The following is a 256,401-nucleotide window of genomic DNA, read 5'->3' on the forward strand; positions in this document are numbered from 1 at the left end:
TACTGTAATGTATGATGCTTCTGAAAGATGTGATAAATTGTTTTTGTAAAGATTGGCTGATCTTACACATCATGTACAATCTGTATAAGTGTATTATTCAACTTTTCCGCATGGTCTAGTGTTAAAAAAAAAAACTTTAAAAAAACCCAAAACAATAAAACAATTCTTACAAATCGCAAAACATATTGTATCGGCACCCAAGTATTGTGATAGTATTGACTCGGGAGATAGGTGTATTGTCCCAGCCCTATTAGTCACTTTAGATTAGGTCACGGAAAATAGAAAAATGTCATTAACTGCTTTAATACAGCCTTTATTCGACATTAATTACATTAGTATTAAGAGTTCCTTAAAATGTTTACAAATACATTAAGCACATGCATACACACACAAACACAATCACACGCACACATTCTCTCTCTCTCTCTCTCTCTCTCTCTCTCTCTCTCTCTCGTGCGCATGCGTGGGCGTTTGCTGAGTGAGTGCAAGGAGTGTGTGGTGAGTTCGGGTGAGTTTCTGCCCGCTGTGGCTCTTTTTTTCTTTACTTTTTTCTTGTATGAATATTGCTTTTTCTGACGTTTAATCTGCATTGGTAGATAAAACATCATATTGTTTTTTGGGCGTTTTTTCGCCAGTGTTTCACTGGGGGCATGGCGGCCCAAAGTGTTGACTCGTTCGGTTCGTTAACGCGGTGCCATGGAGTTAAAGTGGTGGCTGCTGCAAGCGTGGAAGACTGCATCTTGGCTATCAGAGAGGTTGTTGGACATAAGAGCATTTTAGCACCGTCAAGGATGAGTAATGCAGTTGTTTGTATTTTGAACACTGTAGAAAATGCCAATGATGTGGTAGAAAGAGGAGTTGTAATTCGTGGCCTTTTTACACCTGTGCTTCCTCTTTCAACCCCTGCGAAAAAAGTTATTCTGTCAAATATCCCACCTTTCATCAAAGATGAGGCTTTGGTTAAAGAATTGTCACGTTTTGGAAAATTGGTTGCTCCGGTGAAAAAGATTGTGATTGGGAGCAAATCTGAGTTGATCAAACATGTGGTGTCTTTTAGGAGATTCACATATATGATTTTGAGTGAGAACAGAACAGAACTGAATTTAAATCTGAAATTCAGATTTGATGATTTTGACTATACTGTATATGTATCTACTGATACAATGAAGTGTTTTGGATGTTTTGGATGTGGCAAAACCGGACATTTGGCCGAGAATGGGGGTACACACACGAAGCAAGATGTGATAGATGAGAAGGTGGTGCAAGACGAAGAAAGCGCTGCTGGTACGTCTGTGTCAGTACCTATGAGTCCAATACAGAGTGTAAAGTGCATAACAAACAAGGTGCCTTGTGAGCAAACTGTTCAAACCATGATTGAAATCATGGAAGATGATGATTCGGCTGGTGAAGATCAAGGTCGAATGTGAGCTTACTTAAAGAAGCTGTTGTTACAGAATTGATGGAGACTCAAAACAGTTTAATGAATCGCTTATCAGATATGGAGTCTATACCAGATAATGTAAATTTGTGTGAAGTGGACATGGATCAAGCTGTCTTCAAAACTCCTCTTAAAAGGAAAAAGAAAGACAGAGAAGAAGGATCAAAACAAGCAAAAATGAACAAAAGAATGATACAGATAATATTGAAAGTGAAAGTGAACTTTCTGACTCTAGTACTTCAAGTTGTTCACAAAGTGAATGGAAATGTGATGATTACAGTGCTGATGAAATTAAGAAGTTTTTGAAGGTGACAAAAAATCAGAGGGGAGTACAGATTGCTGATTTCTTCCCAGACCTGAAACGGTTTGTGGAAAGCACTAAGAGTCTAATGAGTGAAGGTTGCTTTCTGGATAAAGAAGTATATCGACTGAAAAAATTTGTTTCAAAAATCCAAAACCAGCTGAATAATAATGATGACAAAGTGGCATAATTATTTTATCCTGAATGGTTGTGTGTCTCTGTATGGCTTAATTTTTGTTTCTTTTTTTTCTTTACTAATGGCAAATATCTGTATTGCATCTTTAAATGTAAACGGAGCCAGGGATGATGTAAAGAGGATGCAAGTGTATGAAACAGAAACAACTTGATGTTCTTTTATTACAAGAAACACATAGTGATGATAAAAATGTTACAGATTGGATAAAAGAATGGAATGGTCATATTTTTCTAAGTCATAAAACTTCACGTAGTGGAGGAGTTGCTATCTTGTTTGTGAAAAATTTTACTCCATGCTCTTTTAAAATAGAGGAAATTGTGAAGGGGAGACTTTTGAAAATTCAAGCCCTTTTTGAAAAATGTTCTGGTTTTGGATATTTTATGCTCAACGCTAGGCAAATGCAATAACAAAGAGTATCTATTTCTAGGTGGGGATTTTAATTGTGTTGAACAAAATATTGATCGCAATCATATAGAACCACATATGCCTTCTCGCAAGCGACTTTGTGAAATAATTGAAAGAAATGACCTATGTGATGTCTGGAGAAATTTGAATGGAAATTCAAGACAATATACATGGGCCCATGCCCATGTAAATCTATTGTCCTTAGCAAGACTATACAGATTTTATAGTTTCAGACACCATCATAATGTTTTTAAGAGTTGTATAATAAACCCAGTTGGTTTTTCTGACCATAGTTTAATTATATGCAGTGTTTTTTTCAATTCTGTGTCACCAAGGAGTGTGTATTGGCACTTTAACACTGCTCTGTTAAATGATGCTTTTTTTAAAGAGATTTTTTAAATTTATTTGGGAAAGTTTTAGAAATGAAAAAAAATTATTTTTCTTCTCTGCAGAGTTGGTGGGATTTTGGCAAGACTCAAATCAAGCTTTTTGTCAACAGTATACTCAAAATATCACAAGAGAGACAGTTAAGTCTATAACAGTTTTAGAAACTGAAATTTTGAAACTTCAAGATATGGCACAATTAAGTGGAAATCTAGCTTATATTGATTCTCTTTTTTTTTAAAGAAAACTGCTTTGTCTGACTTGTCTGACTTGCAAGAGATGAAGGCACAGGGTGCACTGGTCAGATCGCGTTTTAAGACTGTAGAACAGATGGATGTACTTTCTAAACTTTTTTTCAGTTTGGAAAAAAAGAATGGCCAAAAACGTTTTATCCATTCATTATTTTCTGAGTCTGGATCTTTGTTGTCAGATTCTAAGGAAATAAGAGAAAGGGCAGTTAGTTTTTATGAAAAACTTTATAAGTCTGAGTATAAAGAAGATAAAGATGTAGAGCAGTTTTTTTTTTTTTTTTTAAAGTTACCTAAAGTATCGAAAAAAGCAAATGTGATGCTCTCAAAACCTATTGGACTGGGAGAATTGTTTAAAGCTCTTCAAGGCATGGAAAATGGCAAAGTCCCTGGAATAGATAGAATCCCGGTTGAGTGTTACAGAACTTTTTGGTCTGTTATAGGAGAAGATTTGTTAGTTGTTCTTAATGATAGCTTAACCAAAGGACTATAACCAAAGAGCTGTTTTGACCCTTTTGCCTAAGAAAGGTAATTTGAGTGATATAAAAAATTGGAGACCCGTGTCTTTATTGTGTTGTGACTATAAACTACTATCTAAAGTACTAGCTACCCGCTTGGGTGAAGTTTTAGATGAAGTCATCCACCCTGACCAGTCGTATTGTGTGCCGGGTAGGTCAATTTTTGATAACATTCATTTAATTAGAGATTTGTTTGATGTATCTAACATGTTTGGTCTTGACATATGCTTGATTTCCTTAGATCAAGAAAAAGCCTTTGATTGTGTAGAACACAATTATTTGTGGAAAACTCTTCAGGCTTTTGGTTTGAACTCTAAAATTTTAGCTTATATTAAAGTCTTATATTGTGATATTGAGAGTATTCTGAAGATTAATGGTGGCTTATGTGCACCTTTTAAAGTGTATAATGGAGTAAGACAGGGTTGTTCTCTGTCAGGGTTACTATATACAGTGGTGGTCAGAATTATTAGCACCCTTGGTAAATATGATCAAAGATGACTATAAAAATAAATCTGCATTGTTTATCCTTTTGATCTTTAATTAATAAAATTAGCAAAAATCTAACCTTTCATTGAAGGAAAAGAATTGAAAGTGGGGGGAAAATCACATTATGAAATAAATGTTTTTCTCCAAAACATGTTGGCCACAATTATTGGCACCCCTAGAATTTTTTATGAGTAAATACATTTTTTTTTTAGCACACCAGGGTGATCATGAACATGAAATTGTCTAGCCATGACTTCCTGTTCCACAGGAGTATAAACATGAGGAAACACAAAGGCCAAATTCTCTTAATCATTCATCACAATGAGTAAAACCAAAGAATGTAGTTCTGATGTGCAGCAAAAGATTGTTGAGCTTCACAAAATAGAAAGTGGCTGTAGGAAAATAGCTAAAGCATTGAAAATCCCCATTTCCACTATCAGGGCAATAATTAAGAAGTAACAATCAACTAAAGATGTTACAAATCTGTGTGGAAGAGGACCTATGTCTAAATCGTCCTAATGGCGGTGAGGAGGAAAGTTTGAGTGGCCAAAGACTCTCCAAGGATCACAGCTGGAGAACTGCAGAGATTAGTTGAGTCTTGAGTCTCAGAAAGCCTAAGAAAAATGATCAAACAGCACCTACATCCCCACAAGTTGTTCGGGAGGGTTTCAAGAAAAATCCTCTGCTCTCATCCAGAAACAATCTCCAGCATATTCAGTTGTCAGACGTGACTGGAACTTCAAATGGGACCGGCTTCTATGGTCAGATGAAACTAAAAAAAGAGCTTTTTGGCAGCAAACTCACCAGATGGATTTGGTGCACACATGGATAAAAAGTACCCCATGCCCACGGTTAAATATACTGCTGGATCTTTAATGGTGTGGGCCTATTTTTCGGCTGGAGGTCCTGGACTTCTTGTTCAGATACATGGTATCATGGATTCTATCAAATACCAACAGATAAAAAAACAAAACCTGACGGCTTCTGCTAGAAATCTTATAATGGGCCGTGGTTGGATCTTCCATCAGGACAATAATCCAAAACAAACATCAAAACCAACACAAAAATGTGTCACTGAGCACAAAATGAAGCTTCTGCCATGGCCGTCCCAGTCCCCTGACCTGAACCCTAAAGAAAATTAGTGGAGTGAACTGAAGAGAAGAAGCACCGACATGAGGCTGGGAATCAGAAGGATCTGTAGAGATTCTGCATGAAGGAATGGTCTCTGATCTCTTGTCAGGCGTTCTCCAAACTCATCAGGCATTATAGGTGAAGACTCAGAGCTGTTATCTTGGCAAAAGGAGGTTGCAAAAAGTATTGAATAAAAGGGTGCCAATAATTGTGGCCAATGTGTTTTGGAGAAAAACATTTATTTCATAATGTGATTTTCCGCCCACTTTCAATTGTTTTCCTTCATCGATAGGTTAGTTTTTTGCTAATTTTATGAATTAAAGATCAAAAGGATAAACAATGCAAATTTATTTTTATAGTCATCTTTGATCATATTTACCAAGGGTGCCAATAATTCTGACCACCACTGTACTCTCGCGATAGAACCACTTTTAAGTGTTTTAAGGAGAGTTTTAGAAGGATTGTCTTTACCAAATTGTAATACTACTTTATGTCTGTCTGCATATGCAGATGATGTTATTATAATGATTAATAAGCAGAATGATGTAGACTTATTACTACATCATTAACAGATTTTGGTTTAATTTCCTCTGCAAAAATTAACTGGAATAAAAGTGAAGCAGTCTTGACAAGAGAATGGAAAAGTAGAGTACCAAATCTTCCAGATGGTTTATGTTGGACAAGAGATGGTTTGAAATGTTTGGGAGTATATTCAGGTAATGAGACAACAGCTCAAAAAAATTGGATGGGAACAGTTGAAAAGCTTAAGAGCTGACTCGAAAAATGGAAATGGGTTGTACCAAATTTATCATACAGAGGACATACTTTGGTTATTAACAATTTGGTGGCTTCCTCTTTGTGGCACTGGATGGCTTGCATTGATCCACCGGCTTATTTACTTGGAAAAATCCAGTCTGTTTTATTGGACCTTTTTTGGGACAAGTTACACTGGATACCACACAACATTTTGTATTTAAAAAAAGAAGAAGGAGGCCAAGGACTTATTCATGTACAAAGTAGGACTGTGGCCTTTCGGCTACAATTCATACAACGGTTTCTCACCAGTTCAGAGAACTTTGCTTGGAAATCAGTGGCCTGTGCAATTCTTAAATCTGTTGACGAACTCTGTTTAGATAAGCAGTTATTTTTGATGGATCCAAAAAGAATTAATACATCGAGGCTTCCTGTTTTTTATAAAAATCTGTTTAAAATATGGGACCTTTTTAAAGTGAAGAGATTTGAGAGTATGGATTCTCTTTTTTGGTTATTGGAAGAACCTATGATTAACGGTGCCCATCTGGACTTTTTAGATACATGTGGACTATCAAATGATGTCTTTATTAAATCCAAGATTGCAACATTGGGGCGTTTAATTAATGTGTCTGGTTCAAATTTTAAAAATGTGGAAAATGTGGCTACTTCATTAGGTATTAAATCAGTTCAAATTGTTGAAAAATTTCTTCAGAATTTGCAAGCTGTGTTTACAGTAAAATAAATGAACATGCTTGATTATTTTTTTGTCGAAAAACTTCTGCCTGATGATAAAGATACTTTTCCAAAGTGTTTTTTGTCCCCAAATATAGGGGAATACTCTGGGGTGTTTTTAGAAAATGTACCGGATATGGATTTATATGAAGTTGGAGGGAAAAATATGTACAATGCTTGTGTAAAAGCTTTCAACAAAAAAGGTCTACATAAAAGAGTTGATTCGCCCTGGCGTACCATCTTTGAATTTGAATTTGAAGATGTAAAACCAGAGTGGAGGGCACTCTATAAGCCACCATTAACAAAAAGAATCTGAGACTTACAATGGAGAATTATACATGGCGTAGTTGCTGTTAATTCTTTTATTTCTATTTTAAATCCAAATATTAGACAAGAATATCCTTTTTGTTCTCAAAGAGAGACTATTTTTCATGTGTTTATGTATTGCTCAAGACTTAAGCCTTTATTTGACTTGTTGAAAGATATATTTATTTGTTTTGATGAAAAATTTACTGTTCCGGTTTTTATTTTTGGTTTTAAATTTATCCGAAGAAGACAATATGAATGTCAATTGATCAATTTTATTATAGGCACGGCAAAAATGGCAATATATGTTAGCAGAAAGGAAAAAATTGAACAAAAAGGTGATTATAATGTTGTAATGATGTTTACAGCTATGATTAAATCGAGACTTGTAATTGATTTTTATTTCTATAAAGCTACAAACTGTCTAGAAGTGTGATTTATATTTTAATGTTTTAATTTTTTAAATATTTCTGTAATGTTTTTTTGAAAAATCAAAAAAAAATTCTCTCTCTCTCTCTCTCACACGCACGCACGCACGCACACGTTTTATGTGGACTTTCCAAAGAAATAGTGATTTTTATACTGTACAAACTGTATATTCCATCCCTAATCCTAACTGGTGTATTTTAACAATGTGAACTAATGAGTATTTGTATATATTTCATATTGACAGCATTATGTTATTTATTTATTTTTTTAAGTCGTTATGTTTAGAGATGCAACAATCGACCAACCAGGGATCGGTGACTGGACGGTCAGTCTCACGTCTTACTGATTCCGAGGCGGTCCGTTTTGTTGTCGGTGTTACAGGCCAAAATGTCAGCTGTGGGTTCTCGCTCTCTTTTCTCTGACGGTGAAGTGTAGCACACACAAGCTGCTTCTCAGTCTTAACTCTTGGAGCTCTATGATTTCCACGATGCAGAAAACACGGACGGAATCCAGTCATAAAAGTGAAATTTACTGTAGAACATGGAATGTCACAGAATTTGTAAAATTTTGGATGAATAAATCAAAAGTAGTTCAATCACATTGCGATATAGACTAGAGCCGGTGCCAGGACATACAAACTTATCTATATTCTAGGTGCTCTATATTGTAGCTGAGCCCTCAGCATGAGTTTTTTTTAAAGGTGCCCTAGAACACTATTTCACAAGATGTAATATGAGTCTAAGGTGTCCCCAGAATGTGTCTGTGAAGTTTCAGCTCAAAATACCCCATAGATTTTTTATTATACCATGTTTTAACTGCCTATTTTAGGGTGTAATTAAATATGCGCCAATTCAGTGCGTGTACACCTTTAAATGCTTGTGCTCCCCGCCCCCAAACTAGCAAGAGTCGCAACTCTATAATACATTGCATAAATAATAGAATAAGTTCACACAGCTAATACAACTCTCAAAATGGCTCTTTACAAAGTGTTCGTGATGCAGCATATCAGATCACATAAGTATGGTAATTATTTTATGGATGTTTACATTTGATTCTGAATGATCGTTTGATAATGCTCTGTGGCTAACAGGGCTAATGCTACATTGTTGGAGAGATTTATAAAGAATGAAGATGCGTTTATGAATTATACAGACTGAAAGCATTTAAATATAAAAATAATTAAAAATGAAAACGACATGGCTCTGGTCTCCGTGAATACAGTAAAAAACAATGGTAATTTTAATCACATTTAACAGTACATTAAAAACATGTTAACGAAACATTTAAAAAGACAATTTACAAATATCACTAAATATATCATGATTTCATGCATCATGAACAGTTATAATCGATCCATCTGCCATTTTCGCTACTGTCACTGCTTGCATGCGTCACAATACCTGCAGAACGTCTGATGATTCGGCTGTGCAGCTCCAGACGTTAATACTGCCTTGCCTTGAACATGGGCTGGTATATGCAAAAGTTGGGGGCACACATATTAATGATCTCGACTGTTGCGTCACAGTTGGTGTAATGTTGAGATTCGCCTGTTTTTCCGTGGTGTTTTTCATGCACGAGATTTACATATGAAGGAGGAAACAATGGTGTTTGAGACTCACTGTATGTCATTTCCATGTACAGAACTCTTATTATTCAGCTATGCCAAGGTAAATTCAATTTTAAATTCTAGGGCACCTTTAAGGCGACCATTATTTAAAACATTATTTTAGAACGGCTTTTAATTCCTTGGCGATGCATCATGCAGCCACACTATGACAGGTGTGTATCGCGTGTATTTAGTTTTTCCTTTTTTATTCAAAATATTCACAAACTGGTTAACCACCTTTATAATGATCATGTTAGTTGATATAACGCAATTCAGAGGATCTGTCGGATTTACATCACCTAAATTCATCAATTTTTCCCCGAAATACATAAAAGTAAGTGGCTGGTGAACTGGGAGAAGAATAAACTTTATTGTTTCATACACAATGTATCTGATATGAATAAAACACTTTGTCAAATTATAAATGAAAGGATTATTGCAGCTTCCATATCAGTGTATGGAATTGAAATTTGAATTTAACAAACTATAAATAGTTTTTATATAGCCTAGTACTTCATTTAAATGTCTATTTGAATGTCTGAAACCTCAAATAAACATTATGTGCTTGAAAACACTAACTAGTTAAGAAAAGCGCTGAGCGTGTCCATCTCTGGCTCAGCACCAGCCAAAGCGTGAAAGCACATTCGAATTTTGCAGTGATGCACTGAACGTTCTAATTACACTGGTGTGATCATACGTGTCAAAGGGGTAAAATCAATCATGTTTTGGGGGTGGAGGGGGGACATATCAGATCTAAGGGGTCAATGCCCCCTTTTGCCCCCTCGTGGCGCCGGGCCTGGTGTCTGTGAATATTAAACCACAAGAAGACTATTTAAATATGAATCCTGCATGTTCTGTGTGTCTCTGTGTGAATGAAGGGCGCAGACATGTGAATATGTTTATTACTTAAAAAATATTGTCATATCATATGCACACAGAAACTTCAAGATCTTCACGGCAACCTGTCAAAATAAAAGTTCGGTATAACCTGTGACAGAAATATATTAGGCTACTATTGTATAGTACTATGTACTATTGTATCACTATGTATAGTATAATGTATGGCTTAACGTAATACTAATAATAATATAATAATAATAATTCAATAATTATTAAAACTTTATTTCGAAAGGAATCACAGTTTTTCTTCTAAATGTTAATTTTAATCCTCTGTTGTGGAGCATCTTGTTTGCCAAAAAAAAAAAAAAAAATGAAAGGGTTTATTTCAATTTCATTTGATTAAAAATAAGTTAACGTTTTTTGCTTTCATTTCATTTGAAACTAAAAGTTATTTTTTATTAATTCAATTAATTAGACATGTTTTTGATTAAATCATTATCCTGAAAGATTAAAAGGGAAAACAGAATTTTGTAAAAATTAAAACGGAATTTATTTGTGCTGTTATTTTAAATTTGGTTAACACTTTAGTATGGGGAACACATAATCATTTTTAACTATGACTTTTGCCTCAATAAACTCCTAATTTACTGCTTAGTAATAGTTAGTAAGGTAGATGTTGTAGCATTTAAGGTTAGGTACTGGGTAGGATTAAGGGATGTAGAGTAAGGTCATGCAGTAAAAGGCATTAATATGTACTAATAAACAGCCAATATATACTAATAAATACTAATAAACAGCCAGTATACTAGTAATATGCAAGCTAATAAGCAACTTGTTAAAAGTGAGAATTTTTCCCCATACTAAAGTATTAGCAAAATTTGTTTATTTTTTTTAATTTTATTACTAAATCAGAATCAGCAAAATCAGAATCAGCAAAAATTGGTATCGGCAGGTCAGGTATCGTGCATCTCTAGTTATGTTTAGCTTTGAAGATGGGCTTAATGCATATCATTGTTCTCTACAGGTTGTGTAAGTGTGGTGTCACAGATGAAGGTTGTGCTGCTCTGGCTTCAGCTCTGAGATCAAACCCCTCCTCACACCTGACAGAACTGAATCTGTCTGGGAATAATCTAGGAGACTCAGGAGTGAAGCTGCTCTCTGATCTGAAGGATGATCCACATTCTAAACTGCAGACACTGATGTAAGAATAGTTTTAACAATTTTCATCATATTTTCATTTAATGTTCAAATGACTGTTTTACTCACTAGAAATAAAGGAAATTGTACCAGGTTCAGTAACTCCACGTGTGTGTGAACATTTTGTCTGAAATCATCAGATAATGAGTCTTTAAATTCAGCTTCAGTTTCTGTAGGTCTCTGACCTTTAAACTCTGTTTAATGTGAGTTTAATTCTGCTCATAGTGTTGTAAAAATAATAATGTAATTTTCAGCTTTTACCCTTTAACTGTCTCTATGTGTGTGATATTGTGAGATTTGGGTTGTTTTTTAATAACTGATATTAAATTTTTAGTGGAGTGTAATAATCATTTCTGCTGGTTCTGTATCAGCTGTCCATTGTGTGAAAGTTACCTTTCGTGTCCTTTTTATTTTGTAAACTGACCTTGAGCATCAGATAGAAGCTATATTATCATGTTTGAGAATAGATTAATATAGCTGATCTAGTTAGTGCCAAGTTTTCTTTAAAAAAAAAATATGTGACAGATGTAATGTCTCATATTGGATATGTGACTGTTTGTGTGTTTTATTTTAGGACTTATAAATGACAATCTGATCTTCTGATGATCATCTGATGGTGAATAGGGATCTACCACAGAGACTCACAGTCAACAGAATCAACAGAGACTGAAGATTTCACTGTTATAAATTAAGACTTCATTTAGATTTCAGTGATCCTCTGACAGACATGATGAGGTGGCAGTGAAACACCTTTTATGTCACAGCAGCAAATTACAGTTTCTCATTCATAGATTAACCATTTTATTTGTTTAAACACACAGTATAAACTCAAAAAGGTTGGAGTTTTGTTATAGAAAATATAGAGCGTGAATATGTTACATCCCAGGACGTATGCGTTTGTGTTTTATAATCATGGTGTATGTCATTAATTGATGTACTGTGTGTGCTGCCAATTGGCCCAACGGCCTTCTAGGAGTTGTAGTTTTTGTTGCATGTTCTGTCCTATTTTCTGTGCTCCTCCCTGTCCTAATCGAGATGATTGGACCTACCAGCTGTGCCTTGTCAATATCAAGAGGAGCCAGTATTTAAGCAGAGCAAGAGAGTGGCCCAGAGAGATTCCTTCTCCCAAGAGCATGAGAGTATTGAGCTGTTGCCAGTCCGAGAGTGTTAAGCTGTTGCCAGTCCAAGAGTGTTGCTCTTGATGGTGTATCTTAAGCTTAAATGTGGTGTTATGGCTGTAGTGTACAGCTTTATGTGTTAAGCTTAAACTTAAAATTAACTTAACTGTGTTGTGGCTGTAGTGCGCATCTTTGAGCCATTTGCCCACTATTGAGTGTTGGAGCAGTAGGGAGATGGGTGCCTTTTTATTTTTTCATTTTCTCCTGTTTTTGCTAGTTAGGAAGTAAGGTAAGAGTTCTGTTGTTTGTTTGTATTTATTTTTGCAGGTTAATTAGATTTCCTTCTAATAGGTAGTGATTTTTGTTTGTTGTTTTGGTCTTACTTGCTCCTGAAGAACACACTTTCTTTTGGTGTTGGAATTGTTTGTTTAGAGTTACCTTTTTGCACTGTATAGATGTCATATTTTGTTTATTGTAAATAAATTTATTTAAATCTTACTTTGTTTTCTGAGTGCTGGGACTGAGAACTGTTCAAACATTTTTTTTTTTTTTTTGTTGCCACTATTAACCTTTACTTTAAAATGTTACTTCCCTTTTGCCCCTAGAAATCTAATTGGGAATGTAACAAATATGTTTGTGTTTGTGTTGTACCAGCAGAGGGAGACAAAAACTAATGATTTCAGATTCATTTTTGAAAAAGTTCAAGCTCACTTTTGGAAGACACACAATAAGTGGCGGCTGGTTTTCTAGGTAGGGCTGTTTAAGAAAAATAAAAAAAGTTTAAGAAAAAAGTTAACAGAAGGAAAACATTAAGATTTGCATATTTTGAAGGCTTGAAACCTATTTTAAATAAAGAATTGTTTTACCAAGTTCATGATTAAAGGGTTAGTTCACCCAAAAATGAAAATTGTCATTAATTACTCACCCTCATATCATTCCATACCTGTAAGACATTTGTTCATCTTCGGAACACAAAAGATATTTCGATGAAAGCAATGATAGCTAGAGAATACTTTTTGTGCGAAAAAACAAAAAAATAACGACTTTATTCAACAAATTCGTCTCTCCTCTTATTCTGCTACGTTATTTGCATTGCAGCGCTTCCAGGTTCTACGTCAGAACACTGGCTCAGTATTGGCCACCTATGAAACCCATTTATTTCATTGGTTTGCGCCGCACTAGGATGGTTTGTTGCTGCGTCGACCGGAGCGCAGCTTGCGAGCACGCCGCAGTCAAAGTTCCATATTTTAGCACAAAATAGTTCAACTTTTGCCGCTGCGCTCTGTGACGATTACCCGCGCGGCCAATAGAAATGGAGCTCCTTCACAAGCCTGAATTCTCCAAACTGTTCTCTGGACCTGAGGGTTTCACGCACCCACAGCCGCCTCTTCCTTGCTGCTCTATTTCTTTTTCTTACTAGCAGGGCTAGTGCTATAGCTCACTTCTTAGCACGGGACAGATACATATTTTGCTGCTGACCGAAAGGTGGAACAACAAATCAAATGACTACACGTATAGAACTCCCGCTAAAAGTTTTGAAAACTCCGCCTACTTTGCTCTGGCCAGAGTAGCGCAAATCGCTTTGTATCTGAAGGGCTGCGGCGAGCACAGCGCATTCTGGGTCCTGTGTGAAAGCCACATTAGGGGCGATAGAGAAATCGCCCATTTCGGACAAGATTTGAGGATGCTGATTGGATAAATTTTATGTCATATCTTGAATATGTTCACAGCAATTGTCTAAACTGCTACATAAACCTGTGGGCGATTTCTCTATCATTCCAGAGCTGAACTTGAGACATGCTGACATGCAGAGGGGACATTTAGGAAAAAAATATATTTTACACAGATGATTTTCCATCATATTATATCATACACATATCAATTGATATAATTTATAATAATAATTATTATTATTATTTTGTGTGTGTGGCTCAGGGAGGACAGCACCCTAGCGCCCTCTATTGGCTTAGCCGCCACTGCACACAAAGTTACAAATCATGTTTGTATTTCTTTTTAAAATCATAAATGGTGGTAGCATTTATAAAAGTGTTGATTTAAGGCTCAGTTACAGTATTGTGAGAATATTAACATTTCCTCACAAGTCTAGGGTTTGAGGGGAGTAATAAAAGAGACTGTGGAGCTCCTTCACTCAAACTTCCCAATACAATCCAGAGTTTTAAACAAAAGGAAGAGTATTTATTTCTGCTATTATAGGCTCATTTTGTAAATGTAATTAATTTAGACAAGTGCAAACTTTTTTTTTTTACTGTACTTTCAAAATGACAAATTTCAGCAAGATCTTGAGACATTTCTCAAATTTTGCACATTTTGCAAGTACAAATTGAAACAGCAATAATTAAATAAAATGAAATAAAAAGGTTGAACTTAAAATTAAAGGGCATAACAAAAGTTAAATTAATTTAACAGAGACAGTTCTTTGGGCTTTTTTTTTTTTTTTTTTTTAAAACTTTATAGATTCTAAATAAACTTTAAAGGCTGTTTAAAAATGAGAAAAATTGGGTTTTGAGTTTCTCCACTTAGTCTGATGAATATAACATTTTCTAATAACAAAAACAAATTTATAATATATATTTTTCTTTTGGAAAAGTCATATTAATCATGAAGTAAATCAGATGACATGTTTAAGACAAGGTTTCAATTCATTTTAACACTTAGAAATTGTGACATCTCATATCAAAAGAAAGATGAACATGGACATTCAAAAAGAACATTTGTAATCTATTTCTAGATAAAAACGCTCTAATGTGTCTTTAACAGGATATATTCTGTCAACAATTTGAAATGATACTTCTTTAGTTTTATTTGTTATACAATGTCGACTAAGAACTCCCTAAAAATGTTCCCACTAAATGATGGAAACATATTAACCTAAATAAATTTTGATGGAGGAGAGAAGATATTAAGAGAGATTTAATCTACTGGTTACTGCACTTATCATTAATTAAATCAAATTGATCTAAAAACAAATGTTTGGAGACCTTCCTTCCTACAGTGTTACACCAAGTGCCCTGATTTCTGAAAAGAGAGAGTATTTTGACAGAGACAGAATTCATGACGATATTCTTTAACTGAAATATGGCACTTAAATTTAAGACATAGTTCATTAATACTTAGAAGTTGACCATTAGAATTCAACAGCTGACCAACTAATATCAGACTCAAACCAATGTTTAAAAAAATAGAGATTTTTTTTTTTTTTTTTTGTGGTGTGTGATATACTTATTATTCCAAATAAAAAAGGAGTGAGGAGAAAAGTTGTTTAAAAATCAGACTTAAGAAAATTAAAATTAATAAAAAAATACATTTTTAAATAAAAAATAAAAGTTATGTTTAAAAAGGACTTGCCTGTGAAAATTAGATAATCTAAGAGGTATTTTGTTAACATAAAAAAAAAAAAATTAGTTTAGTCACCAAGTTAATATAGTCCACATAGAACAACCATTTTTAATAAAACATTTTAAACAATTTATTTTAAAAGTGCTGTTCAAAGTCGTTAAATCCACAACATTCAAACCACCCTGATCACATGGATTGCATAATATATTTTTCTTTAAATTATGAGGTTTGTTTTTACAAACTAAATTAAATAATAACTTGTCAAACTCCTTGGTAAATGACTTTGGTACAAATATGACAAAGCTTCAGATTTAGACAATAACACACAAGCATCAGTGGACAAATCTCTCTGCAACCAAGAGTTCAGCTTTCTTTTTGTATTGATGAAAATGGAGTGAAAGTGAAGAGAAGCACGATAAGATTAATCTTTACATAGTTTTACACCAAGGTATGTGATGACCTCCTTAACAGGGAATTCCTCAAACACTCTTAAGTGGAAATATCTCACATTTGATAATATTAAGGTTGAGAGCAGAAATTATTTATGGTATCAGTTGCTTTGCTAACCTCTGCAGCATTTATTAAAAATAGTGATGTGTGATCAGCCAACTGACAAATGTTTAATTCATTCCCAAAAATGTTAATACCTTGAAAGAAGTTCACATTTCCATAAGGAGAAAGAAGCTGTGTGACGAGCAGAAACAGAAATGGTGAGATTGGACAGCTTGTCTGACGCCCCTGGAAAGAGAAAATCCACTGGGGTCCCATGAATCATTTTAACAGAGCTGTTACACTCTGTGTTCAGGGTTGGAATTGCCTTTCTAAAAACAATTACAAATTTAAAGTATTCTAATGTTGCGAACATGAATTTGTGTTCCACTGTATCGAAGGCCTTATTAAATTCATTAAATAGTATTAAGGTGACTGTAATCAATAATATTAAGAATGATACGTATATTGTTGCATATATGCCTCCCTATCATGAAACCTGACTGAGACTGATCAATTAGGGAATCCAATCCTAGTTTTAGGTTTGAAGAAATTAATTTGTATAAGCCCATCATTACCAGATTTGTTCCTTAATATTGTCAATCATTTCTGTAATGCTGAGCTCTTTCTCACATATGCTGTCAAATTCATCATTAACAAAGGCGTTATATCCAATTTGTCTGCTTATTTATAGTTAGTAAGGTAGTTGTTGAGTTAATGTATTAGGATTAATGATGTAGAATAAGGCCATACAGAATAAGGAATTAATCTGTGTTTAATGATTACTAACAAACAGCCAATATTCTAGTAATATGCATGCTAATAAGCAACTAGTTAAAAGACCCTAAAATAAAATGTTATCAAATCCTCTTGTAATTTGTTGAGATTTTGAGCTTCTTCCTCTTAAATCTGTTTTATCACATCGGACACCAAACTCTTGAATGATGGCTTGCATTTTGGGCTGTTTATTTTTGGCAATTATTATGCTCATTTTAATCGCTAAACTCCTTACTTTACATTTCATAAGATCCCAATGCAGTAAGTAAACCCTGTTTAAAGCATTTTTCAATTATTCTTACTTGAAATGATCGTTTAATAACAGTTTAAAATCCAGTATGTTCTTTCTATTGACATTAGTGCTGATAAAAATGTGAATAGATTTATTTTTTTTTATTACTTTATTATGTCTTTCAAATCAAGCATATTTAATACAATTATACAAATAATCAATTCCTTTTAAGACAATATTTTTTTTACCAATATTATTCCTCATTTTTCATTCTACTTTCTCTTCTTTTCAGTTTTTTTTCTTTTGTGGTAATACCCATCACCAACACATAAAACTAAATAAAATAAATTACATAAATAATAATTAGAACAATAACCAATACATACATAATGAAACATTTTACATATGAAAAACAAAAACATGAAACACACACACACACACACACACACACACACACACACACACACACACACACACACACACACACACACACACACACACACACACACACACACACACACACACACACACACACACACACACACACAAAATTAAACAGCAAACTTATAACACCTAAATCTTAAAAAGTAATTCAAATAATAATATTTTAACATCAATTAATAATAATATTAAATAAATAAATAAATAAATAAATAAATAAATAAATAAATTAAAAGGGAGGCAGGATTATATAAAAGAGTAATTAATATATGCATTCCATTATTTTATAGTATGTACTTAGAGGTGCCCATATCTTTTCAAAATGTACACTTTTGCTCTTAATTTCATGTTATCCTCTCCATAGTGTAAATCTAACCAATCCTTTAAAACTGGGGATTCTTGCCTTCTTTAAAACTTTATTGCTTTAAAAGCTGTAATTCTCAGTATACTAAATAAATATAACACATCTTTACAAAGTAGCATAGGTCCTATACCCAAAACTATATTTTGTATCTTTATTATATTTTAATTCTTAAAATTTTCTTCTATTACCTGAGTTACTTCTGTCCAAAATGTTTTATTGTTTTACAAGTGTATAATATATGTGTAATGAGCTTTAAGTTCACCACAACTTCTCCAACATCCTGAAGATAGATGATTATATTTGGAAGATATTTCTGGTATAAAATATTGCATATTTATTTTCCAAGCATATTCTTGCCAATATGGAGATTGCGTAGTTCTTAAATTTTCTTTTACACTTTGTTTCCAATCTCCTTCTGTTATTTTATTATCTAATTCAATTTCCCATTTTGTTTTGATATTACATAAACCCGTTTCCTTAATTGTTTTGAATATATTATTTATTCATCCTATCAAGTTATCTACTTTATTAACTTTACTAACTTTAATCAACAGAGGGTGAATATCATCTAAAGTTTTTATTTTAATCTCATCCTATAAATAACTTCTTATTTGAAATTATTTGTAAAATAATGGCCTAGACAATACATATTTTTCCCTATGCTCTTAAATGTCTCTGAATAGATTAATGATCTGTAAAAATGGCAGGATCAATAGTAACATTGTTGATCAAGGATGTTATGCAATACATAACAAAACTAACGCATGTGGATAAAAGTGCCTGCCAAATGCTCAAATGTTAACTAAACTAACTGCAACCTGCTTAAAAAAATATAATGCTTTAAAAAATACATATTGCTCATTATTAGCTGATACATTTACTAGTTAAGAAATGAGACCGTATTGTAAAGTTACACCAAATAACTTCCCAGCAGCCCGGGGCGCTTCAGTAAAGTATCCAGGTGTAATTTTCATTTCATTTTCTGCTCCACAAACACGCTCAGGTACTGATTATTGCACAGAATGACACAAAACACCATTTTCAGATGAACTGTATATGTTTGTTTACATGCTTTTAATATTTTAATAGTTCCATTCACAATCAAATAGTTCTTTGACTCGTAATTCAGTATTAATGTTGGCATGTTTTTTTTTTTTGTAGCTTTAAATTGCATTTTCGGCAAGCAAGATACAGCTGTTGGGTTAAAATATCAGATGCGTTTATTTCAAGTGCTGCATCTAAAAATCTCATAAAAAACCCGCGTCATTAATTACTTATAATTGCAACCTCTAAACACACATGGATTTTCAAAGCCCACATTTTAACTGTTGCATTAATGTCTTAACATCTTCCTAACACCATGACATTATATATATATATATATATATATATATATATATATATATATATATATATTTTTTTTTTTTTTTTTTTGTGAATATTCATCAAAGAAGCTCATCAAATTATAACTAGATAAAAAGTTCATGAAGACAAACTTTGACATTGGCTTGAGAAAGCCTGACCAGAAAGTTTGAAGTTTTAAAAGCTTGAAGTTTGAAGGTTTTGCAATAAAATAATTTTAAAGCTTAAAGTTTTAAGGGTTTGAAGGCAATAGTCTATCAGGAAACAAATTTTTGTTGGTCACAGAGCTTATTTTCTGCTATAATCCAAAAGCAAATGAAAAATTCCTATTGGGAATTGTCAAAGGAACCAGAGTGATGCTAGCATATGGGTTGGCCTTCAAAAATACATCATTGGAATAAGTCCAATAAAACATGGTACTGTCATGGTACTTTTCTGTAAGTGTTTCTAGGGCCCTTATGGTGTGCTGTATCTGCTGGTCTCCAGTGTGTTTCTCTGAGGATGTCCCATCAGGCTCTCCATGGCGGTCAGAGGCCTGCGGGTGGCGCTGCTGCTCTTCTGTGAGGCTTCGCTCAGGTGTTCAGAAGGCAAGCTGGAGGCAGCCGGAGATGAAGAAATCTGAGAACCACGACTGTAATCTGTCGTGCTGAGAGACTCCAAACCCCCGGATTCTCCTTCGGTCTTCGGCGAGGTGTTCTCTCCATCCTTATCATCCGATTTTGCTTTCTTCTACAGAGGAATAATGAGAGAGGTTCAATTTAAATATACAACCATCTCACATTAATGAACAAACTCATGCATTAGTGTGAGAAGCCATGGTAGACGTCAGGAAGGATAGCTGAACTTCCTCAATATTTCAAGAAAATTCTAACAACATTATTGGAAACAATAAGGCCCTATTAGTGAATGTTCGTTAATGCACTAACTAATGCGACCTCATTGTGAAGTGTTAACAGAGTTTGTAAGTAGTTGGAGATTTCATTGTTAGTAAAATCATTATAAATGATTTCTGAATTACTTATGAAAACATTAAGAGCAGCTCCTGAGGTCATTCAGACACTTTTGGGTTCATATATTTCTCATGTACTCTGTGTGAATATTTCATAAAGTGAGATTTTACGTCACATACCTTATTCTTCCTTTTCTTATGCTTCTTCTTCTTCTTCTTCTCATCATCACTGTCAGAAGATGAGGATCTGCTTGATGATGAAGATGATTCCTTTATGAAACAAGACGAGATATTCAGTGAGTGTTTTTCATATGCATCTGCAGTAAATATATAGAAATAAATCTGACCTTCACTTTCTTCTTCTTCTTCTTTTTCTTCTTCTTCTTTTTCTTCTTTTTGTCATCCTCACTGTCAGATGACGATGAAGAGCTACTCGAAGATGAAGATGAATCCTTAAACATACGGGAAAAAATAGTATGTATATCATGGCCACAATATAATAATTCATTCCCTAGTTTACTAAATCATGCACACGATATAATTTGTTCCCTCGACTAAATAAATGGTACTTTTACTTTCTTTTCACGTGCATCTGTGTAGTAACACTATATCAATAAATCTGACCTTCACTTTCTTCTTCTTTTTCTTCTTCTTCTTCTTCTTCTTCTTTTTCTTCTTTTTGTCATCCTCACTGTCAGATGATGAAGATGAATCCTTAAACAATAAAATAAAAGGCTTGTATTTTACTTCAGAGTACTTCTATGAAGAAGTAGTAGAAAAGATTCAAGGAAAACCAAAAAAATGTAATAAATAAACTGATATTGATTTAATAATTGGTACTTTTATTTTCTATGGAACACCATACATGACATGCAGAAAAAATATATATATCATGGCCAAGATATAATAATTTGTTCCTTCATTTACTAAATCTTGTGCACAATATAATATTTTTTCCCCTAGTTTTACTAAATTGTGCACAATATAATAATTAGTTCCCTCTTTTTACTAAATCCTACTCACGATATAATTTGTTCACTCGACAAAATAATTGGTACCCTTATTTTATTTTCACTTGCATCTGTGCAACAAAACTACATTAATGAATCTGACCTTTACTTTCTTTTTCTTCTTCTTTTCTTCTTCTTCTTCTTCTTTTTCTTCTTTTTGTCATCCTCACTGTCAGATGATGATGAAGAGCTACTCGATGATGAAGATGAATCCTTATAGAATTAAAGAAAAGGCTTGTATTTTACTTCAGAGTACTGCTATGACACGGTAGAAAACATTTAAGAAAAAACAAAAAACAAAATAAATAAACTGATATTGATTTAATAATTAGTACGAGCCCCACACATGACATGTGTAAAAAAATATGTATATCATGGCCAAGATATAATAATATGTTTCCTCATTTATTAAATCGTAGCCATGATATAATAATTCATTTCCTTTTTTATTTAAAATCAAAAAGAGGGAACAAATTATTATATCGTATGCATGATTTAGTTAAAACAGGGGAACAAATTAGTAAATCAGGACCATATACATATACGTGTGTCATGTGCGGGGCTCCATAACTCTTTTCACATGCATGAGTGAAATTGCAGTAAACTACATATCGTAAATGAATCCAACCTTCACTTTCTTTTTCTTCTTCTTTTTCTTCTTCTTCTTCTTCTTCTTCTTTTTGTCATCTTCACTGTCAGAGGACGATGAAGAGCTGTCTGATGATGACGATGATGAAACCTGAGGATTGAGAGGTTAATCTGCATTTACATTCATTTTATAAGCAAATTACATCTTCGTTGTGGCAGATTGATCTAGACCTCAGAAACAAGAATGAATCCAATAAACACATTCATTTAAGTTCAAGGTCACATAGTTCATTTCTGTCCTTACTTTCTTCTTCTTCTTCTTCTTCTTCTTCTTCTTCTTCTTCATGTCATCGTCACTGTCGGATGATGAAGAGGAGCTGGAATCCTGTTGGGAATAACAGCATGCCAACATGGTTTATTAAAGCAATAATACCCTCAGAGTCACTAAATACCATGAAAGTAATAACTCTGACTTTATTCTTGTCTTTCACACCGAATAAAGTCCCATCATTTTTTAACATTGAATGTCCTTTTCCACTCAAATACATCAGATTATCAGATTAAACAATGAGTTACAACTTCATATAATAAACCAATAATCAATCACAAAATCATAAACATCATACAGTTATTTAGTAATTTTGAATTAGCAAGAGATAGAGATCCGTCACCTGCACACTAGTGCACTTTACACTGGCAGTGACTGAGAAAATGTGTTTTTTACACATTAATGAAGTAAACCTTTCATTCATTCACATTTCATATTGAGGAGTCAGACATGTATCTGGGTTCATTACACACAAACCTTCTTCTTTTTCTTTACTTTCTTCTTTTTGTCTTTCTGTTTGTCGTCTTCTCCCTCATCATCAGACATATGGCCATCATCCCTGGCAGAGGTCAAGTCCGCAGACTCAGCAGGAAGTGCTGCAGAGGACAGGAAGTTGCTTTTGCATGAGTCATGTGACCACTGTGGGAGTTTGGAAACAATCCTCACATGCAGCATTATTTTAGTATCATTGAAATACTAAATTCTTGTATTTTCCATTTTCATTTTAGTTATTTTTTTAGTAATTTTGATGTGTTTTTGTCATTTTTTATACTAAAATCAATAAAAAACATTTTTGTTACTTAAAATTATATATATATATATATATATATATATATATATATATATATATAGTACATCAAGTTAAACTAAATGAAAATAAGAAAAGCTTTTTGGTAACTACCTGAAATAAAAATAATAATAAAAAAAAGTTAGATCAACACATTTCCATTTTCACATTTCCATGTTTTTGTCATTTTTATTGGTTAGCGTTTTTTTTTAAATGTTTTTTTATGATTTTTTTGTTTATTAATTTTTTATTCTATATGTGTGTTTTTTTGTTTTTTTTTGGCAACTAGCAGAAATAAAAGTAAATATTATTATTTCATAATATTTTATTTCAAGTAAAAAAAAAAAATGTTTTTTTTTATGAGTTTGTTTTTAGTTTTAGTCAACTAAACCATGACTCACATGTTTAGATCAACATAGATATATATTCTATTATTAATAATTTTTAATTATATAATAATACTATTATATTATGCATTTTTATGACTTTTCCCACCCATAAAAAACACAATTTTTATAAATCCATGACTGTGAGAAAAAAGTTTTGAATCCCGCTTTCTCCTCCAATATTCATTGGGACACAGTGGACACCTCGAGAGTTAAAACGTCTGAACAGGATTGAAGTACACTAAAATCTAAATAAATAAATAAAAGCAGCTCACCACATGAAGATGAAGAGACAGTCACACAGTCGTCTGTCAGCTTTCCATCTTCCTGTTTCAGCTCAAGCACCTGTGACAGACAGAGAATTAAACCGACATCAACTCGATGTCATCCTAGATGGCAATGAGATTAAACGGAAAGCAAATGGAGACTGAATTTCTCAGGTGTTTGTGTGACTAATGTTCTCACCTTCTTGTCCTTCTCTCCATCTGAGTCGCCCTCCGAGTCCTGCGTAACATGTTATAATGAGCTTGATCATGAGCTTGATTCTGTTCAATTTGATTTTAACACTTTGAACTTACTTTGAAACTACTTTTTAAAGCAGAGTCATAGAGAGAAGTGAGTCAGACGTATTGTGTCGGTTACTGACAGATCCCCCGTACGGCAATTAAAGCAGCAGTCGTTAGTGTCGGACAATATTCATGTATAATGACCACTGTGACTCATGACTCATTTTTTTGAACCTTTATCTTTTCTTAGTCATTCTTATGTTTTGTAAGAATATTTTCGACACACTGACAGATGAACATGAAATTCAAATCGGTCCCATTTAATTTCCTAAATGAATGTTTTGGATCATGTTGACTTTTCTGTCTGCATTTAAATACAATTTGATGATTTTTTTTAGAACTTTTTGAGTCTTCTTGCTGCATTGTACCTTCTTCTTTTCCTTTTTCTTTTTCTTCTTTTTGTCTTTCTTCTTCTTCTTCTTTTTCGTCTTCTCCTCATCTTCACTGGAGCTGTCAGAGGAAGAACCACTTGATTCCTAACAGACAGCGGCACAGAAAGAAAAGGACGTTTAACTTGCATTAAACAATTAAAGTGGGTCGCACATCGGACGAGAAGCGCAGTGCCGTGTCTAGGACAACTCACAGGTAGAGTGAAGTTTACTCTTACTAGCTGGCCTCTGTTACATATATATTACCTATGAAGGCAATCAACGAATCAATGACTGTTATAACGCAGGCAAAAGTTACATATGCTTTTAGAGCAACATACACTCATAGAAAACAAACTGCTCGAATTTAAAGACGTGGCGCTGTGCTTCTCGTCCAGTGTATGACCCCCTTAACAAAACACAAAAATGCTTCTTGCTGTACCTTCATCTTCTTTTTGGTCTTCTTTTTCTTCTTCTTCTTCTTCTTCTTCTTGTGATCATCCTCACTGTCTGATGAGGAAGATGAGCTTTCAGAGGAGGAAGATGAGCTGGAATGCTGAGAAACAGAGACAGAGATTTCAGATTCCAGACAGATGCTGTTGAAATAAAAATCCCCCTGCACTTTATACCTTTTTCTTCATCTTCTTCTTCCTCTTCTTCATTTTCTTCTTCTTCTTGTTATTCTTCTTCTTTTTCTTTTTCTTCTTCTTCTTTTTCTTTTTTTCATTCTCACTGTCAGCTGAATCCTGGGGAAATTAAGTGAAATTAATCATGCACTAAAAAGAGAGGCAATCAACAAAATGAGAGATATTATCTTTCAAATTAAAAAGTAAAGCCATTAAAAATAAAAAGTTGCTAAACAATAGAGCAGGGTTATTAATGTTAACTAAACTATTAAAAACATTTCTGTTAATTGAAATTAAGCTGAAATAAAATCAAATATAAATATTAGTTGAACAACTTAAACTAAATGAAAATTATAAATGCTGTAAATTATAAATTATATATTTATATAAATTATAAATATAAATGCTGCCTTGGCAATAAACTGAAATAAGTTTAAGTTGAAGCAATTAAATTATTAACTGTAAATAAATAAAAACTAAAACTGAAATAAAAATAAATTAAACCTAAATAGCAATATTAAAAATAATAATAATAAAAAAAGCACAATGAAATTACTAAAAAATTAAACTAACCTTAACATAAAAACTAAAAATATAAAATAAAAGCTAATTCAAAATATTAATAAAACTAAAATAACACTGCAATATTGACAGACTTCGTAAACAGGAGTAATTACTTTGTCTTTCTTCTTTATCTTCTCCTCGTCTCCAGCAAGAGTTAATTCAGCGTGTCCCTCCAGACCTGATAGAGAGCAAACATCACAGACTAACTTGAGTTTGCATGTTTTATGGGGACTTTCCATAGACATAATGATTTTTATACTGTACAAACTGTATATTCTCTCCCCTAACCCAGTAGTTCCCAAATGTTTTACAGTAGAGTATCTCCTGAGGCATTTGACATAATTAATTCCATTCATTTACTTTACTTAATATAATAAATAAAGCAATAAATGAAACAAAATCAAATGAAATCAGTATCAACATAGCCATCTTTGCACTGCATCTAGATGATTAACACACTGTTTAATGCTGCTCAGAGGTGGCATGAATGCAGTTACAATGGCAAAAATAATGTTATGAGATAATGTTTTAAATAAAAAAATGTTCATTTGAGAAATATGAAATGATGGTAGAAATGAAGTGGTACCTTTAAATATTAAACTCAACCACTAGTAGGTGGCAGCAAGTCACTATCTTAATAAACGAGTCACTCGTTTATTCAGTAAGGAAGCAAGTGGCTGTATTTATGAATGAGTCATTGAATCATTGACTCTCCCGATTCGTTCAAAGCTGTAGATTAACTTCACTAGTGAAACAATGCCAAGTGTTGCTTGGAGACGCACAACAGGAAACAATATTGACAATACTGTGTTTGTTCAACTGTTGTAAATCAATGTCACATTTGCAATCATGTGGATATTCTGGAAAAATTGCATTCTTGCTCATATAATATATGACTAACATTAAAAACAAGAACTCACACAGGGTATTCTGTATCGAAGAGAGTTTGAGTCTTAAAACGATCTCTATGCACAGTCTATGTCTATATTTGTTCTTCATGCTAGTAAGTGATAAATCCCCACTTGTAAAAAGGGATATTGTTGAGAACGGCAGTAATGTAGCGCGATTTGCTAAGGCAGCAGAGCTTGACATTACCACCCGACAACCCGCCAAATGCGGATGGATTTCATCAGTGGCCACTAGCCACTTTGGTAGATTGAGTTTTAAATATAATAAATACATTTTCAAATGTTGTCAAAATAGATTTTTCGATACATATCAATACTGAAATATCTGAAATGCTTCCAATACTAATTTTCTGCAGAATAGATACACGATACCAGCTGCTCTTTTCTCTCTCTTCACCTCCTCTCAGTACTAAATTGAGTTGTTTTTCGCTGCTTATTGCACTTAAACAGTCAAATACACATAAAATTATGTCAAAATGCCGGTCTTGGCGAGTATTCACATAAACACAGTCAATTATGTTTGAAGTGAACGTAAACAGTTGAGAAAGAAAACGCATGTGTACCAGTGTAATGGATCAGTGCGTCAGGTCTTAAAGTGACAGCAGCCTAATAAACCTGCTGCCAAATTATGAAATAATATTAAAAATATCTATATGGCAGTTTTTCCCCATGGTGTCGATTGTTGTCGAAAATTGTGGCCAGTGAAAATGCTGAGTGGCTAGTATGTTTGGAAAACCAGTGACTGCTGAGCAGAAAAATTAATGTCAAGCCCTGTAAGGCAGCATACTCTGCACACAACCTGTCATATGCAAGTTTCGACCACAAAAGTTGAGGTAATTTGACTGGATGTAATGTAGCTATTTGACTTTATACGGCACTATAATTTTCCAGATTTTACACTAGATGTGACATTTTGCTTGTTAGGATATTTGCCATCTTTGTGGGGACATTTTGTCCACATAACACAGGGTTTACGAGGACTACACACACACACACACACACACACACCTGCCCTGTGATCCGTCTTACCTTCTTCTTTCAGAATAACCGGCTCTGCCGTCTCACTGATTTTCATTTTCTTCTTTTTCTTCTTTTCATCCTGTTGAGGAGAGCGTGTGAGTGAGTCAATTTGGGAGCGTGACCCAGATAAGTCATGAAGAAGATGTAAATGTTGTTGTTTTGTGGTAAACACATATATTTCATAATTAGGACAGCAGCCATGAGACACACTCAACAAATCCTGTTTTGCACAACCGAGCCGTGACTGTAGTTTATCACACCGTGACTCAGTCTACTTCCCTTCCTCTGCAGAACAGTGGTAAATAAACACGGCCTTTATTTAAAGTTCACCCGAAAAGTACAAAAAAAGTGTGTATGCAAAAGTATACAATGACTATTGGCTGTCCAACTCCAAAAAAAAAATAAAACAAAATAAAACAATTAAATAAAAATATAATAAATATACTGCAAAACTATAAATATAAAATAAAATTAATTGCTATCCACAAAAATAAAAATCAATTTGTCTTACACGGAGGAACAAAATGGGTTTGGAACAGCAAAGAAAAAACCCCATCATAAAGAGAAAAGACAATATTTTCCCCCTTTTATTGGTTGAACTACTTTAAAAAAAAAAAATCATAAAAAGAATGCAAATCACTGTAGAAACTGGTTAATCACTCTGTCCCTGTTTTTGCTTTAATGCTTCATGTTAAAAACAGCTGAACTTCCTCATATAATCACAGGTGATGGAGTGTTTATGAATGCTAAAAGCTGATTTGGTGAACTCTGTCGGCCTGATTGGCAGCATTATAGAGCACAGGTGCATTCTGGGTTCTGTTTAACATCAGAGAGTACAAATCTCTACACTAAAACACACTTTCATCTCCTCATACGTGTGAGAAATACAGATTGCCCAAGCACTTTAAGCTCTAGATTTGCACTTACTATAGTAAATCACAGGACAGTGATGACATGTTGCAACATTCTTTTGTTTGTTGAGTGCACTAGTTGCCACACTGCAACGGTTGGGTGGGTGATCATTAAATATGCAACCATTTAAGAATATTAATCTGCTCACCTCGCTACTGTCACTATCTGAGGATGAGGACGATGATGATGATGATGACGAAGATGATGATGATGAGGAAGATGAGCTGCACTTCTGTGTGAGGCAGTTGACAGAGTTATTGCACAACACGGAAACAAACATGTAAGAACCTGCTCAAGAACGTGTCATTAATGCTTGTTATATTTTCTGTGGGGGTGTGTGTTGCAATTTTCCCCTAATTACACACAAAGTGAAGTATTCTCTTCAAATGTCGAAAAACACGGGTCAAATGTCATTTATATGTTCGCATTTAACAGATGCTTTTATCCAAAGCGACTTACAAAAGAGGAACAAAAGCTATTTGTCAACATCTCTGCTTCTCGTCCTCTGATAATAAAATAAAACCAGTAGAAAGATAATTAATGTGCTCATTAAGCTCTAATTAGGCATGTGAGTGGGATGATACTATGTTTTTCTTGTTTTGCAACCAAAGTACCTTGCATCTTTTCTTCTTCAGCTTTTTCTTCTTCTTTTTCTTGTCTTTATCATCATCCTCACTGTCGGAGGAAGATGTGGAGCTGTCACGTGACCGGTGGTCCTTCTGGAGAGGTAAAGATACAAGGAAGAAGTGTGAATCAAATAATATCCTTCCACAGGAAGTGGAAAGGGAAATGTATCTATTGTGCACCATTTAAATAAGCTTGACTAAACTTTCCCACCTTTCCATCCTTCACACCTGGAACTTTCCAATCCCCGGCTCCTTCCTCCAGTTCATTCCTGCACTCAGACTCTCCAGCTGCACACATGCAGTTTAAAGGAAATGGCAATTTATTTATATAGCACAATTATATTCAACATACATCGTCTAATGTGCTTTACAATAACTACAAACACAGAAAACACAAAAAGTAAAAAAACAAAACACACAAAAATAAAATTGTAGAAAAATACCATAAAATAAGTGCTTCAACATTATAAAATAACAATGAAGCACAATGGAAGGGTGCTTCAACAAGTATTAAATGCTTTATCAAACAGATAAAGGAGAGTAATATTAACATCTGCATATATTATTCATGATATATATAGCCCATAGCTGCCTTTACTGTTGTGCAATGGCTGGATCAAGTTTTAAACAGTAATTCAATTGTAATTGTCACAATTAAGATAAGCAAAAAGAAATGTTTACATCACTCTGTGTTTGAAGAATATTCAGTCAGCACATTATAAATCCTTATTATTTAAAGGGGCTATATGTAGAATTCAGAAACCCTTGTTATTTGCGACACCGGTGGCCTTTAAGTGTATTGCAACCAGAAACTCACTGCTCGTGCTCGTGTACGCGTAACACACAAGAAACTGAACGTGATTAAACGCCCCGAAGTTCTTTGTCCTTCTTTTTTTTTGGAAGTAAAAATAAGTTACCTTTGCGGTGATATACTGCTAAGGAACATTCCGACGCCGTCCACACAAAAATGACAGCGGTGAGAAAACAGCAATTCAGAAAGCATTTGATCGTAGTGATGTGGATATGTTTACAGCAGCTCTGCGATTCCCCGGCATCATGTCGACAGATGAGGTCATTAAAATTACACTGTTATTATTTGAGACTGTAGACTATAGGGGCCTCATTTATAAAGCGTGCGTATGCACAGATTTGATCTTAGAGTGATATTTATAAAAACGGTCTTTGACGTGGAAATGTGCTTAGCGCCACGTCAGGGTCTGAGCAGACGTGCACACTTTTCCTTGTCAGATTACTGCAGGTTTTTGGAAATCTAAGCTATTCTTGCAGCTCGCCATTCTAAATTAAAGGATTTGGACGATGACTGCTGATCTTTTATATGTAAATGACATTAATTAGGTGTCGCGGAGAACTGAAACCATTCAGCTGCGAGTTCAAGATCATTTGTGATCTATAGATTTCACATCTAAAAGAGAAGCGTACGCTCGTTTTCTGTGTGTACGTTCATGCTATGAATCACACGTACACACATCTGAGAAATGATTGTAAGATCAAATTTAGGATGGTTTCTGTGCAACATTTTATAAATGAGGCCCTAGATCTGGCTATAGTTTGATTTAATCCCTTTCCCTTGGATGACACGTTGACATTATACAGAATAGCTCTTTCGGTATTATCCTGAACATAGTCTAAGCATTAGTTTCATGTGTCATAGAAGAACAGAGGCTCGCGGGAGCGCACGTAAACATCACAGCCTTTTGAATTTCCCGGCAAAAACGTCCCGAGTCCTTCACATAAAAATCAGTCTACAGGCATTCATAGACAACCTAGGAAGTCTGGGAAGGTCTCATTTTTAAAGTTTCGTTACAAGCTCTTCACAAATTGGCAATAAAAACGCGATTATACATTACAGTTATTACATATAGCCCCTTTAACATTTACAATATTTGCAAATATATGCAAAAAAAAAATATATATATAAATACCATATAATTCCTATATAATAACTGTATTACAGCATATATTGTGCTCAGTTCTGCTACTCTGTTCTTTTATGAAAACTCAAGCTTATTTAAGCTAAACTCTCCCAATATACATTATTGGTAACACTAGTATTATACACTCAAAGACATTTTTCTAAAAATATGGCACAATGTACTGTGTTAATATCAAGAATTTTTATGTAGTCTTATTGATTTTTACAGGTGTTTATTTGAATTAGGTATTGCATTGCTTTGTTTGTTTTAGGGTTAAAGGTTCACAAACCTTTTCTTGGCAGAAAATGACCACTACCTTTTGCACTTTTCTACTTATTTTTTCTTAAGTTAATTTTCTTGTATATCACCTTTTAATTAGCCTAATAGTGGCTAAAAAGATAATGTAGATCAATTGTTAAGTTGAATAAACAATTCATTCAGAATCATTTTATCAATCTACTATATATATATATAAAAAACTTACGTTTGTCTACAAACATATACCGAGAAGCATTACACTCTATTCAATCTCTTTGTCGTTCATTTGACTTGACACTGATTTTTCCACGGTTGTATTACCTGAAAGCTGCCCGGAGTCCATTTGCTCGTCGGGTGAATCTGAATCTGTCCTCACATGACTGCTGACAGGTGTTTTTGTACCTGAAGGAGGGGCATAACCTTGTCTTCCGCTATTCCTACTCATGAATATTAATTAAAACGTTGACTTTCGCAAAGTAGGTCCAGAAGTTTTTCTGATCGGATGATGTCGACGCAATTCAACAGTTGAATAAACAAACAGAGTTTTATGAATATTAATAAAGCTACGAGCCTGGACACTGCAAGGAAGCGATAGCAACAACTTTACTGAGATCTATTAAATATTCATGAACTAAGCCTTTACATAAATTCATAAACTCGCACAGGCACGTCGTTTTCTTTGAGTCGTTTGTCATTTAGTTTTAATACAATAACTAAATCCTCTCAGTAGCACTTAATCTTAACTGTAACAGCAGATCAGGAGGTTTCTCACGCCCTTTGTAAACACTGAGAGGGTGTGTACTTGTTTTCTCCGTGCCTGTGTCTCTCCGACGTAAAAAGACAGTGACAGTGTAACACGTTGCTCGTGCAGAGAAGAATCCTGTGCTATGGCGAAGGATTAATGCAGCTTCTTCTTTTCTTTTCAAACAGAATATCAAACAGTATGTATATTATGCAACAGAATAAAACTAAAACATTACAGATCATATTATGCAGCATCATATAGTTTTTGCTTACAAATAATAAAACCTGTGCTGATGATTTGTGATGTAAAACGGCTGACTCAAGCTACTTTTGGAGACTCAGGGTGACAGAGCAGAAATCAACAGACTCTGTCACGATGTCATGTTTTTCCATGATGTTGCAAAGCAGCTTGTGCAGTTGAACCCGTTGAGCTGGGTTACCAGTTTGAGTGCCTTTTCATGTAGATTCATTTATGTAGAAATGTGTGGGGCCGACAGATTTACCTGAAGTCTCGCATGACAAGAAAAATAAATTATATTCACATTATTAATAACAGGCCTACAAATTCTGTGCAGGATATTGTTGTTCAGAGGTTTGAGATGCTGCAGGTGCTTAAGAACACACAATGGAACACTAATTAGTGAATACTGCGCTGTTTACACTCTAGTGCATACTATTTTTCTTTAATTAGCAAGTGAAACAATGTGCATTATGCAACAATAAGCTAAACCTATATCTGGAAATACTCTTACTGCAATATATAGAATATATATTGCCAAAACTTATTGCATGGAATCAGAGCACATTAGTCAAAAATACTGTATCCCACAATGAACTAAAAGAAATATGCAGGGTGCATTGTGATCATCCATGACAATTTTGTGCAAAATGATGGCATCAGATAATGAAGTTGAAAGTGGAAGCTCAAAATGAGCATGTTGCATTGTGGGTTACAGTATTTTATATATGCAATAGGTCACCTGGTATTCCGTGTGTGCAGTATACATACTACATACTGCATTATGTTAGTATGCTGTTCTTACAGCCAGAGAAGATGTTTTACTAAAGCCAGAGGTGTGGATCCTCCTCTCTTTAGCTGACACTGATCAGTATCTTGTTGTGAGGCTCCTCCTGCGGCATTCTGGGAATGAATTATCATGCTGAAATATCGTGTATCAGGTATTGTTCTTAAACGCAGCCCCAGGTTCTGTTTCCAGGAGCTTGTGAGTGGATTACGTGTTCATTTCTTTCTCTGTGGAAACCTGATGAGTTTCCAGAAGCCAGCGCAGGTTCTGAGTAGGTTATAATGATAGTGCAGCTTAATCAGACTGAAGTGTGTGTTGTGCTTTATTGTTGCTGTGTGTGTGTGAGAGAGAGATTAGTGCTTGATTATAAAAATGGGTTATTGTGATACTGGATGCTGTACACAAATACACAAATACAATATACTAGATCTGGGCAATTTATAGCTCAAAAATATATTATTAATTATTAAATAAATATTATTACAAAAATTATTAAACCATTATGCAATAATAATAATAATAATAATTATTATTATTATTATAAATAATTATAAAAAGTAATACAAATAAAAGTAACATTTTACACAAATACAATAAAGTACAGCCGGGCAAATTATAGCTCAAAAATATATTATTATTAAAATTTTAAGTTAGAAAAAAATAAAATGTATAATCCATTATGCAATAATAATAATAATAATTATTATTATTTATATTATTAGTATTATTATTATTATAAGTAATTATAAAAAGTAATAGAAATAAAAGTAATATTTTACACAAATACAATATAGCAGAGCTGGGAAATTTATATCTCAAAAATTTATAATTATTATTATTTTTTATTTTAAGTTATAAAACATAAAGTGTATAAATCAGTAACAATAAACAATAATAATTGATTATTATTATAAATAAATATAAATATTAATAAAAATAAAATAAATATTTCAGAAAATAAATGTAGGTTACAAAAATAAAATATATAAACCATTGTTTAATAATAATACTGTATTATTATTATAAATAGTAAATATATATATTAGTATATATTTACTAATAGTAAATAGTAAATACACTAATACAAATACAATATATTAGAGCTGGGCAATTTAAAGTAATTTATAAGTAACAAAAACTAAAATATATAAACCATTAGGCAATTATAATAATAGTTATTGTTATTTATTTACTATTATAAATAATTATAAATAATAATAAAAATTATATTTGAAGCTATGAGAAATATGCTATAACAACAACAACAACAATAATAATAATAATGATGATAATAATTAATATTATTAATTTTATTTTATAAAAAAGAAAAAAAGCTATGCTAAAATAACATTATTGTTGTCTGATTTAATTTTATAGCATACTTTTTAGTTTAATAATAATAAGAATTGTTATTATAATGTATTTTCATTGTTTACAGCTTATAATAATAATAATAATAATAATAATCATAATATTTCATTGTATTATAATCTTTATCTGAAATGCCTTGAAAAGGGTTGCCACATCTGAGCTCATCACATTGCATTCTGGGATTGCTAACAGGGAGTTTGTCTACAGTACGATACCATCAAATGCTGGCCAGGTATGCAGCTCAGCAGATTTTGGAAGCGCGCTGTTCTCAGCTCAGAGACGAGCAGTGAGGTTGACGTGTGAGAGCTTTCTTTGTGTCTGATGAGATGCCCTGTTTTCCCAGACTGCCTCGCCGCATGTTCACTGGCAGCAGGTATGGGCGACCTCACAGCTGAAGGATGCTGGGGTGGTTGCCAAGGGAACAGATGTTGAGAACAACTGCACACACAGCTGGACGAAACATGGCGCATGCTGCGAGGAAAAGAGGGAGGGGTTTAGGGGCGTGTGTGTGTGTGTGTGTGAGCGGCAGAGACAGAGTGTGTGAGAAACTGTGTGAGATGAATCTTTCAAGAGAACAAAACGACTGTGGAATTCTAAATGAGGCTCAATGAAATTATGCTGTCAGATGATCAGGACTGGAGAACTCGTGTAATAGAGTGTGTGAGAGAGAGGGAGGACAATAGCTGTTTCCATCCAAGTTGCAATTTAAATTTATGCAAAATTACTTGCAAGTTTGTCAATAAAGCAGCATTTCCGTCCCATGTGTTCAAGAGAATAAAATCCTCATTTCTCAGAGGCTTTCACGATTTTTTAATGCACATCTATAAATTTGTTTGCTAAATCTGCTTTTATTTTATGTGCTTATCTTCTTCCAAAATAAATTTATCCACCTCAAGTGAACAGATGCATATTTTACACTCATCTTTTCAACAATATATCCTGTTCATTTTCATTTCATTACATTTTCATTACTGGATGAATAAGCGGTTTTGAACGAATCTCTTGAATGAATGATTCAATGACTCACTCATAAAGACTTCCCTTGTTTCATTACTGGATGAATCAGCGTGTTTGAACGAATCTCTTGAATGAATGATTCAATGACTCACTCATAAAGACTTCACTTTTTTCATTACTGGATGAATCAGCGTGTTTGAACGAATCTCTTGAATGAATGATTCAATGACTCACTCATAAAGACTTCACTTGTTTCATTACTGGATGAATCAGCGTGTTTGAACGAATCTCTTGAATGAATGATTCAATGACTCACTCATAAAGACTTCACTTGTTTCATTACTGGATGAATCAGCGTGTTTGAACGAATCTCTTGAATGAATGATTCAATGACTCACTCATAAAGACTTCACTTGTTTCATTACTGGATGAATCAGCGTGTTTGAACGAATCTCTTGAATGAATGATTCAATGACTCACTCATAAAGACTTCACTTGTTTCATTACTGGATGAATCAGCGTGTTTGAACGAATCTCTTGAATGAATGATTCAATGACTCACTCATAAAGACTTCACTTGTTTCATTACTGGATGAATCAGCGTGTTTGAACGAATCTCTTGAATGAATGATTCAATGACTCACTCATAAAGACTTCACTTGTTTCATTACTGGATGAATCAGCGTGTTTGAACGAATCTCTTGAATGAATGATTCAATGACTCACTCATAAAGACTTCACTTGTTTCATTACTGGATGAATCAGCGTGTTTGAACGAATCTCTTGAATGAATGATTCAGTGACTCACTCATAAAGACTTCACTTGTTTCATTACTGTTCGAACGAATCTCTTGAATGAATGATTCAATGACTCACTCATAAAGACTTCACTTGTTTCATTACTGGATGAATCAGCGTGTTCGAACGAATCTCTTGAATGAATGATTCAATGACTCACTCATAAACACTTCACTTGTTTCATTACTGGATGAATCAGCGTGTTCGAACGAATCTCTTGAATGAATGATTCAATGACTCACTCATAAAGACTTCACTTGTTTCATTACTGGATGAATCAGCGTGTTTGAAGGAATCTCTTGAATTAATGATTTAATGACAAATGCAGTCACTTGTCTCCATCTACTGGTGTAATGATGTAATTAATACAATTTTTATTTGAAGCTCAAGTTAGAGACCTGAGGGGGACGGATTTTTTAGTCCCGCGCCCTGCCCGCTCCCGCAGGATTCTGTCCCGCTCCGGCAAAAAAAAAAATGTTATATTGTCCGCTCCCGCCCGCAACATTCATGTTTTGTCCTGCTCCCGCCCGCAAAATCCTGCATAAAAGTAGCTTATATAGATTTTTGTCTGTACATCCATGAAATATTAAGTTATGTGTCACCACAACATCCCAGCATAAATGCTTCCGATAAAATATTTGTTAAAGCATCAACATTTACAAACCACAGAAAAGCAAGCTGCTGCATGTATGGTTTGGTACGGCAGAATGCGCGCGCAGAGCGCTCCGTTTATAATGACTAAAAAACTGACATCTCCATATGAACAAATCTTTCATAATGTTTACACTTCATGTGTTATAATAGTAGGATTCGTGAGCGCACAAATTTCTGGATTCTAACATAAACACCTGATTGTTGCGTCTCAGAAATCAACAGATATGTCTGTGATTGGCTACATTGCTCAACACTGCAAACACGTTATAAATATAATCTCGCATATGCTTGCGACTGAAAATCATTTTTATTTTCTATTAGTTGTTCTTGTTGTTTTTTTGCAATATATGAAAAACAATTTATTAGCGCCCATCAAATCTTGTCCCGCGCCGCAATCCGTTGCGTTGGGTCTCGCGGATCCCGCGGGTCTCTAGCTCAAGTTACTAAAGTTAATCATTGCTATTTAGGAATAAGATCACACTGGTGTCTGAATCGAGATTGCGATCTTTAAACGATTAATCGTGGAGCTTTAATAACAACACTGCTGGATGGAAACCTGGCTGATGTCAAAAGGTCAGCCTCTACAGTGTTTTCTGGTGTTTCGTAAGTCTAGATTCAATATTACTGCTCATTCTTAACTGTGGTTAGGGATTTGAAAGCAGAATAAAATAATAAAATCTAGCTTTGCACAGGAAAGCACCACTCACACTCTCTACAGACAGTGAAGACATGGTTTGTCTGTTTCTCAGCGGCCGGTCAGCATTCAGTGTCCCTCCTAATGGCCGTCTGACATCCCTGTCTTCCTCTCCGGCGCTGATAGACAGATGGAGAAGGGAAAGTAGTCCTGTAGCTCTGGGTGTCTGTCAGCAGAGGCTGGAGTGTCACGTAACCACACATTTACCCTAAAAGAGAGCGTATTGCTCTTCAAGAACAGCTGGTTGGGCGACATGGCTGTGCTAAACCGCTGATTAAATGAATTTCCGCAGCTCTTTCCATCTGCTCAGAGTTTCATCTTGATGAAACAATCTCGTTTTCTCAACATGATTTATGACATATCTGTCTTTTTATCATTTCATTTTTTCCCCTGAGATCCAATAATGTCTTTATAACAAAAAAACATACTTTAGTTTTTCATTACCATTTTCCTCTTTGCAAACACATGTGATTGTTTGTCTAATGCATTACACATATGTTATCCTATTGTACTTAAACGTTCCTTATTTTTGTTTTAGTTTCTCTTACAACAGGTTTACATGAATCAAAGTTAAAAAAAACGCTTTAATTTCCTCATAATATCCACTGCAGCATCAGCTCTTTTTTTCAAAACAACTCGGCTAAAATAACTGGTCTGAAAGATTCAGTCTCTCTAAATCCCCTCTTTCAGACGGTCTGCTCTGCTCTGATTGGTCAGACAGCCCAATCTGTTGTGACTGGTTGTGATACCTACAGTTTGTTATTCAGAGGAGCAAGCAAGCCCAAATACTACCCCATCTTTAATGGATAAGCGTTTTGCAAATCCTGCATTGACCTTGCCAAGATTTGAGAAGCAATCATCAGTAAAATGACAGGAACAGAAAGTTAAACTGCTGTTGTATTGCTGTGGTAATTTTAACCACTGACTCTTCACATCCTCATCCTTTGGAAGTCTTTACAAAGAGAATTTGCTTTTCACACACAGCGCAGAAAACAGCAACATAAACAACATGAACCAAACTCTTCCAGCTACAACTACAGTGTTTGAGGGCGGGGCAAAGGAGACGCTATTCAGCCAATGAAGACCATAGGGCGGCATTATGCAAATTTGTTGCACTGATGACTGGAATTATACCGATAAATCGTTTTGTCAGTTTGGAGTCGATTCTTTCCTTTTAGTTTATTTGTAGTTCTGCAGACCTTTTACATTCATAAACAGTTATATTACACACAAAGTTATTGTGTTTTTGTCATTTTTATTTGTTTTCTTAAAAAATTATGTACAATACTTTCTTTAAGTTTTAGTTACAGTCGTTTTACAGCTAAACAAAAATAAAAAATATTGCCTTGGCACCTAGCTGAAATAAAATAAGTTTTTATATTTTATCTTATTTCAATTAATGATTTTTTTTAATGATTTTAGTTTAGTTTTAGTTAACCGATAATAACCCTGTTGCTCATTCTTAGTGTGCATACTTGTGTATCAAACCTCTGTTCTCCAGGGGGCACTATAGAGTTTAGTGGCCAAAAGTGATTTAGTTTTAAAACTCTTACCATGTATTGTTTTGGTCTGTGTTCACATATTAATAGACTGTTTTATTTCCATGCTCTATAATTTGTGCCATTCATTTGTGTATATTCATTCATGCCTTTATGGAGAGTTTACGAACCATTACACATTTTCAGAAAGTGGAGTTTGATAGATTCGTTGTAAATCCCTGTTATCAGTGTTTTCTGCCTGTGTGTAGCTGATAATCGGATGCTTTGCTGAACCTGTTATCATTCTGACAAGCTATGAAAGAAATGTTGCCTACAGCTCATCCCTCTGCGGCTTCAAATTACTCAATCTGTCTGTTGAATCCTCTGAAGTGTGATTGTGATTTGTTGAAGTGTCATGCTGTTGCTCCTGGAATCCTTCTGGCCACAGTGGAATAATGTTTTACTAACAAAAGTATGCTGTTTTCTGTATTTGTACAATGGCACTACCATGTTTTTTTTGTACATGTACCAAGGTAGTATCACAGTATTATCTTAAGCATTAAGCATCATGATGGCGCAACAATTTGAAGTTCAATTTGAATTTGAATTTGAAGGAAATTCTATGTTTACACTGAAAAAAAAAAAATGGCATAGGATTTTTGAAAGAATTTTCACTCAGAAATTGCTAGTAAATTTCACAAATAATTACAATGAAATGGCAAGTAACACATTAAATTAAACATGAAATTTTGAAGTAGAATGTCTCAAATGGTCTGCTCTCCAATGTCTTGTAAAATGTATTATATAATCAATAAACTTCAAGAAAAAACAAGAAAAATACATATTGTATGACTATATTTCTGGCATTAGTCACATATATTCAGTGATGATTATATGTAAAGCAAAATTTAAGTACTTGTAATTAGTTTTAAAATACTCATAATCAGATTACAGTTGATTACATGATTGCAGACATGTTATTCACACAATGGCACAATGTCTTTTGTGTGTTTTCATAGTGATTTCATTTTAAAATTATTTATTTTAATTTACATGTTTCTTAAATATTAGCTTTATCAAATTATAAACCCCCTGCAGTTCCTTCACAAATCCCAACTTGAGAAATCCTGACATAATATGTAATGTTTAATGCAATTCATGTTGCTGATAATGAGAAACTGAATATATATATATATATATATATATATATATATATATTGTCTGTCTTTGTATGTTTATATTAATCAGTGACAAAATTATCCTATTCAAATCAATGTGAGAAATAAGTAATCTAAAAGTAATCAAAAAGTAATCTGATTATATTGCCTAAAATGTATAATGTAATAGATTACAATACTAATAAAAATTTTCATCATGTGACTACAATTTGTGAATAATCTACCCAGCGCTGCTTTTATTCATGTATTACACAATAAATCAAAGATACACAAATAAATTAAGAAAAAGGAAACGTGAATTATTTCATTTGGGTACAGAAATGCACATAAAATCATTAAATAATTTGAGAAAAACTATAACAAAACAATTCACTGTGAAACATCTACAAAAAAAATCACAGGTGATCAAGCTTATAAAAAAAAAGTACTTGTGTTTGTCCAGATGGAGCCGCTGTTGCTACACAGCAGATATGGGCAGCATGTGGCAGCAGGGAGGGGCCATTCGTCTGGGCGAGATGACCTTGATAAAGCCAAGTGTGAACGAGGAGGAGGCTGAAAGGAGGGGGAGCCTGCGGTGCGAGAGACATAATCCAGCTCAGAATTGAACATATCGATTCAGAGAGAGAGAGAGAGAGAGAGAGAGGGATAGTAGAGCTTGTGTTTTAGTCAATGGAAACATGATTCTCTTCCGTATAACACCACGCCCAAGTCAGGATGCTCATTCAGCCTCCTGCATCATTATTCTCTAGATTTGACTATGAACATCGTAACATCAAAATAAAGCCTCTAGATATTCATATTGCGCACATGTATGCTGTTACTGCCCTGACTATGATAATCAATGTGCACATCCTTTCAAAACAATATTGTTAATAAACACAGAGGGGAATTCAGTAAGAATGAATCGTGCAAATCAGGTAACCGTGGAAAAACTGCCCCAAAATTAGTGTAGAACACAAGATGCAATTAACTAATAGTTAGATGGATACACCTATCAGCAACCAACAGCGCTGCAACTTCATGAACTTCAGCGATTTAATAGTGTGACACACCTTCAATGATCATATAAGATATGCAGTAGAGGTTAAAGTACATTTAATATATTTAATAATTCCAAATACACTTAATAATACTTAAATATAATTAACATATTTATTTAATAATACTTAAAGGGGCTACATGTAAGAATTTTCATGACAGCGATGACAAAACAGCAGTTCAGAAATCATCTGATCGTAGTGATGTGGATATGTTTGCACCAGCTCTGCGATTTACCGGCATCATGTCGACAGATGAGGTCATTAAAATTACACTGTTATGATAGTTTGATTATTAAGTATATTTGAGACTATAGACTATATAGATCTGGCTATGTGAGACTATAGTTTGAATTTTCTTTGCATGACACACTGATGTTACAGTACAGAATGGCCCTTATGGCATTATCCTGAACATTGTATAAGCATTTGTTCGTTTCATATGTCATTGAACGAAAGAGAGGTTCTCAGGAGCTCGTGTAAATGTCACATCCTTTGGATTTTCCCTGCAAAAATGTCCCCTTCAGATAAAAATCAGTCTACAGACTTTCATAGATAACCTAGGAAGGTCTTGTTTTTTAAGTTTCGTTACAAGCTGTTCACACATTGGCAATAAAAAAGTGATTAATATATGAAAATGCTTACATATATATCCCCTTTAAATGAAGACAGTAAATGTCTGACAAAGGTTGCAGAACATCTCAGTAAATATTGGTTGTTTTTCTGTATATACTGAACTTATTAATTAATAATTAATAAGCTGCATTTTTTAGTTGAAGATGCAATAAAAGATGCAATTAAAGAGCCAGATTCCTCTTGCAAATGTAACTGGACTGCAGTGCACCAAAAAGACACGCCATCACCCATTACAGCACCTATGCTGGAGGATCATTGGGGGTGTCGAGGGTAATTAGGTACGTCGGACACAGTCCATTGATTAGACTTAATGACTGACACCGAATGACATTCCAGTAATCAGCCCAGGAACCTTCCGGTAACCTCTGAGGTCGGCGCTCTAAGTGCTGAGTCTGTGTTCTCTCTCCTGCAGGCCTCTATTCTCCAGATCTCTATTTGATTTGCTCCCGCTGAACTTTAACACAGTTCGCCTTTCTAGGGAGACGCAGGGAGCTGAACTCTCAGGAATTATGTGTGTGAAGACATTGATTTTTCTAACTCTCATTCTAGTGAGAAACCAAAGAATTTTTCAGTTCTTCTATTCACATGGGTGAATGTAACAGAACAATGGAGGACAGAAACTAAACATCTCAGACTTAACAAGTAGTCTTAACAAGACATTAGCATAAAGCAGTTATCAGGAAAAGACATTTGCTGCATCTCTAAATGTACAGAGCTAATGTCTACATTAACAAACCAAAATAAATTAGAGTATCTGAAGCCCTTCTTACACTGTTTCTACACTGATACCAATCCAGATTGCATTATAATCAATCAAGCTGTCTACACCAGAAGTGCCTGATGTTTGTCTATTCCAGCCACTGTGCAATATTTATATAACAGAGAAATAACTATTTATTAAGATGGTATGCAACCTTTGTCAGATATTAAAATTCAAGCATCTGATGACGGTTACATGACCAAAACATTTCAATAAATAACAGTGTCAGTCATTATAATGACTTCAGAAACTGAACGCACATCTGTATACTGTATCGCTGTAGACAGCGTCAGTCATTATAATGACTTCAGAAACTGAACGCACATCTGTATACTGTATCAGTGTAGACAGCGTCAGTCATTATAATGACTTCAGAAACTGAACGCACATCTGTACACTGTATCAGCGTAGACAGCGTCAGTCATTATAATGCCTTCAGAAACTAAACGCACATCTGTATACTGTATCAGCGTAGACAGCGTCAGTGATTATAATGAATTCAGAAACTGAACGCACATCTGTATACTGTATCAGCGTAGACAGCGTCAGTGATTATGACTTCAGAAACCGAACGCACATCTGTATACTGTATCAGCGTAGACAGCGTCAGTGATTATAATGACTTCAGAAACCGAACGCACATCTGTATACTGTATCAGCGTAGACAGCATCAGTCATTATAATGCCTTCAGAAACTGAACACACATCTGTATACTGTATCAGCGTAGACAGCGTCAGTGATTATAATGAATTCAGAAACTGAACACACATCTGTATACTGTATCAGCGTAGACAGCATCAGTCATTATAATGCCTTCAGAAACTGAACACACATCTGTATACTGTATCAGCGTAGACCGCGTCAGTGATTATAATGAATTCAGAAACTGAACGCACATCTGTATACTGTATCAGCGTAGACAGCATCAGTCATTATAATGCCTTCAGAAACTAAACGCACATCTGTATACTGTATCAGCGTAGACAGCGTCTGTGATTATAATGCCTTCAGAAACTGAACGCACATCTGTATACTGTATCAGCGTAGACAGCGTCAGTGATTATAATGAATTCAGAAACTGAACGCACATCTGTATACTGTATCAGCGTAGACAGCGTCAGTCATTATAATGCCTTCAGAAACTGAACGCACATCTGTATACTGTATCAGCGTAGACAGCATCAGTCATTATAATGCCTTCAGAAACTGAACACACATCTGTATACTGTATCAGTGTAGACAGCGTCAGTGATTATACTGAATTCAGAAACTGAACACACATCTGTATACTGTATCAGCGTAGACGGCGTCAGTCATTATAATGCCTTCAGAAACTGAACGTACATCTGTATACTGTATCAGCGTAGACGGCGTCAGTGATTATAATGCCTTCAGAAACTGAACGCACATCTGTATACTGTATCAGCGTAGACGGCGTCAGTGATTATAATGCCTTCAGAAACTGAACGCACATCTGTATAATGTATCAGCGTAGACGGCGTCAGTGATTATAATGACTTCAGAAACTGAACGCACATCTGTATACTGTATCAGCGTAGACGGCGTCAGTGATTATAATGACTTCAGAAACTGAACGCACATCTGTATACTGTATCAGCGTAGACGGCGTCAGTGATTATAATGAATTCAGAAACTGAACGCACATCTGTATACTGTATCAGCGTAGACGGCGTCAGTCATTATAATGCCTTCAGAAACTGAACACACATCTGTATACTGTATCAGCGTAGACAGCGTCAGCGATTATAATGCCTTCAGAAACTGAACGCACATCTGTATACTGTATCAGCGTAGACGGCGTCAGTGATTATAATGAATTCAGAAACTGAACGCACATCTGTATACTGTATCAGCGTAGACGGTGTCAGTGATTATAATGACTTCAGAAACTGAACGCACATCTGTATACTGTATCAGTGTAGACGGTGTCAGTGATTATAATGACTTCTATTTGCTTTTGATGTGACGCTCACATCCAGTGCAGGCAAATGTCAGCGGTTAAGAGACTGAGCGCAAGTGGGTGGGGCCTATGGTGTGATGATGTATCTATCCATCAATGTTATATATAAATGTATTTGGCCATGTGACGTCACAGATCCCGCATTTTCAAAACGAGCCATTTTTGGAGCTTGATTAAATAAATGCTCTGAAACTTGCAGGATGTTTTAATGGTACAAAGATCTCTTATATGTCAAAAGATCAAGGCAAGTGTGATTTCTCAAGTCATGACCACTTTGATTATATTTAAGTACATTTACATTTATTCATTTAGCTGACACTTTTATCCAAATTGACTTACAAATGAAGAATCGTACAAGCAATCTTTAAGATGAATTCTATTTGCAAATAATATTTTTAGTATTATTAAGTATATTGTATTTATTATATTTTCATTTCACTTATGTGATGATCATTGAAAGGTGTGTTTAGACTGACTGAATCGTGAAGTTGCAGTGCTGCTGGTTGCAAATGCAATGCCTGATTTGCACAATTCATTTCTATCACGCACCATCAGTAAAAACAATTCTGGCTGAAATCTGTAGGAAGCTCATCCAGCTTTGAGACATTGTTTGTGATCATTGTGGAGCCTCAAGACCACTGTCAGAGGAGAAAAAAGAAGAAGAAAAAAAAAACAGGCAAGAAGAGAGAGCAGTACATACTAACTGCCAGCAAGCGTTTGTTTACCTGCCGCCAGGCTGCTCTGATCCGTCCGCTGTGGTTCTTCTGTGCCAGACCCAGACAGCAGCGGGCAAACAGATGCCAAACTGCTTCTACAACAAACAGATCAAACACACATGAGCACCTCACTGGCTGAAGCATTCACAGTATTCAGACTGATCAGGATAAACCTGAGTGAGAGTGTTTATATACACCAAGGCTGTAACCATGTCTAGAACATTGTATTTTGAATAGAATTAAATGATCATTAAGATTTAAAGAAAGGATTTAAAGGTGCAGTAAGTGATTTCTGAGAAATGCTGTTGAAACTGAATCGGACCGAGCACCAAAACACACTTGTAGCCAATCAGCAGTAAGGGGTGTGTCCACTCATTAAGGGGGGAGGTGCCTGTGTTGTATAGCGTGTTAGTGAATTTGGGGCGGAGCTATCATCAATATAAGGGTGTAATCCATTCAGGTAGGGGCGTGTTTGTTTTAGTGATTTCATAAATCAATGGGGTTTTGTACAATAAAGAAAGAGAAAGAAAAATAGTGAAATTACTAGAATTTATTGTAATGCATTTTAACTATTTGTTAGTTTACAATTCATTCACTCTTAAGGCCCATTCACACTAAGGTCAACAACTATAATGATAATTATATAATGATTTATAGTTAAAAAACGTTCTAAATGTAAAAAAATATCAGAGACCACACCACAACTATAACCATAATGACACAGAGGAACGACATAGTTGGAAACAAAACTTGGTGACAAAACTGGGTCTGCGTACAGTGCCCATGGCGTAAATTTCTTCACTAAAACACAATGTGCACTGCCCGATTTTTGGATCACTGGATATTACTGTTGGACATTTCTGTCATGAAACGGTAGTTGTCAAATATTAAACGTTGAGCTACTTTAATTATATCTTACCTCGCACTCTTTCCCTGATAAAACTGAAGCGTCGTGCTGGAACTAGCGTTCGGCCTCTGTGTACGGTAAAGCCCCGTCTACTTTAATTTGATTGGCCTTCACAATCATTTTGACATTGACAAGCACCATTTTTGTCATTGAAACAACACAAGTTACTGTCTGACTTTGATTGTCACAAAAAGATTTCCAAGGAGCTGTGTGACCTCATTTCTCTGATAAAATTGGGAACAGCCCCATTTTTACACATAATGTCCTGCATTATACTGGGATGCTGTTTTTAGTCTTATCTTGCGATATTATGAACAAAACTACAAGCTGTCAACACTGACATCAGGGTCAGCAAAACACTAGATTTGACCTGATTTTAAACTGGTCTAGTTTCTGTTTTTCTCATTCACACTAGGAAAAACAGACTAAAGAGAGACATTTTAACAGGCAAAACATTAGCATAACCTTGACCAAAGTTTTTTTGGATGAAACTTGTGTTTCTGAGTGTTTGTTGTAGCTAAAATAGGATAAAACAACTTTCTCGTGTGCCCTGAATTTTTGAACGTGGTCATTGGTCACCCTAGACAGAAAACTTAATGGCTGTGTCTCCAACTGCAGTGATCTGACTCTCGGTCTAATGTCTACATTGGCAACGGTCCACAAACAGCATCCTAATGGAAATGGAGCCTGATTGTGTCTGATTTGAGACGCTCTTTATAGGCAGCAGCTTCAGTAACGCTCACTCATGCAACAAACCAACAGAGAGACTTGAGTGGATTCATACATTAGTATGTGACTAAAGCTAAAGGGTCTCTTAGAATAAAAGGTTCTATTTAGAACCCTAGGGTTCTTGACTCAATGTTAAAGAGCCCTATATGGTTCTACATTATGGGAAATGTCTTGCTTTCATGTTTAAGGGGTTATTTTAATCTTTTTCTAGTAAAGTATGTTCCGTAATATTCAGAACACATTGTGTCATGCTCTGTATTATCCGTGCTCTCCTTCCTGTCGAGTCATTCCTGCTGTGACGAACATTTTCAACTTTGTAACTTTACAAACTGAACATGTTTGTGTTGTAATTGAAAGAAGTATTTCAGGCGCAGCACCATGTGCTCACACAAAAGAGAAATGAGTTCAAATGCACCCTGTTTATTGTAATAGAAAAATCTAAATGATATGATTTAAAGTGTTAAATGTTTTAGGACATAGACATGAACATTTTGGAATAGCATATTAATATACTCCTCATACTATTTCTGCAGTATGTAATATGCATGCAAAGCATGTGAATTTTCGTCGTGCATGCAAAAGCCAAATTACTTTCTACATCTGCTATAGTTTATTTTTAATAATCATTTTAATTTTCCGATATGATAACTGGACGGCATTTGCATGCAATGAGGTCATGTGAAAATGACCTTTTTCACCTTCTCTCTCTCTCTTTTTCAATGAACATATCAATTAATTAATCTTTAATTCTCCAATCGTTTCATTCCAGAGCATTCATGCTGAAACCTGAACTGAATGAGGAATGACACACAGTTCTGTGGTGTTGAGTTCAGAAGGGCAGAGCTAAATTGGGCTTCTGTTTGGGGAAGGAGGCGGGTTGGTTCACCACTGTCATTTTCTCAAAGTGAATCACACAAGGAAACAGAAGTGACCCAGAATTGGAGGACAGGAGGAATTTGTCTGGTCGTACCGCCTGAGATAAAAGGTCCAGAGCAAAGATGGACCTGTATTCTGCAAACATAATCACTGCTGACTGCAAAATAACAACATCAGATGCATCAGCTCGTTTTTTCCTTTAATTATTCTGATAGAAAAAATTAATTCCACTGTTAAAAACACTTCAAAGCCAAAAAGGGTAGATAATAATTAATGCAAAATTAAATTACTTGAATATAAAACCAAAAATTAGCATACCTGATGGAAACATCAATTCTGCCATTAAAAACATGTCACCCTTCAGCAGCTCTCTGTAAAATAATAATGGTGTTTGAGTGAATTTTGCATAATGGGCATGCCAAAATGGGAACATTGAATTATTGTAAAACACAAAACATTGTTCGAAAAGTTACTTTTACAGTTCCAAATTTTCCAGTAACTGAGATAAATCATTCCAAACTAGGGCTAGAAACAGCATCAATGGCCACTCGCTATTGAAAACATTATCCATATAAAACAGTCATTTAGACAAAACATTATGAAATCATTTACTTACATTTTGTGATGCAGCTGCTGTCAGATCCAGTACAGCCGGCTGCTTCAACTTTTAACAAGTTTCTGTGTGAACTTTCCATAACACTGTGGCTCGTTTACAAAACAAAATGCTCCGAAAAAACATGTAATCCTCGGACATGATCCGAGACGCCATTAAAATAAACCATCTGCTTGTTTCCGACGCTGCGATCCTTCTAAAGTCAGAGACTCAAATCGGCTGTGAACATTCTTTCACTCTTTCATTTGTCGAAAGACTCAAGTGTGTGGAGTATGTCAGAAAATTAATGCACATCTGTGTCAGCGTAGACGGCGTCAGTGATTATAATGACTTCAGAAACTGAACGCACATCTGTATACCGTATCAACGTAGACAGCGTCGGTCATTATAATGACTTCAGAAACTGAACGCACATCTGTATCAGTGTAGACAGCGTCAGTGATTATAATGACTTCAGAAACTGAACGCACATCTGTATACTGTATCAGCGTAGACAGCGTCAGTCATAATGACTTCAGAAACTGAACGCACATCTGTATACTGTATCAGCGTAGACAGCGTCAGTGATTATAATGACTTCAGAAACTGAACGCACATCTGTATCAGTGTAGACAGCGTCAGTGATTATAATGACTTCAGAAACTGAACGCACATCTGTATACTGTATCAGCGTAGACAGCGTCAGTCATAATGACTTCAGAAACTGAACGCACATCTGTATACTGTATCAGTGTAGACAGCGTCAGTGATTATAATGACGTCAGAAACTGAACGCACATCTGTATACCGTATCAGCGTAGACGGCGTCAGTGATTATAATGACTTCAGAAACTGAACGCACATCTGTATACTGTATCAGCGTAGACGGCGTCAGTGATTATAATGACTTCAGAAACTGAACACACATCTGTATACCGTATCAATGTAGACAGCGTCGGTCATTATAATGACTTCAGAAACTGAACGCACATCTGTATACCGTATCAGTGTAGACAGCGTCAGTGATTATAATGACTTCAGAAACTGAACGCACATCTGTATACTGTATCAGTGTAGACAGCGTCAGTCATTATAATGACGTCAGAAACTGAACGCACATCTGTATACTGTATCAGCGTAGACAGCGTCAGTGATTATAATGACTTCAGAAACTGAACGCACATCTGTATACTGTATCAGCGTAGACAGCGTCAGTGATTATAATGACATCAGAAACTGAACACACATCTGTATACTGTATCAGCGTAGACAGCGTCAGTGATTATAATGACATCAGAAACTGAACACACATCTGTATACTGTATCAGCGTAGACAGCATCAGTGATTATAATGACTTCAGAAACTGAACACACATCTGTATACTGTATCAGCGTAGACAGCGTCAGTCATTATAATGACTTCAGAAACTGAACACACATCTGTATACTGTATCAGCGTAGACAGCATCAGTGATTATAATGACTTCAGAAACTGAACGCACATCTGTATACTGTATCAGTGTAGACAGCGTCAGTCATTATAATGACTTCAGAAACTGAACACACATCTGTATACTGTATCAGCGTAGAGAGCATCAGTGATTATAATGACTTCAGAAACTGAACGCACATCTGTATACTGTATCAGTGTAGACAGCGTCGGTCATTATAATGACTTCAGAAACTGAACACACATCTGTATACTGTATCAGCGTAGACAGCGTCAGTCATTATAATGACATCAGAAACTGAACACACATCTGTATACTGTATCAGTGTAGACAGCGTCAGTCATTATAATGACTTCAGAAACTGAACGCACATCTGTATACTGTATCAGTGTAGACAGCGTCAGTCATTATAATGACTTCTATTTGCTTTTGACATGATGCTCACATCCAGTGTAGCCAAATGTCATCCGTTAAGGACTGAACACCAGTGGGCGGGGCCTATGGTGCGATAATACAAACTATTTGTCGATGTCATATGCAAATGTATTTGGCCGTGTGACGTCACAGATCTCGCAATATCAAAATGAGCCATTTTTGGAGCTTGATTAAATAAATGCTTTGTTTATAACGAGGAAGAAGTTTTAAGATTATATGTCAAAAGACAAATTTGCTTTTTCATGTCATGACCACTTTATTAAAAACTATAATAGTAGACTATATCAATAATAGTAAAACAACACTGCTTGTCAGCTGGTCAGATGCCCCTATTCATGTAAATTAGATGGTGTTTGTAATATGACTTCAGTTTGTCCATTATGAAAAGAAATGAGTTCTCATGCAAGAACTCATAAATCAATGTATTTCCTGTTACACAGCAGAAAAGCTGTCGGTGTGAAAGCTCAATGCACAACTGCTGTTTCTGTTACTCATTCCCTGTGTCTGTGTGTGTCTCTGTGTATGTGTGTGTGTGTGTGTGTGTGTGTGTGAGAGATGAGTTTATGTCTCTTGGCTTAGAATCTCATCCATGCTGTGAGTTTCTGAGTGTGTATTTGTGTGAGTTTTGTAAGTGTGAGTGTGTGTATGTATATGTGTGTGTGTGTGTCACGCTGATAAAAAGGCACGTGCACGATCCTCGGGGGTTTGAGGACCCATCACCAACGATACCACACGGAGTCGTTGCCATGGAGACCCTTCCACCTGTGCGTGTGTGAGCATAATCTCTGTCAGCACTTCAGCAGCACCCACACAGGTAAGAGTGTGAGCGCACGTGTGCATATTCAAAAAGTTGAAATCTGTAATCTATATCTTATTTTGCAACACGCAATACTTTACCGTTACTCTGCAAAATTTCTCAGGCGAAATCCAGTCATTGCATAGGAATCTGCACGTGAGTTCGAGAAAGTTTCCCATGCAGATTTCGCTCGTGTTCAAGTTGGTTACACACTGAATGTCTTTCCTGAAGTAAATGTAATGTTACGTGACATTAAGCTTGACATCTTTTCGCAATTGAAACACTGATTGAGAGATTACATGAGTCATGATTTACTTCAGTAAGTTTTACTGTTTCTTTTTACATACCTTCTGATGTTTTTTCGTGCTATAACTAGTAATACAGCGTCTTCACGTTCAAATTGATTTCCTTAGTGCTCTCTATCACTGACACTAGCTATGTTTCCATCCACCTATTTTTGTGTGCATGTTCAGTAGAATTACCTTTGAATGTCTTACACAACTGCATTCCCAAACAGCAGGCATCCACCTCCAAAAGCAAGATAACTTTATTGCCTTCCGTCTGTAGGCGCAAGTAATTTATTATATATGAAATTATTCGCTTCTCAGCAACTTCCATTTCTCTTAGTGATATTTAGCGTCAGTTTTTCAGAAAGTCAAGATTTGTTCTCTTCGGCTCACTGGTTGGAAACTGCGCTTTGTTCGCAAATGTTTTATGTGATATTCCAATTTTGCGCACAAGTTAAATTCGCAACTTTGGATGAAAACATAGATACTGACACTGGAATCCGGATACTGCCTTCACTAACTGCTAGTTAATCAATAGGGAATTGTGATTGGATGGTTGTTTTGTTCTACAAAATAAACTATGACGCTATTGGCTACCTTTGATTAGGCTATTCTTCTCATGTGACCGAAGATTACTAATCGCTCTATTACTCTGCAATGAAGAAATTTTAGGAAAGAAGAAACATGGGACAAAACATGATTTGTTTTCATAATTAGTCAGTACACGAAAAATAGAGCTGAAATACGGGACTGTCCAAGGAAAAACGAGACGTCTGGTCACCCTAGGCAAAGAGGTTAGGAGAACGTACTGGGAACGTTCTGGGAACATACTGGGAAGGTTAGGGGAACGTTCTCCAAACCAACAGGGAATGTTCTATTTGCATAAAGAAAACTTTCCTGGCTAACCAAAAGAGAATGTTAGGATGTCGGTTCTGGGACCCAAAAAATGTTAGCTGGGAGGCTGCATGGACTTGAGGTTTGTTCACTTATTTCTGTTTTTCTTTTGAGAGGTGATCTAAATATTTTTAACTTGAAACAGATGGAAAATTGACAGGCCTGTGCTGCATTTCTATGGATGTTTTACCCTCCAGGTCACGTGACTGAAAACTAGCGTAGAGACGTATGAAGCACACTGTACACAGCATATGATGACAAACACCAGTTTGCAATATAAAGCAGCATAACTTGCTGTTGTTGTAAAGCTAAAATAACTGGAAGCGGATGGCATCGGAAGCCTCGTACATTTAAGTTACAAATGAAGGTTAAAAATAAGATAGATAGATAAGTTCATATGTTTTTGATTGTGCAAGAAACCTCACAAAACTCACAACTCAAACCCACAACATTCCTGTGCGACTCACATGGGGCCAGACGTCTCATCGCTCATGTGAAATTAACTTGCACGAGTCGTTTCTCCAAAACATCTGTGACGAGCGGTTAACCAATCACTCGCTTTGACAGAGCAATTTGATCAAGCAAATTTTGTGTGCGCTAAATGATGAAGTAAATAAGATGTTAGAAACGGAGAGCTGCACTTCCACAACTCTGTAAACAACTCTGACAGATCGTTCATTCTGGGACGGGATCTTTTTGCAATTTGTGCTAAACTGTCTCTTATTTACCGCCGTATGCTCCGGTAATAAGTAGGATTTGAGTCTGGAAAAACTTGAAAGATTAAAGATGCCATATAATGAGAAATCAATTTCAAATAAGAGAGATATCAAAACTCTTTTACTCTTGGACTCCAGACGATTTGTTGAAACTAAACTTTCACAAGGCTCTGATGCCGGATGAATGCATTAGCATATATTATATTTTGTGTTCGGATGTGTAAAAATGTGGTCTAGGTAGGCAGCTCAGTATGTTTAGGAAAATAGCTCATGTCTTTCTGTCTCTGCTGTTGCACGAACTTCACTCCTACAACAACACATGAATAATGAAGGCATGTGATTCTGCATTTGTGCTGATATTTGTCACCGTCCAGAATGGCACATTAATCACTACATGAAATATGAAGCCCAAAGTCTTAATAAACTCTTGTAAATAACTTTTGCACACTGTGTCTGCAGTCTGTAAGGTCTAAAAATATCAGTGAATGATGCTCTAAAGATATCTTAATAAGACGGATTTGAGACAGGTGAAAGTCAACGTAAATCGCAAATCTTTTTATTACTCTAAGTTGATGTATTTCTGAGTGAATTTACATTACAGGCAGAAAATGACAGTAGACTGATTACCCACAATTCCACGCTGCACGGTCATGTGTTGACAGCTGTCCGGATGTCGTTTCAGTGACGTTCATTAACTCGCAGGTCACTGTTAGACAGACTTGTACTTTTCTTCCTGCTTGTAGAAGCGACAGGCGATAATGTCATGAGACCTGGAGAACATGAACTGACAGGAGACCAGTGAACTCCTGAACGGATCCTTCACACAGGAACAAATTAGATTTGAAGGAAGAAGAACACAGAGAATGATATTTGAGTCGCAAGATAAAATTATGTTCTATAGTAGCACCGAAATGTATTATGACACACACACAAACACACATATATTTATTATTATTATTATTATTATTATTATTATACTATAATAGTAGTGGCCAAAAGTGATGTCCGGATGGAATATTTGTTTTTAATGACCCTACAAGTTTGATTAAACAAACAAAATATGAGGAAAATGTTTTATATTTTTAAATATTCTAAATATGAGGGAAGAACAAAACACTAAACTTGGTTAAGGTATTTATCTGACAAAATTATTTGACAAAAAAGGCAAACTATAGTTACAGGTTTTATTTTACTATGAAAAAAAAAAAAATGCATCCACTGACTACAACATAATCAGTTTAAAATATTTTGTTGTTTTGTTTTTTTGCGTGTGTTCGTAATTTCTTTGCATGACAGTGTGGCCAAAAATGATGTCGCACAATTTGGCATGTTTCATTGCGTTATCATCACAAATAAAACAATCGACTCCAAGCGCAACTATGCAATATGCTTACAACACAAATTTTTTTATTATATTATTATTGTTATATTTTATTGAAAATAGTAATAAAAACATTACAATATTACCATCTAAAATGTATTAAGACAATTAAGTCACAAAAATATTAAGAAAATAATTTTAAATCATTTTAAATAAATAAAAATATATTAAAATAAATTATATCATCCATTCACCAAACCACTTATCCTCTGTAGGCTCTGTATATTAATTAAATTATTTAATATAATGTCCTCTGTATCTAATAAAATAATAAACAATAAATATATATATATATATATATATATATAAAAATTTAATTAATATACAAAGGACACCTATGTCACTAAAAATATTAATTAAAAAATGAAAAATAATTTAAATTTAATGAAATGTTTTAATAAAAAATTGCCCCCTAAAAATATTAATATAAATGCATAATAATTAATTTATAAAACATATTTCATAATATTATATATAATAATAAAACTTAAAATATTAACATAAATATAAAATATTAATAATGTAATATGTACTACATACAATATGCTGGCTTGATGCACAAAACCTCCTATGAACCTCATCTGTATCTAATTTATATTTAACGTGGCATTCTTTATCATTATTTTCCTACTCTCTTTCTGACCTGGATCTCACCTCAAGTGTTTAATTAACGTTCATTAACACAGTCCTGCGTCTCTGCCTCCATACTATATACTGCAGAAAACAACACTTGTATTCTGATGCTATTCTACATATTTTCCTTCTTTTTTGCTCTTTTGTTCTGGATCATTTTTTGAACTTTAAGGAGGGAGCAGCAGACAGAACCAGATAAAACATCTTCGTCTTGGAGCAGATAATGATATCCGATTGTCTGTGCTTTCCTGAGGATTCTAGTCCAGGGTTTCTGTCAACCTCAAAGTAACAGAAAAACTGATGAAATATCGATTCACTTGGTTTCAGGATAATAGAGGATACTCGAGCAACGCATAGAGAGATTGAGGAGAATGAGAAACTTCTATCCAGGAGCTTACGCCACTGGCTGCCTCATGTAACCAGACGTTTGAGTGTCGCCAAGTCTGGACCACTAGTTTATTCTGACCATGAACTTACACCAAGAATATCTATTTGTTTAAAAGTAATAAGCAACAATTATTTTACAGGCAATTCAGCCAACAAAACACAATACACAATTCTGCTTGTGCTTTAAAGCAAGACATGACAGACAAAACCTTTTTATTTCATATGAGGAAAAATCAAATTTTCCTTGTTTTTTTGACATATAAGAGGTTTCTGTACCGTTAACACATCCTGTAAGTTACAGAGCTTAAAACTGGACAAATGGAAGAGTGAAAGAACGTTCGCTTTGATCTTCCAGTTTAAACAGCTGGTTTGAGTCTCTGTACAGACTTCAGAAGGATCCCAGAGTCAGAAACAAGAGGATCGGTTTATTTTAATGGCGTCCTGGATCGCGTAGGAGGATTATATGTTTGTTCGGAGCATTTTGTTTTGTAAACGAGGCACAGTGTAATGGAGAGTTTGCAAAGAAATGTTTGTTGAAAGATGAAGCAGCTGACAGCATCTGCATCACAAACCATAAGTAAACGACTTCATAATGCTTTGTCTGTAAATGACGGTTTAATATGGATGGTGTTTTCAATAGTGAGTGGATGTTGATACTGTTTCCTATGCAATGACGTTAGCCAATCATAACAGCAGACGTTTACTGACAAGCCTTAAAGGAGTCGCACCTTAAAAATGGATAATTTCAGACAGTCAGAATGAGGGTTGAAAATAATCCTTTCTCATGTCATAACCCCTTTAAGTCTTTATCTATATGCATTTTCTCATGCAACTGAGTCAGAAATCTTCACTTCAGCAGCACCATATATATTAAAACATAGTGATAAATGTATTTTTTTCCTGTCTGTTGACAGTCCAAACAATCCAACATTTATTTGGACACCTAAATCACTGTTACATTCTAGTGCTGTGTGTGTGTTTTCTTTTCTCCTTTATCTTTCTTAGATAATGGTTCTATATATTGATGTTCTATATATGAAGCGCCTGACGGAACCCTTTAAGGTTCTATATATGAAACACCTGACAGCACTATTGAGGTTCTATATATGAAGCGCCTGACGGAACCTTTTAAGGTTCTATATAAGAACTGCCCGACGGAACCTTTTAATGTTCTGTATAAGAAGTGCCCGACGGAACCTTTTAATGTTCTGTATAAGAAGTGCCCGACGGAACCTTTTAAGGTTCTATATATGAAGCTCCTGACAGAACATTTAAGGTTCTATATAAGAAGCGCCCGACGGAACTTTTAAGGTTGTATATAAGAAGCGCCCGACGGAACCTTTTAAGGTTCTATATAAGAACTACCTGATGGAACCTTTTAATGTTCTATATAAGAACTGCCCGACGGAACCTTTTAAGGTTCTATATATGAAGCTCCCGACGGAACTTTTTAAGGTTCTATATAAGAACTGCCCGACGGAACCTTTTAATGTTCTGTATAAGAAGTGCCCGACGGAACCTTTTAAGGTTCTATATATGAAGCTCCTGACAGAACTTTTAAGGTTGTATATAAGAAGCGCCCGACGGAACCTTTTAAGGTTCTATATAAGAACTGCCTGATGGAACCTTTTAATGTTCTATATAAGAACTGCCCGACGGAACCTTTTAAGGTTCTATATATGAAGCTCCCGACGGAACTTTTAAGGTTCTATATAAGAAGCGCCCGATGGAACTTTTTAAGATTCTATATAAGAAGTGCCCGACGGAACCCTTTAAGGTTCCATATAGAACCTTTGCTTCTAGAGTGGATGCATTAGTAAAATCTGTAACCTGTAGATTAGAATAGAGCAGCTTCGTTCTCAATCAAACCCAGATCCAACAGCCACAATGAAGCGGCTCATAAAGCATTTAACTAATGCAGTGGGGGGACAGGTGTGTATAAACCGTGAAGTTCATCTTTCACAGACATGCTCAGAACATCTTCGCTCAAGTTGACAAATGCAGAACTTCTCACATTTGTTTTCCTGTGGGTGGAGCGGCTCGCTTCAGACGTGATAAATGAGCAAGTCACATAACAGATGACAGAGTTCGTTTTGCCAAAACCCTGCTGATGTTTCTAATCGAGTGGAAATGCAGATTATTAAGGTGGTCTGTAACAGTCTGACTCCTCCAGCACAGCAAATGGAGTTAAACACAAAGGTCAAGGTCTGAGAACTTGAGCGACGAGTTTCTTGAGGTTTTGGAGAGCTGTCATACACATCAATCTGAACCACAGAAATGCTGAAAAAGCATTTGCTGCAAAGCAAAATATCAGTCTTTCTTTTGTCTTTACCCAATAAAAGCCTGCTGTATCATATTTGATACGCACATCTCTAAGGACTTTCCTTACAAAAAGTTTATAACAAATAACAATTAAAACCGAAATAGGAACACAGTAGTATACTTAAAGTGCAGAAATAATATATAAATAGTAAACTACAAGTATGAAGTTAAGTTCACTTAAAGAAAACTTACAAGCATACTTACAGTATAAAACTAGTTTACGGAGAGTATACTTCAAAGTGTACTTTCATAAACTAAAAAAATGTGCTACAAGTATTTAACTAGTAAACTATCAGTATACCTATAAGTTCACTTGTAGATTAGTTGCAGAAAACGTAGTTGTAAACTAGTTGCGTACTGAAAGTTTACTATTGTTACACTTAAAAGTATACTTTTATACACTAAAAAGTGGGCCAATTTAGTAATTTAGTAGTATTGAAATAGTACACTTACAAGTATACTACTAGTACATTGATATTACTACATACTTACTTGAACATTACTAAGTATACTTATGCTTAAGTATACTTAAAAATGAACTTTTTTTGAAAGGTTCTAAATGATCAACATTATCAAAATGTTGCTGAAAAATCCTGTTGCACACAAACTACTACATGCCTTCTGTCATCTGATTGATGTATTTAGACTTTTTTAGCAAGTAAAAAGCTTTTTAGTAAAAAAGATAAGTCAAGCTCTACAGGGTGAAAGTTCACCCAAAAATGGAGATTCTCTCATCATTTACTCATGCCGTTCCAACTTTCTTTCCTCTTTGGAACACAAAAGCAGATGTTTAGTACTTTAATTTTTGGCAGAACATATCTTGATTTGTTTGTCTGAACATTTTAATATGATGTTTAGTCAACAGTGTCATTGTTCATGTTGTTTTAACAAATCGAGGCCTGTGTTTCACATTTGTTAGTTTACATCTTTATCAAAATGTGAATGAATGTTTTTCATCTTCACAAGTCTAATGACCCCAGCTAATGATATTAGAAACCAATAACATGTCTTAACCTAAAGACTAATAATCAGCCCTCCTCATCAATTCATAAAAATGCATAACCTCCACTCTCATGCACCACTGTAAACCTCATGATTATGCATAAATGATAATGCATATGCGTTCATGTAATTCGATGCATCACGTAGCTCTATTCTGTTGTTGTTTTCACTTTTGTTCTGTTATTCTCTTAAAATCGAATAATTTTTCAACCTGCGGCTCCGTGCGTGCTGTGTAATACATTCATAGTGCTGTTGACACCGTTATAGATCATAAAGCATTTTTTTAATGCTAAGAGAAACACATTCAATAGAGTGTGAACTCGTATTTTAAGGGAATGTGCTATAGGCTTATTGACCTGTCAGGCACAGAGAAATCTCTAATTTTTTCTAGCCAGACTTAAAGAGAATGAATGTTTGATTTATGTGCTGTAATTCTGACCATTCGCTGCATTTTGAAGTAAATATTTCCTGCACAGTCATTTATTTACTGAATATAGTCTGTTCGCTGCTAGAAGATACAATACAATAAGGTCCCATTAGTCCATGTTAGCATTTTGAGATCATATTGCTACTGATTTACTTACTGGTCATCTTGTATTAGTCAGGTCAGATTTGCTTTACAGACTAAAATGATGAACTAAACAACAATTTCTAATGTAGAACTCAATTCCAAGAGGGTGGCTCTCAGTAATTGAAATCTCCATGAGCCAAGAAACTCTCCTGTGAAATGCCATGGGAAAATTACCAATCTTTCATTTTTACAGCTTATATTTTAATGGCTTTTCAATTAGTTGCATAAAGTGAATATAAAATTATGTATTAATGATGATTCTAATCTAATTTGAGAGTTTGACTCCATATGCAAGTGTGCCATTTTTCATTCTAAATGTGTTGAATTGAATGTTTAGTTAATTTCTTGGCCTCTGGAGTCGCTCTCACTGGTAAAATGATGTTTATTAAGTGTGAAGATGTTATGAATAGACATTGCATTGAATTATTTGGTAAAATAATAATAAAATTTAGGCCTAAATTTAAGATTTATATATTTGAATTGCATTTAAATTTCCATGCATTTGGACAACACAGTTTTAAAGGGGAGAAATCAAATTTGTCTTGATCTTTTGACATATAAGAGGTCTTTGTACCATTAAAACATTCAGTTTGCATGACTGACAGATATGCATCACAATAAGATTTTTTTAGTTTATGTTAAAACTAATAATTAATAAAACTAATCCAAATGCATGGAAATTTTATATGCAATTCAAATACATAAATCTTAAATTTAGGCCTAAATATATATATTTTTTGAGTGTGAAATACACAACCCAATTTTTGACAAAGTAAAATCTTCTCTCTTTCTTGAGAGTCACATGAGACTGAAATTAAAGATCTGGGCCCTTTTTCCTCCTTTCAATTTTTCAGTTCATTGCCAGATCGTCCCCTCTGAACGCCAAATGTCACTTCAGTACGGCAGCGTGACTCCAGCCGTCTCCTCTGGGAGCGGGACTGTGGGTAGAAGGTGACCTTTCAGGGCTCATCAAGGAACAGATGTCTCCACCTTACCATGAACCGGCACCATTTTCAGAAACATGCTGCAAAAAAGGAGCTCAATTAAGGGAGACTACACCAGCGGCAGGGCCAAACCTCCCGTCTGCAGCGGGCATAAAATCAGCTCGTCACACTCAAGACGCCATTGATTAGGCAGATGAAGTTTCCTCATTGATTCGGTTCAGTCTTCCTCTTTTCATAAAGGAAATAAACTGTTATTCATTATTGACGGAAAACCCCTTTGGAGTCGCTCCTCAAAGAAGCCCTCGTATGAAAAGCTGCTTTGAAGCAGCATGTGAAGGAACATCTTAGATAAACAATCATTTTTAATCGGCTCAGGAAAACCGCTGTGTTATTCTTTCATTTGTGAACAATCAATACAAAGACGAAGCGGTATGCCAAGAATGGCATAGAAAAACCCAAAGCACGTCACATGAAACGATTTGCAATGCAACAGCTGTTATGCTGTGACTACAGCTACTTGGAGTACTTATTCAAATGAATCATTAGTGTAGAAGCATTTACAATAATATTTTAATTTAATAATTTTCTTTTTATATAAAGATAACATATTAGATAAAGAATGCACCATTTGGGACTAACTGAAAAATGAAACAATACAGTTGAAGTTAGTGCTGCAGATGTCGTTTCGTTCTGATTCCCCGCGCAGAATCCTGAGGTCGCATGTGGTAATGAACGAACTTGGAATGAAGTAAAATGTGGTCGTCATGGTGACGGGCTTTGTAATTAGTCATGGTAATTAATGGCATGTCATTTTCTGTCTGGCTTCAGTGCCATTGGCTGGATCCAGTGTCATTTTTTACATTCAATGCGATTAATCTGCGGATAAGATGGAATATTATGGCACAACTCTGGTCATCATCGTTATTGGCAGATACATTTGTTTAAGCTGGCAACTGTAATGCCATTCTGCATTTAGTAACGGCTCCGTGTTTATCATCTAAATACTGGAGGAAATCTCTTTAGAAGAGGCTGGATTATGCCCTTTTACAAAGTTTTGATTTAAAGGGTTAGCTCACCCAAAAATGAAAATTATGTCATTAATTACTCACCCTCATGTCTTTCCAAACATGTAAGACTTTCATTCATCTTCGAAACAAATGAAGATATTTTATTGAAATATGAGAGATTTCTGTCCCCATTGACTGCCTTTGAACTACCACTTTGACGCTTCAAAAAGTTCATAAAGAGATTGGAAAACTAATCTATATGATCTATATGATTATATGCGTTTTAGTCCAAATTTTCCGATGAGACACGATCGCTTTTTATGATGAATAGATTTAACTTAGGCTTTTACTCGCATGTAAACATTGATCAGCGAACATAAGCAGAAGCTCAACCGAACGTGAATGACACACAAGAACAACTTCTGAAAGCTCAAACGTGCTGCTTAACCAATGAGGTTCATTCTCGTGTGTTACACAGCACGATTGAGCTTCTGGAAGAGGTTTGTTCCCGCGCATCATTCAGGTTCGGTTGAGCTTCTGCTTATGTTCGCTGATCAGTTTCTTCAGAAAATTTGGACTAAACCACTCGATTCATATGGATTAGTTTTGTAATCTTTTTATGAACTTTTTGAAGCGTCAAAGGTCGTGAAGTTGCAAAGGCAGTCAATGGAGGGACAGAAAGCTCTCAGATTTCATAAAAAATGGGGTGAACTAACCATTTAAGAATAGGTTTTTATGCTTAAATGTTCAAAAAACACATTATTTTCCCCATATTTGACATTGACATATAGGTGCGTTTACATGGAGCATTGTAATCGGTTTAAAAAAGTCCAATCCGAATGAAGATGCTCCATATAAACACCTCAATCGGAATAAAAATGCCCAAACCAAATGAAATTGTAATCGATTTGAGAGGGGTGGGATAACCCTTTCTATAAACTGAACAAAATACACCGATTACTTTGCATACGTCATCACGTCAAGAGGCCAGAGGTCATCAGAATGCACAATGGCGGCGGCAAAATTAAACTGGAGTAAAACTGAAACAAGTTGTTTCATTCAGTGTATCATTACTATGGATCTTCATCCACATGCTTCTGCTTTTTGGAGGAGGGAGGGATAGTATTGGGATGCTCCTTATAGATGCACAGCCATCAAAAAGGTCAGCTTCCTGTGCCCGTCTTTTCCTCAGACCTTCCAGCAGGAATATGCTACAAATTCACGCTGTTGCTTGATTAAGAGCAACGCTTTACATAAAAATAGCACGCATAATAAATAATGTGTGTGTCACAAAGTCATTCCGATAGAAAGCACCATATCGGATTAGATAACGTCTCATGTAAACAGTCCACCGAATCTTTCAATTGGAATGATTTTAATCGGAATGACAAAAAAGTGTACATGTAAACGTGGCTTATGTTTCCATCCAAAATTGGAATATGGCACAAAACATTTGCGAATAAAGCACGTTTCCATCCCATGTGTTCAAGAGAACAAAATCGTCACTTCCTGGGAAATTGGTGCTAAATATCAGCAATAAAAATGGAAGTTGCTGCAATCAGACTCTTTTTTCCTCCATCATACATGAGTTTTGAAACACAATAAACGCTGTCATGTTCTCTTGCGTTCGGATGCTGGATGTCGTAGTTTATGCGCATGGCTTCTTATCGGATAAAACAACGATCCGCCTCAATTGAGCGTAGACAAGTTTTTAGAATTTATGTGCGCCTTGGTGTTTCCATCCAGTGTTTTTTTATGCGATATCCCAAAATGCAGATAAAAATAGGTGGATCGAAACATAGCTATTGCTGCAGCTCCTCTCTTCCCAGTCTGTCAGTAACGCGTTTCCCAAAAGCATCGTTAGCCAACTAACATCGCAAGTTCCGTCGTTACTTACATAGTTCGACGATTTGGTGTTTCCCGAAACCATAGTTCAAACGAACATTCGCAAACTGCATCGCAAACTTGTGTGGTTGGAACGACAGCTCTTGAGCTGTGGTTAGAAGCATAGTTTCTTGTTTTTATGACATGTGGACTTAATAAATCGTTATCTTGAGCAAAATAAGCAAGCTGACATTAAGTACAATGTATATCTTTTATTTCGAATATATACAAATGTCATTTATATATTTTAGTTTGTCAAGAGATTTAAAGCACTGTTTTTGGAGAGTGCGCATGTGCATACGTGCTCTAGTACGTCAGAACAAGCGTTTGATCTAATCTGGAAATAAAGCAAAATAACTGAGGAAAATCCTCTAATGCCATGTCCGTAATTTATAGCAAAAAATCTAGCATTAATTCGATCTCAAACGGATTCATTTAAAGAAGTTATTACTCACCACCTGTGTGACGTCATTCACCAACATGGCTGAACAACAGGTTTGCGACAATACGGTTTCGTGAAACAGTCGTGACCAGCTAGTTGATTTGTTCAACGATGCATCGTATTATGGTAGTTCAGCAGCGAGTTACATCGTTGTTTGGGAAACGCACCCCTGTTTAGTTTCTGTCTCTATGAAGCCCCTCCTTCTGAAAAGCACAATGTGCTCTGATTGGTCAGCTGGAGCAGTGTGTTGTGATTGGTCAAGCACTTTGAGCGTGTTTGGGGAAAAGTCCAGCCCCTTACCATAACCGCCAGTTTCAACACACTACTAACTAACTCAACCACCCCTTTATTCTACATATGGATTATTTAAATGAGGAATATTGTGACGTGTTCATTCCCGGAAGAAAACTCAAGACTACAATGGAGGCGTTTCAGGGAGTTCAGAAACAGTGACACTGATATAGAGAAGAACTCCTGCTGGGGGGACTTTAAAAGTTTGCAGAGATTTTTCATGCTCAAACAGCAACATTACACACTTAGGAAAGATGGAAAAAAGCAGAATAGGTGCTCTTTATAAGAAGAATGCAAAGTTGAATTTTGCTCTCCAATTAACCACATTTTTGTCCAGCGAAACAACTGAGATATTTACAAGAAAGTGTTTTCTTTTCACAGGTTTCAATAATGTCAAGAAAGCCATGCATCTAGAGTCTAAAGGCTTTGAAGAGCATGCAAGCCACTAAGGTGTTATTATTCAGTGTATGAAAGCTTTCCATTAGAACTCGCACACCAAACCTGTGTTTAAAAGCACTGCACTTTTTATTTCTTTCTCAAACAGCCACACGGAAAAGCCATTAACTAGTAAAACAAGGCCGCTGAACAGCTGAAATCACACCCCCGTGATATAATGAAATTTACGCTGCGGTAATAACGAATTTCGATGGTTTTTCAGTAGAGGCGGAAAACAGAGGAACAGAGCGGTGGAACGGAGAGGCCTGTCTGTGAGAAATAAATACAAGAAATGAAATATTAACTGTGTTTTAGGATCAGCGTAACTGTATGTCAGAACAAATAACCGCTGCAGACTATCATTGACATGCATGATTAATATGTGCTGGAAAAACATGACTGTAAAAGCCCATTATAAACACGCATCCTCACGAACAGTCATGTCTGCAGGATTGCTTTCTTCAAAACCTCTTGAAGATCTCACAGCTGACAGGGTTTTTCTTTTCTTCCTCTAAAAAGGACATTGTGATTCTGGGTGAAATGCACGAAAACACGTCTGAAACATAGCAAAAAAGAAATTACATTAGGAAAAGAAAATAAAGCCATTGTGAGATTATTTTAATGGCAATTAAACAAATTTTCCAGCCAAAGTCTCATTATTGTAATGCGTCAGATGTGTTCTGTCATTTTCATTATTCTCATTACTGTATAACCATATTAGTGTGTGTCAATAATGAGAATCATAATTGGATGATTAACATAAAATATTATGTTATGAAGTCAAATACTGATTTTAAAAGGAAATCTTCAAAGATTTAAGGCAAAAGAAAACCTAATTATTTACAATTTAAATGACATTTAATTTTTTAAATGTTGCAAATTGTGAGATTTTTTTTTTTTTTTTTTTTTGAGTTTGGATACTAAATTAAATAAAAAAAATATTAAATGTCTTCTAACTGTAAAACCATATTAGTGTGTGATAATAATAAGAATCATAATTACATGATTAACATAAAAATATCTTATAAAGTGAAATACTTTTGCCAACATTTAAGGCAAAAAACCCAAAATAATTTATAATTTAAATAACATTTAATTTTTTAAACATTGCAAATGTTTTTTTTTTTTTTTTAACCATACTGAGAATAAAACTATATTAGTGTGTGAAAATAATGAGAATAATAATTGGATGATTAACATAAAAAAAAATAAAAAAAAATGTTATAAAGTGGAATATAATAATACATTGATTCGCCAACATTTAAGGCAAAACCCCCAAAATAATTTACAATTTAAATAACATTTAAATTAAAAAATGTCAAATGTTTACTGTAAACCATATTATTGTGTCAAGAATTGAATGAGAATCATAATTAAACGATTAACATAAAATATTATGTTATGAAGTAAAATACTGATTTTATAAACAAATCTTCAAAAATTTAAGGAAAACCCCCCAAATAATTAACAATTTAAATAACACTTAATTTTTTAAACATTGCAAATTATGAGATTTTTTTTGTTGCTTTTCCATAATAAGAATTTGGATAGTAATGTAAATTAAAAATAGTGTCACAAAACTCCTAAAAACAGGTTTTATTTTCTTTAATCAAAATATAATGTAAAATTATGAGGTGAAATATGACACGGATCTGAATCAGAGAGATTCAAACAAAAGCCTTCATGAAGCTGCCAGAGTTGCTGGAAAGTCAGGCAATTCATTTGGTCTCAAATGCATGATGTTCATGTCAGTTGAATCATGTGATCACTGAATCTCACCCAGCCTGACCTCTATAACCCTCATCGATCTGTTGCCCGAGGAATGACTGATCTTTTGTCAGGTGGTGCGGTGGTCGGGGCCACTGCGTGTGGGATGAAGCCTCGCGCCCGCCGGGACTCGACCCACAGCAGGAGCCCGGATGGGTCCGTCGATGGATCATTTGACTGCAGGTGAAACGGGACGAGGATGGAACATAGAGGAAGACAGATAGAGCAATCACTCTCTGGGGAAGTTACACACTCAAGTAGCGGCAAAACACCGTCACGGATGACAAACCTCAGCGGCTGATGGGAGATAAAGACACTGCTGTGTGTGACTCCATCAACTTAAACATCTGAGAGCACCGAAACTCACGGCTGATTCTGTTCAAATAAGAAAGTCTTCAATGTGGAAGACTCTAGCTGTTGAAAAACATGCAATCTGCAAAATCTCATTTCAGCACATTTAGAGCAGCTTTTAAAACAATAAAATGGTGCGTTCAAGTTCTCCTGGAAAGGTCACGTATACAACGTCAGGTCACTTTGCTTTATGCCGTTTATTCATTTATGGAGACACTGTAAACTTTATTGTTACGTATTATATTGCTGTTTGTTATTTTAAATTTAGATGCGCAATAGAGAGGATCTGGCTTATTTTTCCCAGGCGTGTTTACGCCACAGCAAGATAAAAAAATCCCAACTTTTCAGAATGCCGCAAGCGCACTGCAGGTCATGTGAGAAGAACCAACCAATCAGCTTCACCCTTTCCATAACAACAAGCCAATATGGAGGAACAGCTGATCATAGCTGTAGAAGGATACCAAGAGCTGTACGATTTATCAAATAAATCTAGTAGGAAGGGATTTTCAGTGCTGGAAATCCATGCTGAAACTTCCTCGTCATCACGTAGAGTGCAGCTTATCCTGAGCAAAGACTTGAGATATACAAAGACGGTGCACTCGAATAAGGCCTTGTCCACCAAAGGCTAGCGTATTTTTCCAATTGTTTTCATTGGAAGCGCCACATTTTTTAAAACGGCAGCAGCGTGATGACTCGCTAAGCATTTATTTCACAGTGAACGCTCAGCATTTTTACCAGTCGCCGAGAGTTTAAGAATATTCAGTTGGGTAAAACGCAGCGCTTATCACTGTCACTTTTTACCCAGCCGTCCAATCACAGTGGAGGAGAGGCGGGACAAACAATCACATCCTGCTTGTATAAACGATGAGAAGAAGCACATCTTTTCATCCAAAACTAGTGCCAAAGCAAGAACGTTACAATGTGTCGACATTTTTATATTCAGAAACAAACTATTTGTGAAATCAGATACTAGCAACAGTTCTGCGGATATTCTGTATCATAGCACATATAGTGTCTCCACATGTTTTTGGGCGCGACCTGTGAACGGACCCTTATTTTAGCTTATTTTGTTTTAAGTAAAAAAGCCTGACAATGTCACTGTTAAATACCTATAATATATTGTGGATATTCCACCATGTTTCTCACTGATATGCACCCAATTCGTAAACTCAGAGCTTAAAGAAAATCCAGAGTTTCCCAATTCGCATTTATGATCTGTGGTGGTGTAACAGACGACTGACGCTAGAGACTGGGGTCTTTAGCCTCCTTGTTAGAGTGTCCGACTCCCATGCCGGCGGACCCGGGTTCGAGTGGGCGGCTCAAACAGGAGGGGTTACATTGGTGCCGTGACCCGTGGGAGTGAGGTTTGGGGGGGTGAGTGTAACAGACGTAGGCAAGAGGCGTCTTTAGCCTCCTTGTTAGAGCACCCGACTCCCATGCCAGCGGACCCGGGTTCGAGTCCCGCTTAGAGTGGGTGGTTTGAACAGGAGGGGTCACAGTGGCATTCAACTAGTTCTTTCCGACATGACTTGAACGCACCAATAGTACTTTAAATGTAGTGTAAACTTGAGTTATCAGCTTGAGATTTATATAAATAAGAAATAGAAGAAATACAGGTTTATTTTAGATAAACTACACTTACTCTGAAACTATTTTCACTCAGAAATTGCTAAATTTCACAATCACAAGGAAATGGGAAGTAGCACATTGAATTAAATGTGCAACATCGGTTACACTATTACAGCAAACGTCTCTTGCTTCTCAGATGTTTCACCTGATAAAAAGACCCCGATAATCTCAACTGTGTCTCAAACTGTGCTCAGGTTTGCCAAGAGACTAAACCATTGACAACCATTGACTCATTTGTTTCTACTGAGGACTTTTAGCATGCAAAACAATGCTTATACTTGAATGAAATGAACTTTGGAGCTGTAAAAGAGCAACTTCTAAGCAATAACAGCTCCAGTATTGCAGGCAGATGTTTATTCTGACTCTAAACGCCAAACACTTTCTCACACGATTCTGTGACCCAGCGGTTTCTGCATCAACACGCTCATGTTCTGGTCCGCTGGTCAAAAGCAATTAAAACACATGGCTTTAATTATCATACCTGCCTGGATGAGACATGCATGAACGGATCTAAATGCAGCAGAACCAAGTTTGCAGTTCAGCTGCAATATGGGATTTACTGAAGTCTGGATTTAAGGAAGCTAGTTTAAGAACTTCAATCATGAATGTGTTTGTCCGGCTTTAGTTTATCTATGAATGTTTGTATGTTTTTCATTTCGAATGCTTTTATGAAATTGTGTTGATAAATAGGGGCGTGCGAGGCTTTACAAGTCAAACTAGATTTAGATTTAAAAATATGAGTGGTGCTCATGCAAAACTCACCGCTGTGAAGCATGAACAATGAGCCAAATCAAACCAAACTCACACGCCGACTGAGAAATATCAGACCGCACACAAACTTCTTAGGAGGTCGTTTGCATTATAATAGCCAATCACCTCAGTTCTGCTCATAACGTAAATTTCTCTTAAATGGATTTTTACTAATTGTTCTCCATCTAATGGCAGCAATATATAGAAAATAATATATTGCCTTTCATTATTGTGTGCGTCTGAATGTGAAACGGCCTCAATGAAACTGAAACTGCGGGTTACTGTCAAGCTGATGTGAATATTAACGTGATGTTTCTATTAGTCAGAGCTACAAGACTCGTGCAAACAGAACAATTTGCTCATTTGGTCTGAAGGGACTGAAAAACATCTGCTGACCACGCAGAACCTGAGCCGCAGGGGTCAGCTCATTATCATTAGCGCATCTAATTATCATCTTAATTAGAGATGAATTCAATTAGCAGAGGTGCTGTTTCGGCTGGTGTCCGAATGTCAGTTCGTATGTGTGACACGGCGGATGTTCACAGAGGATCAGGACGTAGTTTATACCGCAAACGCATGTTGCTAGAGTATGTAATACAGAATGTAAAAATGCTCATGAAATCTAAATTTACACTATTTACTTCATTAAATGTTTTGGATGTATTGTGCATGTTATTCCCAAATAATACATGAAATAATTAAATTATATAAATAAATATAAAGTTACACACAATGCTTGTTATTCCTAAAAAATCAACAAAACAATAATATAAATAAATATAATGTAAAGTTACACCCAATGTATGTTATTCCTAAAAAATGCTAAAAATAAATATAATCTAAAATTACACCTAATGCATTTTATTCCTAAAAAATAAAAAATATATAAATAAATATAATCTAAACTTACAACCAGTGCATAATATTCCTAATACATAAATCAATTAATTAATAAATAAATACATGCATACATGTAGAAATCATTCTGGTATAACAAGCCCAAATTTTCACGATCCCATCCAATTCATTTTTTTTCTCTTTGCATTTCCTGTTTATCTCAGAAACACATTAGCGTAGCGTACCTCATTTCATGTTGACTGTCTGTGTCTGCTCCTCTTTTGTGGTGTGTAGCTTCATTGATTCTTCTCCAGATCCGCAGGGATTGTGTTTGGACCCCTGGCAGAAACATCACGTGTGTGTTTGAATCCCTCCTGAAGGAAGAACCCGCGCCAAATGTCTTTAAATTCAGCACGAGGATCTGCCATGCTCTAACGTACAGCCAAAACTCATTATAACAGGATAATTGCTTTATGCAAGACCTACAGAGTAAGGCAACGACAGAGCCTGAAGGAAATTTTCATCTTAAACTTGATTTAATTTTTAAGGCTGTCTGGGAAGGCTTTTAATGCTTAATGCACCATATTCACAGAAGACACAAATGAAAACTCTCTTTCTACACACTTTTCACATTCTCACTAGAGTAATTTAACTACTAACAATATTCAGTAATGAACAAATGCCATTTCCACCACATCTCAAATTATGTCATTAACATTTAACATGTTTTGAAAAAAAAATTGATAGCTAGCATTTCATGATAAATGAATAAATACACACAATTCAATTACATTCTGACAACCTGACTGGAAATTATTACGCATGCTTAAAAAAGTAAAGTAAAAAGGAGTGACATTTACCTTGATCTTTCTTTGTTTTCTTCACACAATATGCCTCATATATCATCTCCAGCTCTTTACTCACACCTTTGTAAACAAAAACGCAAACTTTCTAGGGGCAAAATTGCTGGTTTTGGTGAAAATGATGCATCAACTGAGGAATGCAGTCGGTGTCAAATTGATATTCATCACATTTCACACAATAAGTATTGATGTGGTCAACTTTCCAGACATTTAAATGTGACCTCCGTAAAGAAAAAGTGGAAATCTGTAGCTGTTTGAAGTAAAATCAATCCCTGGGATTGAAATGATGTTTGCCAGAGGTTTTTGGTCAGGTTGTCAGATAAGCGATCAACACTAATGTACACAGCAGTACATGTGTGTCCCTCACAGCACTGCATTGCATTGAGCAAGGCATCTTGGGTCAAAACTTGTTTGAAGGCATGTGCGTTTGGCCGCGGGCAGATCTCCTGTCAGAATGAGGAGCACAGTCAATCTGCCCTCCCGCCACCCCACCATCATTAATACCCTCTGTGACGCTGATGAATTATTCAACAGACCTGTTTATTATGCATCAAATGGCAGAGCCAACTAATCAGGCCATGCAAGTTATCCTAATCAAAGGGTAATTGACAGGACACGAACGGCGTAACAAACGCGGAAGGTGAGAGAGAGAGGGATGGAGAGGCAGAGTTTCACTCCAGGTTAAATGCAAAATTCAGCAGCGGTCAATAGCAATCTGAGAGAAAGCTCACGGGAGCGTGAGCGGCTGTGAAGAGCTCGACAATGTTGTTGGGAAACTTGTTTGTGTGAGTGAAGGGTTTCATACTAATGTTCCAATTGACTTCAGCTTCCTAAATACAGGAGATTGTCACTGTTGACTTCGAATGGAGCGCAGGAGCAGAAATGAACATGTTTTAGGAGACGAAATGGCAACATACTAAACACACCACAATATTTCCTCAATTCAAAACCGAACACACGAACAATTAAATACACTAGCTATAGTGGAAATACACCTTACAATAAATTAATACAGTTATTTAAATAAAAATTAAAATGAAATAATTCATTAAATACAAATTTTTACATAATATTACAGTCAATAAATAGAGTGTTTCTAAATAAATAAATAAAAATTACAGTTGAAAACCCCCTTGCAATAAATAAATAAATAAATAAATAATGGTGAAAATACCCCATAATTAAATAACATTATTTACATAAATGCAGTTAAATTAAAAGTAATACAATTATTTAATTAATATTTTATAAATAAATAATCAAAAATTACTGTGGAAATACCCTTCACAATAAATAAATAAAATTATGTTAAAATTATACATAAATAAAAACATTTACTTATAAATAAATAAATAAATAAATAAATGACTGTGGAAAACCCCTTTTCAATTAAAAAATACAATTATTTAAATAAAAAACAAAATTCAATAAATAATAAATAAAGTATGTATAAATAAAAATTAGAGTGGAAATACCCCTTACAATAAACAAATAAACAAACAAACAAACAATTATGGAAAATTGTTATGAAAATATCCATAATTAAATACAAATATTTACTTAAATGTATTTAAATAAAAAATAATACAAATATTTAAATAAATGAATACATAAAAATGAGAGCGGAAAACCCCCTTACAGATAAACAATACAATTATTTAAATAAATATTAATTTAAATAAATACAATTACTTACATAAAATTATTAAAATAAAAAATACAATTATTTGCATAAAATATTAAAATAAATAATCTTTGAATTAGGTTTGTAGGATTTGTAGGAATAGCCGTGGGTTAGGTCTGACTTCATTACACTGTGACAGCTAAGTCAGCTAATGCAAAATGAAAATATGATTCCTACTTTGTAGTTTTCAAATCTTGTACGGTCTCTATCAGTAACACCACTGCAGTGAACTCCAATTTCTTCAGTCATTTCAGGAGGCAAATTATCCTAAAGTGATTAGAAGCCACTAGTCACGCGAACGAGATTTATGTAAATGTGAACCCCAACCGTCTATTACTGGAGACAAAACTGAACAGAACTGAATAAAATATTCTGCAGTCAGAATCTAAAGGTTTATGTCTTTCTTATTAACTTTTAGCCTTTACCAAATTGGGCTTCAAAATGCATCAAGGACCAAATCTGACAAATGAAGACATCAGTTGGGGATAAACACACGAGTTTGTATGCTTGTTTTGACCTTTATAGACTAATGAAACATTCAAGTACAATTTGAGGGAATGAGTACAGGATCTCTGAACTAGTCATGATCTTTCCCTCATAGAATCAACAATGCATCTGAATCCAGATTTACTTCCGTCTACAAGAGCCATTTCTGTATTCCGATAAGTTCCTCAACCCAATCTGCTGAGAGTAAATTGCTTTTCCCCCTCTCATACGCTGTAGTCGCAAGCATTTAGAGAAGTGAACAAAATGTTTTTATTGGATATGGCAGCAAACAGTCAGACGTGAAAAGCTAGTGCGCATACCTAATACGTCCTTACCAGAAGGAAATGGACAGTGATAATGATCTCCTCTGTTCTTACAGGTGGAAGGAATTGATCTCATGTCCATCAGAGCTGATGCAAATCACTCTCTCTCATGAGTGCGCTGGGGAAATCAGTCTGCCACGTGTGAGTGTAACGGAGGCTAGCTAGAAAGAGCTGTGCGTGTAAATCTCACTCCCCTGGCCTCAAGAGAGGTGCACTAGCGACTGACGTTAGAGGCTGTGGTCTTTAGCATCCTTGTTAGAACACCCGCCTCCCATCCCGGAAACGTCAGTTTGAATCCCACTCAGAGCGGTGCAAGTAGAACCGGAGGGGTACATTGGTGCCGTGACCCGGATGGGGGTGAGTGCAATGAAGGCCAGCTGTGCGTGTAAATCTCACTCCCCTGGCCTCAAGAGAGGCGCGCTAGCAAATAACGCTAAAGGCTACGGTCTTTAGTGTCCTTGTTAGTCCCCGCCAAGTAGAACCGGAGGGGTTACATTGGTGCCGTGACCCGGATGGGAGTGAGGTTTAGATGGTGAGTGTAACTGAGGCCAGCTAGTAAGATCTGTGCAGGTAAACCTCACTCCCCTGGCCTCAAGAGGCGCACTAGTGACTGACACTAGAGGCTGCATTCTTTAGCATCCTTGTTAGCACCCTACCTCCCAGGTAGGGATTTGAATGCTAGTTCGAATCCCGCTCGGAGCAGTGCAAGTAGAACCGAAGGGGGCTACATTGATGCTGTGACCCGGATGGTAATACGGTTTAGGGAGTGAGTGTAACGGTGATCAGCCAGTAAAGAGCTTTGCAGGTAAACCTCACTTTTCTGGACTCAAGAGGCACACTAGCAACTGATGCTAGAGGCTGTGGTCTTTAGCCTCCTTGTTAGAGCGCTCACCTCCCATGCAGGAAATGTTAGTTTGAATCCTGCTCAGAGCGGTGTACGTAGAACCAGAGAGGTTAAAATGGTGCCGTGACCCGGATAGCAGTGAGGTTTAGGGGTTGAGTGTAATGGAGGCCAGCTAGTAAAGAGCTGTGCAGGTAAACCTCACTCCCCTGGCGTCAAGAGGCACACTAGCGACTGACACTAGAGGCTGCAGTCTTTAGCTCACTTGTTAGAGCACCCGTCTCCCATGCCTGAAATGCTGGTTCGAATCCCACTTGGCGTGGTGCAAGTAGACCCAGAGGGGTTACATTGGCGCCATGACCCGGAGTGTAATGGAGGCCAGCTTTGCGAGTGAACCTCACTTCCCTGGCCTCAAGAGGAGCACTAGCAACTGACACTAGAGGCTCTCATTATGGAGACGCCAGTTCGAGTCACGGTCGGAGCGGTGCGAGTAGAACCCAATGAGTGCTGAATTAACATGCTGATCCAGGCTGGTTTTGCTGGTGGAATAAAGCTAGTAAACGAGCACAGTCTTTCTGGTAATTGAAGAAAGGGAGTCTTGGTGCTGTTGGGTAATGAACTCATGTGACAAGAATGTGGAACACTGTTATTTTACATAATATTAAAAAGTAATCCAGTCCGAATTCATGGAAAATTCTTAAGAATAAAATTCTTCATGACTGCTATTTTCTTCTTACTTTCTAACTTAAGAAGTTAAGAATATTTTGTATTCCCAAAAATATTTAAGAGTATTCCTATCTTTTAACTTAAGATTATTCTAAAGTCAAAGCATAAGAATTAAAATAAAAAAAATTGAATCTTCTTTAAAATAACAACTTTGTTACGTTGTTAACTTAAACAACGTGTCTTAAATGCCCAAAAGGCGTTTAATGAATTTATTGGGTTGTTTCAAATATTAGGCCTTACAACATAACACTAGATACTTATAATATTACTACTTCTGGGATGTGCACTAGTACTATTGGGTGGCATCAATGATAATAATAATAACAACCAATGATCTGTTATTTTTATGAGCGAAGTGACTTTTTGCTATTGTTACGTCCCTGTGTGATGTTTAGTTGTGGTGTAGGGTGTTTTTTGTCCTTTTCCTTCTGTATTTTTTCTCTTTTACTTGTGAAGATGCAATCTGATTGGTTGTCTTGGCTGCCAAACATCCAGGAAAAAACGGATCGAATGTGATGACGTCAGGATGTGCTCCAATCGGTTCACTGTGCGACAGGGGGGAGGGAGGTTATATAAGGGAAACGCCAGCGCGCAGACGGCAGCCGGCTCATTTGTGTGAACTTGAACTCTTCGTTCTTTGCATTTAGTTTTTTTATTTTACCTTTTGGCTGTTTTTTCCTTCTAGAGTTAAGTTTGTTAGTGTGCTTTGTTTACTACGTGAACATTGATTTTCTGAATTCCCCTATGTTTCCCTATTTGTGAATGTTTGAAAACTTTACAAGGTTTTTTTTACAAAAACGTGTTGAACTGAATGGAGGAGAAGGGTTAGGTAAACATGTCACGTGACAACATGGTGCACACACTTTTGATTTTTGTTTAGACACATTAGGTTAGGGACCTGTGCCACCTGTTGTATTTTTGGTTTGGTTGCTTCTCTATTTCTTTTGTATTAGTTAGGTTTAGTTTATAAATGGATTAGAAAGATAACTTTTTTTTATTGCTTTCTTTCATTTGGCACGGTCTAGTTTTCCTTTGTTTCTCCTCAGTTCTTAAATACTGTAAGTTTGCCGGTGTTTTGTTTTGGTCTGTAGAAATTGTTTACCTCTTCTTTTTTTCCCCTTTCTTTGTAAATAATCTCAACTTTAATACTTTATGTATAATGTACAATTTATGTTCCCCTTCTTCCCTATAGATAAATTACAGCCAAGGAAGGGTCGTAACAGCTATATTCAAAATTCAGTAAAAACTTGACTCAAACAGGGACCTCATTTTTAATTTTATAATTACTAAAATTTTTGGCAGCATTTTGCACAAAATAACTATTTAAAATAGCTCATAAATATATGTGATTGCTGAGTGAATAGGATGTTTATTATGATTTTTAGGATAATCTATAGGCAGCACAAAAAAAAAGCACAACACACTTTTTTCTTAGTGTGAAGGATGTTTTATTATCTAAGGAACCATTTTACACTATAAAGAACCTTTTGTGCAATGGAAAGTTTCCATGGATGTTAAAGGTTCCTCAAGGAACCACAGATGCCAGTATGTAGTATAAGTAGTATATTAATTTTCCTTTCCGAACATCCGAAACACATCCTCAGTGCTTTTAATTGGGACATAATTGCTTTATCAAGCGGTTCTATTCTCTTCTGTCTACTTAAAAGACAATTTTGCAGATTTTCACATTGTAACAACACAAAAATCAGATGTTCTCAGCACTGCATAAAGCAAACTAAGAAAGCTAATTTTATGTCATTTACTAAATCTAAACTGTCAGGCACATTGGATCCAACAAAAAAAGTAATTTATATTCATATGCAGAAATAATAAATCAATTCACCTGTTTGATTTGCACATTTGACTGTTAATAATGTTCTTTCTTTCAGTTCTGTATAAATCAATGTGAGTCATTTTTCACAGGAGAGCTTGTCATGCTGCTGTACCGCTAATGTTTTTACTCCCAAACAGTGAACATCATCTCTGCAGGTGTTCTGCTGTGGATGGATTACGTAACACACATGGAAGATCTTCAGATCTCTCCCATATGAGAGTCTTTACAGGATTCACATTTTCAGCAGAATTTTACTGCTCTTTTTACCGACTGAACTAATGTCTACGGAGAGGTGCCTGACTTTCTGAGCGATTCCTCTGGCACACGCTGACCTCCATTAAATAGTGTCATTACATATCAAATTATTCAATTAGCATGATTAACTTAATAGCCAGCAAACCTTACAGGAGCATCCCAGAGGGAAATGATCAAATGCTAACAGATGTAGATGAAATCAGATCTTGACTGGCCAAATATGGCACAGAAAACCACATAAAGTGAGGCTACGTTTAAAATACAATATTATCATTCCTCTTGCTTTGCAGTATATCTACACTTTTTTAAAAAAGCGCAAATAGTATGTAGTATGCAATGCTAAATTAATCAAATGGTTTAATCAAATGATGAGTGAAGAAAATAAAAATCTTTTGTTTGTCAAACTGGAAACACAAACATTAGAGTATTTCTGCAGTAACCAAAATTATGGTTGAATGTAACCGAAAGTATGTTGAATGACAACATAAAACTGGCATAATTCAGAATGAAACATACATTCGGATTTTATAATTCATAACAGATAAATCACACAAATTTCACTGTAAAAAAAGTCTCTTCTGCTCACCACGGCTGCATTTATTTGATCAAAAATACAGTAAAAATTGTGAAATATTATTACAATTTAAAAAAGCTGTTTTCTATGTGAATATATAGTAAAAATATAATTTATTCCTGTGATCAAAGTTGAATTTTCAGCATCATTACTCCAGTCTTCAGTGTCACATGATCCTTCAGAAATCATTCTAATATGATGATTTGCTGCCCAAGAAACATTAATGATTATTATCAATGATGAAAACAGCTGTGCTGCTTCATATTTCTGTGGAAACATTTTATTTTCAAGATTCTTTGATGAATAGAAAGTTCAAAAGCACATTTTTTTTTTTTTTTTTTTTGGAATAGAAAACTTTTGTAACATTATAAATGTCTTTACTGTCACTTTCGATCAATGCGTCCTTGCTGAATAAAAATATAAATTTTTTCACTTATCCCAAACTTTTAAATGGTAGTGTATCAAAAATGTTAAACAGCAAAAACTGTTTTTAACATTAATACCAAATCAGCATATTAGGGATCATGTGACACTGAAGACTGGAGTAATGATGCTGAAAATTCAGCTTTGATCACAGGAATAAATTACACTTTACTATATATTCACATAGAAAACCGCTATTTATTTAATATTTCACAATTTTTACTGTATTTTTGATCAAATAAATGCAGTCTTGGTGAGCAGAAGAGACTGTTTTAAAAACATTAAAACACCTTTGACCAGTACTGTAGCTCAAAGACAAAACAAATTCCATTTTTACAATATTTAATTCAGCGGATTAATAGACATGACCACATGATTATTTAATATATAAACCATTTTACATAGCGTTTGCAGAAAAAAATAAAATAAATTTAGTAAAATATGAATATTGTTCATCCCTATTGCCCAGTTTCCTATTCCCACCTGTCAACCTTGATTGCTGCTGGTAGACTGCCATTTCTTTTCATGTCATTTTCATGTACCTTTATTAAGAGCCGCAGGAATGTCAGCGGTAATTAAACAGCATGAGATGTCTGACCAGCTGTTGTCCTCGCATGTTGCCAAGTGGGCGGTTTCACACGGCGGGAAATTTGTGCATTACATTTTAGTTGTTTGGAGTTGGTTGCCCCAAACTCCAGTGCATTCTGGAATCAAAAAGAATATTATAATGCTGTTTATGCAGTTATGGAGCTGTAATGAAGAGGGAAAAGTGTTTACCAGCTGGCGTAACAAGATGCGTTACGCGAGTGTGACATTCGGGGACCTGCTGGATGGAGAGAAATGAAGAAGTGATTACGCCATTGTGTTTTCGAGCAATTAGTCATTAAAATGCCACAGATTGAATTTGTAGAGCAAACACAAGAAATGGTGCAATCAGATGCACAGTGAATTTGCATGTTCTAGCTGTAAACCCTGATGACTTCATAAGGTAAATCAGGATTTTAATTAGTTTTTAAGTGGCTGGTGTCAGATCAGGTCCAGGATTTGTGGCCTCCGTCTTCCCATTGATCGTGTCAACGCGCAGCATACGGTGTGAGGAAGCTGCTCTCAGCGTGAGAGCGTGTCAGGTGACTGTTGCTGCATCTATAATACATGACTGTGGCACTTCTGCTGCTGCCATGACGACAGGGAGGGGAGGAGCTCTGCTGCCTCAGTGGGATGAGGGCTTTAATCAGAATCTCATGAATTATGCATGAGTTCCTCCTCTTCTCATGTGGCTAATGACTGGGGCTCTTAATGCAGCCGTATATGCGCATAAAACCCTCCAAACAAGTGATTTTACTCAACATAAGAGCTACTTACTTGTGTAATCGGCACAATAAAAGTACGTAGAATAAACAACAAGTAATAAGTTCCTGGTTGATGAGTGCTGATCTTCCAGCTCTGCGCTCTTATTCTATGGCGGACGGTAAATCAATGTCCGATTGGTCTCTACACATTGTCTCCACCCACTATACCCGAGATCCAGTTTCCACTGGTTGAACTTTCAAATGACGTTGGAAAACTCTGCGTCATGATTGTGACATGATCGGATCCAGGAAGTCATATTGCTTTAGCAAAGCAGCATGTCAATGTCAGCCGTAGTCTTATGTTGTGTTAGAGACCACCTGCTCTAAATAAAGATGTGATCTACTATGGTTTACTAATGTTTCACAAAGTTACAAACCATGGCGCAAAAACATCATATGTATGTGTCGGGGGCACTTTCTCATACAAACACTTGGTATAGTTTGGTCTCTAACTGAAAAACAAATGCGCTTGTTGTATTCTGCTAGTTGAGACCTCTTCAACGACATGACTATCTGTTAATGTACTGTGATTTTACAGATCACGTTTTCATGTACAGCAGTTATTTTTTCACACTATGAAAATAGAGGGGGCCTGAAAATGTAAACTTTTCAAAACGGGTTTCAATATTTTTGAAAATGATACTGTTATCATCTTCACCTAAACTACAAAAATGTGAATTTGTGAAAAAGGTGACGTCATGCGCATGTGTATTATGTGTTTAGTCTATGGACTCGTAGTGTTGTGACATCGCCATCTACTGGCCTGGCATGAATACAGCATTTTCAGTCATTTTTGCAAATCCTTCTGAACAGGGATCATTTTGACAATGTTGTCGTCTGTACGTTTCCATTTTTAGTATATCGTTGTGGAAATGTACCTTAAAACTTAGACTACCTGAGTCATCTCTAACTAGCATCACTCATCTAGTCATTTACATAAATTCATAAAAAAAAAAAAAAAAAAAATCGAAATCTTATTGTGGTTATTAAAATAATGTCAACCAAATAACCAAATCCCGGAAAGCAGCCCGTGAACACAATCAGAGGTCCTGAAATTAATAGACATGTTAATTTTCTGACACCTGTTCATCAAAAACACCTGTTAGATCATTCAGCTCAGAGGAAGACATGGCCTCAATCCCATAATCCTCTGCTCTATTCTCTCTGACAGCTATCAGACCTTCGCAGCCACACTTAGACAAGCTGTATCAGTGGCATTAGACAGATTACTTTCTTATCTAAATTGAAATGACACTGAACAATAATGAAGCTCTCTGAACGTCTCAAAGGGGTGTTTGCATTTCAAATATATGACTAAAGAGATCCTCTCATTGTGTGAGTGAAACGACTCAACTAAACTAACACTAAATGATCAACTTGAAATTTGAACTTTGAAGCATTAACAAGATATATATATATATATATATATATATATACACACACAGAGAGAGAGACAGAGAGAGAGAGAGAGAGAGACCGTGTGAAAGAAATTGATTTCTAAGAAAAAAATCCTACATTAATCCTGTGGAAGCCTTGACCGTGAAATAGTTTTCACAGAATCTTTGACTGACAGAATATGTTCAGAATGACATACTTTTTCTGAAAGAAGGTGGATTTAATTTTAAGCATGCATGGAATAGCCAGATGACCAACTACAAGTGGAAAAAATACAAAATATACATAACCAGAGCAAACAGGGATGAGAACCATTCAGAACTGAACTGATAATACCCATTATTCCAATTCAGTTCTGAATTCCTGAGTTCTCAAACAGGATGTAGAATCCTAATTTAAATTTAAATTAAATGTAGCAGAATTAAGATGGAGAGAATTTCATAGAACTGCTGTATTTTTAGTTTTTAATAATACATTTTGCAACATGTTATTAGATTATTAATAATCAAATTGTTTGATTACAATGTTTAAAATTCCACCTAAATTAGTATTTAATGTATATATACACATCCATTAATACTTTTATTCATCAAGGACGCATTAAATTGACCAAAAGTGACATTAAAGACATTTATAATGTCATACATGTACATGTATAATGTTTATAATGTTTATAAGAATCCTGAAAAATAAAATGTATCATGGTTTCCATAAAAATAGGAAGCAGCACAACTGTTTTCAACACTGATTATAATCATAAATGTTTCTTGAGCAGCAAATCATCATATCAGAATGATTTCTGAAGGATCATGTGACACTGAAGACTGGAGTAATGATGCTGAAAATTCAACTTCGATCACAGGAATAAATTACATTTTACATTATATATATATATTTCATTATATTCACACAGAAAACAGCGATTTTAAAATATATATTTTTTTAAATAACAATATTTCAGAATTTTTACTGTATTTTTCATCAGAAGAGACTTCTGAAAACATTTTAAAATATCTTACTGACCTGAATGGTAGTGTAAATATAAACAGTATAATTAATTACAACTATAATTATAACAACTATAATTAATTAATGTGGTTTTTATGGCGAAAGATATGTATAATAACGTGTGTGTGTGTGTGTGTGTGTGTGTGTGTGTGTATGACATTATACTCATAAATATTTTTTCCTGTTGAAATTCCTGTGTGATTGTTTTAAAGTGCAATTCAGTAAATTCCTCTTCCTGTCATTCCAATTCATTTTCTAACTCAACATCCTGTGGAGTTAATTCAATTTATATTCTATCTTCCCGACTGAAAGGGAGTCAATCCTGGTGGAAAACTGTATCACACAGTGCAGTTCGCTCAACTTGACCTTCCATGGTGACACTCAAACATATGTAATATCAACACCATTATTGACGCATTATTTGACCAGACCTTTAATGCACAATCTACATTAAAAAGCATAATAACCGTATTTGTTTGTAAGATGATACCTGGATGCCATTTTCTGAAGCAGTTTGAAACATCCGTGCTGCATATTGCATGCTGTTTCACCTACTGTAAAGCTGTGTCCATTCAGGACAGTGAAGCAACACTTCAGCACTCCTGGTTCTCCGGCTCGTCCCTGAACAGATGCATAACATCAAAACATCTGACTGCAAGATTTTATAAAATCCTGAATAATGCACATCATATTGGCATTGAACCAAGAGAGTTAAAACTGATGTCCTATCCCAGTTATTAAAACCAGTCTTCTGTAGTTTTCCACCCAAAAAACATTAACTGTTTTGACAGATGAAAATATGATGGCTAAAATCATTAGCTGGAGAAATGATGGATGTATCGGGAGAAGAGAATGTGAAATCAGAGGAAAGATTGGACACCCCAGCGATGAGATTAGATAGATTAGAGGAGCGAGAGGAGTCACATCCTATTCCTCTGTCAGGAATCAAGCGATGGATTCTCGCTCTCTCTCACTCTGACAAATTGAATTTAACAGTTTTGACATTCTGTCCCAGAAACTGAATTTTAAAGCTCTGAAATGCTGTCCCGTCTTGCCTTTGGCTCAGCATACATGATGACGTTGACTGAGCGATTCATGACAGATGGAAACAGTCAGGGATTGGGTCATGATGATGATAATAATACAGGACAGAAGAAAAACTTATTTTTTGCATAAATCTGGTCATCAATATCATCATCTGCTATTTTGCTTCAGGCAAAAGAAACGAGAATGGTATTATAGTTACCTAAAACTAAAACCATGAAAATATTTTGTTACTTGAAATAAAATAAACATTAGCTGGAAAAAATTAAATATTAAAAAACCTTAAACTTATTTTCCAGTAGTTGCCAAATAAACATTTTTCATTTTCATTTAGTTTATCTTGATGTACAATAACAACTAAAATAAAAATTAATTAAAACTAAACTAAATTCAGCTGCAAGCAACAATAAAGGGGCCAAATAATCCATGATGAGTTTTGCAAACATTTTGCAAAAAAAAAAAACAACAACACATTTTTTAGATGATTTATCAAAATAGTTGAAAAATCATTGATAAAATTGTTTGTAATGTGATTTAATTGCTTAACTTTTGATCAATAGGTGGCGCTGTCATCAAATTGACGTTGTGTGGTCAGTAAGGGGGTGTCAATCAAATACACAAAGTTTGGTATTAATATGCCAAAGCATTGTAGGGTTACAGCCTCAGAATGAGTTTGGCATCATGCCAACAAATCTGTTGATATGTTATTCGAGATCAGTTTGGTCAAAAAAGATAAAAAAAAAAAAAAAAAAGTAGGTTTTCCACAAAATCCAAAATGGTGAACAGCAAGTGTGACCAAATATGGCATAATTGGTATCATTGTTCTAGCTATGACTCAAGGAATCTGGCAAAATCAGTTTCATTACAATAGGTAAAGTTATTCAAAACAGATTAGCATTTTTAAAAATTTTATTATAAATTTTGACCAGAAGGTGGCTCTGTCTCAAAATCTTTTAAGTACCATTGATGCCAATGACACATACTGAGTTTCGTAACAAAATTCAAAACGGCAGATATGAGAAAAAAAAAAAAAATAAAAAAAAAAAAATTGTATCTTCTGACCAGTAGGTGGCGCTGTGCTGAAATGCTGCATGTACCCTCAGGTCATGCTTGTGATGACGTGTACCAATATTCGCCCCAATACGCCAAAGCGTTGTGGAGATATAGGCTGCATCCGAAATCGCATACTTCCCTACTCTATAGTAGGTGTAAAACAGTGTGACAAAAGAAATATTTCCGAATTCACATGCAACCATATCCTCACATCCAGTTTGGCTCTTCATCAAATTCAGTTGCGTGTTATTCAAGAACGGTTCAGTTTATCAAAAAGCCTTTTGCCAACATGATCGAATCATCTTGAGTCAATAAATCAGAGGAAAAAATATTTTGTTACTAGCTCTTATGGTTAAAAAAGTTATTAACATAAACGTAAATGCAACTTTGGGCAGTTGGTGGCGCTAGAGGGTTTGAAATGGAGACTCCAAATTTGCTGTGGTTAATGTTCAGACTGTCCTCTATTTGTGTGCCAAATTTAATCATGTTCCCGCAAGCGGTTCTATGGGCTGCCATAGACTCAAGAGCGTAAGAAGAAGAAAAAGAAGTACATTTGTTGCTTGGACTCTAAAAAATGACAAAAACACAACAAAATTACTAAATCTTTAACTGAAATTAAAATGAAAAAATTGAAAATAAAAATTCAAACTATATATATTAGTATCTCAATGATACTACAATAATATAGTTTCTTGACTTTTTAATCTGAATAAAAGCCTAAATTCAGTCTGTTCTTCAAATAAAGTGATTGTGTCTCTTCAGAAAATTTGGACTAAAACACTCGATTCATATAGATTAGTTTTATGATCTCTTTATGAACTTTTTGAAGCGTAAAAGTGGAAGTTGCGTAGACTGTCAATGGAGGGACAGAAAACTCTCATATTTCACTAAAAACATCTTCATTTGTGTTTCGAAGATGAACAAAATTCTTACAGGTTTGGAATGACATGAGGGAGAGTATATGATGACACAATTCTCATTTTTTGGGTGAACTAACCCTTTAATGCATTAACTAACATTATCAATGAATAAGACAGTTTTTACAGTAAAATACAACTGTTCATTGTTCATGTTAGCTCAGATCCTTCAAAAAACAACTTTCGATTTTAATAAATGTACTAGTAAATGCTGAAATTAACTTTAAGATTAATCAAGGATTCAGAATAATTTTTCATTGTTTCACTAATGGAAACAAATCTAAGTTCTGCTACGCAAGACTGACCCGACCTAAACCTGCAGTTATTGTGTAACCGTTCCGATTGCTGAACTATCAAGAAGCTACGATTCCACATGGCATGAATATTTGATTATTGTTCAGTTTTTCAGAGATTTTGGTGTGCAGATGTGAAGAATTAAAAGCACAGTATTGATGCAATCCGTCTGCACAGACGTCTGGACGATTTTGTACGTGTTTTTCCAGGAATAAGTCTTTATTTTGAGAGAACAATTATTTGGGTCTAGCAGAGAAGAACACGGAACAAGTCGGAGACAAATATCTACCACGGCAAATTATCAGCCATCTCTGAGCCAATTACACGCAGAGATGAGCTTTAATAAAAGTGAGCCGACCTCCGTCTACCCATCATCCTCTGTGAATGTGGTTTTCATGATCACCGCGCTGACTGTGAGCCGTTTGATTTTGTTTAGCTCACCAGTGCTGCCGAGGGCCTCTCACGGAGCTGCCAAACAAACTCAAGTGTGTCCACTGTGTGAAAATGACAGATGAACCATCAATCCTCTGGCCGAGGGTCCTCTCACATTCATAATCAGAGTCTGATTGGGGAAAAATGCCCCACTTGATTCCCAGGGTGCACTGCTTCAGTCTGGACTCGAGGACACACTGCAGCTCAACTTCAGTGCACTGATGCTCCTCGCAGCTTCGGCCTGTAGACAGAATTGCACAATTCAGAAAGTCAACATGAACTCAAAACTGAAACTTACTTTTCATAAAACACATTCATGCTAGTGAATGATTCATCAGTGCGTGTTCCTGTCCGGACCACAATCCAAGGCTGTCTTAACCAGTTTTGTCATGGTCTTTTTTTATTTAAAATATTTAAAGGATTTAAATTGATTTAAGGGAATCAAGAAAAAGAAAGATTGCGATTTTTTTCGTAAATTAATCGATTTGAACGATTTGTAAATAATGTTTTTATTTTTAAAAAAAATGCACATATTCACTATATATGCTGAAAATGCAAAACGGCAAAATGTTTGTCAAAAACAATTGAGTAGTTTGCATCACTGGATATTACTTTTGGTTGTTATGTTGACTTGACAAATTCATGCTAGCAGTGTGCAGTATTATATCATGTTACCAAAATTTTAAATCATGATATCAACATGCTAAATCATGCTAGCAATATGGTAATTCATGTTAACATTGTGTTAAATCATGTTAGCAACACTCTAAATCATGCAACAACATGATAACTCATTATACCATTGTGTTAAATCATGCTAGAAAAATGCAAACAACATGGTAATCATCCAGGCAACATGTTAAAATATGCTATCAATGTGTTAAATCATGCTAGCAACAATTTAGCCATGCTATCAACATGTTAGCAACATATTAATCATGTTAACATCATGCTAATCATGCTAGCCACATGTTAAAACATGTAAGCAATGTGTTAAATCATGCTAGCAAAAACTTATAAACATGATAGCAAAAAACTAATCATGCTAACAACATGTAAACAATGTGTTAAATCATGCTAACATGCTAATCATGTGAACAACATGGTAGCGGCATGCTAACAACATGCTAAAATATGCTATTAATGTGTAAAATCATGCTAGCAACAATTTAGCCATGCTATCAACATGTTAGCAACATATTAATCATGTTAGCATCATGCTAATCATGCTAGCAACATGTTAAAACATAAACAATGTGTTAAATGATGCTAACAACATGTTAGAAACATGATAGCAACAAACTAATCATGCTAACAACATGTAAGCAATGTGTTAAATCATGCTAACATGATAATCATGTGAACAACATGGTAGCAGCATGCTAATCATGCTAGCAACATGCTAAAACATGCTAGTAACATGTTAAGTAATGATAGCAACATGGTAACACGTTAGTAACTTTTTTGACTTTTTCTGAGTAAAACCTTCAAACTTCAAGCTTTTCAAAGTTATTGTAAACTTTCAGACCTGACTTTGTCAAGCCAACATCAAAGTTTTTCATCAAACTTTACTCGTCTAGTTTAACATTTCTCTTGTAAAACAGTTGTTGAATATTTAAATATTTAGCTACTTATATCTTACCTCACGCTATTTGAAGATAAACCTGAAGTGTTGCGCTGGAATTCTCGTTCGGCTTCTGTGAACATTAATACCCCACCTTCTTCGATTTGATTGGCCGTCTCAATCATTTTCATTTTTACATTGATGAGTACCATCAGCAAGGTTGCCAAGTCCGTGGTTTTTCTGTTGCTGTTGGTTGTTTTCCTCCCCACAAGTTAAAGGTTTCAAATATTGCTTAAATTATATTTGACTGAAATTATTGTACTTTTACACATTTTATGTTCTACCAATAATAAAATTGTGCAAGAATATGAACAGTAGGGGCCTTTGCTATGTTTAACCCGTTTCACTTGAAACGGGCCTCGCAATAGAAGCTGCCTCCGCTCGCTCTTGAAAAAGAGCCCGGCCCCCGGCCATCACGCAACACGCTCACACCAGGGTCGAAAATTATCGGGGGCTTGGTGCAAGAATGCCACCAAAATTAATCAAAATGCTTCCAAAAACCAAGTGCAAAAAAATCTCTGTACAAGTTCTTGTTTTTAAAATTTAAAATCAATATCACATGAGCAAAAGTGCTGTTTTCCCGAATATCAGCATGTTTGCAAATTTTTATACAATTCAGTAAACAATAAGGCTAATAACTGGCTATTAAGTGACTTACGTTTTAGACACAATAATGTCAATATTGCCTGTTTTTCCTCTATTTTGACAATTAAAATAGTTCTAAATAGTAGAGCCATTGCGTGTCTTTGAGCAACACAGTTTCAGTTTCACTAAAAGAACCTGCATTTTTGAAGACTTCGTTCTAATGATTCGACTCAGTAACTTCTGCTTTGTCTCTGAATGCATCAGCCATTTTGAATGAATAATTCAATGACTAGCTCGTTAAGACAATGATTTACTGCCACCTACTGGCAGTTTTAGTATCATTTCATTTTAGCTGAGGGACTAAGGCAGGAAGACTGAATGCCGTTTTTGTTTTAGAATGCTTTTATAAATAGACTATTAAGAGCGAAACATGAGATACATTATAAATATAACAGAGATAAAGTAGTTGCAGTTGCATTGCATACAATGTTTTTGTCTGTCTGAACTTTACACCACCACATAAATTCATGATGGTAAATGCATTGTTTTTTTCCCACTGAATATCCTATTTGACTTCTGCATCATGTTAAGGCAGTAAAAATGGCTGTGAGTCAATAGTGTTAGTACAACTAACCATGTGGGTTTTAAACACTATAGATTTGCATAATGCTTTAAGTGTCTTGATGAAGAGCAACCTTCTGGGGACTGAACTTGCAACCTTTCAGTTATCAGCCCAGATCTTTATCAGCCACACCACACAATTTCCTTTAGCTATTCTGTATATATTAACATAAACACATCTGCTTTGTAAAACCAACACGCTTCTACTGTATATTCTGTAAAAAACGCCACTGATGCGGAATTGAAAGTTTAAACAACTCGTTACAGCCTTTGTTTTTCCTGTTGGCACATCACTGCTGTCATTATAGCTACAGTTTCCTGAAGCCAGACTTTCACAACCATAAATTTCATGATTTGCGTGTGCAAACAGCGTCAGAACAGAGGTAGATGATTACACTCAGGTGACATTTACTGAATGTTTTCCATCAGTGAGTGTGTTTAGTGAAATTGTCGGGTCCTAATGCACAGCAAAACCTACACGGCCTCTTTCTCGCTCTCGTCTCCTCCTGTCGATATCCAGTTCAGAGAAGAGGTAATTTTGTCCCTGCTGTTGCCATAGTGATTTGTGTTGCACGAAGGAGGCCGTACGTCTCTCACGAGGAGGCAGGTATATGATTACAAGAGAAAAAGGAAAAGCCTCTTTGATATGATGACGATTTATGGTTTTAATCAGAGGGATTGAATATCACACAATACTTCCTCTAAGAAGTGCACACAGATGCATAAAAATACCTGACGCCCCATGAAATCTGACCTCCGGCGTGACTGGCAAACATTATTATTAATGTTTTGGTTTTGGGGGTTAAATGTCTGTCTGGGGTTTATCGATTGACGTGCATTTGGACTGGAACCAGTAACATTTCGGCAATCAGGGATTGAGAGAGAACGATGATGAAAGTAGATGGCACATTTTACCTTGTACACAATGACACTCTTTTTTTTTCTTGGCTGCTTGGGAAATGGAAATACATGGTTAGAAACATTTCCAGAGTAGATGTAAATATTCTACATATATTTATGAGCCAGACGAGCTGTTCTAATGAACGCCGTAGGCTTCTGATTTTGTCTGCGCTGCAGTTGAACAGAGTAAATATTTGCTTTAGTAATAAACTAGCAAAGCCCATGCAGCGCATCCTACAGATCCTGTTCCAACGACAACATTAAAACAAGACAGAGGACACATGCACCGGCTCCAGAGTTTGAGGATTTGTTTGGCCCCATAAGGGAAATAAAATCGAAATGAAATCCCTATTGTTTCTAACAGACAGTTTAAAGATTTTCTGCAGAAGGTTTTCTCTTGGAAAAAGACCCTAGTAATATGAAATTTCTCTATGCTCTTAAAAATAAACTTGGAAAACTTAAAGGGATAGCTCACCCAAAAACTAAAATATTGTGTCATCATTTACTCGCTCTCATGTCATTCCAAACCTGCAAGACTTTCGTTTATTTTCAGAACACAAATGAAGATATATTTAATGAAATCTGAGCGATTTCTGTCCCTCCATTGAAAATTGGTTTAATCAAAACTCTGATGCTTCAAAACATTGATAAAGAGGTTGTAAAATAAATTCATATGAATCAAACGGTTTAATCCAAGTCTTTTGATAAGACATGCTCACTTTATATGATGAACAGATTTAAATTACGCTTTTATTCACATAAAAAGACCAGCGAATATAAACGGAAACTCAACCGTACTTGTTTGATGAACAAACCTTTGATGGTCCAAAGTGATCATGTCTCTTCAGATCACTACAATCTCTTTATTGACATTTTGGATGAATAGACTTTCAATGGAGGGATGGAGGTCTCTTAGTGTTCACATTGATGCATAGAAGAACCTTTCAGCAAACATTTCTTAAAAGAACCATTTCTTAGTGTGAAGATCATTTTAGAAATCTAAAGAATCACTTTACACTATAAAGAAATTTTTGTGCAATGAAAAGAATCAACACTCTTAAAAATAAAGGTTCCAAATGGGGGTTTTCACAGCAATGCAAATGAAGAACCATTTTTGGTTCCCCAAAGAACCTTATTGGACAGTTCTTAAAAAAAAACATTTGTTCTTAGTGTGTAGAACATTTAAAAAAAAAAAAAATCATAGAAAATCAAGAACCTTTAGTGCGATAGAAAGATTCCATGCATGTTAAAGATTCTTCATGGAACCATCGATGCCAATAAAGAACTTTTAAACATCAAAGGTCAAGGATCTCAATATGAACTCAAATATTTCTCATCCAACGCTTCAAGCCAAAATGATCTGTCATTGACATTCACTGTATAACTCTATACTCTCTCATTACTCTTCAACTTTGTTTTTACACTCAAAAAAAAATGTAGGTTCTTTACTGGCATTGATGGTTCCATGAAGAACCTTTAACATCCATAGAATCTCAACGGTTCGTTAAAGTGGAAAAAGACTCTTCAGATTATTAAAATATTCTTCACACTTTTTAAATTTAAAGCATGGTTCTGGGCCATTGCTTTCAAAACCCTTTTGGAACTTTTATTTTTAAGAGCGTTTTAACAATTGACTCATTTTAGTTTTATTCCTGTTACAGTATTTTAAGAGAAACATCAGAGACAAAATTGGTACTTAAATGAAAAATAACTGAGTCTCTCAAGGGCCCTCGAAGCTTGTAGATTGATAGATTGCACTTCAAATCCCTTCTCAAGAACTCCTTAAGTAAAACTAGTGCAATAAAAAATGAATATATGGAAATTGTGGGAGGGGGAAAAAACTCTGCCATTAGTCTGATTTTCACAGCAACAGGCTCCTGTATGTAATTATGTAGACAGAATTTTGCACTTGTTAGCTGATTTTTCAAAGTAGAACAGTCAAACAAACAACCTCCAAAACCAAACAATATTATTCAGAGAGACTGAGATAATTCTCCCTTTATTCTGACAGTATGGCTTGTACGCCGAGAGCCAGTGTTGCTGTACATGACCCAGCTGCCTGGCACATTAGCAAAATGACCATAAACGTGCTGTTTATGCTGCGAGCGCTTCGTTCAGGCGCTGAACAAACTCTCTGCCGCTATAACATCTTTCTCTGGCTCTCACATCTCACGGCTGAAGAATGAAAAGAATTACATGTCATGCATGTTTAATGCGCCTTTTTTATTGCAGCCAGAAACTTGCGTATTGCAACAAAAGTTAATGGCTCTTGCAAACGAGCGAGGCAGATGACGGACGTTTCTATTGGCTGATGGCGGAGAGGACTGACTTAAATTAATGACTCCCAGCAGGCAGAGAGAGAACGCCTTCAGGAAAACTCTGAGAGCGTTTCTCATCACTGCGCTGCCCACAGATTGAAGGAGAATCATCCATGAGCCTGCAGTGAGCTTGAAATGAGGCATTTTAGATGCCGACCTAAGAAGAGACTCAGATCTTGTTCAGGCGGGCAGCAAAGTCTGATTTTATTCTGGTTTATGTATTTGGTGTATATTGTGAACCAAGTAGCTCGGAGAAAGCATTCCAGGCTAATCCTATAAGAATTCATAACTATTCATATGTGAGGTTTATACTTTTTGTATTTTTGGATATATATTGAAAGGCCCTGTTTAGACCTGGTATTAAGATGCGTTTTGGTCAATCGGATCACAAGTGGACGACGCTAAATACAGGTGTAAATGGGGTCTAAAATTGCACTTGTCCACTTCTAGAGGTAGTTGAAAATGCATTCGACCGGATTGCTTCGTAGTGGAAACGCTCATGTGGTCGAATGTGTTCAAACAGCCACAAAAGACGCCTGCTCGCTGCCTACTGGCTTAAAGTGTTAGTTCACCCAAAGATGAAAATTCTGTCATTAATAACTCTCATGCCGTTCCACACCCGTAAGACCTTCATTCATCTTCAGAACACAAATGAAGATATTTTTAATAAAATCCGATGGCTCAGTGAGGCCTGCATTGACGGAAGTTAATTAACACTTTCAAATGCCCAGAAAGGTAGTAAAGACATATTTAAAACAGTTCATGTGACTACAGTGGTTCAACCTTAATATTATAAAGCGATGAGAATACATTTTGTGCACCAAAAAGTTTATTCAACAATATTTAGAGATGGGCGATTTCAAAACACTGCTTCATGGAGCTTCGAGCTTTACGAATCTTTTGTTTCGAATCAGCGTGAATCGGAGCATGAATCAAACTGCTCCGCTCGCGTTCATACAGTATGTAAATTGTGTGAGCTTATTTCGTCCATTAGATTGAAAGACCTGAAAAAACCCATACATTTACCGGCCCATAGACCCTCCCCTCGAAGAAATCAGGACAGAAGTGGTTGAAAGTGGACAAAAGAGACGGATTGAAACACCATGTGTAAATGGGAATGTGTCTCCCTCATCCACTTGTGATCCGATCGACCAAAACGCATCTTAATACCAGGTGTAAACAAGGTCTAAGTATTGACTGCATCTGAAACATAAAAGCACAGCTTCAGAAATGTAAAAATCGTAAAAATCCTGAATATTACACTCTTAAAAATAAAGTTTCCAAAAGGTTGTTTTTGCAGTGATGCAATAGAAGAACCATTTTTAGTTTCTCCAAAGAACAGTTCTTAACAGAAACAATTTTTCTCAGTCTGAAGACTATTTAAAAAAATCTTGTCACTATAAAGAACCTTGAATGGTTCCATGGATGTTAAAGGATCTTCATCAATGTCTGAAACTATCTTTTGTTTGAAACTATCTGAATACAGAACCAAATGAAACTGATATAATGTCAACTTAGGTAAATGTGTTAAATAAATGTGATGGCACATTTTATGGCATTGATTAAATACAATAAAGTCAACCTATTCAATATTCTATAAAGCTAAAATGACTCAAAAACATTTGTCTAAACATCTCTAAAGTTGTTTATTTGTAAAATGCATACATTTTAGACACTGCCAATATGTGTACGCGATATGTGTATGAGATTTAAGGCACAGCGTATGAATGTGTAAAACATAGTAGGCTAATGCCAGCAATGCTTATGTTAACTTACTAGATGCGAGATGGACACAACACTACTGAAAAATCAGCTTAAACCAGTCTAAGCTGGTCTAGTTGGTCTCCAAGCCTGATCGGTTTAGGTTCAGCAGGGAATGACAGCATTTTAAATTTTCCACGCTTTCTTTCTATGATGACAGCTTTTCACAGTAGCTGTGGAAGAAAACTGACAGTAAATCCTAAAGATCGGATTTAAAAAACAAATCTAACAAAGCCTTGAGGAGAGTCAGGGTCATGCGTTATGTGCAAGAAATTCAATCCACCCGCTTGTGCAAATTCAATCATATTTCACACATGAGAGAAGCGTTACTAGTCCAGGATGTGGGACTGTCCATTGAATTTAATATTACACTGAATTACTGACACAAATAGTGCTCTGTATGTGAAGTGCCCATGCAACTTGACTCTATAGAGTTTTCAATAGAGATTCCAAACATATTGTACCACTTGATCTAGTATTTTAAATCCAGACCAACTGCCACAAGATTTATATGAGGGAGGGAACCACCGGCAAAGATCCATGCAAGTCAAAATACTCAGTAAGGCAAACAGTAGATGCAAAAGTATGTATAATTCGAAAAAGAGAAAAATAAAGAACACATTCAATCATCAAGACAGGTTATGAAATCACACATAAGCACGTAACAACTGGAGTCCGACCATTTCCCCAATGGGAAGGAAAGATCACATATAAATAAACACTATACACAGGTGAAATGATATCTTATCTGGATAGTCCGCAATGATGAAGTCCTTGCTGCTGTAGTCCAGTGAATTAAAGTCTTGGAGTGATGTGAACTGAACCAGTCAGAGATAATCCATCAAGTGTCATAGCATACAATCATACATTTCCCCTAGTGCCTCAACCCACAAGATCACAAGGAGGTTGGAAACCGCTACTTCCTGAGGTTAAATGTCCTTTTTGGCGAATAATCCACCTTGGTATTTGTCATAAGGACTAAAGAGTCCTTATTGACTGAACAGAAAATCCCAAAGATTCCCAGTCAGGACTCTTAAGAGTGGCTTGCAGACGCCATCCGCCATGCTGTAGCACCAAACCAATCTAACTTCTTCTATCACTACCTTGCTGATATACTACAGCAATCAGCGCCAGGTAGTGGATTTACATTTACAAGGACAACTAATGTGACAGGTCAAGACTTTTACAATATTATGCAAAACATTAAACATTTCTCATTTTATCCATCAACTTTAATGGATATTGTTTCACTGAGCTTGTTGCAATGGATTCTGGAATACATCGCAAAATGCGATTAACTGCAAAAATGTTCACATAAACAACATAAAACAGAGCCAGAGTGTCTCAGAAAGTTTAAAGGCTGCGCTTCAGGATTCAGATCCACAGACGCAGCCCTTGTTCTTTCTCTCTGTCTGTACAGAATCAGATATGAGGGTCCGTGTTACAGACGGGCCCTGCGGGTTCATCTTTAGAAAGCATTCATGTGTAGCGCTTTGATCTGCACTTCAGCCCTGGAGTTTGTGTTCATCATTCGGCGAGTTGATTAAAAGTCTTTCAGATCAAGAGTTTCTCTAATCGCACAAACACAAATTAGAGAAACTTTCTAAAGTGCATCACTTTCCTTAATCTGCACTTATACCAGTCAAAAGTAATAAATAATTAAGATTTTTTAATGTTTTTTAAGAAGCTCACCAAAGGCTAAATACTGTACAGTAAGGCAAAAGAAAAAGAAAAATTCTGAAATATTATTACAAATCATTCTAATATGCTGATTTGCTTCCACAAAAGTATGAACTGTTTTCAACATTGATAATAATCAGAAATGTTTCTTGCACCAAAAAGTCATAATTTAGTTTTTCTGCATCATTTTCCAGAACAAAAACACACGAATGTTCAATGCACGTGTTCAAACACGCATGAAAACACTTCAAGCCACTCATGTTTGTTCTCTTGAATCTCCTGCATCTGTTTCATTTTGTTCTAGCTGGTTTAACGTTGCCAAATGAACACTCCTAGTCGTTGTGAAAACATGCATATTAATACTTGTCCATAGATTTTGCACATCCCAGATATTCTGCCTGGAGTTAACTGGGATTCATGGTTACTATTTTGCCCTTGAGCACGACGCTGAACCCTGTGGCGTGTGTCCTGTCATAATGGATAAAAACCCATGTCTGCTAAATGACATATAACCAATAAAAATAACCCTGTTGTGAAATGGAGACAAAGTTATTAATCTGCATAGTGATGAAACAGATTAAGTGTGATTCATGCTGGTTAATGTCTAGAGAGGAGATGAAGGTTATTGAGATGCTTATTGCTAAAGAAAACACAGAGACGTTAATGCGTCCACACTGACCAGTGCTACTCCTGCAACGACTCATCTGTGAGTTTGCATTAATGAGCGCGTTCTCATTCTCAAGGTGAAATTAAATCACAAACGCAGTAATAAACAGATATGCTCCCTGACGGCACTAAACTTGCTCTCCACAAACACTAAGTGTTCATTAAGATTACTAGTCAGTTGTGTTTTATGTAAAGTAGCCTCCTTTTTAACTCAGAAAAACACATAATTGTGTCATTTCACTCACATGCTGAGGTTAGCTTTGCTTTTAAAGCCCCACATAAAGCTGCCAAAAAACAAGAGGTTAGGAAAGTAAACATGTTTTGCTGGGAGTAAAATGATAAGAGAGTAAATCAACATCTCACTTTGACCTTTCGTCTCAGCTGAGGTCGGCAAACAAACCCATAATTACTGCCTGAAGCTGCAGAATAACTGCATTTATCTTTACACCTGCATATCCAAACATCATCTGACTCTCTGTATAAAGTCTACAGCTCATTCTGACCAAGAACTGCCCACATGACCCGAAGAAACCGCCTGACTGACACGTACAGTGACCAACCACAGTTAATTTTATTTTTATCATCTTTCTCCATTGTGCTTGTGTAAAAAAAAAAAAAAAAAAAACATATTTAACAAGTTATGAAGTAAAATACATAGCTTCTGCCAGGACGGCTTCTGTATTCAACTTACGGAAAAAAACGGAACTGGCGTCGCATCAGTTAAGCTTTTTCCGTAAGTTGAATAGGGAAGACGTAGGACGTAGCGTAAGCGTTTTGAACTGTGAGAGTTTTACACTTTCTTCCGTAAGTTGAATATGGAAGCCGTTCTGATATTTGACATCATAACTTGTTAAATATGGATATTTTTTTACACAAACACATCACTTCACTGCAAAAGGCTTTTATTAACACCCCGGAGCTGTGTGGAGTGTGTTTATGATGGATGGATGTGGATAGAGACACTTTCTTCAGCTCATACTTTTGACCCCTGTTCACTGCCATTATAAAGCTCGGATGCGTCAGGATATTTATTAATATTTCTCCGATTGTGTTCATCAGAAAGAAGAAAGTCATATACACCTAGGATGGCTTGAGGGTGAGTAAAGCTTGGGCCAATTTTCATTTGAAAGTGAACTAATCCTTTAACTGGATAGCCTTCCAGTGGTTTGCCTCCTATTGGATAGGACATTTGCTGTGAATATAGGAAATTTTTCCTCCAAATTGGCCCCCCAAATAGATACAAGAATTCCTTTATACCTGTTACGATCACGTTTTTAAATTAATTATTATAAAATGTGTGTAAACTGCTTTCTACATAACATTTTTGTCTACATAACAATTGCCTTTTGAGAACAATAAAGTAAAATGTAGTATGCGGTGTCCCCCAGGGGTCGATTCTGGGACCAATGTTGTTTTCCCTAAATATGCTTCCTTTGAGTTCATTTTCCTTTGAGTTCATTTATCTCTTACCACTGTTACGCTGACAATTTTCATTTTTATTTTCCAATGAGTTTACATAACAAATATTGGTAACACTTTAGTATAGGGAACACATATAAACTATTAACTACCTCTTTTCCCTCAATAAACTCCTAATTTACTGCTTATTAATAGTTAGTAAGGTAGCTGTTAAGTTTAGGTATTGGGTAGGATTAAGAATGTAGATTAAGGTCATGCAGAACAAGGCATTAATATGTGATTAATAAGTACTAATAAATAGACAATATTCTAGTAATATGCATGCTAATAAGCAACTAGTTAAAAGACCCTAAAATAAAGTGTTACCCAAATATTCTTTAGATAATGTTTGTGAATGCTATAATGACATTAAGCTTTGGCTATCTAATAATGTCCTTTAATTAAATGAGAGCAAAACAGAGGTTCTGATTATAGGCCCTTCCTCATCATCTCTATCTACCCAGTTAGAGCCTTTGTCCTTAAATTCAGAAGATCATGCAAAGAGCCTTGGGGTAATTATGGACTCATCTTTAAACTTTAATAAGCAGATTAGTGCTATTGTTGAGAGTTGCTCCTTTCACCTGTGATCAATTTCTAAAGTCAAGCACTATGTACTTTTTTGCAATGACTAGTTCTTCATTGAAAGCGACCTATAGTTGACGTCTAGAAGTTGCATAAAACCTGTTAATCAGATTACAGCTCATGATTTTTGAGACCTCTTGCCCTTTTCGTGTTCATTACGCATCAGACAGTGACTGCGGGTCTGACACAAACATGACCCGTGTTCCTCAAGGCTTTAGTTGACATGTTCACCTATAGCGGGACGCCAAGATAAAACAAGGCAGGATGTTGCTCGGGGCACCTGACACTCTTCCTGCATGTCATGTGGGCGTTTATTCTGAAGCTGATTGGCCATCTGCCCCACAGGGTGGAATGCAGAAGAAATCGTTATCCTGTTATAATGAGGGTTCAAGAGCAGTGCATGCTGGGAAAGGGAACAGTCTGAGCCGCAGGTGACTACTGATGATTTCAGGAAATTAAAAGGTTTAGAATAACTTGTCAACTAACAAGTCTGAAACAGCAGGATGTGGAACAACAGTACCGCCTCAAAGGCTCATATGAGAAGAAAGAGTGTTTCTTGCTTTTCTAGGACTGAACAGTTTGATGGGATTCACACAGAATGTTTGATGAAACTAAACTGCTAAATCAACTCTTTTAGAAATCCTGATGATTATGACATCATGACCTTGAGCTCATTAACATATATCTACACACAGTCATTTACATACAATATTCAGAAACATAACCCGCTTTAAAGAATGACAGTAGCTATGTTTCCATCCAAAGCTGTGCATTTAACTTATTTGAAAATTGGAATATTGATGAAAACATCTGTGAATAAAGCCACTGTTTCCAACCCATGTGTTCATAAGGTCTGTCACATGATCTTTTGAGGCTACGTTTTTTTTGTTGCTGTTGCGCATCAAGGGAATTATTCAGTAAATGTGACAATCAGAAGTAAATTTTAAAAAGTTAATTTTACATATTGTGATACTACTACTATATATATGATACTACTACTAAATTAATTATTATCTATTTTTATATTATATATACATAATTGAATCTAAAATAAAAAAGCCTATTTTACATATTATTACTTTTATATTATTTAAATGTATAAATTATATATATTAATACTACTAATAGTACAAATAATAATTATACATTGTTATATTGTATTGTGTAAATGTATATATTTTATTTATACTATTTATACACACAAATATATATAATTAAATGTAAACTAAATCAATAAGTAAGTATATATTATTTGAATGTATATATATTTATATAATAAAATACATAATTAATCTAAAATACATAAATACACATCAAATAAATAAAGAATATAATAAAATAAGATATAGACAGGCCTGTACTTATGTTTATAAATATACAAATTTAGTAAATGTATTATTTTAAATGTATAGCTATTTATAGCTATAAATTTAAAGTTTCACCAGTGTCTTTTAGGGGCCTCTTAATGTTAATGCGTGCCAATATAAATAAATAAATACATAAATAAAGTTTCTTTAAATGAGTGTCCACAAGTAAAGTCGGCAGTATTTATGTCACATACTTCCTGTCTGCCATGAATTACAGTAATAGAATTGTATTGATATAAAATCATATAAGACATTTGCGAAAATCAATCACAGTTTTTTGTTGCGCATCGAGAAATCTGTTCCATAAATGTCTTTCCGTTATAGTTGCGCTCAACTTACATTATAGTAAGTCTCAATTGGGCACATACATTATGCACATTTAAGATTTTATGTGCATCGCGGCTTTTCCATCCAGTGTTTTTTTAATGCGTTATCCCAAAGTGTGCATAAAAATATGCTACAGTCAACTCAGTATGTAGAGTAGAAACCTTCTTGATGAAAACAACAGAATAATCAGAGTCGGGCCTGCAGTGCCTCTTCAACACACAGAGAGCTTTTGTTCCACAACTTGACTATTAAATGTTATTTTAGCAAACAGAACAGCAACATTCTCCCGTCTGAAATGAGTTAGTTAGTGGTTTGTAAGGAAATAAACGCACGTCTGTTGACACTGTGCTGTCAGATTAAGACGAACGGAATTAAAACAACGAAGTACGAAGACTTGAAAAGAAAGAGCTACAAGCATGTAGGGAAAATTTACATTCACTCCAGCTCTCTGATGATTACAGCCCTTGTGTGAGAGTGTGTGTAGTGAGTACACACACACACACACACACACACACACACAGTTGTCTGAAATTATCAAGCAGCATTCACAATGTTGTAAACCTTTGTTTATATTCCAGATTCAAACAGAATATTTAATATTCTTACTTTTTCTTTCTGTAAAATGACCTGGACAAGTTACGCTTATTTTTCAGTCCCCAGTCCGGTGTCTATAGACATTTTTTTCCCACATATGATGCTTCAGATCTCCAGTTCCAGACTTCTGTGTGCTGTTATTATTAGATAATTATATTTTGCGGGAGCCCACGACTCGTTTCTTTCTCCCGCTTCCCGCGCGCATATAAACATCTTCCCTCCCCCATCAGGATTCAAAACTTGCACTGTTGCGTCAGGATGCATCTCTGTCTGGGGGGAATGAGACGCAAAAATACGGTAAAACACCTCCCACTTGACCTTTACCGCTGCGAGGTGTCAGGAAGTGTTAGTCATATTGTGGCACCGGACAACAGATTTAACACACAGCAGACAATCACACCCTTCACTTCATCTCACTGGGCTTCAATGAAACCCAAAGAATGATGTATTTATAGAGCGCATTCACACATACACTCATAAAAACACACAGCAACACATTCCCACACACACTGAAGTCGAAATGAATCAAAATCGACTCCTGCTCCAATATTAAAACTAAGAATGTAAAAACAAAAGCTAATTCAAAATATATATAAAACCACTAAAATATGACCAAAATAACACTGGTCATAGGGCATGTTTAATTGCTTCGATTTACACTGCATCTATAACTGTTTGCACATAATGTAAACAAGATGCTATCTGTATCTATTTACACTTATAGCATCTACTCTTTCTTTCTTTCTTTTTTTTTCTTTTTTTTTTTTTTTTACAGTTAATGCAAATAGCTGCTATCATATTTCTTACTCTAATAGTGGCAATCATTTTGCATTGTTCATAACTTATCATAATTATTCATAATTTGTAAAAACACTTTAAAAATGAAGCGTTTCTGTCAACTAATGGAATTGTTCTCGCTGCATCTGAACTATTAAAAGCCGATGCAGATTTGAACACATTTGAAGAGCTCATTGAATACTCTCAGCATGATAAATGAATCTCTTCAATAAACAAATGGTTCAATTTCAAGTTGCCTTTTTAGTGCAATAAAAGGATAATTAGGGACGTAACTGTCAAAAGAATCATTAACATGTTAATGGATTTGCAAATTGCGTTCATGTCTCACACTGCATGTTGGGGTCTTTTTCTCGTAGATCTGCGCTCGCTGATCCATCACTGTCTGCTGGAGGAAACTCTAATAGAGGAAACTCTAATTCGGTCTGTTGCTGCAGGGAATGAAACTACAATTAGCAACTGGATTCCTAGAAAACATCTCAGTTCAGTTCTGGACGCAAATTGGGGAAATACAAAACAGAATGTAACAGAAATGATGCTCTGGTAACATTCTAACCTTGTTTCAGAAGATTCCATGAAGATTCCGTGATCTTCAAATGTTCAGGATGTAGAACATAGAAGGAAGTCAAAACATATCTGAGCTGTGGAAAAAAGATACACACACACATACATACATACATACATACATGTAAATACACACACTTGAGCAAACTTGTTTATTTGCACTAGGTTTAAATGCATTGTTTGTCATTTTCTTTGCTATAAGCACTTATTTTCTCAGCAGATAATGTTCTAAATATCATGTTAGCCATCTTTTGATCACAACGGTCTCAAATGCACTGCAAAAAAAGTTCTTACTCAGTATTATTGTCTTGTTTTCCAGTACAAATACCTAAAGATACATTTACTGGAGAAGCAAAATGACTTTAGATATTAAGATTTCTGAATTTTCCAGAAAACAAGACTAGCTGTGTTCTCCATGATGACGAGGAATTTTTTTAAGAAAGGATAAATAGATTTCCAGCACCGAAAATCGTTTGCAGTAGCTCTACTACTGGATTTATTTGACAAATTGTACAGCTTTCAGTATCCCTGTACAGACAAGATCAGCTCCATCTTGGCTTGCTGTTATGGAAAGGGTGAAACTGATTGGTTGGTTCTTGTCACATGACCTGCGGTGCACTTGCGGCATTCTGAAAAGTTGGGATTTTTTCGGCGTAGAAGGGTCTGAAAAAAACCCTGACGCTCTATTGTTTACATTCAAAATAACAAACTTCAGCGTGCAAAAGATGCGACGTGAATGGTCCCTTATACTGAATAATAATAATAAATATAGCGTCAAGCGGCCATTAAGGGGCCAGACACAAAGAAGCAAGCAAGAAGTAAAATAATCAGCATAATATAGCATTTTATTTCACATGCTTTATTGTAGTTATTGGTAATTTAATATTTTGTTAAGTTATAGTGCCACCAACAGGCGCAATCCCACCACTTTTTTTATGTGTCTTCAGTGTGCCCATAAATAAGCGTCTAATTTGGTGAAAATATCTCGTTTAGGAGTTATAGACATGTATAAGGATGAGTACATGAAAAATGACCCATTCACGACTTTGATTGCTTTTTTTTTTTTTTTTTTTTTTGCCACTTACTATCAAAATTTTGGCATTTGGGCTTTACTGTGTAGCCAATGACCTATGTTTTCAAATTTCCTACGGTGGTTTCGTCTCAATCGAGCTATTGGTTTTGAAGATATTCGCAACGTTGTTTTAACGCTAAATCACAACCCATAAGGCAGATTTGCACAAACCATAAGGCGAAACCTAGCATGTTTGGTATCGTTGGACTTGGCAAGGATTCAGGAATCCAAGGAGATGACCCCAATGAAAATAATAGTCAACCACATCAGAAGTTATGAGCGTATGAATTTTTGATTTCACCACTAGGCAGTGCTGTCTCCAATTTTCTAACGCTCCTTTAGGGCATTGTGCTAATGACCCATACCAAGTTTCATAGTGATACACTAATGTGTTAAAAAAAAAAATACAGCATTTTACTACAAAATGCAAAATGGCCGACCCCCAAAATGGCCGATATGGTAAAATTGGATATCATTCAACTCGGCATGCTGCCCTGTATCTAACCAGACCAATTTTGGCCAAACCGTTCAGAAGTTATAAGCAAAAATAGCCATTTTTGCTATCTCCGGACCAGTAGGTGGTGCTATGCCAAAACACAGCATGTAGGCTCAGGTCATGCTTGTGATGACAAGTCTGTTCAAGTTTGTTGTTTAATACGATAAAGTGTTGCGGAGATAATTTGGCATGCTCTTCTTCAAATTTGTTTGTGCGTTATTCGAGAATGGTTGGGTTTATCAAAAAGCTTTTGATAACTTTTTGCCTTTACAGTCTGAAGATGATCTGATTTGATTTTCATGAAAATTGGAGCAACCATCTAGAAGTTTGAACAAGTAGTTTTTGAAAAGCTGAAAAGAATTTTGTTTCTAACGCTTATGGTTCAAAAGTTATTAGCGTAAACATGACTGAAAATTTGGACAAGTGGTGGCGCTAGAGAGTTTGATCTAGAGACACCAAATTTGCTGTAGTTAATGTTGGGACTGTCCTCTATCAGTGTACCAAATTTCATAACTTTTGCACCTTCAGTGCTTGGCAGCTAATAAAATAACCCTGGCAGAAATGATAGTGTGAAATCAAGGCTGGATTGGTTTACCAAAGCACAAACAGTGTCTACGCCAGACGCGAGCAGCACAATGTGACAGAAGAAAACAGAACTCATTATAATCAGTGATGCTGTCTACACTGGACATGACACAACAAATTCTTGACGGTAAACTGATGCCCCGTTCTATTTTCAAATACCTCTCAGAAAATTCCCAGCTTACAAGTCCCAGTTGTAACTACATGCTTTAAAAGGACGTGAACGCTTTTTACAAGTTAAAATCTCTTAATTACAGTACTGTAATGCTGTTTCAATGGGACATTTCGAAGCTCACACCTGTAAGGCTGTCAAATTAACAAATTAGACAAATTAATGTTTCATAAAATTATATTGATGCATTTTGATCACTGCAAAGCTACACTTTATCTAACAAAAAATGTGTTTATATAAAAAAACACCTTTTCCATCCGAAATGATCACAATACCATAATTAGACGTGGTATTTTTGGTTGCTTCGTTGCTTGCTGCATCCCATCATTACAAACACATTCAGTATGCGAGAAACGTGTGAAGAAAATGTGCAATGACTGAAAACGGCAAGAAAAAAAGACACAAACACCTCGTACAGTCAACCCACACAAAAAATTTAATCCCCTTTCATGAGGCATAAATGCTCCAAACTTTAATATGCTAAACGTGGGGATCCGTGATGACAGTGGTTTTTAATGTAAAAACCGTACGCCAACACGCCAAATGTTTCGTAAAAAGCCATGTCACTTATGACTTACATATTTAGAACACATACACCGAGAGATTTTAATATACTTATATATGTATTTGTCGTTATTGGTCATGTCTTTTTCTTAGTTTCCTTTTTTTTTGTAATTGTTATTATTTTTTATCTAGACCAGCCAGATACAAAACCGATTTTTAGGATACAGTCACATCAGCACAAGACCGGTTTAGAAACAGTCCATCCTGCTGCGAATCGTCCTTATAGAAAATCCGGTCCGTTCTTCCTGAAAGAGCAAACGTTATTTGTATAGATCTATTTTTTTTATTTGTTATTGTTGTATAGACTGGTGCGATACGTATCCGTATATATCTCGTGTCTTCTGTGCAAAAGTCTTTGAAAAGTATTGGACATACACATTCACACACAGCGCTCACCTGGATGTTCACGAGTGTATCATCACCGCTTTTTTTTGGGACAAATTCAGTCACTTCCTCCTTCTCCACCCTTGGCATCACATAGTAAACAAAAAGACTAACAAAAGAGACAGATTGCAACATTTCCCTAGCAGGACGGGACGTGTGTTTGTGACCACAGCTAGCAGCATCCTCCGATGGTCGGTCTGTTAGATAAGGCACCGCTGCGTTACGGAAAAGGGCATGGTAACCGACTCTCTTTAGGACCGCAGGAGGAGGCAGGACAAGGTCAGACTGTGCTCTCAAATATGACACTGGACACGAGCTCTGTTCCAAACCCTAGTGAGCTGTCTACATAGGGAGTTGTATAACACTGCTCACAGACTCATCAAACAGATTGCAAACTAATTTCAACATTAGTATGTTGCAAGTTAACAACACAGTGGTTCTCAAACATTTTTGTTAATTAATATAAAGCTGAAATAAAATAAAATATTGGATGGAAAGCTTAAAACAAAACAAAACAAAAAAAAGGCTCCTAAAATAAGTTCAACTACAGTTGAAATAAAAAGCTATTGAAAAATGTTCAGAGATATTTTTTAAAAACTCATAAAAATGACAAAAGCAAAACAGATAAATTTAATGAGAATTTAATTTTTTTAATAAAAAAAATGAAAATATAAAAATAATAGCTAATTTAAAATATTAATGAAATCTATAATAACAACTAGACATGTACATTTTCTGAAGAAAATGTGGGTGGTGCTTGCCGTGCACAACTACACTGACCCCCACACTGCCTCGAGTCAAAAAAGCTCACCCCCATGTCTCTATGATATTCTGAGAGGGATATGGGTGTTGTTTTATCATGATGCTAACATGATTAGCATGATTCATTTGTTTTTAGCAAAATGCTAACATATTTAGCATGTTGCTTGCATCAAGTTAACACAATTAGCATGTTGTAAGCATGATGCTAACACGATTTACATGTTTCTAACCTTTTCAGCAAGAGGCTAATAAGTTTAACATTATGTTAACACAGTTAACATGTCATTAGCATGATGCTAGCATGTTTTAACGCTTCATTTGATGTTGATAACATGCATTAACATGTTTTAGCATGTAGTTAGTCAATGCTAACACAATTAACATGATGTTTACATGTTTGTTAATCTTTTTTAACAGTATGCTAATAAGTTTAACAGTTAACATGTCATTAGCATTTTTAATGCTTCACTAAGTGTTGCTAGCATGTGTTAGCATGTTTTACCATGTTCTTAGCAGGTAGCTAGGCAAAGCTAACATGACTTAACATGTTGCAAACATGATGCTAATGTCATACCTTTTTTAATAAGATACTAATAAGTTTAACATTATGTTATCATGTCATTAGCATGATGCTAGCTTCACTGGATGTTGCTAGCATGTGTTAGCATGTTTTTAGCATGTTCTTAGCATGTTTTAACATGTAGCTAGGCAATGCTAACATGATTACACTGTACATGTGAGCACCACGACGCATGTGTGTGATGCTGACACAGGAGCCGGCCAATACTGAGCCGGCATTCGGACGTAAACACGGAAGCGCTGAACTGCTTTCACTGCGTCAACTGCGGATGAGTCTTACAGGGTAGAGAATAAATTGTTGAATAAAATCATTCTTTTTGTTTTGTTTTTGCGTACAAAAAGTATTCTCGTCACTTCATAATATTAAGGTTGAACCACTGCAGTCATGTTGACTATTTTAACAATGTCCTTAGTACCTTTCTGCACCTTGAATGTGGTAATTTCGTTGCTTTCCATTGGGGATAAAAAAATCCTCTTGGATTTCATCAAAAATATCTTAATTTGTGTTCTGAAGATGGTTTGGAACAACATGAGGGTGAGTACTTAATGACAGACATTTCATTTTTGGGTGAACTAACCCTTTAAGACAGACTACTTTAAAGACTACTTGCCTATCTGAGTCAAAAGAGGCCACCCACTTGTCTCTTGTTCTGATCCAGAGATATCCCTCACACCTTTTTTCAGTGGAAGTCTATGAGGTGGTTGTTAGGGTGCTGCAACTGGTGGCTATGGCTATGAAGTTTAAATGTCACTATTTGTTGGCTGCTTTCCCGACTGAGTCAAATGAGCCCACCCTTAAGTCTCTACAGCATTCTTACGTGGAGATATGACGTCACAAAATTCTGTCCAATGTAAAAGTCTATGGGATTTTTTGCCTGTTTTTTCGCTCCCGCTGTGCAAACATCGTACGCCCGATCACTTATAAAAGTCATAGCACACCTCTCCTCAATCATAATAATAAGAATGCAAGATAGTAATAGTGTGCTTTGCTTTGCAAGCACCACTAATAACTGCATTTTGACATATCTGAACAACACTGCATAACGGAAATAGAAATAGAAAATACATAAGAAAATATGCATAAGAAAATACAACCCAGACATTAAATATATTAGTAGTGAATTATTGGTGCCAAGACCATGAAAGAATTAAAAATCACAATTTTGTATGAGTGGTACATAAACATAAAAAAATAAAATAAAATCCTGTGTCACCACTTTTAATGTAAAACCACTTGAGAACCACTGGAATAATAAATATAAATAAACTAGCTTTCAAAAGTTTGGGGTCTGTACGATTTTTTATGCTTATAAAAGAGTCTCTTCTGCTCACCACGGCTGCATTTATTTGATCAAAAATACAGTAAAAATTGTGACATATTATTACAATTTAAAACAGCTGTTTTCTATGTGAATATATAGTAAAATGATCATTCCTGTGATCAAAGCTGAATTTTCAGTCTTCAGTGTCACATGATCCTTCAGAAATCATTCTAATATGCTGATTTGCTGCTCAAGAAACATTTATGATTATTATCAATGTATCAGATTTTTTTGGAAACTGTGATATATTTTATTTTTCAGGATTCTTTGATGAACAGAATGTTCAAAAGAAGAGGAATCTTTTGTAACATTATAAATGTTTTACTGTCACTTTTGATCAATTTAATGCTTCCTCTAAATTTCTTTCAGGCTCACTAGGTTTCGGAGCAGAGCTCCCGTGTCGAGTTTCAGACTGTGTGTTACTGCAACAATGTTAATAGGTAGACATGTCCAAACGTGTGTGTAGACATGCTGTTAATGTCTGCACATGCGTGTAGTTTAGTCCGTCACACCGTACTCTCCAACATCCACTCTGTGCTGCTGAACGTCACCCTCCGACTGCAGGGTGGCGACACGTCCGTGTTCAGCTGGGTGGTGGATTTGTGTCGGCGGGTTCGAGCCCGTCGTGGGTAACTGTGGCTCTGGAATAGAGCATAGTCTCCGTCGAAGGAGAAGCGGTGCCGAGTCCGGGCCAGTTCGCTGGGCAGGAGTCCCATGTTTGCCAGCGCCCCCTTCCGCGGGGGTTCAGTCGGGCCGGCGCCGGGCCCGATCAGGCACAGGGACATGGTGGAGCCCGTGAGGCTGCTGTCAGTCTGCGTGTCGTCAGGAGGGCGGCCCGCACAGACTGGCCCGCCGGGACAGGTGGCGCTTTCTCAGAGCAGAGCGGCGGCAGCTCGACCTTCAGCTCCTCCTGAGTCTCGTCCATCTTCAGGAGCACCAGCGCCTTGCAGTCCTTCCCGGCGGGCGACTCGGGACGCTCTTCGTTGTGCTGTGCCAGCTGCTTCGAGCCAGAACGTCCCGGTCTGCTTCCGTTCGTCTGTGAATGCACGTGCACAGAAGCGTCTCCTTGTGCTTTTGTCTTTGCCGCATCGGCCCCGCTGTAAGCCTTGTATCGGATCATGAGGATGATGATGAAGACGAGGACGGACGCCACGATGATCCCGCCGATGATGATGATCATGGTCCCGCCTAGAAACTGACTGGGGATGAAGCGGCACTGACCCGCCTCCACCACCGTGTGGAACTGAACGCAGCCCACCACACGTGTGGCCGTCAGAGACGTGATGCCGTCGTCGTACACGGCCAACACGCACAGCTCGTACTCTCGACCCGCCGCCAGATCGTTTATCTTAAACGTCTTACTCGCCGAGGGAATCATCCTGCACAGAGAAACACCAGAAAACACCACAGGAAGACATTTTACAAAAGAGTCATTCAGACAAATGAACTGAAATTTTGAGTTTCAAATAGGAACTACAATAATAATTATATATGGCAATAAAAATATATAAAAATGTAACATAAACATAAAATTATAAACAGGGATTCAAATGAATCAGTGAATCGTTGTTTTAAACCTCTGTTCATTTGAATGAAACTGTTCATTTGAATAAAACAGCCGAATGAACTGATTCACTATAATGAATCAGACTTCCTAATGCTTCATTTGAGTGAGAGAGAATAATAAAAATGTAATAAGATAATGCTAATAAACATATATAACATATTCTGAATATATAAACATGTAACAAAAACAAATGACTAAAAATGAAACTGAAAATATAAGCTAATTCAAAATATGAATTAACAAAATATAAGTATTAGATGAAAAACTAGATCAAAACTATAAAATGTTGCCTTTGCAACCAACTGAAATAATAATTAAACTGAAATAAAAATCAATTTAAACTATTTTAAAATATAAAAGTAAAAATGACAAACAAAAATTAAATTATTAAAAATGAAAATAAAATTAAAATGAAAGCTGAAAATGTAAAATATAATTAAAAAAAAAAAAAAAAATATATATATATATATATATATATATATATATATTAGTATAACAAATAAAACTAGAAAACTCTAAAAATGAATCAAAAACATATTGATGAACTGCAACATTTAAAATAAATGCTTAAATAAATTAAAATAAATGCTAACTTATATAATTTTCTACATTTCTACAAAAAGGAACTCCTAAAATGCAGCACAGGGATTCAGCTGAATCAGTGAATCATTGTTTTGAACCTGTTCATTTGAATAAACCACCTAAATGAACTGATTCAGACTTCCTAATGCTTCATTTGAGAGAAAGAGAAAGAGAGATTTTTATGTGTGGAAAACAAAGGTCTCATTCATCAAACATGAGCAGAATGAATCATTCATAAAAACGATTATTTTGTAAATTGTTGCGTTCATTTCACTGTAATGATTTACATAATGGATTTACAAATGATTTACACAGAAATGTGTTCATGAATGACACCCAATCTTACAAAATCAGCCATGTAGTGTTTTGTGATGCTACACCTCTAATCGCTGGAACAAGTGGCCCGTAGTTATGAAACGAGCTGCTGACAAACATAGTTAGTTACAACCCAATGCTGTCTATCAGTTAGATTCAACTGAACGTGTGTATGCATGCGTTAGGCTTTTATATTTGTTTATATTTCAAAATGTTTTCCAGATCAATATTTGACGTGTCACATTTGATTGTGAAAATGAACCGGCTCACATTAACCTGCATTATGAGCTCTTCGTCTTTCATCATTTCGAGTGGTTCTGTTGTTCTCCCGTTTGTGAGATGTGTGGTAGTATTTTCTCAGTCCTCAGTTCGGGATCAGAGCCAGGGCGAGACTTAAACAACAAGCTCTAAATGAAACGTCTTGTTGGATTTACGCCTCTCTTCACCTCAGATTCCAGCACTGTTCTGCTATCTGACTGGCTGCTCTGAAACGGGACATTTTCAGTGGCTGATGATGCATGAGACTGTCTCGGGGGTCATGGGTCACCGTGAGAAACCGCTCTGTCATCACTAGTGATGTGCTTTCAGTCACAGGTCAGAGGCTAAGAGATGGGGAAGATGAGATGGACATTCATCGATAGAGACCTCACTGCGCGACAGAGCGAGAAGGACAGGAGAATTATGGGTATGAGAAGGGAACAGTGACCTGACTATCGCTCACCTCATGATTAGATTCAGACAAAATTACTTTTATATTTCTGTTTAGAAGGTTCTATGGATGCTGGTATGAATTTAATAACAGTTAAATTAGCATTTAGTTCAGTTTAGTTCTTCAAAAGGTCTAAACAACTACATTTTCGCTTAAAAAAAAAAAAAAAAAAAACTCTCAAAACTACAATCCGTGACCCAATAACAGTATTTGTAAAATTATAGTGGGTTTGTTCCTCCACCATTGACACTCGATGTGAGAAATGCTGCCAGTATAGATCCAGGAGAAACAAGCGGAGTGATACAAATTGTGCAACAGTTTCCGTGTGATATTCGTGGAATATCACAGGGCTGGAAAAGGCTATATATATATATATATAAAATTACTGTTAAATTATTTACTTCAAAATTTAGTGTTGCTTCAGGATCAAACGCAGTACCAAAATAATTAACTCTGTGCAAAACCCCTGACTCTAACCTAAAACACTGCTATTTATTAATATTAATATTAATGATAACATAATTAATTTTTATTGAAATAATAACAGTAATCCATGTTATTCATGTTTACATTTGTGCCATAATACTTTAGAGTTTGATTGGACACAACCTTTCCTATTTTTATTATTTGCATTTTCACAGCTTTTTCCCTGCTGATTGACTCAGAACAGAGCAGAAACTCCTTTTGTTGGGATCTGTTTTCACCAGCCGCCCGTTGATAACCACTGATTTATCAGACACTTTTACCTGTTCTCTCTCGTTCTGTTCAAACATCCGCTTGCGTTTTGCTCAAGGTTTACCGACTGTATTAATGTCCTCCTACATAGAGCCTCAGTAAACAAATGTCTCGGCTGCCTGATACCCTGCTAATATTGAGATTCTCCTGATAAATATGTGCTCTAACAGGTGTCTCCTCGTTCTGCTGACATTTACTTAGCATGTCCACTCCGGCTAACCGCTGAAATTAGCCAACCATTCTCAGATCATTCTGCTGGCAAAAACATCTTTCTCCATAAAAAGAAAGTAAAAAATTCAAGATATTACAGTGGCTTTTTTTTTTTCCCTTCATTTTTATGGACTACAGCTCCCATGATCCTGTAGCAACAGCTAACCACTGCATTTAGGGATACATTCAGTAAAATTGATATATATGTGGAAAGAGTTTATGTATACAAGGCTTGACATTAAAGGATTAGTTCACTTTCAAATGAAAATTAGCACAAGCTTTACTCACCCTCAAGCCATCCTAGGTGTATATGACTTTCTTCTTTCTTTTAAACACAATCGGAGAAATATTAATAAATATCCTGACACATCCGAGCTTTATAATGGCAGTGAACAGGGTATGAAGCTGAAGAAAGTGCCTCCATCCACATCCATCCATCATAAACACACTCCACACAGCTCCAGAGGGGTATTAAAGGCCTTCTGAAGTGAAGCGATGTGTTTGTGTAAAAAAAAATATCCATATTTAACAAGTTATGAAGTCAAATATCTAGCTTCCACCAGACTGCCTTCCGTATTTAACTTACGAAGAAAGTGTAAAACTCTAGCAGTTCACAAAGCTTACGCTGCGTCCTACGTTTGTTACGTTTGAATCGAATAAAAGAGTCATACTATATATTTCATCAGTTAAGACTTCTGAAAAAGTTCTAAAATATCGTTTCATCTCATTCTTGTGAACCCAATATCGTGTATCGTCTCGTCTCATCTTGTGAGCGAAGTATATCATCACACCCCTAATAAAACGTAATTTCCCAACAACAAAATTGTGGCCAGTGAAAATGCTGAGTGGCTGGTAACTTTGGAAAACCGCAGTGGCTGGTGAGCAAAAAGTTAATGTCAATCATCATTAATGTTCAATTTGAAAACAACCCAGGCAGTGACACGGTTAAAATCTTCGGTTTGATCTCTCCAAAATGTGGAGATAAAGATATCATCAGAGGAATTGGACTGTGACATCTGCGAGTGCCATTTAGAGTCGGTCTGAGGCACTTCAAGAGATGGAAATCAATTCTCAGTTCAAATATCCACTCACTGCACTGTTTGCTTGCATGTTTTTTTTTTCAGCTAAGAAATTGACGTCTGCTTTAGAAGTGTGTAGGTCTTCTGAATCAGAATGAACTGCAGTCGGCCCATGTTTGCTCTCGTTGGCCGTCTGAACAGTCTCGACCATGTCTGGACGATATCCTAATGTCCTTCTGACACAGATGCTGATGAAATTACGTCAGTCCTCAGGCCTGCTTCTCATCAGACACTGACGAGCAATTAGAGACTCAATTAGCACATATTTTACAGTAGCGACGCAGGGTGCTGTCTTCACATTGTCTGATTGTTTAAATATAACTGTGAATCTCATGAAAAATGGTCAAAAAATTAGTCCTCTTTATATATATATATATATACTGTTGTAAGACTGAAAATATCTAAAGATATTTTAAAACGAACAAAGATATTTGCTTTACTGTTTCAACCCCCTCTCTCTTGCTACAAGGGCCATTTGGAAGGCACAAAGGTGTTGAAGGTGATCAAGGCCTGTAGGCCAAAATGTATATACATCGGGGGTCTACAAATGGTCACACCTTTAGTACAGTGGGGGAAGTTTTAATGTCCTGATTGGTCAGTTTGAATGTCTCATATTTTGGTTTCAGTCACATGGTCAAGGAAGGGATAAAAGAAGATTGTAACTGTTGCTCTGTCTTTGATTCTTGGCTTTTCTTGGGCACTCTCTCTGGCCCCCTCTCTCTCTCTCTCTCTCTTTCTCTTTCACTCTCTCTCTCTATCTCTCAGGTAACTTTTGACATACATGCTGGGTACGATTAATGGTATATGATTTTATCATCTCATAAATCTATTTTGTAATTATTTTAAGTGTAACCATAATCAGATATTGTCATTAAACCCTTTCTATTACAAATGATGCGCTAACTAGTTTTGATTTAGTATTAACATTAATGTGCTCCATATTGCAATACAATATTGTCACACTGTAGCAATGCTCTCCCACATATTTTGCTATTATAACTGCGCTTATTTCCGTCGTTGGTATAAGTTGCAGTGGGTGGTTATAGACAAGAAATGTACAGTTTTCTGCCATCTTGTTGATAACGTTTCTTTAGTCGCTCAGCAACCCTACAGCCTGAACCCCTGTAGGAGGTCCACCCTTACACTGTATATGGATATATATTGTATAGATATATTTTTATAATAATATTTATATTTGAATATATATTTTATGTGATATATTCAAATATTATATAATATCAAACAATTCTTTTGCATTGTGGCATAATTTTCAAGATAATTAAGCTCATTTTACCCTCTAAATTATCATTACTGTAATGTGAAAAAATAAATAAAATTATTTAAATAAATAGCACAATTGTAAGTATGCATCACAGCAGTAATTGATTAAAATATTTGTTTATTTTAATAGTTATGTCAAGACAACTGGAAATAATTTTTACTAGGGTCATTTTTGTTACTGTATTACAATAATGAGAATGATTTTTTTATAGGATCACAGCAGGGTTACTCACTGCGCGGCTCGCCAGGCTTTAATTTGTGGCTCGCATGGCAGTAAATAATACGGTGATATGACCTAACGTGAACATGAGCGGGGCAGCCAGAAATCTGCCCCAATGGCTCTCTATGAGCCTCACTTCCATTTTTCACCACAGATTTACGTTGGAAATTTGTGGGGCGCTGTAGAGCTGGAGAGCGTCTGCCCGCTTAGTATCGTAAATACATGCCTGCTGAATCCATGCACTGCATTTTAACATATCCTGCTCACTTTACGACTTAAAATAGTCCAGAAAATACGAAAAAATCTCAACCATGAACACTATAAAGAGGAAACAGAGAAATTTGCTAACAACAAGCTACAAATACAACATGAAGAAAGTCAAGGAAATGCATGCTTCTGCTCATCCCAGCATTAAGGTAATCCTGCTTTTTTGTCATTAAAGGATTAGTTCACTTTGAAATGAAAATTAGCCCAAGCTTTACTCACCCTCAAGCCATCCTAGGTGTATATGACTTTATTCTTTCAGATGAACAGAGAAATATTAATAAATATTCTGACGCATCCGAGCTTTATAATGGCAGTGATAGGGTTTAATGAGTATGAGCTGAAGAAAGTGTCTCCATCCACATTCATCCATCATAAACACACTCCACACGGCTCCGGAGTGTTAATAAAGGCCTTCTGAAGCGAAGCGATGCGTTTGTGTAAAAAAATATCAATATTTAACAAGTTATGAAGTCAAATATCGGGCTTCCGCACGAGCCGCCTTCCATTCAACCTGTGAAGAAAGTGTAAAACTCTTGCAGTTCACAAAGCTTGCACTACATCCTACGCCTTCCCTATTCAACTTACGGAAAAAGTGTAACTAACAGTTTACACTTTCTTTGTAACTTTAATTCAGAAGGCGGCTCGTGCAGAAGCGAGATATTTTACTTCATAACTTGTTTCAATATAGATATTTTTTTTTTTACACAAATGCATCGCTTCGCTTCAGAAGGCCTTTATTAACCCTCCGGAGCCGTGTGGAGTGTGTTTATGATGGATGTGGATGTGGATGGAGACACTTTCTTCAGCTCATACTCACTGAACCCTATCACTGCCATTATAAAGCTCGGATGCGTCAGAATATTTGTTAATATTTCTGTGATTGTGTTCATCAGAAAGAAGAAAGTCATATACACCTAGGATGGCTTGAGGGTGAGTAAAGCTTGGGCTAATTTTCATTTCAAAGTGAACTAATCCTTTAAGGGAAATCATCTCGTCTCAATTACAAATTTGACTGGTAAATGATTTCTTTTCCGCCTTTTGTATTTATTGCATTGCATATTGTATGTTCAGGGATGACAGATAAGCAGATATGCTATGTATGAACATGTCAAAATACTATAGTAAATTATAGTAAATACTATAGTGTTTTTTAACCATACTATTGTAAAGTACTTGAATTAATTTGTTGTGGTAATTCTATAGTTGCTGTGGTAATATAACAACTATAGTAATATAAACAAATTACTTTACCCAATACTGTATTTTTCAGTTTTCTACAATTATAGGGTATATTATACTACAATACACTACAGTTTACTGTAGTAAAAACTAAAGTACACTACAGTATTTATTACAGTTTATCAGTTCACTATAGTTAATACTACAGTATTCTGTAGCATTCATTAACAAAGTGTTGTAAATCCTATAATATACAGTATACTACAATATACTATAGTATGGTTCAAAAACACTATAGTATTTACTATATAAATTACTATAGTATTTTCTCATGTACTGGATGTAACTTTTGATACTTTGCGGTAAAAGTGGCTCTTCTATTGACTCAGTGTGGCTCTCATGAAAAAAAAATAGTGAAGACCACTGGATTACAGTAATGAAAATCTGTGCACACAAAATGCTGGGTTAATAACAACCTTTTCTGGGTTATTTGACAACGCAGCGTTGGGTAAATATTGGGCAGAACACATACTGGGTTATTTTGACCCAGCTTTTTATACATTAACCCATTTGTTGGGTTGTTTTCTGACATAGTGCTGGGTCAGTCAACCTGATTTCAAAGGTTTTTCATTTTAAATCATAAATGCAGTTATATATAGGACAGGAATAGTTCATATACAATATTTTTTATTCAATGGCAAGTCATTTTTTTTTTACATTCATAAAATACTCAAAAACATTTAGTAAACATTTTAGGACTTGACAGGAGCAGCAAGAGCAGCCAATGGAATCTGTGGGAAGAAAACCGCTATCAGTAGGCTGTTCCAGATCATTAAATGACAGTCTTATATTCATGTTTGAAAAGTTACATCAAAAACAGCTTTACCTTGTGCCATCTCATCTCTCAGACATTTAAGTTTCAACCCGTCAAACGCAGAGTGCGACCACAGCAGCGATGCTAGCGCTAGTCAGTGAAGCGCATGGCAACTTTGTTACACAAGACAGCGATGTCACGTCGTGTTTCAGCTCTGGTTGCGCGTTTGTCTGGCTGGCGCTGGCGTGTCATTCGCTTTGTGTGTAGATCCGGTGTGTGCAGCGTTTGTGGAAGGTTAGCGTTCCAAGCAGATGTTAGCTGCGACGTACATGTAAACAAAAAAGGTCAAATGTGAGTCTACAGACATTTTCCTATTTGTACAGTAATAATTTGATAGGAATACAATATAATACAAACCTTAATTTCATTCAGGAAGTTTCCTCTCAGAACAGAACACAAAATGACCAGTATCCAGTTTTAACCGGTTTGGCACAGATACATTGGGTCACATTGATCCAGTGATGGGTCGGTATGTAAGGGGGTTCATCATTTGTATTGACATTAAAAATGAGCCAGCACCTGAGTTACAGAAAAATATTTAAAAAAACCCAATATAATGACCCGACAGGCTGAACCCAGTGTTTGGGTTAAAAAAAAAAAAAAAAAATAACCCAGCATTTTGTGCTTAATTGTCTTGGAAATAAAGTCAATAATTAGATATATAAATGTAGTTGGACATTTCTTTGTGAGATTTACCCAGGAGTGTTAGTCTAATCTAACTTACTGCCATTTTCCAACACAGATGCGTCTGACCTGTTCAATATCAGATTTATCTGGGCTTTCAACATGGACTGCGTCTGACCTTTAAACCTCATCGTGAGATATCCGCCTCATTGTTGGTTAAAGTTTGGTTCTCTACTGAGAGTCTTTGGGGTTATCAATAATTCAGCTGATCTTTAAACCACCTGTTATTATGTAAATTCGCTCCGATTGCACGATACGAGTGTCTGTGTCAAACTTCAGATTCCTGTGGTCGATTTCATTCACAGAAGCGCCAACGGTCTGACGTCTCTCGTGACCTCAGACGAATCGCCCACTCCAACCTCGGCTCACAAACACAAAAGCTGTTTAACGCTAAACGTGTCGCAATAAACCAGAGGCAATTTCATGGCTTCCTCTGAAAATTACTGTTTGCCCTTGAAAGCAGTCATCAGTAGTTGCTTGTTTCCGCCTTATTCACATTCCGAATGTTTTCCCATTTTTATCGAAAAGGGAAAAGCCATTTTAATTTGAAGCTTTGTCAGCGTCTAATGATGGCCTAATGCGGCTCTGTTGTGTGTTTTCGGTACTTAGTAAGATAAAGGTGTTGTGTTTAAAAGCGCGACGGCTCTCAGCAGATGCATATTCTTCCAGATCATTCTAGCGTAATGCGGTTGTTGCCTGCAGTGAGGCTCTGCGAGCGGCAATAAATGTCAGAAGTGTTTTACCGCTCGCTAGCTGTGCGGCCGTCGCAGACATTAAATTCCATTATGTCGTCTCATGCGCCAACCGCAGGTCTGCTGTCAGAGGGAAGAGGGTGAATACTGTACACATCACTGAATCACAGAGACAGGCTGAGGCACCTACCGACCTACTGGACACAAGTTTGGAATAATTAAGATGTTTACATCCATCCATACATTTTCATCCATCCATCCATCCATCCATATTCTTCCATCCATCCATCCATCCATATTCATTCATCATCCATCTGTTCAATATCAACATAATCTGGGCTTTTAACATTTACCACATCTGACCTTTAAACCTTCGAGAATCTTCCAGTAATTCAGCTGAACTTTAAACAACCTGCTATTATGTAAATTTGCTCCAGTTTTAGTGTCAACTATTGGCTGATTCAATTCACTGATGGAGATCTGTGAACACAATAATATTTTTTAACTTAAAAAAGAAAAAAAAAAAGAAAAAAGAAATTATAAAGAAAAAATAAGTAAATAAGTTATACATATATAATTATAATATTTATTTGTTATAATTGTAATAAAATAATCTTATAATAATAATAATAATAATAATGATGACTAAATATTATATATATGTATGTGTGTGTGTGTGTGTGTGCATTATATATTTTTAAATAAAGCAGACATATTAATTTTTACTTAATATTTTAATTGTGATACAATTACTAAATTAATAATTATTTAAGTTATTGTGTAATTATTATAAAATAATACATTTGTAATTTTACATTATATTTATATTATAATAATTATATTACATTAATATAAATATATATTAAAAATATATTTTTAAATTAAATCTATAAATTAATAATTATGTTATATTAAATTATATGATATTTAAATTATCTTTAATTCTAAAGATCTTAATTATTATTATTATTATTATTATTATTAAGATCTTAAATATTTTTTAATAACAACTTTTATTATTATAAAAATAAATATCTTTCTTTCCATTTTTATGAAGGATCGGAATTATGATGTCTATAATCTGAGATCTGTTCTGTCTGTCGTTCTATCTATCTAGCTCTATTTGATTTTGTCTGGAAAGCTGGTTGAATAGGATTCAGCAGTGGCTTTTAATCCAAAATGACTTGATAGATTAGACAGCTCACTAATTGCCGTCTGGAGTATCCTGAGGTTAAGTGCTTCAGTTAAAGGCACAATAGGGGATCTCAGCAGCTGTCCATTTCATTAGTCACGTCTGTTTTTATGTATCATAAAACATGAGGTTTTGTACCTGTACACCAGGGTGTCGTCTACGGTGCTGTTGTACTGGATCTGATACATCCGGATCCCGGGAATATGGCGTTCGGAGGGCCAGTGGATCACGGCGGAGTTGGCGGTCAGGTTTTCAACCACCACCCTCTTGTTCTGCGGCTTGGTGTCGTTGCTGCCGGATTTGGTGGATGTGGTGATGTCAGAAAGCCCCGGATCCGCCTCCCTCATGTGACCCGTGTTGTTGACAAATAGTGGCAGCGGGATCATGTTAACCTCAACGGCAGCTGTGGCGATTCCGGCCGCATTGGAGGCGACGCAGTTGAAGGCGCCGCTGTCCTTCAGAGTGGTGATCAGGATGTCCAGAGTGCCGTTGTCGTACAGGATGGTGCGGGAATTGTTGTGCACTAACTTGCCGTCGGGAAAGCGCCAGTGTATGGCGGGATCGGGGTCGCCCATTGCCTTGCACTTCAGGGTGACACCCTGTCCCTCCATGACGTAGGGCTTGGTGACCTGGTGCTTGGTGATGAGCGGCGGCTCGCAGATGAACTCTTCCTCCTGGATGGACCAGAAATACTTGTCCATCAGGTGCTCTGGAGAAGCGCAGGTCTCCAGATCATCCTCCCTCGTCAGGCGACGCAGCCAGAGCAACTCGCAGTTACAGTGGAGAGGGTTTCCACCGAAACTCACGGTCAGCTTGGAGGAGCTGGACGTCTTGGGGTCCGACAGCACTTGCGCGTGCTGGAACAGCGTGTCCGGAGGCAGCGTCTGCAGACGGTTCGACGTCATATCCAGCCGCACCAGCTTGGTGAGGAGCGTGAAGGTCCCGACGTCGATGTGGTCGATGAGATTGTGGTCCAGCGTTAAAGTGTTGATGTTGGTCATCCTGGCGATCGCCTCCCACGGTAACGTCCTCAGGTTATTGTAGGACAAATCCAAGTCCTCGATGGTGGACACAAACTCGTCAAAGGAGGACAGCTCGACGTGGTGAATCTGATTATTGCCCAGTATAAGGTGTCTCAGGTTGATCAAACCCTTCAGCTGGTCGCTGTTGATGACAGTCAGCCGGTTTCCATCCATGTGCAACGCTCTGAGGGATTTTAAACCCACAAAGGCGTGGGGAGCAATCTGGCTGATGGTGTTGCGTGACAGCGTGAGATGCACCAGGCTCGTCATGTTCAGAAAGTCTTTTCTGCGGACAGCCGTGATGAAGTTGTCGGTCAGCCGGAGCTCCACGGTCTTGCGGTCGATGGTCGGCGGCACGAACAGCAGTCCGGTCTTGGCGCAGAGGAGCGTGAGCGTGGGTGAGATGGTCTGACAGATGCAGCGACCCGGGCAATGCTGAGCCTTCACCAGCGCGCCGAACACTAGCACATAAAACACCAGCCTCTCCATAATTCATCAGCTTCCTGGTCCTGCAGAAACACACAGAATGGAGACATCAGGATTCACACTTAACACACAAATGCTTGTGAGGCAGGACTGCAGTATTTCCATTGTGAATGGATTGAATGGTTATAAACTGTCTCTATATGGAAAGTGGAGGGATTGATGACATCAGCTGGGAAGGAAAGTCATTTCACAAGCGGTAGTTCAAGATACCAATTACCATTAGATAAAAATAATCTGAAGATAAACATTTTTTTCCTTTAGAAAACCATGCACTGTCGAGAACATGTATTAAGAAAGCAAGAATCATCACAAAAGCAGGAAGGTGCGGTGAGGTTACTGACCCCAAGTAGCTTATTAAAAGTTTTCCTAACCTTTTGTGCAAGTCCAAAGAAAAAGTAAACCTCATCCAATATAAACAAGCTTCTGAAAATAAAGACCAAATCCTTGATCTCTGCCATGTATTTCTTGTTGTACTCTAAACAACAATTTTTTCCCCACAATACGGTTTTTCACACGGACAAAATCCTCTCTCCGATACCTCATAATCAAGGTCCGTGGAAATTTCACAGTAATAGCTTTGTGCGCTCTGGACCAATTCTGAGCGGAAGTAACACTCCGGAAAATTAGACAGTTGTAGGAGCGACTTAATTGTCCTATAAATTGTGGCAATAAACCTGAAGGGATGTGGAGAAATAAAACGGCCTTTGATCTACATCCATCAGGTTTTGATCTGGTTTGATGGCTCCCGTGTGCTGCGGCAGACACTCATGCTCTTTGATCCCCATTTAGCCGTATTGATTTCTCCGCTCAGAGATTTGGCTCTGCACTGAAAGGGTGGGAGAAAATATATCAAAAAGAAAACATAAAAATGCTCACTGGGAAATAAACGCAAAATCCCAGATGGACCTGCGCATCTGGCGTCGGACGGGCGGACAGATAGATAGATAGCTAGAAAAACTGATACTAGAAAGTTTGCTGCACAGCATCAGCAAATTACATTTATAAATCTTCTAGCATGTATCTGTGGAAATGTCACTATGAAAGTTCATTATTTAACAGCTTCAGAGGTTTTGACCTGCAGAAGTCTTGACAATATCTGACCTTCAGTACAACATCCTTCACAAAACTCTGACAGTATCCAGATACCATGAGAAATTAAGCTATGAAAATGATTCTGAACTCATACTGATCGGGTGACGTGCCCATTTGACCCAGTGAAAAAACAAAAAAAAAAAAAAAAAACAGACCTTGTATGCTTTGTTCCATTCAACTCAACTCAACTCAACACAGCTCAACTCAACTCTCAACTCAACACAACACAACACATCTCAACTCAAACGCAGCTCAACTCAACTCTCAACTCAACACAGCTCAACTCAACTTAACACAACTCAACTTTCAACTCAACACAGCTCAACACAACTCAACTCAACTCTCAAAACAACTCAACACAACACAGCCCAGCTCAACTCAACTCTCAACTCAACACAACTCAAACAGTTCAACTTAACTCTCAAAACAACTCAACACATCTCAACTCAACACAGCTCAACTCAAAACGCAACTCAACTCAACACAGCTCAACTCAACTTAACTCAACTTAACACAACTCAACTCTCAACTCAACTTAACAACTCAACTCAAAACGCAACACAACTCAACTCATCACAACACAACTCAACACAGCTCAACTCAACACAGCTCAACTCAACTCTCAACACAACTCAACTTAACACAGCTCAACTTAACACAGCTCAACTTAACTCTCAACACAACTCAACACAGCTCAACTCAACTCTCAACTCAACACAACTCAAAACAACTCAACACAACACAGCTCAGCTCAGCTCAACTCAACTCTCAACACAACACAACTAAACTCAACACAGCTCAACTCAACTCTCAACTCAACACAACTCAACAGTTCAACTTAACTCTCAAAACAACTCAACACATCTCAACTCAACACAACTCAACTCAAAACGCAACTCAACTCAACACAGCTCAACTCAACTCAAAACAACACAACACATCTCAACTCAAACGCAGCTCAACTCAACTTAACTCAACTTAACACAACTCAACTCTCAACTCAACACAGCTCAACTCAACACAACTCAAAACAACTCAACACAACACAGCTCAACTCAACTCTCAACACAACACAACTCAACAGTTCAACTTAACTCTCAAAACAACTCAACACATCTCAACTCAACACAACTCAACTCAAAACGCAACAACTCACCACAACTCTCAAATCAACACAGCTCAACTTAACAACTCAACTCAAAACGCAACACAACTCAACTCTCAAAACAACTCAACAACACAGCTCAGCTCAACTCAACTCTCAACACAACACAACTAAACTCAACACAGCTCAACTCAAAACGCAACACAACTCAACTCATCACAACACAACTCAACACAACTCAACTCAACACAGCTAAACTCAACTCTCAACACAACTCAACTTAACACAGCTCAACTTAACACAGCTCAACTCAACTCTCAACACAACTCAACACAGCTCAACTCAACACAACTCAAAACAACTCAACACAACACAGCTCAGCTCAACTCAACTCTCAACACAACACAACTAAACTCAACACAGCTCAACTCAACTCTCAACTCAACACAACTCAACAGTTCAACTTAACTCTCAAAACAACTCAACACATCTCAACTCAACACAACTCAACTCAAAACGCAACAACTCACCACAACTCTCAACTCAACACAGCTCAACTTAACAACTCAACTCAAAACGCAACACAACTCAACTCTCAAAACAACTCAACACAACACAGCTCAGCTCAACTCAACTCTCAACACAACACAACTAAACTCAACACAGCTCAACTCAACTCTCAACTCAACACAACTCAACAGTTCAACTTAACTCTCGAAAAAACTCAACACATCTCAACTCAACTCAACACAACTCAACTCAAAACACAACAACTCACCACAACTCAACTCAACACAGCTCAACTCAACTTAAAACAACTCAACAACTTAGCACAACTCAACATAACTCAACTCAGCTCAACTTACAACTCAACTCAACACAGTTCAAATCAACTCAACACAACTCAACTCAACACAGCTCAACTCTCAACTCAACACAGTTCAACTCAACTCTCAAAACAACTCAACTCAACACAACACAACTCAACACAGCTCAACTCAACTCAACTCAAAACAACTCAACAACTCAACTTAACACAACTTAACACAACTCAACAACTTAACACAACTCAGCACAACTCAACACAACACAAGTCAACTCAACACAACTCAACATAACTCAACTCAACTCAACTCAACTCAACACAACTCAACACAACTCAACACAACTCAACACAACACAACACAGCTCAGCTCAGCTCAACTTAACACAACACAACACAACACAGTTCAACTCAACTCTCAAAACAACTCAACTTAACACAACTCAACTCAGCTTAACATGACTCGACTCAACACAACACAACACAACACAACACAACACAACACAACACAACACAACACAACTCAACTCAACTCAACTCAGAAAGTTATAATTTCCAATGTCCTACTCAGAAAAGTGCAAATCACAATTTGACTTCCAACTCCAGTACAGAAATCTCTAAGTCTGATTTTGCCAACATGTACAATAAACATCTCCCAAACATGCCGGCACATAGTTAATGATTAATATGCACTTTTAAGCAAATAAATGGAGTCAAATTATCTATAATCTAACCCCAAACGTAATGTTGATGCAGAACAAATGCATCATTTACATTATTGTTTAATAGTTTGGGTTTAGTAAGAAATAAATTTAAAAAAATAATTAAATTTATTTAGCAAGGACACATTAAATTAATCAAAACAGAGACAAGACATTAAAGACATTTATAATGTTAATGTAAAGATTTATATTCAAATAAACGCTCATTATTTGAACACTGATAATACTGAGAAATGTTTCTTGAGCAGCAAATCAGCATATAGAATGATTTCTGAAGGATCATGTGACACTGAAGACTGGAGTAATGATGCTGAAAATTCAGCTTTGATCACTGGAATAAATGACATTTGAACATATATTCACATACAAAACAGCTGTTTTACATTGCAAAAATATTTCACAATTTTAACTGTATTTTTGATTAAATAAATGGTGAGCAGAAGAGACTCTTTTAAAATACAAATATTCCTTGTATAGTCTCTGAATTAATATTCACAATTGCATGCATAATAATGATATACAAATGAGAAAATGCTTTTTAAAATAGTTTAAGATGAAGTATGTATTTCATGTTTACCCACGCTACCTCTGGTAATTCATTTGGCTGTTTTTTTTCTTTCTGCTAATGAACATGTTCATTTGGCTAAATTAGCAAATCTAATTGCAAAAGCAAATGTGTGCATAACAGTGGTATCGATACTTGTGCTGAAGTTTCTGCAGCGCTCGTAAATGCTGGCGCTAATCAATAAGTCTAACTCCGTATGAGTCCGAGTTCAATAACGCCCCGATCTGCCAGCGACTGAGGAATAATTGTGTGTGTATTCAAGTACTAACTGGGACACTGGCGGCTTTTCTCTGTGGAGATTGTGTGGCGGAGCGTTTCCTGTCTCTGCCTTGGAGGATTCGCTCGATTGATCTGCCGTATCTCCGGTAACAGAGAGAAAAAAAAAAAAAACAGCCCGGAGAACTTTGTTTCCAAGGCAACTCTGCGGAAGAATGTAGGTCTTTGAATTCCATTAAGCTGCAGGAGAATTCGAGGTCTTGATGGAGATAGGACAGGTATTGAATATTTACAAGTACTTTAACCAGGCTTTTAAAGAGCGTGAAGAGCGCGCCGAACACACGCGACGTCGCATGCAGATTCCAGAGCCATTTGTCTTGCGTAAAACACCAGCCATTAACTTCAAAGAGCGGCGGTGAGGTTCCAAAAAAAGCGCATTATCACGTCGAGGGATGAGAACAACCCGCTTCTGTTCATCTACACGACCATCGTCTGATACGTCACATCACCTCCGGACTCTGTGATCAGTTAATAGATTTTCTTTGCTTTGACCAAAGCTGGTTGAGTCATTCCCGCTGTGCAGAACATTTTCATATAAAGCCTGATATGTGAAATGATAGTCTGAAAAATTTAATCTAGTTCATTTTACCTTCATACAAAAAGGTTTTGCATATGTGTTTTTGTTGAGTATCATATTTGATATATCAGGCTTTTATGGCTCATACAGTCTGATATACTGAGGATATGGAGGAAAAAACAGCTTAATTTTATTCAGAGCAAAAATATGCAATTTGGTGCAGATGCTGATATTTATGTGAAATTCTGAAGCTTGTAATGCAAATCAATGAGATCTTTATAATAATATAGCAGATACTTGTGCATATAAATATAAGTCGTCACTCTATATTTGCCAATAATGTCTTAGTAAAATGATATTTCAATGCTTAGTTTTATGATCAAAGATCTGCAATGCAATACAATGATGAGCAAATAAACCTTCCTCAAAAGCATGATGATCATATTTGATGAAAATCAGTGCAGATTTCACACAAAAAGACTCGTGAAGCACGAGGTGGATGTTTGTACAATTACACTAAAAGGACTTTTACTTGCTCAGAAAGTCTTAACTATCAATAAGATGACAGAAGCCTCCATTTCTTCTTTAAAAATAAGTGAGAAATGAGTGAAAAAAGTGTTTTTGTGGTAATCAACCATGCTGTTGACTGAGCTTAACTTGTACTGAACCCAGAATATTCCTTCAAAACTGCTTAAGCTCTTTCTTGTCACTGTGTAAATAATGAAGTGGCTGTGTTTGATCAAAGCAGATTTCTGAAAGTCTGCTGTACTGTTCATAGAGATACTTCCTTCAATTACAACACATACAACTCATACATTTTTTAAATGTTACAGAGTTCAAGAGGTTCAGCTGAACATGTATGACTCAGTTCATGAAGCTTTCATCAGATCTGTTCTTGTTACCTTGACGCAACAGCATACAGATGTGTGATGAGTGGTAAACTTCTGTTCATTTCACACCTGTAGCTCATCAGCTGGTGTGTTTATTCTCCAAAACACCAATTAGACAAAAGCCAATGAACTTTTCTTGCCCTCTGTGTAATGAAGCTTTAGACTTTTGCGCAATTATTGATGTGGGTTCTGTCTGTGTGATCTTTGAAACAGGGTTTTTATCGTTAACTAAATCTAGGTCATGACGTGGATTTTTTAAATTATACTTATAATACTTACTATGTTAATAATGTTTTCTTGCACAAACAAATAAACAAACAAACAAACAAATATAAAAGCTTTGTTTATTATGAGGAGGACGTTTAAGCTCTGAAACTTGCAGGACGTTTTAATGGTACAAAGATCTCTTATATGTCAAAAGATATAGGCAAATGTGATTTCTCATGTCATGACCCCTTTGAAACATTTCTGTTAATTAAAATAAATCTGCCATAAAATAAAATATAAATATTAGTCAAAAAAAAAAAAAAAAAAAAAACTAAACAAAAATTACAAATGTTGCATTGGCAATAAATTGAAGATGTTGAAGCACTTGAAAGATTAAATGGAAATAAACTAAAGCTAAAATTAAAACTAATTATCAATATATATATATATAAAAAATAATAATAATAAAATGACAAAAGCACATAAAGAAATTATTAAAAATTGTTAATATTAAAATAATAGCCTATTCAAAATATTAATATAATAAATAATATAATAAACTATTAATATAAAGTAAATATACAAATTAATATAATTGAATATTTAAATGTTATTTTAAATAATGAATATTAATAATCATTGAAATGTTAAATTACTAAAGTATGTTTAAATATTAAATTAATAAATATACTAATTAATATAATATAATAAATCTAAAATGACACTGCTTTGAAAGTAAATGCAGAAGTGGTCAAAAGTATTTTTTAAATATTTTCGATATGAGCGAAGAACAAAACACTAAACTTGGTTAAGGCATTTATGTGACAATTATTTGGCAAAACATACAAACTACAGCTACAGGTTTTAATTTACTATGCAAAAACATGCATAAAAAAAACAAAAAGATCATCGGAAAAAGCATACATTGACTACAACTATATTTTGTTGGTTTCGTTGCATGTGTTTATAATTTTTTGTATGAAAACCTGGATAAAAATTATGTTTCCACAGCTTGGCATGTTTCATTGTGCTATCACAAATAAATCAGTTGACTCCAAGCACAACTGTGCAACATGATTACAAAATCTTTTAATAATATTTGAATAAAAGCTGAAGATTTCAATTCTCATAGGCCGGACTTCACTTTTGGCTGATACTGTAGCTGGACTTAAAGCTCAAAAGCCTCCCAAAAAACTCTATCTTTTGCCTATTTATTCATGGGAAATATTGTTGCTGAATAATTTTTTACTCTAATTCACATGCTCTTGTAAACAGAGACAGTTTCTCTGGAGAATGTGCTTGTTTGTGTCCGAGTGTGGTCTAATAACTCATCAGTCATGGACTATTATGATGAGAAATTTAACGAGATGAATCACTCTCCGAACTGTAATGAGCATTTTAATAAGCTGCGGTTCTTATCCAGGCAGCACTGCTGTGAGATTTAACATAAAGACTCTTTCACCAATCAAAACATCACGACTGACCTAACGGAGAACTTCCGATGCTTTTTCTTTGGCGAGACGTGATTATTCATGAGCCCCCCGCAGACGTGACGCTATCCGAGGAGAGAACAAGCTCTTGCCTCCTTCACAGCTCCGTTAATGAGCAGAACAATCGTTTCTCCACAGCGTTTTCTTTACTTGTGTTGGCCGCCGCCCGGTTTAACCGCACAGAGGAGAAGAGCTTTGGTACGCCGTTTCAATCGGAAGCTCTTTGACTTTAAAAGTGCATTTCACACTGCATTATGGGTATTAAAACATGGCAGGACTATTATGCATTTTAAACCCTCGCTCTAGTGAACGGCAGAAGCATTTACAGTTCATATGCCAGCTGGTTTAGTTCATCCAAAAATGAAAAAATCTGTCATCATTTACCCATCCTGGAACACAAAAAAAGATGTGTTGTTGTCTTTTTTGTCTGTACAATTAAAGTAAATGTTGTTTGAACCCCGGTTTTCTTCGCGGAAGAAAGAAAGTCATACGGGTTTGCAACAACGTTAGGGTGAAGAAATGATGACATGCTGACATTTTTAGGTGAACTATCTCTTTAAATGGGTTGATATTTAGTGCCATTTGCCATTATTGTTCATACTTAGGATTTGGATTGCATTTTGTCAATGTAAAAAGCTTTGTTTATGGTAGATCCATTCACTTCGGTGTCAAAACCTCATGAACTTGACACACTCTCTGCTGCACTTTTCTGCACAACAGCAAGTATCAGTTCACAGAAAATAATACTAACCCAACAGTGAAGTAGTAATTCAATTTTACTGAAGATGTAGTAGCTGGATTTTACATCTAATCTCTACCGTAGTTGATTCTAGTGGTGGACAAAACAACAACTTACAACCACCCAACAACTAGGATCTAGATGGGCTGTGAGTCTCTAGTTTTAGTTTTCTAAGTTCTCACTAAAATCACAAAGTACTGCTCACACAGATCAAACTCACACACAGTCAGACATCAGTACAAGGACAGCTGAGACACTTTACAGCTCAAATAACATTTATACTAAAGAATTCATGAGATTTAACAAATACACAGCTGCACATTTCTTCTGCTCAACCCTCCAGACGTCACACAGACCTCCATGAACATGACTGTAAACATGATGAAATGCTAGCGATTATAGAGAAATCATTAGTATTTGAGCTGAAGTCCTTGAAGGGTCAACTTTAAATATTTATTCTAAAACTGTCGCCTCTGTGTTTAAAAGTTAACCTTTGGGTTTACCTGTCAAGCACGACCTTTACAGATATTTTGTTATTTTCCATGAAAATCTACTGACTTTTACAGGAGTCCTCAGAGATGATTAGAGCTCAAGAGTCTGTAACCGAGCCGAACATCTCAAGAACATTTTTACAGACAACCAGCTCATTACTAAAGCTACATTATACATTATATTCACTACATAGTTACATTATATTATATCTAAATATTAGATATAATATTTACATTAATAATATTTAACAAAAAAACAAATTAAGATTACTACTATATATACTTTTTGAAAACCACAATATTTAACTTTTAAAAATGGCAAATTAAAATATAAAAATAATACAATAATAAAATAACAGCAGTAATATTATTAATAATAATAATACAATTTTTATACTACATATATTTAACTGTATATTAAACGTTTTGAAAAACAAATAAATATTAAATACAATAAGAATATAATGTGGTATCAGGAATCATGAATTTTCACAGGTATTGATATCATTTAGTAAAGTCTTGATCATGAGTTGATTTGGTTTAAGTCTTCTGCCATCAGTATTTGTAGATAAAGTGTCATTCGTCAGAAGCTCTTTAATAGAGCGAGCTGCTATGACATTAGACCCACGCGTCTGTGACACAGAGCACTTCAGATCCATCTGACTACTGACTAATGTTTGTTTGTTTGTGCTGCAATACAAAGGTTAAAGCTCCTGTTCCATGACTTCTGTCTTTTGCCTCAAGGAAGAGTTCACAAGCACACATGATGTAAACAAACATGAAGGAAGCCTGCTGTCCCCAGGCGCTTCCTGGAAGCTTTCGCTCAATTCAGAGGTGTTTTCAGGATCTTTCTGCACTAGTTCATCTTGTCGCTGTTGATTAGAGATCAAAGCGATTCTCCTGCTGACGTATATTGATTTAGGTTGTTTGTCAGTACACAGATTGACATACTGTACTGACTACATAAACTTGATTGAATTTGCTCTATGTTTGTGTTTAAGTGAACGCTCACTTGTTTTAAAGTCACATTAATGTGTCAAACTACAACACATGCACCAAGAGTCACTGCAAAACTGAATGAACAACTATTACATTTTTAATATTTTTCCATAAATCTGAATATTTGATAAAGTCAAGTTCAAAATTCTTGTTTGATTTTGTTGACATATTAGAGTTAAAGGTTTTTACTGACAGGATTTTGAAAATCACTTCATAAATGAGAAAATACTGTCAACAGCTAGAAATAAAATAAAAAAAAATCACCATGTTTTCAGGCATAAAATGTTGTATAAAATTAGATGAATTATATATGAACAAACCCCTCAGTAAAAACCTTCAGAATATAGATAGGAATAAAACTGTAAGTTTTGGTTTATCTAAGTGCTGCTGAAGTGGGGAAAAAAAAACTCTTTAAATATGTGTATTGAGAATTAAATCTACAGAAGCAAATAGATAAAGTGCAAAAAAATAAACTTAAACGTGTATTTTGGATGTATTTAGTATTATTTATATACTATTATAGTTTGTATTCATATTTCTCAACAGGCAGAAGGAAAACAAAATACATTTTTACAATGTTTTTAAGAATAATATGTTGAATATATATCAGGTGAATGATATATGAACAAACCCCTCAGTAAAAACCTTCAGAATATAGATAAGAATAAAACTGTAAATTTTGGTGTATGCAAGTGCTGCTGAAGTGGAGAAAAAAAAACTCACAGCCTTTTAAAATATGTATTGTAATTGAAATCTACAGACACAAATTGATATAGTGCAATAAAATAAACACTTAAAAGTGTATTTTGGATGTTTTCTTTTCTGTAGTCTGAAACAACACATTTTGAAAAGAATAAATAGCCCAAAAGCTCAAAATTGACCACGGTATGAAAAAAAAAAAAGTTTTTGCCTGAAGTGTCTCGTCATTTTTAAAGGAATCACTTTCATTGCATGCAGCATGGCCATTTTGTTTTGTGTTCCACGGCTGCACCGTTCCTTTAAGAAACAGACAACACGTTTATGTAGACACAACCAAGAAAACCCGAGTGAAATGCTGTCCTGAACGTCCCTCATTTCTCACAGCCTGTGCTGATGATGTGGTTTTAGCGGCTGTCAGCTCTCTTCCCATCACCCATCCATCCAATCAATCGCTCAAACTAACCTTTGACAGCTGATTAATTGTTTTCACCTTAGTCCTCCTCCCTAAGAGATTTATAAGAAACAACTGCTGATTCTGTCAGATAAAACCAAAACCATCATCCAATCACAGGCCAGAGATAAAGATGACATCATGTGCAAGACGACTAGTGTGTCACTATAAATAAAGGAAAAGTTAATAGAAATTTACTCATTCTATTTACTCATACACACACAGTATATATACATTTATAGAAAAATAAATAAATAAATAAATAAAGTAATTTACTCACTCCTATGTCATTCCAAACCTGACTTACAAAATAAAAACTACGCAAGGTGCTCTTTTCCAAATAATAATAGAAGTTTTAAGCTCTAAAAAGGAGAACACTTGTTTTGTGTGAGGAAGCGACTGAAATCTAAAGCATTATTCACTGATAATCATCCCCTGCGGTGCTGCTCATTTCTGTAAATGATGTCTGCTCTAATGTGTTTGTGTTTGTAGATATCCGAACGCTTGTGTGATCAAATGATTACCGGTGTAACGGCACCCGCTGAGTTCACTGTCAGGATCTGTGAGCGTGTGATTATACGTGTCAAACAGCTGTTATCAGCACTGGATACATGCAAAACAGCATGCTGAATTATCTTTTCAAATATTCACAAATATTCAAATATTCTCTTTAGAACATCTACTTAATCTAATCTGGAAATCTGGTCATTTAGAAATAATCATGCCTGTGATATTTGAATGTTAGTTAACATTATCATTATGAAAAGCATTTTCAGATCTTTATTATGTTTTAGATGTTTAGAGCAAAGATTTTTGCATTATATATTTGGAGAAATTATCATTTTCCATCCTCATTTTCACTCTCTGTCATAAACAAATTATTATCACACTTGCATTTATGGAATAAAGTACACTGATGAATCATTCACAAAGTAAATTAGCTATTCGGAAAGTAAACAGATTCTCATGTTGATCTTAAAATGTTTACAGTGATGATTCTTCTTGCATTGATGCGACTGAATGTAAAAAGTTTGAGATTGTGAGTTAATGACTTTAGACATCAATCTATCTGTGTTTTGAACAGTTCAAACATCACTAATAGCTGGTTTTAACTAATTACGGTGTGTTGTGACGAGCCTCTAAATCATTCCAGTGATGTTGGCAGTTTGTTTGGCTCGTTTTATTCCCTCTCACTGTTTTTAAAGCAAATGTGTTTGGAGTTCATTAGTAGCAGATGCTGCCTGCTTAGTTTTACAATCTAAACTATAGTTCCCTTTCGTGGGAACTGTCGACGCTGCGTATAACGCATTGGGAACCTTCTGCGTGTTTGCGTCATTGAAGCACTCATGTATCTAACCAATCGCGTAGCGAGACGTCAGAGGCGGGTGACGTCACGGACCAGGAAACTATAAAGCATACCCGGATGCAGAGATCGCCAGCTTCTGTTGTCTTCAGCAAGCACTCTATGTTATCTTGTGTGTCTTATTTGGTGTTGTTTGTCTACCAACGAAAGTAGCCTGTTTAAAATCTCTTTGTCTGAGGACAAGAGTTTTCACAAGCACCATATATATATATATATATAAAAAGACACGGGAAAAAATGGCGGACGAAAAACAGCAGCATTTTGTTAAATGTGTACATCCCTGCGATAGATATCTGCCACCGGGGGATACACATGAAATGTGTGTTGTTTGCCTGGGGGTTGAGCACGCACAGGCAGCTCTCGAGGGGGCTGTCTGTGTGCATTGCGATCGGCTCACCCTCAGGGTATTAAGATCACGCCGGGCACTCTTTGATAAGGAGGGTGCCTTGGCTGGTGTTCCCCGCGGATCGGGTCCCGCTGCTGCTGAGGCACAGCGCAGACTCCATTCGTGGGGTTCACAAATGGAGCTGGCAGAGGGGATGGAGACGGGCCCAGCCTTATCTCGTCCCTCACCTGCCAGGTCCAGTGTCTCTTCTCTGGTGGTGGAAGCACGCGCTGCGGTTTCTTCCCCCCGGAGAGAGACACCGGCGCTTCACCTCTCTTCCTCCGAGGAGGTTGATGCGGCGAGCGCCGAGGCTGGGGAGGAGGAACCGCCATCCTCTTCCCCAGCGTATGAGGAGCTCTTGGAGGTAGTGACTAGGGCTGTCGATAAGCTAAAAATCGACTGGCCAGCAGAGAGAGCTGAGACGAAACCGAAAAGTAAGCTTGATGAACGGTTTCTCCCTGCCCGGTCACTACCCCAGCGTCGGGGTTTGCCTTTCTTCCCCGATCTCCACACCGAGGTGTCGAGATCGTGGAGAAGGCCAGTTCAATACAGAGTGTTCAGCCCCCAAACATCGATCTATAGTAATATAGTGGGGCTGAAACAGCATGGCTATGGGGCGATGCCTCGGGTTGAAGAGACGCTCGCGGGCTATCTCTCGCCCGAATCTGCATCGTCCCTAAAAACCCCGACGCTGCCCACTAAGCCCCTAAAGACAACATCAGGCTTGGTGGGCAAGGCTTATGCGGCAGCAGGCCAGGCAGCAGCGTGCTTACATACGATGTCGCTGCTGCAAGCATATCAAGCTGACCTGCTGGGGGAAATCGATGAGAGCGGGGAGGCCACGTTTGAGTGCATCCAGGAGCTCAGGAAAGCAACAGACCTGGCTCTCCGTGCCACCAAAGAGACGGCCAAGTCAGTGGGTCGCTCTATGGCAGCCTTGGTGGCCACGGAGAGGCACTTGTGGCTGAACCTCTCGGACATAAGGGACAGAGACAAAACTGCCCTTATGGACGCGCCGCTGTCTCCTGCGGGCCTGTTTGGCGACGCTGTAACGTCAGTCGTCGACAGGTTCCAGGAGACTAAAAAACAATCTGCGGCGTTCCAGAGGTTCCTCCCCCGCCGCTCAAAAATTCCCCCCGGGGCTGCTGAGCGGGAGCAGCCTCGGCCGTCTACGAGCTCCTCTGCGCACCACAGAGCGCAACAGAAGTTTAGTGTGGCCACTCGTACCCCTCCGCAGAAAACCTGGGGGTCGGGGCGGTCCACACAGCAGAAGCCTTCTGGGGGTAAAGCGGACCTGCGGGCCGTTATTATTGCCAAGAAGGCTTCGAAGCGGTCCTGACATCTGTGGGTCAGGACCCAGTGAGGGCGGTCCCCTCCGGAGGGAGCCCGGTGTTAAAATATCTGGCACCCGCTTCCCTTCGGCGCCCTCAGGGGACCGTTATGCTAACCCTGCCATCCAGTGTGCGTCAGGGCGCAGCGGTCCCCGCCGACCCTCCGAGGAGGGCCGGCCGTCACTTGATTCGGCTATCTGTTGCCGGTGCGCCGCTTCAGAGAGCCGAGCCAAGTGCTCAAAAAACACCAGAGGCCAGTCTCGAGAGACTGGTTCCCTTAGTAGATTTTATGGCAGAATGGAAACTTCTACCGAATATATCGAAATGGGTGCTGCTCATTATAGAGAGGGGTTACAGAATTCAGTTCGGGTCTCGCCCGCCCAGGTTCAATGGGGTCCTTCCCACAGTGGTGACCCCCGAGCAGTCTCTGGTGATGGAACAAGAGGTTGTGACACTTTTGCAAAAAGGAGCTATAGAAAGGGTTCCTCCTCCCAGCAAGCTGTCAGGTTTTTACAGCCGCTACTTCATTGTTCCAAAGAAGGATGGGGGACTACGTCCTATCATAGATTTACGTGTGCTAAATCGCTCTATACAAAAGCTAAAATTCAAGATGCTTACACTCAAACAGATTATCCCACAGATCAGGTCCGAGGACTGGTTTGTGGCGATAGACCTGAAAGATGCATACTTTCATGTGTCCATCCATCCTTCTCACAGGAAGTTCCTCAGGTTTGCTTTCGGGGGCGAAGCCTACCAGTACAGGGTTCTTCCGTTCGGCCTGTCATTATCACCCCGCACATTCACAAAGTGCGTGGATGCAGCCCTGGCTCCATTGAGACTCCAGGGCATCCGTGTACTAAACTATATCGACGATTGGTTGATTCTAGCTCAATCAGAGCAACTGGCAGCTCAGCATCGAGATGCTGTCCTGTCCCACATGAAAAGGCTTGGGCTGAGGCTCAATGCCAAAAAGAGTGTGCTAGTTCCGGCTCAGACTGCCAATTATCTGGGTGTAGTCTGGGACTCCACCACGATGCGGGCGCATCTGTCCCCCGCTCGTGTGAGTTCCATTCTCGCAGCCGTGAAAGGGGTGAAATTAGGCCAGTCACTCACTGTAAAACAGTTTCAGAAATTGTTGGGTCTGATGGCAGCTGCGTCCAACGTGATACCTTTTGGCCTTCTGCACATGAGACCCTTACAGTGGTGGCTCAAGACCAGGGGGTTTTCTCCGAGGGGAAATCCTTTTCGCATGATCAAAGTCACGCGGCGATGCCTTCGTGCTCTGGCCATGTGGAAAAATCCCTGGTTCCTGTCCCAGGGACCTGTGCTGGGGACTTCTGGTCGTCGTGTAATGCTTACGACAGATGCTTCCCTCACGGGCTGGGGGGCGATCATGAGTGGTCGCTCAGCTCAGGGTCTATGGGAGGACCATCAGCTCTCCTGGCACATAAATCGGCTGGAGATGATGGCGGTATTTCTAGCACTGAAACACTTCCTCCCAGACCTGAGAGACCACCATGTGTTGGTCCGCACGGACAACATGTCGGTGGTCTCATACATAAACCATCAGGGGGGTCTGCGGTCTCGCCAACTATATTACTTGGCCCGTCGGATCCTCCTGTGGTCCCTAGGGAAGCTGCTCTCGCTAAAGGCAGCTTACATCCCGGGGTATCAAAATGTGGGAGCAGACGCCCTGTCGAGACAGGGGCCGAGGCCCGGGGAGTGGAAGCTCCACCCGGAAGTGGTGGACCTCATATGGAGAAATTTCGGTCAAGCAGAAGTCGACCTATTTGCATCGGGAGAGTCAACCCAGTGTCCACTCTGGTACTCCCTAACACATCCAGCACCTTTGGGTCTGGATGCCATGGTACAGACGTGGCCGAGGCTACGTCTGTACGCATTTCCCCCGTTCGCTCTGCTCCCGGGGGTTCTGGAGAAAGTACGCCAGGAGGGGGCCAGCCTGATACTGGTAGCCCCGTTCTGGCCAACCAGGATATGGTTTTCGGACTTAGTGTCCCTACTAGACGGCTCCCCAATGGAGCTTCCCCTCAGACAGGATCTCCTGTCGCAAGCGGGCGGCACGATAACGCATCCTCGCCCAGAACTGTGGAAGCTATGGGCCTGGCCTCTGAGGGGGCCAGGTTCATAGATGCTGGTCTCCCAACTGAGGTTGTGGAGACCATCCTTAACTCCAGAGCTCCCTCCACGAGGAAGCTATATTCCTATAAATGGAATTTATTTTCTACTTGGTGTAGACAAAATGATACGGACCCTGTCCACTCTTCCATAAGCTTTGTGCTAAGATTTCTTCAAGAAAAATTCTCAGAAGGCTTATCCCCTTCTACCTTAAAAGTCTATGTTGCGGCTATCTCAGCCTATCATGCTCCTCTTGAGGGGGATTCCTCGGTTGGACGAGACCCCCTCGTCACACGCTTCCTCCGTGGTACACTGAGGTTGAGGCCTCCAGTGCGCACAAGGGTTCCGGCCTGGGACTTGGCCGTGGTACTGCAAGGGTTAGCCGAGGCTCCCTTCGAACCATTAGAGGAGGTTCCAGAAAAATTCCTCACTCTAAAAACTATTTTCCTACTCGCTATCACTTCCCTGAAAAGGATAGGAGATTTACAAGCACTTTCAGTTGCTCCATCTTACCTGGAATTTGCCCCAGGAATGGTGAAGGCATTTCTTCATGCTAGACCTGGCTATGTGCCGAAGGTCCCCACCAATGTCCCAGGCCCTATTGTGCTCCAGGCCTTTTACCCTCCTCCCTTTGGGAATTCGGATCAGGAAAAGCTGAATCTGCTCTGCCCAGTGAGGGCTCTAGATGCGTACGTCCACAGAGCTGCCCTGTGGCGAAAATCAGATCAACTGTTTGTCTGTTATGGGTCCCCTAAGAAAGGGGGCCCAGCATCGAAGCAGAGGATGAGCAAGTGGGTGGTCGAGGCCATCTCACTTGCATACGAAGCGGCCGGACAGCCTTCCCCACTGAATGTCCGTGCCCATTCTACTAGGGGTATGGCGGCATCAAAAGCCTTGATGTCTGGAATTTCCATTGATGACATATGTGATGCAGCTGGATGGTCATGCCAGCACACATTTATTAGGTTTTACAACCTGGATGTCGGCTCCACTCCGGGGTCTTCTATATTGTCAAGCTAACATTGGCAAGTACGTGAAGTTACGGCACAGCTGGGATTGCGTTCCCAATGCGTTATACGCAGCGTCGACAGTTCCCACGAAAGGGAACGTCTCAGGTTACAGATGTAACCCTGGTTCCCTGAGTAGGGAACGAGACGCTGCGTCTCCTGCCGTACCCCCAGCATACTTGCGAGTGCTTGCTTCAGACTTATCCCAGAAGCTGGCGATCTCTGCATCCGGGTATGCTTTATAGTTTCCTGGTCCGTGACGTCACCCGCCTCTGACGTCTCGCTACGCGATTGGTTAGATACATGAGTGCTTCAATGACGCAAACACGCAGAAGGTTCCCAATGCGTTATACGCAGCGTCTCGTTCCCTACTCAGGGAACCAGGGTTACATCTGTAACCTGAGACGATTTTGTTGGTTCTTGCGCGTCTCGTGACCAAATCTTTATGTCCAAACCAAAGTAGCACATCTAACAGTGGCATAGCTGATTTAAGAGCAGTCTGTTAATCACAAAAAAAAATCATATGACTTCAGAAGATGGAGTATTGTGAAAGAGTCATATGGACAACTGTCATGATACTCACACAAGATGCTTTATTTGCTTAATTTATTTGCTTTTATTTACTATTCAAATAAATTCTACTATTCAAGTAAGTATATTTTATGTATTATTCAAGATGGTTTTCATCAATTTAAATAAAGCTGAAACTAAAGTATAAATATTAGATGAAAACTTAAACTTAAAAAATAGAAATGTTGCCTTGTTAACTAACTGAAATAAAATGAACAAAAAAAATGAAAAAATAAAAATATTAAAAATAAAAATGACAAAGCAAACTAAAACTTTAAAGCAAACAAAATTTTAAACTAAAATTAAAATAAACTAAAAAATCTTAAAATAAAAACTAATTCAAAATATTATTTAATACTTTAATAGTATATACATTATACTACAATAACAGCTAAAATTCTCCTTTTTGCATTCCACTGGAAAAATAAACAGCTCACAGTTAAAGAACAACGTGAGGGAGAGTAAAATTATGACATTGTTGATTTGTAGACAAGACAAAGGGCAGAGGTCACAGTTTTAAAGGGGTCATGACATGAGAAATCAAATTTGTCTTGATCTTTTGACATATAAGAGATCTTTGTACCATTAAAACATCCTGTACGTTTCAAAGCTTAAAACATCCTCCTCATTATAAACAAAGCATTTATTTGATCAAGCTCTAAAAACGGCTCATTTTGATTTTGTGGGATCTGTGACATCACATTGGCAAATACATTTGCATATGACATCAACAAATAGTTACATATCATGGCACCACAGGCCCCGCCCACTGGCGTTCAGTCTCTTAACGGCTGACATTTGCCTACACTGGATTAGTAACATTATAAGTGAAACAATCGAGGAAACAATTTTAAAAATCCATGATCCTTTTAAGTACTTATGTTCATTGATTAACCGTGTCAAACTAGCTCAGTCATTGAGGGAAATGTGTTCTGGGCTTTAATTTATTACATTTGATCCACCCCGATCCTGTAAGCACACTGTAAATATTACTGATGTTTCTGTTTACACTGGTTTAAACCACCTCACACATCACCCATAATTCTGTGCAAGTGACAGGTGACTTCTAAAGGTCCTAATATTGTGTTTATCACTGTATGAGATGTAGTAAGTGTTTATTTGCTTACAAAAAACATACTTGTGCCTAATTAGTCCTTCAGATGCAATCCTGTGATATTTGACTTTCTTGCCTTTCACTGGATCAGAGTTTGACATCACACCAGGGCTGCTTGCTCTGAGAGAAAACGGATCATCAGAGCAAAAATAAGACAATACAAACACGACACGGCCTGCCAAGCTGTCTGAAGGGATCAAACTGGTGGAAATGGACAGACTAACTCCAAATTAAACCTCTCACCTGCTCAGATATCTTCGCTTTTGTTCACTGCTGAATAAACATGAACTTAAAATGATGATCTGTGAGCCTGTTTGTAGCAGGTCAGTTAAATTAAAACTGAACTATGATGAAAAAAAAAATGGCAAAAAGATTTGCATGCACAGGATAAGATTTGTGAAAGTGTACATAAGATTGCAAGTAAATCAAATTTGCATGTGCAAGAGAAGCTTTGTAAAGTTTGAATCAATTTTCAAGTGTATGAAATAAAGATTTGCAGCTCTTTACTGTTAGCTATGATTTGCAGGCGAAAACAATAGTGTCAAGAACTGCAAAATGGATTGACTACATAACTCACATAATACTATATGCTTTTGCCAGTTTAATTTGCCTGTCTGCAGGCTTTGCCATTGCAAGTACAAGCAAACTAGGCATATTATGCGTACAGTGACGCATCTTCCCAGAAACGATCCTCTACTTTCTGCCAAACTACCTACAGTTAACCAGGATGCTTGGAGTTAATCTCACACGAAGCAGAAAGGAGGCGCTCCCCGTCTGTTGTGATCTGTCTTTAGTTGGCGTCCTGCAGTGTTTTGATGAGGAATCTGACTGGCTCTGGGCCCTGAACAGCAGATTGAACTGACTCAGGACGCCCGCGGCGTTAGCCCAATGCTAATGATAGCAACAGAAGACAGGAGTTAGCTGAACGTCACAGCAACGGAATGGAGGCTTCTGGAAACAAAATGAAAATAACAACACATCCATTTAAAAGTGCCTGCAGTGAAGAGAAAGAAAAAAAAAACACACAGCATCCTGCAGTGATAACTGGTGCTCCAGATGCAATCAGACTCGCTTTGAACAGACTGCACTTAAAACCTCAACAACAGCTTAAAATAGCACAGCAAAACACATAACCTCTGTGTGACCAAAAGAATCCACCATAAATATATTAGTGTTTGTATCCTGCAGCTACAGATGGTTTCATTAAGGTTCTATGGTATGACAACAAAACATTATGCCATACAACATAATGATGAAACCTGAAATAACCTTCAGTGTTAAAATAAGCTGGTCAACCACATTAAGTTGCCATTCTGAAGTACACTCAACAAGCTCAACCTACAAAACACTGTCGTTTTTATCTGACAGTTATTTTTGTTTTGTTTTTTCACACAAAAAGTATTCTCGTCGTTTCATAACATTAAGATTGAACCACTGTAGTCACATTGCATTACTACTTTTCTGGACCTTGAATGTGGTAATTTCATTGCTTTCAATGGAGGATAAAAAAACCCTCTCAGATTTCATCAAAATATCTTAATGTGTGTTCTGAAGATGAACAAAGGTCTTACGGGTGTAGAACAACATGAGGGTGAGTAATTAATGACAGAATTTTCATTTTTGGGTGAACTAACCCTTTAATGCAATGCAATATATACGGATGAGATGTCAGTCAGCTGAATGTGTTGGTCAGCATCGGTCATCTCTCATGATTTCCTTGAATAAACTGATTTTTTTTTTCATTATAATACTGAATATTATTAATTTGGGTGTTAAAATATGTTCTTAGAACTCTGAAACGATATCTTTCAGCTATGAAAAACGCGGAGCAGCGGTCTGAGGTTTGCAGTTCCCCCGCCGAACAGCAGTCCATCACCGGCTCAGACTTCATCAACACACCGCCGCGCTCACGAGAGGAATATTTGTGGAAAATAGAAGAAAACTAATCAAAGCGGAGAGGAGAGAGGACTTTTAAAACTGGCTGCAGCGAGTTTTGGCCACAGTGCTTTTAGTCTGTTCATTAGCATGAGAAAAAATAAGCAAAATATGGTCAAATTTGTTTTTTCAAGTTATTAAATATTTAACTTTTAAAAAGCAATTTTAACTGTAAAAGCTGTATAATTGTTGAGCTGTCATTCTTGTCTGCAGTTTTTCACTCACATACACATGTACACATTGTTTTAACTCCTGCCTATATTTTTGTGCATTCCTGGGTGTTCTTGCTTATTAATAAATGTTCACCTTTTGATTATTACTGTTGCCTGTGATGTTACTCCAGTAATTCTGTGTGTGATTTTAATTTTCAACGTATTTTGGGTTTATGTTAAGCCAGCAATATAGTAATTTGTAAACAATATTTGAGTTCAGTAAAACAACCCAGCATGTTGGGTCAAACATTTAACCCAACCAGCTGGGTAAAAACAACCCAGGGCTGGGTTTGTCCAATATTGACCAAGCACTGGGTTGCCAAATAACCCAAACTGGGTTGTTTTTAACCCAGCATTTTTAGAGTGTAGACACCAACAAGCTTATCAATCACCAAAACCAGTTCTGACCATTTTATGAACCAACTTTAACCAGTTAATCCCAGATATTAACACCTCAAGTGATCAATGATTACAATGTACAGTATATAGTGGCTGAAAACAGTAGTCATCTGTCTTATATGGACACTTGTGATTGAAGGTGGATTGTTCGTTGTGGTTGTGATGAACCTACACCAGTTTGACTGGCAGCTCATTACCTCACCTACTAACAGACTACTTCTAGAGGTGATATAAACCTGTTCATACGCTGTGCTGATTTTGCAATGTACAGAACTACTGCTGACTTTAGCTTGACATACAGTGAAGCACAGAAACAGATGCAAACGTCAAAGGACACACTGTTTCTGGACAAATTATCAATGCTATTTTTACTCTTCTGAGGACATGTTCACCACAGCTCTCCTTGAAGCCTTTCCATCAACGTGTTGTAAAACTAACGAGATACTTTCGAAGAAGGAAGCGCTCGGGCCTGCCAGTTTCTCCGTCTTATCGCAGTGAATTTAATTCGTTCGGTCTGGCGGTGACAGCGAGCCGTCCCTCTGTCTCATTTATACGGGAGCTCTCACAGCAGACGAGATGTGCTGCCACACACACCCACACACACTTCCACCGCGCACTGATTCTCTGCTGCCGCTCCTGCAATGTGAGAGAATGTGGCGACTAATAGGACTGGACTGCAGTGTGTGTGTGTGAGTGTATACAGAGATGAACATACTTGTTTGTTAGTGGTGTTTGCTATGGCAAGCACAATATTTCCTGTATAATGCTGCTTTTCCACCTCTGCTTTCCCCCAATTATTGGTCTTAACTACAATCTAAACAAAACACTACTGTTTCTGTAACACGTTTCAGTGCCTTTTATATTCACACAATGTTGGCTAAAAAAAGCTCTGTTGTGGATGTTGAACTGGACCTACAGTTACATACAAACAACCAGATTTCATTATGTGGTCAACAGAACAGCTGAAATTGCCAGAATTACTGAATATGAATTGAGTTTGAATTGAGAATTGCAATTCAAATTTCAGTGTAACAAAGTAGAAAAAAAAAATTGAAATTAACATAAATTAAGACATTTTTTACACACAAAAGCAAAGTTTATTTGAAAGTTCATATAGAAAGATGGATGGATGGATGGAATGACAGAACAAAAGATAAAGAACAACAACGATAGATAGATAGATAAATAGATAGATAGATAGATAGATAGATAGATAAATAGAACAATAGATAGATAGAACAATAGATAGATAGATAGATAGATAGCGACAGACAGAAAGATAGAACGATAGATAGATAGATAGATAGATAGCATCAGACAGAATGATAGATAGATAGATAGATAGATAGATAGATAGATAGATAGATAGATAGATAGCGACAGACAGAAAGATAGATAGCGACAGACAGAAAGATAGAACGATAGATAGATAGATAGATAGCATCAGACAGAATGATAGATAGATAGATAGATAGATAGCGACAGACAGAAAGATAGAACGATAGATAGATAGATAGATAGATAGATAGCATCAGACAGAATGATAGATAGATAGATAGATAGATAGCGACAGACAGAACGATAGAACAATAGATAGAACAATAGATAGATAGCGACAGACAGAAAGATAGATAGCGACAGACAGAAAGATAGAACGATAGATAGATAGATAGATAGCATCAGACAGAATGATAGATAGATAGATAGATAGCGACAGACAGAACGATAGAACAATAGATAGATAGCGACAGACAGAAAGATAGATAGATAGATAGAGATAGATAGCGACAGAGAACGATAGAACAATAGAACAATAGAGATATATAGATAGATAGATAGATAGATAGATAGATAGATAGATAGATAGATAGATCAGACAACAGGATGTGTGCACTGTATCCAGATATTCTCTCATGAATAAACTGAAAAACAGGAAGTGAAAGAACACAGTTGCTCCCATTCCAATTAACAGCTCCTCTCTTCAGAGCTTCAAGAAACTTAATTTGTTCAAGTCCAAATCATGTGTTTCATGTTGTCATGAAGGTGTGGAGAGCTGCTGGACCGCGCTGAACTGAACACGACACACTAGATCTGCTCCAAACCATAATGAGCTGGACTACATAGGCAGCTGCTTTCTAAGACAACTTAAATGGAACTGATTTGAAACGTCACCTCCACAAGCCACACGTGCTCCTCACTTCTGGGATTGACATCTCTCAACAGGATACATGCAGCTCTGTTTTATCTCTGTTTTGGCCAAATGAAGGTATCTTAATGCTGCTAACCTGACTGAGCCTGGTTTCTCCCAAGGTCCAAGCACTAAAGGTGACTTGACTAGACTAAACTTTGGGAGCTGCCTTGGAGCACATGTATGATGTCTTAAACTGCTGCCAAGCTAGAAAACTCAAACAGCACATCCCCAGGAGCAGCAGCTGTCCTGGACTGTGACTCATGCGAGTCATTGAGAGCAACAAGGAGGCTTCAACTATAATCAGCGGCACACAGGATTGTGTGGTTGGTGTTTAGTGAGTCAGGCTGGGACCCAGAATGCCCTCACACCAGTCTTTCCCGATTAAAGCCCGAGAACGACCATGACGGATGACCCCAGGGCGACTAGAGGGGGGCCTGCGACCTCACAACAACCGGGAGACTCAGAATGTTAATTTCTGCAGCCGGTTCTGTGATTATAAGAGGAAGTTCAGACTTTTAAAGGCAATATTCAGGTTTAAACGCAACATGAGCTGTAAATCATTTCAATTCATGCATCAGTTTAAAACAATACACTAAAAAATGGAAGCCTGGCAAGGTAGAATCCCATGATTTTAAATGTATAATCATGAAGCCTGAAAAAAAAACAAGTCCTGAATGCAAACGCTCCTAGCTACAAGCTCAATTTCACGTTTTGCATTTCAAAATATGTCAGAATGTGATTCATAATGTGCCGCAAGGGAGTTATGGTGGGTATTAGCATATACTGTCTTCTTCTACAGTCAGTTTCAGGTCAAATACTGACAGCCAAAGACATTTGAAGGAAACTTCAATACTGAGTGCAGCACTGCAGGAAAACATTTTAAAGGGATACACTGTATAAAAATGTTTTTTTTGAAGTTGTAAATAAAACAAAGATTTTTCCTACACCATTTTTTTTTCCTTTCAAAACTGAACATTCTGTCATTCAAAACCTGTATGACCTTTTTTCTTTTGTACGGAGCCCTGCACATGACATGCAGGGGAAAAAAAGGAATTTGTGCGCACAATTTACTATTTCGTTCCCTCGATTTACTAAATCGTGCGCAAGATTTACTGATTCGTTCCCTCGATTTACTAAACCGTGTGCACGATTTACTTATTTGTTCCCTTGATTTACTAAATCGCGCGCACGATTTACTTATTCGTTCCCTCGATTTACTAAATCGTGTGCACGATTTACTTATTTGTTCCCTTGATTTATTAAATCGTGCACACAATTTATTCGTTCCCTCGATTTACTAAATCGTGCGCACAATTTACTTATTCGTTCCCTCGATTTGCTAAATCATGTGCACGATTTACTGATTCGTTCCCTCAATTTGCTTAATTGTGCATGTGATTTACTTATTCATTCCCTCGATTTTGCTAAATCGTGCACACGATTTACTGATTCGTTCCCTCGATTTACTAAATCGTGTGCACAAATCACTGATTCGTTCCCTCGCTTTGCTAAATCATGAGCACGATTTACTGATTCGCTCCCTCAATTTTTCTTATTCGTGTGCACGAATTACTGATTCGTTCCCTCGCTTTGCTAAATCGTGCGCAATATTTACTAATTCGTTCCCTCGATTTTCTAAATCGTGTACACGACTTACTAATTCGTAAATCATACGCATGATTTAGCAAATCGAGGGAAAGAATTAGTAAATCGTTCGCACGATTTAGCCTACTATTTTTTTCCTTCATGTCATGTGCAGGTCTTCGTACTTCTGTAAAACGAACGACATAAGAAATTTCATTTTTGGGTGAACTATCCCTTTAAGTTTGTACAACGCCCTTAAAACCTGCGCCCTTAAAACCCGCATTAGCATTAAAGTCTTAACACACACACACACAGACCCAGTTACTTTTGCTTTGTTATCAGAAAGCCACAAGGACGAGATGTGATGTAACTACCCATAAAGTACTGTTTACATGGCGCTCACTCCAGCCCACAGGAATTACATCACTAACACATAACCAGACGCTCATCCATCTAGAAAAGCAGCTCCGCCTCCTTTCTGTATTTGTGCAATTTCCTCTGCTACACTCTCTGAGATTTGCTGTCATTGATGTCAGAGCTGTAATTAGGAGGAGTCGACAGCTGGTGAAGGAGACTGTAATCATCCATGAGTCGGTGAACATGGACTCACTGCACATTTAACACATTTGTTTTGGGTTAGTTAGCACATGACATTTGGAAAGCGAGCCGGACCACCTCCTAAACATACAGAGTCAGCATTAACGCCAGCATGATGAAATACCGCAGCAAGACTCAGCAATAGTGTGAAATAAAACCCGTTAAATGACACCCAGAAGTGAGACATCTCTAATGATGTTGGGTTTGGGTTTCTGAAGCACTCGAGCGCTTCTGAGAGAACATTCGGCCGTGTGACAAGCAAACGCACTTCATCTGGACTGTGAACACTGATCGCAGGATTTGAAAAGAAGCTAAATGACTTAAATCAATATGAAATGGCATTCGTAACCCGTTTGACCTCTGCAATCTGACACATTTCAGACTGAAACAGACTATTCAACAAGAGAAAATTGAAGGCCAAGACTTAATTTTATCCACTGGGACCTGATAAGACAGTGAAAAGTGTCTCTATATGGCATGATGTTGGAGGAGAACAAAAAAACTGAACACCAAATCAGCATATTAGAATGATTTCTGAAGGATCACGTGACACTGCTTTGAAAAAATAAAAAAGCTTCTTTTTGTGCTAAGATTTCCCATGTGATGTTATTGATCCAGCTCTGGGTTTTTTTGGCCATCTGTGTGTTTACATGACCATCTGCCAGCCCACCTGCCCACAAGACATGACATGTGACATGTGTTTCGGTCACCTGTGCCCCTGCGTGAACTGCACAGGAAACCCCTCCATCACCTGTGATAGAGTGACATCTCTACTCATGCTTTATTTTGTAGGGAGATGCTGTGGATTGTATCGCAAGTGCCATACCAGAAGACCTTGTAAAATATTTATAACTATCAAGATCAATGTTTAAAATAAGAGCTTTTCAAGTCTTTTGACAGGTTAGGGACACAACAGCTCTGCTCCAAACCCAAAGCAGATACCTTCAAGAAAAGAAGTCTGGTATGAGACTGATTTGGGACGCTCTACACATTCAGCACATAATAACGGCAACACAAATAGCAAATGAGAGACTCGACTTATCATTGGTTACAATAGAGTTTGATGATAGCATGCCACTAAGTTAAAGGTGAAGTATGTAGTTTCTGCGGCACTAGTGGCATCTAGCGGAATGACAAAAATACAGCATATTTTGCAAATGCCCCCGTTCTCACATCACGCCTCCCTCAACTCAAACATCACAATCACAGCTCTTATAGTGCTTGTTAAGGCATGTCTCAATGGGTAAAAGTAGCTACTTTCAGTAGAAGGTCCAACATATTAGCAAATATTTTTAGCTGCGTAACTACACTATATTGCCAAAAGTATTGGGACACGCCTCCAAATCATTGAATTCAGGTGTTCCAATCACTTCCATGGCCACAGGTGTATAAAATCAAGCACCTAGGCATGCAGACTGCTTCTACAAACATTTGTGAAAGAATGGGTCGCTCTCAGGAGCTCAGTGAATTCAAGCGTGGTACTGTGATAGGTTGCCACCTGTGCAAAGTCCATTCGTGAAATTTCCTCACTACTAAATATTCCACAGTCAACTGTTAGTGGTATCATAAAGTGGAAGCAATTGGGAACAACAGCAACTCAGCCACGAAGTGGTAGGCCACGTAAAATCACAGAGCGGGTCAGCGCATGCTGAGGCGCACAGTGCGCAGAAGTCGCCAACTTTCTGCAGTCAATAGCTACAGACCTCCAAACTTTGTGTGGCCTTCAGATTAACTCAAGAACAGTGCGTAGAGAGCTTCATGGAATGGGTTTCCATGGCCCAGCAGCTGCATCCAAGCCTTACATCACCAAGTGCAATGCAAAGCATCGGATGCAGTGGTGTAAAGCACGCCGCCACTGGACTCTAGAGCAGTGGAGACGTGTTCTCTGGAGTGACCAATCACACTTCTCTGTCTGGCAATCCGATGGACGAGTCTGGGTTTGGCGGTTGCCAGGAGAACGGTACTTGCCTGACTGCATTGTGCCAAGTGTAAAGTTTGGTGGAGGGAGGATTATGGTGTGGGGTTGTTTTTCAGGGGTTGGGCTTGGCCCCTTAGTTCCAGTGAAAGGAACTCTTAATGCTTCAGCGTACCAAGACATTTTGGACAATTCCATGCTCCCAACTTTGTGGGAACAGTTTGGGGATGGCCCCTTCCTGTTCCAACATGACTGCACACTAGTGCACAAAGCAAGGTCCATAAAGACATGGATGAGAGAGTTTGGTGTGGAGGAACTTGACTGGCCTGAACAGAGTCCTGACCTCAACCCGAGAGAACACCTTTGGGATGAATTAGAGCGGAGACTGTGAGCCAGGCCTTCTCGTCCAACATCAGTGCCTGACCTCACAAATGCACTTCTAGAAGAATGGTCAAAAATTCCCATAAACACACTCCTAAACCTTGTGGAAAGCCTTCCCAGAAGAGTTGAGGCTGTTATAGCTGCAAAGGGTGGGCCAACTCCATATTAAACCCTACGGATTAAGAATGGGATGTCATTAAAGTTCATGTGCACGTAAAGGCAGGCGTCCCAAAACTTTTGGCAATATAGTGTACGTGTCATGAGTTAGCAGTTGTGTAGGCCAACGCTGTGAAGAGCGACTGCGAGCGTCTCGCTTGTAATAAACCCATCCAGCGTATCTGCAGCGGGAGCATTCTTTGAGTTTGTCTACACTGGACAAGTCAAAGAAAACAATATAAATTGGAACATTTGTCTTTCTAAATGGGTGCATGATGATGCTGTATTGAAGCGATCATTGTAGCGTGTAGCTTCTCAATGCCCCATTCGCTTTGATGTGTTCATGACCCGTTTAATCTTTGAAGGTGTAAATGCAGTGAATTTGGTTGAGCTGGAAGGCGATTGACAGATCTGAGTGGACTCAATATTTTAATGCTGTCTGGGAGGCTCAATGTTTACACTTTCGGGGGAGATAAACCCATGCACGGCATAATAATAGTAGTCAATGAACCAAATGCAACATTTTTTGATCCTGAGGCTTCCACAGAATATATAATTTTTCAATATTTAGATCACTTCTATTATTGATTGCTATCAGGATGTGAAGAGAGTTTCAACCACTATAACAAAGTGCTTATGAAAAACTTTGCCTACCCTAGCTTTAATGAGCAAGTCAGTAGGTGATAATTAGTCATTTTTCTCATGCGCAGTTAATTCTGATTGTCTAATGAAGATGAAGGGGTTTGAAACTGTGACCCCTACAGGGCCAGACACAAAGAGCCCTGTTATACGCCTAATCAGGACACTGGAGTTAATCAGATACTGATGATTTCTGTCTTTTATTACTGCTGGAAACTGTATTTTCAACATTTGATGTGATCTGATTGATATAATTACCACTGACAAACAAAAGTCAGTGCATTTGATAGACAGCTTGATTGACAGCAGCACACAACCATTTGTTTTAAAACATCTAACCATTGTTTAACCCTTAGAAATTCACCATGGCAAACACAGTTTCTGCCAAATACTATAATTACTACAGTTATTATTATAAAATAAATTCAACTAAAACAAGATCTTCTTGAAACACACACATTCAGCCATGTACAAAATTGTTATCCTGCTAAAATTCCCCATTTTTACAAAAAATAACCTAAGAAATGGAATAGAGGTTTTTAGTATTTGTTCTACGGGTGTGTAATATGTATTGTATTGTCTATGATAATATCGTAATTGTTGTTTTGATTATTTGGAAGCTGACATTATCAATTATGTCACTCACATAACAAAAAACAAGCATAAACAGTCTTGATAGCGTTCGTTTGCACTGTGTGATGTAGATTAATGCAGTTAGAATGAGCCCAAAATATGTGAGGGCAAAATTGCGCCGTATGAGTTTTTTATCTTTCTATATGATACAGTTAAGCAACATCACATGAGCAAGAGTAAAATTTTCCCCCAATATCAGCACTATTGCAAATAAGATATTGTTTTTTTAACATTTGATAACTGACTTAATCTTTTAAACAACCGAGAAGATAGTGATCAAACTACATTTTATAAAAATCATCTGTCAAGTTTATAATATATAGTAATCAGCAAATGAAAGTCAAATTGGATGACTACAGGGACTCATCTTAAGATCACTCATTTATTCAACAGTTCCTATATATTGCCAAAATTATATATAAAATAGAGCAGCCAAGAACAGAAAATGATTGAAAATATTCAAATCAGGAATGTCAGACTCAGTAGTATGTGTATGCATCAGAATGCATAGTTTGTGCATGAAAAAATGTAGAGTGATGTTCACTAACCAATGATGTGAAGGGCCAATTTTCTTTACAACTATTTACTAATACTATTTCAATCTTTTTAAGACTGAATCGGAGCAATGTGAGTAGAACCAGAGGAGTTACATTGGTGCCGTGACCCGGATGGGAGTGAGGTTTAGGGGGGTGAGTGTAATGGAGGCTAGTTAAGAGCTCTGTGGGTAAACCTCACTCCCCCGAACTCAAGAAGCCAGCTAGCGACAGACGCTAGAGGCTCCATCCTTTTTAGCGTGCCCACCTCCCATGCTGGTTCGAATCCTGCTCGTCATGGTGCAATTCAAACTGAATCGATATCAGTAAAACCCCAGAAAATACTGAGATATTTTTGTCAGTTTCACACACCCCTGATCCGTTCCAAATAATCTGTTACTCCTCAAGGTCTCTTCATACTCACACAGAATAACTGTGAGAGACTTGAGCTTTTATCTGCTCGAGCTCTCAGGGTGATGTGAGGATGTGAAGGGTCGATTATGGATACAGCAGCGGATCTGGGCCGCTTGAGATTTGATAGGAACAGTTCAGGTTCAGAGATAAGGAGTGTGGACACACACGCAGCCACAGATAAACTACAGCACCACACGCAGGAATGAAAACACCCAGCTGCCCTTTCACCAACACAAAATGTGCAAGGAGAGACATAAATCTACAAACAAGTGACTTTAAGCGACTTTATTTTTTTCAAAGGTCCGTTGAGTTTTCTTTAGTGTTTTGTTTTTCTTTCTTCTTTTTTTTTTTTTTTTTTTTATAAATATCCTGCTATTTAAGGGATAATATATAGTAAAGTGGAAGTTTCTTTTCTGATACTGAAGGGGTTTATTTAGTGATAAACACCAGCTGACTGTATACTTTCATGGCAATTACTTAATGTATTCAAGAGAACAGTGTTTACAAGATTAGCTGTATAATCCTGTCAAATATGTCCAGGTGCAAGCAGTAATGCTCCTACATGTGATGCATACATTTACGATTTATGTATTTGGATTACAGTTTCAACATAAAAAACTAATAAACTTGATGTAATGCATATTTGTTCATCCTACATAATGAAACAAGTAAAAAAAAAAAAAGGGTAAGATGCACTCAAAAAATCATTGCATAGTTTATTATTATTTGCGTCTATTTGATTTTATTTAAATAATCTTATTTTCAAAATGCATTTATTAAAATGGCTTAGAATCAGCATAAATATGTTAATTGTGAAAATAATTACATTTATTCTGCTCATGTTCAATGTGAAAATAATTACATTTATACCACTACTTACAATTTCTGACATTTTGGCTGTATGAGATTCTCCAGTTTTGTTGTTGCTGGAGTATCCAAAGCGTGAGCTGTAAAGGCTCTGCCCTCTTCTGGAAAAGGGGCCGGGAGCAGCAGCTCATTTGCATTTAAAGGTACACACACGAAAATGGCATGTCTTTTCTCACCCCCAAATAGGGGCAAATTTGACAAGCTATAATAAATTATGTGTGGGGTATTTTGAGCTGAAACTTCACAGACACATTCTGGGGACACCAAAGACTTATATTAACACATTCACTTTATTAGTACTATTACAGAAATTTTAGCCATTTCATTTATGTGTGATGGGCAAATATGCATCATATATGTTTGTTAAAACTGTGAATGGAAATTTCATATGCAATTCAAATACAAAAATCTTGAGTCCAGCATAATCCTGTATACAGTATATAAAACATATGTTTTTATCTTGTACAGACTGTATAACTACTAGTTTGTGTTCTGTTCGGGCAGTATCTGTGTCTAATGGAGCTGAATGTCCACAGCGTTGCAGTGAAAGGACTGAACACAACAAGTAAAACCCAACACAAAGAAAATGGCCCCTCAGATTTAGAGTCTTGGCAGCGCAGCAGGAAAGCTTTTAGCCACGATATCAATCAAATCCCAGATCGCTCATATTTATGAGGATTTGAGCACTTCACCCTGAGAGAGCCGCATGTCTCTGGATATTACCTCATCTCTCGCAGCATACATGAGAGCAAAGCAACACACGTTAGTAAAACTTCACTAATGCACTCATTTGACATGTTAATCAAACAACTGGTAGATAATGCTGTACTAAACTTGACATCATACTATTGTACCAGTAAATTTGACCAATACTGTTATAGTGAACTTGAGAAATTTTGAGAAAACTCAACACATAAAGTGTTGTTGAAGGAATATGACAGACACTTGACTAGTAAATGTCACACATACTATTATAGACCTCCTAGTGAAGATGCTCTAACAGTAAACATAGTGCACTAGTAGGACTATTAGTGAACTCGAAAGATGCATCATACCAGTAAATTTGACTAGTACTGTTATATAGTAAACCAATGCTCTCAGTAAACCTTAAAAATACCACTAAACTTAACAAAAAAATTGAAATAAATGACAGATACTGTTCCAGTTAACTTCACACATACTACACTATAGTAGACTACTACTAAGATTCTGTACTAGTAAACTGCAGAAAACTACCCATGCTAAACTAGAAGTAAACTTTAAAGATACTATACCAGTAATCTTCACTTAGACCACTGAAGTAAACTTCAATGCCAAAACCTCTCTATTTTTGTCACAATGACAATGACATGGTTTGTGAAGTTTGCATGTCTCTGACATCTATTAATGAATTTCATTATGAATGCACATACACGATTGTCTCCATCACCTTGATGAGCGAGTAAACCGCAATATTCTAGAGAATAAACCCATGAGCTTTTGCTATGAATAATACAATAAGCTGTTATGCCTTGAAGCAGGTAATGAATACTTCATGATTGGTGCGGGAAGTTACAAACGTCTGTCTGCTTAAACATCATCCTCCGGCAGCGGCGCTTTATGCTGCTGTTGCTTTGAAGGCATTAGCCGCGATCGCTGATATCACAGGATAAAGACGCCTTGCCGATCTATAAAAAGCTAATGCAACACGTTTTGCCAAAGTAAAAGCAACTCTAGATTTTTATTGATGAAGATTATTTGATGGAGTGTAATATCTGCTGGAGGAGGAGGATGAATCATCATCTTAAAGTGGATCTCAAATCCTCAGGGAAACAGCCTGGACTTGACAAGCTTCGTCACGTCTGCTGTAAATCTGCTTTAATTGGATCCTGCTTAAGTGACCTCAGTGGAATTCTGATTGGTCAAACACAGTGGCTGGATAAACTAATCAATGACCTGAGTTGTTTCTTAGCAACCAATCAACCAGTCATATTGGTTCCATGTTTAACATAAATGCCATAGAGTGCAACAGTGTCCGCCCAATTTATCAGCTGCGTTGGTTCCAGAAGTATTTTTTTCTGTTTTCACTTCTTTAATGTGTATTTCAGAATTTAACAAGATATTCAATCAGAGAAAAACAGAGTGTGGGACTTTGCATTAAAATTAAACAACAGTCCACTCAGCCTAGGTGATGTAAATGTAAAATTTGCACAAAAGAAAATTTGTTTTTAAATGTTGATGAAACTGTCTAATAATTGTACAAAAATATGCATTAATGAATTGTGCACAATTAAAACCAGGAACATGTTTTAAGCAAGTAAATGTTGATTTCACATTGACTATGCAGCAGGCCTAGAAAAAGGACATGCAATCTGCATGTTGAGACCAGGAATGAGCAATCTAGACTAAGTTAGATGCTTTTACCCAAAGTAGTGGAACCAGAGAGGTTACATTGGTGCCGTGACCCGGATGGGAGTGAGTGTAACGGAGGCCAGCTAGTAAGGCCTCAAGAGATGCTCCAGAGGTCTTTAGAGTCCTTGTTAACTGCCATGCCGGAAATGCCGGTTTGAATCTGGGGGTGAGTAGAACCAGAGGGGTTACAGAAGCACAATTATCACTGGGACAATTCACCTGCAAACCTGGTGCTTCATGCCATTGCTTGCTTCTTTCAGCAATCTTGTCACATAACCAAGCTGCACCCTGTTGTTCATATTTACTACAGACTCATGAACTCAAAGCAGAAACCCTGTGGTCGGGCGATTAGTCCTGCAGTTAAAGGCGTGTAACACATTAGAGATGATAAGGTGGTCAGAAATGATGTCATAGCTTTCAACCTCCATCTGTCCGCTTCTATTGCTCTCCTCTACAGACCACAGAAACCACAGCTCAGAGCTTACAGGAAAACATCAGACTGCCGTCTGCCCACCACTCCTCTCTGCACGGACACACTCAACTGCTGGAATGTGATTAGTGTGGATGAAGGATTGGTTGTAGTACATATAGTACATGCTGTCAGGTTCAGTGCAGCCAAAAATGAACAATCGGTCATCGTTTACTCACCCTGATGTTTCTTTTCTTCCATTAAAACACAAAACAAGACGCCCCTGCTGCACTTTTGCATGCAATGAAAGTGATTCCTTCAAAAATGAGGCACTACAGGCAGAAACATTTTTTTCAGCTTTTTCATGCACTGGTCAATTTTGAGCTATGTGTCTACTTGGCTTTTCATAACATGTTGCTTCATACTAGTAGATGGAAAACATCCAAAATACACTTTTAAGTGTTTATTTTATTGCACTTTCTCAATTTGCATCTGTAGATTTCAATGACAATACATTTATTTAAAGGCTGTGAGTTTTTTTCTCCACTTCAGCAGCACTTACATACACTAAAATTTACAGTTTAATTCCCATCTATATACTGAAGGTTTTTACTGAGGGGTTTGTTCATATATCATTCCCATGATATATATTCAACATTTTATTCCTAAAAACATGGTGAAAATGCTTTTTTTCCTGGCTGCTGACAGTATTTTCTGATTTATGGAGTGATAAAAAGAGAAATCCAAAATCCCCTCTGTGAAAACCTTTAAATCTAATATGTCGATAAAATTAAACAAGAATTCTGAACCTGGCTTTATCTAATGTTCAGATTTATGTTCTAGAATTATATGCAAATTAATGCATATTTAATTAGATAATTCCTCATTTGCATATTTAAACATAACATTTCAGAAAACTTGCAATGCAAAAAATGTTTGCACTTCTTAATGTAATCAATCAACTGGGGAAGTATGCTGATGTCTATTAGTTATTTTTTTACCCTATTCAGCTGGGGAGTCTTGTATTAAAATGACAATAATCACCATAAAAGTATAATAAAATGTGCATAGGACTTGTGCACTATGTTGAAAATTATTCAGTAGCCATTCAAAAGCTTTGTATGATGAACAGACTGATGGGTTTAGTAGTTTCCCCCCTTTGCTTTTGCTAATTTTAGCTATTATTAAATGTGATGAGATCTGAGAGCTTTGGGAATATCTTCAATTTCTTAAATTTCAGTCTCTTGCATATTATTTTTTGATTGACTTCATTCACTTGCGCAGAAAGAGAAGCATGAACTTTCTGCTAATCAGTTTGATTTGTGTTGCATGGAAGACAAACAGGTTTAAAAACAACATAAGGAAGAGTAAAGGATGGCTGGAAGTGAATGTTTTGACCATATTATTTTATGTTTTTCTGCTGTTTTGATTGTCAGGGGACGAGACCGTCTTCACTAACTGTGTGTGTGAAAGCAAACAATGTTGTTCCTTCTGTCTGCGTGTATCAATCCATTATTTCCCAGAAATCCAGTGACAGGGGACCTGCCAGCAGATGTTACCGTTCACCATGATCTGCAGCGCTTTGAGAAACGCAGCAAGAGAGGAAATGCGTGATTGTGAACTGACACACTCACCAGATATGAAGTTTGTTCCAGTGTCAGTCATCTCAAAAAGGCATTGCTTGTCTTTTCAAGGGCTTCTGGGAAACTGCAGTGATGCCACCTGTAGCCATGACAACAGAGAGAGAGAGAGAGAGAGAGAGAGAGAGAGAGAGAGACGATGCTTGCTTTATGATCCATAGAGAAATATATAACACAGAGAAATGCAGATTTCATCATTAACATGAGAGAAGAGACAGGTCATATTAATTGTATAGCTCTATACTATTTTTGTACTATTGTCTCATTCGTGTCTATTTTTATTTTTGCCAAGGTATTTTAATGCAAATATCATATACTTCACTGAAACATAAGTGAGAATTGAAAGAGCAGCAGACATCAGCAGTAATTATTAAGCAGTCGTGTTGTGACTATATTATGAGCTTTTACACACATTCATCATTGTGAAGTGTTTATATAACAACTAAAAATAATGCTAAGTGCAATAACTGGAGCTCCAGAGAAACAGGCATCTCAACGCTATTCATATTTCATCAGCACAGAAGAGACCAAAGAGAATATCATGAAAAATTAACAACATTATGACAGTGGGTTTGAACTGCTTGTGTTGAGAGCACATCATCATGGATTATTATGAATTGTGTTTATTAAGTCGACTATACTACTAGTTGCAATTAGCAACAATTTTGACTCGGTCAAGTAAACAAACACCCACATCACTCCAGTTCAGCACACTAAACTCCACTCACATTTTCTTCAGAAAGATCTAGTTATTATTCAAATCATGACTGATTTCTCTCAACAGCACAGTAATAATCAATAACGGTTTTCTGATACGAGTTCACACGCATTTGAAAGGTGGGTAGTAATTTTATCATCTTCTAGGATACTTTGTTTTGGCCCATTTTCTTTGCATGCTTAGTATGCACTATTTATACCGTATACATTTATACAGTAGACACACATTTATGTGTATACTGTACACACACACACACACACACACAGGTATATTAGTGCTATCAAATTACAATTTAAAACAGCTGTTTTCTATGTGAATATATAGTAAAATATAATTTATTTCTGTGATCAGCATCATTACTCCAGTCTTCAGTGTCACATGATCCTTCAGAAATCATTCTAATATGATGATTTGCTGCTCAAGAAACATTTCTGATCAATATCAATGTTGAAAACGGTTGTGCTGCTTTATATTTTTGTGGAAAACATGATACACTACCATTTAAAAAGTCTGGTGTGTGTGTTTGAACTCTACAGGAACTAACATAAAGTATCTCATGAGCTTAACTAATAGTGTATAGTGTTCCATCAGATGGTCCTTAAGAAGACAGCTGCCCGTGTCTCGCGTGACACTTTGCAATGACCCTATTTCATCCAAACAGCTTCTCTCCTTCTCTATTTTCTCCTCTGACACTCATTTGTAATTCAGAACATATGCTGAAAGCATCCATTCATCCACCCCATGCAAAATGCATAAGTGTGGTTCTTCTGAAGTGATATGTTTAGTGTATTTACCCTCAACGCTGAATGTGTCGGAATCACTCATCTCAAGCCTTAATAACAGACCCTGCAGAAGAATGAGATGCTCAGATAAAGAGGAGGAGATTTGATTCTATACAAGCCGAGTGCTGAATGTGTCTTTTGATGGGAGGATCTTTTCTCTGAGTCTGTTCTGAGAGCAAAAGTTCAGAATCTTGTGCAGATCAGCGTGTGGCAGCATCATGTCTGCAATATAAACTTTCACATGTAAGCACAAGACTATAAAGTATCTTTACGGAATAATGACAGAAAAGCATCTGCCATTTCTGAAGGACACTTAAAGTCAGCATGAAAGTAGAATAGAATGTTAGTGATAAACACACACACACACACTCACACACACACACACACAGTTATATGTACTGTTCAAAAGTTTGGGGTAAGATTTTTTTTTTTTTTTTTTTTTTTTTTTTAAATCAATACTTTTACTTTTGATAAAATTGATAAAAACTGACATTTATAATGTTAAAAAAGATTCTATTTAAAAATGCTGTTCCAAAAGATTAATGTTACAAAATATTTCTATTTCAAAATGTATCAAGGTTTCCACAATATATATATCTATATATATACAAACGGTTTTCAACATTGATAATAATCAGAAATGTTTCTTGAGCAGCAAATATGACAATAAGCATAATTTCCCCCCAGCAAAACAATTTATGCTCTATGCATATAAACATTGCAAACACGGTGTGTACTTTATAACGAGTCACTTCGTTATATCGTTATTTAAGAATCTGTGTGAAAACACGTGAATGTAATCATTAGGGGACTGATGAGACCGTTGAGACAGGAGACTGAGTTCACGAGAATGAGATTTTTACACAGTATTTTTAAGAAATCCTCAATGACGAAATACATGACTAGAAAAATAATCTGCAGATGCATCTGAAATGAGTATGAATCATCTGCATGAATTTCTGAGTATGAATTACCATATGCAGTAAAATACAACAATATTCAAGCACTGTAAAAGGTTTTGCCACAAACTCAACTGACTGGCTTCTCTTCAGACCTTAGAACATGATTTATGAGCTTCTACAACTTTTGACCTCCTAACTGAACTTTCCACAAAAAACAGTATAAATAAAAATGAATAACAGATTTCTCTTAGTCTTATTAAGTGCAAACATTAAGTGCAACCATAATCAAAGCACTCTCTCAATATTCAAAGTGCAAATAGAGACCAAATTTTTCTTCAAGCATGATACAGAGATGAGAGATGGTTACAACTACACAGTCCAGCCTAAGATAGCTTTCATATTGGGAGATATTCACATGGGAGGCGCTTTCAAAATGCGGGGTATTGAAATCATATTTGAATGTGCGTTTGCGTTTTACTTTCACTTTCGAATTCGCAATCGTGTGAATAGGGAGCGGCGGTGCTGAGCTCGCATTCTGTAAGATAAGTCATTTGTCAGACACTTTTAGGCTCTGTTGTGCAACGAATCCTCCGCCATGGTCTCGTCAGTCATCTCGTCACTTACTCTCATCACGTGATCAGTGAACTCTGATTCCTGCTGCACTATGTACGACTCTGCAGCTTGTGTTTGATGAGCTGGATGGGATTGAAGAGACTGTTATCCAACTGAATTAATTTTTTTTATTTCTGTAAAAAGTAAAATGACAGCTTTTTACCTCGTCACATTTTAACCTCGTGAGATCTCGTGGCACCCCTAGTAGTCATACAATTAAATTTCATGCATCATTGCATTCTGAAATGCCAGATAGCATTTCATAAAGCAATGCAATTACATGTGCATTTTCAGTATTTCCACATGGGGAGCTATAGTGGACATTCACATCTTCTATGCCAAGTTTTCTCTGTCAACTATACTCTCTAAAAATGTTTTGGCTAAAAACAAAAAAATGAATCGTTTTGAGTTATGACAACTTCTAATGAAATTATGTTCAACCAACAAACTACATTGAGTTAGAGGAACTTGATTTGTTGCATGATCACAAATTTTTAATTTGATTAATTGCGGTCACCTGGATTTCTTTTTAGAGTCTAATTACTCTGTGATTGACTCAAAAACATCTTTGCTCAGAACTTACGAGGCTGACTGTATGATCAATCTGTCTAGTGTTAGAAACGCACGCACGCACGCACGCACGCACGCACGCACGCACGCACACACGCACATTCCTCTGGGACACTAAGATAACATGCAGTCAAACAGGACAAGCCACTTTCTATCTCTAAACGCTGTTGCTGTGATGATCAAAGTGAGCTCTTCATGCTCTCCTGTGCTGTTTGTGCTTTTCTCCTCCTCAAATACGTCGCTCTCTATTCCTCTCTTCATCACTTCAAGCCACCACATTATACTCTCTTATCCAGCTCTCATAATGAGGGCCAAATCTCCCCTTGTGTTTGCAGTTTAAAAATCTCCCCAGAGCTGCACTTTACAGTCAGGACGCTTTCAAATCCCCTTCTGCAGGATTAGGGTGAGGATCCCTGTGATTTGGAAAGTAAAAATGGAAAACGTGACCTTCCATACTGAAATGTGAAGATACAGCTGCGAGCAGCAATTACGGGGCCATCGGAGAACCCACTGCAACTGCGGCACAATCGCAAGCTTCCAGACGCCAGCAGAAATATGATTTTAGGATAATCGCTTCAAAGGTTAGGAGCAGATTTAACTTTTGACCAGCACAGCTCATCGGGACCCTCAGGGTCGGCTTCAAAGCAAAGCCAAAAAACACTGACAAGATGCAGATGACCTGTTTGCCATCTTTGTGTGTACAGGGCAATATGACTGACCTTATAACAATGGGTTTCTCTGCACTCAGAATGAACAAATGGACCTAAATAGAGCAGAAGCATGACATTAAATCATTTTTTACAGTTTATCCACCACTAGGTGCTGCTGTACTTTTCATTTGAGCCTAAATTTCAGCAAGATGTTCAGTAAGAACTCTCTTCTGCTCACCAAGGATGCATTTTTTTGAATATCATAATCGTCATAATTGCGTCTTTAACGGACTGCTCTGTCACTTAAGTTATGTGCATCCTGTCACCGTTTAAACTGCCCTGTCAATCATCTTGTCACAGTTAAAATCCTCCACAATCAGTTTAATTTATTTTCCTACTGCATCAGAAAGAAATGTAGTAATCTGTCAGTCGTGGGTCTTTCATGTGGAGCATCTCGTGTGTTTGCATAATGATGGATTTAAAAATGAATGTCCAAACATTCTCAATGCTGCTGCAGATGAAATATAACGTGGATAACATTGAATAAATACCTTTTCATCAGAATAGATACTGATTATTATTCACCCAAACCCCTTTATCTAAACCTCTCTACTTAACGGTCTCGCACATCCACCATGTTTGACGTTTTTTAACACAATTTATTTGTTTGTAGTTCTAATCGAATCCTCGTCCAACACGCAATGGGTTGTGGGCAATATTAGCTGTTATGGATCTGCACTTTGGACTCTAACTGGAAACAGTAGACCATCCGGGTATTTTTGGAACACTCATTTCAACTTACTATGATTTGGGACACACTCATTCTAATTTTGAATACTCTTTAGAATGGATAGTATGCAAATTGGGATGCATCATCATTGTTCTTATGACTGTCCAATCTGAAATATAAGCTTTTTTAAACACTATTTCAGCATAAGAAACAACACTTATGGGGCAGTTAATGTCAGATTTGGTTGCTGATTTGAAATATGTTATTTAAATGTGAGTATGGCAAGCAGTTTTTGAAATTTCAGGATTCCCCCATTCAAGCAAATAGGACTTGGTCTTGGATGCCCGAAATAGCTGCCCGGAGGCTTTGCAAACATGCCGAGTGAACAGACTTTTCTTGAAAGGGATTTTGATATTACTTGCTTCAAACAGTAGTATGCTATTGTTGTCGCATGACCTCATTTACATTGCATGCATGGATCAGTTATTTTGCCTTTTTAATTCAAATTTTTCTGAACTTTTGGCCATCCAATAACATAATGTGTAAAAAAAATCCAGTTCATTAGTCACAAAATAAGTGGAAGGTGAAGTTAAGCACACTGCATTGTGGGATACAGTACCCAGTGCAGCAATCTCTCTTGCATACTACACATTACATCAAATGTCACACAGACATTCTGCATACAGAAAGTACACACACTATGCACAGTATTTCTACTGCATAGCCAGTGTATTACTCAGAAGCTCCGCCCACCATAACCTCTTTAGCTGTGAAATCTGCTGACATCAAAAAAGAGCTACAATTATTTTCTTCACACTCAGTGCATTGAACATGGGGTGCGTCTCAATCAGAACCATAGGTCGTGAATCAGTTTATCGTACATGAATTCGGGACCCTGGATCACTACACAATGGGACATTCTGACAACGACAACATCCTTGTACATCGTCACTACTGGTATTTATGAACATCTTTCTGGCATTATTTTTTATTATGCCAATGCTTTTATTCACATTGATCAGTGAACATAAAGAGAAAGTCAACTGTACTTGCCTGACACACGAGAAAGTACCTCATTGGCTCTCATGCTTGAGTTTCCGTGACCAAAATTTGGATGCTGTAAACATGTTCGGTGATCAATGTTTATATGTGAATAAAAGCCTAAATCATTTTTACAGTTTATCCACCACTAGGTGGTGCTGTACTGAAAATGCACAACACCCTGATCAGTGCCTGGACTACTCATCTAGAGATGCAGACGTACACGCACTCATATGTGCAGCTCTAGCGTGTCTAACGTGTGTTTTATCGTCTGTGTTGTTGTAATGGCTCTATAAGTTGGCAGGCAGATCACAGCTCACAGACGTGAGCTCACATACATATTACTCATAATTCATTGAGTGCCACTTCACACAGAAACACTCCATCCACGGACAACAGGCTCATTAGTGTTGGTACACGTCCGCCTCCAACGCCTGACTTTATGCCGTAACAGCTCTTTGTTCTTCTCTTGTCTCTGCATCAGTCAGGTTTTAATATTCCTGGCCGATCGCCACAGTACGACCCATATGAATGTTTTATTTTGCAGGGAGCAGATCTAAAGCGTGTAACATTAATGCCAGAATAATCGGTCACTGATCTGCCAGGGTGTCGTTCAAATGAAGGTTTATTACGCCAATTTGTACGAAGGTGACCGGCTGTTATTTTCACATCTGTGTCAGAATATTTCAGCATCAACGCCATCTCTCTCTCTCTCTTCCTTCATGCTGGATGGTGATATTAAAACAAACTCACTTTGTGCCACAGCCATATCACCCAGTAGCCCAAGACTGGTTGTCCACTGAAGCTAAGCAGGGATGATCGTGGTCATTACCGGAATGGGAGACCTCCTGGGAAAACTAGGTACCTGCTGGAAGAGGTGTTAGTGAGGCCAGCAGGGGGCGCTCACCCTGGGGTCTGTGTGGGTCCTAACACCCCTAGGACCCACTATACTCTAACAAGCACCGTCCTTCGGAGGAGACTTTAAACAGAGGTCCTGACTCTCTGTGGTCATTAAAAATCCCATGGCACTTCTCGTAATAGAGTAGGGGTGTAACCCTGGTGTCCTGGCCAAATTCCCTCCACTGGCCCTCATCAATCATGGCCTCCTAATAATCCGCATCCATTGAATTGGCTCTATCACTCTCTCTCCTCTCAACCTATAGCCGGTGTGCGGTGAGCTCACTGGTGACGCTGTTCTGTGGCTGCCGTCGCATCATCCAAGTGGATGCTGCACACTGGTGGTACTTAAGAGAGACCCCTTGATTGGGTGTACATTAGTACAAAAGTAATGCGCTATATAAATGCCTCATTCATTCATTCATTCCTTCATTCACTTACACATCTAGGACATCTAGGCCTGACCATCTAGTGGTCTGACCCTTGACCAATTGATGTCAAATCCAAAAGAGTAAAGTTGGAAATTTTGCAGCTGGTGAATCACCCATTTAAAGAGCCTGTGAAATTACATGAAAACTTATCTGGCACATCAACGATGTCATTTACATGAAATGTCAATATATAAATATATTATTTGCATTATGATTTTAGGACAAAATTGGACCAAATTTGTAGAAGGAGTTGCCTTTTACTTCAAAATGGTGGACAAGCAAAATGATGGAAAATGAAAAATGATTCAAAACATAGAGAAATCAAAACATGGAGATATCAAAATTTGGATGTTTTCAAAAGTTATCAGTTTTTCTTGCAAAAAGCCTATTATTTCTGGAACACAAGTTGGCACAGTGTTTAAACTTCTCAGGCACCTTCAGGACATGCTGTCAGAAATCCCTACCATTTTTTTTTTTTTTTTTTTTTTGTGCCGTTATGTCAAATTGTTTAAAAGATATTGCAATTTATGACAAATTTCAAAATGGCAGACCGATGATTCATCCTATCCTGGCAAAACTGGCACGAGGAATCCACAGACACCCAGATCATGATTGTCTCACAATCTGTTCAAAAGATTAACATTTTTGAGATCACATGACCTGTAGGTGGTGCTGATCCCAAATTTGGCATGGACATTCAGGTCATGGCTCCAATGAAGCATACCAAGTTTTGTTTCGATTGATCAAAGTTTTGCCATGATACAGCCTCTGAACCAATTTTGAGTCAACATCGTTTAGTTTGCCACATCATAACTTTTGAACAGAGATGAATATCAAAATTATGTTGGTCCAAAGATCATCATTCATTGAGAAAATTGGACAAAATTTGAAGGAGACTTTTCAAAATGGCAACTACTGCAATTGGTGTAGTCTTAATGTAAGATATAGAATGTGATCAGCATGAAGAGAGTGTTCTGGTTAACTAACTTTCATTTTTCTAGATCAAAGGGTTCAAAAGTTACAACAATTTTCAATAGTGAATTTTGAACTGGTGTTGGCACTATAGAGTTGATACTAAAGACCCCAATGTTGGTCAGATTACTATTTATTACCATCACTACAAGTGTGCCAAATTTAATCATTTTCCTACTTACGGTTCATAGGGCTTCCATAGACTCCCATTGGGGAGGAGGAAGAATAATAAAGTAAATGTGCCGTCTTGTACAGGGAATGAAAAAGATATTCAGTGATTCATTTTATTCCCTGTACAGGATGGCTGTGTTTTTCAATTGGATTTTAAACCGGCTCACTGAAATAAATCGGAATGGTTATTTTTAGTAAGTCACTCCCAAACAGAGAAGAAAATCCACAGAGCGATTCAATATTGTAGAGTTAAAGGTGCTGGAATCTCATTAATGTTTAATTAGAGGATGTTTTTGTTAGAACAACAACCCAGAGCTCATAAATACAACATCTGCATGAATGTACTGCGGCCGGTTAGTTGGTTGAGTGTGACCTGTTTTAACCAGCCTCCAACCTCTTTCTGTCTCTCTGTGGTGGTGTGTTTTACTGCCCTGCGACAGTCGCTCAGCACGTCGACACGCAGCAGAACCAGGGCTCGATGGTTACTTTTTTCACCAAGATGCACATGATTTGCTCTTAATTTAAAAAATACAGGAGCACATAAAGGGGTGAAATGAAAATGTATTAAATAGTTAGGCTAACCCTAACCTAACCCATCATTTTTTAATCGCACACATTTCTATTTTTAGTTGCAAACGCTCATACCGTTGAGCCCTGTGAAGGACCGTAAGGCTGCGGCGTACTTCTGAATGTGTGCGGCTTCATTCTGCTGTTTGGCAGTGGCTAAATTACGACACAAAATCTTGGTTCATCCTCATAGTTCTTCTTGGACGAATGTCAGATTTTCAAAGATCCTGTTTGGAAAGATAAACACTGAGGCTGGCTCAAGAAAAGCAGCCACAGTGTTCCTGTAAAGAGCATTTTCTGCTGTGGATTACGCTTCACAATTTCTTAATTCCCTAAAGATGCTTTTGTAATTTCCTCTAGATTATGTGTGTAATCTCTCCACAGGATTATGATGTGTTCCCATGATGCTGAAGTCATGATGCTTGAACCGGTTTTAACTCAGACTCTTAATGTATCTTAATGTGGTTTAATGCTGGTAAACCCACACGCCTTCACAAGCTTCTCTCTCTCTCACACACACACACTCACTTGCGCAAACATACACACGTCAACACACACACACACACACACACACACACACACATACACACAGATTAAGCATTTGGAAAGGCAACTGAAGTTATCATTGTAATTTCAGGAGGAGTACGCCCATCTAATTTTCTAATTGATACCAAAGTATAAAATCAGCCTCTACCACTTCTCGTTGTTAGTGCTTTCAGCATCCCTCCTCCTCCCCTTCTCCTACTTCTTGTATATTTTTGCCTCTGTAATAGGGGGCAATCGGAGCTGGAGTAGAATATCCTCTCTGAGCCCCTCTATAACAGACAGCAAGCCAAATCTGTTTACCACTTACGCTAAGATTATATGGACACACAAACTCGTGAATTAGTATATAAACCAGTGTTTAGGACATTTGTTTGCAAGAATGATTAAGAAAATGGAAAACACTGATTGATGGCTGTTCTGAATATATCAGAGTCTCTGCAGGATTGTTTGAGATAACTGGATAAGAATAGCTAGAAATCATTTTCTAAAGGTTGCAGGGGCAAATTTCCATCGGAACCTCAAGAACAAATCCTTGTAATGAATACATTTAAACTAAATTGCTTTCTAGAGTACAAATGTCTCCAATAAGTGCTAAAATTATCTGACATTTGAATGCAAACTCTGTCTCTGCATGTGCTGTGAGTTTAACACACATTATATCACAACTAAAACGAAATTGTGTTTTGCAGCTGGTGAATCGCCCATTTGAAGAGCCTGTAAAAAATTATTTGAAATAACTTATCTGGCACATCAACAATGAGGACACAATTTTTGATGCTTTTACTCTATGACTCACAGGAAATAATCATTAGCTGAAAACATTAGTTGCACACACATACAAGACTATACAAGTGAAGCATGATCATGTTACCCAGAGCTCACCCCCCTCCACCACCACATAATACCGGAAAATTAAAACGGAATTTGGGAAAAAATAGGGGGGGGGGGGGGGGGGGCTTCACTTCTGTAGATGTTATTTCTATGGAAGCTTGTTCCCGCAATGGAATAAAACGATTTAAAAGACAATTGGGAACAAGCTTCCATATTTTTCTGCTAATCAGTCTGAAGAAGTTTCCTTAACTCTGTGTGAAGAGCTTTTTCTCATTCTGGTCTCGTTCTGTGGTGTACTTTCTCCATTCGTCTCCTTTAAGCCCTCTGGCTTCAGACTCTCAAAGTCCAAACAGTTTTTGTGCTACAGTGATTCCTCACACGGGCTGCAACGCTTCAACGCTCACATTACTGCAAAGCCGAGGCTCAGTCTTGTTTATAAATCATTTCCCTCTCTTTAGTCACAGAAAAACAGCTTGTACAAGCATATTTTTAACCATGTACATAATGCATTAAATTCATTAATTTGTAATGTCATATGACATTACACATTTGCTTCGGAGAGATTCAGGCCAGAAACATACACTACACATGAACGTCAACGCATTGGAAGTGCGTCCCATGTTACACATTTAACATGCACAAACCTCAGTTCTCAGTGGAGCGATAGAGTTTCCTTCAGAAGTCTGGTTAATGAAGCCAGATGTGTGATTATTCAGGTAGCTCCTATACACGTCAACCATGACAGTATTTACCGCTATAGAGGCCCTTACGACAACCCTGAATGCAACATCGCATAATAGAAATCAAAATTGACCGTACTTGTTTTTCTTTTTTGCAGGATTTATTATAAACGTTTCATTCATGCACATCATTATTTTAAATTCATGTTCCTCGTAATCTTGAATCAGAATAACTTCCTCTCCCTCTTGCAGCATCTCTGATGATGAGGGCGGGGCAACCTGTCACTCACATGAGATCCACCAATAGAAAACCACAACCATCCAATCAATTCCCCACGGAGAAAATCAAGCCCCGCCCTACATTTGTTCTTGTTTGCGAAGCTGTTTCACATACGTCACAATAGGGAAGAAAAGACTAGCGCAACTTCCCTTTTATGCGTCTTTAATCCTGGAAAACATGATGAAATTTGTTAGTAAAACTGAGCTTGAACCTTTGCATTCATGTACCTGTGAGTATAATGAGACACTGTTGAGATATCTTCTGTATTCTACAAAAGATTCACTTGCGATTTGTCTTTCATATGGTGCACGTGTCTTTACCATTTCGGATTCAGATCAGTTGATAATTCCTGTAGGACGAGCGCCAAAAATTAGTCAATTAGAGAAGAAAAGAAGAGGGTGAGAGCGAGAGCATTAAAGGAAAATAATCAGATTATGTTTCTGGGAGAAGAGAACATCTAATATTAAAGCTGCGATAAAATTAGATCCTGTAGATACTGTACGCCCACCTACATGCACGCTCTCGCAGGATCGATGTGTTTGTGTCACCCCGTCTCATTAATAACTCCCCTCCTCTCGCCAGTTTCACGTGGCAAACAGGCAAACGCTGGAGGGCTGCGGGCGGCTGTCCTCTCTGGCAGAAATACGGCCTTTCAAAGCACGAAGGAAGTCCTGCAGGACTGCTTAAACATCTGTACACGCTCTGCTCGGCACCAGGGACGAATCCATTATGCATCGCAGCTGCTGCAGAGGAATATGTCACCTTCAGAAACCCAGAGCGCCTCCTGTGATGAAATGTTAAAGAAGAGCACTTTTAAATATTCACTTTGTCGCTCTTCAAAACATCGTGTTGGATGCGGGAAACAATTGTTTGACGCACTTCAGATGGGAGGAAAACAGTCAAAACGGAGTTGAGGACCTGAACCGAGAGACGGGGGACTATGATACCTCTCTAAAGGCATTGTGGGATATTCTGCATCCTGTTATGGCTAAATGTAGAAACAACTGCATTAAACACCATGTGACCTGGATAGTGCATGCACATGTTTACCATGCTGCCATCACTATCAAAATGAAACGGGGCGCTTGTTTTCATGCACATCTCCGTAAGAAGATATTAAAACATGAACACACACTCCTAAAAATACTCCATGCAGACTTAAAATTGTGTTGTGTTAAAAGTTTGGAGTCAGTAAGATTTGCTTGAAAGAAATTACTTTTATTCAGCAAGGATGCATTAAATTTATCAAAAATTGACATTTCAAATGTATGCTGTTCTTTTGAACTTTCTATTCACCAAAGAATCCCGAAAAATAAAATGTATCAAGGTTTCCACAAAAATATGAACTGTTTTCAACAATGATAATAATCAGAAATGTTTCTTGAGCAGCAAATTAGCATATTAGAATGATTTCTGAACGATCATGTGACACTGAAGACTGGAGTAATGATGCTGAAAATTCAGATTTGATCACAGGAATAAATTACATTTTACAGTATATTCACAAAGAAAACAGCTGTTTTAAATTCTAAAAATAGTACACAATTTTTACTGTATTTTTGATTACATAAATGCAGCCTTGGTGAGCAGAAAAGACTCTTTCAAAAACATTAAAAATCTTACTGATCCCAAACTTAAGTTAATCCCATATTATACACTATCCTGAAAAAGCAAAATGGCAATTTTTTTTAACAATCTCAAATTATGATCCGACTTTATCTAATGTGGCGCAGGGCGACCTGTCATATTCTACTGTAACAATATTAAACTGGTTGGGAGGAAACTAATTAATAAGTTAATAAGGTCCCAGCCGAAGGGAACACTAATCACCATAACGGTGACTTCAAACACAACAACTACTTACCAAAAGCACTAAATAGCGCTAAAACCTCTATTAATGCGAACAACTTGTGTGCATGTCTCCATGAATCCCCCATGTATTGCCCTAGCATGCATAATTAAATTAATCAAGCGCAAGGGCTTATGGGTATTCCACAATCGCAGGATCCCACAATGCAGCGTGACCAGTTATATTATACACTATCCTGAAAAGGCAAAATGTAGTAACTACACCAACAATTAGCTATCTTGTCAGATTGGATACACTGATGAACATGTAGCCAGAATAAAAAGATAAAGCTAATAATAAACTCTAATAATAATAATAAACATAAAGCTGGTAATAAACTCCTGAACACTGAAACTCGGTTATGCTTTCTGTTAGTTTGAGTGGCCTGCCAATATATGTCAACTTCTGACTCAACTAATGACATGAGTTTGGGGGCGGGGATATCTGTTTGATGAGCAGTTCTGATTGGCACATTCCACCTTTAACTTTTAGCTTGATATATTTTGAAAAATATGGCAAACCGACAGTGATTTGCTTATAAAGTCAAAACAGTCGATGAACTGCCTTTGCCGATACATCTGTCTATTTTTACACTAGCTATGATTCAGGATGCACTGATCAAATCTCACATACTATATAGAATGGATAAAGTATGAATTATGCTGCAGAGCTCGAGCTGAGCACGTCTGCACCTCACATTGATCCCTCTCTGTGTCCTACTGTCAAATTTGCATACTGTAACAATAATCCATATTCGTTTTCTCTCTTCTTCCCCGTCAGGTTGTTTTTAGCATCACAGATGCGTGCCGGATGTGGTCGGGAAGAAAGCAGAGATGGTAAACATTAGCGAGGAGATGCTCTCTGCCTCTCTCTCTCATGCATCAGCGGCCATTTTGAGAGAGTCAGTTTGCAGTAATATGAAAACAGAACAAATTCAGCAGCAGAGACGGCAAATGAGCAGAGCCTGAATTATTTATAACCTTTCATTTCACCACCGGAGAAAGACGAGCTCAGAGAGAGAGAGACAGAGGAGTGAGACAAGGCTCTTTTGGGTTTCTATCATTCATATTTTCTGACAGCAGGTGTTCAGACCATCATGTCCTGTAATGGACTCCAAACATCATCACACTCACATCAGACATAAAGCCAATTCCCTCAGTTTTATGATACGTTCGAGAATAAAACACGAGCGACTTCATTGAGTGCAGTAAAGAGGACTAAGTTTCGACTCACTCAGCAGTTTATTCAGTCTCAAAACTCTTTTGTTCATCATTGCTATATGCTGCGGGTTGGTTTTATAAACCCTGTTGCTGGATGATCATTTTATCCATTATTTATGCAAAAAACATGTATCATATTTTGACCAATTCCTTTTATCGTTAGCTGTTCTTTGGGATCATCAATATTTTCTTTCTTTGTTTTTTATTCAGCAAGGACACATTACATTGATCTGAGATTGATCTCATAGATTGTAAAGCTGTTTATAATGTTACAAAAGACTTTTATTTCAAATAAATGCTGTTCTTTTAAAGTTTATATTCATCAAAGAATCCTGAAAATAAAATGTATCATGGTTTCCACACAGATCTGAAGCAGCACAACTGTTTTCAACATTGATAATCAGTAATGTTTGTTGAGCAGCAAATCATCATATTAGAATGATTTCTGAAGGATCATGTGACTGGAGTAATGATGCCGAAAATTCAGCTTTGATCACAGGAATAAATTACATTTTAACATATATTCAACGTAGAAAACAGTTATTTTACATTGTAATAATATTTCACAATTTTTACTGTATTTTCGATCAAATAAATGCAGCTTTGGTGAGCAAAAAAACTCTTTCAAAAACATTAAAAAATCTTCCTGACTCCAAACATCTGAACGGTAGTCTAACTTAAAAGCATTACGATTATTAGTTTCTTCAATATAAATCAGTGAAGGAGGGATTGTCAGTCTGTCAAAATGTTGCAGGCGCAGGTTAACCAGAATTTCCTACATATCAATAAGGGTTAAAATATAGTTAAAGCAGTCACTTTTACAATTTGAGCAGTATTACTTACAACAACAGTATGGATCTCAATCAGGGTGTCAGCATTACAATCGAACAGATAATGTTACACTAAAACAACCTATGAGTCAAAACATTTTCTATACAATAAGGATTCTTATCAGACACTCAAATGAACCGATTCACTAAAATGAACCAGATTTCCCAAAGCTACTCAAGAGAAAGAGAGCATCTGAACATTTGCTCCATTAGCTCAAGTATAAACCAGCATGTGTGATAAAATATATAGTAAAACAGCAGTTTTATCAACACTAGTTTAGAAAAAGTAGCTACTGGAAAGACACACTACTGAATAGTTCTGACAGAAAAATCACAACAGCCCAACCACATTCTGGTCCTGCTGTAAGAAACAACATCCAAATAACATCAATGATATCGCAGCATAACAACAACATCGTCCCACGCCAACAAAATCACTAATTAATCACACAAACATGGCGCCAACACCGAGCAACATCTAAATGTGGCTCTGATGCAATGTGGCCGTAATCGTGTTTCACCTCCAACAGGCCAAACAGATCCTGAAAGTAGAAAAAAATGCTTATTTAACAACACAAACTAACCCGTCTTGCTTGTCTGCACACTGGAAGAACTGCGAATCTTGACCTTTGGGTCTTGAATCAGACACAGACCGCAGGCAGGAGGTGAAATCAAGACGCTGTTTTACTCGTGACCTTCAAACCGACGTCCCCCGAAACACCAGCATCACCATCTCTGAAGGCCAAACACAGAAATCACTACAGCTCTTGACAAGTCTTCAATGAGGTTACGTGACGACGAAGGGCACCTCTGAAAAATCAACTTACAGTCATTTTCATTCCTCTCGTTTCTAAAGCATAGTAAAAGTGTATTCAATGCTGAGTGTCCAAAAGTGGGAAACTGTCGAACGTCTGGCCTCTGAAGTGATGATTTAAAGAAATGAAAGAGCTGTAAAACCAATGGCCCTTAAAAATGAGAACAATCATGCAGTTAAAGAAAAACGATGGTTAATACACTCATTAATACCTCTTTAAACGGCTCACATCACACCTTTCATTGGCATTTTACTCTTTTCCCTGAAGTCCACTTGTAATATTCTTAAAGTTTTTAGCTGCAAAAACAGTCATAATTTACTTTAATAGGCCATTTTCCAGTCGCCAAAATAAGACAAGCCATTCTGGTGCTTCTTTACCATGAGGATTCAAGCGTTTTAGTGTCTCTGATTCATACTGTGACTGATTCAACAGGAGTTTGTTCATCTTCATTCTGCCAATCATTGCACAGAAGCTTATAAACAGCTCCTTTACTTCACCAGCATGACAGTTCTGCATCACAACTCCACTATTTATATAAACTTGTGAATCTGCAGTAAAACGCGACACACAAACAAAGTTCTCACTGACATGATTTGACACCCGATGAAGAGCAGGTTCAGTAACGCACGCTTTCTTTCACAATGTCAAACTTCCTGTATAAGAAAAAACAAAACAAACAAACAAACAAAAAAAACACTATTACCCTATACTAAATAAATAAATATAATTGAAAATTATATGTATTATATACTATAATGAATATACTATAATTTATTGTAATATATAAATAATAAAATAAAATTATATAATACAGTACAATATATAATATTTATTTAGAATAACTATTTACTTATTTTAACATAAATAAAAATAGTAAAGAGCTGCATGTTTAATAAAGTATATAGTAAAACAGCAGTGTAGTGTAGTTTTATCAACACTACTGTAGTTCATTAGTAATTTTTTATGTTCCTTGAGAAACATAATAACTTGAAGTTTTTTGAACATATATATATATATATATATATATATATATATATATTAGTGCTGTCAATTGATTAAAAAATTAACTAGATTAATCACAATTTTTTTTTATTTTTACGTTTTTAATATATTTTATAATGTAATAATTTCACAGTTACCAAACAGTCTGCACTGCACATGTTATAGCCTAACTTAAATATAGATTAATCCCTATTAAAGCTACAAAAGTTCTTTAGTCAAGAGAAGTGAGTAATTTTTTCTTTGTTCTTTGATAATCTTTAATGACATTGGCTACTGTCACTTTAAGAGCTGCCGCTGCTGCACATGACGTGGATCTCACATGCGTCCCACTTTCTCACAGCTCTTTACTTTCTTTTAAGACTTTATTTAACTAATTCATGGCTGCTCTTATGAGGATACTCGACAAAACAGACATTTTTGGCATTATTGTGTGTGTTATTGTTCGTTCAAGCACGAAAGAGAATCTGTGTCTGTGTGCACGATACTGGCGCGTCTTTCTGTGCGTTGTGTGTGTGTGAGGAGTCGGACATTCACAGACAGCACGTACTCTTTTACTCGTTTGGCGAGCTTGAATGGTTTAAAAGCATTTGCATGAATAAAAGTGTCCTCATATATTGTAACGCTAGCCAAAGGATGACAGAAAAAATGGATTCTGCATTAATTGCAATAAATATTTTTCTATTTTTATGTTAACATTGACAGCACTAATATATATATATATATATATATATATATATATATATTAGGGGTGTAACGGTACACAAAATGACGGTTCGGTACATACCTCGGTATTGAAGTCACAGTTCGGTATGGATTCAGTACAGCAGGGGTGAGAAAGCTATACATAAAATTGTGTTTTTTCTTTTTTATTAAACTGGTTTACTGAACATATTGTGTCTCTGTCTTTAAATAAATTCAGTTATAATTAAAATTTTCTTAAGGGTAAAAAATATATCTCTGATAATGCTGTAAACTATATACAGGGAGCACTTACTTGCACATTACTACATTAAAGGTTACAATTAACAACAGAGCCCAAACTATTACATTCAGTTGATTTTTATTTTTAGATATAATAATCAACACTCACATAAAAATTGTATGCAAAAATTTAAATTGCATATAAGGCAGTTTTTGCATTAAATTATAAATCTTTTTCTACTCTAATTCGATGACAAAATTAATTTACACAGTGGCCGTCATAACTTTTGATGACAGATTTATTTAAACATATATTAGACATATCATTAAGACAGGTTAAGTACAATATAATGAATATATAGGCTGATATAGTGCATATATGTAGCGAAAAAGTTCATTTCTCTAGCGAACTAACAAGCTGTGGAGGACACTGAATGGCATTTCAGAGGTAAATGCTACGTGACATATTGTTTACAAGCTGTTTCATTGATGTCTTTCCGCCATTGAAACACTGATTGAGCGATTACACAAGATACGTTTCAGTAAGTTGTACTGTATCTTTTAACATACCTTCAGACGTTCATTCATGTTTATTCTATAACTAGTATTAGAGAGGAAAAGATGATTGCGTTTACTCGCTTCGCACTTTCGGTTGATATAAGGCGGCTGTACACATCAAAGAGCGACAAAACGGCATGTATTGTTTGAATTTCATGACAAAATGGACAGAATTTGAGGGATGAGACTTTTTTCTTATTGAAAGTAACAAAACACAAAGCTTATTGCGATTATTGGTGGTTAATGGAGGTTAAAAGTGGTTAATGGGCTACAACTCTGTATTCGTGGGTATGTGAAACATTACACCCCTAATATATATGTTGAAAAATGCTATTGAAAACATGATCCATGTAAATATGCTTCATTTTATCACTTAATTTTATCGTTAGCAGTTTAGTTTAGTCTTGAACAGGAGAGAAAGTTTTGAGTTCTGAACGTTGCAGTGTTTTCATGCTACATTATGATGTTTCGTCCCAATAGATCTGATCAAATTCGATTCCTCATCACATGACACCTTTAATACTGTTGATATATAGTGGACGAATGACACGGTGAGCATCTATACTGCTGGATCTGCTCTGGCAGAGATAGAGAGAGAGAGACGGTTGAAGCTTTGGTCCAGGAGGAGATGCTCCTGTGGTCTTTATTTCAGCTGTTTTCCACTGACAGCACTGATTATCTTCTGAACCAGTGAACTGGGAAGCGTGATTACACACATGCAAACAGTGAGTAGAATGGTTAAGTGATTAAATTGGTTAAATTAAACTTTACTTTTGAACACTCCAGGTTCTCAGGTGGGCGTTGAGCTTTAAACCACTGAATTTTAAAGATGTTTCAGGAAAAACAATCAATTTTGAGTGAATAAATGCAGTTGCACGATTACCAGCATCAAGAGCCAAGATCATTTTCATCAAGATTGAAGATTTGAGGCTTCTGAAGATTAAAAAGAAAGAATATTAAGCTATTCAACAAGCTCACAGGAATAAATTACATTTGTAATAATATTTCATTGTTTTACTGTATTTTTGGTCAAATAAATGTAGGCTTGGTGAGCAGAAGAGACTCTTTCAAAACAATTAAACAGTTACATGACTGTTTTATGGCTTCATGCACTGCATTCTGGGTAGTGAACTTGTTCAGACACAGATGGAAATGGTTTTCTGATGGCTGACATCTGTTGAGGGTATGGAGAAGTTCAGCTCGACTGGTTTCGTTCATTACGAACTGAAGTCGGAAAAGATAGTGTCCTGTTAAAATGACACCGCTTATTCATAAATTATATGAATGTACCTGTATATAGTGTACGAGTTGTATGGACTACTGTTATGACACTTTCATGGTGCTATTTTTTCCTTTTGAGAGTATAAATCACCAAACACTTTTTTTTTCAAACATAGACAAAACACCCCTGCTGTCACTTTCACAAAACCAATTACCTGCAAAACACATCTTCACGCGCCACACACCCGCACACTGCTTTAACGCCATCTGTGTTCTCCTGGTAATTCACAAAGTCTTGCTGAATCTCTTATTTTGTTTCTGGAAGCAAAGTAGCATCACAACCACAAGACTGAGCTGGGGGTGTTCATCTTCTGCTGAGGAAAATATGATTAAAAATGGCTGAAATGTTGTTAGAGATCACTCTATCCGAGGAACAAGCATCTCATGTCTTTCACACTACGATGACCGCTGACCATCACAGTAATTAACAGCTGTCCTCTCCTGCTTCCAGACATTCAGATGCTGGTATATTCACTCAACGACAGCACAAACACCACTATACTGAAATTATGAGGGAAAAGAAGGAAAAAGTCATACAAAATGAAGTTAATTTAGTTCCTTTTTATTTGAGATGTACAGTAATAATAAATAAATATATAATATAATTAAATATAATGTATTTATAATAAATATTTATATATAACATAAAAATCAATACACAAATAAAATAAATACATTTAATTATTTTAAAAGTAATTTACAAAAAAGTACTATACTATAATGAAAAACATAAAATTTATTGCAATAATAATACAATTTAAATAATAAAGTAAATATATAATATTGATTTAAATGTAAATAAAACTAATGTTATAATAAATAAACATCGTAATAAACCAATAAATTATATATATATATATGATTTTTTATAATATAAATAAAGTAGTTAAGAACCCTTTAAGAAAAAAATACAATATATAAAGAAAGATAATAAATATTACAAATAAAATAGACATAATACTTATTTATAAAAAATATTTATTATAAAATATATAATGAAAAATATGCAATTTGCAATAAATAGATACTAATGAAATAAATTAATTTAAATTTTAATATAAATTTATTTTATAAATAAATAAATAAAAGTGCATTTCATTCTTTTAAGAACCCTTAAAGAAAAAAATACTATAATATAATGAAAAATAATAAATAATATATTACAAATAAAAATAAACATTTATTTATCATAATAAAATAAAAATAATAAATTAATTAATTAAATGAAGTCAATCTCATTCTTTAAAGAAGTTTTTAAAAATACTATAATAAAATAAACATTATAAATAATATATAAATGTAATAAAATAAACATTTACTTATAACAACTATTTATTTATTATAATAAAATAAAAATTATAAATAAAATTAAAGAAATAAAGTTTTCATTCTTTTCAAGAAGTCTTTAAGTGAAAAAAAAAGTACTATACTGTAATTAAATATTTGCAATTTACTCCAACAGGAAGTAGCTTCATGGCTGTCACAGGGTGTTTAAAAAGTGGACAAGCCCTTCAATAAGTCCCACCCAAACTTCCTGTTTCAGCAGGAAATACATCAACACTCCAACACTCCCTGTTAAAAGCTTTGGGTATAGCGGTGATGTCCGTATGGCTGTGGATCTCCTCACACAAGTTTTAATATTTAATCTCTTCTGTGAGAGATAACCCTGATTTATCACCATTATGACCTTCAGCAAAAGACTTACTGTCCATGTTAGTCACTTTTAATGGAAAAAAAAAAAGACTAGAATAGTTTAAATGGCCAGTAACAAAGGAGCAGCGCTTCCAGTCTAAAGCTGCGGTCAGCTCCATCTGAAGCTCACAGACCGTGAGACCTGCCAAATTTGAATGAATTTATGAATTTCATTTTTGCCGAGCTGAAATCATTGACCTTCTCCTGCCCCGCTCACATCCAGCTGCCCCTGCGCTGCCCCTCTTAAATTAAAAGCTTAATATCCATCGCCATTCAAGTGTAAATTGAAAGAAGACAATAGAGGAAAAGCAGCGAAGCAGAGCGGCTTCTGATTATTTATCCAGACCAGACCAAGAGATCAGGAGGCATCAATACAGACCAATAAAAATGGAAAATCATGCACTGTGACAGAAGAGTTACATGAGAGAAACCCTCTCAAACATGCTCTGCAAAACATAAAGCACATCTCCTCCAGTATGAGGCATTCACACACTTGTGCAGGTCTGCTGAGACTCTGTGTGTTTAAAGGGGTAGAATTAACCCCAAAATTACAGTTCTGTCATCACTTACTTCTCCAAACCACAGGCATCTGATCAGCAAGAGCAAAACAATATGACTATACTGTACAACAGCAACAGTAATAACTATTATTATCTTATTATATCATATCATTATTGGAACATTACTATATACTGCAAAATAAGGGTCAGATAATATGGAAACCCCATATGACTTTCTTTCTTCTGTGGAACACAAAGTGTTAAGCGGATTGAAGTGTCATGAGTGTGTGTAAATGATGGCAGAGTTTTGGTGTTTGACAAGAGCACTTGAGATGAAGCCGATTGAGGAGGACTGGAGACGAGCAGCGCTCCGTAATCCTCCCTGGGAATTATCCCTCATCTTTCCCTTTACAGTCCCCAGCGATCAATAACACAAAGCTGGTCTGCCTCATCGCAGGCATGACGGGTAAACAAGACGCAAACCACTGTGTGTTCATCCCCTCCGATGGCTCTTTACGGTTTCAATGTGTCATCAAAGAGCGATTCCCATAAAGCGCAGATGAACACGGGCCTCAGGATTACCGCTAAGCAGCGCTCGTCATCTAAAACAACAATTATTTCTCAAACAAACCCCACACAATGAGAGATGAAGCCTTGAAGACTAGACAAACGTACTCTAACTGTGAGGGCTGTGCTTTGTCGGTAGTCATACCCATTAGAGAGAGAGAGACTATAACTATGACCCCGAGTTCCCAGCAGAGCCCAGAAAAATGATAGCATCAGGAGCAGGGCATGCTGGGAAATCTGCAGGGGGGTTGTGGGACGTTGCAGAGAATACAGGCCGTGCGGGAACTCTGTTCTGCTGAATAACCAGCCCAGAACCTGAACATCAATGACCACTTCCACTCATTAACCATCCAGAGTGATGACACATCAGGGCCTTTATAAACTAGCTAGAGGTGATTTTTAGGGATCCATTACTACTAGTAATACTAAACCCCTTAAAACTGTTATTACAGTGTGTAACTCATTGCTACTAATCACCTGGCAACCCCTCAGGAAACCATAGCAACTACATAGCAATGCCCTAGAAACCACCTAGAACACTGCATACCCTGGCAACGTTCCTTAACAAGCATAAATAGTCTACAGATGTTTTTATGCCCAACTAACTAACTAACAACTAAGTATAAACAGGTTAACTAATTAACTAACTACAAACAGGTTAACTAATTAACTAAGTATAAACAGGTTAACTAATTAACTAAATAACAACTAAGTATAAACAGGTTAACTAATTAACTAACTATAAACAGGTTTACTAACTAACAACTAACTAAGTATAAACAGGTTAACTAATTAACTAATTATAAACAAGTTAACTAACTATAAACATGTTAACTAATAAACTAAGTATAAACAGGTTAACTAATTAATTAAGTATAAACAGGTTAACTAATTAATAAAGTATAAACAGATTAACTAATAAACAAATTATAAACAAGTTAACTAACTAACTTTAAACATGTTAACTAATAAGCTAAGTATAAACAGGTTAACTAATTAATTAAGTATAAACAGGTTAACTAATTAATAAAGTATAAACAGATTAACTAATAAACAAATAAACAAGTTAACTAACTAACTTTAAACATGTTAACTAATAAACTAACTATATACAGGTTAACTAATTAACTAATTATAAACAGGTTAACTAAGTATAAACAGGTTAACTAATTAACTAACAACTAAATAATTAAGTATAAACAGGTTAACTAATTAACTAACCATAAACAGGTTAACTAACTAATTATAAACAAGTTAACTAACTAACTAACTATAAACAGGTTAACTAATAAACTAACTATAAACAGGTTAACTAATAAACTAACTATAAACAGGTTAACTAAGTATAAACAGGTTAACTAATTAACTAATTATAAACAAGTTAACTAACTAACTATAAACAAGTTAACTAACTAACTATAAACAGGTTAACTAATAAACTAACTATAAACAGGTTAACTAATTAACTAACTATAAACAGGTTAACTAAGTATAAACAGGTTAACTAATTAACTAACAACTAAATAATTAAGTATAAACAGGTTAACTAATTAACTAACCATAAACAGGTTAACTAACTAATTATAAACAAGTTAACTAACTAACTAACTAACTAACTATAAACTATAAACAGGTTAACTAATAAACTAACTATAAACAGGTTAACTAAGTATAAACAGGTTAACTAATTAACTAATTATAAACAAGTTAACTAACTAACTATAAACAAGTTAACTAACTAACTATAAACAGGTTAACTAATAAACTAACTATAAACAGGTTAACTAATTAACTAACTATAAACAGGTTAACTAAGTATAAACAGGTTAACTAATTAACTAACAACTAAATAATTAAGTATAAACAGGTTAACTAATTAACTAACCATAAACAGGTTAACTAACTAATTATAAACAAGTTAACTAACTAACTAACTAACTAACTATAAACAGGTTAACTAATAAACTAACTATAAACAGGTTAACTAATAAACTAACTATAAACAGGTTAACTAAGTATAAACAGGTTAACTAATTAACTAATTATAAACAAGTTAACTAACTAACTATAAACAAGTTAACTAACTAACTATAAACAGGTTAACTAATAAACTAACTATAAACAGGTTAACTAATTAACTAACTATAAACAGGTTAACTAAGTATAAACAGGTTAACTAATTAACTAATTATAAACAAGTTAACTAACTATAAACAAGTTAACTAACTAACTATAAACAGGTTAACTAATTAACTATAAACAGGTTAAGTATAAACAGGTTAACTACTTAACTAATTAAAAACAAGTTAACTAACTAACTATAAACAAGTTAACTAACTAACTAACTATAAACAGGTTAACTAATTAACTAACTATATACAGATTAACTAATTAACTAACTATAAACAGGTAACACTTCACAGTAAGGTTCCATTTGTTAACATTAGTTCACTACAGTAGTTAACATTAGCTAACATTGAACAATCCTTCTAAATCATTTATTAACCTTAGTTTCATTTGTTAACACAAGTTAATGCATTAACTAAAATGAACTATATTTTACAGCACTTATTAACTTTTGTTACAAGTTAGATAATAAAAATGTTCATGTTAGTTCACAGTGCACAAATTAATGTAAACAGATACAACTTTTGATCTGTAATATGTACTAGTAAATGTTGAGATTAACATGAACTAAGATTAATAAATGCTGTAGAATTATTGTTCATTGTTAGCTCATGTTAACTACTAATGTTTACAAAGGAAAACTTCTTGTAAACTGTTATTGTTTATTTGATTACAGATAGGTAAATGAAACAAAGTGTTCGATAACTAACTGCTTTGCACAGAATTCCTGCTGTACTACTATATTTTATTCACATTTACATTAATGCAGATGGTTTTATCCAAAGTTATTTTTATTTATTTTTTTTACAATTGTCAAATAATACTAATACTAATAATAACAACTAAATATAGAGAAAAAAATAGCAAGATTGACATTGTAACGGGATTGGACTGAACAGAGAAACCAATTCCAGTCTAATCAGGAAAAACTCTCTCAAAAGTGCTTTTAAAACTTGATAACTTTGATATAAAAAAGAGAAAATGACTATCCTGATAAAGTGCAGAATTAAAGATAGATTAGAGGAGTTCAATAGCAAAGAAGCATCACAGAAATATAAACCTGGAAAGATTAAAAATGGAACAAGATCCGAAGATGTGAAAGACAATAATGGATTCATTTAGTTACAGATATGAATCAAGCATTTCCATCTTTGAGAATCATCAGACTGGATTTGTTTAGTGAGTATTTTTGTCTCTGGAGTAAAGAAAATCTGAAACATTTCCATCTGAAATTATATGATGCATTAGTGACCCTGCGTTGTTATGACAACCTGTTTCATTAGACTAATTATGCAGTTCAGATATGGATGGGTGTTTGTACTATCAACAGCACAGGAAAGTGAATCCAGTAACCTTGAATATTTAAAGACGTAAAAGTGTGTGGGAGTGTTTTCAGTCTCCCAAACGTTTGCCAAATCAGCCTGTGCACTAACGAAACTTTAATTAGTGAGAACTGACAGCTGTGATGATTCTGAAAAAACAGTGCAACCAAAAATGAAAGTTCCTGTCAACAGAATATGGGTTTGGAAACACATGAGGGTGATTGATTTTCATTTTTCACAAGTATTTCCTCCAGTTTAGTGTTCTTTCTGTTGAATTAAACTGCAGAATCAAGTGATCAGGCTCAATGTCATTAATTAGTAGAATATCTGCAGTGTAGCTCAGTTTCATTTCTCATTTCTCACACTAATTGTATCAAAGCCTATAAGCAGAAATAGTCCAAATATTTTCTGATAACAGCAGCACAGAGCCGGGCTGTGTCAAATTATTCAAATAAACGTCCACTGACTCGGCACCATTACAGCTGGAAAAAATACAGGACTAAATCATCATTAGTAGAGCAAAAATAAGCTTAGCATGAAAGCGACGCGTTTGAGCAGTGATTAATAGTTGGTTGTGTTCAGAATAGAAACTACATCATACTGCACAATATATCCAGCACACTGGCCAGCGTAACATCTGACAGGACAGTAGAGTTCATTTTTCTGAGGTGAGGGACTAACAAGTTACGAAAATAACATTAGAATAATGAGCCTGACAGTCCACTGGCTGAGAGACACTGCTATTCAGTGCATACTCTAAACAGCAGAGATAATAAGAGTAGTATGGTAGTATGCCATTCCAAACAGCTAGTTATCTACAGTTCCATTGAAAGCATTGTTGTTGTTGTGGTTCAATCCGGTGAGCATTACATACTAATCGCACACTACATATGGACTTCTATGCTAAAGTTTGTACAGAACGGGCAAACAAGCACTTAATGCCCTGAAAAACAAGAAAATATGCTTTTGCTTGCTAGTTAATAAATGCCATTGTGTGATGGTGTGAATTCAGGTTGGCATGCACAGCATTAATGAGGGAGCTGTGTGTGTTAAATTAACCGTAGAGGAGCTGAAGCACAAACAACCGTCCACAGAATAATTCCTGCCTTTCGGAAAACAGAAATCCAGCATCGTTAATTTATCAGTAATTTATAAACAATACGGGATACAAGAAGGCCTATAATACCTGGAGTTCTCCATTAGTTCCTCATGACGTGAAATCTGCGGTATTTACTCCCGGTTGCTCAGTTTTCAGCCTGGGACTGATAGGACTGATTTCAGGGCAGTTATCTGACCCAACTCATTTTGTGATATGGTAGGCTCCATGAGTCCTGCATAAGGTTAAAGTTACAGGTAATACGGCTGATATCAAAGGCAGGACTCTGACTAGTTTGCCTGCGAGCCGATCGATAGTCTCAAAATATTCCCATGAGTGTGGGTATCGATGGCTAGAGGCTTTCTGACATCTCCTCTTCATAGATTATGTTCCATGCATGACATCTTCACTCTTGTGTTTTTTAGTCTTGTACTGTAGATCACAGCTTTAAAAAAAAATCCCTGCAAATATTTAGTATTTTCCTTTTAAAAATGAAAAACAACAACATTAAGTGTTGAGCAGTCATGCGTGACGCCGCAAGAGATCAGCTTAGACAACAACCTTCAGTCTACAGATACAATCTGTGTAATTTTGTTGAACTTTCTGCATGGATACGCAATAATTTCCTGTTCTGTAATGCTAATCATTTTTTTTGCAGTTTTCATAATGATGGTGTAATGAGAGTTATGAAGTGTGAAGATGGCAGTGGTTTAGTTGTAGATGTTGTCTCTGTTTTCAGATCTGATCATTTCTGTATCTTTAACTAGCCAACACTCTTTAGTTAACAGCACCGCCTTTCAACTCAATACAGATACAGTACATTTTAATATTTTTATTTTTAAACTTTAAATAGTTAGACTCACAAATAAGTACCATTTTAAGATACAGACAGAACAGGATTGATATTTTTTGTCCATCATGATTCTTTAACCCTTTTTTAATTCCGTTATGATTCTTTAACCCCCTTTTTGCCTTACATTATGATTCTTTAACCCCGGTTTTGCCTTCTGTTATGATTCTTTAACCCCGGTTTTGCCTTCCATTATGATTCTTTAACCACCTTTTTGCCTTCCATTATGATTCTTTAACCCCTTTTTGCCTTCTGTTATGATTTTTAACTCCTATTTTGCCTTCTGTTATGATTCTTTAACCCCCTTTTTGCCTTCTGTTATGATCATTTAACCCGTTTTGCCTTCCATTATGATTCTTTAACCCCGGTTTTGCCTCCTGTTATGATTCTTTAACCCCCTTTTTGTCTTATTATGATTCTTTAACCCCTGTTTTGCCTTCCATTATGATCATTTAACCCCCTTTCTGCCTTCTGTTATAATTCTTTAACCCCGGTTTTGCCTTCAATTATGATTCTTTAACCCCGGTTTTGCCTTCTGTTATGATTCTTTGCCTCCCCCTTTTTGCCTTTCGTTATGATTCTTTAACCTCTTTTTTGCTTTAACCCCTTTGTTTGTTTAATTTTCTGCATGGATACGCAATCATTTCCTGTTCTAATAATTTTATTGCAGTTTTCATAAAGATAATGTAATGAGAGTTATGAAGAGTGCAGATGGCAGTGGTTTAGTTAGCAAAAACTCTTGTTAACAGCGCCGCCTTTCAACTCAATACAGATACAGTGAATTTTAATATATATATTATAAACTTTAAATAATTAGAGTCACTTTAAGATACAGACAGATCAGGGTTGATAATTTTGCTTCCATAATGATTCTTTAACTCCTTTGTGCTTTCATCATGATTCTTTAACCCTGTTTTGTTTCCATTATGATTCTTTAACCTCTTTTTTGCTTCTATTATGATTTTTAACCCTTTTTTGCTTCCATTATGATTCTTTAACCCTTTCAAAATGAAAATGGCCAATATGAAAATAAAAACTAATTCAAAATATTAATAAAAAACTACAATAAATAACACTGAGACAGACAGATACTGCACACAGACCAAACACTGTTTTCTATCTTGAGCCCAAATATCAAAGTCTCGTCTAAAATCTTGCTTTAAGTGCTGCCAAATCACTCTAATTACTTTTGATTGGATATTACAAACTTTTAATATGCACTTTACAGCTTAAAATATTCAGCATCTCCCCAGTAAAAATAAATAATTTCTGAGTGAGACTCTTTAAGAGTCTCTGCTCCTCTGAGACAGGGATTGTATTTTAGGAGAACTCACTAAAAGATGTATTTGGTCTGCTGTTTTAAATTCATGTGCTACAGTCTTTTTCATGAAATTAAAGCATGACGCTTACAACAGAAAGGTCATGGGCCAATCACAGCCAATCAGAACATAGTTAATGTTTAAACAACAGCTGTGGACCAATGAGATTCTACTATAGGCAGAGCTGCTCAGCATAACATGATAGAAATGGACACCAAACGACTGACCATCTGTCTGTTGTGTATTTCATGACATCAGCATCTGATTAGAGCTCAGTGTTTATGTCAGATTACTCCAGATAAATGCCACCGACTTAAATCTACCTAAAGAGTCTGCAAGATCAATAACAGTTATAAATAACATTCAAATATTTCAACAAATCTCTTGGTTTGAAGACAGATAAAAAAGGTCAGTCTTCAGTGAACATTAGCTCACAAATCTTCACATTACTGAATGCCAAATGCCAGTAATATTGACAGCAGCGTTTGCTCTGCCCTCTGTCGTTCTTTCCAAAAATAACATTCCCTTCTAATATAAAACCCACAAAGTCAACATGCTAGTTACGTACTTATCATTTACCTATACGCATTTTAATCAAGCCACAGGTTCATTTTCTTAAGATTTTCTCCTGAGAAAAACAACTCAGTAATCTCACACGTGTCTCCTCTAGAGTTTCAGTACAGATCTCAATAATGTCTCAAACTCTGCTCCAATTTGCCAAGGCTGCAATCCGAAGTTAGCAATGTCAACTACTGACATGTTTTCTCTCAAGGTCTTTTTGGAGAAACATCTAACAAATGAAACACAACTTACTGTCTCTTAAGTACCTTATGAAAACCATGGATAAAACAACTCTCCTTATTGCAGTAAACTTTAAGGATTTAAATCAAAACCTGTCTCATTGTCATGGCAATAACATCCAACTCATATTCATTCAATATGAAAACAGTAACAATACAACACAAACTAACAAGTAATTATATGCTCAATGTTACAGCAAATCTCAATGGGGGGAGGAAAGGTATTACTTTTCTTTACTTACATAATTTATGCAAATTGTATTTCTTTCCTTGAGATACTTGCCTCAATGTTCTTGTCTAACAATTTAAAGTGTTCCTACTTTCTATTCTTTGATTTTTTTTTTTTTTTTTTTTAATTAAAAGAAATGTATTTTTATGATTTGCAACCAGTAGGTGCTAATTAAGATATTGAGGCACTTAGAAATACTCAGGGGAGAACAGATGGTGGTCTGTTCATCATAATAACAGTATCTGTCAATCAGTGGGTTGCCATGTCAACCAATGAGTGACACTTCACTTTCAAAACTCTTACCGACCGGAAAGGTTGGGATGCCATACTGAACCTTGAAAGTTCAACTGAATCTGCAAACAATAAAATATTAAATTAAAAAGAAATCTATTATAAACTTTGCAAAGTGACCGTGGCATTCAATGTTAGCAGAGCACTAATGATGTCAGACTCAAGAAGTGGGGGTTCACACAGGGGGCCAATAATAAGAAATCATTCAAGTCCTCCTGGGATGTTCTGATGTACAAATGCATGAGTCTCTATTATGATTCAAGTCATTTCAGTAAAAAAAAAAAAAAAAAAAAACTGGCACATTGTGCAATTTCATTTTTCATTTCAGTTTTTCAGTTCCTGACAGGAAGGTTTTATAGTGCTAGTATGCCAAAATGAAAAGCACATGATGGGCATTAGGTATGTAATTCATGCTTTATCTGTCTATTTTATCATTCTTGTGCTGCTACAGAGCATGATGGGAAACAAATTACACAAAATAAAACTTAATTATGATAAATGCCAATCTGTTTCTGTCATGATCCCCCTTTTTTTTTATTCCATTATGATTCTTGAACCCTTTTTTGCTTCCATCATTATTTTTAACCCCTTAAGATTCTGTAATCTTTTTTTATTCTTTAGCCACTCTGTGCTTACATTGATTCTTTAACCCTTTTTTGCTTTTGTCATGATTCTTTAACCCCTTTTTCCATTGTTTTTAATCCCCTTCGATTCTTAAACCCATTTTTTGCTTCCATCGTGATTCTTTAACCCCTTTGTGCTTTTATTATGATTTTTTGCTTCTATTATTATTTTTAACCATTTTTGCTTCTGTTATGATTCTTTAACCCACCTTTTTGCCTTCCATTATGACTGTAACAACTTTTTTGCTTAAACCCCTTTTATTATTTTATCCTTCTTTTGCTTCCATTATTCTTTAACCCCTTATTCTGTCATGATTCTTTAATCCTTTTTTGCTTTAACCCTTTTGATTCTTTAACCCCTTTTTGTTTCCATCATGATTATTTAACCCCCTTTGATTTTTTAATCTTTTTTTTTGTTTTGTTTTGCTTTGTTATGATTGTTTAACACTTTTTTGTTTTTGTCATGATTCTTTAACCCCTTATTTGCTTCCATCATGAGCCTTTAACCCCCAGCTGACACAGCTGGGAGTTGGGCTCATCATAATCGTTCATGTAAATATGATAATTCTCATATGATTTGAAAGCAGCATTATACTATGGAGCAAAATTATATACTTAATTGTTGATGGAAAAGTACAAAGTTTTTAGCATGCAGTAAGATTGGGAAATACTATTACAACAAAAATTCTTGATACCACAGGCCCAGTTTTCATTTGGATGTAAGCAATAGCATTTAACTAAATTCATCACCTTACATTTCTCATTTCTCTAAAGTCAAAACATAACAGTCACAAACAAAAGGCTTGTGGGTAATATTAGCCCAAATGGCATGCACAGTTAGCTGTCTGACTCTCGCTATCCAGAAGCCTCAGGAAATAAACCTTACTGGGGTTGCTCCACAGCGCTGGCAGACAACAGTGTCGGATAATGAGCGCAACAGCCGAAGGTGAAAGCGGTCACACACACATTCTCATGATGAGAACCTTCCCTTCTGCCAGATCCCCCAACTGCAGTTTTCCAGCTATTCCCATTAGCATTTTGCCAATTACTCCCTTGGACCGATTTCCAACTTTCCCCACTGGATTATTTCAAGTATTGGCCGCTTACTGATTGCTTCCAGAGCTGGAATGTGTTGATGAGTCATTGCGTTAGTCAGACGAAACGCTTGATGACAGTGGGTGTCTGCTGTTACTTCCTTTCTGGAGCAGGAAATGGTGATACCCAGACAGGGCGCTTTGCCACGACAGACGCCACAGCGAACAGAACAGCTCTGTGGCCATTTAGAAGCAATGCCAATGGACACACACACACACACACACACACACACACACAGTACTAAAGCACCTAATCAAGAATCCAAGATGGCATCACTCTTTGTTTTCTTCCATATACACAGATGCTCTCTCAGTCTCTCCCAGAGGAAGAGGTTATTGCTCAGTGATTGCTCTTTTCAGAGCCTAGAAGACTTAATGGAGTTCTCAGCTCATTTAGGCTTAAGTTTCAACTCTCAATCAAATCGCATAATGCATGCACAAAAACAACAACAAAAATCAGGTGCACAACAAAATAAAATACTAATCCCAAAAACATTTAATAAGCCCATCAAAATAGCTATATGCTCTTCACCAAGAGTCTGTTTTGATGATCACATTAACTGCATTTGGGACCAACAGTGTGTCAACTTTTTTTTGCATTTTTGTGTATTTTTTAACTATGAACTTTGTCTCAGATGTTTCTTCTAATACTTTTCTGGATAATGATAACTATAAAGTTTGAATAACCACTCTAATTCAGTGAGAATAGGGAAGTTCATACCACAATGATAATGATAATGACACAGAGAAACAATATTGTTAGAATCACTTTCTGAACGATTGTTTCCAGCCGAAAAAAAAAAAACTATGCAGCCCTCTCACCAATAAATATGGCTCAAATGTAAGAATTATGTCTAGGGAAACTTCTAAATTAACAATGACCTGGTGAGAGGCACATTTGTAAATTTACTTAATTTACATAAATAAAAAAAAATCAAAATGCAATGCCCAATATCGACTGAGTTATTAGAGACGGTCATATTGCTTTTAGATTGTTTAAAAAAATAAATAAATAAATATAAATACTGATGTTATAATAATGCAACAGTGCATTTTTCGCACACGCCCCACCCCGCCCCTCCCCCCGAGTACTCGATTAACCGTTTTTGAAACCTATCGATGATTGAAATGAAAAATTGCCAAAAATGCCCATCCCTATCAGATAACACTATTAGTGTCAGTGTTTTATAATTATAAAGTGGAAGTAACTACAGACTAAAGTTTCAGTTACTGTGGTCCAACATTCCCAGATGTAAATAACCATGACCATACATTCTCCACAGCAAAAACACCAGAATGTGAACTGAACAATAAACATGCATTTATTAAACTGGACTCTTTTGATTCATTGTTTTTTTTTCTTTCTCTTCAAATGAAATGCGATCAATGAAATCACAATTCACACTAACACAAGTCCAGGAAATCACATTAATCCACAATAAACAGCCCAAAGTAATGTATTCTACTCGGCTGGGATTTTAGTTTGTTCGTTGGCGCGCTATGTTGGAGCTCTTTGTAATTTGACACCACACTGAGCACTCACAGATCCAGAGAAAACGCGATTCCAGGAAATCGTTACCGATCCCAAATCAGGAAGCACAAAGGAGAGAACAGTAGCAAACTGGATGCATCCAGCGGCGATGATGAACATGTCCAGACGAACTCCTCGAACTCCCCGATTTGCTACGGCAACACACAGCAGCTTGGATCTCTTCTTCCGATCACTCCGTCATCAGTGCACACTTTTTTTAGTTCAATCGGCTTTTCAAAAACAAAGTTAAATCCCTTTCCGAACTCAATCTTTTGGATACTCAGTTCCTACAGTCTTTTAACTGTTAAAATCGTTAAGCTGAGTCGGAAAATAATCTTCTTCAAAGTTTACGGCACACCAAGTGCGAACAATGTCTCTGTCTCTTGCAATAGAGTTTTATCTTTTTTTTTTGTTACTAATCCTCACTCAACTCTCTACCGACGACATCAGGGCTGCGTTCAGCCCCGACAAAACGTTGCAAAACGTTTTTTTAAATGGAAACGGTGGTGCATTGAACACCCTGTTCTGATGACGCAAGAGTTGCAACTATGGCAGCTGAGAAGGCCATTCTTTGTGTTCTTTTTGAAGAATTTTCAGAGCCTGATGAAGTCAGTATAAATACGTGTTTAATACTGCAAAATACGCTCGATGATACAGTCACTGCCCTTGCTGTCCAGAATAAAAGAGAACATCCCAATCGAGTGAAGGGATTTGTGGAAACCTCGCATTTCAGGATGAAAAGACAAACATTGAAGGATAATCCACTTCTTACCTCCGAGACTGTGTTATGATCTATATGACCTTATTATTTTTATTGTGAGTATTAGGGTTACCATTATTGATTATCACTATTGTTGTGCTATGATATTGTTATATTTACCATTATATAATCAGATGAGAATAGAAAAGTTTATGAAAGTGTCACTCCAAAATACAATAGCAAAATATATAAATATGTATAGTATTTTTATGTTACAGTAATCACTTTACATGGACCCATTGTGCGAGCTGTTTCTTTAATACCGCGTGGTTTATATACATGTTGCTGCTGATTGGGCTGACATTTTTGACACACCCACCAAACAAGAGAAAAGGTATCTCAAACCGTTGCACACCGTTTCCAGGAAACATGTCATTCAACCCAGAAACCGTAGCAAAACGTTGCGCACCGGTTTGAGCTTGAACGTGCCCCAGGCTGTATTCTTTTTTCCATTCTTCTGACCCCGCCCCTCGAACTCGAGGGGTCACCATGAGAGCACCTCATTGGTTAAACAGATTTCCAATAAAATAAAAATACGTTTTCTGTCATTTTCCCCTAAATTTCATCAGCATTAAAACTTTGTACACTAACAAAATATGAATTACTTTGCAAATAACTTCCCCCCTCAAAAGGAAAAATGATGGTTGCGATCCCAAATGTGAATCCGCATCCTAATATTCAAATACACTTGATCACACAAGCACATAACTTTTATAACACTTTTCTTTTCAATAAAAAAAAAAAAAATAAACACCCATGAAGATCTTTTATAAAAATAATACCTTAAATTTAGAAGGGCTCTGCAACTATAAAAACACTGACAGAATCCTCCCGACTTTAAAGAGCTCAATCATTTAAAAGCAGCAGAAAAGTGCACGGTTAAACAGTAAACCAAACGATATTGTGTGTTTATTTATACGCTAATGTAGTTATCATTCTTGGTGTGAAAGGGCCATTAGATCTTAGAAGAATTTGATGAGAAATGTTTGAGTACTGAGATCTCATTTGTGACGTATTTGTCTTTCCGGTGGGTTGTTATACTGGTGAGTCAGAGAACAGTTTGAGATAGTTGAGGTCTCTTCTCAAACTCTAAAGGAGAACTGTTTTTTGTTTTTTTTTCCCCTCAAGAGAAACATCTAAGATGCAGGGTACGTAGTCTGTGTTTGTGCTCCATTTAATTTTATTGCTGTCTAGAAGAAACTAACGAGTTATTAAAGAAATCTTTTTTGCAAGCCTGTCAATCGGTTAAAATAAAAATCCAAAATGTAATAAATAAACAGCTCCAGGCGGCTCTGCAGTGGTTGTTTTTCACTGTTACATCCTTCACATGAATAATGAAACATGAGGAATAATGAAACAGGATGAGGTGTGCCGCAGGCGGAGAGTCTTTCTTTCTTTCTTTTCCTCTGTTCGCATCTAACGGTGTGCTGCGTCGCTCGCTTAAACTGTCACAGAGCTCTGATAATTAGACCTGCGTGTGTGTGTGTGTGTGTGTGTCTGCGGGCGGATGGCGCCGTGGCCTTCACTGAAGCTAGCATGTGACATATGGTTTTCCCAGCATGCCCCAGCAGCTCCAGGCCAGAGTCACAGTCCTGTGTGTGCGACGGCTCGCAGGGTTTGACCTCTGTCAAAGGGTGACGAGCCGTTACAGATTCATTCTTCAAACAAACATCAAGCGAATATCTGTCCTGTGATGTCAGAGCCGATCGCTCAGCCTACGGGCCTGCACAGAGAGACAGACGGGTAGAGACAGATGGACACACATCAGGGCTGGATGCAATTCAGAACTGTCAGCTTTTAAAGCATTTTTCAAAACTTTCAAACAATGCTTTGTCAAGTCAATAGTCAAAAAGTTTGTTTCGGCAAGTTTTGCTTTTCTAGTTAGAAATCAGGTGAATTTGAATTCTTCCTTCTATTCAAATTCCGTATCCTGTTTATATTCTCAATTCAAAATTAAGAACAGAAATCAATTCAGATAGATAGATAAATAGACATGAGACATGTTTGTGTGACGAGTGCAGCAGGTTTATGGATTTGTTGTACTGTAGTGTTGCAGGTCTATTTTTATTCACTGTCTGCATTCAGCACTTTTACTGCAGTACATATTTAATCAGAAGAGAATGAAAAACACACACCCCCTCCCTCCCTCCCTCCTTCCCTCTCTCTCTCTCTCTCTCTCTCTCTCAGAATTTAACACATCAAACATTAACTGGACATTAAATGTGTCCACTTAGACCTTCCGTTCTGAGTGTCTCTCTCGTTCTCTATGTGTCTGTCTGTCTCTCCCTGTCCTCATTCTCTCCTGCCTGTCTCTCTCTCTCTGTCTCTCTGATGAAAAGGCTTTGTGCTGATGTCAGATGAATACTGTGGAAGTGCCAGAGTGGGTCTGATATACAGTGTGTGTGTGTAATGCAGACGACACACATGCAGACCTGCAGAGATGAAACTCACAGCAACACTGTTTTAAGTCAACAATCAAAAAAGAGAGATAGATAAAGAAAGGCAGAGAGATGAAGATAAAGAGAGAAAACCACACTACCAAGGCTGCATTTATTTGATCAAAAATACAGTAAAAACAGTGATAAGCATATTAGAATGATTTCTGAAGGATCATGTGACACTGTACACTGGAACAATCTGAAAATTCAGCTTTGATCACAGGAATACATTATATTGTACTATAATAATATCTTACTGTTTTTACTGTATTTTTGATCAAATTAATGTCTTTGGGCCAGATTTACTAACAGCTTGCACCAGCGCAAACCCTCGTTTGGCGTTAAAAAACTACTGTCAGGATTTACTAAAGACAGTACAAAATTAGCACTGAAAAGGTGTGGACTGAGTTGTTTTTGTGGCTGACCTTATTGCATATGCATTTGTAGGAGTTTCCTTTTCAGACGCAAAATTTATGGGAGGAATGTATTTAGATGAATCATGCAACGTGATTTACTAATGTTTGCGCTAGTCAATTTACTAGTATTTGTTCCATTTATTCAGAAACATTCCAGCTGTAAATATATTCATTTTTTTCTATTCTTACTTGGTTTGTGTCACTCTAAATCATTCATTCTATTTGACCAAATTACACAAATCAGCTAGAAAATATCAGCGAACTTACTTTGAGTTCATTAGAGTTACAAATGATTTGCTCTTATTATCAGACCGTGGTTGTGTATCTCTATTAGTGTTACTGGATCTTAGTGCTGCTTTTGACACTATCGATCACAACATTCTTTTAAATAGACTCGAAAATTATGTTGGCATTAGTGGAATTGCATTGGCATGGTTCAAATTATACTTATCTGACCGTTATCAGTTTGTAGTAGTAAACAAAGAGATGTCATATCGATCACAAGTTCAATATGGAGTACCGCAAGGCTCAGTACTAGGACCGTTACTGTTCACTCTGTACATGCTACCCTTGGGAGATATCATTAGGAAGCATGGCGTTAGTTTTCACCGTTACGCTGATGATACTCAGCTCTACATTTCTTCGCGCCCTGACAAAACTTACCAATTCACAAAATTAATGGAATGCATAGCTGATAGAAAAAATTGGATGACCAGTAATTTCCTACTACTAAATTCAGAAAAAACAGAGATTCTAATTTTTGTACCAAAAACTTCTTCATGTAATAACCTAGAATACTGTCTAACACTTGATGGCTGCTCTGTTAAGTCTTCGTCATCAGTTAGGAACCTGGGTGTGCTCTTTGATACCAATCTTTCATTTGAAGGCCATGTTTCTAGCATCTGTAAAACCAAATTCTTCCATCTTAAAAATATATCTAAACTATGACATATGCTCTCAATGACAAATGAGGAACAGTTTGTGTGTTCATGACCTCAAGGCTAGATTACTGTTAACACTCTACTGGGTGGTTGCCCTGCTCGCTTGATGAACAAACTCCAGCTGGTCCAAAATGCAGCAGCTAGAGTTCTTACTAGAACTAGGAAGTATGACCATATTAGCCCAGTTCTGTCAACACTGCATTGGCTCCCTATTAAACATCGTATAGATTTTAAAATCTTGCTAATTACTTACAAAGCCCTAAATGGTTTAGCTCCCCAGTACCTGAGCGAGCTCTTAAAGCATTATAGTGCTTCACGTCTATTGCGACCTTGGCATTCTGGCCAGCTGATAATACCTAGAATATCAGGCAGTAGATCCTTTTCTTATTTAGCACCTAAACTTTGGAACAGTCTTCCTAGCCTTGTTCAGAAAGCAGACACACTTTGTCGTTTTTTTTCTCCGTTCTGTCACCTGATGGAGTTTGGGTTCTTGCTACTGTCGCCTCTGGCTTGCTAATACGCCTAATATTCAACAATATTATTGATCTGCCTGCATTGACACCATTGTATGCAAACTGAACTGAGCTGGACAATGGCATCACTGTTTTCTCCAGAGCTGCTGTGTAGATAAATTAACTAAATTAATAACTAATGATTTTTACAATGGAAATGAATCAATACTGAACTTACTTAAGCTGGACAATGACACTATTTTCTTCTAGAGCTGCTGTACAGCCAAAATTATGTTTCATGTTATTACTGTAAAGCTACTTTGAAACAATCTGCATTGTAAAAAGCACTATATAAATAAAGTTGACTTGACTATGACCATGTTTAGGTTCATATTTTAAAGCTACAGCCGTACGTTCCTTCTGTCTTTGGCTGTGGATGTTAAACGATTCTTCTGTGATCTCAGGGTTGACTCGGCTAAAACTGCTCCAGTTTGACACCATGTTTCTGATCTTCTGTTCTTTGATACTGTGTCTCGTTCACAGCGCAGTAAACTCATTGTGGGCCATTATTGGTTTGTAAAAGACCCCAACCAAGCCTTCATCTCAGACGTCTATTGATCAAGCGTGTAGCTTCTGTTCGTTTGTCTGCTTTAAATGCCGTCTGCAGCTCTTATCATGCGCGTGACAGCTTGTGTTTGGTTCTATTTCTGGAGGGATATGGCCTGCGACGGAAGTGTCACAATTACTTTAGTTAACAAAAACAATAAGAGCAGCACTTTTTTGTTGTTGTACAGACGCTTCAAACTGCTATTATTAAAAACAGATATGGCTGTACAGGCAGTTCACTTTCTATTTAAGCACATAACATCCCCAAAACTAGAGCCAGAAAGCGCTGTCACGACAGAACTAAATAACTTCTATTATAATTGACGACACTGGATATTGGATTCACTGAATTTAGTGGGAGCAATCTAGTTTTATTGTGTCACGACACGCCACTTGCCTCCAGAGTAGGTGTATTACTTGTGCATTAGCCAATCCCAGAATGCACTGCAGCAAGATAAACCTGTTGTGATTGCAAAAATGAATGATATCATCTGATATAAAATGCTTAACTACTTGTTGTTGTTAGCTTGTACTGTTTTCTATGAGTAATTTAAGTCACGAGTAACTTGCACTGCAAAAGTTTGGGGTCAGAAAGACTTTTTAATGTTTTTAAATGTCTCTTCTGCTTACCAAAGCTAAAAAATTACAATAAAAACAGTAAAATTGTCAATATATGTGAATATATAGTAAAATGTAATTTATTCCAGTGATCAAAGCTGAATTTTCAGCATCATTACTCCAGTCTTCAGTGTCACATGATCCTTCAGAAATCATTCTAATATGATGATTTGCTGCTCAAGAAACATTTATGATTATAATCAATCATTCATATTTTTGTGTAAACCATGATACGTTGTATTTTTCAGGGTTCTTTGATGAATAGAAAGTTTAAAAGAACAGCATTTATTTGAAATAGATTTTTTTTAGTTATATTATAAATGTTTTTGCTGTCATTTTTGAGGTATTTAAAGCATCCTTGCTGAATGTAAGTATTAATTTTCTTTTAAATAATCATTCAGAGCGTCTTTTTCAACACTATTGTGCAGTGCCACATGTCAGACTCTATTAGAATCAACTGTGAGCGTTAATCGAGTCTCACGTGAGCAGTGCTGTTTGTGCATCACACATGAGTGAGTGTTAATGAAGATGCTGCTTCACATCACTCACTCAAGAGGTTAGATTTCGGTTAGGATGCTGTCTATGTAGGGTTTAGAACAGGCCGTCTCTCTCGCTCTTCCACCTCATGCTCTCTGAGGAGGGATCTAAATTGAATCAGATGTTGAGCGTGAGGTGAGGCAGAGGTGATCTTTGAATCATCACAGGATTCGATTACAGGCGTCTATCAGAAGCGTACGGAGCGCCGCCGTCAGGAGACGGTTTTAATATCGAGGTCGCCTGTCCTTGTATGTCCTCCTGAACACAGACAGAAAAAAATGTGGTACATGTCACTCAGCCTTTTATTTTTTGTCCTTTGTTATGAAGTCAATCAATTAAAGCCTGTATTACAAATGAACTTCGTGATATGGAAAATTATCAATACATGCAAAGAAAAAGTGGTGGTTCAACCTTAAATAGCTTGTACATTTATGTACATATGTATTTTAAGACATTATTTTTGAATTTACATTGATGCATTTGGCAGATGCTTTTATCAAAAGTTATTTGCATTGCATTCAAGGTATATATTTGTTCAGTTCTTGCATTCACTAGGAATCGAAACCATGAGCTGTTTGAGCCAGGGTTATTATAGTTAACTAGTACAATTAAAACCATAAAAAAGTTATGATAATAAAATAAATGATAACCGAAATAAAATAAAATATATAAAAATTGATAATAATCATAAATGTTTCTTGAGCAGCAAATCATCATATCAGAATGATTTCTGAAGGATCATGTGACACTGAAGACTGGAGTAATGATGCTGAAAATTCAGCTTTGATCACAGGAATAAATTACACTTTAACATATATTCACATTGAAAACAGCTATTTTACATTCTAATAATATTTTCACAATTTTTACTGTATTTTTGATCAAATAAATGCAGCTTTTGTGAGCAGAAGAGACTTAATGTTTCCAAACATTTTACAGGTACTCTAAATAAATCAAGAGCCAACGTCACTATAAAGTCACTATATGTCTCAGGTCCTTCTTTTTAATGATTTATCATCCATTACAGCTCATTCACGCTCAGGGTTAAAGCAAGCAAGCAGCACTAATAAATTAGCCGTCAAGAGATTTACCGATAAACGGGATCGTGGATGTGGAATTGTTATTGTGAATCATTGTAGGAATCACAGGCTATCAGAGAGCGCAGTGTGTGACTGTTTTAATCAGCTCTGCGGTACCTGCGGTCGAATGCGCTCACAGTCATCTATAACACGCCTGCAGATAAGACCGGCACAAGAGCCCTTTGCTCCAGGCCGCGTTATGCAATAAATCCTGCTGGCGGGACTACAGCCCACTCGACTCATCAGAAAAAGACTAGTTTCACGCTCGACTGCAGAAAAAGCCAAACGCTCAGGGTTTGAAGGCGTTCCTGTGGGCCAAATAAATCACACTTGGAGTTTTAAGGGTGTTGTGTTTCTTTCAAACGGCGGCTGTTGACGTCGCTCCATCATGGCAGCTCTGACACCGCTGCCTCTAGTAGGGACTTAATAAAGTATACGCTTGTTTTCATCACATTTGCTGTTTGGAACTGATTGTTTCAGAGTCAGTGTGTTGCTAGGCGGTTGCCAAGGTGCTCTGGGTGGTTGCTAGGTGGTTTCTAAGATGTTCTGTTTTTTTTTTGTTGTTTTTTTTAATCAGGAGCCAGATTCACAAAACATTCTTAACTCTTTCCCTGCCACTTTTTTTTTTAAAGTTACCAGTCACTGCTAGCATTTTTGATCACTTTCACAAAAGTGAAAATTTTCCCCCACAATATTTTTTTTGTATGAATATCTGAACATAAAATATATGAAAAGAAAAGCTTCATGCATTCTTGAATGTGGCTAAGTTTCATAAATAAGCAGCATTTATAACAAAAAGCTGAGAAAATCACATTTTTGTCAAAAACTTTGTCCGGGTCGGATTCAGATTGATGACTGAAACATAGATGGAGTAGAACGAGTCCATCAAAGCTTCACAGTCATGTCCTCTTCATGGGTTCGACATCATTCGGTAATGTTTTGGCAGTTTTGATTTATCTCTCTGGGGTCTTAAGACTTTTGGGGCCCTGGAGAAGTTTTGACATGCCCTGACATTTGTGCTTTTTTCAGTTGTTCATAAACGTATTAATGGAAAAGGTGTCATTACACTGTATTCAGCACGAACTTGGCTACCATAATATGTGAGCAACATGTATGTATATGTTTGTATTTTTGTACATGTTTGTAGTTTATGCGTGGTTATTGAAAAAAAAAAAAAAAAACTTAAGTCACTGAAATAAGGCCACAAAACTAATATATGTGTTCACAAGACTTCTGGGTATTGGAGGTTGTAGACTAGAGTTTTTGCTTCAAAATGGTGCAAAAAATTATCCTGTCTACTAGTTCATATAAAACAATATATTGATATAAATTTTGTAAGACACTTTTTGTCAATAAACACAGTATGCGTGGAGGCGTGAATCTTCATGAATAATGCTGTGATTCACACCTGAGAAGACAAAGACCCGCATAATGACCTGCATAATGACCCGCATAATGAGCCCTTTCAGTCAGGTGGGCTATGTGAAAAAACCCTCTGTGTTCATGCTGATAACAGTATTAATTTCCACTCTTGACAAAAAAAAACAAAAACACGATTTTTGTGATCTCATGCATGCACATGTGAAGAAAATTTTGTATAGGCCTATTATAGTTTAAATTACAGTACCGGTCAAAAGAATGGACGCATTTCTATTATAATGTTCTTAAAAAAAGTCTCATGTCTCTAACCAAATAATGGTTTTCTATTTTAATATACTTTGTTAATGTGCAGTTGACAAACTATACATAATTTAAAAGATCTAAGACTCAAGCTTCACATTTTGACCTCTGTTTTACTCTTATAGTGACCGTAATTTGTTTATAGCCTATGCGTCAGGAGTGATGAATATGAAAAACGGAGTCATTACCTTTGACAAGACAACATCCATCAGGGCTTTTAGCTTAAAAGCATGCACATTTGGAGAAATATTGATGGATTCTCATATGTTTATGTCAATTTTCTATACAGAGGTGTAATATTTCTGCAATATATTTATTGTCATCCCTATGAGCGCTGGATACTGTGTTTTCAATTCATACTTGCAGCTGGAGGGCGCTCTGTGCACATTTAGTCCACAAATGACTCAGTGAAGAACAGGCATACCATGTGACATTCCAGGAACTAACAACAGAAGCTTCCAGAGATCGCTAACCATGGCTATAACATACAGATAAACACTTTTCAAGACAATAAATACACGATTGAGACGATGTATACATGTATTGCCTCAGAATTTTCATTATACTTATATTGCATTGACAGCATACAATTTATTAGTTCACACAATCCCTGGGAATCAAACTCCACGGCCTTGGTGTTGTGGCTGCATCCACAATCGCATACTCTCTTAAGTAATTACTTTGAGACTGCTAAAAGACTGCTACTGTTATATATGTGTGTCGTATGAATGTAATCCAGATGCGCTACATCCACAATGTTGTCATTATCAAGTGACCTACCAGCGTCAGTTACGTCGCTTCACTGCCATTCATAAATCCTCTCCCATAGCCTCATGGGATAGTAAAGTGTCCATTACTTCAGAATCTCGCCTGAAGTAGTAGGTAATTCAGGTACTTTTTGCCTGCTCTTTATGAGTACTGTGAATTCAGACATACTTCTTTTGTCCCATACTGTTTTTGTCTACTATATAGTAGGGAAGTATGTCATTTCGGATGCAGCCCTGCTCTTGGAATGCAGGAAAATGCGTTCACATTGACTCCTCAATCAGATTGGTCTTTGCATTTATTGCTTATTCTGCATGTAATACAATGAAGACACCGCAGCACATGTAGTAAAGACACACACAGAGAGAGAGAGAGAATCTCAAAACACTCCACAGTGATAAAGCTTTCACTGTTTATTTGTGTGTTTATAAACAATGAACCGCAATTAGACGTCGTATTGTGCGCGTACTCCAAGAGGGCAACATTTCCTCTGCGTCTTCCTGGCGGTTTGACTGATCTAACGATTCAAGCCCTTCACCAAGCTGAGGAGAATTACAATGCCGAACCGCAACCTGCCCGAACGACTGAATTCATCAGGTTTCGACCGTGATTTGTTTTGACACAAATCTCCGGCGTGTAGGTGCATAATCACCACCTTGTTATCTCACTGAAACAGATTGCTCAGCGTCTCTGCAAAAATTGTCCTATAATCATCTCGGGAAATCTCTGACCGTGACAACAAAGCAGGCTTTAGTTCTCCTCCATCATGTTAGCGAGCACCGGTAGAGGGCCGGCAGATAAGGCCACGTTTAGCCGTCATGTTTACTAAGGCTGTAATTGGATTAAAGCTCGGCCAGTAAACACATTCGTTCTCAGCGCTCTGACCTGCTACAAAAGTAACACTGAAGGATAGGATATATGTGATTTCTCACGCTCTCAGCTCTTAGGTGGGAATTTTCCGTTAGAAGGTAATAAAAAATTAACCAACAGTCAATACATTCATTCGCATAATTAACATGCAGTAAAGGCTTAGAGACGCCCAGAATCTGTGGACAAGAGATCTGCCATTTACTGGCCGCAATGAGGAAAAAAAATGTAATCTCTTTAAACCTGTAAAGCCTGCTATATCGTATTTGATAAGCACATTTCTAAGGCCTCTAAATGATCAAAACTTCACTAATAAACCTGTTGCACAGAATCTACTACAGTCCTTCTGTCGTCTGATTCATAATTTAGACTGTTGTAGCAAGTAAAAGTCTTTTAGTGTAATTGTACAAACATCCACCTTCAGCTCGTGCTTCACGAGTCTTTTTGCTATGAAATCTGCTCTGATTTGTATCAAGTAAATGAAAGAATAACTTTGATATTGTAAGTAATATTTAAAGATGAACATTTAACTGGACTGAAGCAACTTAGGTTTATTTGATTATCCATACATCATTTTTTTTTTTTTAGAAAAATCAATGAGTATCAAATATGTTCATCAGGCTTTTGAGCAAGGTTATTTGTTCATCTCTCAATCATCATTGTATTGCATTATATGTTTTAAAACTACAGAGTTTTGATCAAAAAACTACCTTGAAAGAAGTCTCATAATAATATCATAAGAAATATTATCTTACTAAGACATATTAGTGGCAGATATAGAGTGACGACTGATATTTATATGCATTTTATGAAAGTATCTGCTATACTGTTATAAAGATCTCATTCATTTCCATTACAAGCATCAGAACTGCATAAAAATATCAGCATTTTTTTTTTTTTGGTTCAGTTTGAACCTTTGAATAAAATTAAGCAGTTTTTACTACATATTCTCTCTATATCAGACTATATGAGCCATAAAATGATATAATGTTACTTAACAAAAACACATATGCAAACTTTTTTTAGAGTTTGTCTAAAGGTTCAACAAACCATTCCATTTAAAAATATATATTTTTCTGACTATTAATTCATATGTCAGGCTTTGCAGGGCAAAATCTGAAATGGAGAGCGAATTGATGCTTTTGCTGAAGTTTCCTGCATCTCAAATATTTCTCCTGAGAAAAAGCCTTCAGTAATCTCACACGTGTCTCCTCTAGAGTTTCAGAAGAGATCTCAACAATGTCTCAAACTGCTCTGATTTGACACAGTATCGACCTTCAGAAATGATAAATCACAAATGAGGTGTCGCAAAAGCTTCTCGGTGAAATCAAGTTTTTCTACTCTAGAAAACATTGTCTAAAATGCTCTAAACGTCTGTGATCAAAAACATTTCTCCTCAAATTCTTCTGAAATCAAAATGTCTGATTAAATAATCTGATAAATATCTAGTTCAGTCACGGAACTCTAGAGGGCGCAGGTCTTTTACATGCAATCTGCAAGCAATCACATCATTACCGCATGGCACAAGCTGATTCGTCTCCGCTGATCCTGCAGCCAATGAGATTGCTTGCTCAACATTTGAATAGTCTGGTTCATTGTTTGCTGTAAGCTAGTCCTGCAGTTCCTCTGAACCCTTCCACCTCCCCAGCTCCACCTGCCTTGATCTGCTTCAGGATTCATGTCTGTTTATGCAGCAGCAGCATATCTTACATACTCACAGCAGTGTGTTTGTGTATCTATTAGCAGTAGCAAGTCCATACTTGCAGCAGCAGCAGCAATAATCAACAGAAGCAGTGCAGCAGATACATTTACATTGCGATATTCAATAACTTGCTAAAACTGAGAGTTCTGAGAGTTGTCTTGATTTAATATATCTCTGTAGTTCTACTGTAAGACAACAACTGGCTCATTTGGGTCTATTTTTCACGAAGAAATTTAAGAGCAACATCTGAAACAAAGTTCATACTGAAACAACAAATGATCTGAAAACTGACCCTTCTACATTTTTGACTATTAAAGGGATAGTTCACCCAAAAATTAAAATTATCCCATAATTTACTCACCCTCCAGCCATCCTAGGTGTATATGACTATCTTCTTTCAGACAATCGGAGTTATATTAAAAAATATTCTGGCTCTTTCAAGCTTTATAATGGGAGTGAATAGAAACTGAGATTTTGAAGCCCAAAAAAAGGGGGTTAATAAAGACCTCCTGAAGTAAAGCAATGCATTTTTGTAAGAAAAAATATCCATATTTATAACTTTATAAACTAGAATCACTGGCTTCCATACACGAGTCGATTCAGGCGGAAGATTGACCTCTGACCCGACACATAATGTATTAACAAACACGGAAGCGCAGAGGGTAGAGCACAACAAAAAACGGTCACAAATTAGTAGTCTAAAACAAGAATTTTTAAAGAGAAATGTCGGAGGAGCTTGAGTTTGTTTCCCAGCCTTATTTGTTTGAACCGTGAGAGGCGTCGACTCTCACCTAAGCTTACACTACTCCTACATCCAATGTCATACGCCAGAACTCGACTGTCTCGTGAATGCGCGGACAGATGTTACTGGAAGCTAGTAATTAGTCTATAAAGTTATAAATATGGCTATTTTTCTTACAAAAAATGCATTGCTTCATTTCAGAAGACCTTTATTAACTCCCTGGAGTCATATGGATTACTTTTATGATGGATGGATGTGCTTTTTTTGGGCTTCAAAATCTCAGTTACTATTCACTCCCATTATAAAGCTTGAAAGAGCCAGGATAAGTAACTCCAAATGTGTTTGACTGAAATAAGAAAGTCATACACACCTAGGATGGCTTGAGGGTGAGTAAATTACATTTTTTTGGGTGAACCATCCCTTTAAATACACATTTCTCCATTTCTAGACTCTTTAATATATATTACTCCTAGGAGAAAAGGCTTTAAAATAAGTGATAAATAATTTGTGGCCCTTTTAAGGGGCTCTACAGTCGGTCTGTGAACCGTCTCATGTTTCACAAGTCTTTCTACTTCTCCTTCCCTTCTCTACAGAACTATGTTCTCCATCAGAGCGTCACATACAGCACCCTTCCTTTAAAGCAGCATGACTGGCCATGTGCAGATACTGCCTCAATTATCCTCGGATTTCTCCTGCCCGCTGTAAAAGTGACTATTCGGATCTTCCCCTTCCTGCTGGAGTCAAATGACTGTCATGTCCAACTGAGCGCTGCCGTCTTCAGTTTTATAGGGGTCCCTTTATCTCTCGTCTCATGGTGTGAATGGTCTATGAGATTCTCTCTGCTGCATGAGACAGAAGCTTCCCGTCACGACTTCTGCTCTCGCAGAGAAACTGTGACTTCATGCTAGCTGAAAGAAATAGATTAGACTGTATTCTTCCAACGGTTTTTGTTCTAAGCAGCCTACAAAGACTGTATTTAACATAATCTGAACTCAAATCAGCATATTAGAATGATTACTGAAGGATCATGTGACACTGAAGACTGGAGTAATGGATGCTGAAAATTCACAGGAATAAATTACAGTTGACTATATATTCACATAGAAAACAGCTATTTTAAATTGTAATAATATTTCACAATTTTTACTGTATTTTTGATCAAATAAATGCAGCCTTGCTGAGCAGAAGAGACTCTTTCAAAAACATTATATTTATTTATTATTTACAGTATGCTCACTGGAGTATCAGGATGTTACCTGACATCACACTGTAGTGAAGTCGATGTGACCTTCACATGAAGAGCACACTTTTGTATTGCTGCTTGTGCAAAACATCCAAGTCAGTCACAAATGTCTTTTCATTTCAAATAAGATGCTGCCGAGTTCATATGTGAAATGCAATCACAGCACATAATGACCTCAGAATGATTCAGAATAATCCCATTGTGATGGCATAATACAAGCCCTCTTTATTGCAAGTGAAAAAAAAGAGATCAAACCCAGCAATCAATTGTGTAGTTAACTAAAAACTTCATTGCATACTGAACACATTCAAATCAGAAAATATTAAACACTATTTGATTTGCTTTCACCGGGGCAGAAGTCAGATTCATCACAGCTTCATTTGTCAACGTCTATTCAGATGGTTTTTGAATGAAGTGAATTAAATCAAACGCAGCTCAAATCTGCTTAGAGAATTACATCTAAATTTGCATTATGAATCATGTATTTTGACCCCAGCAGTCTGTCTCCATGTTCTCCATCTCACGGTAATAAGGGTTCTCGCTGCTGTCTGGAATTGGCGGTGTTTCTAAATGGAGTCTTATTATATCCAACACAAAAAAGATTTTTAAAAACCTCGGAGCGTTCGAGAGCCGCCTGTAACCACTTTCATCCTTTATAGTTCTGCATAATAACTGTGAAGTGGAAAAGAATAGATTGATCTCTATAGATCTCCTGCCGAGTGCTGATTGCCACAACGTGCTGATGCAGAACAGGTTTCGTGTTTTATATGGCAATGTACAGAATCAGCAAAACTGTAGACACGCCAAACACTGTTATTTCCTTCAATTCATGAGGGAAGGAAACATTCACTCCGTCAGAGCTTATTTGCATCCTGCAGTTGGCCTTTCTCGACTGATTGGTAGATGTTTCTATAAAACAAAAATTAAAAAAAAAAAAATATATTATACTCATCATCCAGTTTGTGATAATTATCTTCCTTAGTATTTTATTGTTTTTAAAACTCTTCTCTGACAGGTAATGTAAAACTAATTTGTAATTATGTGATAGATCACTTGCTGCTCAGATGCTTCTCCTGAGAAACAGACAACTGTAATTTCGCACTTCTTAAAAAGTTTTAGTCGAGATCTGATACAGTATACAGATGTGTGTTCAGTTTCTGAAGTCATTATAATGACTGACGCTGTCTACGCTGATACAGTATACAGATGTGCGTTCAGTTTCTGAAGTCGTCATGACTGACGCTGTCTACACTGATACAGTATACAGATGTGCGTTCGGTTTCTGAAGTCATTATAATGACTGACGCTGTCTACGCTGATACAGTATACAGATGTGCGTTCGGTTTCTGAAGTCATTATAATGACTGACGCTGTCTACGCTGATACAGTATACAGATGTGCGTTCAGTTTCTGAAGTCATTATAATGACTGACGCTGTCTACGCTGATACAGTATACAGATGTGTGTTCAGTTTCTGAAGTCATTATAATGACCGACGCTGTCTACACTGATACAGTATACAGATGTGCATTCGGTTTCTGAAGTCATTATAATGACTGACGCTGTCTACGCTGATACAGTATACAGATGTGCGTTCGGTTTCTGACGTCATTATAATGACTGACGCTGTCTACGCTGATACAGTATACAGATGTGCGTTCGGTTTCTGAAGTCATTATAATCACTGACGCTGTCTACGCTGATACAGTATACAGATGTGCGTTCGGTTTCTGAAGTCATTATAATCACTGACGCTGTCTACGCTGATACAGTATACAGATGTGTGTTCGGTTTCTGAAGTCATTATAATCACTGACGCTGTCTACGCTGATACAGTATACAGATGTGTGTTCGGTTTCTGAAGTCATAATCACTGACGCTGTCTACGCTGATACAGTATACAGATGTGCGTTCAGTTTCTGAAGTCATTATAATCACTGACGCTGTCTACGCTGATACAGTATACAGATGTGTGTTCGGTTTCTGAAGTCATAATAATCACTGACGCTGTCTACGCTGATACAGTATACAGATGTGTGTTCGGTTTCTGAAGTCATAATCACTGACGCTGTCTACGCTGATACAGTATACAGATGTGCGTTCAGTTTCTGAAGTCATTATAATGACTGACGCCGTCTACGCTGATATATATATACATTATAAGCAAACCTGAAGGATCACATATTAAAAAAAATAAATAAATAAAAAAATAAAATAAAATAAAGGTCATGACCCCATTAAAACTAATGGCGTTTATCGCGTTTTGGAACCAAACTCTTCATATATATATATATATATATATATATTGTGCAACATTATAAGCAAACCTGAAGGATTACATTAAAAAAATGTCATTTAACCAAGGTAAAGGAAAGCAAGAACACAAATAAAATGCCTAAAAAGTTTCTCCAAGAGAGCAATGATATGAAATGGAAGACAAATGAAGGCTGTTGCTCAAATCTCCAGATATTTCTCCTGAGGAAACGACCACAGTAATTTCGTACTTCTCATAAAATTTTAGTCGAGATCTAAACTGTGCTCGCATCTGCCAAGATACCAACCTAAAAGAAAGCAAAAAGTTTGGAGGACAAATATAGACTTGATTAAATCTCCTGAGGAAAGGACCTCACATCTTTCTACAAAATAAATAAATCTCAAATAAAACTTATTCAAAATGTATCGGTCAATCAATCTCTCCTCAAGAGCAATGAATGAGCAACGCATGAGCAATAACACTGGTCTGTTCTCATTAAAGTCTGTATGTAAACAGCCATCAGGCGTGTCCCTGGTGAGGGACGGGGCGTGTTGTGTACGTGTTGACGTGTCAGGGCAGGGTGAACCGTTTCCTCCAGATGGGAGATTTACCGCCACTGACGAGGGTCACACAGGAGTCACGAGCGACACGCGTCACTGCCGTTCCGCTCATCACCGCAGCAGCTGCGGGAATGTGTGCGTTTTTCTAAGTTCCTTTTCACGTGTGCATGTGTGTGTGGTTGCGTTTGTCTTAACGGTGCTAATGAAGTAAAAAAAGAGAAATAAGTAGCTAGGAGATGACTCAGATTAGCAGGTTAATGGAATGAATCAGATACGTGATTAATGCCTCTAATTAGAATGATGTCGGAACAGAACAGACAGCTGAAACTTTCCCTATTCCTCAGTCCACAGGGAAACAAACGAATGTGTACAGAGTACCAGACGGCTTCAACCTCTGACGAGCAAGATTTCACTAAACACCATGGGAGAACAGACTGCAAAAAATGATATTCTTCCTCAGTATTTTTGTCCTGTTTTCCAGAACAAATATCTAAACATTGTTAAATCAAGATACATTTACATGAGAGGCAAAATGACAGAAGATAATATATGTTGGTTTCTGAAACAATCATCAAAATTAAGTGAATACTGAAAATAAACTAAAGGAAACAAGAACGTTCAAATTGTGAACAAACAAGTGTACTCCATGACAAAGACTGTATTTTAACAGTGGTAAAATTGTGTAATATTTATGAATTTGATTATCCATTCTGTTGCGAGTGCAGTGCGCTTGTAGAGAGACTCCACCCACACTTTCTTCTGATTGGCTGTGATTTTTGATTGATTTGGTTGCTAGTGCAGTGTGCTCGCACACACACTCCGCCCATGCTCTCTTCTGATTGGCTGTGATTTTTGATTGATTTGGTTGCGAGTGCAGTGTGCTCGCACAGAGACTTCGCCCACACGCTCTTCTGATTGGCTGTGATTTTTGATTGATTTGGTTGCGAGTGCAGTGTGCGTGCACAGAGACTCCACCCACGCTCTCTTCTGATTGGCTGTGATTTTTGATTGATTTGGTTGCGAGTGCAGTGTGCTTGCACAGAGACTCCACCCACGCTCTCTTCTGATTGGCTGTGATTTTTGATTGATTTGGTTGCGAGTGCAGTGTGCTTGCACAGACACTCCGCCCACACACTCTTCTGATTGGCTGTGATTTTTTGATTGATTTGGTTGCGAGTGCAGTGCACTTGCACACAGACTCCACCCACACTCTTCTGATTGGCTGTGATTTTTGATTGATTTAGTTGCGAGTGCAGTGTGCTTGCACAGAGACTTGCCCATGTTCTCTCTGATTGGCTGTAAAAAAAAATATATATATATTGATTTGGTTGTGAGCGCAGTGCTCTTGCAGAGAGACTCCGCCCACACTCTCTTCTGATTGGTTGAGATTTTTGATTGATTTGGTTGTGAGTGCAGTATGCTTGCACAGAGACTCCGCCCACACACTCTTCTGATTGGCTGTGATTTTTGATTGATTTGGTTGGGAGTGCAGTGTGCTTGCACAGAGACTCCGCCCAGGCGCTCTTCTGATTGGCTGTGATTTTTTGATTGATTTGGTTGCGAGTGCAGTGCACTTGCACACAGACTCCACCCACACACTCTTCTGATTGGCTGTGATTTTTGATTGATTTAGTTGCGAGCACAGTGAACTTGCACCCAGACTCCGCCCACACGCTCTTCTGATTGGCTGCGATTTTTGATTGATCGAGTTCGCGAGTGCAGTGTGCTTGCACAGAGACTCTGCCCACATGCTCTCTGATTGGCTGTAAAAAAAAAAAAAAAAAAAATTATTGATTTGGTTGTGAGCGCAGTGCTCTTGCAGAGAGACTCCGCCCACACTCTCTTCTGATTGGTTGAGATTTTTGATTGATTTGGTTGTGAGTGCAGTATGCTTGCACAGAGACTCCGCCCACATGCTCTTCTGATTGGCTGTAACTTTAGACTGATTTGGTTGCAAGTGCAGTGCACTTGTAGAGAGAATTCACCCATGTGCTCTTCTGATGATTTTTGATTGATTTTGTTGCTTCTGGAGTGGACAAATCGCTTATTGCTGAAATCTTATTGCATCGCATCTGGTTAGGACACAGTGTTAAGGCTGCATCTTATTTCAAAATGATCTGAACATCACATAATGTAAACTATGTTTGTCAGTCAGACTGAGTCGTCCTGTGTAAGTGGGCGGTTCTTGGCCAGAATAAGCTGCAAAGAGAACTAGACCTTACGGCAATAGTCAAAGGTTGGACTATACGAGACTGCGCTGTGCATGACGCATTAACTGAAGGAGAAAGCAAAACAAACACAACCACAGACACAAAGTTTGTGAACCAGACCAAGTTCTGACTCTGTCAGAGGACATTAACCAGCATGCCCTGGGCTTTCATAATACAGTATGTGTGTGTGGACGGAGAAACTGCACAATTTCAAGCCCAAACTAATCAGCAGCCTGACATTCATCACAGTCACTGTACGGGAGTGATGTTTTCTCAAGGCTTTTCTGCTGCTATGGAAACATTCTGCTGGTCGGACGCATTTTTAACAGCTGCTGTCAGCTTCGCGACATTTAGAAAACAAAACGGATTAGTCTGACATATCTAAACATCCCAAACCTCGCCAGCAGTATCACCAGACACGCCACGTCCACTTTTGGGTTCGTCAGAGCTGGATGTGGATGCATCTGTCCAGGCTTACAAACACACGCTGACAGCTCAATAATGTTTGACTGGTGGGCAAACAGAGCAGCTGCAGCGCTGACAGTGTAACCGGCTTCGTCCTGATGTCATGTTGCAGGAGGAATGATAGCGAAGAGGGCAACGGTAAAACACTGAGAGATTGTGAAGTACACTAGAAAAAAGTTGGTGTAGAATCAATTTTCACTCAGAAATTGCTAGTTAATCTTACAAACAATTACAAGGTAAACATGCAATTTTGAAGTAAAAAAAAACCCGAAATAGTATTTTCTTGTAAAACATACTCCAATAATCAGTAAAACAGTGAAAAGCGATCAATAATCACATCCTCTAGTGCACACAGGATGTATTCTGTACATCCTCACTGAACTCTGATAACCTCCACACAGACGGACGCCCATGAAACCAGTGTGCATTACGATGATGTCACTTCCTGGCATATTCGATTGGGCAGCATGGCACCAAATTAACAACAAATCTCATGCTTAACTGATTATAGGTACGTCCAACGGAGAGCAGATGGTTCTGCTGGCTCTCAGACTGGACATATGAGTTATAAAACACATCAAAATACAGAGGACAGAGTTTCACTGGGGAAACAAGTGCTGGTACAGAATCACACTTCGGATTTAAAACATTGACACACACATACAGATCAGAAAGTTTGGCCAGTTTCTGGAGTCCAAGATTTGTCTAGAGGGAAATTAATGTGAATAAACAGAAAAAGGCGAGATCTAGTTAGCTACCTCCAGTGTGGGCTCAAGGAATAGGAGAAATGAAATTAAGATTAAATACTGACATTAGCAAATAGGAAAGAAAAACTCCAGCACAATGCTACAGTCTTATGGGTGGTTGCCCAGGCGTTTTGGGAAGTTACTAGTTTCCAGAAACCGGCTTGGTTCCAACCGGACCGCGAGACACGATGACAATGACTTCCACCACAAGCGCTCAGGGTCGTTCATGGTAATGATCATTCAGCGCTATATCCTCTAATATTCTTATCTAGAGCCAAGCGCGCCTCATTCAAGGCCTTTCCGCTCATTGTGTGTTGCTTCTCTCTCCTGCTCAAGAGGCACATTAAGAGCTGCAGAAACACACTGGGCAGTATAACAGATTGATACTTTTGCTGAAGAAAACGAGAATGCAACAAATATAGTTATTTTTTATCGGGCATACATATATGACCCTGAGGTTTGTGACGAGATGTTTTTTCATCTAGCATTATTAATCAGCACGTTAAGAGTATTACATAATAAACAATGTTATTATTGGGAAAATTACTCGTAGATGGCAAGGAAAGGCAACTTAAACTTTGAAATGACTTTGTTTTCTGCTCATGATGAGGGCATTTTGATTATGTACATAGTATTTGTTTTTAGTAGATATGCCTAATTATTTTAAGCAAGATAAAAATGGTCCATACTTTAAGAGGAAAACCCTGAATCTAGCCATATTAGCCATATCTAAATGTAAAAATGTCTGATAAGACATCTGATCTTACCTTTTAGTATTCATATCTAATAGGGCTCAATTGATGAAATATTGATGCCACTGCTTTGGCGCTCAGGGCCCAATATCCTCATCTTTGATGACTATTTTGACTGTTTATGATTCTGTTTCTTTTCTGTCTAGACGGACATTTCTAACTATTCCAAAAAAAAAAAAAAAAAAAGAAGTATTGTCTGGACCTTAGCTGGTAAGGAAATATAGAGACCGGACCTCTTGGAACATTAATTGAATACCCATATTCTATACAGTATGAAAATGTGTAGTATGAATGTAATCGGGATGTGCTACATTTGCCATGTTGTCAGTATCATGTGACCTACCAGCGTCAGTTGCATCACTTCACTGCCATTCATAAATCCTCTCCCGTGGCCTCGTCGAATGCACACTTCAGAATCTTTCCGGAAGTAGTAGGGTACCGGGTACTTTTCGCCTACTTTTTGAGTACTATGTAGTCAGACATACTACTCTTTTGGCGTACTGTGTTTTCAAAACCACTAAACACAAGTATGAAACTTTGCAGCATAACTTCTTCAAATCACGTCGAGGAGAGGATTTTTGTTATTTTACTGTGATCAGATGCGCAATTTCTCAAATAGTGATTTTATATTTATGATAAGGATTTTTTTGAAGTTGTAAAAAACAGATTTTTGAAGTACTTTTTACAGATCAGCAATTTCTGACAACAAATAGAGGTTGAAGATCAAATAAATCACTTCTTATACACTTAGAAAGTTGCATATTATGATTTACCTGTCAACACCTGGAAGTGCTATTTCACCTTTTTTACTTCAGAATTTCATGTTTAATTAAATGCGTAACTTGCAATTTCTTTGTAATTATTTGTGAAATTTACTAGCAATTTCTGAGTGAAAATTGTTTCAAAATAACTCAGCAAATTTCACAGATAATTACAAATTAACACATTGAACTAAACATGAATTTTTGAAGTATTGAAGTACTGAAATAGTATGTTCTTGTAAAACATACTCCAATAATCCTTGTTTAATTTGCAACCTCAATTTTTTTTTCAGTGTAGACCTATTTTTTTTTCAGTATGTAAAACTTCTGTGAACTAAAACATTGACTTTATTTCACACAAAGAGACAAAAGTGCTTCAGGACTTTATCAGACAGGTAAATCATAATATGTAATATTAACTTTAGAGTTTCTAAGTGTCTAAGAAGTGATTTACTTGATCTTTAACCTCTAATTGTTGCATCAGAAACTGCTTATCTGTAACAATAACTCCTGTATCGTTTTACTGCATGTCGTTTTGTTGGATGTTAGGAAGGGGGTTTCAGATACACACACGATAGCAGTAAACATCCAAAACAGTCCTCTGAAATCCAGCCGTAAGCCATTGTTTTCCTTGCGTGTTTGCGGTTTTCGCAGCGAGCTGCTCCACGGATGAGAGATAAAAGGTTTACCCTGTCCACGCTGCCGGATGACGGTCGTTGGAGTTCATTCTCACGAAAAGATCCTGCTCTGAGCTGAAGGGATTTGGCTTGATGCAGTGCCTGATGGGAGAGACTGCCCCACTTTCAGGCAAAGCCTCATGGGAAGACGTACACTGGGCTTCCACTGCTGCTGCTGTCAACGGTAAACACATTCCAGCCCAGCGCTCGACAACCACGACAGTGTTGCCATGGGAACAGGCCCGGTTCTACATGCGTTAGTGTGGGGATATGGCTTCTGCTCTTGACCCAGAAAAAACATACAAAACTGATTAAAATACGAGAGGAGTGTAAGAAAGGAGAGTGGATTTACTCTCTTCAGAGTCATAAAAGAACAAAAATGCTCAAGTATGACTCGTGAAAAGAAATGCATGCTAGTTTAGCCACCGCAAACGGCCTTGGTGAAGAACGCAGTGTAATCCATCAACAATTCAGACATAATCATGTTATCAGGCCCTCACACACAGGGCTTAATCTCTACAGTAATGCGTCAATAAAACACACTCAATGTACCCAAACCACTGCCATTTTCCTCACCACACAAGACCAGGCTAATTTTATCTAGCATAACCAACCAGAAAATTGAAATCTGCCATCTTTGCTAATGGGTGCTCAGTTCTGCAGCCTGATTGGCTAATGAGAAAACACACGCAGTCCCAAACTCTTATAATAACTATCCTGAGATCCATGTCATGCTGTTAAGTATGGAAGCTTGTTTCTGCCATGAAATAAAAAAATATAAAAAGGTAAAGTTGTGACTTTGTCACAATTCTGGCTTTCTTTTTTTCAGAATTGTGAGATATAAACTCATAATTGCGTGTTATAAAGTTAGAATTGTGTGATATAAAGTCAGAATTGCGAGGAATAAAGTCAGAATTGTGTGATATAAAGTCAGAATTGCGAGTTATAAAGTCAGAATTGAGAGATATAAAGTCAGAATTGTGATATAAAGTCAGAATTGTGATATAAAGTCAGAATTGTGAGATATAAAGTCAGAATCGTGAGATATAAAGTCAGAATTGTGATATAAAGTCAGAATTGAGAGTAATAAAGTCAGAATCGTGAGATATAAAGTCAGAATTGTGAGATAAAGTCAGAATTGTGAGATATAAAGTCAGAATCGTGAGATATAAAGTCAGAATTGAGTGATATAAAGTCAGAATTGTGATATAAAGTCAGAATTGAGAGTAATAAAGTCAGAATCGTGAGATATAAAGTCAGAATTGTGAGATATAAAGTCAGAATTGTGAGATATAAAGTCAGAATTGCGAGATATAGAGTCAGGATTGTGAGATATAAAGTCAGAATCGTGAGATATAAAGTCAGAATTGAGTGATATAAAGTCAGAATTGTGATATAAAGTCAGAATTGAGAGTAATAAAGTCAGAATCGTGAGATATAAAGTCAGAATTGCGAGTAATAAAGTCAGGATTGTGAGATATAAAGTCAGAATTGCGAGTAATAAAGTCAGGATTGTGTGATATAAAGTCAGGATTGTGTGATATAAGTCAGAATTGCGAGATAAAAACTTTTCTGATGTGAATTTTAAAAGTAGAAATAGTAAAACATACTCCAATTATCTTTATTTTATTTTATTTATTTATTTATTTTTTTATATATGTGTGTTGCCAACAGTAAACAGATGCCGCTACAGACAACAGGACAAATGGATTTGAAACTTTTCAACTTGTAAATTTTTAGCATAACTTCACCTTAAACAAACGCCCCCCTTTCAAAATTATTGTCCACTTTAGACATTCTATTAACTACAAGTAACTTTGCACCTACATGTCAACTAGCAATCTTTAGAGTATTAATAGACTGTCTGCTATCTAGGGCTGGGCGATAGATGATGATATATTGAGATCGCGATAAAATTTACATTGATAACGATGATAAGTTCTGGACAGTTTTACTCGAAATGGATTAATCTAACAGCTTATCACACAGCAGAAATAAACGCAACAACAGCCAGTCAGTGCATAAGTGATTTCTTGCATGTCTCTGTGTGAATGAACGGTTTCGTCTAATACACAAACACACACAAATGTGATGCTCAAGGTGATTTCAGCATCTGCCGTCTCAATATATGAGGACATGAACACATGAACTTCATTTCCAGAGCTGCTCTGAGAGTCACTTCACAAGCTTTTCACCATTTCATTTGAGAAAACTATCATTAAACACACAAAAACTCAAAGGTCTTCATCACAACCCGTCAAAATAAAAGTTTGGTTTAACTTCAATAAATTATGACAGAAACAGATCACTACTGAACTTAGCATTTCTAAGAAATTTAATACAAACAAAATATTTTTTCGTCCATGTTTTAAATTTATACAGTTCTGTTGTGCAGCATCTTATTTGACAAAAACTGCCGACCGCTAGAGAATGTGGTGATTATCGTCCTTGTTTAGTGCACTCGGTGAGCGGGGTTCGAGACCGACTCTGTGCAGAGAGGTTAGGATTGGAGGGTGAGTTCTGGAGGCGGAGCAATGAAGAGAGGGGTGTGTTTGTTTGGGTATATTTCAAACATCAACAATGTCCAGCAGCATTTTTAAAATATCTCTTACACCACCTTAAATTGTAAACAAACACATCTCCTTCCCCAATAATGGTAAATGAACATTATGATAAATATCAATATTGTATGACATGGAAAAAAAAAAATATATTAGTGATCATGTTTTTGGCCATATCACCCAGCCCTACCGCTAACACTTTATTTTGATGGTCCCCAACAGGCATTATACTGACTATAAGTAACTTTGCAACTACATGTCAACTTATTCTACTAACCCTAACAGTCTACTAACAATCTACTACTAATACCCTAATGTGGCGTTTCTCAACGGGGGCGTTCAGAAAACATTGGGGGGCAATAGAAGCAAAAAGTGTTACCAAGTCTTTTGCTGAATTACTGCTGCCATTATCAGTAAAAAAATGCGCATAAACAATTCTTTTTTAAAGAAATCATGTTTACTGTCTGCTTTTCGGTGTCTGAATTAGTGCAACACTGGCACTGAGCTTTGAAAATGAGATCTATTATACACCTAATTTACATCGGTTTAATGAACAAATGTGTAGCCTAAAGCAGCTTTCTCAAAACAAAGTGCAAACGGGACTGTTTCTGTTAGTGTTGTTATTGTTCACTCTCAGAAAATAAAAATAAAAAGTGTACAAAACTTGGGATACTACCCAAAAAAAGTTCTAATATGCACCATTTAGGAACTAATATGTACACTTTTGGTACCAATATGTACCTCTGAGGTGCTTATATTCACTCTTTAGGTACAAAGGTGTACCTTTTGAAAGGGTACCAGCACAGTGACAGCTTTTGTACCTTGTTTGAGAGTGTTTACTAAAATTTAAAACTAGTTAAAATTATATACACAACAACACAGATGAAGAACTTGAACCTCAGAGATGTGAAGTGGGAACGACAAGGTGATCAGTGTAATGAAAAGGCCAAGAAAGACAAAGATCTAGCACTTCATCAGCTCTCTTTAAGGTCTTTTCTTACATGTTAAAAATTGATAAGGTAGAAAGCAGCTCCATTAAACTTGCCTAAAGAAAATCAATTTCACAGACGGATTCAAAGGTGATGCGATCGGTGGCGGTCGCTCGGTCTGAGGAGAACGACGCCGTCGATCCTTTACCGCGCTGAGCTGGAGATTAACTTCACTTTATAACCCGTCACTGATGAAGAAGCGCCGCGCTCCTCTCTGACCCTTAAATAAATCAAACTGGCACAAAGACATTTGGAGCAGGTACGTCTGTGTTCGGTTTATTTAATTTGCGGCAGGGAAAGTGAAAAGACACATGCAGGTACAGTCAAGAAAATGAAATAAAAGTATACAGTATAAAGCACCTTAATTCAACTTGTTCAGACCTGACGAGCTTGCATTTGGGCTTTGAGGGAATTATCATCATTATCAGGTTTGTCTCAGTAACATGATCTTGTGTGTATTTGTACACTGTATAATTCATATGTTGATTTCAAGTTATTGTTTACAGACACATCAACATATGAAGCTTCTACGACAAATGTGTACAAATCTTCTCTTCTGCTCATCAAGACTGTGATTTTCAGCATCATTACTCCAGTCTTCAGTGTCAAATGATCCTTCAAAAATACTTTCTGCTCAAGAAACATTTCTGATTATTATCGACAATATTGAATCAAAAGTTTGGGGTCAGTAAGATTGAAAAAAAAAAAAAGAAAAATCAATATTTTTATTCAGCGAGGACACAAAAATTGATCAAAAGTGACAGTAAAGACATTTATAATGTTACAAAAGATTTCTGTTTCAAATAAATGCTGTTCTTTTGAACTTTCTATTCATCAAAGAATCCTGAAAAATAAAATGGATCACAGTTTCCACAAATATACGTTTCATGAGCAGCAAATCATGATATTAGAATGATTACTGAAGGATCATGTGACACTGAAGACTGGAGTAATGATGCTGAAAATTCAGCTTTGATCACAGGAATAAATTACATTTTACTATATATTCACATAGAAAACAGCTATTTTAAACTGTAATAATATTTCACAATTTTTACTGCATTTCTGATCAAATAAATGCAGCTTCGGTGAGCAGAAGAGACTTCTTTCAAAAGCAAAGAAAAAAATAGTCATTTTTCCAAAAGTAAAAAATAAACACTTTGCATAAGAATACCTACAAATACTACTGTGATCATGTTGCAGTATCAGCGAGACCACAGAACTCTGACTTGTATGAACTCAAATTCACCTCAAAACCTCACTGAGAATGAAGTAAAGATATCATTAAGATATTAGCTGTTTCATCCTTGTTTATTTCTTCCTCTTTCAGCGACCGCATGGACAGGCTGTTGCTAAGAGCTTTCGGTAGGGTCAGGGAAGGGTTACATTTTCTTGGATGGAGCATTTCCATCTCCTGAAGAGCTAAAAAGGGTCTTGAGTGATTTATCTGAAAGCACTCGGGTACAGCAAACGCTTAGAGAGGGCAAACAGTTGTGTTTGTGTGTGTGTCTCAGTGTGTCTCAGCTTGAGTGACATTTATATGGTTGGTTGTAACAGCATCAGTTCTAAATATACAGATATGCAGCTTAAAGGTGTCAAGAAGTTGTCCATGTCATATTTCAACCTAAAATCTAAAGAAAGAAATGAGAAATTATATTTTGGATTAAGAAAATAAAGCCTAATTTTAGGACCATAACATTTTTTTGAGATTCATGGCAAATAGGCACATTTTTCCCTCTAAATTCCAATTATTGTAAAAAAAAAAAAAAAAATTACATTTCTTTAATGCGAAAATAAAGTATTTGGATTGAAAAAACAAAGAAAGAAAATTAGATAATTAAGCCTGAATTTCTAACTGGGTTAGAGTGATATGGTAAATATTTCTGATATATTCGTGATTTCAAGCAACACCAGGATGATTTTAGTGCCACTTCACAGCAAATATATGAATATATTATTGTCTCTCCTGTAGCTCAATATAAACACTGTAATTAGAGTCAGTTTGATTTGAAGCAAAAACACACACACCACACTGAGACCTGAATGAAGTCTGCACGACAGGCCACATTACTGCTGGAAAATTAACTTCCACATCAACAGACATCTCATGACCTGTCCTCATTAAGTCATTAGTCACACAGCAAAACAGAGAAGTCACATTAGTTCTGCTCTTCATCTGTCTTTCATGCCACTATATGTTACTCACTCACGTCCCCTTACAATATATTTGTTTTGTGCCATTTTAGTTTATTTCTGTAGCTTTTAGCTTGTCTATATGTCAGTGTACCCTCAAAAATAATCAAATGAACATTGAGGGCCCTATCATATGCTCGGCGCAATGCGACGCCAGGCGTGACGCAAGTGTTTTTGCTAGTTTCAGCCTGACGCAGTTATCATTTTCATGTCCTGTGCCATGCTGTTTAGATAGGAAATGCACTCGCTGGTCTGAAAACGAGGTGCGTTCAGGTGCATTGTTGGCGTGTTGCTATTTTGAGGCAACTGAAAACGACTGCGGCATTGACCAACTGAAACTTGGTCTAAAGTCAATGGCGCAGTCTTTTTTGTGTTATTTAAAATGCGCGTTAGTAATATGTGCATATATTTTTACACACACAGGGATGCGCAGCAGCACACAAACATGCCAAATATTACAAATAAAAGGATTCCGCTCTGGAGGAACGTTCAGACTTTCCGCTTGCAAATTCCGGCATGTAAATAGTGAATCCACCATGGTGCGAGCGCACCTGGCTTTTAAAGGGAATTGGAGATGAGACTCTGATTGGTTTATTGCACGTTATGCCCAAAACACACCCATGACTCATTAAGAGACTAGGTACAACCCTTTTGGACCATATGCCTGGCGCGCCGACCATATTTTTCATTGTTAAACTAGCAAAAGTGGATTCGAACACGCCCTAAGTGCATTTGCGCCATGCGCTTCAGACCATGTGCTTAGTTAAAATAGGGCGCTTAAAATCAATCAATTAATCAAATGCCTTCTAGAATGATTATATCCCTTCTCCTAAATGAAAGTCTGATTGAAAAAAAAAAAAAAAAAACAGGCTTTCCAAGGTCTTTGATTGAAAATCAGTGAATTTAATAGTGATTTTTAGACCAGTAATAGCATGGAAAGTAGTTAAAGGTGCAGTATGTAATATGTAATAAGGTGCAGTGTGTAACTGGCAACCTGGTGTGCCGAAATACTATTGGGTGAATTGGCAGTGGGCGGGATCACACAGACCAATCAAAAACAGACATTCTGATATGAAACGTACATTTCAAAGTAGAATAACTGGCTTTTGAGAAAAAAAAAAAAGTATGTGAACTTCGCATTTTTCCTAAATATCTGCAAACATATTAATGGTATTTGTTGTAATTGGTATTAGGTTTTAGTACAATCAAAAAAATTACATACAGCACCTTTAAGTCTACACTGTAAAAACTGATTTTTCAAAGTTTTTAATAAAACAAAGATTATTGGATTACTGTTTCAATCTTTCTACTTCAACATTTCACGTTTAATTCAGTGTGTTACTTGCCATTTCTTTGTATTTGTTTGAGAGAATTTGAGTGAAACATTTTTACACCAACTGTTTTGTTTAGTCATGAAAATTAGCATTATATTTAATAAAATATATAAATTTTTATAGAAATATATATATATATATATATACCAAAATATTTCATTGGTCTTTGTGAGTGCGATTGCCATGTTTATGCACTCATGTTTATCACATGCACTGTTTATTCATTTTGATGACACTGCTGTCATCTATGGTACATTGCGTCTGGGTTGTGATGTAAACTAAAGGCCATTGACTATTTCAGTGAAAAAGGAAAGACATCAACACTGTAAAGACAATTGCACTTTCGATTAATGTACCACTTCAATCCACCCTTGAAGGTGTGGACTGATTAATATGCATCATTAACTCATCATAAATTCAAAAATAATTTCACAGAACTTTAACACTTAACTCTCACATGGTAATGACACGTTGCTCTCAATCCAGCGTTTCCCACTCGTTCATTCGTCTCCTGTAGCTGTTAAATATTCTAAAGGGATATTTTCTGTCAGCTTTCATATCATTTATGTTGCTCAGCTGCACTAGAACTACAATAATTCAACTATGACAACGCAAATTATCTTCAGGCCTGCACCACGCACGAAACAAACCATCGTGGCACATCTTTGGCACTCGTCCTCTCCTTCACACACACTCAGTCTGGATGAGCTCCAAAACTTTCTGAGCGGACCATGCTCTGTAAAAGCAGCTAACTAAGTCAGAATCCAAACTAGAGCGAAGTCTCATACGTGACTGATTTGGAACACTCTACATATCGAGTAAAAATAGCACGGCACATGTGGAGACTCGACTCGCATTTGATACCAAGTGTGTTGCTAAGCTAATGATGCAATACTCTGATAATCATAAGAATGCCTTGCATAAATATAGAGCAGTAAAATCTATTTTTAATTAGTTAATCAACATTTCCCTTACATAACCAACAATCCTGGAAGGATTTTATTTCAATTGTCGCAATGCATTTTGGGACAATTTTCTCTACACACACACACACACACACACACACAGAATTTTAGCTATAATAAAGAACTATTTCCTAATAGTTATTATTTCAGTTATTAAAACAATATAGTTTGAAATATTGTTGTAACATTATAAATACCTCTCTTGATCAATTTAATGTGTCTTTGCTAAATAAAAGTATTAATTTCTTAAAAAAAAAAAACAAACATACTGACTCAAAAGTTTATATACATTTATACACACACAGTTGATATAAAAAGTCTACACACCCCTGTTAAAACAGCTGGGTTTTGTGTTGTAGAAAATGAAACAGATTAAATCATTTCAGAACACAGCCAAATTTTAGGTTATTTTAATTAATTAATTTATTTTTTCTGAAATTTGTCACTTTGGTTTTCAGTGGCATTGCATTGGTTTTAATTGTCTTACATCAAAGGTGCAAATGTTTAATGATATCATAAATGATACAGTTATCTTTGTTTCATTTGTTTACATAAAAAAAAAACAAAAAAAAAACAGCTATTTTAACAGGGGTGGTTAACTACACTATTTTGTGCATGTGTGTGTGTGTACACTAGGGATAATAATGCCGATTAATTAATCGACGATCAATTAATTGTAAACAATAATATTTTAATCGATAAAACTATTTTCTAAGAATAAAATATTTTAAGTGTAATAATGTCTTCAGGCATGCAATGGATTAGGTAGGCTAGCCGTTTATTTGTAAACATAATTAACCAAGGATCCAAAAAATCCTCCAAACAAGTAATTTTACTGAATATAAGAACTACTTACATGTGTAAATGGCACAATAAAAATACATAGAATAAACAAGTATTAATATCCTGATTGATGAGTGAGGATCTTCCAGCGCTTTTTCAGCTGTGTGCTTCTATTCTATGGTGCACGGTAAATCAAGACCTGTCAACCTGAACGATCATACCAATCCAAGCACGCTCCAGCTGTAAAACAGTGTCCCATTGGCTCTACACATCGTTCCTTCCCACCACACCCGAGATCCAGTTTCTGTTGGCTGAACTTTCAAATGACGCTGGAAAACACTGCGTCATGATCGCGATGCTATCGGATCCCGAAAGTCCTATTGCTTAAGCAAAGCAGCATGTCAATGTCACCCGTGATCTACTTATATTTTGTTTGGACTCCTTTGATATACTCTGGAGAGCATAAAAGTAGAGAAAAAGTGGTATATTTTAATGCCAATAGTATGATACTTTATGGTATAGGTATAGAGACACTGATGGAAAAGATGAAGATTGCATGCTAATTATAATGTTCTTCTGCTATCTAAAATGAGATGTTCATATGGTTCATTATATAAAGCTTGTTGTCTCTAACAAGAACACAAAGGTCTTGTGTCTAAGGATAGCTTTAGCGAGCACTCAGCTAAGTCTGTTTATCCTCTAACATTTGATCTAAGAATACTTGATCCCATCTGGGAGGTGTGCAGATACATATTTAATGGCGCGTGTGAAAACCGTGGACTTGAAGCTCAGACCTTTGAGATGATAAATGATGAATACGCTCTTTAGGATGAAGATTGACACTGCTAGTGTGACACTTACTCAAGCATTAGCATGCAACTGGTAAATGCACTTAAAGTAAGCAAAGAACGGATATACAAAATATTTGTGTGTAGCACCTCTTAAATCTACAGAAGATGAGCCGGATGAGGTCATGATGTGATGCTGAACTTAAACCTCTGTAGCATTCAAACACACTGACAAGGATTTAAAGATCCACTTGCCTTTTAAACCTATAACACCTATTTTAAGACAAAGTCCACAAGAGCTTAAGAGCTGTTTACTTTATAAACTGTAAGAAAAGGACTATGAACCTAAAATGCTGCTCAAGAAATATGTGTTGCAACATCTTCTGTATTTAACAGCAAAATATTGTTGTTTCTAACATATGGCTTGCTAACAAGAAAATCGTGTCTGTTTTTATGCCAAATTATAAAAAGCTTTGTATGCTATAATGTGGAAACATACCTCTGGCATCGCTGTAGATGAGCAGCATATGCTTTTCATATGGCTTTTAGCTGTTGGAAATGAAATCTCATTAATAGAATCATTAACATTTGACAGAGCCTTAATTTGTCTGTGTCGGCTGTAATAACTTACTGAAACAATTATGAATCTGTTTAGCAGTAAAACATAATGGTATATGACATATAATACACAGTACTATTAAAAGCACTATAATTTAGTATAGCATAAAATATCAGGATTGATGCTCTGGAATACCTGGATTCTGATTCTGCAAGTATAATGAGCACTAAACTGTTAATCGATTTCCCTCATAGCTGCTCTAGTTTTCTCCCCATCTTTCCTCTCACATAATAAAATAATTTCAGCTCAAATCAATATTTCATATCCAATTATTTATTTATTTGGATAAGGAGCTGTTGTAAAAAAATAAAATGTACAGTCAGCCAGTCATGATTTCGGCATTAATAACCGGCTGAGTGCACATTGTCCATCATATAGTTTTATTATTATCAAATATTTAAGTCAGTTATCATTTCTAACAACTAATTAAATTAGATACAAATTCCATTACAGAAAATATAAAACTTCATAACCTCAGTTGTTTTATGTATTACATGCTGAGTTAACCACAAAAAGCAAGAAAAATTCTAAGAAAAATTTCCATATTTAAAACTTTATAAAGTAAAATTAACTAGCTTCTGCTAGTAAAAGTGACAGCACTGACAAACATGAGAAACACTGTGCCATGAACAATCCAGTTAGAAGGCTTTTCAATCTACAAATCACCATCATTCACCATGGATTTACTGTAGTAACACTAACACTAAATATGTTTAGACTATGTATTTAGGTTTTTCATAAATACCATAGTAAATACATTCTGTTAATGAAAAATGACTGAACAAGGATTTTGCTTAAGTTTACTCATGCATATTTGATGTAGAAGAAATATTTTATCATTATAAATGCTTTGAATATTCTACCATAAAAAATACTGCATAAGTATGAAGGATTTTTTCTGTATTGTTTTTTCAGTTGTTTTTGAATTACACCTGTATTTTGAATTACACATTGCATTGTGTTGTGTTTTAGGGTTAACAGAAATATTCATAAAACTTGCTGGATAATGTCCTGGCAGAAAATTACGAGTACATTTTTTATTTTTTACGGTTGGCAAATGTTTGTCATGTTCTGACAATAAAGAGTAGTTTAAAACCACAATTAACTGTCTGGTTTCTACAACTTTCACTCAGGAGCAAACATCTACCTTTAAACTTGAAAGATTTTAAATGTACTGTGATAATTATCAATATTGACTGATATGAAAAATTTTATAGTGATCATTTTTTTGGCCATATCGCCCAGCCCTAGTTGTTTGCACTGCCATGTGTTTCTCCTGTGATCTTCTTCATTGTGGATTATTATCTTTTTTTTTTGTTTAAAATAAAAGTGTTGCATTTAGATCCTTTCTTCTCTTCTTTTTTGCCTGACACATCATGACAATTATAAACCTAATGTAAAACATTATTAAATTAACTTAATTCGCAAGAAAGTTAAGCTTTCCAAAACTCCTAATGTCCCTTTAAATTCCTTCGATACAGTTCAAGTGCGCTGAAAAGCTTTTATGGACCGCTTTCTATTTCTGGCCATCAGCTAGGATTATTAGCTTAGAGCTATTGAACTGCATTGCACACTCGTCAATGAGATTAGTCTCGATTTTACGTCAAGAGTACAGTGGACCAAAGTGCGGTAAAAGTTCTCTGCGAGCACTGTAGATGGAATAAAGCGAGAGAAGAAAACCTGACTAAACAAAAAGAAAAGGAGCAGTGCGCGCTGTATACACTAAAGTACAAACAGAGTGAATGTTCCTCACTGGGATGCTGTGGTAAATAACACAAATCCACCTGAACACTGTGAACTGCCGGACAACTGGCACTGTCACCGGTCGACTGAACATGGTCAGCGCTGATATAGTTACAATAAAACTGGGCCACCTTCTGCTGACAGTGTTAAACAGGCCTTTAACCAGCTATTTCGCCCCTAGACATGTGGCCATCTCACGGGTAATGGTTCGGAAAACTAGACGTCTTTAAATGGGAATGGGGCCAAAGACTTGGGGGCTCGGGAATAAGTTTGTCTTCCTCTTTGTTTCATGGACACGCTCAGTACTGGATGTATTTCCTGTCCTTGGCCCATCTCAGCTTTGGACACTGGTTACCGCTCCATTTAAAAGCTCCTTCCTCAGAGTCCTGGCAGCCTATCAGATATTGAAGTCTGAAGTTGACCCTAATTTGCTCATCTTGATTGCTCACTTGCAAAACGTAATTAGAATTTAATTAACATTCATCTAGCATCAAACCAGCGTCAAAAGCCAGTGCTGGACCTATTGAGACTGCTGTCTTTGTGTGCATTATCTGATAAATGCAGTAAAACAGGAATGTGAACCACTGAGCTCAGGTAGATACAGAGTACAGAACTGTACTTAAAGACTGAATTAAGTACTATTAAAATAAACTGAAATAATAAAGAAGTCAAATATTCTTCAACTATAAAACCAAAGTTTGTCAAAAATGGGGATTGAAAAACTGAAAAAAAAATAAATAAATAAGACAAGAACAATAGAAATGACAGATGGATGGATGGAACGATAGACAAAAAGATAGATAGATAGATAGATAGATAGATAGAACATTAGAATGATAGATAGAACGATAGATAGATAGATAGATAGATAGATAGATAGATAGATAGAACATTAGAACGATAGATAGAATGATAGAACGATAGATAGATAGATAGATAGATAGATAGATAGATAGATAGATAGATAGACAGAGCGATAGAGCGATAGAATGACAGATAGATAGAACATCAGAACGATAGAACGATAGATAGAGCGATAGATAGATAGATAGATAGATAGATAGATAGATAGATAGATAGAACATTAGATATCTAGATAGATAGATAAATGGATGGATAGAACGACAGACAGACCGATAGATAGATAGAACGATAGATAGATAGAATGACAGACAGACAGACAGACAGACAGATAGATAGATAGATAGATAGATAGATAGATAGACAGAGCGATAGAGCGATAGAATGACAGATAGATAGAACATTAGAACGATAGATAGAGCGATAGATAGATAGATAGAACATTAGATATCTAGATAGATAGATAAATGGATGGATAGAACGACAGACAGAAAGATAGATAGATAGATAGATAGATAGATAGATAGATAGATAGAACGATAGATAGAATGACAGACAGACAGACAGATAGATAGAATGATAGATAGAACATTAGATAGATAGATAGATAGATAGAACGATAAAACGATAGATAGATAGATAGATAGATAGATAGAACATTAGATATCTAGATAGATAGATAAATGGATGGATAGAACGACAGACAGACAGATAGATAGATAGATAGAACGATAGATAGATAGATAGATAGAATGACAGACAGACAGACAGACAGACAGATAGATAGATAGATAGATAGATAGATAGACAGAGCGATAGAGCGATAGAATGACAGATAGAACATTAGAACGATAGATAGAGCGATAGATAGATAGATAGATAGATAGAACATTAGATATCTAGATAGATAGATAAATGGATGGATAGAACGACAGACAGACAGATAGATAGATAGATAGATAGAGCGATAGATAGATAGATAGATAGATAGAACATTAGATATCTAGATAGATAGATAGAACGATAGATAGATAGATAGATAGATAGAACATTAGATATCTAGATAGATAGATAAATGGATGGATAGAATGACAGACAGACAGACAGACAGATAGATAGATAGATAGATAGATAGATAGAATGATAGATAGAACATTAGATAGATAGATAGATAGAACGATAGAACAATAGAACGATAGATAGATAGAACGATAGATAGATAGAACGATAGATAGATAGAACGATAGATAGATAGATGTTGCACTAGCAGATTAAATTATATTTTTAAATTTTCTTTGGAATATGGGATGTTCCACTCACATCATCATGTCAATAAGTTGCTATGGCATTTTGGCTGGTTGTTAGGGTGTTTCTAGATGGTTGCTAGGTGGCTTCTGTCTGTGAACTGTGATGTTCTGGTCTGTAGATGTGGCTCGAGTCTCTCCTTCAGTGTCCATCTGTGGGATTTTTTTCACAGGTGTGATCAGTCAGTGCAGTAACAGCTCATCTCACACATGATCTCAGGAATCGCTCCTCTCTATAGTCTCTAGCTGTAAAACGAAGCTCATCACAGAGGTCAAGCCTCGCACCTTCTCTTCCGACTCCAGGTCACCTGACGGAGGAGAAGTTTCATGCTCTTCTTCTGGCTTCCTTCCTGTGACGTGTTTTTATCAATAATGCACCACAATTTCGAGCTCATAGCAACAGATTCAGGGATGCGTTAAAGTGGACCTGACTGACGCTAAATTTTGTTGACATAATAAGCTCCTGACATTTAAATTCTCTTAGCCGCGGCTGCAAGAACCCCCGGCGGGAGGAGCGCTTCAGTGAGCTGCTGAAAACCTGTTTTCACCTTGTGAGACCGGGCCACTTCAGACCTGCTCCAGAGTCAACCAGGCGAGGAAGTCTTGCTTCGAGCTCAGCCGAGCTGATACCGGATGATAACGACGCGCCACCGTGACATTTAAGTGTTGTTCTAAATGCAGATTGTGTCCCTAAATAAACCCACGTCAAATCAGGTCTTAAAGTGATAATCGGCCCAAAAATGAACATGCTGTCATCATTTACTCACCAGTATCATATTCTTCTGTCAAACATAAAAGAATATATTTTGAGAAATGTCTCAGTGGTTTCCAAAGTTGTGCTCACAATATGATCAGAAAGACGTATTAAGAAGAAACTAACGCACTCTGATTCAAAAACACATTATTATGAGCGAATAATATGATATTTATCTGAAATATCTGTCAGAGATCAGGTTTCCTGTTGGTGCCACATTTCCCTCTGAATCTCTCCATAGTAAAGGCAACGCTCCCTCCCGCATCCCGAGTATCCAATCAATATGAGAAGCAGCAGAAATGCTGACGAGAGCGTTTGTGTTTAAGCAGCTGAGAACTGCAGATCTATAGTGATTTGAAACCGGATCCCTTCAAGAGACGTAAATAGAGGCCAGCAGAACGGTTTATGTGGGGAAGTTCAAAGACATCTACTGCAAACACAACCACTGCACTTCTCATTGTTCGAGGGTGAAATCTGCCAACTGTGAAGAGGAAATTTAACACTGTTGCACACTGACAGGAAAACAGTCCTACTCAAAATAAATGGGCAGAGATGTACCATTGAAAAGTTTGAAATAATTCAGATTTTGAAAGAGTCTCTTCTGCTCACCAAGGCTTATTTGATCAAAAATACAGTAAAAAAAATGTGAAATTACTGTTTTTTATTTGAATATATTTTAAAATGCAATTTATTCCTGTGATGTAAAGCTGAATTTTCAGCATCATTACTCCAGTCTTCAGTGTCACATGATCCTTCAGAAGTCATTGCTGATTTTCTGCTTGGTTATCAATTATTACTGATGCTCAATTATTAATAATGTTTCGTATTATTATTATCAGTAGCTGTGTTTCCATCCACCTAATTTTATGTGCATTTTGAGATATTGCATAAAAAACTGCTGGATGGAAACGTGAACATGCGCTCAATTGAGGCGGATACATTTCTATCTCACAAGAAGACATGCACATAAACTATGATGAAAACACATTTACCGAATAAATCCTTTGATGCGCAACAAAAAAACCCATGTGACAAAAAACCCATGTGACCAGCGGACCAATCGCATCACAGCAACTCAAATGTTGGTTTGGTCATTCTGAAGCCAAAGTCAGTCATCAGGATGATTTGGTTTAATTCCAACTTTTTAGTACAGATATTTTGCGCCAATTTCCCAGGAAGTGATGGTTTTGTTCTCTTGAACACATGGGATGGAAACGCTGCTTTATTCACAAATGTTTAAATGTTTAAGTTAAATTTGCATCTTTGAATAGAAACGTAGCTAATGTTGAAAATTATTTGATTATTTGAGGATAATTTGATGAATAGAAAGTTTCACACAGATCTGAAGCAGCTTAACTGTTTTCAACACTGATATTGATCAGAAGTGTTTCTTGAGCAGCAAATCATCATATTAGAATGATTTCTGAAGGATCATGTGACACTGAAGACTGAAAATTCAGCTTTGATCACAGGAATAAATTACATTTTACTATATATTCACATAGAAAACAACTATTTTACATTATAATAATATTTCACAATTTTTTACTGTATTTTTGATCAAATAAATGCAGTCTTGGTGAGCAGAAGAGACTTCTTTCAATATAAATTATTCCAAACTTTTAGCCAGTAGTGTGTGTTAATATGGGGTGCAGAAAACACACTAATGCCCTCCAGACAGAGTAGGCCATAGTGACGCTTGTTTTCAGCTTGAGTTTGACGCAGAGACAGACAGACATACTTTATTGATCCTCAAGGGCACATTCAGGTAGTTTCAAATGCGTTCCAAACTCTAACATAATAAATCAAAGTCTTTAGGTGATAAAAAAAACAGCTCACAGAAGCTAATGAACATGGAGAGTAAACAGCGAGGGTGGCAGAGGTCCAGCACAGACCACTGATTTAGCCCCCATGCTAATGGCAGTGAACACATATCCTCATCAATCACGCTGTCTGCCGCGGAGGCGGACGAACAAATAGCTGTTTGGTGCTCTCAATCATCGTGGACATGCTGTCTGCTGTCAAATCCTCTACTTAACGTCAGGTTTTAGCCAGCAAACAAGAGCTTACAGCTACTGAAATGTGCATCTTCCCTGCACAGATAGCTAATCTCCGTCTCGCACATTCTACGTTATTATTTTGTGTCTCTGTGTTTCAATCCTTTCTCTTTGGCTGCCATTTGCCCTATAAATGGATTTCTGGCTTTTAAGTCGAGCCGCTCTATGCTAATACTCTCCAACCCTTTCAAGCTGTGCTTTCCAAAAAGTAGCTCTTAAGCGCTGTGCATTAGGAAGTTTTCTAAATGATTATGTCAGATTAGATCAGCGTGGAAGCGAGTCACATCTACTTTGGTGATCTTCTCATGTCACACAAGTTGCGAGCACAAACTAAAAAAAGTAAATCAATCGAAGAGAATCTCATTGCGGACCAGACCAACAGATTTTATTGCTAAGATGTTGCCCGTTCATGAAGTCATTACTACTCTTATTGTGAGTGATTCATCAGTGCACGTTATTACAAAGAAAAAAGCCCACCAATCCCTCATATTTTTCAACCACCTGTCAAATAGATATGCTTTAAACTATCCAATCAAATCCTTATAGATTAAAACAAGCCCTTGTATGAATTTCTCATTGAATATCTAGTTTCGCATCGGATTACAGAAGTCAAATGGGTTGAAAATTCCCTTTCAAGTTGACTTTAAAGAGTTAGTTCATCATAAAATAAGAATTAAGTCATAATTTACTCACTCTGGTGTTGTTCAATATTGAAAGCAATAATATAGATCTATGTTAAAGTTGATGAGACATTGAAATCTCTGACTTGATTGCAGACTTTAGTATCTTGGCAAATCTGAGTACAGTTTGAGATATTGTTGAGAATCTACTGGAACTCATTTGAGATTTCGGGAGTTTTTCTCAGGAGGAAATCTGAGGTTTCTACTTTTCAAATAAGAACCATCTTAACTTTCTTCAGATGCTTCCAAGGAAAGAAGTGTGAAATAAATGCATTCATGATGTTTATGGACTGACACCATTTTAAGTTCATTATTTTTCTGTGTTGGAATCGGAATATAATCCATTAGGGAAACAACAATACCTCAAATCAATACTACAGAACAACATAAAGCCATCATCTCTTATAACACCATTACTTCTGTTATATCACCATAGAAACATGACGTCCTCAACACAGCATAATAACATAACACCTCTCGTATCACCACAACAACATCACTGCTTCCGTACCATCCAGACATAGAGGAACATTCTGGGTCGTGATGGCAAATAAAGCCTCCTGGTTCAATTATTGAATATTGCAGGAGTGTATGACAGACAGACAGAATGATGGATGGAGGGATTGGTGGAGGGATGAATGGAGGGAGGGAGGGATGGATGGACATAATTATCAAAAGAATTATGACTGTGCACCAATTCGATTCAAATTCACATTCATGAATAGAAAGGGAAATGGTGTTAAATTCTGAGCCTTGTGGCACAGAGTGACACTTTACAAATGTGGACTCAGCTAGAGCTCTGATATTGAATTTTTTGACAGGTGCTCTCAAGTCTAAAACTAGCATCGATTGGAGTCTAGACGTGTTTAGTCAGGAGCGAGAGGGCCGGTGCTTCTGTACTACAGGCCACATCTAAATGGCCCGGCACTAGGTGAACATTAAAAAGTTATTAATCAAACAGAAGCACCTAGGAATTTGTCGCAGGCTGATAAATTGTCTACTTCGCCTGGAAGATAGTGGGCAAACATAATCACTTCAACGATTAGTTTAGCCTTACAAGATCTACAATGTGTTTAAAAAGTTGTTAGGAAACAATAAAAACAAAAGGTTACTTTTGTGCCATGGCAGCGGTGCTGAAAAATCACCCGGATTGTTAGAGGAACGTGGTGGAGTGGAAATGCTAAATCAGCTTGAGAACAACAGCTGGAACACTTTGTACAAACATCAGTCCTGATGGCGGGAAATGTTCAATAATCGCAGATGAGTAATTGAGCATTTTTATGTCATCACATGAAATTATTAAAGAGCTGTTTTTGGTTTTCTTTCAGACTTCTTCTACATGCTTGATCTTGCACCAGTCATGTAAGGTCATGAAGTGATTTAGTGATTATTGTGATTTCATTCAACCTCCATCTCATTCAATAGAGTAGCACAACCCTTTATTATGGCCAAAATCCATTATTAGAGACCAACTCCGGCCTATAAGATGGATTAAAGTAGAATTAGCTTTGCCAGGATTGGTATAGAGGTTCATTCTGATATGAATTTTAATCCAGGATTTTTCAATTTGACATGCAGGTTCTGCCAGGACTGGTCTTTGTGATATAAATGTTAAGCCAGCATTGGTAAATTTGATTTAGAGGTTCTGCAAGGATTTGCTAAACCGGTACGGGTCAATTTAACTCCGAGCTTCTGCTGATATGAGGCTCATTTGATTTTACTACCAAACCTTAATACATTCACAACAGAGCTTGTCTTTTTGCTGTGGATTAATTTTAGGAGATGAGAAGAACACAAGCTGTTTGCTAAAGGCAATTACTGTGGAGACATAATGAAGAAATGAGTTATACTACAACAAGCATATTAGTGTCATCAATAACCGTTCACTTACACAATTCAGACCAAACAGTGTTCCTACCAATTGCAAAGCGTTGAGGGTTGGTAAGACAGATGTGGGTGCAGTTCAGAGGTACGAAACCGCTCTGACACCGGCTCCAGTGTGAACGCGCCCTCAGAACTGCTAGTCTGATTGTAAAGTTCTGTCAGTATGAGCCAGATTGACTCTGGTGGAGCCCGTGAGGCGTCAGGGACAGATGGAGGTTGAGCCGGACTTTCACAGCCAGCGACACTCGCCAAAAACACGGACCCGTGAGAGAACAGAGAACTGTCTGCATGTAGGACACATTTTATATGCATATCATCTGCCACTGATATGACAGTCGTTTTCATCCCTAAATGACTTAAATTTAGAGATGTTACTGAGTTCAGAAGCTTGATGCAAATGAGGAATGTAATTAATATTTCTTAAAACAAGAGCTCTTGAGCAATAATTTGGTTTTCATGGGAATTAATTCAAGGATCTGCTGCTAATTCACTTCTCGTGAGCCGGGGTTTATGAGACGATGAAGGGCTGGAAGAATGAAAGAAAGATTGAGCAGCATTTCAAATGAAATTAGTATTTTCTGGCTGAAGAGGTGGAGGTGTCTCATCTTCTGAGGATGAACCTGAACTGACCCCAAACCAGCGTGTTCAAAACAATAAAACTGAAATTACTCTACTTTGGGAATGTGTGTGTGTTGCAGTTTTCTATTCATTTCTTCTGTCTGTCGTAATGCTTTCCATCAGTCTCATTACCAGGCAGGTTCAGCTTTCAGTGCAGATGTGACTTTATGATGTTATTCGGTCTGTGTGAGATGTTAATGATCCTAGTTCATTACTTCAGTAGGGGTTTGTCTCTATCATCTAATGGTGCTACACATTCCTTCCTCGGTTCCGTCGCTGTTTCTCTCTCTCTAAGGTGATGATACATGGGATAACTTTTTGAGCAATGTTGCTTGGGCACTTTTCCATTGAGAATGGGAAACAAATTTTGATCTAAAGTATCCAGATAGACATTTGTTGCCCATTCTCAATAGGAAAGGGCCCAAGCAACATCGCTCGGCATCATTGCTCAAAAAGTTGCCCTGAATATCATCACCTTTACCCCATTTCCACCAAAATAGAGCTTGAGTGGTGAATTTCTCTCAAAATCAGTCTGACATAAGAAGGAATGTCAGTCAATTCATTTATTTTTACTGATTTTGCTATCATTATGATAGGACAGTAAGTTGACAGGAAGCAAAGTCGAAGAGTGAGAGGGGGACGGGATCGGGAAAGGTCCATGAACCGAGACTCAAACTCGGGAAGCTGCCCACGAGGCTGTTGACATTGACAACCAGTTCAAATATTTAACATTGTTATTGTATTCCTAATCACATTAATGCATTTAGCTCCTTTTAAACATGCAATATGTCTGGGTAAAAAAGAACAAAATTCCATTATTAAGCAAGTACACAAATTTACTACAGCAAGCTTACAATGACTAATATTTTTTAAGTCAGATTTGGCAGGAAATTTCATAAAGAAAACAAGGTTCAGCTACTATCGGTGTGTGAGTTACTTGCTAAAACAAACATATTGCATTTGCATGCAGGACTTTCTTCTTACTGTCAGTGGGTGTGTAGTGACAGATTGGCTCTTATAAGATCATTAAAGGGAACCATGTGTATACGTCCTGCATCTTATGTTTCAACCACTGAAAGAGACAGAAAGTGAAAGTGAAAACTACACAACAGGCCTGTTATCAAGTTGTGTGGAGAACACAGTGTAAATTAATCCAACAGTGCTCTCACTCACAAAACAACTGCAGATTCTAGATCTATCTATCTATCTATCTATCTATCTATCTATCGTTCTATCTAACAAACCATCTTGGTTTGATTTATAAATAAATGATCCATTAAGAGGGTCTGTCTCCATCATTTACTGATAAACGGCTACTCGGCTAGAGACCTTTGTGTGTGTGTGTGTGTGTGTGTGTGTGTGTGTGTGTGTGTGTTGATTAGTTCCAATCAGCTTCAAATGTTCTAATCAGATTTTTAGAATTTTTAGCAGTTCATGTCATTAAAATGGATTAAATATGTTGATGGTGTTAAAAGACCAACAAACACGGATGAACTCCAACCTTCTAATGGTCTGACAATGGATTTAGTTACAGACCTTGTTACTAAATAACCTGCTTGCAAACATACCTTGCTCATCATGGTTTTGAGTTCACATTTTACATGGAAACACAGAACCGGGCACCAGCTTATGGTCATGGGGAATCTTCCTCTCTTTGTCGCCCCCTCGGGCTTCAGGTTTCGCTTCAGGAAATAGTCGTGTGTCAATGCGAACGCGGAGCTGTTTTTCATCCCTTCACGCTGATTTCCACATGAATGGCATCTTTGACAGGCATGACACACCCTGCGGATTGGTGAAGCTCACGGACAGATTGGTTCTCCCTGTAAACCGCCTGCCCTGACAGCTCAACAGTCACATGACTCCATCACAGTTTCTCTGCATCTCAGTTTCTCCTTATTGGCCTGCTGTAGTGCTGGGTGATATGACTGTTCAACAGAATACATGTCAACCGGAGGTGATTATGCAATACCATTTATAACATAGTATGCATTTGACTGGATATCAGTGAGTGGACAGGACTGCTTTACAAAACAACATGGAGTAATTCTGGAAATAAAATATAAAGTATTTGCAATATTGCATTGCATGAGATAAAGTAGTAAGTTATCCACAAATAGTCATTAAGAGATTATTATTAAAATATAAACCATTTTTGCATTAAATTTATAGCAACCACATCTAGTATATATACTGTTCCAGTGATATTAAATTACTCTGTGAAATGAGATCCCGCCCAATCACAAGATCCGTCAGGCTGAAGGACTCAAGTCTGTGACGCATGACTGAACTGTCGCATTCTCTGAAATCAGAGGTGAAGCTTGTGCCCCGTGTCACTGGGCGCTTTTCAAAAGTATTCATCTGCAAACAGCTCGTCAATTTTTGTGTCTTTTCTCCATCTTAATTAGATGTCTGCTCTGCCAGCGTCTCAGGAAAAATTCAGATGTGTCCCACAGAACTTTTAAATTATTCCTGAAGAGAAGAACCTCTGAAGCAGAACATGTAGCTTCCCTCTGCGTCCGCGACAGGGACTGACAGCACGCAAGTTATCAACCCACTGCAGACTTCTGTTGCAGCCATGGGGGAATTTTAAAAGCATGCGCTCAGAATATCTAAAAGGCTTCGGCTATCTGTCTCTGCATGCATCTGAAACAACTGTTAACCCTCCGCGATTAAGACGGAACTGCGGTAAACGGCTGGCGGCCATCTGATCCCTCTCTGTCAAACTGCACTCCATATGCTATTACATGGCTAATGCTGCATGCTAACGCAGGCCGCAGGATTTATCCGATATTATCTCACTCTTATCCGCCGCTAAAAGCGATTTTCACTCTTGCACAAAGAAGCTTAGAGCATTCTCTGATACCTCATCATCAGCCAATAACCAACAAAGATAAACGCCTCCCCTTTAGACAGCAATGTGAATACAAAAGACTCTAATCGCAGAATTACGACCTCTACTTCAAACCAGACCTGGAAAGACAACTCATGTGCTTCACATGTCCAACCTATCAAATATCATGCCAAACAAGTGTCAGCATCCTCACAACATTTGAAAGTGTTTTGATTGAGTCCTCAAGAAGAGACTCTTTGTTAATCACCACATGACTAGTGGAATTAGTGGTGTTTGTTTAGTCAAGCATCATTACTACTATTGCTCATATTGAGGGTTAGTGATTTCAACAAACACCTTATCAACACCCTAGCAATTATTTCTGATTTCATTTACCAGCATATGTATTTAAGAACTAGGGTGCAAGACCAAAGAATAAAATACATGACCGAATTAAAAATAGACTCAAACTACAACAAAAAAAGACAACAAACTACATAGTCTACATAGCATGCATCATTCCCTACTTACAGTCAACTGTACAGATTTTAAGATTGAAGATCGACCCCTTCTTAATTAATATCCCTTGTCTACAGTATAATGCTATCCAATCATTACACTCAAACCCAAACTATATGACATTTTTAAGATGATCAAAACAGTTATTTTTTTATAATCAACTTTGGCCTGAAAATATTCCTTTATTTGAACAACTTCAATTTGATGATTGTGCACTCTAAAAAATGCAGTGTTTTATATATACAGTGGGTACGGAAAGTATTCAGACCCCCTTAAATTTTTCACTCTTTGTTATATTGCAGCCATTTGCTAAAATCATTTAATTTCATTTTTTTTCCTCAATGTACACACAGCACCCCATATTGACAGAAAAACACAGAATTGTTGACATTTTTGCAGATTTATTAAAAAAGAAAAACTGAAATATCACATGGTCCTAAGTATTCAGACCCTTTGCTCAGTATTTAGTAGAAGCACCCTTTTGATCTAATACAGCCATGAGTCTTTTTGGGAAAGATGCAACAAGTTTTTCACACATGAATTTGGGGATCCTCTGCCATTCCTCCTTGCAGATCCTCTCCAGTTCTGTCAGGTTGGATGGTAAACGTTGGTGGACAGCCATTTTTAGGTCTCTCCAGAGATGCTCAATCGGGTTTAAGTCAGGGCTCTGGCTGGGCCATTCAAGAACAGTCACGGAGTTGTTGTGAAGCCACTCCTTCGTTATGTTAGCTGTGTGCTTAGGGTCATTGTCTTGTTGGAAGGTAAACCTTCGGCCCAGTCTGAGGTCCTGAGCACTCTGGAGAAGGTTTTTGTCCAGGATATCCCTGTACTTGGCCGCATTCATCTTTCCCTCGATTGCAACCAGTCGTCCTGTCCCTGCAGCTGAAAAACACCCCCACAGCATGATGCTGCCACCACCATGCTTCACTGTTGGGACTGTATTGGACAGGTGATGAGCAGTGCCTGGTTTTCTCCACACATACCGCTGAGAATTAAGGCCAAAAAGTTCTATCTTGGTCTCATCAGACCAGAGAATCTTATTTCTCACCATCTTGGAGTCCTCCATGCGGGCTTTCATGTGTCTTGCACTGAGGAGAGGCTTCCGTCGGGCCACTCTGCCATAAAGCCCCGACTGGTGGAGGGCTGCAGTGATGGTTGACTTTCTACAACTTTCTCCCATTTCCCGACTGCATCTCTGGAGCTCAGCCACAGTGATCTTTGGGTTCTTCTTTACCTCTCTCACCAAGGCTCTTCTCCCCCGACAGCTCAGTTTGGCCGGACGGCCAGCTCTAGGAAGGGTTCTGGTCGTCCCAAACGTCTTCCATTTAAGGATTATGGAGGCCACTGTGCTCTTAGGAACCTTAAGTGCAGCAGAAATTTTTTTGTAACCTCGGCCAGATCTGTCCCTTGCCACAATTCTGTCTCTGAGCTCTTCAGGCAGTTCCTTTGACCTCATGATTCTCATTTGCTCTGACATGCACTGTGAGCTGTAAGGTCTTATATAGACAGGTGTGTGGCTTTCCTAAACAAGTCCAATCAGTATAATCAAACACAACTGGACTCAAATGAAGGTGTAGAACCATCTCAAGGATGATCAGAAGAAATGGACAGCACCTGAGTTAAATATATGAGTGTCACAGCAAAGGGTCTGAATACTTAGGACCATGTGATATTTCAGTTTTTCTTTTTTAATAAATCTGCAAAAATGTCAACAATTCTGTGTTTTTCTGTCAATATGGGGTGCTGTGTGTACATTAATGAGGAAAAAAAATGAACTTAAATGATTTTAGCAAATGGCTGCAATATAACAAAGAGTGAAAAATTTAAGGGGGTCTGAATACTTTCCGTACCCACTGTATGTATATATATATACATATATATATATATATATATATATGTATACATATATATGTATACATATATACATACACCCACTGATGGGTTGACAAATATCCCAGAAATGCATTGTTTTTAACCCAGCATTTTTTTAGAGTGTATCAAAAAGTGAAGTAAGTTCATGGAAGCAATGTGAACATTATGTTTTGTTCAAATTGTTCAGTCTGCGATGTATAAGTCTAATTGTAATTCTCAACATCACAACAATCTCATGCTATGGTTACTGCCATTGATACAGACACCAGTGCAAGTTTTTCTTTTTTTTACGCTATTTGAAGCTTCTGCTTTAGAAGTGTGATAAAGGCTAACAGTTTTTATATTTGTGTGAATTTTCACTTCAAATCATCAGAACATGTGCTGTAATGATTCAGTTGCTCATTAAGATGTGTTCTAACATCCGTCTGACACGAAATTAAAAAAAAAAAAACTGCTTAATTAGGCCCAAACCTGAAAGAAATACAAGCCTGTACTGACACAAGCTAACCAGCAACTCCATTAGTGCTGCTGACAGTCTCTATGATACATAAACGCCCGGTTAAATTCCACACACACACTTACATGAGGCTCTGAATGGCGGTAGACCCGGAGACATGGCAAAAACATGCCGTGTCTGAATTAAACATGATCAGCGTTATTAAGCCCAGAGGCTGTTTGCGTAACCGCAACCAGAACAGAATTATTATCTTTTCCATAACCAGCCCAGAGCATTCTGCTTATCATTAAACTAAATCTAATATGCACGCCTGTGATTGGGATAATCCATATCATCAGCATAAACCATTTACTTTTTAGCATCACCCGTCCCGTGAGGATCCAGCAACAGGACGGGGACCAAGGCATCGGTTAGATCGCCTAGAGCTGTTTTTATCTGCGTGAATTAAATATTCTGCAGTAGTCAGCGCATAATCCAGCTGTCACTAATCACAATGTCAGTGTGTGTGTTGCATTTCAGAGCTTTAGATGTGCAGAACATGGATTAGTTTGATCCGCAGGAGATCTTCTGGAAACTCGCGCCGCAGCTGTAGAATCGGTGAATCCATCTGTTTCGGTTCCGAACTGGCAAGTCCGCAAACCAATCACAATCAAGTTCTGTATCACGTGATCGTTGTTAAATTCGGTGGCGGCTGAACAAATGGCACATTTCATCAGGCTTCTGTTTACACAGTAATTATAGTATTGCAATAATAGAGCCCTCACACATCATTCCTCACGCTGGGTTACAGGAAAGAGTCATCAGAGAGCGGACTTGTGCTGCTGCCGGGTTTAACGTGTGTGAGTAATAATTTTAAAGACAAACCGCAGACTGGTGGGTAGAAACAGACGGACTGATGAGACCTGTGTGACTACTGCCCACTGACCAACACACACATTCAACACTGCAATCTAAATTCAGACATACTATAAACTTACATTGTTTTTATACAATTACTACAGATTAATCTTCACACTAACCCTAACAGATAACCCTAACTTATTTGGATGGATGGATGGATGGATGGACGGATAGATAGATAGATAGATAGAAAAAAAAAAGTTCAAGGCTATTTACTTGTGGACAAACCCATTTATTTAGAGAATGGTATATTTTAATTAGTTTATCGATGAGCTCTGACTTTTTCGGTGGCCTTGGTTCATGAAGTATTCTTTCCATTCATTATCTTTACAGGGATTTTAAAAAATCTTAAATAACGAGATCTAAGCCTTGAACTAACAGGCTGTGAGATGAATCACAATATTACAACATTTGATTTGAAGCAAAATTATATGAAAATTGGAAAAAAGTTTGACTTTTTATTGAACTTTACTTTATTGTAGTTATTGAACTACTATCCCACAATGCACTGCAAGTTATGTAATTGAATAAAAATGACAGTAAAATATAAAAATGTTGATTGGATTATATAAGTATAAAATATAAGGTTTCATTATTTGACATTAACTAGCAATGATTGACATTTGAACATTTGAAAGTGAATTAAGACAAATATTAGTACTGTAACTTGTAGTGGAAAATAAATTATTATTAATTATTATAATAATATGAATTAATATTATTATTTTTTGACAATACTGCTGGAATTTACTAATTTACTTTATTCATTTTGATTGGATTTATAAAGCACCAATGTGAATGTAATGTGGACCGAGACTCACATCACATTGAAAAAGAGGTTTAAGTCCACTTTAAAGTCAATATTTTGTCTATTTACTTGCATGTCATGTGATCATTAACCAAACATGTGAACATGAACCGTGAACATGTTATTAAATAATTGAAATATTCATTTAAAATCTCAGAGTTTCCTGAGTAGGCCTAAATAGTTTACGTTTACGGGTTCGGCTGACCAAAAAAAAAAACAAAAAAAAAGGTTTATTAACCCCTGATCTCATGCAATCACATTCATACACTTCAAGTGTCCAAATGCTTTGTAGCCCCTGTATATGATACTAAGTCCATTTAGTTCTAGTAGGCCTATGTCTGGGCTCTCTCTCTCTCAGAGTGTGTGTGTGTGTGTGTGTGTGTTCTTGTATACATGATTTATGAGGACACAAATGTGTATAATGACGTGGATATGTACAGTACATGTTTTTCAAGCCATTTTGTTTACGAGGACACAGGAAGTGTCCTCATAAACCATGTATACAAGAACACACACAGGTTTGTTTTTGTGAATTGTGGGGACATTCCATAGGCGTAATGGTTTTTATACTGTACAAACTGTATTTTCTATCGCCCTACACCAACCCTACCCCTAAACCTACCCATCACAGGAAACCGTGCACATTTTTACTTTCTCAAAAAAAAGACTCATTCTGTATGATTTATAAGCCTTTTGAAAAATAGGGACATGGGGTAATGTCCTCATAAGTCACCCTCTCTTTGTAATACCTATGTCATACCCATGTCATTATACAAATTTGTGTCCTGATATGTCACAAAAACGCGCGCACACACGCGCACAAACACGTGTGTGTGTGTGTGTGTGTGTGTGTGAGTGAGTTATGTGCCAGTGGCCCCCAGCGGCCGCTGCTCCACTCGCGCTCCCAGCCGCAGACAGACACACCCCAACAACAGCAGCGTGAGCTCCGGGACTCGATCTGGACTGCGGTACCGGACCTGCTACGTTTATCTGACCTCTCACATCGGTCTTACTGTGATTTTACTGTGCCCAAAGTCTCTGCGTTACTGATAAATGCAGCAATTCCCAACGGTCCTACTAAAAGAACCGTTCAAAAGCGCAACTAGCCTCTCCAGCAAACCTTTACATAACCTATAGCCAACATCCCAGCGTCCCACAGCCCAACACTGACATTTAAATGTGAAATAAACGGGCCTGAGAATGTAAATGGAAAGTTTAATGACTGTTAATGACCAGAGGAATCTCTGAAGGTCTAGCAGAAGCTGACAAAACAACGCAAGGCGGCAAAGGTCCTTCAATAGGAAGATCAATTAACATTTTCTGACTGACAACAACAGTAATGCCAAATCCCATTAGTTATTTTCATCATCACCTCTTAAAAATGTCGCTCTTCCGCTAATGGGTCTGCAAGTCCTGCTATGCGCATTGAGTATCCGAACCAAAGACACGAATTTGTTTAAATAGACCTCCCAGATTGCATAATAATTTGCAAGGTACCACACCACAAGCAAACAATCGCTCATTATTTAATAAATGTTTGACCTCTAAGGTTTGATTTATTAAACAACGGGCTGGCATTTGACGAAAAGCAGTGTGATGCTAAATATAGTCATCAAACTGAACGCAAATAACTAAAGTATTGGATCACAGAGTGTTTTGTTGGTGTTCTTATCGCTTAAAATGAAAACAATAAGTGCGTTACCTCCGTCCTGGAGCATCCAAACGCCTCTCAAGTTCAGAGCAGCACAGAAATGTCCGAGATCTTCTGATAGATGATGTCTAAATCACCTCCTCTGGGTCCAGAGTCTCGTAACAATATGCTCACCCGGATAAATGTATTCTATAATACATATAAAACGATAAATGTATGAATATAGACCAGGAAATCTCATCTGAATGCAGAAAGCGGCGCGAAAATCTTAACGGCGATTCTTAACGGTTCTTCAATCCAAACGGCTCCCTCGATTCAAACGATCTTTGAAATCCCACAACAGACTTTCGGTTTCAGCACAGATGATTAATAAAGGCCATTTAATCCATGAATTTTTAGCCTTCCACAACACCGTTGGAATGAGGAATTCTCGAACAATCCATAAATGTTGATGGTTTACTTCTGAAGGAGGTCCAGTCAGACTTTTCACCTCACGTCGGATCGCCTCAGAGGAAACACGCCATATAACTACATCGACTGAGGTAAAAACAGTACGATATCGTCGTATTTAGTACATAAACACGAAAATTAGATCAACTGATGAGAAATGCGTTTACAATCCCCTCGGATAAAGAACAAGGGCATGAAAAAAGACGCAAAGGACAAAGCGTCCATTCACACCGGCGCTATTTCCCTCAGAAAAGCCCATCCAGTTTGCTCAGAATACAGATATATTTTCCAGCATTTCTCCAAATGCAGCTCGCAGTTTCATAGATCCAGTGGCCAACGCAGAAGGGATCCCACCCACGTTTATTTCATATGCGCATTTTTTCCCAAACGGCATCCTGCGGGAAACGGTCGCAGAAACCGAATTAGAAACATTTGGCACCGCGCTGGAGTCGCTGATGTATTGCTTTACTCCTCATGAAGGAGCATCTGCGTGTCCCTCCCTCGGTAACAGTCCACTCACGGCGAGCTGAAGACAACACCGCTCTGTGTCTGTAGTGTGCGAGAGGATGAGAGATGGATTTGCACACATGCCAATAGCGGAATTTCACCTGCCTATTCCACATAAGCTACTTTAAATGCACATAGTTTTGAAAACAGACACAGTTCTGCTTCGAAATTAGTCACAGGTGATCAAGAACGTTATCAAAACAAATACAACATTTAATTGTTTACCACACAATCATTCTGCATTATCAATCCCCCCCAAAAAGGGGGACAGGGGCTAGTTGTCACACTTCTGTGGGTAGGATTGAGTTGTAAAGCCAATTAATTTATGGACAAAAACCTTAAAGTCTTGTCAATGGAAAAGCTATTTGCAATATTATTGAAAGAAGAAGAAAAAAAATGTGACAACATGCCCCAATAGGGATGGCTGTTTTATGGGGGTAAATTGTTACAATGAGAGTCTGCCATTAAATGCATATAGACATTTGTAATAGATTTTTTGAGCCACACCCTTAATTTTTGGGTCACACTTGGTACCTTTGTGGTCAAAAGTTACCGAAACTTTGAAATGTAACCTTTTTTCTTCAGGAAAATCAATGTATTATATTTTTGTTCAATAATATTTTTTTTATTATTATTAAGAATTTTGAGGGGGTTTTATGATATTATGCAAAATTTTTATGAGCTATTTTTTACCATTAAAATTAATATAATTTTTTAAAATTATTTTTCAATAAATGCAATATTTTAGATTAAAATAGAGTGAAGGTAACATATCCGAATCATGTCCATGATTTTTTTTATGTGTTCACATATCTAATGTGACAAAATTCACCAAGTGTCATCCCATTCCGATGAAGAAAAAAAAAAAAAAAAAATCCATTCATTTTGGTCATTTGTCAGTCATTTTTGACTGCAAAGGTGTAAAGGTGTTACTTTTTATTTTTCGACCCTTTAACCTATCCAAATCATGTCCATGTTTTGTTTGTGTGTGTGTGTGTGTGTGTGTGTGTGTGTTTGTGTGTGTGTTCACAAAGCTAATGTGACAAAAGTCATCCCATTCCAACAAAGTACAAATTTTTAAAAATTCAAAGCGTAAAATGTTCCTGTTTCAGTTCTGACCGAAGAGGCTAAATACATCAACTCCGTGACCCAAACTGTAAAATAAAAATGTTACCACCCTCCATATGCTAGAAACAGTAACCACAGTAACAATGAACAATAAATCAAATATTTTTCATATTAAGTTAGTGCTGTCTGTCAGAAGAAATCTAGTTTAAAGCAATGTGTCTTTGGAAAATGGAGTCACATGTGTAGTGTCGTTATGATCGACTAACATGAGCACATTGATTTGGGCTCCACAGTTCTCTGCTCTCTAAACCTGAAGCCTGAGTGAGACGTGAGTGAACTTTCTAATGAAAGAATTCCTCGACTTCAAAGACGGCTGGTGAGACGCTGCTGGTTAATATTGCATAAAAACTCATATGGAATAGTTAAGACTATACACATGATGAGCTTAAGTGAAAAAGTATTAAAACACTTGTGCTAGTTATGGATTGAGTCTGGCTTCATAAAACATTACACTTTACTAGGGTTTACGTAATAGTTTAACGTAAATTACCTATTACCTAATATATATACACCGATCAGGCATGACCACCTTCCTAATATTGTGTTGGTCCCGCTTTTGCTGCCAAAACAGCCCTGACCCGTCGAGGCATGGACTCCATTAGACCCCTGAAGGTGTGCTGTGGTATCTGGCACCAAGATGTTAGCAGCAAGTCCTGTAAGTTGCGAGGTGGGGCCTCCATGGATCAGACTTGTTTGTTCAGAACAGTCAACACCTCAAACTCGTTGTTGTGCTCCTCAAACCATTCCTGAACCATTGTTGCTTTGTGGCAGAGCGCATTATCCTGCTGAAAGAGGCCACAGCCACCAGGGAATACCGTTCCCATGAAAAGGTGTACATGGTCTGCAACAATGCTTAGGTAGGTGGTACGTGTCAAAGTAACATCCACATGGATGGCAGGACCCAAGGTTTCCCAGCAGAACATTGCCCAAAGCATCACACTGCCTCCACCGGCTTGCCTTCTTCCCATAGTGCATCCTGGTGCCATGTGTTCCCCAGATAAGAGACGCACACGCACCCGGCCATCCACGTGATGTGACATGATTCATCAGACCAGGCCACCTTCTTCCATTGCTCCGTGGTCCAGTTCTGATGCTCACTGTTGGTGCTTTCAGCAGTTGACAGGGGTCAGCATGGGCACCCTGACTGGTCAGCAGCTATGCAGCCCCATACACAACAAACTGATGCACTGTGTATTCTGACACCTTTCTATCAGAACCAGCATTAACTTCTTGAGCAATTTGAGCTACAGTAGCTCGTCTGTTGGATCGGACCACACGGGTCAGCCTTCGCTCCTCATGTGCATCATTGAGCCTTGGCCGCCCATGACCCTGTCGCCGGTTCCTTCCTTGGACACTTTTGATAGATACTGACCACTGCAGACCGGGAACACCCCACAAGAGCAGCAGTTTTGGAGATGCTCTGACCCAGTCGTCTAGCCATTACAATTTAATGCATGCATTATTACTGCCATTTCAATGCATTGTGATGCACGCATGTTCGCATTATACACCCATATTTCTCAAAACCCAGAGCGCTACAATCACATAAGGAGCTGATAATTGCATTGCCGCGTTGAGGACAGAGCGTTGCCTGAGCAGAAGAACGGAATGCTGTTTTCTCCAGATAGAGGAGGTGTGGGAGATTTTGCTGAGTTTTGTGGCTAATACAGAAACACGCTGTTCTCCCGTCACTCAAACGCCACAGCAGCGCGGCAGGGATTCACAGATGTGTAGACATATCTAGGCCTCACACAGGGCCGGAGAGTGGGAAAGAGATGAGGTGATAGAGAGAATGTGATGTGATGGAACAGAGAAAAGGAGCACGCGTTAGTTTGCATTTGCTGAAATGTTTTGCGCTAATGCCATTTCTAAGACTCTTTTCAGAAATATTGCATTACAGAAATGGGCGAATAGTTCACAGCTGGGTCACCAGACAATGAACGTCAGTGATAAATGACCTTCACAAACATACAGCGAGGACCAAAAGTCTGAAACCACCCGGATATAAACAGAAAGGTTTTTGAAATAAAATGAAGTGGACATATTTAATTTAATTTTGCAACTTCGACACTGTTATTGAACTGAACTGAATCAAGATTGAACTGAATAATGACTCTATTGTGTTTTTAGAGCTGCTTTACAACAGAAATTAAATTTGTCTCATATTTGATGAAGTTTGAATCATTGATTTTGTTATTTTCCTGTCAATCTGTATTGTATTTGGGTCATTGATAAATAAGTTTTTTAAAAGTGTAAAAAACATAATGGAGATATAATTCATTTTTAAGTTTTATTAAGTGTTAACAATGAGATTATGTGGTTTTTATAATCAATTAACACTGCTTTTGTCATTTTTTACAAGATGGACAAAATTTGTCATCAAAAAAATTCATTCAGTTTAACCAAAATTTCGGTTTTACCGAATGACACTTTTGGTTATACCGAATGACGATATTTTCAAACAATGCTAACAGGCTGATATCTAGCTAGCTAACAAAAGGACAATCAAACATTTTATATTTAGTACAAGTTTTTAAAATATTACAACATTTTCCATGTTTTATAGCGGTTGTACCGAATGACCTGATGTTTCGGGACATGCGTATGAACAAGTGAAAACATGAATTTTTCAGATAGTTAAGAGAGAGTTAGTTACTTTGCTTCATGACCATGTGGTCCTTTGCAGGTGTCTGAATGATGTCACATGATATTGACCACATGACTTGATCCAAAATGGTCCCTTTATATTGGTTTTATTACCAAATATTTTAATATTTTAATACCATTTTGCACTATGTTGATAAATGATGTTATAAAAACATGCCAAAATAAAACATATATACATTTATTACATTACATACACAAATGAAATGGCTGTGTTGGCCTTTGGACGGTTAAACCGAATGACCTTTTGACATTTCAAAATCTTTAAAATACCTTTATATGTAGCAAAATATAATTAAAAACCTTTTGGATTCAATAAAAGAGATCTAGTTGTACTACCTCACATACTTTGGATGTCATATCTTTGTTTTTTAATGTTATTAAGGCCTTTGGACAAAAAAAATTACCCATCACGTCATTGACCGCTTGACTTTTCTTCTAAACAAACAAGTTGCTCTTTGAAACATCCTGAATGCAATGACAGTCTGAAAATCATGTTCAATTTTAAATTAAACGTTACTCAAAATGTTACACTGACCATATCATTTTGTACCGGAAAAGAACTGCATTTTCTCTAGTGGTCTCAGAATTTGGACTCTTAAACACACCACAAATTCTCAAGGTCTATAACTTTTCTTCATCAAAGCCAGAGAGGATTTCACTGCAGAACTAACTTACTAAAATACAAGAAATCAATTTGGCATAACTAAAGGAGTATAAGTATTGTTTAGGCTGTTTTATAATGTCAGCACCATGGAGAGTTCCCATTCTTCTGCCACACTCAGGACCTTGGACAGCGGCGGTTCAATAGATAATACATTCATTTCAATGGCAGATTCTACTCAATAATAGTTTAGTATAATAATGGCCTTCTTTAGAGCATTAGAAAATTAGCATTCAGTTTCTTAGACATGAGCAGAACTTTTCTTACCTGAATGTCTGATAATACACACATTACTCACTTGGGTTACTATAGTAAACACTTCATTTCTGACTCCAAATAGTAATTTTGTTAGATTACCACATATATGATGACTAACTACACTATCTAATCAAACTGTAACTGTGCACATGCCATTATTGTGATACACAATAAGACATTATAAATTCTATGCATTGTTTTAAATATAATGGTAAATGACTGTTCACACATGCATTAAATGCCACATTTCACTGCACCGTTTATAATGGCTCCATTTTGTCATGCATCCAGAAAGCAATGGTTTTCAATTGTGGAAAAGGTGAAGAATTCCTGCAGGCTTTTTGTATCGAAAAGAAAAAACAACACTGGTTTGTACACCTGCATCCATTCCATAACGAAGATGCTTTTTAATTAAGTCGCTGTGTGAATGCATTGCCTGGTGGCACAGATTAACATTCGCATGATTGCACCGTACATCAGTTCCTCAGGTCCAAATCTTCATAATTAATTTAAAAAAAAACCTGTAACATTTCACTTCTATTTCTTATTTATAGCATAACTCCAAGACGTGTGAAATCCTGAAGGAAACATGTGTGTGGCATGTTTCTTTTAACTTCGCCTGTCATTCGGTACCGATGCTGATGAAACCACATCTTTCAGCTTAGTTTCCTGAAACTAGATTTACATTTGTGCCAAACATGTTTCCTGTTGTTTGCACCACAATAGCGAGAGTGCAGCTACATTTTGACATTTAATTGAATGGTTGATCCTGTGTGCAATGGACTAGACATCTGAGATACTGTTAAATGAGGTTTCAAAAGCTCAAAAAGTGAAGTATGCATTAAAGTCAGCATTAAAACTGAAGTAGCGCTCATTTTTCTTCCCTATTGTGACATATATCTGAGTGAAATGACTTTGCAAACAAGAACAAATGTAGGGCAGGGCTTGATTTTCTCCGTAGGGAATTGATTGGATTTTTGTGGTTTGCTATTGGTGGATCTCATGTGAGTGACAGGTTGCCCCGCCCTCGTCATACGAGAAGAGAAGAGATGCTGCAAGGGAGGGGAAGATATTTTGATTCAAGATTACGAGGAACATGAATTTAAAACAGTGATGTGCAATGATAAATCATTTGTAAGTTTACTGTCAAACCTGCATGACATTACACAAAACAATTCTTGCAACTATTTGACTATTTAATAATCATATTTTCAACATGTATTTATTCAAATTGCATAGAATCAGCATAAATTGTTAAATCAGATATGAATGGTGTAAATGTGGCTAGCTGTGGAACAAGTAAGATTCAGTTGGTTTAAAGAAATTGCATTTATTGATGATAAATATATACCTACTTATTTTGTATTTAAAACACATTCAGTTTATTAGTTCTGTTACATAAATCTCATTCTTGTTTCATTTTTGTATGACTGACTAAATCAAATTTAATTTTTATATGCAATTAATATACATAAATCTTAAATTTAGGCCTATTTTTTTTTTTTTTTTTTTTTTTTGTGCGTGTACTGTAACATGATAAGTGCTGAACCTGAAACTCACGTGAGTCTTTTTCCTCAGGAGAAACATCTGAGAAGCTTTCTATTTCCAATCGAGACATTAAAGAGATTTGATTTCATCTGTGATTTGTCTTTGTGTGAATGATATGAATACTTCAGGTGTGTGTGTGTGTGTGTGTGTGTGTGTGTTTCAGTGGAAGGTCTCAGCGTGAGAAGATTACACTCATCTAGCAGGTTATCTAAAAATTGTGTTACCACAGCGAGAGACAGAGAGGAGAAATCGGAATTCTTATCAGAGGGAATCATCTCAGCGATACATTCACACTGCTGCCATGGCAACGGAGCATTCCAAAGAATTTTGATGAGAGATCAGGAGAGAGAAAGAGAGAGGGAGGGAGGGATGACAAGGAAGACAATTTGTTACCTGAACTGCATGAGCAAGCAAGCCTGATTGTTCAACACACACACACACACAGAGCAGTTGTTATCTGGACCACAGCACAGAAAAACATTGTTGCATCTGTTGCGTCACAGTGGACACTTCTGCCAGATGCGTGAGAACGAGTGATTTCTGCTGGGATTATCAACGCAAACTCATTTAGAATGTTCTCTCTTTCTCTGAGAGAGAGTGAGGAATAAAGGGAAAGGAGGTAAGAAGACAGAGTGTGTGTTTACAAGAAGGTAAGAAGAGAGAGAGTCTGTGTTTACTAGCTGTAGTTTCAAGCTCAATCTGACAAAACCTCCCTGTGTGACGCACTCACACTCCTAAAAAATGATTCATAAAAACAATATCAAATGCTTTGTTTTAGGACTTTGGGTCAGTCTGCAGCAGGGCTCTGCATCACTCACAACTGAACTGAGAATGCTTTTTAATTATTATTATTATTTTTTTTTAATTCCACTCCTTTGAACTAAATTTGAATGAAAGGGAAAATAATTAAAGAATTGTAATTAAAATAAATGCTGCATTGCTTTTCTAGAAGATGGATGGATGGATGGATGGATATGTGGGTGTTTGGATATGAGGGTGGATGGATGGATGGATGGATGGATGGATGGATGGATATGTGTGTGTTTTTGATATGAGGGTGGATGGATGGATGGATGGATGGATGTGTGGGTGGATGGATATGAGGGTGGATGGATGGATGGACGGATGGATGGATATGTGGGTGTTTGGATATGAGGGTGGATGATGGATGGATGATGGATGGATGGATGAATGGATGGATGGATGGATGGATGGATATGTGGGTGGATGGATGATTTGGGAGGGTGGATATGAGGGTGGGTGGATGGATGGATGGATGATTTGAGAGGGTTTATGAATATATTGGTGTATGGACGGATGATTTGGGAGGGTTTATGGATGGATGGATGTGTGGGTGTATGGATGGATGGATGGGTGTATGGATGGATGGATGGATGGATGGATGTGTGGGTGTATGGATGGATGAGAGGGTGGATGGAGGTGTGGGTGCGTGGGTGGATGCTTCTATGGATGGGTGGGTGGGTGGATGGATGCATGGATGGATGGATGGATGGATATGTGGGTGTATGGATATGAGGGTGGATGGATGGATATGTGGGTGTTTGTATATGAGGGTGGATGGATGGATGGATGGATGGATATGTGGGTGTTTGGATATGAGGGTGGATGGATGGATGGATATGTGGGTGTTTGTATATGAGGGTGGATGGATGGATGGATGGATATGTGGGTGTTTGGATATGAGGGTGGATGGATGGATGGATGTGTGGGTGTATGGATGGATGAGAGGGTGGATGGAGGTGTGGGTGCATGGGTGGATGCTTGTATGGATGGGTGGGTGGGTGGATGGATGCATGGATGGATGGATATGTGGGTGTATGGATATGAGGGTGGATGGATGGATGCATGGGTGTTTGGATATGAGGGTGGATGGATGGATGGATGGATGGATATGTGGGTGTTTGGATATGAGGTTGGATGGATGGATGGACGGATGGATGGATATGTGGGTGTTTGGATATGAGGGTGGATGGATGGATGGATATGTGGGTGGATGGATGATTTGGGAGGGTGGATATGAGGGTGGGTGGATGGATGGATGGATGATTTGGGAGGGTTTATGGATAGATTGGTGTATGGACGGATGATTTGGGAGGGTTTATGGATGGATGGATGTGTGGGTGTATGGATGGATGAGAGGGTGGATGGAGGTGTGGGTGCGTGGGTGGATGCTTGTATGGATGGGTGGGTGGGTGTATGGATGCATGGATGGATGGATATGTGGGTGTATGGATATGAGGGTGGATGGATGGATGGATATGTGGGTGTTTGGATATGAGGATGGATGGATGGATGGATATGTGGGTGTTTGGATATGAGGGTGGATGGATGGATGGATGGATGGATGGATGGATGGATGGATGGATGGATGGATGGATGTGTGGGTGTATGGATGGATGAGAGGGTGGATGGAGGTGTGGGTGCATGGGTGGATGCTTGTATGGATGGGTGGGTGGGTAGATGGATGCATGGATGGATGGATGGATATGTGGGTGTATGGATATGAGGGTGGATGGATGGATGCGTGGGTGTTTGGATATGAGGGTGGATGGATGGGTGGATGCTTGTATGGATGGGTGGATGGATGCATGGATGGATGGATATGTGGGTGTATGGATATGAGGGTGGATGGATGGATGGATGGACATGTGGGTGTTTGTATATGAGGGTGGATGAATGGATGGATGGATATGTGGGTGTTTGGATATGAGGGTGGATGGATGGATGGATGGATGGATGTGTGGGTGTATGGATGGATGAGAGGGTGGATGGAGGTGTGGGTGCATGGGTGGATGCTTGTATGGATGGGTGGGTGGGTAGATGGATGCATGGATGGATGGATATGTGGGTGTATGGATATGAGGGTGGATGGATGGATGCGTGGATGGATGGATATGTGGGTGTATGAATATGAGGGTGGATGGATGGATGCGTGGGTGTTTGGATATGAGGGTGGATGGATGGATGGATGGATGGATGGATATGTGGGTGTTTGGATATGAGGTTGGATGGATGGATGGACGGATGGATGGATGGACGGATGGATGGATATGTGGGTGTTTGGATATGAGGGTGGATGGATGGATGGATATGTGGGTGGATGGATGATTTGGGAGGGTGGATATGTGGGTGGGTGGATGGATGGATGGATGATTTGGGAGGGTTTATGGATAGATTGGTGTATGGACGGATGATTTGGGAGGGTTTATGGATGGATGGATGTGTGGGTGTATGGATGGATGGATGGATGGGAGGGTGGATGGAGGAGTGGGTGATTGGATGGATGGATGGATGGATGGATAAGTGGGTGTCTGGATATGAGGGTGGATGAATGGATGAGTGTATGGATGGATGGATCATCTCACTATTAAAACAGCAGAATTCAATGAAAAGTTCCCACCTTGGGGAAAAAAAAAAAGGTATTAAGTTTAGTTTAACCCAGAGGAACAGACTCAGACTTACACTTAAAAGATCTCAGCAGATTCAGCAGGTCATGCAGGTATTTCATATTCAGACATTATACTCGCAGATTTTTGCATATTGTATATCAGGACAGAAATTTTGCCAACAAGCAATTTGTCTGTCCACACCAAACACAAAACATTCCACAATCACAGACGATCAGAAGATACTTAATGTTACATTTGAAATAAAATGATTTTATTTACATCATTATTTGTTATATTATATCATATATTAATATAATATAGTCTGTGATATTTCTGGTCTCTGAACTTCTACTTGAAATATTCTTTTGCTTTTAAGTATATTTATGCAGAATTAAGACTGATATACCTGTAGATTATGATATCTTAAACAGCTCAAAGTCAAAGTCGGTCTTTTCAAACACGGTTTAGTTTCCAGCAGTCTGGTTTAGATCAGTGATCTGATTGATCAGTGTTTAGAGATCTGAGGTGACATGCAGCTTCAACACTTCTCAACACTTCTTCTGACACGACGCCGGTCACTTCCAGCACACACACTTGTAAGTGCGTCAGTCAGGAGTTTTTCCTTGCTTTTATCAGATGGAAGAGATCAATCTCTGTCAAGATTCCTCTCACTCCTGCACTAATCACAGCCGCTCTGTAAACATTACACACATCCAGCTCGCCAACACACAAACTCATTCAGCGCTCAAGACAAAGAGTGTGTCCTCAACATCAATTGATCAAACTGTCCTCTGCTTCAGTGACCCGAGTTTAAAGGGACAGTTCACCTGAAAATAAGAGTTCATCATTTACTCAAACTCATGCATGACTAACTTTCTTCTGCAACATTTATAATCAACAAGACATCAGGTTTCAAAAACAACAAATAAGCACCATAACTATCATTATAGCTGTCCATTCAACTTGTGCACTAGATTTCAAGTCATACAAATTCCATCCACTCTAACATCAATGGTATTAAACCTGGTAACATCACGTAATGCCGGGTTCTGTTACGATAGTCACTGTGTCAGATAATGCGATTTTGACTCTTGTCGTGTCGTGGATGAGAAATGTCAGACTACACGTTGATTCCCAACCAATCATTGCTTGCCATCTTTAATGATGCACGTGATTTCATCAAAAAGGTGGAACCATGTCTCTGTGATTGTCTATCCAAATTTTCTCTATAGCAAAGGAGAATATAATGAATGATTTGCTATCTTAATGCCAATTTCAGGACTCATGGGGTTGCTGTCATAGCTCCACACACCTTTCCTCCATTGCATAATTCCACCTAGCAGCACCAATACCATCATCTCTCTTTCGTTTCACAATGATTGAAAGCTGTGTACAGAAGAGCTTCTGTGCTCCTATTGGTCAACGTCACAGATGTGTGATGCGGCATTGGTTGTCATCCACTATGGCTGTGTCCAAAATCGCCCCCTATACCCTTAAATAGGGCTCTATTTGAGGGGACAGCCATTTGTACTGGTGTCTGAAACCATAGTGGACATTTTCGAGTGCACTCATTCAATCCCACAATGCACCGCAATAATGAGTGTACAACCAATGTACACTCAACAGCTAGAGAATACCCATAATACACTGTGAGAGTTGTGTGCCAAATGAATTCCCATGTCTGATCAGAAGATGGCGCCCGCAGCTAAATCATCCATCCATTTTCCAAACCGCTGGTCCAATGTGGGTACAGCATAATATCATACAGGTATAAATTCATTTTTAATCAAGTATTAAGTTAATGTTTATACACATTTTCCATGACAGAGTTCAAGATAAACCTTTTCATCTTACTACTGGAGCTGCCAGTTTGCATAGTTTCAAAAGATTATGAAACTATGCAAAAGCGACAGCCCTTCCGGCGCACTCAGTGTCCGTATTCACTCTCTGGTTTTCATTCACTCCCTTAAGTGAACTATATTAGTGGACTAATGTAGCGAATAGTGAATGAGGGTCTAGGGGGGCAATTTTGAACACGTACTATATGAGAAAACAATTGATTCTTGAGTCCTGACGACCAGTATCATTTACGAATCACCATGACACTCTACGTCAAACGGATCGAGCCAAAACTGGGCTGATATTGTATATTCTGAACCGGCGTAGTAACATGTTTGTTTATGCACAAGCATGAATGAGATTTCAGTGCTACTTTTGTCCCACAAAGTTTCCGAAGACTTGGAATATAGTGCACACGTAACCAGGCCAATTGAAGTCAAATGAATTTAGATTGTTTCAAAGCAGCTTTACAGAAAATCATGATCTTGATAATATCTTAAAATCTTCTTGTATCTTCATATATCATATATCAGCTGGCCAATATTATAGTTACATTTTGCAACGATACTAGCAATCAGGCAGTTGAGATTTGCTATATAGTATATTCCGCTTTACACAAGTATAATGTATGTATGCAGATAATGTTGGACATACTGGGCGATAATATAGGTACATTTTTACGGAGTGTCTATTTACACTAAGTGCAAAAATGCTATTTACACTAGCTCCGCCCACCAATGTCTGGTTGGGCCACTCATGTTTTAAAAAAGACACGCAAAATTCAACGTCTTCAGTGGTGCAGCAGTAACATGTAAGGCTCGCAGACCTGGTTTTTAACGCAATCAACATGGGTTCGAATCTACCTTTTGCCTAGCTCGCATTCATTTTCAATAAAAATGAAAATATTGTTCTAAAAGTGGAAATAAACTGCGAATGAGTGTTTAATAATATTAAAAGTGTTTATTTAGTATGGTTAGGGGAAGGTGTAGGGAGAGTTTTTATTCTCCCAATAAGGCAGCATTCATTTAATCATTTTAGTAAATATAATCATTTACACTCTATGATATTATTGCATCCCATTAATGTACAAAAATACTGAGATTGCAAATAGTATCTGCCAATATAAAGTATAGATAGCATCTAATTACTATTTACTCTTGCAAAGAACTGATACTTTTACATGGTGTAAATAGCACATTGCTAAGAAAATGCTGCTATTGTCACTTAGTGTAAATAGCCGCTGCCAAATTTTTCAGCAAAATAAAAATCTGCATTGCCCTTACACAAATACACTGTATGTATGAAAAAAGTTGGATTTAATATATATCTGATTTTATTTATAGACATGTGATATTATAGTTTACATTTTTTGATGATATAAACATTCACACAGCAGAGATTTGCTATATATAAATATATATATATATTTCTTTATGTGAGTGTACATGGGTAAAGTAGGTTGTACTGTATATCCATCTTCTAATACATCGCATTCATTGTGCTTTCATTGCATGAAAAACAGCCGTGTTTCTTTTGAACTTTAGTGTTTTTATGCAGAAGAAGGAAGGTCAGTCAGGTTTGGAACGACATGTTTTAACACCCATTCGCCTCAAAAGCTGACCTCTCACAACCCAAATCCTTCGTTTTGTTCCCTCCATCTGCCTTTCCTTTGTTTGTTTGTTTGCTTTAAATTTTGCTTTATCTTCTATCTGGATGGAAAACCTGCCTCCTCCGAACCCAGCGCAGTAATGAACGCGCCACCACCCGGGAGCCGAACACACCGCTCTCTCTCTTCCTCTGATAAATGTTTCTTCTCCACAGGCAGGATGTGTGTTTGTTTACTGCAGAGATTCGGTCAGGCTGAAGACGAGCAAGGTTAATTAAATTCATGAGACACCTCAGACTCACAGAGATATCGATCAAAAATGGAAGAATATCAGCTTATCTCTATCCAGCCAGTTAGCAGAAGAAAACTCGCCGAGATGGTTCCAGTATACACTTCAATTTATGAACACACACAGAGAGTTTTGACCTCAGGCCTGTAGATTCTCCAATAAGAATCCCAGAGAAC

At 37.0% G+C, this 256,401-nt stretch overlaps 3 protein-coding genes across 8 annotated transcripts in view; 1 reads left to right on the forward strand and 2 right to left on the reverse strand.

Annotated features, from left to right (window-relative positions):
• LOC127495155 (NACHT, LRR and PYD domains-containing protein 12-like) overlaps window positions 1-12,586 on the forward strand; it is a 29,774-nt gene extending 17,188 nt beyond the window's left edge. For all 4 annotated transcript variants that reach the window (XM_051861775.1, XM_051861776.1, XM_051861773.1 and 1 more), the window contains 2 exons: window positions 10,798-10,974; window positions 11,545-12,586. In XM_051861775.1, the coding sequence (XP_051717735.1) occupies window positions 10,798-10,974; window positions 11,545-11,557 (190 nt within the window). In that variant the 3' untranslated portion in view covers window positions 11,558-12,586. The remainder of the gene's footprint in view (window positions 1-10,797; window positions 10,975-11,544) is intronic.
• Window positions 12,587-18,799: 6,213 nt separating this feature from the next.
• LOC127495175 (nucleolar protein dao-5-like) lies at window positions 18,800-31,490 on the reverse strand. 3 transcript variants are annotated; one of them, XM_051861829.1, is made up of 18 exons: window positions 31,262-31,484; window positions 28,960-29,036; window positions 28,737-28,841; window positions 28,271-28,354; window positions 27,220-27,289; window positions 25,396-25,460; window positions 24,722-24,838; window positions 24,535-24,648; window positions 24,093-24,200; window positions 23,624-23,662; window positions 23,434-23,503; window positions 22,463-22,581; window positions 21,962-22,042; window positions 21,698-21,808; window positions 20,684-20,773; window positions 20,407-20,511; window positions 20,240-20,329; window positions 18,800-19,839 (listed from the first exon to the last, which is right to left on the reverse strand). In XM_051861829.1, exons 1-18 carry the CDS (start codon window positions 31,383-31,385, stop codon window positions 19,567-19,569), a joined length of 1,842 nt encoding a protein of 613 aa, XP_051717789.1. In that variant the 5' UTR covers window positions 31,386-31,484; the 3' UTR covers window positions 18,800-19,566. The 3 variants fall into 3 exon arrangements, with proteins under 3 accessions (XP_051717789.1, XP_051717791.1, XP_051717790.1); XM_051861831.1 differs by lacking the exon at window positions 20,407-20,511 and having other exon boundaries at window positions 31,262-31,490; XM_051861830.1 differs by lacking the exon at window positions 20,684-20,773 and having other exon boundaries at window positions 31,262-31,487.
• A 71,874-nt stretch (window positions 31,491-103,364) lies between these two features.
• On the reverse strand, window positions 103,365-242,883 carry lrfn1 (leucine rich repeat and fibronectin type III domain containing 1). The gene is given in 5 exon segments (XM_051861801.1): window positions 103,365-107,398; window positions 107,401-107,941; window positions 118,287-119,679; window positions 155,519-155,606; window positions 241,914-242,883. Coding segments are annotated over 3 exon segments (2,244 nt in total). The 5' UTR covers window positions 119,660-119,679; window positions 155,519-155,606; window positions 241,914-242,883; the 3' UTR covers window positions 103,365-107,068.
• Between the last annotated feature and the right edge of the window lie 13,518 nt (window positions 242,884-256,401).

The sequence above is a fragment of the Ctenopharyngodon idella genome, chromosome 15, assembly GCF_019924925.1.
Source record: "Ctenopharyngodon idella isolate HZGC_01 chromosome 15, HZGC01, whole genome shotgun sequence".
Lineage (NCBI taxonomy): Eukaryota > Metazoa > Chordata > Actinopteri > Cypriniformes > Xenocyprididae > Ctenopharyngodon > Ctenopharyngodon idella.

What these genes read in the sequence shown, in the direction of transcription:
- LOC127495175 (XM_051861829.1), bottom strand. Translation starts at nt 31,385, where the DNA reads ATGAGTAGGAATAGCGGAAGACAAGGTTATGCCCCTCCTTCAGGTACA. An exon ending in AGAAAAAGGAAAAGAAGAAG is followed by an intron (nt 23,663 to 24,092) that starts GTACAATGCAGC and finishes CATGTTACGCAG; the next exon opens with GACTCGGAGGGCGACTCAGA. An exon ending in TGTCTCTTCATCTTCATGTG is followed by an intron (nt 22,582 to 23,433) that starts GTGAGCTGCTTT and finishes TGTCCTCTGCAG; the next exon opens with CACTTCCTGCTGAGTCTGCG.